The sequence below is a fragment of the Pleurodeles waltl genome, chromosome 5 (genome assembly GCF_031143425.1).
Source record: "Pleurodeles waltl isolate 20211129_DDA chromosome 5, aPleWal1.hap1.20221129, whole genome shotgun sequence".
Classification (NCBI taxonomy): Eukaryota; Metazoa; Chordata; class Amphibia; order Caudata; family Salamandridae; genus Pleurodeles; species Pleurodeles waltl.
The window spans coordinates 85,103,191-85,391,548 of record NC_090444.1 but is presented as its reverse complement, the minus strand read 5'-3'; the positions used below and the strand labels follow the sequence as shown (position 1 = coordinate 85,391,548).

The 288,358-nt window shown below is 44.4% G+C and overlaps 1 protein-coding gene and 1 long non-coding RNA gene across 2 annotated transcripts; both read right to left on the bottom strand.

Moving 5' to 3' along the window:
* Positions 1-80,725: 80,725 nt before the first annotated feature.
* RAB10 (RAB10, member RAS oncogene family) lies at positions 80,726-261,683 on the bottom strand. Its single transcript, XM_069233655.1, has 6 exons — positions 261,089-261,683; positions 178,187-178,247; positions 150,006-150,144; positions 132,891-132,980; positions 92,709-92,810; positions 80,726-84,521 (listed from the first exon to the last, which is right to left on the bottom strand). Exons 1-6 carry the CDS (start codon positions 261,213-261,215, stop codon positions 84,438-84,440), a joined length of 603 nt encoding a protein of 200 aa, XP_069089756.1. The 5' UTR covers positions 261,216-261,683; the 3' UTR covers positions 80,726-84,437.
* A 7,011-nt stretch (positions 261,684-268,694) lies between these two features.
* On the bottom strand, positions 268,695-279,433 carry LOC138295389 (uncharacterized). The gene is made up of 2 exons (XR_011203592.1): positions 278,538-279,433; positions 268,695-272,540 (listed from the first exon to the last, which is right to left on the bottom strand). It is a non-coding gene; the product is annotated as an uncharacterized lncRNA (long non-coding RNA).
* Between the last annotated feature and the right edge of the window lie 8,925 nt (positions 279,434-288,358).

Below are 288,358 nucleotides of genomic sequence, written 5' to 3'. Positions count from 1 at the left end.
CCCCATCCCTCCTCCCTCCACCTCGGTGCACCCCCCACCTCCACCACCAGAAAGTGACCTCCAGCTCTGCTGGGTGAGAGAAGAGGGAGAGGGGGGAGGTAAAGAGAAGGGTGAGGCGCAAGGGATGAAGTGAAGAAGGGAGGAGGAGGCAGAGATGAGGTAGGGAATAGAGGAGGTGGGAAAAGAAGTGAGGTGAAGCCAGAAAGGTGATTTAGCCAGAAAGAGAGATAGAGAGGAACAGGGAGGTAAAACAAGACAGGTAGAGAGATAGATGAGGTTTTAGAGTAAGGTAGAAACACAGCTGCATTGTCAAGAGGTAGAAAGTGAATTAGAGGGACAGATGAAGTACACAGAGAGGTGCATTAGATACAGATATAGAGAGAGGGTGAGGTAGAAACAGAGAAGTGAGGTAGAGAGATCTAAACAGCAGAGAGAAGGGAAGAGGTGAGGATGAGTTGAAATGCAGTATTTACATACAATGTTTACATGATGTTTGCTTTGTCAGTTATGTGCCTAACTGCAGGGACGGCTCCTGTAGGGGCAAAGTGGCGGGGCGGGGGCACAACAACATAAATAAATTAAAAAAATTAAATAAACTTACCTCCGCCGCCGCTGCCTTCGCGCTCCACTGCTCCCGCTCTACTGGCAGCAGGCACAGGCTCCCAGCCTGCCCTGCCACCAATCCTAACGCTGCTCTTGCATGAGAGCAGCGTTAGGATTGGCCGAAGCACACTGGCTGGGCACTCTCAGGCAGACAGGGAACCTGTGCCTGCTCTCTCCAACCCAGCAACCCAGTGCCGGGCTGGACAGAGCCCAGTGCGCATGTTTGTTTAGAGACAGCTGGCCAAACATACATGCGCACCGAGGGGAGTGCTGTGCACTCCCGCTCTTCCCTGTCATCGCCCTTGGCCCCTCCCACCAGAAAAATAAAAACGATAATAAACACTGTTTATAGCGGAGGAGCCGCGCCTGCCTAACTGTGGGTCGACGTGTGCTGTGTCTCTTTGTGGCAACTCTCTCTCTTCCTCTCTCTCTCCTCTCTCTCCCTTCTGCATGTCACTCTCGTCATCTCCAAACTCCCTCTCCATCTCATGCTAGGTCCTCTCATCATTGCCTGAGATATTCCAAGGCCTCGCCTAAGTTTTCTCACTTATTTGCATTGTACAACGTTTTCCTACCCTTCAGGGTTCGGTTTTGCATTTACAAAACAGCGAATAAATAAATAAATGATTCAAATGCAAGTGTGTTTACTGTTACTTGTACATGCCTACACCACAGCACTTACACAATTCAAGAACACACCTTCCAGGCGTCGAAGACCTTATCTGTGATGCAAGGTTTATGTATCCAGGAAGAGAGGCCCGGTCTCTCGAGCCATTTATTAGAAATGTATTCCAGGAAGTGCATCTGTAGCAGATGGGAACTCCGGAGCCACCTCCTTACCTCAGCTCGCCCCTCTCAGAAACCGCCGTCATTATGTATAGTGCGTTGTGTTTCCCCGGTCTTCCCAGCCTGACCCCCAGCGCTGCAAGAATGTCAGACTCATACATTTGGTTGCACTGCCATCTTCAGGCCTAATTGTAGAATGCATCACAAAACACAAAAGAACAAGTGTCATTGACACTGAGGTAACAAATTGTATTTTTAGCATATCAATATGTATAGTGGGAAAAACACGATGGCTGCACTTTTAAGGTAAACATGGTTTGCATTAGGGAAATTATAAAGAAAAACGAGGAAATAGGTTGTGGTTAGTGTAAAACGTTTGTTGTTCATTTGTGAAGAACTTTAATCAGCAGAGCGGTGAATAGCATAAAAAAAAGGAACACGGGGCAGATTTATCAAACTTTCACGCAACGCAACAAGACAACTTGCTGCGTTGTGTCAGATGGAGAGGGCAGGAATACACAACATTTGTCACTATAAGGCACATTCCTAATCTCTGCCTGTGCTGGAGCACAATCTGTTGCCTTGCTCCAACGCAGCCACCCTTGCACCATGGTGCAAGGGTGTCTGCGTTGCGTGCAGGATTGTTTTTGTGCAGGAAGGAAGGTCTTCTTGCACAAAAACAATTCTCTGAGGAGTTTTCCTCTTTCTAAGTGTGCTGCAGAATCATGGTACATTTTAGCAAAGCTTCCTAAGTGTGTAATCATGAACATGTGCCTTAGATTGGTGCACATGGCTGGGAATCTGATCAGGTCACCAGGGATGCTATATATTGCTGAGATAGGTCTTTAAATTAAATTGATATGGGGGCAGCTAACACCCCCAATCATCCTAATTTCGGCTCTGCCAGGGTTGCAAATCTGTTGAATGAAACCAGAGGCTGAAGACCAGAACCGGAGGAGGGGGTTAGGACTATTGGGTGATGATACAATTCTGGAACCATGTGACCTTTCATATCATATGTATAACTCAGATGTATGACACACCAAGAGGACAGTGCCACATGCATGAGAAGATTGGGGTGCCATTTGCTGTAGCGGATAACTCGGGATCCACCAAACATGCAATGTTCCAAATGATACTCGTTGAGAGAACCCAGTGCTTAATTTGTGCTTGTTGTTTCCGGTGCTGAGCACCGGCACTTATCTTTGAGGGCCGGGGCTTATTCTTCTGCCTCAAGCATTTTCTGAGAGCAAAAGACACATATGGTTAAGACGGATGAAGCGAAAAACGAAAAAGCATCACAAAGGGAGAAAGTAGATAGATTCAGGAGTGAGCTGAAGGTGCAGGGAGTGGCTGTGAATGGATTAAAGAGTCCAGAGGTGGCCTCAGGATTACGCCGCCTCAGTATTCCATGTTCACACGTTTAATTGCAGCAGCCGCGTGTTTAAGAGGAGGGCTTTGGGCACCGGCACCTTTTTAGTTACAAATTAAGCACTGAGGGAAACGATATAAAAACAGTTAATTTACTATAGAAACCAGTCATTGATCTAATTAACATGACTTGGAGGATCTGAAGATACATGGTCAGGATGTTGATCAGAGAGCACTGTACTTTGGGTCATGGTTAAGCCTAAAATAGCTATGAATGCGAGATTTAAACTCTTGCATTTTCACTTTGTGCACAGAACGCACCTGATGCAAAAAAAGTTAATAAAATATGCCTGTTATCTACCGCCTGTTGTCCTAGGTGTGAAGCCCAGACAGGGGACTTTGATCATATGGTCTGGTGTTGCCTGGTCATTACATCCACAATAGAAGGGGTGGCCGGAGGTCTGGATTAATCAAGCCCAAAATATCTCTTGTGACTACTGCCAAGACCCAGGAAGACAAGCATTTGCTCCAAGAAAGGGAAGTGGGCTCTGAAACAAAACAGGAATGGGATGATCTCATGCAATCATTTCAAAAACTCACAACTAGGGAATCAGTGCAGTTGGTCTTTAGTTTTCAGGCTGAAATCTCCTACTCCCTAATTCTGGAAACATATTATGTTTCAAGATTGCAAAGGATAGTTGTTCCAACAGAATTGGCCAGGGGTTTGAGTTTAGCTTCATTGGGGGTCATTACGACCCTGGCGGTTGACGGAGAAGTGGCGGTTTTGCCGCCAACAGGCTGGCAGTAAAAAATTTGGAACTATGACCATGGCGGTTACCGCCATGGTCATCCGCCACTTCTCCGATCAGACTGCCATAGCGGAGACGACCGCTGGGCTGGAGACTTGGGTCTCCAGCCCGGCGGCCGTCACAAGACTGCCAGCGGTATCATGACCCGGCTTACCGGCATGGATTTCATGGGGTTTGGAACCGCCATGAAATCCATGGCGGTAAGCACTATCAGTGCCTGGAAATTCCTTCCCTGGTACTGATAGGGGTCTCCGCCAACCCCCACCCCCTCCCCCGAGTCCATCCCCAACACCCCCCAGCCCCCTGCCACGCCCCAAAGGTGGCAGGACCACCCTCCCCACCCCTACCCCGACATCACAACACAGACACACACCCGACACGCATGCAGACACCATCAACACACATTCCCGCACACACACGAACAAACATGCCAACAGACACACACACAGTCATACACGCACACCCTCATTCAGACATACACGCACACATCCACACATACAGACAGACACGCACACATTTCCATTCACAATACACCCCCGCATGCATACACGCACTCACACACCCCCTCTACATACTCACACTCACACGCACACCCCCCCACCCCCCTCCCCTAACGGACGATCAACTTACCTTGTCCGTTGATCTTCCAGGAGGGGACGGGATCCATGGGGGCTGCTCCGCCGCCAGCACACCGTCAACAGAACACCGCCACGCTGAATCACAGAACGTGATTCGGTGGGCGGTGTTCTGTTGACGTGGCGGTGGAGGTGGAGCAACCTCCACTTCCCCGCCGCCCGCCAGTATGGCTGCTGGGGGCTCTCCGTCCATAAAAGGATGGAGGGCTGCCAGCAGTCATAATACGCCGAGCGGAAAACCGCCACCACTGGCGGTCTTCAGTGTGGCAGTCCCTCGGCGGTCTTGTGAAAAGACCGCCGAGGTCGAAATGACTCCCATTATGTTTGCCGAGGTACCAATTGATCTTTGTGGTCTGGAAGATTTAGTGGTTCTTATAAAGTTTTCAACTGGGGTTAGTTAGTTGTCTATGGAAGCATCTTTTATTAAGATACGTTGATCATTCTGTTCACTGTGTTGTTTAGTACTCTTGAGTTTGATTTTGGGTCCCTTCTGCTCTGGGAGATTTAACGGATCTTAAAAGATTTTTCAACTGGGGTTTAGTTAGCTGTGATATGGAAGCAGCTTGATGGAAACAGTTTGACCAGTCTGTCTCCATGTTGTGAAGTAATCTTAGGTTTTATTGTCATCTTTAGAGTATCTTCATAAAGTTTGCACAATTTTTGTTGTGTAGACAACCCAGTCTTTTCCATCCTCTGGTAGAGCTTATTCTTCAAATTTCCAGAAGTATTTTTAATTTGTATTTCCTTTCGCCATTTTCATATCTGTTTGGAATTTTTCTTCAAACATGGCTGTTCTATTGTACCTAAGTACAAGGGTCCCACGTCTGGACATACCCTTCCCACTTACGGCAACAAATGCAAAAAGAGCAGATGATGGATGGAATGCTCTGATTTTTCAGAGTTCCTTTCAGTATTTTTTACACACAACCAGTCACCTTAGTGTTGGTTGAAAGGATTTAAAACGCTGCAATAAAATGTTACAAATATCAACGATTTTCATTCCTCAATTTGTTAGTGGTACCTTTTAACCTATGATATAGGAAAGTTGGTACCTGTGAATAAACTGCTGCACATCCAAAAATTGTAGTTGGTGTGTGTTAATTGAACCCGTTTGCAAGGAGTAAATGTTGGTGCTACAACGATGTGTAAAAGAGACCAGCTGGGAAGTCATAAGCCATCAACCACAATACAAGTAAAGCACCGGAGCACACAAACATATATTGTTACAAAAGGAATTCCAATTACATCACTAGTTTGATAGTCTATATTTAGTGCAATTAAACAAATGTCAAAAATCCTCCAATGTCCATGCAGCCAACATTTGTTTCGTCCAAAAGGACTTTTTCAAGGCCTATGTCCAAGATGCAGAAAAAATAACTTCACATATATTCCTGAATAAAGGAGTGCAGTCCAAAAGTGCTTATAAGCAGCTAAGTATACCTTGGAGAAAATGAGGTCACTGGCAAGACAGATGTGGTAGCCAATATCCTAAAGATATGCACATTGCGATAACCTTCACAAAATGGAGGATAATTCTTGTGACTAAGTGGTAGGGGCGGCTGTCTAGATCGCGTTTCTTGTTTCCTAACCTGCTTGTTACGCGACTACCATAACGCTCCTGATAGTGTAGAATTTGTAGTGTCTTGTTTGATGGCAAATGCATACTTTGTAACTATTTCATTATTTCTGGAGTATTTATTGAACTCATGCTTGGTAAGGAATGTTGTGGCAACCCAGGTTTGGTTTGGTCTGACCCATTATTTGGGAAATTCATTTCCTCTCCTCTGCTGCACTGAGTATTTGTATTCACCTTAATGACGTCATGTGAGTAATAAAAATACTGGGGAACTGGCTCATGCTACCTGTAATCCATACTATATCTGAGTGTCCATATAAGTTTTGGGTCTGCAAGTGGCATGTACGATGGACCCGCAATGGGCAGAACAGCCCCTCTACTTCCCCACTCCATAAAGTGACGTGCTTTTTCCTAGCATCTCCCAACCCTGCCAACCTCCATTCATACCTCTCTGCTCTGGCGCACGGTTCCCTTTTGTCAGTTGCAAAAAGAACAGATGATGGATGGAATGCTTAACAATGTAAACATTCACCCCCAGTCACAAAGATCTGGGTTTAATCCATTGTGTTTTTTGCCACCGTGCCACCCCAGTTTGGACCCATCCACATGCAAATCAGTCTTGACACCGTTCCCCAGGAGAACAGTTGAGCCCGAACTGCCAAGCCAGGTCCTCCCTGGACTGTAAACAAGCATCCTAGGACCAGTTTCAGGGTATCACCCTTCATCAGCCAGGCTAGCTTGAATCCAGTAGCACAGTGAGCACGCGGACGTGGGCATACCCTTCCCACTTACAGCGACAAATGCAAAAAGAACAGGCGATGGACGGAATGCTGAACAATGCAAACATTCACCCCCAGTCACAGTGAGCCAGTTGCAGCAGGCATGGAAACTACCACGCCTTTTTTTCGTATATATTGCTCGAAAATACTAACCCAGAAACATTTTTAAATTCTCGTTGTAATTCCTAATCTTTTAGTAATTATAAGGCCTTTTTACTCCCTTATTTTGCTCTTCTCTGTATCCACAATTTGGATCTCTGGGATTTAATCTGTCAGTGCAGCATTTTTCAGTTCTAGTGTGTCTAGTCCTGAGCCATGTGCGGACCTCACCAGGTATATTCATTTGGTAATCCTAGGATGTTCCATACTGCAACACTCTAAGAACTGCTTTCACCGCTGCTTCCAGTTTGATTGAGAGGACAATAAAACACACACATCACTGTTATTGGCGTCCCAATACTCCTCTTAAGGCCACCTCACCTTTCCCTTCCCAGTCCCAAATGCCATCCGTCTATCACCGCCTGACCAGACTCTAGCAGAAGCTTGGGAGTTTGAAAACAGCTTGCCTGGTTCTTAAACAGCTCTGAGGTCAGACTCAGAACCAGACCATTTCTCTGAGCCCAGTTGTACTTTGGGGCCAGATGCTCAAGTGACCAGGTCAGGTCCCCCACTGTCTTTGAGTAGCATCTGTAATGTAAGGCACAGTTCTAAGTGGCCGGTGCGTGATTGGCTGAGTCGCACTGCTGCAATCTTTGCGCATCATCCATAATGTGACCAGGACAGCAGAGACATCTTAAGGAATTTGGGGGCCCTGGGCCAAACATATTTTGGGGGGTCCTGTTCGGAACAGCTTTGTATTTATGATCTAAGTTCAGCTCTTTCATGTCCTCCCCGGCCAGGTCACTGACAGTGCACAGGCACACATGTCCAAATTGTAAATGTGTTTATATCTAATATTCAGGGGTAGTGACAATGTTACAAACTGCAGTTCACTAATATTACTGAAAATAATCTCTGCGCCACCCGCCCATTTCTTATATGAGAGAGTCTGGTTTTAACTAACAAACTTTTTTATGGATGTTGCATGACAAAAAAATACATTTCTCTGCAAAATGTCTGTTATAGACTTTTACACATCACTCACATTAAAAATAAATTGAAGGAAAACAGTATTTAAAACAACCTGTTTAAGAATTATTCAAGGTCATCAGGGCAAGAGTCTGCAGAACAGAGATGGCTCTATCAGCTGGCCCACTGAAAGGCAGGGGCCCCTGGAAAGATTGGGGCCCTGGGCAAGAGCCCACTTTGCCCATGCATTAAAATGTCTGTGCTGGACAGTTCTTCCCGCCGCTGGACAGACAAACCTGGACAGTACAAAGAGGCCATTCACAAAGACTTGTGGAATCCTGCCCGATCAATATTCATGAGGCAGAATTACCTCTGTGAATCCACGTGAATGGACGGAAATGCACAGATGGAGGCCTTGAAGGGACAGCATTGGCATTCACCAAGTGAGGCCACTGCCGGCCAGGCCTCTTAAAGGGGCAGGAGCTGCAATAACAAGGCATATGCCACAATGCAAAAGGGTCAACAGTGGATGGATTCCCTGTCCAGATGACTGCTGTCTTCTCTTTCCTACGTCTACGTCACCTAGCTCTCATGGACAGCTTCCGCCATGTGATTGTCCAGACCAGACATGTCTGGATTCAGTGCTTTGTTCCCATGGGAGACATTACATGTATCAAGGAGAAGGGACGTCACCTTTGACTTGGCGTGCCCCTCCAATGTTACAATATAATGTTACAATATGTAGCAAGGAGAAGGGACGTCACCTTTGACTCGGTGTGCCCCTCCAATGTTACAATATGGACATTGCAGTTGCAAAGACATTTCCTCCTTGCAATGTCCCTTTTGGGTTTTGCAGCCACAGTTTGTCAGTTCATGCAGTGCATGCTGTGAGGCTAGAGAGCCTTTATACATCTTGGCTGTCGTCTTGCCCTTTGTAAGACATTTGATGCATTTCATATTCACAAGATCATGAAGTGTTTGCCCGGGCTGGCCCTACTCTCCTCTGATGACAAAGGAATTTGCACTTGCAAGTGTGTTGTTGCTTTTACCAGAATAAGTAGAATATACGTATTAAAGACAGATCCAGTGTTGTGATACCTAGCAGAAATATCATATAGAATTAGGGGGGGCAGTGAGCTCTGCTGGCAGAGTTAATGGAGTTTTTGGCACTAGTCCGCCACTCCGCTAGCCCGGCAGTGGAGCGGAGCTCACCGGCGCGCACTGCAGTCCAGTTATGGGCCACGCAGCACGGGCACAGACAGTCTGAACTTCTGCTGTGTGGCCCATAACCCTGCTGCAGCGTGCACTCGGCCCCATACAGCTCGGCATGGAGCTGCTACAAGCTGCTGCTGAGGGGCTGCACCGGCGCCAGCCCCGGATCCAGGCCTCCTTTCGTTCACTGTCATCAGCTGCCCGGGAGCGGGGGCAGAGGGACGCAGAGAGCTAGGCCACTGGCAACAGGGACTCTGGAGTCCTGGACACAGGTAAGATCCTTGTTTTGCTTTCTCTTTTATGTGCGCTTAGGGGCCGGCACTGGGCATGGACGGTATATGCATATGAGGGGGGGTTTGCTTTGGAAAAAGGGAACTTGCAGTCAGAGCTCCACTTGAAAAGATCTAGTCTCCCCAGAGTCCCTGGGAAAGGAAGTAGTGCTGTGGGTACGGCGTTGAGGCCAGCAGGGCAAGCTGGAGACCAGCAGGGCATCAGATGCTGAGTGGTAGCCCGGCAGCCCCCGCCAGATAGAGATGTATGTGGCCTGAGACAGTGCCTAAGAGCCCAGTGACAAGCAAGGCTAGGCACTTTGTGAAAAATAGTAGGCTGCAGGTGATAAGCTGGTTTACTGCTGCTATTGCTGGGCCCTAAAGAAAGGGTGGTCTGAGGCTGTGTGTAAGTGCAGACTAAGCATTGCTCGGCTTGTGCAAGACAGGGGGTGCGCTTGGCCCTCTGTAGCAAGTTTGCAAGGAGGGCAGTTGGTGAAGGGAAGTGTGCAGGTGTGAGAGCAGGAGGCTCCAGGACGGTGGGCTGTGTCAGCACGAGAGGCCTGAAACTGCAGCTTTTGCTGCCTACAGCATACAATTGGCCTGAATGCGCCTCATCTTGGAAGCGCTAAGTAGGGTCAGATGGCCCAACAATGATTAGAGATCGGGTGCATTCAGGCCACAGTGGTAGGGCAGGCGGCAGTCCGCTGCATGCCGAACTCTGTGGAATTCCACTGAGTTTTTAGCCAACTCCGTGAAATTCCATTGAGTAGAACTCTATGAGCTCTGCCCACCCCTATTTGGAATGCTGTCAGTTTGACGTTGGTCACGCTGTAGTTGCATTAATGAAGAAATGTTGCACATACAAGGCCTCAAATAGTATATGACCATTATAACCTAGGTGGGTATGTATAACAATCGCTGTGACTATCCGCTAGTTCATGTCAGTACTAACATTATGGCCCTCATTATGACCCTGGCGGATGGTGGTATTCTGGTGAAAAGTACTGCCAACAGACTGGCGGTACTCTTCTCCAAAATATGACATTGGCGGTTTGGCTCAAGCCAAACCGCCATTCTACCACTCCGTCTGCCAGGGGGGTAACAGCCGCCGGGCTGGAGACTTCAGTCTCCTGCCAGGCGGCCGTCACTGTCCCACCCGCGTTACTATGACCCCGCCTACCGCCATGGTTTTCGTGGCTTCCTTACCGCCACGAAAACCATGGCGGTAGCCACTATCAGATACAGGGAATTCCTTCCCTGTCACTGATAGGGGTCTTCCCTGCCCGCCTCCCCGTGTCCTCCCCCACCGTCCCCTTCCCACTCCAGACCCCCCCAGGACATACACACACCATCATACACACGCATACACACAGTCATACCCACATCCACCCACGCATGCATACATCCATTCACACACCCATCCACACATACATACAAGCACCCACGCATTCACACAACACAACATGCATGCACACTCACAACCATGCATGCACACACGTATTCCACACACCACACACCCGCATGCACACACACATACACATACACCCACATCCCCTCACACAACACCCCCTCCCCTGTCAGAGCACCCAACTTACCTGCTTGCAGAGGGTCCTCTGGCAGGAGACTGTCCGGGGCACTGCTGCTAGCAGCAGTGTCCGCCAGCAGAACACCGCCAGGCCATATCATGTGTCATAATACGGTCTGCGGCGGTCTACTGGCGTGGCGTTGCTGCTGGCAGCAGCGCCACCTTACCACCGTCCGCCGCCATGGCCGCCGCCAGAATTCCACCAGCCTTCTGGCGGGATTCCGGCTACGGTCATAATATGACGGACGGAAGAGAGCCGTGGCGATGATGTTTTGGTGGCCGTTGCTGCGGCGGTAGGCAGTCAATACCGCCATTGTCATGAGGAGGGCCTATAAGTGTTTCCGCGAGTTGGTTTCTAGTTACAGTTGGAATAGCACCTTGAAGTCCAGACAGCACAATGGGGTGCTCTCACTGGTTCATTTCCACCACACTGTGCAGCAAGCCCCTATATCTAAAATTCTAAAAATTCAAAAATTCCAGTTGCAGAATTGTTGCTAGAAGAGTGCCGGCGAAGTCTGCCCCGCATCGCAACATCTTTTCAAGGTAGTCACGAGCAATTCAGATAAAAGCCTCATATTAAGTAGTGTGAAGAATAGGTAAGGAATTCGTACATACTGCCAAAATTCTAAATAGACTTTACAAAAGACAGGGACACCAACTGGTCTAAGTCAGGTTTGCGTTTTGGCATCTCTCCTCTTCACAATTTATAGCACTGATGCACCCAAGTGTGACCTTACCCCAGTGCTTAATTTGTACCAGTGTTTGCTGGTGCTCAGCATCAGCACTTAATTCTTCTTAACACCATCACTTTTGTATGACAGTCCACCACATGGTGGCATTGTCTGCCTATTTTCAGAAGAGCACATTAATTTAGTGATTCGGAATGCACTAAAACATAATACAGCAGAGCATCCAGGCCACTAGAACTGGCATTTTGCAGCGGTGGCAGGGGCATCGGTTGGTACAATCTGCAGTCACATCCAGGGCAGTATTTTGTACCCTGGCACTTATTGTTTTTGAAATTAAGTACTGCCTTAACCCAAGTAAATCAAATTACTTAAAGAGTAATATAGGAGGGGTCACATGGTGGTTATTAAAGCTAACTACAATAGCATTTCACATTGTGTTTGGATAAATGCCTGCTAGAGTTGGCATTGTGTGGCATTGTTTATCGAGAGGCAACCTTTTCACGTAACTTGTCTTTTATACACCATGTCAATGTGGTCTAACCAGGGTGGCGGCAGCAGCACTAAGTAAATTAGATAATACATGTGACATAAAGCAGTTGAAATGTTGAAGGAAATAAAAAAAAAAAACTGGAAATAGGTTAGCCTGCTACTGTATGAAAAAGATCTATACAAACTCCAATAAGTGGAACTATCAAGTTGGAAGAACTGACTGAGATTAGCTCAAGGCACACCCAGATCTGCTCTCTGGCTAGGGCTAATCAAGACACATTGGCGGTCATTCTGACCGCGGCGGGCGACGGTCGCTGCCCGCCATGCGGTCACCGCCAAATGGGCGCTCCGCGGTCAGGAGACCGCGGATGCCATTCTGGCTTTCCCACTGGGCCGGCGGGCGACCGCTAAAAGGCCGCCCGCCGGCCCAGCGGGAAAGCCCCTGCAACATAGAAGCCGGCTCCGAATGGAGCCGGCGGTGTTGCAGGGGTGCGACGGGTGCAGTAGCACCCGTCGCGATTTTCTCTGTAAGCAAAGCAGACAGTGAAAATCTTCATGGGGCCCTGACAGGGGGCCCCTGCACTGCCCATGCCAGGGGCCCCACGACACCCGTTCCCACCATCCTGGTTCTGGCGGTGTAAACCGCCAGAAACAGGCTGGCGGGAAGGGGGTCGGAATCCCCATGCAAGCAGCGCCGCCATGGAGGATTCCCTGGGCCAGGGGAAAAATGGCGGGAAACCGCTGGTTCCCCTTTTCTGACCGCGGCTTTACCGCCGAGGTCAGAATGGCCCAGGCGGTGCTTCCGTGGTCCCCGGCCCTGGCAGTCATGGACCGCCAGGGTCGGAATGACCCCCATTGTCTTTAAATAATATGCAAATGTAATAACATATAGTCATAGAATTTATTTAGCAAGGAAAGGCACCACACAGTGCACCATCAAAGAGCATCTTGATATTCCACCTAATTTGTTTACCATTCCAAACTGAAATTGATATTATTATGAAAACCTGAAAGAGCAGAGCCAAGCATATCACAAGTCAGGAAAGTTCTGAAATAGACTTTAAAAAATGGTGTTATTCATTTGGGAGGGGGACACCCCAGCTAACTCAATAAACCCACTCTAGTTAAGTCATAACAAAGTTCTAAAAGAATCTCTGCTCACCCCTGATTCAATACGACACAAGCAGCAGGCAATCCCCAGAGAAGCGTATGGTAAGTTCAAGCAGTGCCAACAATCATAAAGAATACAACACAATAAAATTCCCAAATCAATTTAGAAAAATAAAGAAAACTTTAATGAGCACATAGATACTAAATTAATCAAAAAACAAAATAAGTTAAGAGTAACCAGAGACATGAATTTTAATTTGTTTAAGGCAAAAAGTGCCTAGAAAAAAAACAGCACTTAAAAAAACAACGGTTTGTGATAGACTGGGACCGGGGCACAGTTTCTGGCTGTCCTTTATGGAGCGGAGGTCAGATACCTCAAGCAGTTTTTTATCCCGTCAAAGGTTTTACCTATTGGGGTGTGTAAACATTTGCATAATTAACAAGATTTTCTGAATATTTCTCCAAATTATGCCTAAGTACGTAAAATGCAAGTTCATCCTCTTTTACTGTAAAATGCTTCCATGCATTAATTTTTGAGGTGAGGACACATTTTGGACAAACAAAGTACAAAAAAAACACAATTTCCACAAATAGCAGTTTGTGTTCTGGTTGTTCACTTTTTCCCCACACTGCCACCAGTTCTGGCTCACGCAGCCAAAAGTACATCTTTACAAAGTTACTTTTCTGCTTCAGTTATTAAAAATCAGATTTCACATTTGTTGGACCCGACATCCGTATTGTGGTTTTCCCCCAACTTTTTACCTTTCAGCTTTCTCTTTTTTTCTGACTTCATTTTTGCTGGTATTAGGATTATGTGCACTTTACCGCTGCTGACCAGGGCTAAAGTGCTAGTGCTCTCTCCTTTAAACATGGTAACATTGGCTTACACCCATTTGGCATATTTCAATTACTTGTAAGCCCCTTGTAAAGTGGTACTACATGAACCCAAGGCCTGTTAATTATATGCTACCAGTGCGCCTGAAGCACTCATTGTGCCACCCACTTACGAAAAAACTCCTAAAATTTGTTTTCACTACTGTGAGGCCTGCCTCTCCCTTTGGATAAAATTAGGTTAAGTTATTACATTTAAAAGGTGATAACTTTAAATTAGGAGCAGGTGGGAATGTCCACTTAGGTGGCTAAAGAATTGTAATTTGAAGCCCTATTTAATAGTAAAGTCAAGTTTTAAGTCTCAATTCTGAAAATGCCACTTTTAGAAAGCTGACTTGTCCAAACCATATGGCGTCTGCTGCCTGTCTCCTGGGTAACGACTAGCTGTAGCTCAGAATTTGTGTATACCTCCCAGACATAGAAACAGAAGGTGATAGGTGTTGACAGGATGGGTCATCTCTGACTTGATGCGGGGGTTGAGCTGTCACCAACCACACTTGGCACATTACAAAAGTTCTGCCTGAGCACACTCACAAAGGGTATGACACTCATTTACTAAGACCCCAGACAATTTGGGGCCAGGGCAGAGAGGCACGTAATTCCAAGCACCTGTGGGGGTGAAATCCTCCAGAATCTTCTCCTTCTTCAAAGTGGGCACCAGGTATAAATATTGCACCCCCTGGCCCAACTCTTCAGTATGCATCTGGACCTACGAAAGGCTCAGAAGAAGGATGGTAGTGCTGTTTTGCTGCAAGAAAGACTGCAAGCCTTCTGCCCTGCTGTGCTCCCATGCTGCCCTGTTGCCCTCTTGTCTGAGTGAGAAGGACTGAACCTGTATTGTGAACCCAGGACCACCAGAGTGACTCTAAGTGCTAGTTGACTGGCCTTCTGATGAGAGCCTCAGGTACAGAACAGGCACTAACAACCTTGTACCCAGCACTAGGATTCTGCCAGCTGTGAGTCTTGCCCTCCCAAGTGGTGCCACCACAGGAACTGGAAGGTGCCCTTGGAAGATGCCCTGCCAGCCCAGCTGTGGTACCTGCAGAACCGCCGCAGCGCAATGCATTGTCTCACAAAAACTCTGCATTGAACCATTACGCAACACCTTTCCGACCCAGGACTTTGCACAAATCCCTCAACCTCCTCGGAATTGTCGCTGTGCGACGCATCCTCAAAGCAGGTCTTTGCAGCCCAAGCCCCTCATTGATGGCATCCTCGACAATGGCGCAGGACTTCGCATTGCAAGCCACACCACTTTTACTGAACCAGCAGATGCACAACGCATCTTTGACGCAGCACTTCCCATCACAAGCCCCTTGTTGACGGCATACTTGATGTCGCAGGACTTCGCATCACAGCCTTGCCTCTTCCTGGAACTGTTGCCATGCAATGCATCTCCACACCAGAACTTTGCATCACCTTGGCTGTGTGATGTATCCTTGACGTGGGATCACACAACGCTCCGCAACCAGGGTTAAAGGTACCTTTGTTCAGCGGGCCTAACTTGGTCCTGGTATCCAGCCCGCACTCCATTGTGGGTCTGAACTTGTGACTTTGTCCTGGTCCAGCGAGACCAGATAACTACAGCTGGCGCTTTTGTGTCCTACTAGGCACTATTTTTACTTAGAATGTTAAAATTGCATATCACCAGTTCTAGGGATTGGATTTATGTTGTTTTGGTATCAAATATTTTTCTCGATTTACTCTATTTTTCTGAATTGGTGTGGGCTTTTTACACTGTGTTCACACTTTATTCTGTTTGAAGTGCTGCATAAATACTTTACACACTGCCTCCAAGTTAAGCCTGACTGTTTTTGTGTGAAGCTACCAGAAAGTTAAGCACAGATTAATTTGGGGTTTGCTCATGTTTCAACCTGACAGAGATTGTGGATGCTGCTTGCGTAGGGTTTCACCCACTTCACCCAGTAACCCAATTGCCAACAATTAAGTCAGATTTAAAAAAACTAAGCCAGCAATAACTATGAAGAATGTTCTACCCTTTCCTAAATAGAGGTGCAAAAGTCTACAAAGTGAAATTGCTTTGGGGTTTCGTTCCACTGGCCGACATTGCACTCACTCATGCCATGAACATCATCTCCTATGCTGATGACACCCAGCTCGTCCTATCCATCCCTGATGATGCCTCCACCACACAAAGGACCTTCCAAAACACGAAGACCGAAATCTCCAGCTGAATGAGGATCAACTGCCTATAACTAAATTTGGACACAATTGAGATCCTCATCTTCAGGAACAAGCCCTCCCCCTGGGACAACACATGGTGGCCGCTGCCCTATGCCCCCCTCTAACCCCTGCCAACCACGCATGCAATCTTGGCATTATCCTGGATACCAACTCACCGTGAAACACCATATCAACACCGTGTCCTCTTCCTGCTTCCACATCACCTGAATGCTCTGCAAAATCTTCTGATGGATCTCCATCGCGACCAGGAAGTCAATCATCCAGGCACTCATCTCTAGCCGCCTCGACTACGGCAACATCCTCTACACCGGAACCATGAAGTAGCTCCTTAACCAACTCCAGACCATTTAGAATGCAGCAGCAAGACTCCTCCTCGACCTACCCGGCAGAACCAGCATCTCTCCCCACATCATGGCCCTCCACTGGCTCCCCATCCTGCAAAGATGCCACTTCAAGCTCCTCACGCATGCCTACAGAGCACTCCATGTCATCGGACCTGCTTATGTGAACAAACGCATCACATTCCACCGACCCACCACAGAGCTCCAATCAGCCAGCCTCACCCTGCGTCCCCCGCATCGGTCGGGAATGCCTCAGTGGCCGCTCCTTCTCCCACCTCGCCCCCAAGTCCTGGAACAACCTTCCCTTCCACCTGTGCACCTCCCCTTCTCTGGAAGACTTCAGAAGCTAGCTAAAGATTAAAGCCAAGGCTCACCGACTCCCCGCAGATCCTGGTGACACATTTGAGCTCTAAAAATCTCCATAATTGATTGATTGATTGATTTCACAGAAGGGTCACAGACTCCAAAATGTAGTGTGCCCTTTTTTCGTATATTAACACTTAGCTCTGCGGGCTTATAAATCACACCTTAGGGTGATAAGAATATATAAAATCTGCTTTTTGTACACACAAAGGCTTTTTTCCCCATCATGTGTCTCTGCAGTGCATTTAAACTGCAACCCAGAAAGAGTACAGTTGTGCGGCTGGGAGACATACATTCTTGTCACATATGCGGGCTGTGCAAATATACACTGCAGCCCACATATGACATTTAAATTTCCATGCACTTTAGGCATCATTTCCTATGGATTTATAGGGAAGTTAATTAAGCCAAATGAGGCGTTTCAATGTACATCAAGTTTTAGAGGGGAAGCACTGGCACTTTACTACTGTTTAGCAATAGTAAGGTGCACAGAGCCCTAAAGATAGCAAATCCAGACATGCCAAAATTGGGGGACTACAACTAAAATGTGGTCATTTCTTACACAAATTGACTTGAATGTATAAAACATCTATACCACAACCATATTGCCAATGGCGAACTCTCAAGACACCTTCACCGGTTTGATCAATTTCAATCCCAAGGAATCAGGAGGTGGATGATGTTGAGACCCAGGGCCAGCTTCTGTAATAGAAATGAGGAGCACATAGTAGAAAAGGTCAGAATCCTTACAAACATGTCCATTATGCCAAGATGTTCTTCAATTTCTCATTTGATTTTATTTTATTACACTTTTAGTCAGAAGCTGAAAACGTTGTTAATTCTCTTGAACTCTCTTTAGGCAAAAACTGTCTTCCAATATGTTGTTTTGGTATCATTCCTTTCTCTCCTACGCTTTATTTTCTAAAATGGCATGCTCACTGTAAGGAAATGGCTCCCTGTTGCAGTTACCCCCCACGTTTTGCCTGATATTGTTGCTGACTTGACTGAGAAGTGTGCTGGGACCCTGCTAACCAGGCCCCAGCACCAGTGTTCTTTCACCTAAAATGTACCATTGTTTCCACAATTGGCACACCCCTGGCACACAGATAAGTCCCTTGTAAAAGGTACCAGTGGTACCAAGGGCCCTGGGACAAGGGAAGGTCCCTAAGGGCTGCAGCACATGTTGTGCCACCCTAAGGGACCCCTCACCTAACACATGCACACTGCCATTGCAGATTGTGTGTGTTGGTGGGGAGAAAAAGGCAAAGTCGACATAGCATCCCCCTCAGGATTCCATGCACACAAAATACTGCCTGTGGCATAGGCAAGTCACCCCTCTAGCAGGCCTTACAGCCCCAAGGCAGGGTGCACTATACCACAGGTGAGGGCATAGCTGCATGAGCAATGTGCCCCTACAGTGTCTAAGTCCATTCTTAGACATTGTAAATACAGTGTGGCCATATTAAGTATATGGTCTGGGAGTTTGTCAAAAACGAACTCCACAGCTCCATAATGGCTACACTGAATATTGGGAAGTTTGGTATCAAACTTGTCAGAATAATAAACCCACACTGATGCCATTGTTGGATTTATTAAAAAATGCACACAGAGGGCATTTTAGAGATGCCCCCTGTATTTTACCCAATTGTTCAGTGCAGGACTGTCTGGTCTGTGCCAGCCTGCTGCTGAGAGACGAGTTTCTGACCCCATGTGGTGAGGGCCTTTGTGCTCTCTGAGGACAGAAACAAAAGCCTGCTCTGGTTGGAGGTGCTTCACACCTCCCCCCTGCAGGAACTGTAACACCTATCAGTGAGCCTCAAAGGCTCAGGCTTCATGTTACAATGCCCCAGGGCACTCCAGCTAGTGGAGATGCCCGCCCCCTGGACACAGCCCCCACTTTTGGCAGCAAGTCCAGGGGAGATAATGAAAAAAACAAGGAGGAGTCACCCCCCAGTCAGGACAGCCCCTAAGGTGTCCTGAGCTGAGGTGACTCTTAATTTTAGAAATCCTCCATCTTGTAGATGGAGGATTCCACCAATAGGATTAGGGATGTGCCCCCCTCCCCACAGGGAGGAGGCACAAAGAGGGTGTAGCCACGCTCAAGGACAGTAGCCATTGGCTACTGCCCTCCCAGACCTAAACACACCCCTAAATTTAGTATTTAGGGGCCCCCAGAACCTAGGAAACTAGATTCCTGCAACCTGAAGACGAAGAAGGACTGCTGACCTGAAGCCCTGCAGAGAAGACAGAGACACCAACTGCTTTGGTCCCAGCCCTACCGGCCTGTCTTCCCACTTCAGGAAAAACTCCAACAGCGACGTGTCCCCCAGCGTCCAGCGACCTCTGAAGCCTCAGAGGACTACCCTGCATCTAAAAGGACCAAGAAACTCCCGAGGACAGCGGCCCTGTTCAACAAAACTGCAACTTTGTAACAAAGAAGCAACTTTTAAAGACCACACGTTTCCCGCCGGAAGCGTGAGACTTTCACTCTGTACCCGACGCCCCCGGCTCGACCTGCGGAAAACCAACTCTATAGGGAGGACTCCCCGGCGACTGCGAGCCCGTGAGTAGCCAGAGTTGACCCACTTGAACCCCCACAGCGACGCCTGCAGAGTGAATCCAGAGGCTCGCCCTGACCGCGACTGCCTGCTTCAAAGAACCCGACACCTGGGAAACACACTGCACCCGCAGCCCCCTGAACCTGAAGGATCCGAACTCCAGTGCAGGAGCGACCCCCAGGCGGCCCTCTTTCTAGCCCAGGTGGTGGCTACCCCGAGGAGCCCCCCACCCTTGCCTGCATCGCTGAAGAGACCCCCGGGTCTCCCCATTGAATCCTATTACAAACCCGACGCCTGTTTGCACTCTGCACCCGGCCGCCCCTGTGCCGCTGAGGGTGTACTTTCTGTGCCTGCTTGTGTCCCCCCCAGTGCCCTACAAAACCCCCCTGGTCTGCCCTCCAAAGTCGCAGGTACTTACCTGCTGGCAGACTGGAACCGGGGCACCCCTATTTCCATTGAAGCCTATGTGTTTTGGGCACCACTTTGACCTCTGCACCTGACCGGCCCTGAGCTGCTGGTGTAGTAACTTTGGGGTTCCCCTGAACCCCCAACGGTGGGCTACCTTGGACCCAACTTTGAACCCTGTAAGTGTTGTACTTACCTGTGAAACTAACAAATACTTACTTCCCCCAGGAACTGTTGATTTTTGCAGTGTCCAATTTTTAAATAGCTTATTGCCATTTTTGTCAAAACTGTACATGCTATTGTGATGATTCAAAGTTCCTAAGATACCTGAATGAAATACCTTTCATTTAAAGTATTGTTTGTAAATCTTGAACCAGTGGTTCTTAAAATAAGGTAAGAAAATATATTTTTCTATATAAAAACCTATTGGCCTGGAATTGTCTTTGAGTGTGTGTTCCTCATTTATTGCCTGTGTGTGTACAACAAATGCTTAACACTACCCTCTGATAAGCCTACTGCTCGGCCACACTACCACAAAATAGAGCATTAGAATTATCTCTTTTTGCCACTATCTTACCTCTAAGGGGAACCCTTGGACTCTGTGCACACTATTTCTTACTTTGAAATAGTACATACAGAGCCAACTTCCTACACTCACATCTTAACACACCACACCTTCGCATTCATGATGAGGACATCTTTGTGTAGGGTATTCTGCCTTGCAATAACTTCAATGGTAATTCTCCAGTTGCAGGAGGCAAAATAGAGCTATAATTCCATAGCACCCTCTGAACTTCAGTTCTTATTCCAGATGATAACACTCAGATGTACCCAATCCCCCAAAATCGATTGAAATGCTGAACTAAGCCATTCTCAGGTGGCTGGCATAATATTGTCCTGTGATGTATGATCTCACACTTCTTCAAAAAGTTCAGGTTCCCTTGCTGCAAAGTCTGGACCACAGTCAGATACCATCACTCCTCAGCAGCCCTCCTTAGCAAAACACCCCCTTAAAAACTCCTTAACATCCTCCAATTTAGCCTCACGAATTTTAAATCCAGCCACTTGGAAAAACAATGAACTGTTACTAATGAGAGCTGAGGGTCAGCCCTGACCATGGAAAGGTCCACACGTGTCAATTCCTATTTTCTGTCACTGACATTGTAGGAACTTCCTGGAAATGAATGGAGTTTCTTTTACCACGCATGATTTGCCACTGTCTCTAAAAAATAAACATTTTCTCACAAACCTTTCAATTTACCGATCCACACCTGGCCACCAACAATCTCATATTGACGTCACCTTTACTGTAGATATGTTCCCGTGACCTTTATGTAATAGCGACATTAGCCTCTTCAGCAAACCTACTAAAACCAACAGCTTGTTGGATCTTTTCACCACTCTTGAATAATTCTCACCAAAGTATCTTCTAGTTGGACAACATGGACATCTCATTTTTACCACTAGTCACCCTCATTTGGGATCCAGACGCAGACGCTCTTCCACCTTCTCTGTTTCCATCTTCCACTCATCCTCAGTTACGGCACCACCACAAAATACCTCCAGATTTGCTGCAATCCAGTATTTCTCCTCTATGCAAAGTCACCATCCACTGGTATTCTCGGTAAACAATCCTCACTTACATTTAGACTTCTGGGTATATAATTCATTACAGATGTAAACTCTTGCAAATAATACAGCCTCTCTGCCAGCCTTCAGGCTTGGCGAAGCTTTTCCTGCCCCGTCATCATGAAAGTGTCCACTGAGGGTCCATGATCAGTTCTGACTTTAAACTGAGATCTCCAAACATATGATCTATAATGAATTCCCCACCCTCAAACCAAAGCTTGTTTTTCATCTCTGAATAAGTGCTTTCTGCAGCTTTAAATGTGTGTAGTGCAAATGCAACCAAACTTTTTGCACTGTTTGAACCTTGCAACAACATCCGTCCTGGATGTCCTTTAGGGGTCGCAGCTGCGACCACTGACTTGCCTTCTGATACCCCTGGCACTGACTTTGCGACCCCTGGCAGGAGGAGTCGTAAAGGCAGTGACAGAAATAAGATGTAACAGAGGCTTCGTCTTGTTTACATTTAGTAGCCTGCAGTTATTTAAGGCTGTTTCGTAGACTAAATGCATTCAGGAGTGGAAATCAGGGCTGCAGTGAAACGCACCTGTCCATCCCAACCTTGACAATGGCACCATCACTGGTGTCCAGAATCTTCTACACTGATGTGCTCCTTTGTTAACTTTGCAGCTGAGAAAGGCACGAAAAACAATCTCAAGGTGGAAAGCAACAATCTTGCAATGTTAATTTATTTATTTTCCTGGTGGAGAGGGCCCAGGTTAAAAGGCATATCCACGTGTTTGCCTCTGTGTGGGGAACAGAAATGTCAGGATAGGAGAGAGAGAGAGAGAGAGAGAGAGAGAGATCAGTGCGGTGGGGGCGATAAGGGAGAATCAGAGAGTCGATGTATAGACAGACAGGCCCCTTTGCTGTTGGTGCTCACTTTGTATCAGCCCGCGCGCTGCCTTTAATAGGGAAAGAGTTCTGGGTTGCGCGGAGTGTGACACGGGCCTAAATATTCCCTGGATTCTTTATGTGAAGTCTGTGTTTGAGGACTTGGGGGTGTTGCAGTTTTTCCACAGCCCCGAAACGTTGCAAGGAATATGTGGCTCGGGTTAAATCCCGGTTCAGAACGAATGGATAAAACCTTTCCCACGAAAGAGTTCCCCAGATCCACCTCCAGAGCGCGTGGCCCTGTGTAACTCCGCAGCACCGGCTCCGTATCTGGGGTGGATGGCCTCTTCCTGGGAGAGGGTGTTATTTACGCCACTCCGCCTGCGTTCTGTAAAATTGTGTGTATAAAATGTGGGGTACAGGAGGAAACAATTAGCCAGAGTTAGAGCAAGGATGAACCTAACATTGTCTCCCCGCCTCCACTCTAAAGAAGCTTTGTGCAACAAATCCTTTTACTTACTTAAAAGGAGATAATCATCCACATTCCTTAGTTCAATAATTGTGTAAATATTGGTATTCAAATGTGGAAACATAACACATCAATACTGTAACACATAACATATACAAATTAGACACAATGAAATTTACAACAAACATTTTTTGTCAAGTCTTTCAATTATTTTGGGAAGGCTGCTTTGCCATACTGTAGCAGTCCTTATTAGAGGCAGTACCCAAGGAAATAAAATGCATTTAAAACACACACATTTTGCAGGCATCCACTTGGAAGTTGAAACAAAGACATGGAATTGATTATAAGGGACATATTGCAGAAATGTTTATGGACATTTAATCAATCTAATGCGATTGAGCTTCGCGCCACATGTAAGCGGCTGGCCTGGTGTGTGGTGGGTACCTATGGTACTTACACCTTACACCAGGTCTAGGTATCCCCTATTAGTGTAGTGTAGTCAGTGTATAGAAGCCAAGCTCTCTAGAGGTAGCTGTGGATGAGCAGCCAAAGCTTATCGCAGAGACATGCAAAGCTCATGCAATACCACTGCAGTCGCACAGTACTCACACACAGGAAATAAAATACTCAGTGTTACAAAAATAAAGGTACTTTATTTTTGGCACAGATTATCACAAATCACTAGACGGGTGACCCACCCTTAGGAGGTAAGTAATACCATAAATATATACACTAGCAATCAGAAATAGGCACAGAAAAGGTTAGAAAACAGTGCAAACAGTAATAACCTTTGTGACCCTAGGGGGAGCACAAACCATACACTAAAATGGAATGCGCCTAAGGTACCCCAACTAGGTTAGTAAAATGTGTACAGGGGAGCTGGGGGTATTAGAAAACCACAAAGGTAAGTAACACAGTGCCCACCAGCGACCAGGAATGCAGAAGTAAAACACTGGATTTTCCCCAAACCACCCAAAAGGAGGAAAAGAAGAAAAAGAAGACACCCGGAGAAGACTGCAAGAAAACCAGCGGTGGATTCCTGAAGAAAGAAGACCTGTGGAGAGAGGGGACCAAGTCCAAGAGTCACAGTGGAGTCCAGGAGGAGTAGGAGATACTACCCACCCAGCTGTGGATGCAGGAGTTGGTCAACGGTTCTGAAGAACAGGTCAGCACTGCAGCCCAGGAGCCAGTGAAGAGTTCCAGATGGATGCAGAAGATGTCCCATGCCGGAAGGAAGGAAGAGTGCAGATGGGTGTCGGTGCAGGATTTCCACCAACAAGCCTTGGCAAAGGCAAACTCACAGTGCTGCCGGGGACTAGCAAAGCCCAGGAGGACTCAACCCCGGAAAGGGAGTCAAAGGGGACCCTCAGCGTCGCAGAGAGTTCACAGGAGCAGCGGCAGCACCAGCAGGAGTGACACAGGACGCGGACACAGAAGCCACAGAAGAAACCCACACAGGAGGCTGGGATTTGCAGGAAGGAGTGCTGGGGGATGGAGCTGCATGTCGCATGAAGATCCCTTGGAGGAGACGCAAACAAGCCTTGGCAGCTGCAAGAGGCGTGGTGCACAGGGGTGCTCTCCTGCGTGGGAAGGCAAAGGCTTACCTCCAGCAAAGTTGAACAGCTGGCAGAGAGGACCAAGAGGACTACTCCGGACCACCATCCATGATGCAGGATCCAGGTAGCTCACCAGGAGAGGGGATCCACACAGCCGGTCATCACTTGTTGTAGGTGCCTGCGGTCGCAGGGAAGTGACTCCTTCACTCCAAGAGAGATTTCTCCTTCTTCTTGTGCAGGATGAAGAGTTGCAGTCTTCTGAGGATAGACGTTGAGGAATCTTGCAGGCTGAATCTGAGGAATCACCCAAGAGAGAGACCCTAAGTAGCCCTGAAAGGGGGATTGGTCACCTAACCAGGTAAGCACCTATTAGGAGGGGGCTCTGATGTCACCTGCTGGCCACTCAGATGCTGCCAGAGTTCCCTGCCAACCTTAGACTCAAGATGACAGAACCCAGGGACCCTCTGGAGGAACTCTGGACACCACCCCTGGGGAGGTGATGGACAGGGGAGTGGTCACTCCCCTTTCCATTGTCCAGTTTCGCGTCAGAGCAGGGACAGGGGGTCCCTCAACTTGTGCGGACTGGTTTATGCACGGAGGGCACCAAATGTGCCCTTCAAAGCAAATCAGTGGCTTGGGGAGGCTACCCCTACCAAGCCAGTCACACCTATTTCCAAAGAAAGAGGATGTTACCTCCCTCTCCCAAAGGAAATCCTTTGTTCTGCCTTCCTGGGCTTGATCAGCTCAAGCAGCAGGAGAGCAGAAACCTGTCTGAGGGGTGGCAGCAGCTGGGCTGCCTGGGAAACCCCGTAAGACTGGTGGTAGCAATGCTGGGGGTCCTCTAAGGAGCCCTCAGGGTGCATGGAATCATACTTCCAATACTGGCAATAGCATTGCGGTATGGTTCCAACATGTTTGATACCAAACATGCCCAGGTTCAGAGTTACCATTATGTAGCTGGACATAGGTAGTGACCTATGCCCAGTACATATATAAAATGGCATCCCCGCACTCACAAAGTCCAGTAAAATGGAGCAGGAGTTTGTGGGGGCACGTCTGCTAGTGCAGGGGTGCCCTCACACACAGGCACGTGCACACTGCCCTCTGGGCTGAGAGGGCCTACCATAGAGGTGACTTACAGTGACCTGGTGCAGTAACCTGTAGTGAAACCAGGTGTGTGCACCCAGTTCACGCAGAGTGCAATGGCAGGCCTGCTGAACCCTTTGCATGGGCTCCATATGGGTGGCAGAATAACTGTTGCAGCCCATAGGGATCCCCTGGAACCCAATGCCCTGGGTACCTAGGTACCATATACTAGGGACTTACATGGGGGCACCAGTATGCCAACTGTGTGGAGGAAAGGTTAGTAGCAACCACATTTAGAGGAGCAAGCATAATCAATGGGTCCTGGTTAGCAGGGTCCCAGTGAACACAGTCAAACACACTGACAAACAGGCCAAAAGTGGGGGTAACCAAGCTAGAAAGAGGCTACTTTCCTATACTCCACCCCCCCCCAAAAAAAAACAAAGGACAATAAGGCTAACCTTGGCCAGTTGAGATTTTATTGTCTCAGTGGTGATAAGTGGAGAATAGCTCTGCAGTAGAGTGGTTACACCCTTTATCATCCAGTATGTGGTTCCTTCCCTGTGTGGAGGTGAACCACCCTGTCTGGTTACTTCTGCCCGAAGTACATTCAAACTGTGGACCCTGTGATTCCCTATTTATGAGGTGTGATAAAAGTGATAGAGCAGGGCAAGATGACTGTCCCTGGATCTCTATGTTAGGACAGGGTTGCTGTCCTAAGGGTTGTAAAGTTAGACGGGGTGCTGTCTTAGCAGGGCTAGAGCAGGACAACATAAGGGTCCTAAGGGCTCTAAAGGAGGACTGTGTTGCTGTCCTAACTGGGGTAGATCAGGACAGGGTTGCTGTCCTAAAGGCTCTACAGAAGGACAGGTTTGCTGTCTTAGTGTGTCAGGGGTGGTGCAGGGTTGTTGCACCAAACTTTCTCAGAGAGTGCACGAGGGTTGCTTTAAGTTTTCTAAGACAGGGCAGATTTGCTTTTGTATCTTAGGTTCATTCCATAGAGGTACTTTTACCCCTGGGATCTCAGATGTGATAGATTTTGGCTCCTGAAATACAGGCTTCACCCTGGGGGTGGCACCCTCCTTCAGGGGACTAGGATCCTTAGTGGGAGGGTGGGCAGTGGATAATTTGGTATCCTGTATGCCTATGTTTTTAGGAGTATCCTTGTCAGAGTGCCTTGATTCGATTCCCTCAGGAGCAGAAGATAAATCCTCAGTCCCAACCCAGACTACTCACAACAAAATAGAATCTCCGTTTTGAGCACCCTGGAGGGGGAAAGGGGAATGGGATTTAGAGAGACTGCCTCGGAGATGGTGTTTCTTCAAATACTCAGTCTGCCACTCACTTCTTGTTTTAACTGCATAACAGCACCTGAAAGATCACAATTACAATTACTAGGGACACACTGTTTAACTACATCATCCTTTAACTAATGATTAATTTCACTAACAATTATATCACACTCTCTTACCTTGAGTTCCCTGAGGAATTTACTTCTCTCTTTTTCTATTACTGTTGGATGTTGAATTAATAGGAATTAATAGTAAATACGTTTCTTATGAGTTGTTCTCCGTTTTATATGAGGATTAGTTTGATTCTCAATCTTCATGCTGATATATATTTTGAGTTAGTTTGTCTGCACGTTCTTAAATAATTTTGAATAGTTGCTATATATATTTTCTTATATATATATATAGATAAGAGTCAATTATGGTATTATAATGCGTGAAAATTGTATTTCCTGTTGTCTGTCTTATATTAACCTTTTCTTTTAATAATAATCTGTATGCTTTTTTAAAATCGTTGTCTTAACGTTCTTCAGTAACGTTTTTGAGCCCTGGTTGTTTTGAATATTGATACGAAATTATCAAATTGGATGTCGATAATATCTTTATACTCTTTTAATGTTCACAAGGGTCAATTCCAGCCGGAGACTCTTTTATATGTTGCGAAAACCTTCTGTCACTGTATGTGCTTCTAAACAATTAAACATTATCTGTGGTTAACTCGAATAGTCTGTGAAATGCGTGAGAAGCCAAGTTTGCCTCAAAAAATGTCTATCTCACAACAAGCGCTCTCTCAACATATCTGGATTCCTGTCAGGTCACAGTTGAAGGGCGAAGCTCTCTAGTGGTGCGCACGTACCATAGCAACGAAACTGAGTGCAACACTAGAACTACAACTTAACATTTGAACTTCTCGTCGGCCATCTTGGTTTCCTTTCTTCTGCATTTTCTTTGCAACGTGTGTAGCACGACTCAGCAAACTTTCTTCCAATAAGGACATTGCATTTTCCACTGTGGATACTTCTTTACCAGCACTCCTATTGCTTTTCCTTTACGTTTCGCTGATATTACATGGCAAGTTTGAGGGCTCTTGACAATCCTGTGCCATTATTCCAGGCTCCAGTGCTCCTTCCCTACTTTGCTCTTTACTCTGCTTGGAGATTAAAGAGAGCAAATGTTTGGGGATGCCCAGCATGGCTGCATGGGTAAGGAACTCGACCTCAGCCCGATCTGAGGTCTCTATGTCATTCCCTTAGAGACACTCAACAGGTGGGTTAGGAGAGACTACCACCTGTTTAGGTCCAGTAACTCCACCCTAGCTAAAGTGTACTACAGCTAAGGGGAGGGACTGGGTGGAGGTATTCACATCAGTGACTTGGTACTTGTGACCAAGTAGGTGTTGTGCAGGTGGCATAAACTTTTCAGTAACTATGGTGACACTGGCACCTGTGTCCCTGTAGGCTCAGCCTCAACACCATTTACCTGAATCTGCTGCTTGTACTTATCCATGTTAAGGGGACAAGCAGCTAGGGTGGCAAGGCCAGTACCACCCTGGGAGACAGAAACTGCCATAGGGGTCTTTACAACTACCCAGATTCCACTATGGACCCAAAGGCGAACCCAACTACACTTTTGTGCTGACTACTGCCGGCCGTCCCACCACTATTACTACTACTACTAGGGGCACTAGGAGTGGAAGCGGATGTAGTAGTGGTGGAAAGCTCAGGGCCTTTACCAGGACAGCAGCTGTCCTCTGGCCTATGGCCTTTATTTCTGCACACATAGCACCAAGGCTTTTTACTGTGTGCAGAGAAGGAAGAGGTTTTATTCCCACCACCACAAGAGTTTTGTGCACCTGATGAGGAGTCTTAACTTTTGTCTTTGTCCCCACCCTTGTTCTGAGACTTACCTGTTTCCTTTTTCTTCTCTTTGTCACCCCCTGAATGAGCTTTTCTGCTCACGCTTGTCCTGTCCCCTTTTGTCTGCCTTCTTTCCCAATTCTTGGGGAGAGGTCAGATCTGAGTCTACAAAGTACTGGTGCAACAAATCAGACACACAGATGTTGAGAATGTGTTCTCTCAGAATTAGATTATACAAGCCCTCAAAGTCACTGACTTTGCTACCATGTAACCAGCCTTCCAAAGCTTTTACAGAGCAGTCCACAAAATCAATCCAATCTTGGGAACTCTCTCTTGGTCTCCCTGAACTTAATTCAGTACTATTCAGTGGTAATACCAAACCCATATAACAGAGCAGACTTAAAAACTGGGTAATTATCAGCCTCATCCTCCCTGACAGTATGAAGCATATCCTTACCCTTGTCAGAGAACGAGGGCCAAAGGATAGCATCCCACTGTCTCTGGGGGACCCTCTGAACTTTATAGGCCCTCTCCAGAGCAGAGAACCTCTTCTGGATGTCATCCCCCACCTTGTATGGGGGAACAACCTTGCTAAGATTTCTGGAATCAAAAGAGTCCTCCCTGACCGTAGGTTCCCTGAAACCAAAGCTGTTGCCACCACCTCTCTCTCTCCACTGCCAAGGCCTCCCTGTCTAGGGCTAGCTATTGCTGCTGCAGCCTCAGCTTGACCCCCTGCAGCCTCAGTTTCCTAAGTTCTCTATTTTAAGGAATCATCTTCTGAAGTTGAGCAGTTTGTCCCCTCTGATACAGAGGTGACATGAGAGTGGCAGGATGAGGATCTGTCCCTAAGTTTGGTAACCCTCTGAACTAGTCCCCGGGGAACACAGGTGGGCCTACTACCTGTAGTGCTCCCAGCTACACTAGGGGGCTTACTAGAGATTCTATGATCCTCTGAGGGACCCTCCTCAGTGTCTAGATCCTCTCTTTCTAACACTGGAGGGTTAGAGGGTTAGAGGTGTGTGACTCCCTGACCTGGTTCTGGCCAGGAGTCCACTTGGCTCCACCAGCCTGCCCCGTGCCCCTGATCCGTCCGACTGCCGCCTGGACAGCAGTTCGAGGCCCTCCTCCACCCGCAGGCACCCGCCTGCACCTAAGCCCTGGTACCTAGTGGTAGGTAAAAGTGTAAGTAATCCTTTTGTGTTTTTCTAATTCTGTACTCTGTATATGCTGTGTACGTATTTTTTGTATTCTGTATATGCCGTTTGCACCCCCCGTCTGCCCCCCTGTTCTTAGGGCTCGCTCCGCTCCCTCTCTGCCGCCCGTTTTTCCTCTTCACCGGCTCCGGCCGGTCTCCGTTTCCCCTGCCGCTGCCTCCCCTGCGACCCCGCCACCCGCGCACACCCATTGGCCCTCCCTCCCTCCTCCCAGCAGTTCCACCCTCCCACCCCACCCTCTTAATGTTGGCCGCTGCGCGGAGCCCCGTGTGACTCCCTGACCTGGCTCTGGCCAGGAGTCCACTTGGTTCCACCGGCCTGCCCTGTGCCCCTGATCCGTCCGACTGCTGCCTGGACAACTGGCTGATCCATTTGGTTTCCCATCCAAAGGTGCTGGAAAAGTTTTCAGAGCAAGGCTGCTGCCATCGGTGTTATATCACGGAAATCATAGGGATCGTAAGAAATATAAATGTCATCTAAAGAACAAGTATAGCAAATGAGCCACACCCATTCATCAGGAGAGTGGTATGGGTGTGTTATGTACCTGGTGGAGCATTTTGGAGCACACTGTCACACATGTATATCCAAAGCAAGGTGTTGTAGTGCCAACACAATTCACACTGACATGTATTTTTACTGGTATAACTATAAAGCGTACAAATGCAGAGACGTTTTAATACATGGGCAAGGTGGGCAATTGCCCCACCTTCCAAAGACTGGAAGCATGAGGAAGTCAAACCCCTGTTGAAGGAACCTTCCAAGGACCCCAGTGACCTCAGCAAACAACAGACCTGTCTCCCTGCTCCCTTTCCAACACAAAGTCATTGATAAAGACATCAACCAACAACTCACCTTCCACCTGCAACACAATCACCTTTTTTTGGAGTCAAAGAAAAGTCAGATATAATTTAGTCCTGTTCAGCATCATGGTGCTTGAATTAGCAGGAAAGGATAAAAAAATTATAATTTGCTGCATATTGAAGCCCCCTAATTATGTCATGCCTGGGGACCCAGAAATCTTTAAGATGGCACTGTACAAATGATAACTGGTGGGAATTGAGTTTCAGCAAACATATATCATTTACACATCAACAAGTAAAGTGTCTTGATTTGTTTTACTCATATGAAAATCATTGTTTCCATCATACTTCAAAATTACAGGAAAACGTGCTTCATTTGTGCTTCCCTAACTGCTATGTTTTGAAATATTTGTCCAGTTCATTTACAGGTATTTAAAATCTTTTGTGTTAGAAACAAATGGCTTTCTACAGACTTTCCTTTTACACTCCATGTACCCCCCATCAGATAGTTCATTTTACAAAATGTTTTACCTTACTTTAGTCAGAGAAAGAAAAGTAAACTCCAGTCTACAGGTTAGACATACTGTATGTCTTACATTCGACCTCTGCTTTTGAATGCAAAACAAATGTGACAACATAAAAACAATATGCAAAGCCATCTTTATTGCACATTCAACTTCTGAATTCCAGGATGTTCACTGTGGGGTGTTGCAACACCCCTGCACCTCTACTTGCAGCTCCTATGCCCTCGCTGGGGAGGAAGTTGTGCAGGCAAAGCCTCGCACCAGATGGAGGTAGGAGGGTGTTCAGCCTCCACATCTCAGTAAGATAGTGGACCATGGGGATCATGCGGTGGTGGGAAGCTGAGAGGCATGAAATGGGCAGAGACCCATACTAAGGCCAATATTTACTAAATTCTCACACAGCGCAGATGCCACAAATGCTGCACTGCACTGCGTGAGAAGGAGAAAGGGACTCTCCTCCCTGCTCCCTAGCCCCAGGGCAACATTTGCTCCAGTGCGTTACGCACACACCTTTGCACAAAAGTGCAAGGGTGTCTGCATGAGTCTAGCATAGGTTTTGTACTTGAAGAATACCCTTTCAGTACAAAATAATGTGCTTAAACTAACTTTTAAACTTTTCCCACTTTGTATGTGAGGTGTACACTGCACTACACGTGCAGTCGGAAAAAAATAGGAAATAAAGCATTTCTTCGAGATGTGAGGGCCTATTTGAAATCGGTGCTGTTTTTGAAGCAAACCCCTGTCTACTTTTCCAGAAAATAAGGTTTTGCCTCAGACACCTTGGGTGGTTGCATGGGAACGCCCCTTTGGCGCTAAGTAATGCAAAGCAGCGCTATGCGTACTTTACCTTACTTTCAAGTGATTTTCCAGAGCAAAACAAGTTTTGCGCTGGAAAGCAAATTGGTAAAAAAAAAAAAGATTTTGTGTTGACTTACGTCATTTTTGTGATGCAAACACAGTGCAAAATCTTAGAAAATATACCCGTAAGTACTTTGCTGTCTCGGTCACTATAGACTGTTGCCAGCTTAGGTCAGGTACACATAAGGAGGATATTGTCAAGACAAAGCCGCAGAACCAGGATCGTGCGCCACAGTAAAGGTCAAGGGCGAACAAAGGTTAAACTTGAAGGAAGGGAACAAAGCAGGTGCTGTGGAAATAAGTGCATTTGGGAATAATAGAAATGACTGTGGTGAAGGCACTACCATCAATAGCCACTAGAGATCAACAAATTATCTTTGTTCAGAAGGTTGTGCAAATCCATTCATTTTTACTGTGAATTTTTGTGAAATTTCATAAAATTACTTTTTCGTTGTGAAAGTGGGTTTACTAGTTTCTTGCATCACTTTTTTCAACCAAACACGGACTTTACGTAAACCAAAGTGCCACTAGTTTGTGGCGGGAGACATTTACTGTGCAAACTAGTCTCCTGCTGATACCTCACAAAGGGCCTCATTCTGAGGCTGGCGGGCGGCGGTAGCCGCCCGCCTGGCGGGAACCGCCATATGGCCGCTCCGCGGTCGAAAGACCGCAGAGGCCATTCTGGCTTTCCCGCTGGGCTGGCGGGAAACCCCTTCCCACGAGGAAGCCGGCTCCGAATGGAGCCGGCTGAGTGGGAAGGTGCGACGGGTGCAGTTGCACCCGTCGCGAATTTCAGTGTCTGCTAAGCAGACACTGAAATTCTTTGTGAGGACCTCTTACGGGGGCCCCTACAGTGCCCATGCCATTGGCATGGGCACTGCAGGGGCCCCCAGGGGCCCCACGACACCCCATACCGCCATCCTGTTCCTGGCGGGCGAACCGCCAGGAACAGGATGGCGGTATGGGGTGTCGCCATGGAGGATCCCTGAGGGCAGCGGAAAACCGGCGTGAGACCGCCGGTTTTCCTGTTCTGACCGCGGCCAAACCGCCGCGGTCAGAATGCCCTGCGGGGCACCGCCAGCCTGTTGGCGGTGCTCCCGCCGACCCCGGACCGCCGGAGTCGGAATGACCGCCAAAGTGTTTTATGCAAGGCGCTCCCTCAGGTAGAAATAAGTTAGCTGAAATTGCATAATACCACATTTTGAGAACTCACCTAGTTCGTAAATGTAATTACATTTTCACCCAGGCCTGGGGACTATAGTGCCAGAAAGGCAAAATGTAGTTTTGTTCATGGCTCAAAACATTCCTCGCATGTGAATTCTCTGAAATTGCAATTGACGCTTAATAATAGCTTTTTTAAATTACTGGAAAATAAATTAATTTAACTCGTTTGTGGTGCGTTCAGACTTTATTCAGTCACCACGAATAGCTTTCAGTACTCCTTTTTTAATGTATTTATTTTACAGATGTCATTTCCTGTGATGCCACGTGCAATGTGACGCGCAGTGATGTCGTTTGTGATGTCATTTGCACACTGTCTAACTTAGCTAGACCCCCTTGCGCCCTGAGAGCCATCAGTGAAGGTCACCCGTGTTAATCCTTGCTCAGTGGATAATTCCTAGTTACCCATGCACAGAAATAAACCACAAATGCCTTCTCCGGGTTTGCAAACAGCAGCACTGGCTGCGCGTGCCCCGTCCTGTACAAACATATGTACGTGTAACTTGATGTGAGAGAGCAATGCTTGCAACTCTAGAGGTTTGATTTACAGTTACTTCTTGTAAAATCGCTAGTCTGACTGAGAAACGGGGTGTTCCAAAAATAACGTGCGCTCGACCCCAGATCTCCGGACTTGAAACCCTCCTGTTAACCAATAGGCCACCTCGCCTTTTATCTGCAGGTCCAGCAGTTCAACCCGCGGTCAAATCTTACTTCCCATCTGGTCCTCGCTGCCTGACCACCTCACTTTCATATCCTGCGGAATAAAAACTGATGATCTTTAAAAAGAAATTCAAAAGAGAGAAGTGGCCGCCGAGATGACTTGCAAGTTAGCAAAAAAAACTGCAAACACAGCAGGTGCCTGCCTGGGGTCATGTCATGTCTTCCCTCTCAGCTCCAGGAGAGGGCGCACCAGTACCACAGATGAGGGCATGCACAGAAATGCATTCTTCTTCAGGCCAGGGTGTGGTACCAGAATATGGGTGTCAAAATGTCGGAGTCAAATAGAACGTCGCCCATATCATCTACAAAATTATCTTGCTTTGGGAGAGTGCTTAGTTTGTAAATAAAAAGGTGCCGGTGCCCAAAGCGCCTCTGAAACACGTGGCTGCTGCAATTAAATGTGCGAGCACAGAATACTAATGCAGCGTAATCCTGAAGCCATCTCGAGGCTCTTCAATCCATTTACAGCCACTCTCTGCCCCTCAGCTCACTCTTGCAGCTTTCTGCTTTCTCCCTTAGTGACGCTTTTCATTTTTCTCTGTATTTTCCATATGTGTCTTTTACTCGCAGTAAATGCTTGAGGCAGAAAAATAAGTGCTGGCCCTCAAAAATAAGTGCAGGTGCTCCGCACCGGAAACAACAAACACAAGTTAAGCAGTGCTCTGGGGTCAATAACAAAAAGTGTACATCAAAAGGTACTATATTTTTCTAAACGATTTTAAGGCCATGCCCTACTCTATTTCTGTAAACGACTTTGTGCCATATAACTGAGGTCAATGGGAGGGTCTGTGAAAACCTTTTCTGCCAAGGAAACAGATAACGCAAAGAAAAGTGCTTTGGTTTCCAAGAAATTTGGCTACACAACATCTGTTTAGTACAGTGAACCATTTTCTGTTTCAAGGTAGTCTTTCAGCTTTATTTGGTTTTGTTCTTAAAGTATTTTCAGGGGGTCAAACGAGCCACTTCTCAGTGAAATATTGGTAATACAGGTTCGCCGTGTCAGTTCAAGGTTAGCTTCCATTTGCAGTTCAACTGCAGCAACTTTCAAAACTGGAATTAAATCAGCAGAAGATCCCAGGGCCCTGTTTCTTGTGTTTCTTCTTAGTGTATACAATGAACATATAAACTGACTGATAGGCAAATTCACAAAGTGCAATTAAAGTACATGTAGAATGCATTAAACACTAATTTACAAAAAACACTAATCCATTTCAAACCACTTGTCTTACAACAAAACCAGCTTCCTTGCTCCGAAGTCTCTTCTCTGTCCCCTGTCCTTGAATTTACTCTTGCAAGTATGAATCATTTCCTTCACCTGTCTAACCTCACAGCCCTGGAGCTACGCTTCAAGCAGCCAAGTCCCATCCCATATCCAGTACACGCAATGGAAGTTGGCGCTTTATTCAAATTTGATTGCAGCACAAAAATGGTTAATGACAAGCATTTATTTATTTGTTCTATTTTTTTGGTTTTATGCAGCACATCGTATACCCAAACTGGTTTAATGGTGCTGGGAGCATCCCCAAGACACCTTCACAAGCACCAAAAGAGCACACACTGAGAGAAGTGTTAAAATGTTGGCAGGAAACAGCCAGGTTTTCAGACACTTCTGAAACTTCAGAAGCTTCTATTCTGCCAGTAGGTAAGTGGCTGTAGTGGGGAAGATTCTTCCTTCCAACCTTTTATAAAATAGTTTGGCCACCACTAACAATTTTCAGGTCAAGCGCGCAAGCGCTGTGCCGTGTTGTAATCTCTCTGTGGCCTTTTAACCACGCCCATCACTATTACTCGTTTCTGGGCTTGCCTTTCAAAAATCCTTTATCAGCATTGGTAAATGATTTACGTTTGTCCCTCGTTGGGGTGGTTTTGTTTCCACCTTGGACACCGACCCTGTTACATGGATAATTGCACGTTTGCCGATACATTTAACTGTGATTTAACTTTTTTTTCCTTTTGTGTCTCTCCTTCGCGCTCATGCTCATGGCAGCCGCGGTGCTTTGAATCGGCTCAATTTTGTCAACTATTTTACTTTCCATTTTCAATTTATGTGGCAAGAAAAGTTCAGTTAGGAATTTACAATGTTAATAGCTCCAACTCAAGCAAACGTGAGACCCCCTGCATTGCAAATGCTTGTTGCTTTGTGGATCTTAGCAGGTGGTTAGCACAATGCCGGATAATCCTGGCTTGCAACAGCAAACAATGCGGAGTATAAACTGCTGTGTTCCCCAAGCACATGAACTTAAACAGAATTTGCTGCTTTGGCGGATCTCAGTTCAAGGAAGAGGGGGGTGGACGAAGCATAGTCTCTCGTGTGACGTGTTGGAGCGATCTTAGCAGTATCACTTGGACCAGCTGAAGCCCATGAGCCTTGTCTGCAGGAAGCCCACGATAGATTGGATTGAATTACAAGAGTTCAAGCAAGATAATAGGAAAGCATTCAGCATCTGAAGCTTTGGAAGAGGAGCAAACAGAGTAAACACAGAATCTAAAAGCTATTCTTCACAAGATGAAGATGGACTGAATGAAGATTTTCTACTTAGGACGTGAACTGTATTGTGGGTGCTATATGCTCTTATCCCAAACCTCAGCTTGCGCATGTGGCTTTGTGGTTTCTGCGGGCACACTCGCTAGGGAGACTCTACCATTCCCATTGAAGATCCTTCTTTGGTCTCTCCCAATTCTGGCAGGGTGTGAGCCACTGTTCGCTCTATGCCAGATGGTCCCCTAGACGGGGGGAAGAGGAGACTGCTTTTGGTACATGATGCTGCCTGTGTGACGCTATTTTTTGTATAAGTGTTTTTTTTAGTTTAATAGTCAACTTTCCCCAACATGTCAGTGATCCTCATTTATATTTCTCACTTTAGTATTTTCCACAACAGGTGGTCGAGCTGTAATGGTGCCTGCAGTATCTCTGGAAGTATTTACCAACACAGGCCAAGAAGGCCTTTTTGAAATCAGACCGAAGGTTTTTGGTCTCACTGAGAAGAGAGCCCGCCGCTTCACGGATGTTAGGGCGACACTATACCAAGCGCATGCCATTTTATAAAGCTTTACCGCCCAAAGAAATTCACACACAATTAAGCCATCTTGTCCTTTTGGATGAATCAGATAAACAAAACCAGTCTTTGATCCCGGAAACCTGTACGAGGTGCTGCAGTGTTTTCCTTTCAGTGGGACTGCGCGGTCTACCTGGCCAGTTTTAGGGAACAAAAAGTTCTCCCTGTGAAGTGTTCGGGGGTGCCACACATAGATGAAGATATTCTGTGCTTAAAATCTGAAAATAGCATGTGCTCCCCTTCATTAAAAATGTAAGAGGGGTTCTATTTGTTGCCATGGCAACATGTCATCTGGTCAAATCATTTAAAATCTAGCTTTCGTCGCATGCTCTTGGCCTTTGAGTTGAAACAATATTAGTGGAGACATTTGTTGAACCCACAACAGGAAATCGAAAGCAAAGGTGTGATCTCCATGTGCCAGCTTGCCTTGACTCGTGTCTGGCATTTATAGGACAGCCTGCACCCAGATTCCAAAAGACTTCGTTGGTGTGCCTCTCCAGCTGAGCTTTCAAATGTAAACACCATCTTCACCTGGTGCAAGGTCTTGGAGAGGGAGCCTGTTTCTTCTTCGTCAGTTTTCATCTGTATGTGGCAAGTACAAGTATGAACAGAGGGAATCTGTACTGAAGTGTTTCTTTCACTTAAGAATCACTGGAAACTACTGATGGGGACAGAAAGTATGACTTCTAGATCCAGCTCACACGCCAAGTCCCATTGATCTAAGTCAACAAGAGAATCACGTTCAGACTCCTCACCCACACACACAAGGCTCTCCACGACCTGGGCCCCAAGTACCTCAACAACCGCCTCACCTTCTACACGCCCACCCGCCAGCTGGGATCGACCAGCCTCGCCCTCGCCGCCGAACCGCGCATTTGCAGAACCACCGCCGGAGGAAGATCCTTCTCCTACCTGGCGGCTAAGACATGGAACTCCCTCCCCATCCACCTACGGCAGACCCAGGACCACCTCGCCTTCAGGAAGCAACTCAAGACCTGGCTTTTCGAGCAGTAATGGACCCCCACCCCCCCCTACCCAGCGCCTTGAGACCCTTGCGGGTGAGTAGCGCGCTATATAAATTGTTGATTGATTGATTGAAGACGTGGAAACATCTAGTGAAGAGCATCCTGAATCTTTTTGTTTACTTATTATTTTCTCTTTTGAGGCACAGGACAGAATGACATTTCCACTGTTTTTTTTTTGTTTTTTTTTTAACCTGTACCTCAGTTCTCGTCTTTTCAGCTGACCCACTCAGAATTACAGGAATGAATCCCTTTGGTGGAATCTAAAGAAAGGAAATCAAAAACCTGATTTTGTATCCTTTCTCCACACTATTTAGTTCCCACTGATATTTTATGTCCTCTGCCAAGCTAAAAATGGTTGGAAATATTCTTTCCAACTTGGGGTCAGTTATTGTTCTGCAAGAATTCTCGTATTTATTGAAAACGCGAGTTTTCCGGGCATTAAAACAAACATGGTACTGCCCTGGAGAGGTTTTATTGACACCCAAGGAGAAAAGATCTACTTTATGACTCTCTTTTCTATTTACTTTTTGTCCCTCTAGCAACAGAGTGACCAGGAAAATCAAGAAAAATTGGGACATATTCGGATACTACGATCATTTTTCAGATCCGCCACTTTTTTCTTACAAAAGGGGTAACAGTTTGGGTGACCACCTGGTACATGTCATCACATGGACCCCAAAGACTGCTGCCAATCAATCTGTCACTCCAAGTTGGGGCCTACCACCACTTACAGGTCGTTTTAAAATCCCAAACTGTGCTGAATGCTTGCAAACATGCAACACAAAGGTATTTGAAATTGGTACCTCCTTGTATCCCTTAAAACAACTCACCAATTGTCGCTCTACTAACGTTTCAAAAGCCATTCGTTGCCCCTGTAACCGTATAAATATTGGACAGACCTTTACAAATGGTGAAGGCTCGCCTTATCCATCATAAAAAGCAGATTAGATGTTGGATCGAGAGTGCTCCCTTGGTCATGCAATTTACATCCCATAACCGCACAGAAAATGACTCACCTGGCAGGTGACTGATCAACCCGCCTTCCACGAAGGGGGGTGACCTACCACATCTCACGCATTGCGCGTGCCAGCGGATTTCCATCTGTGAGTGCGAATAATGGTTGAAATACTCTTGGTGGATGGAATGGCGTGGCGACCACGCAATGATTCCTCACTGTATTCTATCTTTTTTTAATGTGTTTATTGGCATTTATAATAATGTCACATACAGCCGTTTGCTTATAATGCAGTCATAGGTATACAATGGCATAGAAAGATAGTGATTGCGAATAGAAGCAGGTGAAGGTTACCATTGCCAAAGTTGCCTTGGGTTAAGTCTTCCAGTGTATAGCGGCTTGACGCGCACAGCTCGAGGGCACCATAGCATATGCAGTATCCTCTTATTATCTGCAGTATGGGGTCTATGTAGGACGCGTGACCAGCAGCCCCCAGTGACGCGAGGCTATGCTAGCCAGCAGCAAGGGCTGGAAGACATTACAAGCCGGTCCCTTTATCCGCCAGCCAGGAGTCAGGCTGGTAGGAATAAGAAGAAGAACCAAAAGAAGGAAAATAATATATAATAAACTAGAAAATGGAAAAAAACGCGTTAACCTTCTGGGGGGCTCCGCACGTTATTGTCAGCAGGTAATGATGCACAATGGAGGCATCAGGCAGGTGGGGGCTGGCCAAAAGAGGGGTCTGAGGGCCCACCGAGCCATTCCCCAGGTGCAGCAGGGGCAGCCCGGGGGCCTGAAAGTAACACCCACAGGAGGAAGGGGGAGGGGGGGAGGTGGGAGCACCACCCCCTGTCAGCAGACCCGAGTGCATCCCCAGCATGGCACCAGGTAGGGTCTCTACCAATCTCCTGCTCAGTCTCTGAGTTTGCCTTAGGTGATGTATCGGGGCCTCCCTCCTTTGGACCAGCTCCCTTCTTTCCATGCATCTACGATTTCTGCCCACAGTCCAGCTATGGGGCGGCAGCGCACTCCACTGGCCTGCTCCGATTACTTACTGTACTCTCACGCCTATTTGCATTTGTGACTGTGAATAATGCTCTGAACACCCTTGATTGGAGGGCAGGCATGATGATCATGCACTTGACATTTTACTGCATTTTGACGCCTGAGTACATCAGTCAGACATATTTATAGAGCGGAACCACTCACCCATAAGGCTCTCAAGGTGCTGAGGGGGTCTGTCCTCTGTGCTTCAGACGAAGAGCCAGGTCTTAAGGTCCTTCTTGAATTGAGGCAACAGTGGTGACTGCCTGAGATGGAGAGGTAAGGTGTTCCAGCTCTTTACCTGTGAGGTTGGCTTTGTCTTTGATCTTCTTCCATATGCGGGGTACGGTGGGTACTGCCTGTTGAGCGGAGAGGTCTGTCAGGGGAGTAGAGGGTGATGTGGTGGTTGAGGTAGGTGGGTGCAGCAGTCATTTGGGATACATTTGAAGATGAAGTCAGAGTGTGTGAAAAAAGGAGAATGCAACCGAGTTGACTTGGCAGGTCATGAATCCAGGATGAAGCCGAGGTTGCGTGCATGGCTTGTTGGGGTGGGAGAAGGAGCCGAGGGTGGCTGGCCACCAGGAGATGTCCCAGGATGATATGGAGGGTCCAAGGATGAGGATCTCGGTCTTGTCAGAGTTGAGCTTGAGGCAGCTGTTCTTGGCCGTTCTGGGGTCCAAATGCTTCTTAGCAATTTTAAGACTTCTATCAATCAATCAATAAAAAAAATGTATAGAGCGCACTACTCACCCGTGAGGGTCTCAAGGCGCTGGGGGGTGAAGAAGGAGGGGGGCAGGGAGGGTCAATGTTCGAACAACCATGTCTTGAGGTTCTTTCTGAAGAGCAGGAGGTCTTTGGTTTTGCGAAGGTCGTGGGGAGGGAATTCCAGGTTTTGGGGGTGAGGTAGGAGAAGGACCTGCCTCCTGTTGTGGTGCGTTGGATGCGGGGGACTATGGCTAGGGCGAGGTCAGCTGATCGGAGGTTGCGGGTGGGAGTGTGGAAGTTCACTCTGTCATTGAGGTAGTTTGGGCCGGTGTTGTGGAGGGATTTGTGTGCGTGGATGAGGATCTTGAATGTGATTCTCTTGTCTATGGGGAGCCAGTGAAGGGATTTGAGGTGTGGTGAGATTCGTTCGTGGCGGGGGAGGCCAAGGACGAGGCGTGTGGCTGTGTTCAGGATTCTCTGGAGTTTGCGTTTGAGTTTGAGTGTGGTGCCGGCGTAGAGGGCGTTACCGTAGTCCAGTCTGCTGCTGATGAGTGCGTGGGTGACTGTCTTCCTGGTCTCTGGGGGAATCCATTTGAAAGATTTTTTTAGAGTGCACAGTGTGTGGAAGCAGGAGGAGGTTAGAGCATTGATTTGTTGTGTCATGGAGAGGGAGGGGTCCAGGATGATGCCAAGGTTGCGTGCGTGGTTTGCGGGGGTGGGTGTGGGCCTAGGGCAGTGGGCCACCAGGAGTCGTCCCATGTGGTTTTGTTGGGGCCGAAGATGATGATCCTGGTTTTGTTGGAGTTAAGCTTGAGGTGATTAGTTGTCATCCAGTTGGCGGTGTCGAGGAGAGCAGCGTGTAGGTTGGTTTTGGCAGTGGTGGGGTTGCGGGAGAGGATGAGTTGGGTGTCATCTGCGTAAGAGAGGACAGTGATTCCGTGTGATCGGAGGATGTTGGCTAGGGGGATCATGTAGATGTTGAAGAGTGTGGGGCTGAGGGAGGACCCTTTGGGGACTCCGCAGATGATCTTGGTAGTCAGCAAAAGGATCACCTTCTGACTTCTCACCCACGCACACAAAGCCCTCCACGACAAGGGACCTGAATACCTCAACCGACGCCTCAGCTTCTACGCCCCCACCCGTCTCCTCCGTTCCACCAGCCTTGCGCTCGCTGCCGTCCCTCGCATCCGCCGCTCCACGGCGGGTGGGAGATCTTTCTCCTACCTGGCAGCCAAGACCTGGAACACCCTCCCCACCAGCCTCAGGACCACTCCACATTCCGAAGACTCCTCAAGACCTGGCTCTTCGAGCAGCAGTAACCCCCTTCCCCCTAGCGCCTTGAGACCCGCACGGGTGAGTAGCGCGCTTTATAAATGTTAATGATTTGATTTGGTGGAGTGGAATGGTGGAAGGCGGACTCTCTGGGTTCGGTCGGTGAGGAAGGAGGTGAGCCAGTCTAAGGCTTTGTGGCGAATTCCTATGTTGTGGAGGCGTGTGCGGAGTGTGTGGTGGCAGACCTATATTTTTAGAACACTGCAATAGCAGCATTGATCGATACTTCGATGTACTTTGGAGCACCCCTGTAATCACTGGTGCACCCTCTTTTTGATCTATACAGATTGTACGCCCCCAATGCGGGACAGACCACGTTTAAATTCATCAGTTACTTTTAATATTTTTTCTATGTCTTAAAAGTTGGTGTTCTGTGTCAGTTTTCACTACCACATTATTTTAATTGGGTTCTACATTGCTGTGTCCTAATAGACCTAACATTACTTTCATCAATCAGCCTCCTTCTCGTACACTGCTATTCACATTAATTATCCGCCCTGTGGTACTCCCCATTGGCCAACAGGAGCAGTAGTTAAGCGGTTTCTGTGGTCGGATTGGCCCTGAAAGATATTGGTGGCTGATTCGTACTTCCATCCTTGTTGAAGACTTCCACGGGGCATGCCTCTCCCGTCCCCATTAGGGCCAGCACTCTAGCGTTTAAGCGCTGCATGCCCTCTGGCGCATTCTACTCAATAGAACGTCTAACGAACAGCCGTTAGACCCATTTTGGACTGCACATGGCAATCTGTCCTCCTGGTTAGTTTCTCCACTCCTTCCCACACCTTTTATTTTCTCCAGTTCTGACCACCACCTGTATCTCTGATTGATGGGGAATTTGTGACTGCAGATACGGTCTCTCTTGGGCTTGTGCTACCGGCTGCCACACAACACGCCCCCTCCACTGCGGGTCCTTGAAAGCAGATTGTCTCAACTTCTTGCCCTCGGAATTGCTCACTTGTGACTATTCCTAAACTGGTTGCTGACTTAGACGCCTACCAGTTTGTCATTTCTGACACCTTCCCTACTTTCTACAGTACTATTTTTCCTGTGGAACAACTCTCTTTCCAACCATAAGTGTTTATTTCTTCCTCACACTTTCACTGTGGTTTTTGGAGCACCTAGTTCTTCTGTGTCTTAATTCCTTCCTTCTCTGTTTGTATTCTGCAGGTTCCCCCCTCCCCCTCCCAATGGTGCTGCAATTGAATATTTAAATACTCAGTTTTACCTAAATTCTTGGTTGAACCCTCAGGTTGCTCACTCCCTAGGCAGCAACCCTATTTATTGTGCTTGTCTTGCCCTAATGATGACCTCAAGTCAATGATAAATTGACAAATATCACGCACTTGGACTCGTAGGGTGCAACACAACATTAGAAGAAACTATGGCATTGTTTTAATTCTTGCACATGAATGATCAAACGCTGTATCACTTCTGATTATGTGTTTCACTTGGAGCCGCTTTTTGCCTTCTCACAAGCACCATGTGTTCACTTTGCACACAAACAAGATTTATGACCAATGCTGCTTTTGTTTATACCTTGCAAAATATACTTCTTTCTTGATTTTTGGTGCCATATTGTCTTTGGTTATAAAAATTAAGTTTTCCATAATCATCTCACTATTGATACCCTGTGAGACGTTGTTTGAAAGTTTATGTCTTAATTTACCATTCCCACCGACTACTTGAAGAAAAAGAAAAAAATCTCTATTTGTTTGGCAGGTAATGCAAATCCAATACTGGCAGGACAAAAGGGGATGCTGTAATGCCCAAAAAGAGCAGTAAGAACTAAGGGCTCTGTGGATGCCAATCCAAGTTTGGCAAAGCCTCTTTATACATCACCCAGTCTTTTAAGTAGCACTAACTCTTAATTGAAGGAACAACTACATGAGTCTGGAAGAATATTCTCTTACAGGGACTTGGGATCCAAATGAGCTGGTATGTTTTTTTTTTTTATTCCCACTGCCTTTTCATTGGCCTTAGGAACAAAGTTTATGACAGGCAAAATAGAGCTAACTTGCTGCTTCGCCAGTAGGTGTAGAAAAAAAAAATGAATTAAGTGACAACTTCAGGTGCAGTGGTGCTAATATTACACCTATTTGCATTCATGTCGGATCAAGACCTTGTGAAATGAATGGAGACCGCTTTCATGCAATGGATTTTGAAAAAGTCAGAGAGGGGTCATTAAAGTCAGTACAAGAGTCTGAAACAGAAGTGTCTGCTTGTAGAGTTATAGCTATGTGACATTCTTCTATCCTTGGCCTGGAAGATTCTCTTTGGTTCCCGATGTTGCCAATGGTTGTATGATGGAAGCACGCATGCTGGAACAACTCACGCCTTAATAACGCCGTCAGAACCACAACCATGTTGTTTCCACGCATGCCTTTACAACGAATTTCGTTGTAAAAGCATCCCTAGTAAATGTATGTGTGGAAACAGCATGCTATCACCCCACCCTCCCTGAGGCTGAAAACTACCCCCACCCCTACTACCTGAACTACCCTGACTCCACCGCCCGCCCTGAACACTAAAAAAAAAAAAAAAACTACCCGACCCTGTCAACCCTGCCCCTAAAAACTAAAGTACCCCAACACCCCACACCCACCCTAAGCCCTAACTCAACCCCACCACAAAAAAACTAGCCACCAACCCCACTTACCTCACTGTGTTCTCTCCTGATTCTTCTCCTCCCGCCCTTCCATAAACCTTCCTCCACCCCTTTAAAAATAAACTACCCCACCCTAAGCCCTAAAGTAAAAAAAAAAAAAAAAAAATACTCTAACCCCCCCCCCCCATATCTGCCCTAAAAGAAACATAGTCCAATCCCCCACCCTAGGCCCTAAAAACAAAAAACAAGAAAAAATAAAAAAACCTAAATCCCACACCTTGCCCCTTAAAAATAAAATAAAAAGCCCACCTGACCCCTCACCTACCCCAATCTGAATCCCAATCGCTTAATCCAGCCCCCACCCCTGCCCCATTTACCTCACTACGTCCTCTGCCAAACAACACATGGCATTTTCTGTGCCTTAATCACGCATATGCGTAGTTTAGCACACGCGTGGTGAAGGCACGGGAAAAAGCCATGCATTGTTCCAGCAAGCGTGGTTACGCTTGCATGGGAAACGTCTGCGTTCTTTACAATGCGTGGTTAAGGATGTTTCCCATGGCCAATTAGTTGGAATCCCCAATAGTGGTTGATACCTTTTTCTTTGAGAGTGAGTGGGGTACTTCCCTACTTTGACAAAGTGTAACTTGCCAGAGTAATTACTAGCATTTCATAGGCTGTCTTGATTATGAATGAGGATGTGAGGCACAGACACCACAGAAGTAACATACTTCTGAAGAGATGCCATCCTGTGAACCTTGAACAGCAACTACGTAACCGGAAGCTGAAGGATGGTATGCCAATAACTAAAATGAGCTTCAATTTCAGGCCTTGAGATGAACTTGGCACCAGTCATGGACAGCAGAGACCTCATTGAGCACTTACCTTCCAAAGTGGCAGCAACAGTAGAGGAGAGAGACTGGACTTCTGGATTCACGAAAGACATAGATCACATCCCAGTTTCCTTCTTTTTGACCTAAGGTGCACACCCCTCTCTGCCCCTCAGCCTTGTATAATTTTTCTTAATTGCACATATATACGATGGTTATGTTTCCAGGACGATACAGAGCTGACAAGGACCTGAAATAGGTACCTGGAGGCAGAGCACCATTGACAAATATGTGACTACAAGAATCACCACCTCAGAGCTTCTATGTTGTGAGGGAGTAGCACACAACAAAAACTCGAGAAAAGTGAGAAAGCAATTGTACGTTATGAACTGTTATATTAATACTGCCACTCCTAACATGCATGCGTCACTGGTCCTGAATAAAGCCATACATGACGTAGTGGCATTCAAACTAAAATGGCTGAAACCCGTAGACCTGGGATGTGAGAGATCATCACTGCCTCAGAGCACATCCACCACCGTTTTATACCCTGCTCTATGTTACCATCATTAAAATGACCGTCATTGGTGGGTAACCCAGAGGTAATTTTAAAAACCACTTTCTACCTCAAATGAGGCTCACCAAACATAACCCTCTGTGCTGTAATTAGATGTTGCAGCATACCCAGATGCCCTAGTGAGTACCCCCGAGGGCCTGGCACCCACCTCCCCTGGGCAGGGATGGAAGGGGAAGCGATTCCCCTTCCACCCGGACTCCCCCATTGGCATCTGGTGTCAGTGCGCAATTGCGTGCTGACCTCCTCAGAGGAGAAATGCTTTAGCATTTAGGTAGCCAATTTTTTTTTCCGGCCACTTCTACCCCCCTTGGGGGCAGATCGGCCTATTTTTATTAGGCCAATCTTCCCCCAAGGGGGGCAGAATCCACTAGGCACCAGGGATTTTTATTTGCACCAATTTCACGCAAGGAGAGCAACCCCTTAGGCAAGGGTCGCTCCCCTGGGGGGGGGGGGGGGACTTATTTTAGGCCATTCCTGCCCTCCTTGGGGGGGCAGATTGGCCTATTTCTATTGGGCTGATCTGCCCCAAGGGGGGGGGGGAGGGGGGGCAGAAACCACTTAGGCACCAGGGATTATTTTTATTTTTTTGTGTGTGTGTTTTGTTTGGAGGGGGGGGCAGCCCCTTGGGCAAGGGTCGCTCCCCCTAGGGGCACATTACTGTTAGCCATATCTACCCCCCCTTTGCGGGCAGATCGGCCTATTTTTGGAAAGCCCATTTGCCCCCAGTGGGGGGGCAGAAAGCCCACCAGGGAAGATTTTTTTTTTTTTTTTTTTTTTTTTTTTTAAAGAGGGTGGGATATGGCCATACCCAAACCCAAATAAATGGGGCCAAAGTTGTTCTGCCCACCGGTGGGCAGATGGGGCAATTACCCGGGGGGGGGGGGGAGGAAGCCTACTAGATGACAGAGAATTAAATAAATTTTAAAAAATAAAAAATAGTGGGGCGGTAGTTACCAACCAGTATGGGCATGGTTATGCCCCCACCCTAACTGAAGGGGGTAACAGTCTTTCAGCTCTTCCCTGCACACAAACATGTAATCCCACAGCAAGCAAAAGGACATTTGATTATTTGAGCTTGTCCAACTCTCAAAATTGTCCCACTTGGAATGGTGAGGGCTGCACTTTTGGGACTTTGGGACGCTGCCATGTAGAAAAATCCACAAGACCTAGACTCATCTGAAAACTAAACATCAGGGTGAGCGCAGGGTGGTGTGCTTCACATGCACCCCACACCATTTTCTTACCCACAATGCCCTGCAAACCTCCATCTTTGCTGGCAATCATACATTTTTCCCACATTTTTGTGATGGAACCTTCTGGAATCTGCAGGAATCCACAAAATTCCTACCACCCAGCATTTTCGCATCTATACCGATAAAACTTCTGTCCCACTTGTCAGCCTAAAAATGTTTTTTTCCCAAACTGCCCTTTTGGACCCACTTTGGTTACCTTCAATTTCTACATGTTTTTGGCTCTTCCCTGTCACAGGCACTCGGCCCACCTACACAAGTGAGGTATCATTTTTACTGGGAGACTGAGGGGAACGTAGGGTGGTAGGAAATTTGTCCCGGTGCAGTGATTTCACACAGAAATGTGATACAAATTAGATTTTTTAGCTAAATTTGAGGTTTGCTGAGGATTCTGGGTAAGAAAACACTAGGGGAGCCACGCAAATCACACCTCCCTAGACTCCCTCGGGTGTCTAGTTTTCAGAAATATTTGGGTTTGGTACGTTTCCCTATATGGCTGCTGAGCCCAGGACCAAAAATGCAGATGGCCCCCGCAAAAACAGGTAGTTTTGAATTTGATAATTTTGATGTGTCCGCATTTCCTTTCGCGGGCACTAGGCCTACCCACACAAGTGAGGTGCCATTTTTAATCGGGAGGCTTGGGGGAACGCTGGGTGGAAGGAAATTTGTGGCTCCTCTCAGATTCCAGACCTTTCTGTCACAGAAATGTGAGGGGAAAAGTGTTTTTTTGGCCACATTTTGAGGTTTGCTAAGGATTCTGGGAAACAGAACCTGGTGAGACCACCACAAGTTACCCCATCCTGTATTCCCCTAGGCATCTAGTTTTAAAATATTCACAGGTTTGTTAGGTTTCCCTAGGTGCCAGCTGAGCTAGAGGCCAAAATCGACAGCTAGGCACTTTGCAAAAAACACGTCAGATTTCAATGTAAAAATGTGATGTGTCCATGTTGCATTTCCTGTCGCAGGCACTAGGCCTACCCACGCAAGTGAGGTACCATTTGTATCGGGAGACTTGGGAGAACACAGAATAGAAGAACAAGTGTTATTGCCCCTTCTCTTTCTCTACATATTTTCCTTCCAAATGTAAGACAGTGTGTAAAAAAGCCATCTATTTGAGAAATGCCCTTTAATTCACATGCTAATATGCGGTCCCCGGAATTCAGAGATGTGCAAATAACCACTGCTTCTCAACACCTTATCTTGTGCCCATTTTGGAAATAGAAAGGTTTCCTGGATACCTATTTTTCACTCTTTATATTTTACCAAATGAATTGCTGTATACCCGGCGTACAATAAAAACCCATTACAATGTGCCTCTCATTTATTAGCTCTGGGTACCTAGGGTTCTTGATGAACCTACAAGCCCTATATATCCCCGCAACTAGAAGAGTCCAGCGGCCGTAACAGTATATTGCTTTCCAAAAAACTGACATCGCAGGAAAAAGTTAGGATATTATTTTTATTTCAGTGGTTATTTTCTGCAGGAAAACCTTGTAGGACCTACACAAATTACCCCTTGCTGCATTCAGAATTGTGTCTACTTTTCAGAAGTGTTTAGCTTTCTGGGATCCAGCATTGGTTTCACACCCATTTCTGTCACTAACTATAAGGAGGCTAAAAACACAAAATAAAGTAAAAATGGGGTATGTCCCAGTAAAATGTCAACATTGTGTTGAAAAATGTGGTTTTCTGATTCAAGTCCGCCTATTCATGAAAGCATGGGAAGTTGGTGATTTTAGTACCGCAAACCCTTTGTTGATGCCATTTTCAGGGAGAAAAAAAACGACAAGCCTTCTTCTGCAGCCCTTTTTCCCCCACCATTTAAAAAAACAAAACGCTGTATTTTGGCTAATTTATTGGTCTCCTTTAGGGGAACCCATAAATTCTGGGTACCTCTAGAATCCTTAGGATGCTGGGGAAAAAAAAGGACACAAATTTGGCATGGGTAGCTTATGTGGACAAAAAGTTTTGAGGGCCTAAGTGCGAACTGCCCCTAATAGCCAAAAAAAGGCCTGGCACCTGAGGGGGAAAAGGCCTGGCAGCAAAGGGGTTAAAGAAGAAAAAAAACATACAGATGTGAGAAGGACATTTAAAATAGGTTATGGATCATGGTAGAGAGCTTGGTTTTCATTGATTGTTGGAAGTTTCCATGACATCTGACTGGCTATTTGTCAAAAAATGCTGGCATGTAGCTGAAGAAAGAAAGAAAGAAAAAAAAAAAAAAAAAGAGTGAAAACAGACTAGAAAAAAGAAAAAAAAAGAAAATGTTTTCTTATATGGGGGAAAAAAAGATGGAAAGAACATGCCAATATAGCATTAAAAAAAGACAACGTGAGTGTTCAGGATTTTCGACACGAGGCAGAATATAATCTACTTTACCATCGCCCTTCTGGGCATGATGATGATAGCACAGTCTTCAAAATTCTTAAATACGGTGGGGAGGTTTTCATTTTACAGTTGTCAGAAATAAGTGAACATTTATTGTTTTTGTTTGTAATGTTTAGACTTATTAACAGCCTTGTTTTCAGTCAAATGTTCTTCCACTTGTTACTTCGGTCTAAGCGTTAAAAATAAAGACACAAGGTAATGGATATATTTATCTAGTTTTAGGTTTTACATTTGAAAACATGCTATTAAAGGGGGCAACCAGAGGGGGAAATAACTAACTTACCTGTGCACCGTGGTTCTCCAGTATTGATATCTTTCAATGATTCATACGCTTGAATCTTCCTTGTCGTCATGGTGAGAGTCTCACAGCAATAAGCCGTGCTATACGTAATCAATGAACGTCAGAGAAGACAAGTGACATTGGTAACTATTTCACATTGTTTTAGTAGAACCAAGCTTCAACTACTCAGAACCTAGACCCTAAAGCACTCTTGCCCTGTAGGGCCACCATACCTCAGATTTCAAGAAGGAGTGTAAAGGAAAAGAATGTAAGAGGTATCCTGAATGGTGAGCCCTAACGGGGAGGAGAGAGGGTCGCTTGTGAATCTACGAAAGATGTCAATACTGGAGAACCACAGTGTACAGGTAAGAAACTTGTTTTTTCCCAGTATGGAATCTTTGATCGATTCACATGCTTGACTAACTAGTAAGCAGTATCAAGGAGAAAAAGGCGGTGGGTATGGTAAACAACTCTTAAGTTAAAAAAAAAAAAATAATCATGACCTAAGAAGGCAACTATCAAGATAAGAACTAACGTATTATTTCAAAAATAAAAATTGAAAGATATTGCAGAACTTCAGATGTAAGGAAAAAATAAGATTTCTGTACCTTACTGAAAGAGGCGATGTAATACTGCCTGCCCAACCGTAGCATACGTTTTCCAGGAAGAAGCCAAACAATGTTTGGTGAAGGTATGGATAAGTCCATGGTGCTGCTCTGCGAATGTATAGTGACGTAACTCCAGCAAACAGGGCTGGTGATGCTGCCACTTTTCTTGTAAAATGTATCTTACCCTTTGCTGTCAATGGCCTTCGTGTTTTCTCGTGGCAAAAAGTAATGGCTGCAGAAACCCAACGAACTATACCGCTCTATAATAAAGCATAACCTTTTCTAGGCGCAGCAAAAGATATTAGAAGCTGGTTGGATTTTCTAAAAGACCTTGTTCTGTCTATATAAATCTTAAAACATTATTCGACACCCAGATAACGTAGGGATCTTTCAGCTGTGGGCAAAGGACTTTAGAAAAATGTTGTTAACACAATTGGCTTATCCAGGTAAAATGAAGTTGGAACTTTCAGAATGAACATGGGGTTAGTTTATAATACCACTCTCAAATCTTTGACTTGCAAGACAGGTTCATTAACCATAAAAGCTTGTATTTTACTTATTAACCTAACTAAGGTGAGGGCCAAGAGAAGAACCACTTTCCACAATACATATTTTATGTCTGCCATATGTATAGGTTCCGTAACATATTTTATGTCTGCCATATGTATAGGTTCAAACGGATTTTTAATGAGCTGTGACAGACCAGTATTTAAGTGGCAGGTAACTGGAGGATTCTTTAAAAGGAGGATAAACTCTGAAGAGACTTTTTATGAACTCCTTGATTAACCTATTACACCATAAAGAGACATCACTCCTTTGTCTCCGAAATCTCAAAATAGCTGCCAGATGAAAATTTAAATGTACTGTGCGCTAGACTTGACTTCGCCTTGTAAAATAGCTAAGATCGTATCTGTTCTGGAGAAGACTTAGAGATGCAGATTGTTACTGACCTTTTCCTTCTAGTTTTCTTGGCTTTTCTTGGACCGGGCCCTTTTTACAGGGTCATCCCCAATCTTTTTGCCTTCCTCCTCCTATTTTTTTTCTGACCCCTTTTTCTTGACGGTAGGACTCTGAGCACTTTACCCCTGCGGATCAGTGCTAAAGTGCATGTGCTCTCCCTTCTAAAGTTGGTATTAATGGGATAATTCATTTACCTGTAAGTCCCTTGTACAGTGGTATCGTTATACGCAGGGTCTGGGAATTAAATGCTGCTAGTGGGCCTGCAGCGCTGCTTGCGCCACCCCCAGAAGAAGCCTGTCAAACCTGTCTCAGGCCTGCAAGCGCTGAGCCTGCATGCACAGTTAACTGCCACAGGGACCTGGCATCTAAAGTTATTTGCCAGGCCTGGAACTCCCCTTTTACTACATATGTCACCCCTGAGGTAGGCCCTAGCTAACCCTAAGGCAGGGTGCTGTGTATGTAAGAGGTAGGACATATGTCTCTATGTACTCTATGTCCTGGAAGTGTCAACCAGCCTATTTGGTTCCTCACTACTGTGGGGGCTGCCTCTCTCACAGGACTGCATTGGTAATGCGCTAACATATGGCTAAGTGGTATTGTTGGATCTGTGGGGGTAGCGTAGGCATGCTTGGTGTGGTTGTAATGGTAGCGAGAAATGCTGCTTACTGGTGTGTTTATTACCATTATAGAAATGCCACTTTTGGAAAGTGAGCATTTCTCTGTGCGTATGACTCTGGTGTTTTGCAGCCGACTCCAATCCACGTATGGGGCAGAGTGACAGCTGGGCTTTGTGCATACCTTTCAGGCGGCCTGTACACAGAGAGGGTGGAGGTGTCACAAGAGTGCATCTGCATATTAAATGGTCTTCCTGGGCTGGGAGAGGCGGGGCACACCTGCATTTGTAAAGGCTGCGCCCTGGCCTCACTCACTGATGCCTGGAGCCAGTGCTGGAGAAGAAAGGGAACACTCCTGGAGCCGGTCAGTACTGGTTAGAACCCTCTCTCCCCCTTTTGTGGAGGCTGTGCAAAATGAGTACAAGTACAGGGGAGTGACAAGTCCGAACAGGAGCCAGACTTCATCAATTCCTATTTCCGGCCGCTTCAGTGAGGAAGAGAGTGGCCGGGGAGAAGATTACTGCATTGCACCGGGCAGAAGCGGATCAACATTTTCTTCTTTTGTTTGCACTGCTCCCAGGTAAACTAAAGATCTGGAGGGTGTTACAGATGAATTTTCTTTGTTTAACTTTAGACCTAAAGTTCAGAAGAGCTAAAGACAGGCGAAAGTAGATCATTTGCTCATTTCTTCTCAAGAACACCATCACCAAAGCCATGCACTTTGTGAAAACTCTGGGGGCAGATTGCATCCCAAAAGGAAGTACTCTGTTCGGAATGGCTACCTGCCACCTCAAACCTCAGAAAAGTCAGAAGATTTACAGGTATGGGGATGTGGAAACGCACATCCAGACAATCTAATTATGTCACATAATCCACTGTATTTAGCAGTAGTAAAATCTCTTGTAAAGCCAGCACTCTGAAAGGTTGTTTCTTTGTGTGTTTGCTCAACAGCCTCAGATCCATGACTCGTTACCATTTTCCGGACTTCTTTCTGATTAGGAAGAAACTGGAGTAGAATCCATTGTGATGTATGAGCGGAATTTCCTCTATAGCACTGTGGAGATAAGTGATTGTATTTCCTACTTTAAAACAGTCAGATGATGAGACCTTTTGCAAGTAGGTTGAATGGGAGGCTTTTGAACAAATTCCAAGGTGTGTTCATGTCGTATTACATCTAACACCCATATGTCAGAAGAGATGCTCTTCTAACAATTTCAAAAATTGGAAAGATGTTTTCCTAGATGCTGCCAATGAGTCTGTGGTGACATGTGCCTGGCAATCGCCTCTGACATCTAGACATGTCTTGGGCTTTTCCTCCAGCTGGAGGATGTCATGGATAGGTAGGGCCTGAGGAGGTCCTGTACTGCAGTTGTGAAGCATATTGAAGAAATTCATGGTGGGAATAGTTGACACCTATATGCTTTGTAGGAAGCTCTGAACATCAATTGCCCTCTGCCTCCTCCAAAAGGCTAAAAACAGTGCTGTTGGAACCTTTCCAGAGAACGTGCTGTCAGTGCCCAATTTAATAGATTGAAGGGCATAGTCATTGAATGGCATCGTCAACATGCTTCCCAAAAAGATTTTCCCCATCAAAAGAGGTCTAAATTCTTTGCCTGCACGTCTGGACATAGCACTGCCGCATCCGCCATTCCCCTATAGGCTGTAGAGGACAGATCCATATGTGTCTGTGCTTTCAGAGGAAGCTTTCTCACCTTCTTGAAGTATCTCTTGCTTCTTTTCTATCATCCTCCAGTAAAAATTCTAGGAAGGCTGATATGTCTGCCCACATCTGTCTGTCGTATCTTCCTAAAACAACAAACAAATTAGACGCTCTGATAGATTTTGCTGCCATAGCTGAAAAACATTTGCCAATGTTAACCAGCAGTTGTGCTTCATTGTCAGGTGCTAAACATGGGGCAGAAGGATTCCTCAACAACCTTTGGGCTGTCTGCATGACCACAGAAATCCAGACATGGATGATCTATCTGACATGTACATGAATATTCAGGTGCTTTATACTTTATCTAGACGAAGAACAGCAGCCACAATAGATGGCGTTTTCACAAGCTTCAATCTTTCCTCCCAAATGTAATCCAAAATAGGAATAGATCTAATCGATTTCCCTGCTGAAGCTTTAAAATTGTAATGGAAACATTTTGTCTATTTTACTGGCAAGGGTAAGTGAAAACCTTTTAGGAAGAGACACTCTATTAAGTGTATCAGAACAGCCTAGAGAATGATGTACAGGAGCATTAGCTTGACGGAATCTCTTGTCGTAGTAATTTAACATGTGGCGTAAATCCGTTACCAAGGAAATGGGTACAGAAATTGTGTCCTCATGTGAGCAATGTTGTTCCGCATACGGCTCATCAAATGGGTAATGCTCTCGATAGGAGTCATAGCGCTGAGCTGCAGAATGCTGCCTATCCTGTTAAGAGAAACATCCTCCCAAATAGGTGAAAGTGTGTTTTCCAGGGACATCGTTATTGGTGTCTTGGCATTTCAAATGAAGCAGTGTGGCACTGTAAAGTGGTCCAAAGGGTCCCTCATCCCCCACACTCTTCAATTTCTAGAAGACTTACAGGAGAAAAGGGAGACACCTTACTCAGATGTCTGATCCGGACGCAAGGGCACTGGAATTCCTTCCTCTGAGATCAATACTATTTTTTTTTTTTTTTGAGCCATCAATGACGAAGGAAGGGCTGTTTATTTTATTTTTTTCTTTTACAAACCACCTATAAGAGTGATTTTGGTCTCATTGTCATTGATGTAAAAGATCCTGTCAACAGGATAGCTGTTGACGAAGTGGTGATCATCAATTTGTCGACAAGGAAGATGATGTTTTTGTCATCAGTTACAGACACCTCAGTCATTACTGGCAAGGTGGGCTACCTTATAGTCGATTATTTCCCCATTGACGTGGCAGCCATCAATAAAATGACAGTCAACAATGGGTCCATCAACAAGCAGATGTTTCTCGGAGAGTCTTCCTTGAAAGGGGGTCACGCACTGATTAAGAAAACTGCTTTCTATGAGAGGAAGGCAGACTTTACATTCTCAGAGTCCTTGCTGCAAGATTTTATCTTCTTAGGATCTTCATCATGAGGAGTAGCCCTCATTTCTAAGCTTCCTCCCTGATGGAAAATTACTCTGCCCCTTGTCTTCAGAATTGGAGTCAAAATAAGTCCTTCTTTTGGAGCCAAAGTAGTAGCCTAGCCTCGTGATCTTTCAAAGTCTAAGCAGAAAACATTCTGCAATGCTTTACTCCTTAGGTTTATGGTAAGGATGTAAGCAATAAAAGCATTCCTCATGAGGATCCTTAGAGAATAATCTTGGCTTTCCACAAGATGTTCCTGGCCTGAAAAGCCTCTTTTTAGATCCCTCTGACCTGGTGTTGAGTCAAAGAACTATCGTGGAGTTGCTTAAAGGGTGAAATGTCTCCATCTGAGAGAAGGGTAAAAAAAAAAAAAAAAAAAATCACAATTTGGCTGAAGCACCGAAACTGAGCAGAGCTCAGAGACACTGCCTCACACATGATGTGCAGTTAGAAATCTGAGGTATGGCAACCCTGCAGGGGCAGAGTGCTTCAGGGTCTAGGTTCTGACTGGTTGAATGTGTGGTTCTCATAAAGCAACATGAATGAGGTATCAATGGACCTTGGCTTCTCTATAGCTTTCAATGCTCATGTACAGAACTGCTTACCATTACCATGGGACTTCCACCATGAAGACGGGGAAAATTCAAGCATGTAAATCTATGAAAGATTCAATACCTGAGTATCAAATAGTTCTCGTTCCCCAATACTGCATCTCCAACAGTCACCGACAAAAGGTATTCTAGAATGTTTGTTGGACGTCAAGTTTTGGGACGTGTTAGGAGGAAGGGTGAAATATGACATTCATCACATGGCCACTTTAAAAGGAAAACAAAACTGGTTCCAGAGATTAGCAGGTGGTTAGAGAAATGTAACCTTTTATGAATGTTGGAGAAATAGCATGGTGGAGAATGCATTTTTACTTCACTACTCTGTTCTGAGACACAGGCCAATAATATATTATAAAGAAGCATGTGGTCTCCTCTTGGCAGAGAGGCTACTTAGAAGACTAGTGGGACAGAGTTCTTTACCACACATATCTCAGTAAGCAGAGTATCCCAAGCACCTGATCCCCGAGAATCTACTTCAAGGCAAACTGTACAGAGACAGGGAAGTTAGCTAATACAGAAAATGTTAACAAGGGGCATTTCACAGCATAAACTAGTTTAAAAACAGTGAATGTCAAGTGCCCTGAGTGTTTGTGAGATTCTGCTAGCTCATCAAACAGACCCTCACATCATGTATTGTTTTTGGCCCTGTGCTAACACGACTCAAGTTGTTACAGATCCCTGGGCACCTTCATGCACTCATGCTGGGTGTGGCCTAGAGTATTTCCTCACAGGACAGTCACCCTGGGTGCCACCTACACAATAAGTACTGGTTTTTCGCATGTGTGCGTGCGCATGAACAAAATACGGTTTGTCAGGTGCCTGTAAATCCAGCATCAGAAGAAGAAAAAAGTTACTCCCCAGTGCCTCTCCACACTGGTTTCTTTCATAATTCAAATGAATTATCCCAGTCATTAAATTGAGTTCCATGTTGCAGCTCTGCAGGTATGCAACAAAGGCACACCCACAAACTAAGCAGTGGAAGTTGCTATAGTTCTTGAGGAATCAACTTTGATTTTACCTTGTAAAAGCCATCCTGCCTTTTGGTGGCAGAAAACTATCATTAGAGATGCAGTGTGCCACAGTCTGATTGCAACTACCATGCCTCTTTACGTGAGGGCCGTATGCTATTACAAGTTGATCAGACTACCTGAAACGTCACGTTATTTCGATGTACAATTGAGAAGTTTTCTTGCATCAAGAGAATGTACCCTTGCGTTTCTTTGTTTTTTTCTAATAAAGTCTAACACAACTGGTTCGCTAAGGTGAAGGTCTAAAGGAACCTCTTGAAAAAAGTGCGTACCTGTTCTTAGGAGGACTGTAATCTTGGAATTGCAAGTATCGTTCATTGATGGTAAGGACTCACAACTCTTGCAGATGCCAAAGCCAATAACATAACAGTCTTCCAAGGCAAGGATTTCATTTCTGCCTTGTGAATAGGATCAAAGGGATTCAGTAACTGTGATAAGATCGTACCAAGTTGCCAGGAAACTGGTGGTTTTCTAACTGGCAGATAGGCCTGGCGCAAACTTCGAAGAATCTCTTCATTAATCCGATTTGACTAGAAGCAAAATTAGTTGGCCAGTTTTCTAAATCATGCGATTGCCACCAAATGGATTTTATTAAAAGAGTAGGATTTCCTGAACATTTTAAGTGAAGTATGGAAGTACAAGTTACTTACCTTCAGTAACGATATATCTGGTAGAGACATATTATAGTTGCAGATTTCTTACCATAGAATTTCCCCCAGGTGTCACACTGGATCTGGAGATTTTTCCTTCTAGCGATACCCTTGCCCCTCAGTAGATGGCGTCAGTAGACTCCGCGGGCGTCGTCACCGTGATGTCGGGAGTAGAACACAGACGCCGCCTCAGTGCAGTGACACCAGTTTCTTTTCACACATTTGCACGCCAAAGCGCAGAGCCGCGAAGAACACAGATTTGTGCGCCAGAGCTAAGGCCCTGAATGGGGAAGCCCTGTCCCTAGATATCAGTTTGCAAGCGGGGAAGCTGGGTGGGTTGGTAAGGAATCTGCAACTAGAATATATGTCTACCAGCTATATCGTTACCAAAGGTAAGTAACTTATAGATCTGATAAGAGACTTCTAGTCACAGATTCCTTACCTTATAATAGATACCCAAGCAATGCCATCCTCGTAGGTTGGCTGCGAACCAAGATCATACTAGGAAGACCTGCACGACGAATGACCAAAGTAGCTGTCCCCACGGATCTGACTGCCCAGACAATAATGTTTAGCAAATGTGTGCAAGGATGCCCACGCAGCTACCTTACAGATATATCCAGGACATGAACTCCGCGTGCTAATGCAGTGGAAGCAGCAGTCACTCTGGTGGAATGAACGCGCAAGCCCTCAGGGGGTTGCTTCTTGGCCAAAGTGTAGCACATCTTGATGCAAAGAAGCACCCATCAAGAGATGGTAAGTTTTTGCACCGCCTTCCCTTTCTTTGCACCCACATATCCAACAAAGAGCTGATCGTCCACCCAGAAATCTTTTGTACGATTGCGATAGAATGCCAATGCTCTTTTAGGGTCCAGACAGTGGAGTCACTCCTCCTGAGAAGGATGTGGCAGTGCGTAAAAAGTAGGCAAGGTGATGGACTGGCCTACATGAAAAGGTGTAACGACCTTGGGAAGGAAGCCTTAGTACGCAACACCACTTTGTAACGGGTGCACAGACAAGTATGGGGGCTTTAAATAAAGAGCCTGAAGCTCACTAACTCTGCGAGCAGAAGTGATGGCAACAAGAAAAACAGTCTTGAAAGTAAGGACCCATAATGGACAATTATGCACTGGCTCGAAGGAAGTACACATTAAGAAAGTAAGCACAAGATTGAGTTCCCACTGAGGCATGATAAATGGAGTGGGAGGAAACAAATGGGTGAGACCCTTAAGGAATCAATTGACAACAGGAGACTTAGGAGTGAAGGCTGTTCAGGTATCCTAAGAAAGGCTGAAATAGCCTTTAAGAGTGCCCAAAGCAGAGCCCTGCTGGGCTAAAGAAAGAACAAAAGAACCTCAGAAAGAGAAGAAAGGGGGTCAACAGATTTGTTGGTACATCATGCCACAAATGTATGCAGGCATATATAGTTTTGGTGGAGGGACACCTGGTTGTCAAGATAACATCTCAGACTTCGGGTGGAAGGTCAGAAGCCATCAACTGCCGCCACTCAATCTCCACACATGAAGGCGGAGATTGGACAGGTTCAGGTGGAGAACAGTCCCCTGCTGCTGCAACAGAAGATCTGCCCGAAGAGGCAGTCTGAGTGGAGCATCCGTGGCCAAGCTCAATAGTTCGGGATACCATGTTCTCTGTGCCCAGTCCAGAGCCACCAAGATAAATTGGGCCCAGTCATTCCTGAGCTTCAAGAACTCTGGGCAGAAGTGGCATAGGCGGGAAGGCGTAAAGGAGGATGAAGTTCCACTAAAAGTGTCTGCATGAGTGCCGCCTTGGAAACTCCAACGCACAAAACAGCTGACATTGCGTGTTCTCTGCAGAGGCAAACAGATCTAACCAAGGCTCTCCTCACTGCTGAAAGAGACCTTGCGCCACCTCCAGATGGAGACGCCATTCGTGATCGGCTATGCATCGATGGCAGAGTTCGTCAGCTCTGGTGTTCAGAGAGCATGCCAGATGTTGAACTACCAGGTAATGTCTTGATGTTCCAGCCATGTCCAGAGGCGTAGTGCCTCCTGACAAAGGGTCCAGGACCCCACTCCGCCCTGATTGTTGCAGTACCACATGGCAGTAGTGTTCTCTGTGAACACATGCACTACTTTCCCTTTGAGAGAGGGAAGAAATGTTTTTAAACGCAAGCTTATCGCCCAGAGCTCCAGAAAGATTGATATGAAGGCCAGACTCCGCCAAAGACCAGAGGCTTCTGATCTCCGCCTCTCCCATGTGGCCGCCCCATCCCAGAAGTGACTCATCTGTCACTATTGATAGATCTGTCTGGGGAAGGGAGGGGGATCTGCCGTGGACCCAATGTGGATTTGAAAGCCACTACTGTAGGTATTTCGTAGTCCCCTCTGAAATCTGGACCATGTCTGAGAGATATCCCTCATGCTGCGCCCACTGGAACTTCAAGTCCCACTGCAGAGCCCGCATACGCAATCTGGCATGTATCACTAGGAGGATACAGGAGGTCATGAGGGCCAGCAGGCTCAGAGTCAGTCTCACCAAAACTCCAGACAGAGGCTGAAAGATCAGAATCATAGCCTGAATATCTTGGACTCGCTTTTCGGGAGGACAGGCCCGAAACTGCACTGTATCCAAAAACAGCTCTGATGAAAGGGAGCATCTGAGAGGGAGTCAGGTGTGACTTCGGCATGTTTATAGTGAACCCCAGCATGTGCAGGAGTTTCAGCGTAGTCTGAAGGTGGGAGACTACTTTCTGGGGCAAGTCCGCCTTCAACAGCCAGTCATCGAGGTAGGGGAAGATTAACACCCCCCCCCCCCACAACCTGCGCAGATGAGCTGCAACCACCGCCGTTACTTTTGTGAATACCCGAGGGGCGCTGGTAAGGCTGAAGGGGAGCACGTTAAATTGAAAGTGCTCGTGACCTACCACAAATCGTAGGTAATGCCTGTGGGTAGGCAGGATGGGAATGTGGAAATAAGCATCCTGCAAGTCCAATGCTACCATCCAGTCTCCTGGGTTCCAGGAAGACAGGACATGAGCCAGGGTGAGCATCTGAATTTCTCCTTCTTGAGGAAGAGATTGATGTCCTCAAGGTCTAGGATAGGACGTAAGCCCTTGTGATTTTTGGGCACCAGAAATTAGTTGAAAAAAAACCACGACCTACTTCTGGCACAGTGACGCTCCCTTGGCCAAGAGAGCCGCAAGCTTCTGGAGGAGAAGTGCCAAATGATCCTCCGGAAAACAGCTGACTGACGGAGGCATGGCTGGTGGGGCAGATTCGAAGGAGAGGGAGTAGCCCCTTCAAACGATCTGCAAAACCCACCTGTCCGTAGTGGATTCCCAGTGGGGCAGGTGATGGCGAATCCTGCCGCCAACTGGCTCAGAGTGAGGGAACGGACTAGGAGGGTTTGGAGGCTGTAGCAGGGGTGGCCTGGACAGACCTCTGGTTCCCTGTACCACGTGGGATTCCACGTCCCCGGCCACGCAGCGGCTGAACATGGGTGGCACGGTGGCTGGGATAGGGACGCGACAGGGAGCCACTTCTGTCGCCACAAAAGGGGTAAAAGGTGTACTGTTGGGCGTGAGAGGCAGTGTAAAGGACAAGGGAACGAGCGGTAGCCCGGGAGTCCTGAAACTCTCCAAAGCAGAGTCCGCCTGGTCTCCAAAGAGACGGGAGCCATCAAAGGGAATGTCCACAAGTGTCTGTTGGACAGCCCGAGAAAAAATAGATGTACGAAACAAGGCGTGACACCGCAAGGCCACCGTTGTCGCAACCGATCTACCTAGAGAGTCAGTCGTGTCCAGCCCACATCTGATTATGAACTTTGCCACATCTCTCCCATCAGTGACAGCTTGTGAGACAATAGCACGGGCCTCCTCCGGTATCTGTGGCAGAACTTGCGTGACTGTATCCCACAGAGAGTGGGTATGGCAGCCCAAAAGGCATGCGGTGTTCACGGACAGCAGGGTGAGACTGGAGGAAGAAAACATCTGCTTCCCAAATTGTTCCAGCCTTTTTGATTCCCTGTCCGGAGGTGCAGAAGGGAATGCACCTGAGGAAGAGGATGCCTGGATGACAAGGCTCTCAGGCATGGGGTGTTGGGATAGGAATTTGTGGCTATTCGGGGTGGGCCAATAGCAGCATGCGATAGTCCTGTGCTGGTTCTGGACCAAGTACCCAATAGGACGATGGCAGAAGAGGCACAGATGTGGAAGTCCCTGGCTCCGTCAGGAGATCAGACCTAACCTGAACAGTAGGCAGCTCAAGACAGAGGACCTCAGCCACCATACTGACCATCATTGATTAAGTCGCTCCCTCCGTTGTAGCCACGGTAGGAGGAGACAGCATGCCAACCTCTGGAGAAGTGTCCAGTCCACTGGCCTCGGCCCAGTCCAGGTTAGGGTCATCCTGGTATTTATAAGGGTCCAGGGACCTCTCCAATTCTTCCCCGAATTCGTACCCATAAGAAAAGGAGTCAGAATCTGATCTGGGGTGAATAGGCCCCATCGAAGGAGGCGGCGTTGGTTCCGCTCAGTTGTCGGGATGAGGATCAGGTCTACAGTAGGCCCCAATGACATCGGGAGTGTCGACAATTGAACCGGCACCAAGGAAGGTCTCAATGGTACGACCGGCGTCGGTGCGGATCCGAGAGAGGATCCAGAGGGGACCTCGGTGGCCAGAGCCACGGCACAGAACCCAAAGGCCCCCCCCCGACTGAACCCCTTGGGCCCGGAGGCACCTTATCAGGTCTGCCTGCACAAAAATGAGGTGTATGCCCTCATAAAACTGCTTTAATTGGGCAAGGGTTGCTCTGGCTCCCAGAAACTCTGGGAAGCACAGAGTGGACCCAGAAGCAGGCCCGAAGACAAAGCCTCGGGCATCGATGCTCCTCCTGCGTCGCATCAGCCAAACGACAGGGTGAAGTCGAAGGGTGACGGGATCTCTGACTTCTTACCTTGGCCAGAAGACTTCGAAGAGGAATGGTGGTGGCTCTGCGACTGGTCTTGAGACTGTTCCCTCGAACGAGACCGGGACCTATGCAGAGTCATACGCCAGGCCACCATAAGCTTGAGGGACTGCTCCCTCAAGGCCTTCGGGGGCATGGCCCGGCACTCAGAGCACGACTTCGGGTCATGGTCGCTCACCAGGGACCACAAACAGACCCGATGCGGATCCATCACCGACACCATGGGGTGACAGTCCTCACACGGTTTCAAACCAGACTTCGGGGACATCCTCAACGAACCAAAAAAAACTCAACAAAAGGATCAAAATCTGTTAAAAAGAGACCAGAGTAGCTCTCTCCAGATCAGCGTGTGGCGCAGAAAGAAAAGAATCAACATCACTGTGCTGAGGCGGCGTCTATGTACTATACCGAAGTCATCATGGCAACTACGATGCCAACGACGTGCGCGTGGAGTCGACAATGCCACCTACCGGCACGCAAGGTTATTGCTTGAAGAAAAAGTCTCTGGATCCAGTCTGACACCTGGGGGAAAATTGTGAGGTAAGGAATCTGCAACAAGACGTCTATCAGCTAAGTATGTTTCGGTAAAGAAGAAATCTGATAGAATAGACAAAAACATTTCCATTTGGCCACATATGTCTTATTTGTTGAATCTACTCTGGAGTTTGCTATTATTACTCTTAAAACGTTCTGGATACTTAGGAGATAACATGAATTGTGCTCAGAAATGAAGTTGATAAATTGAGTGATTTCGGGTTTGGATGAAGAACCTGGCCCCTGTGCAGAGTTAAGTGATTGGGTGGTGACTTAAGAGGAATGTGGCTCACCTCTGAAAGGAGAAGCAGCTCTGGGTACCAGTATTGTCTGGGTAGTATTAAAATGAAACAGCAAGGTGCCATTTTTTTTTTTTTGCTTATGATCCTTGGTATCTTTAACCCGTTAAATGCGGGCGTCGGCCACTGGCCGACGCCCACACTCCCTCCCTGGTGCGGGTCACGACCAGTGGCCGACACCAGGGAGGGGGTTAAAAATCCTCCGGTGCAATGCACCGGAGGATTTTTTTTTTTTTTTTTTTTTACCGTAGGAGACGCGGAAGAGCTTCCGCGTCTCCATCCCAATCCCCCTCCCGCCCCCACGAGGCGCGCTGACGTCACATTTTTTCCCCACCGGAGAAGGAGAGACGGAGGTAAGCGTTCTTTCCTTCTCCAGTGGGGAAAAAAAGGCCAAAACGGCCTCCCCAGATGCCAGGGAGGCATCGATGGAAAGGGGAGGCTTTCCCCTTTCCATCCTGGCCGTGGATCGCAGCGCGGCTGCGATCCACGGCCAGGAAACGCCACTAGGCACCAGGGATCTTCTTTGGGGGGGTCGGCCCCCTCGTAAAAGGGCCACCCCCCCCCCCCGGCAATATTTTAATTATTTATACTGTTTTGGGGGGCGATCGCGCCCCCCACAAAAAAAAAGAAAGAAAAAAAAAGAAGAAAAAAAATGGCGGGGTCGGCCCTTGGAACACGGGCCGACCCCAGGGGAAAAAAAAAAACGTAGTTTTGCCTGGGGAGGCCGATCGCCCCCCCAGGGTAAAAAAAAACAAAAAAAAACAAATTGTTGGTGGTCAGCCCTTAGGGTGACCATCAATGGGGCCATTTTTTTTTTTATACATGTGTGCTTTGCCGAGGGCAAGCACACATGTATAAAAAGAAAAAGATTTGTGACATGAGTCTCATATATATGTGTATATATGTATACACATATATATATCTATATAGATATATATATATATATAGATATATATATATAGATAGATATATATATTTTTTTCAGGACAAGCATTGCAGCGTCCATGTGCTGCTTTTCTGACTTGTTAGGGTGTATCTGGGCTTCTAACAACGCCCACCTCACGCCCATCACTACCACTCCTTTGATGGCATTGGAAAATGATTTACCTTTGTCCCTCCTTGGGGAGGTTTTGCTACCGCCTTGGCCCCTGGTACATGGCTAATTGCACTTTTGCTGTTACGTTTAACTGCGAGCGAACTTCTTTTCCTTTTGTGTAACTCTTCACATGATGCTCATGGTGGCCATGGCGCTGTGAATCGGCTCTCTTATGTGAAAGAGTTTAACTTTAAATTATCAATTTATGTGGCAAGAAAAGTTGGGTTAGGAGTTTATAACGCTAATAGCTCTAACTCGAGCAGATGCGAGACCCATTGCATTGTAAATGCTTGTTATTCTTGTGTGTGTTGTTTTATAATGGTGAACAATTTCACCGCACTCCACGAGGACCGTGATCAAGACTCCTTGGTGAGTTGAAACACGTTGGTGGTTATTGACTGCAATAAAATACACGTTTATTTGTACTTCATGGAGTGCGGTGAAATTTTTCGGCATTAGATAATTTCTAGATTGGTCTTCCCTGTCACTGGGCACCGGCAGTGAAGTGTGCCGCCCAGCAACCCTTCAACCACTTTGTTTCTAAACATATAAATATATATATATATATATATATACACACAATATGCATGCATGCATGTCTTTTCTGTAGTGGCAGTTTTGCTGGATAGTACTGAGGGAATTAGAAGAGGAGGTAATGGGAGGCAGAGCACCAAAAATGACTGTTGCACAGGGTGTGTGGTAAGGTGAAGTAATACATTCTTTTTTTGTTTTTTTCAGTGTTTTCAGAGAATCTGCAGAATTGGAGAAGAAGCGAAGGTAAGGTGACGACATTTCCTGTTGTACACAACAAACATACCAACAAGCAATTTTGTGACTATCTGCCTTCTACGTAGGATAGTAATTTAGAGGGACAGTTTAGCCAGTTGCAGAGATGGCGTCTCGTTGGATGACTGCTGATCAAGCCCTAGCTCGGGTTATGGAGGACAGTTCTGATGTAGGCTCAGAGACTGAGACAGCAGACACTGAGACAGCATCTGAGGGAGAGGACAATGGGGCAGATTCTGGGAGTGATTTTTCAGTCGGCGGAGTCCCATCTGACGACACCTCTTCCAGTGAGTCTGAAGGAGACAATGACGACATCCGTGCTGTCCCTTCGCAAGCACATTCTGGGCAGCGGGACCACATTGGGTTAGCCGAACCCAGAGAGCACGTGCTTGCTGCCGCAAGCACAGAACGAGTGCTCTCTTGGCAGCCCCCCTGTTTGGTTCAGCCCCAAATTCCACCTTTTACTGGTGACGCTGGATGTAAAGTCGATACAGCTAACTTTTTGCCAGTCGACTACATCTATCTGTTTTTGGATGTTGACTTTCTTCAGAAAGTTGTGCAGCAAACAAATTTGCGTGCAGACCAATTTCTGAGGGAGCGCGGAGGTACTCTAGGGCCCCGTTCTAGGGCACGCCAGTGGACTCCCACTTCGCTGGCGGAGTTGAAGATATTTTTGGGCCTTACCCTCAAAATGGGGTTAGTACAGAAACCCACCTTGCAGTCCTACTGGACGACTCGCACGGTTTGGGTAACTCCCATCTTCGCACCATACATGAGCAGAGATCGTTTTTTGCTACTGCAGCGCATGCTGCATTTCAATGACAATTCTGCTGCATTGCCCCGGGACCATCCAGATCATGACAGGTTGTTCAAAATTCGGCCTGTCGTGGAACATTTGTCTGCCAGGTTTCCAGAGATCTATACTCCTGGAAAGAATATAGCAGTCGATGAGTCCTTGATCCTGTACAAAGGACGGCTGCTTTTCAGACAGTACATTGCGAGCAAAAGAGCTCGCTATGGCATAAAGCTGTACATGCTGTGTGAGAGCTCTACTGGCTATGTGTACAGCCTGAGAGTGTATACAGGGAAGGATTCTACCCTAAACCCTGTAGGTTGCCCTCCCACGTTAGGGGTCACAGGTAAGATTGTATGGGAACTTGTCCATCCACTTCTTCACAAAGGTTATAACCTTTATGTGGACAATTTCTATACAGGAGTAGAGCTGTTCAGTGAGCTCTACAAAGCAGGCACTGTGGCCTGCGGTACAGTTCGTTGTAACCGCAAAGGATTCCCGCGGGAGCTTGTTTGCAAGAAGCTCCAGAAATCACAGAGTACTGCATTGCGTTCCAACGAACTGCTCGCAGTCAAGTTCCTAGATAGACGTGATGTATACGTGCTCACTACAATTCATGATGAGAGCACTTCTCCCATCACGGTTTGGGGTCAGATGGCCGAAGTCCACAAGCCCATCTGTATACTTGATTACAATAAGTACATGGGTGGAGTGGACAAGAACGACCAGGTTCTTCAACCATACAATGCGTGTCGTAAAACTCGCACTTGGTACAAGAAACTGTTTACCCACCTGATTCAGATGGCAACATATAATGCGTATGTTGTTTACCGTCAGACAACAACAGGAAGACTCATGACTTTCCTTGACTTCCAGTTGTCTGTAATTGAAAGCCTCACTGCTGTTACTGAAGAAGCAGCAGCCTCCACCTCATATGTTCTGGAGGATGTGGCAAGGCTGCAGGAGCGACACTTTGCTGATCGCATACCTAAAACACCCAAAAAGGATCACCCATGTCGTCGCTGTAAAGTGTGCTCAAAGCATGGAAAGCGGCAGGAGAGTCGGTATTACTGTCCCCAGTGTCCATCACAACCAGGCCTCTGTATCCCTACTTGCTTTACGTTGTATCATACTAAAGCAAAGTTCTGGGAAATCGACTGAGGTTGAGCTGCTGTTGGGTAATCCTTTCAGTGGCAGTGCATGGATACCGAACGTCCATGGGCCACTGCTTCGTTAGGCAAGGAGCCACAGAATTTTACTTCATCATGGACTTCCTTTTGGCGTGGTCGGTGTTCTGTTCAATTAACATGCATTTTCTTCCCCCTACTGCATATACTAGTAGACAGAACATATGCCACATTGCCACGGAGTACCCTTTCTTCACCTGCATGTCTTCCTTACTTTCAACGGTAGATATGCTCTCTCCGTTCGAGAAATCACTTTGTAGGGCATACTTGGAAGCCCCCAACTTGCTTCCACAAACTAGTATAGGTTCACTTGGCTATTATACAGGATTAGCCAGGACTCTGATGAGAACAGAGACATGGATGGGTAAGGAAAGCTTATGGTAGGAGTGCCTTCACAGGGTTATTGCACAGGTAGAAGGCAGATAGTAAAGGTAGTACAGATGTACATCATCTACACCTATGGATTCAAACCCATTGGTGCCATCCCAGCACTAAAGGAGAATGACTTGTATAGGTCAGTGTTTGACCTGCTTTTCATGTTCATCCTCCATCAGAACTTAGTAGATGTTCAGTTTGCTGTATAAGTGCATTATAGTCACATCACTGCACATAATGTTGGCTGGGACATATGCTACGTTCTCATGGACTCCCCTATGTACCAAACACTACCCTTTTCCATAGCCTATGACCTTCTCTTTAGGGAACATCATGAGAAATCCCCAGCATGTCTCCCTTAGTTTCAAAGGTAGATATGCTCACTCAGTTCGAGGAATCGCTTTGTACGGCATACTCGGACACCCCCAACTTGCATCCACAAACTGGAAGGAGTTGGATTTAGCACAGAGAGTGCGCTAAAGGCGCATGAAAAACATGTCTTCCTGAGCCTCAGGTGGCTGTCACAGGAGTCATTAGTAAAGGTTTGTTACGCATGCATTTGGTAATGTTAAGGAAGAAGGAGGCAGTTACTTGACAGGTGGTAAAATGTAGTCAAACTTAATCCGTTCTGTGGCGTGTGAATGTGATGGGCCCTTGTCTGGCAGCGGTAAGTTAATGTGAGTGGAGTGATTGATTGGATTGGGCCCGTGGCTGGCGATATGAAAGGGTTGTTTGTTGTGCGTGAATGGCGTGTGAATGGACCATAAAGAGGTTGGTGCCTGGACGCGGCTTTATGGCCCACCTTCAGAAGGCTTGGTTTCAACATTCAGATACTTTGATAAGTAATCATGCTTTAAAACCATAATTTCTGGAGGTGCTAAAACCAACCAGTGTGAGTGGTGGGTTAACTTTAACAAACTAGTACCAGGGGAGACCAAGGGTGCAGGACTTGCATGGCTTTCACCAGTTTTCCTTCACCCAGAATCCCCTTGAAATTACATTATGTGCTTAAAAAACACATTTTCCTTGCATTCCAATGAGCAGAAGTCCAGGGATCTGCAGGTATCCTCAAAATTCCTACCACCCAGTGTTTCCCCACTTGTCCTGATAAAAACACAACCCCGCTTGTGTGCCTGCGCCTAGTGCCTGCTTCAGGAATGAATCACTCCAGGGTTAACAGTAGACCTCAAGCAAGGACTACCATTGACCCTTGTGTGATCCATTCCTGTCGCAGGCGCTAGGCCTACCCACACAAGTGAGGTATTGTTTTTATCGGGAGACTTGGGGGGACGCTGGGTGGAAGGAAATTTGAGGCTCCTCTCAGATTCCAGAACTTTCTGTCATCGAAATGTGAGGAAAACTTGTTTTTTTAGCCACTTTTTGAGGTTTGCAAAGGATTCTGGGTAACAGAACCTGGTCAGAGCCCCGCGAGTCACCCCATCTTGGATTCCCCTAGGTCTCTAGTTTTCAAAAATGTACAGGTTTGGTAGGTTTCCCTAGGTGCCGGCTGAGCTAGAGGCCATAATCTACAGGTAGGCACTTTGCAAAAAACAGCTCTGTTTTCTGTGATGTGTCCACGTTGTGTTTTGGGGCATTTCCTGTCGCGGGCGCTAGGCCTACCCACACAAGTGAGGTATCATTTTTATCGGGAGACTTGGGGGGACGCTGGGTGGAAGGAAATATGAGGCTCCTCTCAGATTCCAGAACTTTCTGTCACCGAAATGTGAGGAAAACTTGTTTTTTTAGCCACTTTTTGAGGTTTGCAAAGGATTCTGGGTAACAGAACCTGGTCAGAGCCCCGCGAGTCACCCCATCTTGGATTCCCCTAGGTCTCTAGTTTTCAGAAATGTACAGGTTTGGTAGGTTTCCCTAGGTGCCGGCTGAGCTAGAGGCCAAAATCTACAGGTAGGCACTTTGCAAAAAACAGCTCTGTTTTCTGTGATGTGTCCACGTTGTGTTTTGTGGCAATTCCTGTTGCGGGCGCTAGGCCTACCCACACAAGTGAGGTATCATTTTTATCGGGAGACTTGGGGAGACGCTGGGTGGAAGGAAATTTGAGGCTCCTCTCAGATTCCAGAACTTTCTGTCATCGAAATGTGAGGAAAACGTGTTTTTTTAGCCACTTTTTGAGGTTTGCAAAGGATTCTGGGTAACAGAACCTGGTCAGAGCCCCGCGAGTCACCCCATCTTGGATTCCCCTAGGTCTCTAGTTTTCAAAAATGTACAGGTTTGGTAGGTTTCCCTATGTGCCGGCTGAGCTAGAGGCCATAATCTACAGGTAGGCACTTTGCAAAAAACAGCTCTGTATTTTGTCAAAAAATGGGATGTGTCCACGTTGTGTTTTGGAGCATTTCCTGTCGCGGGCGCTAGGCCTACCCACACAAGTGAGGTATCATTTTTATCGGGAGACTTGGGGGAACATAGAATAGCAAAACAAGTGTTATTGCCCCTTATCTTTCTCTACATTTTTTCCTTCCAAATATAAGAGAGTGTGTAAAAAAGACGTCTATTTGAGAAATGCCCTGCAATTCACATGCTAGTATGGGCACCTCGGAATTCAGAGATGTGCAAATAACCACTGCTCCTCAAAACCTTATCTTGATCCCATTTTGGAAATGCAAAGGTTTTCTTGATACCTCTTTTTCACTCTTGATATTTCAGCAAATGAATTGCTGTATACCCAGTATAGAATGAAAACCAACTGCAGGGTGCACCTCATTTATTGGCTCTGGGTACCAAGGGTTCTTGATGAACCTATAAGCCCTTTATATTCCCGCAACCAGAAGAGTCAAGCAGACAAAACGGTATATTGCTTTCAGAAATCTGACATCGCAGGAAAAAGTTACAGAGTAAAACATAAAGAAAAATGGCTGTTTTCAGCTCAATTTCAATATTTTTTTATTTCAGCTGTTATTTTCTGTAGGAAAACCTTGTAGGATCTACACAAATGACCCCTTGCTGAATTCAGAATTTTGTCTAGTTTTCAGAAATGTTTAGCTTTCCGGGATCCAGCATTGGTTTCACACCCATTCCTGTCACTAACTGGAAGGAGGTTGAAAGCACCAAAAATAGTAAAAATGGGGTATGTCCCAGTAAAATGCCAAATTTGTGTTGGAAAATGTGGTTTTCCGATTCAAGTCTGCCCGTTCCTGAAAGGTGGGAAGATAGTGATTTCAGCACCAGAAACCCTTTGTTGATGGCATTTTCAGGGAAAAAACCACAAGCCTTCTTCGGCTGCCCTTTTTTCCCATTTTTTTGGAAAAAACGAAATTTTCACTGTATTTTGGCTATTTTCTTGGTCTCCTCCAGGGGAAACCACAAACTCTGGGTACCATTAGAATCCCTAGGATGTTGGAAAAAAAGGACGCAAATTTGGCGTGGTTAGCTTATGTGGACAAAAAGTTATGAAGCCCTAAGCGCGAACTACCCCAAATAGCCAAAAAAGGGCTCAGCACTGGGGGGGAAAAGGCCCAGCAGCTAAGAGGTTAAAAGCAGGAGAAAGGCATAGGCGAAAATTCACACCAACGCTACTGTAAAGGCATTTCCCTATGACCCCCTTCCATGGGAATCCACTTCCATAAAATTGCAATTTGTGCTTCTGGTTATTCGCAAACAGATACAGGTTTTGAGTTCCCCACTGTTGGAAGATAGTTCTCAAAAGGTGTTTGTTTAGTTCCCATTTGTGACACTCCTTTGCTGTTATGCTGAGTGTCAGCCCATTGGTTGCTGGAACCTGGTTCACATTCCACTCTCAAAGTATTCTGATGAGACGGTCCACAAATCTTCTGTGCCCTTCTGGATAGTAGTTGCAATCTTCTTCCTCCTAGTTTATATATCATATGGTTGTTGCATTGTCTGTGTGTACCAGTACAGATGATCCTGTAATCTTTAGGAGTAAGGATTGAAGGCCCAATGTCCCTGCTCGTAACTCCAAAAGATTGATATGTATCTGAAACTCCTGAGATGACCATATTGCACAGACCTCTAAATCCTTGAGGTGCTCCCAGTCTTCTAGGGACATATCACTGGTCATAACAAATCCGTGATGGGTTGAGGAATGCTAGTCCTACCAGTACACTGTCTTCCTGAGTCCACATGGTATTGCGTCCTTCATAGTGGTCATGATTTTGACAGTGCTGCTGAATGAACTTATTGATAGTCCAATTCCTCTTTCAACGGTCTCCTACGAAGACAGCAATGCAGAATCAAGGGGATGCAAGATGACAATCCTTAGGAAAGATCTGAAGATGCACACCAAAATAGACTTTCTTTTGGAGCCAAGCTTGTGGGCAACAACAGAAATCTTTCTTACTCTCTTTGGTGGGAAAAGCCTTGCATTGCTCCCTGGTGACAACCTTATTTTCTTGCTTGGTTTTAAGCCAGATTGGTCTTTGTGGAGTTTAGTCCTAGGTTGTTGAAGAGCTGCAGGCAAACCCTCAATGAGTCCCAGGTGTTTCACGAGATTAGACCGTTGACTAATCAATTTTCTAAGTAAGGAAATATTTGATGGCCCATTCTTCTCAGTTAAGCTGGCTCTGGGGCCATGCATTTGGTGAAAATATGTGGGGCAGATCTGAGACCAAACGGTAGGACTCTTAATAGATCATTGCAACTGGCCACTTCAAATCTTAAGGGTTTTCTTTGTGAAAGGTGCATGGAAAAGTAGAAATATGCATCTTGGAGATGCAGAGATGGCGTGTTATCTACATGGTTCAGTAACTAAAGGATTTCTTGGAGTGTGAAATGATTATTAAAGAAACAATTTGCTTAGCTGCTGTAGGTTTGTCTCCACACACCTGATTTCTTACTTACGAAGAAAATATTGGAATAGAAACCTGTTTTTTGGGAGTAAGGTGTCTGTTCTATTGCTGCTTCTGTGCATAGTGGCCATCTTTGATTTTTTATTTTTATTTATTTGGATTCCTTCTTTTCCTCTCATCTTTTTTCCAACCTGGTTGCATGAACTTCCCATTTCCAGGGAGGTTGGGGGAGTTGATCGTGGGGGTGAGGCTCATGTGACTCCAGAAAACTCTTCAGGCTGCAAAACTACTCTTACCGGTAAGGTAACCATTTCGTTTTGCAGCAGCAATCCTTTTCTGGATTCGCATGCTTTGCATTCAATTATTTACTGGTTTCCCCCTCCCTTGGGTTGGTTGGGTTAAAATGAGACACTTGTGCCCTTCTTGTTCATTTGAACGTCCACACAAGTCCACACAGTAATGTTTTGTGAATGTGCGATGGTTTGCCCATGTTGCTACTGCACAGATTGTCTCCATGGGTACATTTGCTAGGAAGGCTAATGTGGCGCCCTCTAGTCTCCAAGGCTCTTCGTACATCCAAAATGCGTAGAGCTTTTTCCATTTGGATTTGTTGTTCCTTGAATAACACGGATAGCAGAATGCTTTGATTGACATGAAAACTGCTGACAACCTTAGGAAGAAATTGAGGACTGGTCCAGAGGACCACCTTATCCTTTTGTATTCGTCAGTACGGTTTCTGTATTGCTAGCGCTTGCAGTTTGCTCACTGTCTGCAGTGAAGTGATAGTGATTAGGAATGCAGTTTTGAGTGTGAGCGATTAGACATTGTCTTGGGCATAAGTTATCAGTTTTGTTATTAATTGCGTTAATACTATGTTTAAGTTCCACATTGGTGTTGGAACTGAATTTGGTGGCGCACATTATCTGATTCCTCTAGAAACCTCTTCACCACTGGTGATGTGAAGAAATTATCATGAGGTGCCATGGAGTATGGTACTATCGCTGCCAGGTGTACCTTCAATGATTAATAGGTTAACCGCTCTCTAGTCTTGTATTGGTTAATATTCTTTTGTTTTCTGTGCATCAATGGATATATCTTTTCCACTTTGCTGCGTAATATGTTCTAGTGGAACATGTTCTTGCTTCCCAAAGGATGTCCATTGTTCTGGGCATAAGGTGTAGGTGTCTAAAATATTTATTCCGGCACCATGCTGCTAGGTGGAGTGTTGCTGGTTCAGAGTGATACACTTTACCCTTCTGCATTGTTAGCATGTCCTTCTCCTCTTATTTTGATCATTTGACCGCAGGCCAACTCTAGCAACGCAAGAGTAGCAAGCCTGTCTGGACCATTGATACCATTGAGGATGAGATTAGTCTCTGGTTGTCAGGCTTTTTTCAGTACGTTGTGTATGAAAGATCAGTGGAAAAGTGTATGCAAATTTCCCTGACCAGTTTAGTGACAGGACATTCCCTTCCAGCTGGTGGTGTGGAAACCTGGAGGCAAAGTTTTGGCATTTTGTGATTTGCAGTGTTGCGAACAGGTCTATTGTCAGTCTTCCCCAGACTTTGACTATCCTCTCCAGTGTTTCTTACTTCAATTCTCATGTGTGAGCTGTTTTCCTGTATCTTTCGTTAGTCCACCTCCGTGTTTTCCTTCCCTGGTACATGGGCAGTGAAGCGATTTATTCTCTTTGAAACTGCCCATTGCCATATCTCTTGCTAGCTCAATGTGTATTACTTTGTGCCCCTTTTTGTTTGTTCAGGTAGAACATAGTTTTTGTATAGCCTGTTCGCATTAGCAAGGTTTTCCCTGTGATGTGAGCTTCAAAGGCTTTCAGGGCTACAAAAACGGTCTTCATCTCCAGGAAGTTTAACACATCTGGGTTGCTCCATTGTCCCATATATTCAAGTTCTGTGTACACCCCACCCCTTGTAGGATGCATCTGTTATGATGGCCAATGTAGGAGTTAGTGCCTTGAATGTACTTCCTAGGGTCACCTGTTTTGAATTCCACCATAGTGCTTCCTTAGATCCCTGCTGTGACAACCACAAGATCCTCCCAACTCCAAGTGGATTGTAACCATTTGCTGCAGATCCATTTTTGGAAAGGTTGCATGTGAATGATGCCATCATGCCCATTAGCTTCATGACTGTCCTCACTGTCAGGCTACCCCTACTGGTGCAGGCGTACTTGTCTGCCGTTGCCTCTATCCTTTTTGGTTCAGGGTATGCTCTTGCTGTCCTTGAGTTTAGGGTTGCTCTCATGAACACCTTTTCCTTTACCAGTTGAGGTGACGATTCCTTGTGGTTTATGGAAAACCCAGCCAATCTAGAGCTGTTATTACGGTTTGAATGTCTGACATTTGTTTTGTGTCTGCTTTTACTAACCAGTAGTCTAGGTATTCCTGCTCTTCTTAGATAGGCTCCTACTGCAGCAAGGAACTTTGTAAAGACAAGTGGTGCTGTCTTCATGACGAATGGTTACACTGAACTGGTAATGTACTGTTTAATACAAATCTGAGGTGCTTTCTGTGTCATTCGTAGGAATGTGTGGGTAGGAGTCCTTGAGATCTAGGGTGGCCCTGCAGTGGAATGACTTATTGAAGTATTGTCATTTTGAAATGGTGAGTGCAAATGAATTTGTTTAGGAACCTGAGGTGTAGGATTGGTCAGAGTAAGGTCTTGTTTTGGAACCAGAAAGTAAGATGAATAATTTCCTTTGTTTCTTTCCCATGGGGGCACTCTCCTTGTAGCGTTCTTTTTAAAGAGCTCTTACAACTCGTTCCTTAATTATCTGAGTTCCTCTCCTCGAAATGTCTTGTTTTGGAGGTTTTTGAAGAGGTTCCTTAGTAAATCTATGTAGCATCTGTGACGCACCACATTTAAGATCCACTTATTTAATGTTAATTCTTCCCACTCTCTTCGGAAATGCCTTACTCTGCCTATCAATGGTGTTTTGGGTGTGGGGGCACGATTTGTGGGGTGAGTCACTTGATGTTCTTGTCCCTCGTGAGGGTTGGTCTCTTCCTTGTCCTCACGAGAATGAGGCTACCTGGCGGGCCCCTGGTGAATGAGCCCCTGAACTGTAGGGCACCCATGGCCTTGGCTGTTTCGTTTGCCCTTCTTTATTTGATGTAAGGACTCATCAACTGCTTGGTGTTTTCTGTGAATGACATGTTAATAACGGATGCCAGCACCTCCTGTTTAAACCCCAACACTCTTAGCCAGACATGCCTCCTTAGCATGATGCCAGTACACATCTGCCTACTGGCAGGCTCCATTGCATTAAGGGCTGACTTCAGACTCGTATTTGCTATATTTCGTCCCTACTGAATGATTACTTTGGCCCACTTCTTGTATTCTTCAGGAAGGTGTTGCATGAGGGACATCATTTCATCCCCCTGACGGTTGCCACTGAGTTGCTGCCTCTCACTGCATCTTCTTTTCCACCATGCTGTTTCCTCTCCTTCTCGGGTAGAGGCCCATTTGATGTGGGAGCATTGTTGCACTTTCTTGTGATAAAGACAAGTATGAGTCTGCTGGTGCATTCTCCTGTATATCTTTTGAGTCTTGTGTTGAGGGTTTATATTTCTTCTCAACTCTTGGCATAAATGTCTTTGCAGTGAGAGGTTCTCTAAACGCCTCCTTTCCCTGGCCCATGATGCTGGAAAACACTGGTAGGTGCAAAGGTTCCCTTTGTGAGCAGGCATTAAAGTTTCCAAAAGGAAGCAAGAGTCTATTTTGTCCTCCTCCAGATGTACACTATAGGTGTCAGCAGCCTTCTTGATAAGGCTATTGTACATAAGAGGTTGCTTGGGGGGGGTGGGCGGAGGTAAGGCCTCAAGGGGTAGATGTCCACCCCTTCCTCTGGAGAATCGGTTTTCATTTTGTTCCATGACCGATAGTCAAAGCCGCCTTTAGTCTTCTGTGTCATAGAACTCCTCCTTGGGCTCTGCCTTCTGTGGCTCTGGTGTTGCGAGAGCTTCCAACTCTGATTGATCACCTTAGACACTTTAGGTCGTCGAAAGTTTAGACAGGATTCGAAATTCCCTCAAAGAGTCTTCAAATTCTCTTTTTTTGCAGGAACACCGCCATTTCAGCCTCCAGTCTTCTTTCTTTCCTACCTCCTGTGCCTTCTTTGCAATGCTGAGCATCAGTGAAGGTATTTTCTTTGGTGTTGATGTATGTGTTCTCCTTCAATCCCTCTTGCGCCGTTGTTGATGTTGACGGTTTCAACTGTGACTTGGCTGTCTTGGTATCCCCCACTCAGGATCCGTGGACCTCTTTGATTTTTGGCTGAACTTCAGTCAACATTGTCAAAGCTGAGGCTGCCATTTTAGACTTACTGTCCAAGGACTTTGAATATTTGGTGCGTTTTGGCAGCTTTGATACCTTTTCGGCACTCTTTTCAGCATCTATTGACACTTTCTTATCCGCCTGTTTCCTCTCAGTGTATATCTTGGCATCAGACTCCCCACCGTGTGCAGTGTCAGGTACCTCAACGTCATTGTCGCTGGACAGGCTCTAGTCCTTTAACGATACATGGTGTTTGGGTGACCATGGTGTGTTGTTGCAGCCTTTGTCTTCGAAGTGCTCTCAAGGACTTGAGCACAAATGCAGCATAGGCCTCGCAGTACTCGTCCAAATGGTCCTTTAGGGAGACAGATTATAGACTTCATCGGGTTCTCTGTGCCAACTTGTGGTGGAAGTTGGGACAGAATATAAAGGGGTATTTCCATGTCCCCTACCTGCCCTTCTCCTCTGACAATGTGACTAGCTCCAGCAAGATGCCTCATCAGAAAACCCAATGTGAGAAGGATCCCCTTCTCTCTTGTCGTCCTCTTCACTGTTTTCGACTGTAGATTTTCTTTAAAAACCTTGATCATTTTCTTTTTTTTTTTTTTTTTTTTAAGTTTTGAAGCTTCTCTGCTGCTTCCAGACCCAACAGAAGAAATAAACTGAAGATGGCCAGTATGCACAGGAACATCTGGGGCACTGTCCGACATACGGGGGAGGCATACCACCAAATGGTGGCAGACTACTCCACACACACAAAAAAAAAAAGTTTTGGACTCAACCACTAAATGGAAGAATAATGAAAAGCACTTGAATTCAGAAAAAGATTCATGCTGCAAAACGTAAATGATCTGACAGTGGTAGCAGCCATTGCATAGGAACGTTTTCCAATGTTGTCTAACCGTCTATCAACGCGGAGTTGAGGGACTCCTTGGACATCTCTTTACGGGCTTGCATCGCCAAAGAGTCCAGCTGAGGGCAGCCTATGAGACAGGTTGTTGCCAGGGACCTTGACTTTCTTGCCCGGACGTGGAGCAATGGCTGCCACTGTTGCTAGATTTGTCATTATTTGTAGACCTTCTGTTCTGACAATCAGGATCCAATTTACGAGTTGGTTCCTTAAATTTACGTAGGGTACATTATGTTGGTATAGTAGATAAAAGGTCAAATATTTTGAATGCTCTTTCAATCAATGTGTGAAATTCCCAGATGTAACCCAAAGGAGAATTTACTGCAGGTGTGGTAGGTGGGGCAGATTATGCTACCACACAACTGTGCCATTTTGAACCCACATCCTGAAGGGGTCATCCGGGATCTCATCCTCCTTCTGGTCCTCAGAGTATATATCCTTGTGAGTTGGAGGAAAAATTGTTCTTGAAGGTGGTGGATCAACACATTTAGTAGATATTTTTGTGCTCACAAGAGAAACTTTTTCTCAGTGCTCTAGGTGTTGATGTTTGAGTTTGGGGCGGAGGCCTATGCAACACTGGCAGAGTGGCTTGGTGTGGGAATCTTCATGTTACTGTTCAATCTCTGAGCCCAATCAAAGAACACATGTCAAGTCTTGCTTGGGACAATTAGTCTGTTCTTTTATTTTTTTCCATTTGCCAGAACTGCTAGCCAGCACGTTTCATGAGGCTTTCTTGCCTAGACTTCCACAGGGCTAGCAAACTCACACAACATACAAGTTATCTGAGATTTCACAAAAGTACAATTACCATCACAAAAATCTTAAACGTGATCCAGCCCTCATGTTTCCTAGTCCGCAATCAGAAAATTACTGTAGGAAGCACATTCGAATATACAATTGTTTTCCAACTTGTATGTCATAGTTGACTAGTAACTTAAAATATTAAATCAGAATTTACGAGGTCCATTGTTATCATACAGTGCTATGCGAGATAAAAAATGTATTAGGAGAGTGCTCACATGAAATAACAGTGTGCATATTCCACCTAATAGGGTGGCGCATTGAGAATGGGCTAACCAATTGTTACGAAGATTTGGAAGAATACAAATACCTGAGATAACCATGCCAACCAACAAATAAAATACTCAGGAACCCTACCTTAGTATTAATAATTTTGGGAAATTGTAAAATTCTCACTATAGTGAGCACACTGTCAAATGACCTTGTATAGTCTGATTCATATATTAAGACACTAGTCTACTAACTACCGAAGGAGGAAATATTTTGTATGAACTTATGCATGAATTCACATTTGGTGCCTACAGAAAGTTTTGGATTACTGACTAGGAGACTTGAGGGTTGAATCACATTTGGAATGTTGGTGATGGTATTGGTAATTTTTAAAATCTCAGATAACATTATACATGTTTCTAGGTCTGAGGAAGTCTAGGTGAGAAAGCCTGACGACTTGTGGGCTAGAAGTTCTAACAAATTAACGAAAATAAGAGAAAAGGCTGAATACTTAGAGCAAGACTCAACGTGTGTTCCATGATCGGGTTTACAGAGGTTGAACAGCGACTTTTTGGGGTCTTCCCTGTATCAGAAGAGCATTTTGTTGATTGCTCATCTTACTTGTTAGAGCACACTGGGAGCATTTGGTACCTACAGAGTGTTGGGACATATTGCACTAACTGACTCTGGCTGGCCATCAACAATCTTTTATATTAGTTTGCACCATTAGGGGTATATTTTTCACTAATGCCCTAGGGACCTGCATCATAGACTCTTCCTGGTACTGGTAGCTCTCTTCAAAGTCCTCATAAGCATATTGCTCTCCAAAGGACTCTGCATCAATTGGCTTCAGTACTCCTGGGCTGGGAAACAGGTTATTCAGCAAGAGAATATCCCCAGTCGACATTATTGGTTATCCCAATAGTTCACCTGGCACTTGATTTTAAGCTGCGTAGGACTGTAGAGCAAGCCCAAAACGACTCTCCATCCAAATAGTCTGTTCAGTAAATACTGTGGTTAAAAAAAAAAAGCAATAATTTACTGGATGAAGTGTGCTCGAAAAAAAGAGACAGGAATGTCGGTCTGATATTACAATGACCTTAGATGGTCTTGTGGACGAATCAGTCTAGGACGGTTTTAACAACGTAGATGTCTTTAGAGATTTTGGCAGGCCTGTCAGTGGATTTACCACAGACAATGTGGTCTTCGATGCCGTGGACTTAACAGTCGTAGACTGGCTGTATTCAGTGTACCTCAAATATTTATTTTTTTGTTGATCAAGGCTACATCAGCGGTGATTTGACTTGGTCTCAGATGAGTCTGGGGGGTAAACCTAATGAGGTGGTGTTTAAGGTTCAGATTGTGGTCTTTCTAGACCTGAAGACACATCTTTCTTCATAGTACATTCCATGATGTCCAGAGTAGAGCTATGAGGTCTAGCAGATGTCAGCTCGGTACATTTTTTTTTTATCTTTGCACCTTCCTCCTCGGTTAACCAGATGATTATTCTTGAACGGAATGCTTGGAGAACATTCATAAAAATGGCCTATCTTGTGAGTCTTTTTTGGAGGACTTTGACATTCCTTCATGTTCATCTCCTGAAAATTGCATCTCCTTGGCCGTGATCTCTTGTAGCAATAGACATGATCTATTGTGTGTCCTTCTGGGTATTGGCTACGAAGGTGCAGCAAGTGTTGCATTCCTTGGGCTTGTGTCTAGAATGTAAGCACAAGATGCACTCCTTGGGGGGGCATTCGCAATTAATTTCCCAAAGGGGCCCCAAGGTCTGAAGAGAGATTACTTTTAAGAAGCTCTGCCATGTTTTCAGTCAGAGAAATACCAACATGTGAGAGGCTAAGGTTGACAATAGTAGCGATCAGAATTGACTTTCAAATGAAGAACACATCTTTCTCAGAAAAAAGCACTGCAGAGCTCGAGGAGGCTCCCTTCACAGGACATACAGTAAATAATTGACTTATGGTGGCCCTTGGGGAGAGCAGTGTTGGTTAATCAGTCTCCTGACTAGTTGAAGTTTGGTTCCTGTTAAGTTATGAGAATAGATTAATCAAATAGCCATATTAAACTTTTAAAGCTCAATCTAGCATTATAATTCTTATTTAATACATTGAGAGACATCCGCCTAGACGACTGGGATGACGGAAGCAGGTGAACCTATTAAAGAACGAATACTGGAAAACATTCAGAAATAGATGCCGTTTGAATTTCAAGTGTAATAACTTCTATGTTTGTGGGCAACAAATCTAGCGGACAAAAAAAAAAAAAACAGGTGTAACTCAAATCTTCAGATTAACAGAAGTAGACCATCTCAGAAATATTAGTTTATTGAACTTGTTAGAATGTGAAACAGAACTTTGAGGCAACTAACCCCAGTGACTTGTTTTTTTCTCCTATCCAAGAGGAAGGGTTGCAAAAGTAGTTTGTACAAAGAAACCCATTGGGTTTGCAGACAGGGCTGCTGGTAATAAGCAAATTAATCAAGCTTTAAACAAAGTTTACAAAAAGGTAACACTGCAATTTCCCTTTTTCTTTAACAAAGCATCACAAAGTATAAAGCAGATAGCAACAGTCTACAGAGCAGACCTACCTGCTTAATACCTTAACAGAAAAGTAACCGGGTCAGTTAATCTCTTGGGAGCCCTAGGCTTTCATTTTGCTCACTCAGCTGAGGTCACATCAACAGATACAAAATTTAGTTAAACTCTGCACAACATCTGCAACACAAACATCAGAAACAGTACTGACTTGTTGACATGACAAAGATGGAGCTCATCAGTAAAGCTAAAAGTAAAATACAATTTTATAATGAAAGTGCAAGACAGGCAGTTTGTAGACGGGTTAACATTAAACGGTTTACCGGGCAAGTGGGCATGGGAGCGTCCTCCCAATTACAGGAGGCTGTTGCTGTGAGCCAGGTGCACAAATACTCATCAAGATAGAACATGGCTCCAGACTGGGGCGAGTTGAGGAGAGGAGGAGGAGGAGGAGGGGAGAAGCAGAATTCCAAACATCGGACCAATATGGCCTACATTCAGAATTCGGCATTCATAGGAACTTTGACTGATGCAGTCACTTCATCAATGCACTCAAAAGGCCTGCGGCCATCCCAGGAGAAACTGGCAAAATATCGGATGCCACATGCTGGATAGCAACCTGAGTGCTTATAGTAAGTGAACAGAAATTAAAAAGTGCATGGTATGCATTCTTATCCTGTACTGTATTACTGATCCGCATCAGTCCTCCACTCTATCGAACACGAATACTTTAGGCACACAAGGAAGCTTTACATTTGCCAACTCAATGTTGGATTGGCTATAGAAGACAATAAGGCCCCCCTACCTTTTGACATTATGTGATTGCTTCCCATATGCCCACAGATGTATTTTTTTTTTTTTTTAACAGTTTGTAAGACTGAAAACCTACATTTTAATAAGGCAAACTAAGCTGAGGCTTTACTATAAAAGATAAGAAAAAAATCTTAACACTCGTTTTCTATCTAATGTACAGTGGTACGTTGATTTGATATGCTTTTGTTTTTAACAGTAAATTATTCATAATTACAATATATACCACTTTCCTAGTCACCCCCACCCACCTTTCCATCCCCAAAGACAGGATGCATTTCCTTAAACATTTAAAGCATCATTCACAAGTGAAGAAATACATTTGTCTAATCTTTTTACTGTGCAGATCTGAGCAGAGAATGTAGAAAGGTTAATTTAAAGAGACCTGGTCACATTGGTTTAGTTGGGCCTTACAAAACAAAATTTTGCAAACACAATCAGTGAATAATGCGATCTTCGAAAAACTACCCCGCAACCAACATTTGTTTACACGTAGCACCCTAACATACTAAAGGCTGTACAGATCTAGTCTGGTTCCTGCCCCGAAGAGCTTACAGTCTACCAAGATTTTACATTACAGCAGCGTATAAGCAAGGACCGAAAGGAGGCTAGTCTCATAGCAGTGTTTAGAAAGAAGGGGATGAAGGGGGAAGCCCACGAGTTCAAGTGGAGCGAAAGAGGATATTGATCGGTCCAGCATACTTCCTCCTTAATATAGTAATCCCAGTTAAGAGCACAGCCCATTGATGAAGCATGCCATCAATGGGTGGTTGACGCTTGGGCTCTAAAGCAATAATGGCGTGTTTCACCTCAGCATATTCCACTCATCATAACTGACTTTCAACTACCACTAGGGAAATGCACGCTGAATATACTTGGGGAAGAACCCTACATCCATTAATTACATCCTTCAAAAGGTCACAAAGAAAACAAAGATGGCCCATCTCAAACCTCCACCCCTTCTCCTGCATCTTTTATTATACCATGCAAAGCAGCCATGGGTAATAGGAAATGACAGTAATTCGACCCATGCTCAGAACAGTATGTGTAGACCTTGGGACTGTGGAACACTTCTGGCTCTACCAGATGACTCTCACAGCTTTTAAGCAAGCACTCATAAAATGTTCGAAAAAGGCAGCATGTTCCAAGCCTAACCCATCCTAACACTACATGATGCAAAATTAAGTCAGTTAAATGACTGAATTAATTTCGGATGTATTAACAACCTTCGGAAAAGATGGCAAATTTTAAGAGGTCAAACAGATTTTTATTTTAAAAGCCTAGAAGTCAGGTCACCATTGTAAGGCAGTCAACATCCTCCATCCTGGAAACACATTTCATCTTTCCAGTACTGATGGTGCTGAAAATTCAAGAAGAATTAAAACAAATCTATTTTTAAAAAAAATAGGGCAGAACTCTTCAACTTTTTACAGTTTATTAACAGGAGTATGTTGCATATTTACTGCACAGACTATTTGGATAATTCTGAGTTAAGAAACTTTTCAGTTCGTTGTTACAAAATCTGGTCATCACCATAGAAGAAAATGAACCCCGCCAGCCAGACGACCCTTCACAGGAAACCACCACATGCAACGAAGCTACCACCATCTAAAATAACCAGAGGCAGGCAGAAGCAAGCTGGTGTGTTAGCAGGATGCACTTTGGTGAAATCAGTTTCCGTCTAACACCATGCCCATTCAGGGTGAAGTTTTGCTTCGACTGCTAATGTAGAACACACACCACAACAGAAAAAGAAAGTTGGAATGCAGCATGCAGAAACACAAAAAGCTACGTAGTGAAGAAAAAGCATCAGGGACATCTCCCAGGAGTTATTTAACTGAGCAAAGAGTGCAGAAAGTTAATAAAATTGTTATGTTTGTACAACAACCACCACTAGCTCTTCAACCTTCAATTTACTACATCTGGACAACTGCAGTAAAGCAACAACAAAAGCAGGTTTTCAATTTTTTTTTTTAATGGGATAGATTGGTTTGGCATGTCTCCCCCTACCCCCTCCACAAAGGCTTCTATCACCGTTTACTCCCTTGATCCCCAAAATAGGGGTTTACACGTGTTCATAATTGTCAATAAATGGATTAACACATACGCACATATATCTTAAGATATATATTTATATGTTTAAAGTTGAACTCCCATAAGGCACAGCACAAAATAAACGTTTGACATAATCGTGCTTAAAAAAACGGACTAGAAAGTGGGTGGTATTTCGCAACTTTTTTGCCAATGCATTTTCACGGATGAAGACGACCCGAATAAACACTGCCAAAAACACCACCTTTGTGCAAATACAAAAAAAGTAAATCTAGCTTTTACTCTCACACTGTCTGCAGGAGAAAGTTGAAATGATTGATGCAAGTCGTGTACTCCGTTTTAATATGGAAAAGAACTGGACTACGGTACAACAAAAATGTAGTGGCGAGCTGGAGAGGTACAATTAAAATGAGTCGGACATGATTTCTCTCGGCGTCTTTACACATCGTGAAGGAAACGACAGTCGGCAAGCAGTCAAATGGAAGAACAGTGAGTTTTTCTGTTAGGAGGTTGGGGTTGAAATATTTGCTTTCGGGTTAAAAACGGGGGCGGGGTGGTTTCTTTCGAAGCAAGAGGAGAGGGAGGGGGAGGGGGGCAGTGGGTGCTCGGCAGGACCAGGGGCGCTCAGCAGCACTTGCTCTTCCAGCCCGTCACGCCGCCCCCGCTGCTGATATCTACGTTTTCACTGTTGGGCTCTTTGACCGGGGTCTGCAAAGCAAACAACAGGATTAGTAGCAACACATCTTAACAGAATAATTCAGACAACAAACATGGACGGACCGATTTAAGCAACTGCGAAATTAAACTTCCTGTTACAACCTTCTCGGCCCCCCACCCTTTGCCTCTCTGTGCTCCCTCCAGAAGTAATTTTCAGCTCCGTACTACTTGGTGCAATTCTACTTATACCCATCATCCGTTCAACAATATTTGTTAATACTAGTACCAATTTGTACGCTACACGTCTTGAATCTCCCACAGTGAATGTGCCAAATAGATCAATGCAACGCAGAATGGAGAAGGCCAACTGCTTAAACTCACGTCCCTGAAAACCGCCATCTTGGACAGGTATTTTCAGCAGAGACTCTACCAGTCTAGTATTAACATGGATGCCCCTAATTATGAACTTTATTTTGCACCTGAGAAATTGCAATGGACCAAGGGATGGCTTGCAGGGTTTGGAGGTCAAGAAACGCATGACGTCAGGAATCACTTAGGTGGGCCCCCGATACTACTCGGATTGTTGGGAGCGGACTGGGGGTAAGCTGCCCCTAGTGTGCTCCTGCACGCAGCCCGCTGGCGCAGGAAGACACCACTAGGTCCTGAATTGCACTTGCGGCCCTCTACAGGATGTTTCACATTGACATATGCTGCGCCCCTCCCCAAGATTTTTGTACTTTCCTGCAACTGTCTACTAGAAATTCAATTAAACTTCCAGAGTAATAATTATTCACTATAGAACGGGATACCTGGAAAAAGAAACTTTCCACAAAAAACGAGTTCTTTCTCCTAGTCTACTGCAGAAGCAGGACAATTGCACTCTGATTATTTGCTCTGGCCAGCAAATACAGGTTTAGGAATGACTGTTGGGAAATATTGGCTGATGGATCAATTATCTGGCATATCCCAAAGGACAGGTACTTTATTTGAGTGCAAAAAATACAATGCTCGTGTTGTGAAGATATATACTGAAAACTTTAGTTTACCAACAGATCAGACTAGAAATCCGGAAGAAAAAATATTTCATAGAGACAATCTTCACAGACTGTGGTTGAGGGCAGATATTTATTTCCCTGAAGTGCGGACATGACTGACAAACGCACCACATAATGCATATGCATTGCATGGGATCTTATCACAGCAAATGCTTACTGGGAAAGGTAGTAATGAATCTGCAGGAAGATCACGTATCTCCCAGAAGGAAAATGTTACGTACCAGTAGATAGATACCTGTTCGTGGCAGTAGATTCACATGCTCTGCATAAGCTCACCATCTACTGCATTTATATTTGCCAGCATTTGACAAGCAAAAATGTATGTTGTGTGAGTAAACTAGGACACTATAGTATTTGTTTTCTACAGTACTGTGCAGCGTATTATTTTTACAGTTGTACAGTCACATGCTAAAAATAGTTTTCTTATGCATCGCATGAACCATTATAATATTGGTTACCTGACAACTATTTCAACTAGAGATAAAACTTTTTAGTGTTGGGCCCAGATTGGTACAACTTGTTTTTCTTCAAAGAATCTTTTTGAGTCACAGGATCAAGAGACTCCTCTCAGTAATAGTGCGCATGGGCAACAAGTTCTTTAATAGATTGTTTTTTCCACAGGCGGGAGAGTAACAGTGTGAAAAGAGTAAGAGAAAAAGATGTTCATGCAAGGTAATTGCATATGGGGAGCAGTAGTAACTTTAGGGACACAAAAGGACGATGGCTGGGTCCAAACTGGGGTGGCATGATGATCAAAAAAAGACCTAGATCTGTGACTGAGGACAAGTGTTTGAAAAGTTTCAGCTCTTCGTCTATTATCTTGTTGCACAATCATCTTGCTCGCGCTAAGTGACAAAGGTACACCCAGACGTGGGTTCCTTGCTCACTGTGCAGCTGGATTCAAGCTAGCCTGTTTGGTTCCCCCTAGGAGAAAACTTGTACATTATACCAAGGATTCTCCTTTATTTTAATCTTGACATAGGCTCATATTTGTCTCTATTAAAATTAATTATCCTTTATTCTATAGTCAATTTTAACTGTCCTTTTTTTCTGGTCCTCTCCACACTGCACTCATTCCAGCTATCCTGATCAAAGGATCTCCGATAAAGAGCCCCTCAGGGGCCAATCAGGGAATGCGGCCTGACCTGGAGTAAAACCCTATGATGAAGCATGTCACAAAATGGTGAATGAGGGCACTTGCACCTGACTCTCCGAGATGTCTGTTGACCTGTGAACACTTACTTTCCCGATTAGGCGACTGGTAGCTTCCTTTTTTATTTATTAACTGTGTACCGTGTATCTATTTTGGTTGAAGTTCAGGAAGGGTGTACACAGGACCATCCAATCCTCCTAATTCCTTTTGTTGATTCTACAACAGATTGAAGACCTGCAGTATGATTGAGTCCGACATCAGGATTATCGTAGAATACCTATGATACTCGGAGAAGGGAAGGCTTTCATAAAAGTAGTATTTAGCGCAGGCCCAACAAAAGTCATCCTTTGAGTGGAAAAGAAGTAGAACTTCTGGAGGTTTATGGTAAAGAACCAGGTCATGGAGTTGTGTCATTGCATGCTGGAAATGTTCCAGGACTTGCACAGGGGACTCTGCCTCACCAACCGGTCCTCCAAGTATGGAAATACATGAACTTCAGACTTCTACAGTAAAGCAACAAGGAGTGCCAGCAACCTCACAAAGACCTGTGATCCTGTTGTCAGTCAGAAAAAGAGGAATGCAAATTGATGGTGTTGGAATCCCTTCATGAACTTCAAGTAGTACATGTAGGTGGATAGAACCAAAAAAAGATGAAGGTATCCTGGAGGTCCAGGGACACTAACTATTCGTACCATTTTAAGGGCAACAGTATCTGGCTCAGGGGCAGTATCTTGAGTTTGTAGATCTGGCTGAACAAGTTCAGATGGCAGAGATCCAGAATATCTTTCAGGCCTCCGTCCTTTGAGACCAAGAAGTAGAAGTACCACTTCCCTTTTGGAAGAACCATGTCAATGACCACTTTTCCAGCAGGGCAGGTATGTTTCCAATGAGGCTGAAGTATATGGGGTTGAGAAAACTCTGAAGGCAGTGGTGTGGTCTGGTAGGGAAAATGGGGAGGAAATGGCATATCTTTGGCAAGATAAGGCGGAGCACCCAGTGGTCCATTGTGATCATCTCCCAATTAGTGAAAAAAAAAAAAAGAGGGAAGCACTCTCCACCAGAAATACAAATGATGTGAAGGCGGTGATTCTGGGATGTGATTCGGGGATTTGATTATTGCAGAGCCCGCTAGACACAGCAGCCTGGAACTGCTAAAGCTGCTGACTCCTAGAGCCACAACCTCAGGAGTGGTAAAATCTACTGAAGCAGAAACCTGTTGTCAAGACTGCACATCTGTAGAGTTACTACAAAAATTTCAATATTGTTGGTAGATTTGCCATACTGGCAAGGCCAGGCCTAGAGCATGGGCCATACCACTGTTCTTCCTGACGCTTTCGAAGAGGAATTTTGCTTGGTCTCCGAACAGCCATTTTCCATCAAAGGCCACGTCCTTAAGCTTAGAATGGACAACCCTCAAAAAGCAGTGGAAGGCATCCAAGCATGTCGCTGCAGCATGACTGTCTTACCTAAAGACCAGGCCATTGTGCCTAGAAAGTGAAAGCCATATTTCAGGATCTGTTTTGAAACATCCAGGCCATCCCTCACTAGGTCATAGATGGCTTCTTCATGCAGATGACTGCAAGTTTGCCAGTTCCTATAAGCATGAAAATAGTGGCCTTCTACACAGATGACATTTGCTGTGAATACAGCCAAACTGCCAGAAACCATCTGAGTTATGTTTTGAGTACAATATATCAGCCATCAAATTCTCCAGTCATGGGTGGAGGACAAAAAGTGTGGCTCATCAGAGCTAGCCTACGGCACCTGATGATCAGCCTATAGACTGCCTGGCTCGAAATTAGGTTCTCCCATGCAGTTTAAGGTCTAGGAGTGCCTTGCGAAATGGGATCAAGGACTGAGCGTACAATGTGGCTCAGATAAGGGCTCACCATTAAATCTAACCCTGACTATCTCCTTTGCCACACAAAGACATCTTTTCCTATTGACTCCGTAGAAGACACCACCACAACTTCAGCTTGGGTGCTGAGCAGGGTCCTAACACACACAAGGAACAGTGCTTTAGGCGGTTTCAAACTTCACTTTAGGTGCTGGGCTGAATCCAATGAAGGTGTGGAATTAGACCCGCTGGAAACTGCTTTTCAATGATCCCAAAATCAGAGTTGCTCAGAAGGTTGCTGAACCTTCCTGAAAAGATTCTGCATTGTCAGTGAGAAAGCAACAGCCTTTGCAGGATGAGTTGAAAGAATGGGGAACTTTGAGCTGAACTGTTCAACTGCTAGGGATACAAAGGAGTCAAGCAAGAGGTCTGCATATTGACTCCAAATGGCCATGGGACAGCACCTCTCCTGCAGCACTTGTTTATTTTGTGAGAAGCTCTCGTAGCAGAACTTTCCCTGGGCAGCGACTTACCTTTGTAAGAGGGAGCCCGCTTATGGGTCTCCCTGCAGGCCCTTGTCAAAATTAGCTGGGCTTGCCTCTCCATAGTTGTGCACATTGCTGTAGGCATCCAAAATAAACATCTCACTGCACTGCCTGCAAGGCTTGATGCCTCAGGCTGTTTGAGGAGGCATCAGACCTAATCAAGATAGGAAACTGAGAATTAAGTCAGTGAGAAAAGAAGAGTGCTTCAGACCATGTTGATGAGGCATTGAAAAACAGGACCCCCCACATCAGCACCCTGGGTGCCATCTCAAACTCGGGTGACCATGTTCAGAGGCAGTTTCATGGATGGAGCTTTATGAACCCACCTAGCATCGCTGCTAGTCACTGCTGGAAATATGTTTTCCACTCCAGTGAAGCATGAAAGGGGAATTCGTAAGGTGAGTAATCTGCAGAACAAATTCATGCTGGAAAAATGGTTCAAGACTACTGGGTTTATTGAAAACATATCACTGGGCCAAAATAGTGGATTGTAGGCTGACGAGTCAAAATGTTACTCAGGATCAGTCTTAACTTCTGCTCTGTAAAGTTACACTAAACACATACACTATTAGATGGTGCAAATCTGGTCAGTAGGTTTAGAGATATGAAACTTTTAAAATGTTGCAAATGTGCATTGAATATTTTTGTATATTCTATTGCAGAGAATTCCCAGACCCGAATGTGAAATCCATAAAAATCCATAATTAAAAAAAGGTAAAGGAAACAGACTGGACAAGAGGGTCTTTTCTACAACTGCCACCAACAGCTCCTTCTTTCCATGGGAGCACCAGGGGTACACAGACTGCACCAAGGCACCCTATATGCACTACTGCACTATAACTGTTGCGTCACTAGCAGTGCTGTAGTTCTGCTTACCTGACAGAACTGGCTCTCTGCTGAGTCTTAGGAATGTGAATGGTGCTGCGAATGCTGCACTGGCCTATATTGGTTCCGGACCTCTCATGGTCTGTGCCCACAAGTCACAGTGCTTTTTCTTTTAGCTGGTCTAGAGGTGGCTGTGCATCCTACTACAGTAAAGCAACCATGTCCTACTGAAGTGTCAATCTTTTCTCAATTTGCATGCTGTGCATTAACTATGCAGCAGTATTCTCACCTCCAAAAAGGAGGGTTGAAATGAGTTTGTATTTGCAAGCTGGCGCTTTACTACACAGTCCCACCCCTGAGCTTTTTTGTTCGCTTCATTATCTACACTATAGGGTTTTGTAAAGGCAGGGGCCATAGAGATGCCATATAAGGAGACATTCACTATGAATGCTAGCTTTACCCACTTCTTTTTTGGAGTGTGCTTTTTGTTTTTGTCCCAGCATTAAACTTGCTATTTTGCAGAAGGTCTGGACTACCCATCTTGCAATGGTACACTGCTTTGGTACACTGCTTGCTTGTGCGAAGGAGATGAGTATTTCCCTCCCTGATATGGGCTGTTTTTCTGCAAGTAATATATGATCGCCCTTATTACATCCAGCATGTGCATGCCTCTTTTTGCTTTTGTTTTGGATTTTGAAACATGCTGGTGGTTGTATGGCTTGGTTGACCTGAAAATGTGAGGTGATCTTTGGCAGAAATTGTATTATCTACATTACCACTTATGTATTTGTAAGAAGGGTTCCTGTGCTGTGAGTCTCAGCAACTCACACTTTCTGTAAAGATGTGATTGCAATCAAAAGGCTGTTTTGAGTTTTATACATGTTACCCCCGCTTTATGCATTGGCTCAAATCTATAGTTGCCAAGTTGTCTCCCTTTTGCAGAATAACCTCTTGCAGTGTGACCATTTTCAGTTTTTGCTTCTTTATGAATCTGTTCAAAGTATATAGGTATAGAATGGGTTCATGTTTTGTCTGGTTCTGGTGCCAAAAGCTGACCAAAAAGACCCCTTGATTTATTTATTTCAAGACCTTTTATACTGCATGTTTCATTAGAAGACAATTAACCTCTTGCCGCAGACCCTGCATCTCTATTGTTGCAGGTCCTTTCTTTTGGGACTCACGTTTGGTAGGCTTTTTAACCTTTCTATACAACTGCCATGTCTAATGTTTCGAGTCCATTTTTCACAAGGGGACTTTATTCCATTCTTTGAGAAAAATCTGATCCTATTCATCTACAGGTGGAGGAGAGAAATAAGGGAGTGGGGGGGGGGAGGGAGATTAAAGTGGTATTTAATAGTCACTCAAACACCCACGCGTCACAGACTAGGACCTCTCCGCCTAGCTCTTCCTCAAAAGGGCTACCTTGGCGTGCTCAGGTATTCCCACTGTCATGGGGAGCTTTGAAAGCTGGATTATTGCATAAATGTGGCGTGGGGGTGAGATTGTAAACCCCCCTCAAGCAGGCATTTTTTCCCTTGATGCTGGTTCCCCCTTCAAAAAGAACCTCTGAACTGGAGAGCTCCTGCGGCCTACCCTGCTACACTGTACTTTTTCATTTGTTTGCAGTGATTCATCCAATGCATGGCAAAAACGATTTGCACCTGTCAAGGACATCTTAAGAACCATCGTCTGCACTCCTAGTTTGAATGCTGAGACCCTCGGCCACGGATGTCTCCCTAGAGTGGTAGCTTTGCCTAGCTTGTGCTGCCAGTGCCCGCTGTGTGACTAACCATTAACCCACAAGCTGTCCTCCTTATAGCAGGTAAAGGCAGCTACTCTGTATTAAGTTGGAAGGGACTAGAAAGAGAGATTGCATTAGATGCAATCTTTTATGCAAATGTTATCTGTGCAACTGCAAATCAAGTAATTTACAGTGTCCAGTCATGACAAGCTTTGAGAGGCCACACTGGTACTTGAAGGGGTGGACTATATTAAGGCCAAGATGACTGCTGGTGGTATAATAGTCAGTTTATTATACTTTGCTGTTCCTATTATAGTAACAAGCGGCACATCTGTGTATTGGAGCTCTGTCTCGCTGGTGAGTTGTTTGAGGGATGATGGTAGTTGTCTGAAAGTATACTTGGATACTATGGCTTTCCTGATTACAGGCTTCCCTGGAATTATGGTTTCAGAGGATCCAATCTGGGGCAGGGGATCTGTTTTGGTTTGCAATGGTTATAGGCCACCAGTAAATATTTTGTTATTAGGATTGCCCAGAGGAGTTTAAGCTTAGTCCAAGGCCTGCAGTGACAGGTTAGCAGTGGAGGTTCACAATTAAGGTAGTTTGAGAGTTTGCCTGGAACTGGTCTCGTTCTTGTGTCAGACTTGGAGGGCTCCGAGCAAAGTGAGCTGTTTTGGCTGTTATTCGTTTTTGCTGAACCATAACTCTGGGTACCCTTATTTTCAGAAGATCCAGGTCTTTATTTTCTTCCTTAAATTGAGATAGTGTTCAATACATTGAATGTTAAAGGAGTTCCAGAGGATACCGTTATGACGGTCATATCAGAACTATCAAAGCAGAAACTAATATCAATGCAAAGATAAGTGAACTGCCCTTGATGGTGTCCAAGGGGCCATACCCAAAAATCTCACGCCTAATAGAAGCAATATCTGCAGCCACATTTGGAATTATATATTTCGAAGGGTCACCTGCAAGTATAGTGTGTCATCAACTAAATTGATAAGGCTAAATGCTTGCGAAAAAATAGACGCTAAAATAATCCAATTCATGCCCGAATCAATGTAAAAAAAACGTAAACTTACCTTTCGAAGAATATCTTCTGCTAACGTGAGGAATGCCTTCTCAATGTTTACGTTTGCTTTCGCGCTAGTCTCGAAAAACCTAATCCCATGCTCCCTGGCAATCTAAAAGAAATAACATGACATATTTTTAATCAGAGTTTATCAAAGGCCATTTCAAGACAACATACTTTTTATTTAAAGTCAAAGAAAAAAAAAAGCTGCATTTCTAAACAAAGAATGGGCGACAGCATTAGAAGTATTCACTTAATTGCTGTAATGCTGCAAGAAATGTCATTAGTACAAGGTGTTACACCAGTTTTCGGACCTCATGATTTTTACCCACTGTAGTGGTCTACAGCTCTTCCATCAGGCCTTATACACAAGCCCTCTTCATACAATGTTGTTTATTTTTAATCCTGCACAGATGCTACGCTATTTGGACCAGACAGTAATAAAGGTGACAATGGGAGTTAATATCAAGTAAACTGTATTCTACAGTCCACTCTTTCTGAAAAGCTGTTGTGTAATGTGGCTGCAGAATAGGATAGCCTAACCAAGGGTGAGAAATGTCTAAAATGGCACTGTTTGCTATATCTACCAAAACCAAAAAACATGCCAATTATATCAACTTTACTGAATTATGAAAGTATTAAATATTATACTTTAATCAACCAAAGTGAGTTAATTACTAATTATGTCAAAGAGTAAAGAGGAAAATGCATGTAACTTATTTAGATGACCCTGCAGTGCTCTTCTGCTGCTCTCCTGCCTCAAAGGACTCATGGACAAAAGGATGCAATGAGCAAAGGAGACCTCCTGGGTTTGGCAAAGAAGGATTATGTTACTTACACTGTAAGCATCTGTTTGTGGCATGCAGTATTGTAAATTCACATGCTCTGCATGCTTTCGCCACCTAGCGTTGGGTCCAGGTGTGTGCAAGTTGTTTTTCTTCGAAGAAGCTGTTGGATTAACGAGGTAGTGACCCCTTCTCTCGGTGATACTGCGCATGGGCGTCAACTCCATTGCTAGATTGTTTTCCCGCAGTCGGGTGAGAACGGAGTGTGAGCAGAGTGTTGGAAAGAGATGTCCATGCATATGAAGTGTAAGCTAATACTGCAATGGCCACGAGCATCCGGGGAGGAGGGCGGGCGCATGTGAATCTACAGCACTACATGCCATGAACAGATGCTTACAGGGTAAGTAACAATCCATTCCATGGCATGTGTGGCTGTAGATACACATTCTGCATAGACTGTAAAGCAGTGCCCTACAAAACGCTGTGGCTAGCCCATGGATGTTGCAATGGTCTGAAAAAGAGTACGTAGCATGGCTTGTCCAACATTTGCTTGTTGTCTTGCTAGTCCATCCACACAATAGTGCTTAGTAAAGGTATGCAAATTTGACCATGTGGCTGCTTTGTAAATGTCAGTGATGGTACATTACCCATGAAAACCAAAGATGTACCTATTTTACGAGTTGAGTGTGCTCTAGGTGGTGTGGGTAAAACTCTTAGCATGGCAAGTTTGAATACATTTAATTATCCATCTTGAAATACCTGCTTTAGATATAGCTTTCCCTTTGTGTGTAGGTGACAAAGCAACAGAGCTGATTAGTTTTGCAAACATCTTTAGTTCTATCAATATAGTACATTAATGCTCTTTTAACATCTAAATTGTGTAGAGCTATTTCTGCAACTGTATCAAGTTGCAGGAAGAAAAACGGTAATTCAATTGATTGGTTTAGGTGGACTGTGGAAACAACCTTTGGGTTGGTACGGTGAACTACCCTGTCTTTATGTATTTGGAAAACGGTTCCTCCAAAGTTAATGCCTGAAGCTCACTCACACATCTTAGTGAAGAGATTGCTGCTGCTAATTTCCAAGATAAAATTGGATTGGACAGTTATGCAAAGGCTCAAATGGTGGTCCCATAAGTCTAGTAAGTACGTATTGGTGCTGGAGGCACCCTAGGTGAAATTACTTGAGACCTTCCAAAAATGCCTTAACTACAGGAATTTAAATAAACATTGGGTGTTGCTTGTTTAGCAGATATGCTTCTACTGCTGCAAGTGGTAACCATATTTAAGTGTAAGCTAACCCTCAAGTTTGTAAATGGAGCAAATAAACAATATTTTGAACAGTTGCTTTAAAAGGATCAATCTGTTTGTTTTGACAAAAAAAAAAAGAATTCCATTTAGTAGCATAGCGTGAGCTAGTTGTGGGTTTTCGTGCTTCCTTAAGAAAGGTCATGCATTCTGGAGATAGTTTTAAGTATAGAAACTACAACCTCAGGAGCCAAATCACAAGATTGGGATCTTTGGGATTTGGGTGCCTGATTTCTCCATGGTTCTGTGTGAGAAGGTCTGGGTGTAAGGGAAGCTTCTCATGGGGGAACTACTGATATTCTAGTAGTGTTGTGAACCATGGCTGGCGTGCCCACATGGGGGCTACTAAAATAAGGGTGAGTGAAGTCTGTCTGAGCTTCCTCACCACAAACGGAAGAGGGAGAGGTGGAAAAGTGTAGGCAAATATCTCTGACCAGCTCATCCATAGAGCTTTACCCTTGGATAATGGGTGTGGGAGCCTGGAGGCGAAGTCTGGGCATTTTGAGATGTTGCAAACAGATGTATGTTTGGAAACCCCCACAGGTGGCAATAGGTTTGAAGGAATTAGAGTGGTGTTCCCATTTGTGGACTTGTTGCTGCATCCTGCTAAGAAGGTCAGCAAAGTCGTCGTTTGTCTCCTGGAGGTGCTCCACTAACGATGACTGTGATGCTGAACTGCCCAGAGTCAGATTGTCTGAGATAGGCGAGACAACTAAATAGTGTGTCCTCCCTCTTTATGCAAATAAAACATGGCTGTTGTGTAGTACGTCCGGACCAAGACAACCATGCCTTGCAGATTAACTAGAAAAGCTTTGGGTGCTAGATGAATGGCTTGAAGTTCAAAGTAACTGATGTGTACGACTTGGTGTCTAGTGTCCCATAATCCCTGAATTGAGAGGGTGTGTCGTGGGGGCCCCCCAACCTGTGAGAGGCATCTGCTGTGAGTGATCTGGGGTACAGGGTCTAGAAACTGCTGCACTTTTGTCAAATGGTTTGTTACACCATTGCAAAGAGTGAGTGTGGCTGTCTACCAACACTAGATCTTGTAGCTGATCCTATGAGTGAGACCATTGACTTGCCAGACACTGCTGCAGCGAACGCATGTGTAGCTGTGCATGTGGCACTATGGCAATACAAGATGCCATCATACCTAGAATTCTCTGAACTGTCCTTACTGGTATGTGTTGGTTGGGGTATACCTATTGCAACAGGGTTGTTATATGCTGAATCCTGAGTGCATTTGGGTAGGCTAACCCTAACTGAGAACTTTACAACCGCTCCTAGATATGGCTGTATCGGAGATGGTTCAAGGTGGGATTTTTGTATATTGATGGTAAATTCTAGCTGATGAAGTAGATGAAGTGTGGTTTGGGTATACTGTATGCATTCCTGGAGTGAATTCGACTTTATGAGCCAATCGTCCAGATATGGGAAGACATGAATACTGTGTCTGCGAAAATGTGCTGCGACTACTGCTAGGCATTTTGTGAAGACACAAGGTGCAATTGTTATTCCAAAAGGGAGTGCTTTGAACTGATAACGCTTTTCTTGTACGACAAATCTGAGGTATTACCTGTGTGCTGGATGTACTGGGATGTGGAAATGTGCATCCTTTAGATCTAGTGCAGACATGAAGTCTCCTTGCTGCAATAGGGGTATTACTTCTTGGAGAGTCACCATATGAAAGTGCTCTGATAGGATGTGTAGATTTAATGGTCTGAGATCAAGAATCGGTCGAGGTGAATAGTCTTTTTTTTGGGAATAAGAAATTATAGTGAATATACTCTCTGATGGATAGGTACTAATTCTGTTGCTCCTTTCTGTAGGAACGCCTGCACTTCCTGATTTAACAGTTGTAAATGTTCTACAGAGAGTTTGCGTTTTCAGAGTGATATGTTTGGAGGTGTGTTGATGAGCTCCAGGCAATAACCATGTTGTATAATACCCAACACCAAATGATCTGTTATTTTTTTGCCAATTTAGAAAAAACTGTTGTAGGCGCCCAATGCCAGGTGTTGAATGATCGGGGGAATGCAAAGAGTCACTGCTTTGATGTGGAAGGGGTGGCACGAGTGGAAACCCCTTTTCCTCAACCTTTTGAATTGTTTCCTCTATGTGCCTCATAAAATCCTCTAGAAGGGGATGTTGAATGGTGTTGCTTGAAAGAGGTAGAGGGATCGGATGCTAGCTGTTTATTGCCCTGCATGTGTATAGGCCTGTGAAAGGAATCAAATTTGTTGGTGTTTGAAATGTCTACCTCCAGTGTCCTTTTTCATTTTCTCTAGTGTTTGGTCTACTTCAGGGCCAAAAAGATGCGGTTAGTCAAAAGGGGTATTTAGCAGTGTTTGCTGTACCTTAGGTTTAAAACCTAATATACACAACCAGGAAGGTCTGTGTAATAGTACGCTAGTGTTTATACCCCTAGGAGCTGTATTGGCTGCATCAAAAGCACATCTTATAGAATTATTTGTAATTAACTTGCCCTCTTGCACAAGTTGTTGGCATTTTTTTCTGAATTCCTCAGGGAGATGTTGAACTAAGTCTTCCATTTCATCTCAGTGAGCTCTATCATATCTTGCTAAGAGCCACTGGGTGTTAGCAATTCTCCAGTGATTAGCGGCTTGAACCCCTACACTTTGGCTGATGCAATCAATCAATTTAGATTCCTTAATGGGAGGTGGTGCATCTGCTGTGATTTGTGAATTTGCTTGTTTACAAGCATTTGATACCACCAAAGAGTGGTGGAATATGACCTCTAATATAAGCACGACCAGGAGGAGCTACCTTACATTATTTATCAACCCTAGGTGTAATTATCCTAGCACGAACAGGGTATTTAAAAATGTCAGTTGCATGACGTGTTACACCCTTTAACATGGGCAGATATTGACAAGTCCTAGTGCCTGATGATATGCATCCGCCCTAGCTACCAATTAAAAGATGTGGTATCATCTGGTGGAGATGGTTTAGCCAGGTGTGGGTCTGGCTCACCTGGTGGATCAATATCATGTGTTCCAAGAATCTAATGGTGGCTTTTGTGTCTCCTCATTTCCTCCTTGATCTGCTATACAGGACTGTGGACAGCCCTGATGTCTTCTACAGCTGAATGTGAGTGGTGTGGTGAAGAAGGTAGAGGTCGAGGAGTGTGTGGTAAAGGTGGCGGAATAGGACTGGTTCCCATGTCCTTTTTCTTAGGAGTTGTCGGTAAATTGATGGCCTCCTCAAAGATTGACACTTGGGTTGAGTTGGTGTCAGCTTTGCTGATTTTGTGATGATCCAACCAGTATTAGGCTGAATATGTATTGTCTTTTGTTTCGGATTGAGTTTCTCCACCATAGTCTGTAAAATAGGCTCTAGTGCTGAAACAGTCAACTTGGATGTTGAAGTCACAACTTTCGGTACTGAAGAATCCTAGTGTTTCGGTGCCAAAGTGGTCGGTGTCGATGTCTCGGGTCCCGAAGACAGCTAGGTTTGAGTCAGGGCCAAAACCGGTCAAATCTGAGGATTGTCGGGAGCTATAGGCTTAGCCTTCGGTGCAGAGACGGAAGGCGGAGCATCCTTGAAAATTGTTCCGTGCCTACCATGGCCTGTTGGCAGTGATGGCCTGGCAGCCTTATGTTCGGTTATGCGAATGTTTTATAGTGGGTAGGATAGGGGCCTTCGTACTCACTGCGTGCTGCACCGATGTAATCTCCTGCGTGTGCATGGTAGCCTCATTCTCCGAGTCCGATTTGGAGTCTGGAATAGACCAGGCCTCTTCCTCTGCCGCAGAAGCCTCATGCAGCACTTCATGTGGTTTCATGTTTTGGTTACTGAAGATGTCCCGTGTCTCTTCAGACTCCTTGAGCTGCATTTCTTTGCTACGCACCTGAAGATCTAGCAGTGTCTTCTTCATTTGAAACGATCGACAGGTGTCACAAATTTCCTCACCGCGGTTAGGAGATAAACAGATTGCAAACCGAAAGGTCTGTGTGTGGATATTTAGCATGGCAGCTAGGACAAAATCGGAAGGGTGTCCATTCCATTAGTGCATTTGTATGGTACCAGTATTGCGAAACTAAGGGAAGCCCGACCGGGCATGGCCCGAAGCAACTCTCCTCGAACCGCCGAATATGGATTTTCTTCCTGTTTTCGATGTATGTGACTGAAAAGCAAATGAAAACATCTACAAGTATGGAGATGTATGATGGCCCAATGGGAGCCCAAAACTGTCTCGAACCAGAGCAGTGAAGAACACGTCCGAACCCGATGGCGGAAAGAAAATTCAACAATGGAGTTGATGCCCATGCACAGTATCACTGAGACGAGGGGTCACTTTACCTTGTGACTCAAACAGCTTCTTTGAAGAAAAACAACTTGCATACATCCGGACCCAACACTAGATGGCAGAAGTATGCACAGCATGTGTATCTACAGCCACACATGCCATCAAACAGATTCTCTCCTGTACTAGCGCCCTCTTGAGACCAAAGAAATACTGCCAAAACGCTTTATACAGAATCTTTTCCACTTACATTTGCAAAGCCAGACTTACTGCTTCCTCAAAAAGTGTTCAGTGGTCTGGGTGGAAGTGTGAAGATCAAAACCAGAAGCTGTAAAAGCCACACAAACTAGAAAACATAAGCTGCATTGTATTCATATAAAAGATCCATTCTAAATACCAAAGTCCAGAAACCACAGTAGAAACAACAGTAGACATTAGTCCCCTGCGGAAACGAGGATCAGTAAGAATGTGGGCGATCAGTAAGTGTAAACAAAAAATTAACATGACCAAATAAAGGAAGACTGATTTCCCCCTGGGTAAGGCTTCCTGATGGACGCTGGTCACCAACTGCTGAAATGTTTGCTGGTGCAAAGAAGGGCAGCTGTTGAGTCCTCCCTCCAAGTTGACCCCAAGAACAGTATTTGTTCATGGTTTTCCTCTAAAGGAATGCAGAGGGCAGTATCTTTGTTTTATTTTTATACATTCCTTTGAATTTTATGGACCAACATTAAAATACCACCTCAGGTACATACCAGGTAAATTATAAGACCACATTTTCAAACATTCTGCAGATATACACTGTTTATTACCATGCAGATTAAAAGGAGAAAGAAATATAATTTCATGTATGTGTGAGTTGCAACTCTTCCAAGAGTGATGACAGCTGAATAAATGGTTAAGCTGGGGGTCAGAGGTTCACTGTGTTAGTGTAGTGCTCTTCCCAGCCACAGGTTTTTCTATGTTTGAGACAGCCCCTGGCCTCTTACTAGGGTTTTGATAACATCTGTCCATGTAATGTTCCAACAAAGTGACACCTGAGGGAACTGGGACTTTTGCCTCTTCCTGGTTTAGGCTATGTATCTTCTCCCAGGTGTCAATCATAGTTTCAGAAACGTCTTCTGAGTGCTTATCAAAACCCTGTCCTTCAGAACTTTCAGCAAGGCCGATTCTGGACTTTGGTTTATTGGTCATTTAATAATATCCTAGAGTGTGAGGAACCCAGGGCCCAAAGGAATCAAGGGACAATCCCCCAACTGTGGTTTAATATCCTCATCAAGGGCCTGATTCACAAAAGTAAACTTTCACTTTTGTGTAGTGTACAAATTGTTAGTATTCTCAAACTACATGAGGAGTTTTACAACTCCAAGCTCCCTATACTTATGTGTGAACCTCTCTGACCCAACTCCGGAGACTCCAGGAGCAGAAAACTCCAGACACACAAGTATTAGCAGTGAGGAGTCCTAAAACTCCACTTGTGGTTTGTGAAAACCAAAAAGTAGTTAATTTACAAAAAAAATGTAAGTTTACCTTCGTGATCCATGTCCTAAGAGAACTGGTCTCCGCCTCCCATGGTTCTCCAAGGTATTTAAATTTGGCAGGTGAATTGATAACTAGGGTGTTGTATACATACAAGACCTTCCCAACTAGTTTCGCCTAAGGGGCTTCAAGGTTAGATATGTAAGGCATGAGCGCACAGCAGAGTTAGAGATAGCTGTAAAACTGGTTATGTAGGAAACAGTGTTCTCTGAAATCTGCAAAGGACTTCATTACACCACCGCTGATAACGTCCCCTAGACTGGAGATCCAAGGCGATCCTATCCCCCAAAGACCTCAGGAAGGTGCCCCCCACAAAGAGGTCTTTTCAATGGCACCTCAGTCCAACCACTAGGTTTGTTTTAGGCCGTGCATATTTCTAATAATACTCTTGCTGCAGGGGGAACTCCTAAAGGGAGCATTCTGCAATGTCAACATTAAATCAGAGACTTCTCACCCAAAGCACACAGCTCTGTGGCATGTGGTGGATCCTCAATGGATCCTGTATGTGCGGAATGTATCCAGTCATCCACTACCATCAGGTGAGCTGCCCATGAGCAAGACAAAATCAATCATAGCTAAGGCTCCATCATATTTCGACTTTCACTTTTTGCAAATGCAATCAGAGGATGGCCTTTCTTCCAAAGGAAGGTTCTCGGGGCTGATGTCAGAGCCTGCAGACAACCACAAGGTAGAGCAAAGGGATAATTTGGTAGAGTATACAAAATTTAGGAAGGGTGATCAATTTCAAGAGGAGGACATCCAGACCGGTGTATCTCTGCAAATACCATTAAACAAAGATTATGTTGTCAGCTCCAGTTGTCTTCTACCCATGTAAGATGAACCTCCACCCCAGATATCTAATGCTGTGTGTAGTTACCCACATCCCATGTTCTACTAGTTGGGTCCAATTAACTCTTAACCCTCAGAAATGACTGAAGACCTCCAGTAACTGCAATGACTGCCAGACCAGAGGATGCTGGTTTACTCAAATAAGTAGCTAATCTGCATAGACTGATATTTTATCTTTCAGGTTCTCTGACCACCTGAATCCAGTAATCAGTTCAGACTGCTGGATCCTGTGGGCCAGAGGTTCAAATGCAACACAATAAAGTGGAAAGGTGGCTTCATTGTCACAGTCTTCTCTCTAAAGTATCAACAAAAGGAGGGATAGGGAGGATTAAAGGTCCAGTGTACGTTCTCCCAAAAGGATTAGTCAACAACAAAAAGGTACACAGTTCCTAGTTCTAGGGAGACAGATAAAGTATCAGGAGCAAGAGCCCTCACACACCCAAAAGGGTGTCATGCTTCATCATCGGGAAGCTCCTCGTCAGACCGGCGGTGCAATATCTGACGGGCTCCCCTTTCGGGGGCTCTTTACCGGAGATCTTTTTATTGTGTTGCTGCCGAAATGGGCGTCAGCACGCCGCGGGTAGGTTTCTGCGAGGAGTACGCCGAGTCCCAAAAGTGACTGGCTGTTTTGTGCTATTCCCCAAGGGGCCCCCCACACGGTGAGGGATGGGCGACCTTTTTTTGATTCAAAATTTTGACGAGACAGTTTTTACAAATGTAAGTGACTGTTACTCTCTCTCATATATATATTAGAAATAATGCTATAGAGTCAGGAGAAGCTCAGTCCACTATAGGTCCTGATGAAGCGTTAAGGGATCTTTCATGACCACACTACGCGAAACATGTTGACCAGACCCTAGGGGTCAGGTGACAATTTCCCAGATCTCCAGGCTTTTTCTAAAGTGGTTGAGCATTATCCTCATCCTCCACTTTCTGATTTGTTTTTAATCTTGATCGTAACTCCTTGAAATAACCAGTAAAGTAGATTACTTAGGGGTTCCTAATCAATTTTATATTCACTCTCCTGCAAAAATAAACGTCTGACCTGCTTAAACTTAACGGCAGCAACACAATAAAAAGATCTCCGGTAAAGAGCCCCCGAAAGGGGAGCCCGTCAGATATTGCACCGCCGGTCTGACGAGGAGCTTCCCGATGATGAAGCATGACACCCTTTTGGGTGTGTGAGGGCTCTTGCTCCTGATACTTTGTCTCCCTAGAACTAGGAACTGTGTACCTTTTTGTTGTTGACTTCTCTCTAAAGTAAACAGGGCTGACAAGAAATAGCCAAGCCTGACCGATATTGTGTCTTGTTGCTCACTGCAGCATGAAGCCACTTTGGTCAGCATGGATCCAGATAGCCATTACTGTAGCAAGTCTCTGTGCCAATATTCTGACCAAGATTTTTGTCTCCATATCAATTAAAGAGATTAGAAGGTATGAGCCTGGCCTGTCTGGGGTCCACTCTGGCTTAAGGACACTCACAATGTGTGCCTCTATAAAGTTCTGAATGTAAGCAACCCTGAGTTCTGGCTCTCTGAAACACTTCTAATAGTGGTTGAGTCAGAGGCACTTAAAGAATTCTGCCAGAATACCAGTGGATCCCAGGAATTTGCTGTTCACTAGCTGCTGAATGGCTTCCAAGATTTCATTTGTGGTTATGGGTTCATCTACCTGTAACATGTCCTTGCCTGACAGTCAGGGCATGGATACTCATAGTAAGCATTCTCAAAGATGATTGGGTGGGCCTAGAGCAGTGGCAGCTACTCCGTATGGGCGGAGGAGCGTCGCCCTGCCACCAGCAGAAGCAGCTGCAAAACCTTTTAAACAAAACGATAAACTATGTTTATCATCATTTTGTTTAAAAGGGGCGGGCCAAGGGGGTGACATGTACTGAGGGGGAGTGCTCAGCACTCCCCCTCAGAGCGTATGTGTGTTTGGCCGACCGTCTCGGGCTGGCCAAACACACATGCGCTGTAGGCTGTCTCCAGCCCAGCAACTGTGTTGCCGGGCTGGAGAGAGCCTGCACAGGCTCCAGGTCTGCCTGGGAGCGCCCAGCCAGGGTGCTCCCAGCCAATCCTGGCGCGCCTTTGGGCAGCATCAGGATAGCCCTAGGGCAGGCTGGGAGCTGCACCCAGCCAGCAATGAAGGGGAGTCCAGCACGGGACCGGGCAGAAAAGGTAAGTTTTTTTTATTTTTTTAATTTCATTAAATTAACAGTTTAGCGCACCCCCACGCCTCCTCCCAGCCCCTTCCACGGCCCGTTACTGGTCCAGAGTAGTATGTTGGTATGACAAGCTGTAGTGCTGTGCAAATATGGTTGCTAGTTTGTCAGGGAAGGCATAAATGTTGCCCTCTCCCAACTCTCTAATCTGGAGTATTTGTCTAGAACACTCTTCCCTACATGCAAGCCAATGTGCTGCTTTACCCGTTTTGTTGCCTTGGTCATATAATCTACTCTAGGTTGCCAATTATGTCTTATTAGCCATAATCTGTCTGAACTGTTGAAGAGGGTAGGATCATACAAGTCCCTAAGATCTTGATAATGGAACATCATAATCTTCTGCATGTGTGCCATCAAGCAGGAGCAGACGTGGCAGCTTTCCCCATGAGGATGTCAATGAGTTACCTTTTCTTCAGTACTGCTAAAAGGATATAATGGCAGGCTTACACGTTTTGTAAGTGAACTATAGATAATGAACTCTGGTAAGTGTCTGGGATCTCCTAATAAAGAAAAGAACAATATATGTGTGATCGTACACCACCATTAAACATTTTAGTATAGATACTGCGCTAGTCCAGCGGTATGAGAATAGCTTTGCTAATTCGCCATTAGTATCTCTGATGTTCTAAAGACTCCTCATGTAGTTGGATATGATAACTATTAATGCTATAATCACACAAAGATAATCATACCTTTGCATAAAAAGCAACAAAAATGAACTTCCTTTAACAATCTCCATAGCTTAACAGGCAGCTACTAAGACCTGAATTGATTTGAAATCCTGAATCAGCGGAGATATCAGTCTCCTTCACTCCGTTACAATCTTGAGACAGGACACCAGACTACATAAAGGCTCACTGGAAATACTAGATTATGAATTTGCCCCAATAATCTGAGATGCGCATTAGAGAGAAGGGAACATTCTACCTCATGTTCACACTTCAAACTTCAGGCTTCAAAAAGTGTGAGAATAAAACAATTTGGAACACGCCCATCAAATCTGAAAGATAGTGGCAGGTCACTTTTTATTTTCAACAATTATGCAATTATGCACTAAAATGGATCGAAATGGCTGTTACTGCTATCAAAACCTCAAGGCAGCAGTGTTATGAGGGACTCCTGGCAACTATAAAGAAGTGATGATTACATCAGGATTAGAGAATAAAATAAACCATCTAATCATCCAGAGGTAACGTTAAGAGAAGCCATATAATTTGGTCTAGACCCAAATTATGACTGCCAGATATGGTTAGGCAACGAAGACCTTGGAAATCATATTTATGGATGATGAAGCCTGTGATTCCACGATCACACTATCAACCTTCTAACTTCAAAAGACATCCTGATGTCCTTTCTTGAATAAACATCCTGCAGATGCCATAGCCCTGCACAATCGTGGTTCTAACTGAATGTAGGACCACCCGATAGCATGCTTACTTGATTTCAAATATTAGATTGACAATATTTACTTTCCTGATGTTATTTTAACCTCTTTGTTGTCACCATGGTATGATGCAGTGATTAATCAGACCTCTCAGACGAACAGTGGCGGCCGGCAGCTTTGGGTGGAGGGCGGGCGGGGCACACACACAAACACACACACAGACTAATTCTTTCACACCCAAACACGCACGCACGCTCACCCATTAACAACACTCATTCCATTCAAACATGCACGCAGGCACCAAACATTCATTTTACAAATTCACACACATTCCTTCTTCCACACACACGCACGCACTCACATCCATTAACAACACTCATTCCATTCAAACATGCACGCACCAAACATTCATTTTACAAGATCAAACACATTCATTCTTTCTCACACACACACACATCCATGAACAATACTCATAACACTCAAACATGCACGCACGCAACATTCATTTTACAAATTCACACACATTCATTCTTCCACACACACGCACGCACTCACATCCATTAACAAAACTCATTCCATTCAAACATGCACCAAACATTCATTTTACAAGATCAAACACATTCATTCTTTCACACACGCACGCACGCACATCCATGAACACTCATAACACACACACACACACACACACACACACACACACACACACACACACACACTTACCTTTAGCCTCCAGGTCCCAGGAGGGTAGAGACTGCTGCCTTCCCTCATTGGCTGACCTTAGGTCAGCCAATGAGGGAAGGCAGCAGTCCCAGCCTCGTCACAGAGTGGGATGGGGTCAGTGAGACTGCTGACCCCACCCCACTCTGTGACGAAGTGTCACTGATTGACACTCGCCCTGGGCACTTCAGGGCTTAAACCTGAAGCGCCCAGGGAGAGTGTCAATGGGTGACGCTTTCCTCCTCACCCAGGGGAGGGCCTGGAGGCACCTTTGCTGGGTCGAGGAGGTCACGCCCATAGGGGTCGTGATCTCCTCAGCCCAGCAAAGTTCAGCTCAGGCAGCCAGGAGTCTGCGCAAATCGCGCATGTCTGCTCCTGGCTGCCTGACCTGAACATGAAGAGGGTCTGTCAGGCTGACCTTTGTTCAGCCTGACAGACACTCTTCATGGGGTGGGGGGGGGGGGGGGGGGCGTGGCCCCTCCGCCCTAAAGGACGGGCCGCCACTGCAGACGAATAGCATTCTCACAACGTTCCTTTGATGTTGGTGATAATCTTCAACAGCAAGAAACAGTCACCCACCACAATACCAACTATCTTTCTGATGTTGAAGAGGGTTAGGGGGAAAAGTCATCTTTTAACCTTACTCGGCGGGATAAGCCTTGAAGATAAATGGAATCATGTGCTACGCGAAGAGGGCTCAGAGCAATCAGAGTAGAAAACATCAATGAAGGGCCCAGCCCTGTATTCAGTAATCACACACTATGTGAGAGGTACAAGACGAACAGTGCCAACTACAGCTGTGCTGCATGCCGGGGCTGTGGAACTGTTTGGCTGCATCAAAGCGAGACTCCAGGGTTTTAGCTACAAGAGGCTATAGCCCGGCTGGAAAGAATCCATTTTTACTCTTCAAATAGAAGAAAACAAACCGCTTCGTGTGGTTTAAACACATTAACTATAGGTAGTATAGCTATATATTTATTTTGAATGGATGCAAAAAAGTTGCCTTTGCAAAGGAGAACGAAAAGTAAACTGTGCTGTAATCTTGCACATCGGCACACAATCGGGTTTATGAATATTAAGGATGAGCATTGGGGGAACTAGTTACAAAATAAAACATCTAATGAATACAGACGGAACTCTCTGATTAAAGTACCCTTTCGTTTCGCATTGCATTGCGCTGGGGTATTACCACACCGGATGTGCAGGGTTTTCAAATTTAGTAGCTGTCTTAATAGTTTTGGTAGCGCAACTGCATTCGAGGAGACTTAAGATTATTTCCAGTTTATTTAATTATTTTTTGCATGCAGTCTTCGTGCACCTTACCAGGAAGAGATTGAGCCCCGATCACACATGGTCCCTCTGTCTGGGGCATGATCTGGTGGTCGGAGAGGACAGATGTGGCGAGCAGCCATCCAGAGGTGTCAACAAGACAACCTACATGGCATCCCTGCCACGAAGCCATCGGCTTCCTTGCTTTATTATAGAAAAGCAATGCTCGGGTTGAGCTTTTGTGAAAAGCACTTTATTACTGCTTGGCTGGCTGAGTTACGTTTCGAGGAATAAAGCGTCCCTTCTTGCAGACAGCTTTGTATGTTAATGTTATTGTAATTTGAAAAGATGCATTAGAAATGAGCTACGGCGTGCTGACAGAGGCATCGTACAATCTATGAATACCCGAACCCCCCTTATAGTCAGTAACTAAGACCAGAGAAATGCAGTGCGGACAAAGCACATGGTGCTCGCATCGAAGCTTTCAAGAGGTCGCGGACAACCTAATAAAGGCTGATCAAGAAGCGCAGAGAACACAAAGTGACAAAAAGATGAGGAAGCAGCAGCGGAAAAAGCAATTTACCCAGGAAAGCACCGCGGGGGGCGGGGTATTGACGGAAACCATTCCAACCTCGCCATCACGTAGAGTCCATGTTTCTGTTCTCATTCACTCTGCAAGAATTATTTCCCTCCCATCTCCGCCGAATGGGGTCGGTAGTAAATATTTCTAGCTTCTGGTGGCCGTCAGTGCCGGCTGGGTTTCACACGCCCACTGCTGGACAGCTGCTGCCGAGGACAGTAAGATGCAAAGCAGCCACCCAAGAGGCGCCCCTCGGCGGCCCCTAGGCACTATGTACTTTGGGAACAACATTAATTAGGGAATCAAAGCTGGCCTCATGCAGCCCCCAGGAAAGTGGCTATTCAGTTTCAGAGATCTCTTCCACGAAGATTAAATGTATTTTTCCACAACAAATATTTTATAACCAGAGGATCATTTGAGTACTGAAGAATCCACATCCTCTCCTAGAGAGAACGATTTAAGTCCTTTACAATCAAAGGAGGAGGAAACTGGAACACCCAAAGGACAGAAAATCTAGGTACGCAGTCAGTCTACAGTGTTTAAACAAGCACTGGCAAAGCCACTAGCTTACACCTATGCACGAGCTACCGGCTGTGGCATGTACAGGGAGTGCAGAATTATTAGGCAAATGAGTATTTTGACCACATCATCCTCTTTATGCATGTTGTCTTACTCCAAGCTGTATAGGCTCGAAAGCCTACTACCAATTAAGCATATTAGGTGATGTGCGTCTCTGTAATGAGAAGGGGTGTGGTCTAATGACATCAACACCCTATATCAGGTGTGCATAATTATTAGGCAACTTCCTTTCCTTTGGCAAAAAGGGTCAAAAGAAGGACTTGACAGGCTCAGAAAAGTCAAAAATAGTGAGATATCTTGCAGAGGGATGCAGCACTCTTAAAATTGCAAAGCTTCTGAAGCGTGATCATCGAACAATCAAGCGTTTCATTCAAAATAGTCAACAGGGTCGCAAGAAGCGTGTGGAAAAACCAAGGCGCAAAATAACTGCCCATGAACTGAGAAAAGTCAAGCGTGCAGCTGCCACGATGCCACTTGCCACCAGTTTGGCCATATTTCAGAGCTGCAACATCACTGGAGTGCCCAAAAGCACAAGGTGTGCAATACTCCGAGACATGGCCAAGGTAAGAAAGGCTGAAAGACGACCACCACTGAACAAGACACACAAGCTGAAACGTCAAGACTGGGTCAAGAAATATCTCAAGACTGATTTTTCTAAGGTTTTATGGACTGGTGAAATGAGAGTGAGTCTTGATGGGCCAGATGGATGGGCCCGTGGCTGGATTAGTAAAGGGCAGAGAGCTCCAGTCCGACTCAGACGCCAGCAAGGTGGAGGTGGAGTACTGGTTTGGGCTGGTATCATCAAAGATGAGCTTGTGGGGCCTTTTCGGGTTGAGGATGGAGTCAAGCTCAACTCCCAGTCCTACTGCCAGTTCCTGGAAGACACCTTCTTCAAGCAGTGGTACAGGAAGAAGTCTGCATCCTTCAAGAAAAACATGATTTTCATGCAGGGCAATGCTCCATCACACGAGTCCAAGTACTCCACAGCGTGGCTGGCAAGAAAGGGTATAAAAGAAGGAAATCTAATGACGTGGCCTCCTTGTTCACCTGATCTGAACCCCATTGAGAACCTGTGGTCCATCATCAAATGTGAGATTTACAAGGAGGGAAAACAGTACACCTCTCTGAACAGTGTCTGGGAGGCTGTGGTTGCTGCTGCACGCAATGTTGATGGTGAACAGATCAAAACACTGACAGAATCCATGGATGGCAGGCTTTTGAGTGTCCTTGCAAAGAGAGGCGGCTATATTGGTCACTGATTTGTTTTTGTTTTGTTTTTGAATGTCAGAAATGTATATTTGTGAATGTTGAGATGTTATATTGGTTTCACTGGTAATAATAAATAATTGAAATGGGTATATATATTTTTTTTTGTTAAGTTGCCTAATAATTATGCACAGTAATAGTCACCTGCACACACAGATATCCCCCTAACATAGCTAAAACTAAAAACAAACTAAAAACTACTTCCAAAAATATTCAGCTTTGATATTAATGAGTTTTTTGGGTTCATTGAGAACATGGTTGTTCAATAATAAAATTAATCCTCAAAAATACAACTTGCCTAATAATTCTGCACTCCCTGTATTTGTGCCACATTGTACACCAGTGCAGCTGCTGTTAAGCATCGCTTAAAGTTAGTGGGGTGGAATGGGGTAGAAATAAGTGGGAAAGAGTGGGGTGGAATGGAGTAGACTGGGGTGGGGAGATTGGAGTGGGGTATGATGAACTGGAATGGGGTAGAGTCAGGTGGGGTGGAGTCAGGTGGAGCAGGGTAGATTGGGGAATGGGGTGGGGTACATTGTGGTGAAATGGGGTATTGTGGTAAACTGGAGTGGGGTAGATTGTGACTAATTGGAATGGGGTGGAGTGGGGTAGCTTGGGGTGGAGTAGTGTAGTTTGAGGTGGAGTGGGGTAAACTGATGTGGAGTTTGGTAGACAGTAGGTTTGTCAGTTAGATTGGGGTTGAGTGGGGCAGAATGGAGTGGAGAAGACTGGATGGGTAGAATGAAGCAGAGTGGGTAGACTCGAGTGGAATGGAGTAGATTAAAGCTCAGTGAAGTTGATTGAGGCGGAGTAGATTGGAATGTGGTAGACTGGAGTGGGGTAGATGGGGAACAATCAAGTAAAGTGGGATATATATGGGTAGAGTGGGTGGGGTAGACTGGAATGGAATACGGTGGGAAAGATTGGAGTGATACGGACTACAGTGGAATGGGGTAAATTGGGGAAGACTGAGTGCGGCAGATTGAGTGGGGTTGAGCAGGTTAGATTGGAGTGAGACTGGGGAAAAAGGAGTGGGGTAGTCTGTGGTAGAATAGAGCAGATTGGGCGAATTGCAGTGGGGCAGGTTGAAGTGGGTAGACTGGGCTAGACTGTTGTAGACTAGAGTGGTGTAGATTGGGATTGAGTTGAGTAGACCGAGTAGAGTAGATTGGAGTGGTGTAAAGTGGAATGGGGTAGAATGAATTGGAGTTGAGTAGAGTGAAATGGGGTAAACTGGGGTAGACTCTGGTAGATTGGAGTGGGTTTGGGTCAATGGGGTAGGTTCGAGAGGGATGGGACGGACTGTGCAGGGAAATGGATTGGGGTGCACTGGCGTAGATTGGAGTGGAGTATGATAGACTGTGGGAAGGCAGAGTTGGGTATTTCTGGAGTAGAGTGGCATGGGGTAGATTTGGGTAGAGTGGAGTAGACTGGGTGGATTGTAGTGGGGTAGACAGGTACAGTGAAGTGTTGTTAAGTGGAGTGGCATAAAGTTGAGTATGCATGGTGTGGTAGTGCACTGCAGACATTTTTAATTGAAATGACTATTACATTTGCACAGACATGCAGTCTTACCGCGCACAAACGATAATGTGTTGAAACATCACCTATTATATTGATTTGTTTGGATCATATTCAAATATTTATTTCCACCACACTCCAGAAATACAAAACAAACTTAATTTGTACTTTCAGAACTCTGCTATATTTCCGTTTCACAGCACGATTGTCACAAATTCTCTCAGTTTCAAGTCAGAGAAAGAAAAGTAAACAGCAGGCTCCCTGAAAGACTGAGCCTGACACTTGACGTCTGCCTTTAAATGCACAGCAAATATGACAAGATAAGATTTAAAGGCCTATTCACTGAACGGGAGCACTCGGTAAACAATGGTTCCAGGATCTGTATGGAGACATTTGACCATTTAGAAGTATCAGACTCCTGAGGGTAGACCTAAAGGAAGTTGGTCAACTCCACGTCAGTTGTTGGGGTCGTGGTCACTGTGATGACATCAAAGTTGTATGTATGCACGACCCCAGCATGCTGACGTCAGTTTTTCACGAATTTCCACGCTAGAAGCACAGAGCTATGAAGAACAAAGACTGGTACGCCAGAATGAGGGCCCTCAACAGGAGTCCCTGTCCCTAGAAATAAGCTTGCAGAGCTGGGAGGATGGGTGGGTCGGTAAGAAATCTGCAACTAGAATATGGCTCTATCAGACAATTAGTTAACGAAGGTAACTTGTTCATCTGATAGAGACTTCTAGTTGCAGATTCCTTACCCTAGAATAGATATCCGAGCAATACCATCCCTGGAGGTGGGTCTGCCAACCAAGATCATACTAGGAAGTCCTGTAGGACCAAACAGCCAAAGTAGCTGTCCCTGCAGACTTGACTGTCCAGGCATTATTATTTAGTGAACGTGTGCAAACGTGCCCACGTTGCTGCCTGGCAGATGTCCAGGACTGGAACTCTGTATGCTAACGCAGTGGTTGCAGCTGTTGCCCTGGTTGAGTGACAAAGCAAACCCTCAGGCAGTTGCTTGTAAGCCAAAGGAGTACGACCCATCTGGAGATGGTCCTTTCTGCGCTGTCTGTCCCTTCTACACACCCACATAACCCACAAAGAGTTCATAATCCACCAGGAAGTCTTTGGTACAATTGAGGTAGAACGCCCATGCTCTTTTTGGATCCAGATGGTGGAGTCTCTCTTCATAAGAAAGATCTGGGGGTACATAAAAAGTAGGCAAGGTGACAGATTGGCCAACATGATGGGGCGTGACAACTTTAGGGAGGAAAGAGGTCCTGTTACGAAGCACCACTTTGTCAGGATGGACAGAGAAAGGGTGGCTTCGAAGAAAGCTTGCAGCTCACTCACTCTGCTTGCAGAAGGAACAGCAATAAGAAAGGTTGTTTTTAAGGTGAGAAGCCGCAGGACAATTATAAAGGGGCTCAAAGGGAGCACACAAGGTGAGTACCAAGACCCACTCGGGCATTAAGAATAGGGTAGGTGGAACCATGTGGGTAAAGTCTCTTGAGAAAGATCCAAACAATGGGAGATTTAAACAAGGAGGGTTGATCTGGAAGTCTGAGGAAAGCAGAGTTGGCAGACAGATAACCTTAAAGGGTGCCCAAAGCAGAGCTCTGCTGGGAAAGAAAGAGGACAAACAAAAGAACCTCAGACAGAGGTGCAGAAAGGGGATCAACAGACTTGCTGTATCACCATTCCACAAATTTGTTGCAATGAAAGAAGAATGCCGTTTTGGTGGAGGGACACCTGGCTGCCAAGATATCACAGACCTCGCACTGAAGACAAAGTTATCAACTGCTATCACTCAATCTCTGCACAAGAGGACTGAGACTGGACAGGTTCTGGTGGAGAACCGTCCCCTGCTGCTGCAACTGAAGATTCTCCTGAAGAGGCATTCTGAATAGAGGATTGATGGCCATGCTCAGAAGCTCAGGATACCATTCTTTGTGCCCCATCCGGAGCCACAAGGATTACTTGGGCCCGGTCGTTCTTGATTTTAAGAACTCCAGGCAGAAGTGGTAATGGTGGGAAGCAATTAAGGAGGCCTGAGTTCCACTCAAGATGAAAAATGTTGCCAAGCAAGTGCCGCCTTGGAAACTCCAGCACGCAAAACAGCTGACATTGCACTTTCGCTGCGGAGGCAAACAGATCTAACCAAGGCTCGCCCAACTGCTGAAAGAGACCCTGCGCCACCCCCGGATGGAGACGCCATTCGTGATTGACCATGCATTGACTGAGGGTAGCTCTTCTCCAGATCAGGGTGCAGGTTGGCGTGGAAAGAAAAGAACAGACGCCAGCAGGCAGGGGTGATTACTATATACGACCTCAACATCATCATGGCAACAAAAACGCCAAGGACGAACAAGGAGTCGACAGACACCACCTGATTGCATGCAACGGCTCAAAGATAAATCTCCAGATCCAGTCTTATGCCTGGGGGAAATTCTAAGGTAAGGAATCTGCAACTAGAAATCTCCATCAGATACCAAAATATCTAACGCATGCCCCCACTGCTGGATACACGAGCCCAATACTGTATAACATGCACTGCTAATGATGATTCAAACAGATCGGAGATTATTTGCATTACTAAATGAGGTGGATGAGCGCTAACCTACGGGCAGGTGATCAAAGAAGATTGTTGACATGTTCCTGTGCCCCACCCCCTCGCAAGAGCAACGTTAGATGGAGAAAACACTTCACTGAAAGCCAATCATTATTAAAAGCTAGCTTAGAAGTCAAACTGGACCATGGACCAGAATCTTAAAGATAGAAATTCACAGGTGATTCGGTCTTCTGTAATCAAGATGGACGTACAGCATGAGAGATGCCTCCTCACTGTGAATGGCTGCACTATCAACTGCACTGAAAACTAAGTAGCAAATAAAGAGAAAGGAAGGTGTCCATGAGTGACTGAAGTTAGAACATCCTGATAAAAGCTGTTCGGACAGTCGACTGCAATGTAAATAATGCTTTCAAGAGTAAAGCTGCATGTGCTCTTCACTAAATCACATATTTGCAAACCATGGAAAAGACCATTTATCACTAGGGCGCGAAAACACTTCCTCCTGCAACCCAAATACAACCCAATACAAACATGTACAGCTGTGTAAAACTACACACACTGTTTCTCTTAGAATTGACGAGAATAAGTAAGCAGTTGGCAATGACGCCTGGGCAGTGAAAACTACAGCGGCCATGCATTTGCCCATGGCAGGTCGGACCCAGGAAGGCTCTAGATCCACAAACCGCTCTGTGGCACTGAAATGTTACCAGGTACACAATGTATAATTTCCTACTTAACACCTGCTCGCTACTAGGCAGATCCCATCGGGACCACGTTACATTCAATTAACCAGTCCCTGTATTTTTTTGTATTACTCCTCTTTGTGGATTGTCTCCAACAGCAGACACATTTTCACCGGTTCTTGTTGAGGTTCACATGGGCAGGGTAAACAATTCTCTGGTTAAACCCATGCAGACCTTGCTGATTATCTAACAGACTTTATGAAACTATCTCAACAGCCTGCCCGCCAGAGTGCCTCTTAGTAGATATCCGTAAAGACAGAAAAACCTAGATGCAAAGGGCAACTATGGAATATCGAGGGTCACTGAGTACTAGAAAAAGTTCAAAGGTAATTATGCTTTAAAAAAACAAAAAAAAACAAAAAAATAAATAAAAAACTTGTATTCATTTTTACAACTTTAGCATTTTATTGTACTGACAAATATAAGCATTACAGTTCATCAGTAGATGTCAGATTACTACCCATCCATTTCTCACAGAAGTCGATCTGGATGTACTAAAACTACCTGTTTGGTATGTGTGAAGCACAAGGGTGCTAACCTCGCCCAGGCGCTCCAGGGATTGTAATGGGGTTTGTGCCCTTGAATTGTGCTCTTTCGCCTCTTCTGGCCACCCTTGTGTGATTCTTTCACTAATGCCAGCTCTACTGCAAGCACTCTGAGGGCATGAGTACGAAGCCAGCCAATAGCCATGAGCCTCTTCCCAAGCACCACAACATGACAATGCGAACCTATGTTAGGTGTAACATGTGGTTGGCTTTGGAATAACAGCCACTGAATACTGCTTAAGGAAAGCCTCCATCGAATTCCCGCCACCCTCTAATTTTGTTGCCACCTCCTTCCAGAAACTCTTCACCATATCAAAACGTCCTATAAGGTGGATATAGCAGACATCGGCAGCTCTGCATCTGTGGCAGGCTGCCAGACATTCAGGGGAAGTTTCCTCAGTGTCACCTGGGATAGGTACATGTCATTTGGGGAATTAAACTTTCAAGCTTTAACAGTGCATCGCAGGAAACCTGTTGACCTGGGTGAATGCTTTCTTCCATTCCCCATCACTGATCCCAAATATCTTCTTCCCTGATTTTTGTAGCTTTCAATTGAATTTGTTCTTATCTGCTTTAAGGGCTCTGTTGATGTCTGATAACCAAGAAATGCACCAGGGACAATAGTAATACTGACTCCAAGGTACATGTGGGGTTGGGAACTTTTCAGAGAATCAGGCCACATTTTTGTTGTCTTTGAAGAAGTGTCCTGGATGAAAGTTTAAGGCCTGTGCGCCTCCAAGAAGAAAGCAAATTAATGTTTTGTTGGATATTCACCCCCCACTATCCCCCCCCCGATTCATGATGAATAGATTTAGAAAAACAAATAGGCCTTTTCCTTTTGTTACACTAACAGATTTAATGATGGCCTGGTGTTCCGAGAGCCACCAGAGAATATGAGCTTGTCCGCAAGATGAAAAACTGTGCTGTTCATGATAACTTTGTAAATGATGTAGCTGGTATTGAATATGGCGCATGAATGCAAGGAGAGGAGTAGAGTTCCATCAGGATGAGGTGAAGTGATCATATTGCTTTCAGCCCTGTATTACATGCTGGAGTGAGTAGGATGCCCTTAAGAGGCGCCAGTGTGTAGTCTGGGAGGACATGAAGGGGGTTACCAACATCCAGAATCAGGCATACGAGGCCTTGAGCAGTAGTTCTAAAGTCGACTCCAATGAGTTTGAACAGTGGAAATCCAATTTTCCAGAACTTTTCCTGGGCCTACTAGTCCACGCTGTCTAGAAATCAAACAAATGGAAAATGCCACTTACCCAGTGTACATCTGTTCGTGGCATTAGTCGCTGCAGATTCACATGCTGTGCTGTGCACATCCCGCCATCTGGTGTTGGGCTCGGAGTGTTACAAGTTGTTTTTCTTCGAAGAAGTCTTTTCGAGTCACGAGATCGAGGGACTCCTCCCATTTCGGCTCCATTGCGCATGGGCGTTGACTCCATCTTAGATTTTGTTTCCCCGCAGAGGGTGAGGTAGGAGTTGTATATGCTAGTAATAGTGCCCATGCAATGGAGTGAATACGTATGTACATAATGTAGGTTAAAGTAATATTGAAAATGTCACTTACCCAGTGTACATCTGTTCGTGGCATTAGTCGCTGCAGATTCACATGTGTGGCACAGTCCGCTGCCTGGTGTTGGGCTCGGAGTATTACAAGTTGTTTTTCTTCGAAGAAGTCTTTTTGGTCATGGGACCGAAGGACTCCTCCCTCTTCGGCTCCATTGCGCATGGGCGTCGACTCCATCTTAGATTGTTTTCCCCGCAGAGGGTGAGGATGGAGTTGTTTGGTATAAATAGTGCCCATGCAATGGAGTGAATATGTATGTACGTTAAGAGTTTCTAATAATTATTTACAAATGTTCAGATGTTTAAGATTTATGATCTACTTCTAAACGGCTACAGGCTTCCCGGGGAGGTGGGAGGGTACATGTGAATCTGCAGCGACTAATGCCACGAACAGATGTACACTGGGTAAGTGACATTTTCAGTTCAATGGCATATGTTGCTGCAGATACACATGTGTGGCATAGATTATAAAGCAGTTACCTCCCCTAAAAGCGGTGGTTTAGCCTGTAGGAGTTGAAGTAGTTTGGAATAATGTTCTTAGTACAGCTTGGCCCACTGTAGCTTGTTGTGCATTTAGTACGTCTACACAGTAGTGTTTAGTAAACGTGTGAGGCGTAGACCAGGTTGCAGCCTTACATATTTCGCTCATAGGAATGTTTCCTAGAAAGGCCATTGTAGCACCTTTCTTTCTGGTTGAGTGTGCCTTTGGTGTAATAGGCAATTCTCTTTTGGCTTTAAGATAGCATGTTTGAATGCATCTGACTATCCATCTAGCAATGCCTTGTTTAGAGATTGGATTTCCTATGTGTGGTTTTTGAAAAGCTATGAACAGTTGTTTTGTTTTTCTGATTAGCTTTGTTCTGTCAATGTAATACATTAGTGCTCTTTTGATGTCTAATGTATGTAGTGCCCTTTCAGCCACAGAATTTGGTTGTGGGAAGAACACTGGCAATTCTACTGTTTGATTTAAATGGAATGGTGAGATTACTTTTGGCAGAAATTTTGGATTTGTTCTTAGAACTATTTTATTGTTGTGTATTTGAATAAATGGTTCTTGTATGGTAAATGCCTGTATTTCACTTACTCTTCTGAGGGATGTGATTGCAATGAGAAATGCGACCTTCCAGGTTAGATATTGCATTTCACAGGAATGCATGGGTTCGAAAGGTGGACCCATGAGTCTTGTTAAGACGATGTTAAGATTCCATGAAGGAACTGGTGGTGTTCTTGGTGGTATAATTCTTTTTAGCCCTTCCATGAATGCTTTAATAACTGGTATTCTAAATAGAGACGATGAATGAGTAGTTTGTAGGTAAGCAGATATTGCTGCGAGGTGTATTTTTATAGATGAAAAAGCGAGATTTGCTTTTTGCAAATGTAGTAAGTATCCTACTATGTCTTTAGTAGAGGCATGTAATGGTTGTATTTGATTGGAATGGCAGTAGTAAACAAATCTTTTCCACTTAGATGCATAGCAGTGTCTAGTGGAAGGTTTTCTAGCTTGTTTTATGACCTCCATGCATTCTTGTGTGAGGTCTAAGTGTCCGAATTCTAGGACTTCAGGAGCCAAATTGCCAGATTCAATGATGCTGGGTTTGGATGCCTGATCTGTTGTTTGTGTTGTGTTAACAGATCTGGCCTGTTGGGTAGTTTGACATGCGGTACTAGTGAAAGGTCTAGTAGAGTTGTATACCAAGGTTGTCTTGCCCATGTGGGTGCTATCAGTATGAGTTTGAGTTGGTTTTGACTCAACTTGTTTACTAGATATGGAAGGAGAGGGGGAAAAGCGTACGCAAATATCCCTGACCAACTCATCCATAGAGCATTGCCTTGTGATTCGCGGTGTGGGTACCTGGATGCGAAGTTTTGGCATTTTGAGTTTTCTTTTGTTGCGAACAAATCTATCTGGGGTGTTCCCCAAATTTGAAAGTACTTGTTCAGAACTTGGGGGTGAATTTCCCATTCGTGGACTTGTTGGTGGTCTCGCGAAAGGTTGTCTGCTAGTTGGTTTTGTATTCCTGGAATAAATTGTGCTATTAGGCGAATGTTGTTGTGAATCGCCCACTGCCAAATTCTTTGTGTTAGGAGGCACAATTGTGTTGAGTGTGTTCCTCCTTGTTTGTTTAAATAATACATTGTTGTCATGTTGTCTGTTTTGACAAGAATGTATTTGTGTGTTATTATGGGTTGGAAGGCTTTTAACGCTAGAAATACTGCTAACAGTTCTAGGTAATTGATATGAAATTTTGTTTCGTGTATATCCCATTGTCCTTGAATGCTGTGGTGATTGAGGTGTGCTCCCCACCCTGTCATGGAAGCGTCTGTTGTTATAACGTATTGAGGCACTGGGTCCTGAAATGTCCGCCCTTTGTTTAAATTTTTGCTGTTCCACCATAGAAGCGAGAGGTATGTTTGGCGGTTTACCAACACCAGATTTTGAAGTTGACCCTGTGCCTGTGACCATTGTGATGCTAGACACTGTTGTAAGGGTCGCATGTGTAGTCTTGCGTTTGGGACAATGGCTATGCATGATGACATCATGCCTAGAAGTTTTAGCACATGTTTTGCTTGTATCTTTTGGTTTGGAAACATAGTACTTATTACCTTGTGGAATGCCTGCACTCTTTATGGACTTGGAGTGGCAATTCCTTTTGATGTGTTGATGGTTGCTCCTAGATATTGTTGTGTTTGACACGGTTCTAGGTGTGATTTTGTATAGTTGATGGAAAACCCCAGTTTGTGAAGGGTTTGTATGACAAATGTGGTGTCGTTTGCGCATTTTTTTACTGTGTTGGTCTTGATTAGCCAATCGTCTAGGTAAGGGAACACATGTATCTGTTGTCTCCTGATGTGTGCTGCTACTACTGCTAGACATTTTGTGAACACTCTTGGTGCAGTTGTTATTCCGAATGGCAACACCTTGAATTGGTAATGTATTCCTTTGAATACGAACCGTAGGTACTTTCTGTGAGAAGGGTGTATTGGTATATGAAAGTACGCATCCTTTAGGTCTAATGTGGTCATGTAATCTTGCTGTTTGAGCAGTGGAATGATGTCTTGTAGTGTGACCATGTGAAAATGGTCCGATATGATGTAGGTATTTAGTGTCCTGAGATCTAATATTGGTCTTAATGTTTTGTCTTTTTTTGGAATTAGAAAGTACAGGGAGTAAACTCCTGTGTTTTTTTGTTGTACTGGTACTAACTCTATTGCATCCTTTTGCAGTAGTGCTTGAACTTCTAGTCCTAAAAGTTCTAAATGTTGTGGTGACATTTTGCGTGTTTTGGGGGGGATGTTTGGTGGGAAGTTGTGGAATTCTATGCAATAGCCATGTTGGATTATTGCTAATACCCAATTGTCTGTTGTAATCTGTTGCCAAGATTGGTAGAATTGGCTTAGTCTTCCCCCCACTGGTGTTGAGTGAAGGGGTTGCGTGACTTGAAAGTCACTGTTTAGGTGGAGGTGTTTTTGGAGTCTGGAATCTTCCCCTACTCCTTGGGAATTGACCCCCCCGATATCCCCTGAAACCTCCCCTTTGGAAGGAACCCTGATATGGTGTGGTTCTTGTTTGTTGGCTGGTGGTGTCTGTGGGTTGGCCACGAAACCCCCCTCTAAATGGAGTTTTTCTGAAAGAGCCTCTGCTCTGCGGGGAGTAGAGTGCGCCCATGGCCTTGGCCGTGTCTGTGTCCTTTTTAAGTTTTTCAATGGCTGTGTCCACTTCAGAGCCAAAAAGTTGTTTCTCGTTGAAGGGCATATTAAGGACAGCCTGCTGGATTTCAGGTTTGAAGCCTGAAGTGCGTAGCCAAGCGTGTCTCCTTATGGTGACAGCAGTGTTGACTGTTCTCGCTGCAGTATCGGCTGCGTCTAGTGAAGAGCGGATTTGATTGTTTGATATCGTTTGTCCCTCTTCCACTATTTGCTGCGCCCTTTTTTGGTATTCCTGGGGAAGATGGTCTACGAGAAGTTGCATCTCGTCCCAGTGTGCTCGGTCATATCTGGCCAGCAGCGCTTGTGAATTTGCGATGCGCCACTGGTTGGCTGCCTGTGATGCTACTCTTTTCCCTGCCGCATCAAATTTTCGGCTTTCTTTGTCCGGAGGTGGGGCGTCGCCAGATGTATGTGAATTTGCTCTCTTGCGAGCTGCCCCTACTACCACGGAGTCAGGTGGTAACTGCGAAGTAATAAACGCTGGGTCTGTGGGTGGTGGTTTGTATTTCTTATCCACCCTTGGGGTGATGGCTCTTGATTTTACGGGCTCTTCAAAAATTTGTTTTGCGTGCCGTAACATCCCCGGTAGCATTGGGAGACATTGATATTGGCTGTGTGTAGCCGAGAGGGTGTTAAATAAAAAATCATCCTCTATAGGATCGGAATGCAGTTGGACATTGTGGAATTCTGCTGCCCTAGCCACCAGTTGCGAGTATGAGGTACTGTCCTCTGGCGGTGACGGCTTTGTGGGGTATGACTCGGGATCATTGTCCGGCACTGGGGTGTCATACAGGTCCCAAGCGTCTTGATCCTGATCGTCATGACTTATGGTAGTTTGCGCTGGTGAGTGCATTTGTGGCGGTGTTTGTGCCGGCGATGCCTGTGGTGGAGAGGGCGGAGGCGTGACTTTTTTAACCACTTTGGCTTGTGGTTGTGCGTCATCCTTTGGAAGTTCGATCCTTCTTTTCCTCATGATTGGGGGAAGGGTTGATATTTTCCCTGTGTCGTGCTGGATGTACAGTCTCTTTTGTGTGTAGTCCGATTCTACACTTTGGAGCTCTTGTCCAAATCTGTGCATTTGGCCACTTATTCCTTGTTCCTCTGAGTAGGATGAAGGTGTGGTATTTTTCGGCGCCGAGAGAGAATCTTTTTTCGGTTTCGGCACCGACAGAATTTTTGTTCCTTTCGGCATGGATTCTCGGTGCCGATGTTTTTCGGTGCCGGTATCTTGTTTTTGTCTCTCGGAGCCGCTTTCTCGGCTCCGAGGTTGCTCCATGGCGGTCCCTCGACCGGAGTCGGGTGTCTTCGCTATGGGCGTGCCCTTTTTCGGCGCCTTCGACGGGTCGCCTGTTTTATGGGTCGAGCCATGGCCTGTTGGCAGTGGCGTCCCCTGGGCTTTCGGTTTGTCGATGGATTTACTTTTCAACGTCTTACTCACGGTTTGTTGCTGTTGTTCGACGTCGGAGTCTCCGGATTCTGATTCCGGAACCGAGAATGTTTCCTCTTCCTCGTCGAAACGTTGTTTTGTCGACGTGGACGCCATTTGTTGACGCCTGGCTCTTCGGTCCCGGAGTGTTTTTCTGGACCGGAAGGCTCGACAGGCTTCACAGGTATCCTCCTTGTGCTCGGGGGACAAGCACAAGTTACAGACCAAGTGCTGATCTGTATAAGGATACTTACTGTGACATTTTGGGCAGAAACGAAACGGGGTCCGTTCCATCGGCTTCGATGTCGCACGCGGTCGGGCCGACCAGGCCCCGATGGGGGATCGAAACTACCCCAAAGTCTTCCGATGATCGGTGTCGATGTACCTAACTATCCAGATACCGAACGGAACAATACCGACGCTTTCTTCCGAGATTCTGACTAACTTTCCGAACCGAAACACGGAGCGAAAAGGAATACGTCCGAACCCGACAGCGGAAAAAAACAATCTAAGATGGAGTCGACGCCCATGCGCAATGGAGCCGAAGAGGGAGGAGTCCTTCGGTCCCGTGACCAAAAAGACTTCTTCGAAGAAAAACAACTTGTAATACTCCGAGCCCAACACCAGGCAGCGGACTGTGCCACACATGTGTATCTGCAGCAACATATGCCATCGAACATATATTTACAAATATACAGATGTTCAAGATCAACTTCTAAACGGCTACAGGCTCCTGGGGAGGCGGGTGGGCGCATGTGAATCTGCAGCGACTAATGCCACGAACAGATGTACACTGGGTAAGTGACATTTTCCGTTCAGTGGCATGTGTAGCTGCAGATACACATGCTGTGCATAGACTAGTAAGCAGTTATCTCCCCAAAAGCGGTGGTTCAGCCTGTAGGAGTTGAAGTTGTTTGAAACAATGTTCGTAGTACTGCTTGGCCTACTGTGGCTTGCTGTGTTGTTAGCACGTCTACACAGTAGTGTTTGGTAAATGTATGAGGCGTAGACCATGTAGCTGCCTTACATATTTCTGTCATTGGAATATTTCCTAGAAAGGCCATGGTAGCACCTTTCTTTCTGGTTGAGTGTGCCCTTGGTGTAATGGGCAGTTGTCTTTTTGCTTTAAGGTAGCAGATTTGGATGCACTTAACTATCCACCTGGCTATACCCTGTTTCGATATTGGGTTTCCTGCGTGAGGTTTTTGAAATGCAATAAACAGTTGTTTAGTTTTTCTGATGTTTTTAGTTCTGTCGATGTAGTACATTAGTGCTCTTTTGACGTCTAATGTATGTAGTGCCCTTTCAGCTATGGAATCTGGCTGTGGGAAGAACACTGGTAGTTCTACCGTTTGATTTAGGTGGAACGGTGAAATTACCTTTGGCAAAAATTTAGGATTGGTCCTTAGGACTACTTTATGTTTGTGTAGTTGGATAAAAGGTTCTTGTATTGTAAACGCCTGAATTTCACTTACTCTTCTCAGAGATGTGATGGCGATGAGAAATGCGACTTTCCATGTTAGGAATTGGATTCCGCAAGAGTGCATAGGTTCAAAGGGTGGACCCATGAGTCTTGTTAAGACGATGTTGAGGTTCCATGAAGGAACGGGTGGTGTCCTTGGTGGTATAATTCTTTTGAGGCCTTCCATAAATGCTTTAATGACAGGTATCCTAAATAGTGACGTTGAATGGGTAATCTGCAGGTATGCAGATATTGCTGCTAGGTGTATCTTAATGGAAGAGAAGGCCAGGTTTGATTTTTGTAAGTGTAGTAAGTAACCCACTACATCTTTTGGAGATGCGTGTAATGGTTGAATTTGATTATGATGGCAATAGCAAACAAATCTTTTCCATTTGCTTGCATAGCAGTGTCTAGTGGATGGTCTTCTGGCTTGCTTTATGACTTCCATACATTCTTGTGTGAGGTTTAAGTGTCCGAATTCTAGGATTTCAGGAGCCAGATTGCTAGATTCAGCGATGCTGGGTTTGGATGCCTGATCTGTTGTTTGTGTTGCGTTAACAGATCTGGCCTGTTGGGCAACTTGACGTGGGGTACTACTGATAGGTCTAGCAGTGTTGTGTACCATGGTTGTCTTGCCCACGTTGGTGCTATCAGTATTAGTTTGAGTTTGCTTTGACTCAATTTGTTTACTAGATATGGAAGGAGAGGGAGAGGGGGAAAAGCGTACGCAAATATCCCTGACCAGTTCATCCATAGGGCATTGCCTTGAGACTGCCTGTGTGGGTATCTGGATGCGAAGTGTTGGCATTTTGCGTTCTCCTTCGTTGCAAATAAGTCTATTTGAGGTGTTCCCCAACGTTTGAAGTAAGTGTTTAGAATTTGGGGGTGAATTTCCCACTCGTGGACCTGTTGGTGATCGAGAGAGATTGTCTGCAAGTTGATTCTGGATGCCTGGAATAAACTGTGCTATTAGGCGAATGTGGTTGTGAATTGCCCATTGCCATATTTTTTGTGCCAGCAGGCACAGCTGTGTCGAGTGTGTCCACCCCTGTTTGTTTAGATAATACATTGTTGTCATGTTGTCTGTTTTGACAAGAATGTATTTGTGAGTTATGATTGGTTGAAATGCTTTTAATGCTTGGAAAACTGCTAGTAGTTCGAGGTGATTTATATGCAGTTTTCTTTGATGTACGTCCCATTGTCCTTGTATGCTGTGGTGATTGAGGTGTGCTCCCCACCCTGTCATGGAGGCATCTGTTATCACGTATTGTGGCACTGGGTCTTGGAAAGGCCGCCCTTTGTTTAAATTTATGTTGTTCCACCATAGAAGCGAGAGGTATGTTAGGCGGTCTATCAACACCAGATCTAGAAGCTGACCCTGTGCTTGAGACCATTGTGATGCTAGGCACTGTTGTAAGGGCCGCATATGCAACCTTGCGTGTGGGACAATGGCTATGCATGAGGACATCATGCCTAGTAGTTGTAATATCATCTTCGCCTGTATTTTTTGCGTTGGATACATGCGTTGTATAATCTTTTGGAAATTTTGAACCCTTTGTGGACTTGGAGTGGCTACTCCCTTTGTTGTATCTATTGGGCTCCTAGGTATTGTTGTACCTTGGACGGCAGAATGTGTGATTTTGCGTAGTTGATGGTGAAACCGAGTTTGTAGAGGGTTTGCATGACCTGATATGTGTGGTGCAAGCACCTCGTCAGTGAGTCGGTCTTGATGAGCCAGTCGTCTAGATACGGGAATACGTGTATTTGCTGCCTTCTGATGTGTGCAGCCACTACTGCTAGGCACTTTGTGAAGACTCTTGGTGCAGTTGTTAAACCGAAGGGCAATATCTTGAATTGGTAATGTATTCCTTTGAATACGAACCTTAGGTATTTCCTGTGCGACGGATGTATTGGTATGTGGAAATACGCGTCTTTGAGATCTAAGGTTGTCATGTAGTCCTGTTGCTTCAGCAATGGTAACACTTCTTGTAGCGTGACCATGTGAAAGTGTTCTGATTTGATGTAGGTGTTTAATGTTCTGAGGTCTAGGATTGGTCTCAGTGTTTCGTCCTTTTTTGGTATTAGGAAGTACAGTGAATAAACTCCTGTGTTTGTGTGTTTGGTACTAGTTCTATTGCGTTCTTTTGCAATAATGCTTGAACTTCTACCTCCAGAAGGTCTGAATGTTGTTTTGATAAATTCTGTGCTTTTGGTGGTATGTTTGGAGGGATTAGTAGAAATTCTATGCAATAACCATGTTGGATAATTGCTAAGACCCAAGTGTCTGTAGTTATTTCCTCCCATGCTTGGTAATACTGACCTATTCTTCCCCCCACTGGTGTTGTGTGGAGGGGATGAGTGACATGTGAGTCACTGTTTGGTTATAGGGGTTTTGGGGCTTTGAAATCTTCCCCTATTCCTACGGAATTGTCCTCTGTATTGGCCCCAAAAGCCTCCCCTTTGGTACTGTCCCTGGTAGCTGGACGGTGTTGCCTGTGAGGTGCTGGCTTGTGTGGCTTGACCCCGAAACCCTCCTCTAAAGGTTGTTTTGCGGAAGGTGCTGTAAGTGCCTCTGCTCTGCGGGGAGTAGAGTGCGCCCATGGCTTTAGCAGTGTCAGTGTCCTTTTTGAGTTTCTCAATCGCCGTGTCCACTTCTGGTCCGAAAAGTTGTTTTTCGTTGAATGGCATATTGAGCACTGCCTGCTGTATCTCTGGTTTAAAACCAGACGTTCGTAGCCATGCGTGCCTTCTTATAGTCACAGATGTGTTAATTGTTCTTGCAGCTGTGTCCGCTGCATCCATAGAGGAGCGTATCTGAGTATTAGATATGTTCTGTCCTTCCTCAACCACCTGTTTCGCCCTTTTTTGTAGCTCTTTTAGTAGATGCTCAATGAGGTGTTGCATCTCGTCCCAATGGGCTCTGTCATAGCGCGCAAGTAGTGCTTGAGAGTTAGCGATGCGCCACTGGTTTGCAGCTTGTACTGCGACTCTTTCCGGCTGCATCGAACTTGCGGCTCTCTTTATCTGGGGGCGGTGCATCCCCAGATGTGTGGGAGTTGGCTCTCTTGCGAGCTGCACCTACTACGACTGAATCTGGTGGCAGCTGTGAGGTGATGAAAACGGGGTCTGTGGGAGGTGCTTTATATTTCTTGTCCACTCTCGGTGTTATAGCTCTACTCTTGACCGGCTCCTTGAAGATTTCCTTTGCGTGCCGAAGCATCCCTGGGAGCATAGGCAGGCTTTGGTAGGAGCTATGGGTGGAAGAGAGGGTGTTGAATAAGAAGTCATCCTCGACCGGTTCCGAGTGTAGGGACACGTTGTGGAACTCTGCTGCTCTAGCCACCACTTGTGAGTATGCTGTGCTATCTTCCGGTGGTGAGGGCTTTGTAGGATACGCCTCTGGACTGTTGTCCGACACTGGGGCGTCGTATAAGTCCCAAGCGTCTTGGTCCTGATCACCCTGGCTCATGGTGGTGTGAGCCGGGGAGTGTGATGGAGTTTGTGCCGGTGAAACGTTAGTTACAGGTGAAGGAGAGGGTGGCGGAGTTACCTTTTGAGAGGGTGGCGGAGTTACCTTTTTCACCATTTTTGTTTGTGGTGCTTGGTCTGATTGAAACTCCAGTCTCCTCTTTCTTCTAATAGGGGGAAGGGTGCTTATTTTCCCTGTTCCTTCCTGTATAAAAATACATTTCTGAGTGTGGTCCACTGCGGTGGATTGCAACTCTTCTTCAAATCTATGCTTTCGCATCTGAGAGGACAGTGATTGCTCCTCTGAATAGGAACCGGTAGTTGGGTCGGTAGCGGGTTGTTTCGGCACCGAAACCCTGGCTGTACTCTTTTTCGGCTCCGAGGTGACTCTTCTTTTTCTGAGTCGAACCCTCTCGGCGTCGATCTTCCTCGGTGCCGCTGTCTCTGCGTCGAGCAGTTTCGGCTCCGCTATCTCGGCGTCGATGTTTTTCAGCAGCACTTTCTCGGTCCCGAGAAGGCTGCGCGCCGGTGTCTCGACCGGAGTCGGACGATCTCGGCACCATTTCGGCCTTTTTCGGTGCCAACGGTCGGTCACCGAATTTATGGGTCGAGCCATGGCCTGGTGGCAGTGGCGTCCCTTGGGCCTGGTCACGTTTCTTGTGTGCTGGCTTCGACGTCTTACTCACAGTTCTTTGGTCGTCGAATCCCTCGGAGTCCGAATCATGGAACGAGAAGGGTTCTTCTTCCTCTTGTTCCTCGAACTCTCGGTGAGCTGTCGGCGTGGATGCCATCTGCAGTCTTCTGGCTCGACGGTCACGGAGTGTTTTTCGGGACTGGAACGCACGACAGGCCTCGCAAGTCTCTTCACTGTGCTCAGGTGACAGGCACAGGTTACAGACCAAATGTTGGTCTGTATACGGGTATTTGTCAACGGAACGGGGTCCGTTCCATCAGCGTTGGTTTACACGCGGTCGGGCCGACCAGGCCCCGAAGGGGGATCGAAAACCACCCCGAAGGGTACCGGAGCTCTTCACTCTTCAAATCGGTGTCAATCCTAACTAAGCCGATCCCGAACGCAACAATACCGACGTAATTTTTCCGATATTTAGCTAACTTTCCGTTCCGAAACCCGGAGCGAAAGGAACACGTCCGAACCCGATGGCGGAAAGAAAACAATCGAAGATGGAGTCGACGCCCATGCGCAATGGAGACAAAGAGGAGGAGTCCCTCGGTCCCGTGACTCGAAAGACTTCTTCGAAGAAAAACAACTTGTAACACTCCGACCCAACAGCAGATGGCGGGCTATGCACAACATGTGTATCTACAGCGACAGATGCCATCAAACTTGCCAGTACCCAAGTGTCTGTTGTTATCTCCTCCCAATGTTTGTAAAATTGTCTTAGTCTCCCCCCCCACAGGTGTTATGTGTTGGGGATGTGTGACTTGGAAGTCACTGTTTGTTTTGAGGGGTTTTGGGGCTTTGGAACTTCCCTCTATTTTTTGGGAATTGTGCCCCTCTATATTGCCCTCGAAAACTTCCCCGCTGGTATTGGCTTTGTTAAGTGGGCCTTGCTTGTGAGGTTGTGGCCTCTGTAGGTTGACCTCGAAACCCTCCCCTAAATGGTGTTTTGCGAAATGTGCCTCTGCTTTGTGGGGAGTAGAGTGCGCCCATGGCTTTTGCGGTATCAGTATCTTTTTTGAGTTTTTCAATAGCAGTGTCGACTTCCGGCCCAAACAACTGCTGTTCATTAAACGGCATATTCAGCACGGCTTGTTGTATTTCCGGCTTGAATCCTGACGTATGCAACCATGCGTGTCTCCTTATTGTTATTGCAGTATTTACTGTCCTTGCAGCTGTATCTGCTGCGTCCATTGATGACCGTATCTGATTATTGGAGATACTTTGTCCTTCTTCTACCACTTGTTGTGCCCTTTTCTGGAACTCTTTGGGTAAGTGTTCTATGAAATGCTGCATTTCGTCCCAATGAGCTCTATCGTATCTTGCCAAAAGTGCTTGTGAATTGGCAATACGCCATTGGTTTGCTGCTTGTGCTGCAACTCTTTTACCTGCAGCATCGAATTTGCGACTCTCCTTGTCTGGAGGTGGTGCATCTCCCGAGGTATGAGAGTTTGCTCTCTTGCGAGCTGCCCCAACAACCACAGAATCTGGTGTTAATTGCTGTTTAATATAAACAGGGTCTGTTGGTGGTGGCTTGTACTTTTTTTCCACCCTTGGAGTTATGGCTCTGTATTTAACAGGATCGTGAAATATTTGTTTTGAATGTTTTAGCATTCCCGGGAGCATAGGTAAGCTTTGGTATTGGCTATGAGTGGAGGAGAGTGTATTAAATAAAACGTCATCCTCAATTGGTTCTGAATGCAAGGTGACGTTATGAAACGCAGCTGCCCTTGAGACCAACTGCGTGTAGGATGTACTGTCTTCAGGTGGCGACGGCCTTGTAGGGTAACAGTCTGGGCTGTTATCTGATACAGGAGCATCATAAAGGTCCCATGCATCAGGATCATCTTGACTCATTGCAGTATGAGTCGGGGATTGCATCAGTGGTGGAGTGGCTACCGGTGATATGTGCATTGATGGTGGTGGAGATGGTGGTGAAGTTGTTTGTCTTGCCACCTTTGCCTGTGGCTGCTTGTCCTTTTCTTGAAAGGCAAGTCTTCTTTTCATCTTAATTGGGGGAAGAGTGCTTATCTTCCCTGTGTCTTTTTGAATGTGGAGCCTTCTTTGAGTGTAGTCTGGCTCAACAGATTGAAGTTCCTCTCCGAACTTATGTCCTTGCATTTGGGAGGACAATCCCTGTTCCTCTGTGTAGGAACCTGTTTTCGGTTCCGAGGCTGGATGTTTCGGAATCGAAATCTTTTCGGTCGCCTTTTTGGGCTCCGAGGCAACCTTCTTTATTTTCGGCGTCGTGGTTTCTCGGTGCCGAACCATTTCGGTGCCACTGTCTGGGTGCCGAATCTGTTCGGGGTCGGTGTCTCGGGCCCGAGATTGCTGTGTGGCGGTATCTCGACCGGAGTCGGATGACTTCGCCACATGCATGCCCTTTTTCAGTGCCGATGATCGGTCACCTATTTTTCGGGTTAAGCCATGGCCTGTTGGCGGTGGCGTCCCCTGGGCTTTTGTTGTCTTCTCGTGAGTTTTATGTTTCGATGTCTTACTCACGGTTTTCGGCGTTTCTTCGGGATCGAGCTCGTCAGAGTCCGATTCATGGATGGAGAAGCTTTCTTCTTCCTCCTCGAAACGCCCTTGTCCTGTCGGCGCCGACGCCATCTGCAGTCTTCTTGCTCTTCGGTCTCTTAATGTCTTCCTCGACCGAAACGCTCAACAGGCTTCACAGGTATCCTCCTTGTGCTCTGGAGACAGACACAAGTTACAGACCAGATGCTGATCTGTATATGGATACTTGTTATGGCATTTTGGGCAGAAGCGGAATGGGGTCCGTTCCATCAGCCTTGAAGAGACACGTGGCCGGGCCGACCAGGCCCCGACGGGGGGGATTGAAAAAACCCCAAAGGGCCACCTGAGCTCTTCAAAAGTTGGTGTCGATCTGTTATAACTAACCTGATACCGAACGCAAACAATACCGACGATTTTTCCGAGATTCTAACTAACTTTCCGACCCGAAACACGGAGCGAAAAGGAACACGTCCGAACCCGATGGCGGAAAAAAAACAATCTAAGATGGAGTCGACGCCCATGCGCAATGGAGTCGAAATGGGAGGAGTCCCTCGATCTCGTGACTCGAAAAGACTTCTTCGAAGAAAAACAACTTGTAACACTCCGAGCCCAACACCAGATGGCGGGATGTGCATAGCACAGCATGTGTATCTGCAGCTACATATGCCACCGAACCAGAGGTTACACAAATTCTCCCAATCTCTCCCCCTCCCCCCCCCCCCACCCAACCCCTCTATACTATTCTACAGCTGATGAGATGCCTGACATGGATGTAAGCAAGGTTTTCAAGTGCTGGGATGTCAGCCCCTCACCTACTTTTTCAGTTTTCACCAACTTCCCACTTACTTTTCATACATCTGCGCTCAGCAGACTGGCCTCCAGTGAGACTGTGCTAATATTTTTCTTTGGGGCTTGACTAGGCTGTTTTATTGAAGCTGTGATCTGAGCCCTCGACATATTCACCTGATTTGTAGATGTCTTGGTTGCTAGCCCTCCAATTGTACATTGCCGCCTGCTCTGGCTGTGCATTGATCTATTTTTCAATGCTGAGTCCTTCATGGTGGTTTGGCCTTCACTGTTTTCAAAATCACATTGGAGTTAGCGACTGAGGCAATTGCATCCAACAGAGCATCTGGGGTTTGCCTTATTTCTGGCAAGCAGAGGTGTTGGTGAGGGGCAAAGTGTGTTCAATCTCTCTGGCACGTTCAGGCAAGGTCTCACGCCAGGTGTCATCCTGCACAGTTTTCACTACTTATGCTCAACTTCCTACAGCATCCACCTGATCTCCCCCGTGTCTCACCGCTGGTGCTGTCAAAGTTTTCTCCAATTAAGGGGGGGGGGGGGGGGGATGAATGGGGCAAGTGATGGATCCAGATGCCTCCGCCACTCTCACTCTGCTCACCGATTTCACCTCTTATGGGGGTACAGGATGAGGATTGAAGGGGTTCCCACAATGCAATATGAGCAAGCAGTTGGAGGGATTGGCACCTAAACTCTTCATACATGCAGATTCCACCAGCTTCAATGCCTCTTCAGTGCGGCTCCTTGGCACACCTGCTGCAGCTGTCCCATCATCAGGGCCAGGCTCATTCTCTGCCCCGGCCTGAGGCAAAGAGGGACAGAACGCTAGTGCAGACTAAAATCACAAGACCGACTATGTGGGACTCCCACCCACGTCACCCTGCAACAAAGGTGCTCCTACTCCCCAGGTAAGGCCACAAGAGGAACTGAGCCTACAGACTCAGTCAACAAATCGGGAAATCATGGAGGGGGGCATGCAACAATCCAAGGATTGGGACAGGCCCAGCTTCCAGTGAGGCTGGGCTGAACTTTTACTTTGGGGTTTGAGTTGGCTGTTTTATTGAAGCTATGAGAAGTCGACATGTTCACCTCATTTGTAGATGTCTTAGGTGTCAACCTGGCCCTCCACAGGTACATTGCCGCCTGCTCTGGCTGTGTATTGATCAACTTTCATATGCTGGGTCCTTCATGGTGGTTTGTCTTTCACTATTTTCAAACTCTCACTGGGGTTAGCGACTAAGGCAATTGCATCCCACAGTGCATTTGTCTGATTACTGGCAAGCAGAGGTGTTGGCGAGGGACAGTGTGTGCTCAGTTTCTCTGGCACTCTCAGGGCAAGGTCTCACGCCAGCGGGTGCCATCCTGCACAGCTTTCACTACTTATGCTCAACTTCATACAACATCCACCTAATCTCCCCCGGTTTGTCATTGCTGTCTGGAGATGCCAGGCAGCTTGTTACCCAGGGTAGTCAATGTAGGCTTTTCTCCAATAGAGGGGGATGAATGGGGCAAGTGATGGATTCAGATCCAAGGAAGGAAGAGAAGGGAAGGGGTGGTCCCCGGAGGAGCGATCATCCACTAGCAAGAAGCACCCCAGTCCAAAAGGCTGAAGGACGTCTGTTCACTCATCCTCCTTTATTCTATTTTGCTCATGGTGGTCCAAGGCACCATATTGCGGGTAGAGGAGGCAGAGGCCCAAACAGCAATGTAAATGCCCACATTTGCACAACAGGGCTAAGTGTTCAGGATAATATCGGTGGTGCCTGCACCCCTTGTGTACAACTGCTGGTATACTTTCATCCATAAGGCCCAGGAACTGCAAAGGACTTGTCTGGGGTGTTAAGAGCTTGTGTGTGCTTCCGGCCATGTTGCCTGGCAAACCTTCCTGGAAGGTTTCTCATCAGTGAATGGGTACAAGTCTGTTATACAAACTAGTGTGAACAGGAACAATGGCATTTGGAAACATGCATTCTCTACAGTGCGAAGAGAATCATCCGTCGTCTTACAACTTTTTTGTATCAAGTAAGGATAGAAATCTCTTCTAAAAAAAGAAGCACACCTTCCACTACAATGCTGAAATATATCAGTCCTCCACAACAAAGGGAAGAGATCACATGCTGAAACTTAAGTGATATTATACGCATTACAACTGAAAAGCAATGCGCGGCTGGTTGCAAAAAGCAAGAGATTTTAATGCGTCAAAGGAACTAAGCGAATCACACGTCACAGCAAAAAACATAGGGAAACCACTGCCTAATCTACGTCAGAAAGTGCTCGTGTTGACAATTAACGTTTCTAATAGTGGTCACATGTAACAGTAGCAGAATTAATGCATAAGAATCACATCAAAATTTAAAGGAGGGACTGCGTAATTTACCATCCGTGGGTAAGTGAAACGATAAAGAATGAATGCCTCACCTGCTCTCCCTTTGTTTTCGGTACAATTCGCTTGTCCTCCATGTCACATTTGTTTCCTAGCAGCATTCTTTCTACGTCTTCATTAGCATGCTACAAAAAAGGTATTTACTTTAGGGAATGCAAATCAATTTTATATTATTCAGAACATTTGTTACAATTTTATTCAAATTCATCTCGGGTCCAAAGACCAATTGTGGTTCACACAAGCTTCATGTAACAGGAGTCCCTGAAAGCTTGTGTTTCAGCTGATGCAAATCATGTGTTCAGTACCACATCAGCCACTTACAAACCTTGGTCACTTTTATTTAGGAGTAAACACCCATTCCATTGAAGACTTCATTGTATGAGACACACACAACTGTAGATAATTCTGAAGCACTCATGACCCCAGGTTAGATAAGCTAATAAAATAACCAGCACTATCATTTACACATCTGCTCACAAAAATATTTGCAAATAAAGTTACTTGTGATGGTGAAGAATCCAATTGCTGTGCATTACTGCAGCTACTGGTTGAACCCAGAAACAATTGTGTACCTAAAGACCTCAAATATACGAAGACCTCAATTAGTCTGGTGTAAGTAGTCAATGCCTAAGTTTGTGGTCCGCATCTCTGGATTATTTTTATGTCCCATACTCTTTATGTTATACTTGCTTATTATTTGAGATTTTAATTGTTGTCAATTCCTCTTCTCCGGGGAGCCGGGGGGGGGGGGGATCACGTTTCAATCTGCATTCTATAGTTACAGGTAGGTAACCTTCTTATGCAACTTGAATCTTCTGGATTTTCATGCTGTGCATAAATGTCTCAAATTAAATTTTAGGTTGCACAGGAGGGTGAAATGTGGGTAGTTGGAAGTGCATAAGCACCTCCCACTACACCGGGCCCTTTTCTCAAGTGTACATTTATTCAGTGTTCGGTGAACGTATATTCAGTTGACTTATGCTGCTGCATACGGGTATCCTTTAAACAGTCATGAACAAGGCAGGCTAGTGTAGTCCCTTTCTACGGCCTTCCCTCTAAAGAGTAGCATAGATGCACAGCTGTACTATACATCTCACTATACATCCCCTAGAAATTGTCATCATTTTGCACGTGTAAAGTGCGAAACAAAGAAATGATAGGTCCGCCTTCTTGGTTTAGTCTTGTGTGTAGTAGGCAACTGCTCTCCATACATTGTTTGAAGCGCTCTTTTGGTCGGTATTTTACTGTTGAAAGAATGTGCGCAGCGCTACAGACTGGCTGACCTGGACAGCTTTGAGCCAATGTGGGATTTGTCCTCTTCACCGGGTTGGAGCTCTTGAATAGCTAGGACTGCTAGGAGGTACAGTCTGAAGTGAGATTGATGTTCGCTGCACCAGGTTGAAGTTTCAGCCTGGCGTGGAACTGGCCCAGTTCTCTGGCGGAGCGGGGGGGGGGGTGGGGGGGGGGGGGCGGGCGGGCGGGCGGTATTTATACTTTAATCACTGGCACAGCAAAGGGTTCTGGCTATAGTGCCCATAGTGAAAGCCACAATACTCGATTGCTGACTCAGAAGCATATAACAGCTGAACTGTATCGGATACACTGGGAATGTGACAACCGTTTCCCTTGATAAACCGTTCTTAATTTGCTGGCGTGTGCACCATGTGACAAAGCCCATTTTGCAGTGCATCACTTATAAGTCCTTGGACGACTCCTGACCTCTGACCACCTCCATTCACCCCCTAGATACATGCAAACAAGCATTATCTGTATCCTCGGTAGCAATGCTGCCAGGCCTGGGCTGGCCTACAAACCCACCCCTGCTGCACTGTTAGCACATCTGGCATCACTGAAATAGTATTCTGCCTGGTGGCATTCCCATTAGACGTCACTACCATATCTAACATGCATACGGGGGAGCAATGAGTACCACTGACAAGCTTGCATCTGCTTATCACAGTTTTAATTATAGGAAAAGCATGAGCATCTATTCCTCATCAACAGCACACACTGCTAGGACTGGGGGTAGAAATGTGAAATCAAGGCATCTGTTTCTACTCCAACGAAAATACAACCATTTCTAGTGTCCGACATGTTTTGTAAATGAGGACTGCAGTTTCTTTATCTAGCTTTGCTCACGTGATACTCTTGCCTGCCTCTGTTTTGTTCTTTGAGTCTGTGGATTGCCAGGTAACCTATGCGTCTCACATTGGCCTATGCCCACATTTCCTGTGCTAGTTTGATCGAGGGTAGGACTTCGTGCCCAGTTTCAGGCAGAACATTACTGTGGTGCGGTCTGTCAGATTCTGAACAGTACCTCCTTACCCATGTGTGCAAGGCCTTTAAAGACCGACACACAGGTCTGGAGCACGGATATGTTCAACTGCCTCCTGCTGTGTCAAGTGACCACTAATCTGGAGGTTCCCCATGTGGGTGCCCCAACCTGTGTATGATGCATCCATGGTGACTAGGTCTATAAAAAGGTTTGTTCTTGTTCACGATTTAACGAGACCACTATTTCTATTACTTTTGTAATTTGGTTTCGACAACCATGAGATAGCCCCAAAACCCAGCTGACCCGGACTCCTGAACCGAGAGCTGCAGCTGTGTGGGCATCTTGTGAAGGGTATGAAAGGAAAGCACGAGGCCACCATGCCTCTTGTCTTCATGACTATTTCGGTCTGAGAATCTGACAACTGGTAGAGGCAAACTATTGCTTTCCCAAGTCCAGCTCCACCCACAAACATTTCCTGCTGACATACCTTTGGGAGGGAGTGAAATGGGGCGGGGTCAGTGAGACCTTCACGTTGCCTGAATATTCGTGTGAGAACAAAGTGTGTATGATCTAATTTAGGTCTGGCAATGCTGGAAAAAGTTACTCTTTAAGCTTGGGTACATATGCAACATTTAACCTCTTAAGTGTGCAGCAACAACTCCCAAGCATTTTATGGACACGCATGATGCTAACTATTTGGAAAGGTACATCTCTTACTCCTGTTTCTGCCTGCTGCCTCTATGCTGCATTTTTTTTTTTTAAACTTTTTTTTATACACACTAGTAGATTAGGCCCGGCCGGCAGGGGGAGGGGTTTATTTTTGGTGGAGAGGGAGGTGCGGCGGGTGTGAAGTACTCTTTTGGCACGGAGGTAACAAGTCTGTGTAAGTTTAACAATCCAGTTGGCGAAGGCAGCTTTGGAAATGCCCTGCCCTTGTAAGGTTTGCTAAATGAGACACATAGCGGGCCTGAATTGCGGGATAGTTTGGTCCTATCTATGCAATACGTAAGGGACCGTTTAACATCCAACATATGGAATGCTCTTTCAGCCAGATAATCAGGCTCTGGGACGTAAACTGGCAGTTCAATAGTGTGACTGAGATGGAAAAGTGATTCTACCATAAAAAGGAATTTAGGGTTTGTCCTAAGAAAAATCCTATACTTGTGGACCCACGTAAAAGGTTCTTGGATGGTCGAGGTTTGTAGCTCACTAATATGCCTAAGGGGGGTAATGGCTACTTTCCATGAAAGGAATTTAAAGGGGCATGAGTGCAAACGTGGCCCCTGTGGTGGCACCTGCACTGTCTTGTCATTTGTGATTCCTGCTGTAAACCCCTCTAAGATACACCCGTCATCCTTATGTTGAGAGGTTGGCTTTTGTATGTGAAAGCTGTGATTTTGCTCATGGGATCTAGTACTCAACCGAAGCGGACAGGTGTTTCCAAAAGGACCCTATAGAAGGGTACCCTGAAAAGCACCCATTTACTTTGAAGTCTCCATATCCTGTTCATCTTTTCCAGCATCTCATCAACCTGCAGGCCAAAGAGATAGTGTCAATTGAATGGTACTGTAAGTGTAGTAAAGGCAAAATTGAGGTTCTATACAGGGGCGGGGAGAGCCTGTGGGAATTTTACCCTTTTTTAGCCCCTTCATAAATGCTTTAACCACTGGCATCCCAAACAGAGGAGTGCTGTCTGTTCTGAAGGTAAACAAATGCAGTGGGATGAAGGCAGATAGATGGGTAAGCTGGTCCCAACTTTTGAAGTTGAAGGTAAGTAACCATCGCTTGTACTCTAGAGTTTTAGGGGTCAGATTTATTTGTGATGCAGCAATGAACAAATCTTTTCCACTTTAATGCATAACAAGCAAGAGTTGTGGGATGCCTAGCCTCCATATGGATGGACATGGATTCTTGCAGTAAGTGCAGGTATCCAAACTCTAGGACCTTATGTGCCAAATCGCAAATCTGAGCTTTGCTGGATATGGGTTCCTGGTCGGTTTGTCTCTGTGTGGGCAGATTTTGTCTGAGGTGCACTCTTGTGGGGACTGATGGAGTTCTAATAGGGTGTAGTACAAGTATGGCTGAGACTGGAGCCACTGAAATGAGGCAGAGAGACCTCTGTCTGAGCATCCTGATGACAAGAGGAAGCAGTGGGAAGGCTGGAAGCCTGAAGGCAAACATCTATGGAAAGTCCATCCTATGGACTGAACGTGTGGGTATCTGGCAGCAAAGCTTGGGCATTTCATATTTTTGACTGTAGTGAATAGGTCTATTTGTGGAGTGCTCAACCACAGGAAGTATGTGTTAAGGATTTTGTGGGGGAGTTCCCATTTGTGGATCCTAATGAGTGGGTCAGAAAGGTTATGGACTACTCCGTGGAGATGCTCTGCCATCAGGTGAACCTTGTGGGAAAGCACCCAATGCCAGGTCTGTGCTAGGTTATAGAGCTGCAGTGAATGAGTGTCCCCCTGTTTATTTATGCATTACATTGTTGCCATGTTGCCTACTTGGCCTAGAACCTCTTTCCACTGAGTGAGATGGAGAAAGGCTTAGAGAGCGAGTTGTACAGCTAGGAGCGCTAGGAAACCAATGTGGCGATAGATATGGAGAGGGCCACTGTAGTTTGATGCTCCCCACACCAGGAGAGGTGTCCGTAGTAATAATTACATGCAAGGCTGGGTCTCCCAAAGGCGTGCCTCACACCATGTGGGTAGATGTCCACCATTAGAGAGACTGATGAGCCTTCGCCTGAACCAACACTGGATCTTCCCATGGATCTGAGCTTGTGATCACTGGACTTTTAAACACAATGGCCTTTTTGATAAGCTTGCATGTGGGACTACTGTGATGCACAATCCCACCATTGCCAAAAGGACCCTGACTGTGCGCACAGGAATAGGACTGGTTAAAAAAAAAAAAGGGGGGGGCAATAACTGCAGTAGGCTGGCCATCCTTCGTTGGTTGGGGTACAACATCATAGTCACTGTGTCAAGTTGGGAGCCCAGGAAAGGCCTCAAATGGAATAGCAGAAAATAGGACTTTGTGATGTAGGTTACTTCCCAGTCCCTTAAGGAGGGGTGCTGTTGCCTGTGGGTGTGCTAGGTACTGTACTCTGCTGCTGCTCTTGATCAAAACCAATCTTCAAGGTAAGTTCCTTGGGAATGAAGGTGTGCGGTGATGACTGACAGACATTTTGTGATCACCCTAGGGACCGTTGTGACCCTGAAAGGTAATACCATGAACTGGTAATGATGGCCACTTACCACCAAGTGCAGGTACTTGTTCTTGGAGGAGGTGGATGTGCTCCAAACTTGTGCATGTTACACGCGGCTCCTACTTTGGAAATAGGATGCGTGTTTCAGACGGCAGCTCTGCAGAGTGTGGGAGACTGGGCCCAAAGTACATCATTAGTACCGGTCGGTCTGACTCTTGGCTAGCTCACAGTGCCTCAACCCAAACCTCCAAATCCACAGGGTTAAGTGGTGATTATGGCAACCTGAACATGACACTGACTCCCCAGGGAAGCCGTGGAAACAGATCATACCCCTTTTGCTCAGTTACCCATGCATGCCAAAGCCGAAACACAAGATGCGAGATCCGTTTTCAATACATTTATTGAAACAATCGCAATCTATTATAAAAAGCATGTGCTGCAATAATTAGGCACATGAAAGAAAGCAAGGTAATCAACATTGCAATCAGGGTAAAGATGATAACTCCACCATGGCGTATGCAGCTTTAAATGGTCTAGAGATTCTAGCAATTCCTACCTAACCTTATGTCTATGTCAGAGCACAATGGTTGTAGCCCTCTAACTGGCCCAATCTAAAGGATCAGCCCCATATCTGAAAAGAATAGTAGGAATCGGCCTGTCATGTAGATTGAAATCCTCGAAGGTAGCTGGAAGAGCAGCACCAGCAAAAACTACCTGCCATGCGGCTTGCGTCCCAGGATGGTCATGATCGGAATTGATAACTCATGCCACATTGGGACCAGTTCTGATATAATGCCGTATCTCGGAGAAAGAAGCTGGCTCCTGAACTGGCAACGCAAGTTAGCATATTGTGGAGCGCACTTCACAGCCTTAGAGAGTACTGATTATATGTAGTGCAAAAGCTGATTAACGAGCAGCGTCCTCCTTGCTTTCCTGGAATAAAACAGAATGAAAGTGTGCAAAAGCCTTACCTAAAGGCTGTATTGCCAACAAAACATGTATAAAACGTGAATAAAGCACAAGCTGTAGAACTAAGCTAAAGCAGGCGTGCCTAACCTGGGTAATTAAAACGGTTTTCACGACATGCAGGGGAGCATATTAGAGGGTGTCATGCAGATCGAGGCAATAACTGTACTCTAAAATGCCTAACACGTTTGTCTGCAGTGATTTGCGGCCACTGGCTGAGGAATTGGCTTAAGTCTCCTTCCAACAGGTTATTTTTTGGGGAGGAGGGGGATGTGGGGGATTTGTGAGCTGTCACTGTTTAGTCAAGGTAGCCCCCTTGGTGGTACCAGCAGTGTCTTGTCCTTTGTGATTTCATCTGTAGACCCCTCTATAATACACCTTTTGCCTCTGACAGGAGTGATCTTGCTCAAGTGATGGGAGGTTGGCTTTTGTATGTGAAATCAGTGATTTTGCTCATGGGATCTACGACTCAACCCAAGCTGGACTGTTTTTTTCGAAAGGGCCCTATAAAGGAGTGCTTTAAAAAGCACCCATTTACTTTGAAGTCTCTGTATCCTTTTTATTTTTTCCAACATCTTCTCAACCTGCAGGCCGAAGAGATAGTCTCCACCAAATGGCAGGTTGATGAGATGCTGTACCTCAAGTTTAAAACCGGATACGCAAAGCCAGGTGCAGGGGAGAAAAATAATACTTGTATTTATGTCTCTAGAGGCAAGGTTGGCAGCATCCAATGCAAAGCGTACATTCACACTGGAAACTACCTTGCCTTCCGAAGTGATTTCTTCCCCTCATTTGACTCAGCAGGTCAACATAGTCTCCTCTTCCCGCTACAACACCCTGCGCATGGTCCGCAAGATTTTCAAGTGGATTCCCGTTGAAACCAGAAAAACAGGAACCACGACCAAAATACAAAAGAAAATGCAACTCATCCAAAACGCCTCCGCCCGACTCATCTTTGACGTCTCACGCCGCAACCACATCTCAGAGAACTACACTTTCTATCCGTATCGAAGAGGATCACCTTCAAACTACTCACCCATGCACACAAAGCCCTCCACAACACAGGTCCGGCCTATCTCAACGACAGACTCACCTTCCACACCCCTGCCCGCCAGCTCCGCCCCGCCAGCCTCGCCCCCCGCATTCACCGCTCCACCACCAGAGGAAGATCCTTCTCTTACATCGCCGCCAAGACCTGGAACTCCCTACCGCTCCAACTACACCAGACACAAGACCTCCTAGCCTTCAGAAAACACCTCAAGACATGGCTCTTCGACCACTAACTCCACCCCCGCGCCTTGAGACCCTAACAGGGAGTAGCGCGCTTTATAAATTGTTGATTGATCTTGATTTCCTCATTAATCTAGGTTATAATCCTCTCAAGGATCATCTGTCGGTCCCTATCCAACCGGTTGGTCGTATGGATTACCTGTCCCATAGGGAGTGCCCTTTGGTGAGGAATAATAAGGTGACCCTCCAGGGGAGTGACTGAGGCAATGATGGTGAAGGTGTGGGACGCAGCAGCGGTGGCGTGCAAGGGAGAGGAATAGGGTTCGTCTTACTGTCACTGCTTTTTAATAGGAAGCGCTTATGTGGAAGCTTTTGGAACAGTGTCTTCCTTGAAGGTCAGTTTTATTACGTGGCACAGAGTCTGATGGAGGCACCGTAGTTGAAATCTTTCCTGTGAGTGGATCAATGAAGAGGTGCTGCTGCGTAGTGTCCAGTTCTTGCTGGAGCTACTCAAGGATAGGGGCCTTGTTGCCCAAGACTGGGTGTGGCCTGCTTTGGTGTGAGGCTGGTCACTCTCAGATGGATTGCGTCGGTGCCAACCAGACCCTGGGGTGGGAGTTGTCCCTTGAACAGTCTATATCCCTGCCAACATGCTCAGGGCTCAATGCCCTTGGGAGTAGTGCGCTCACACAGCACAGGGAGTGGACTCGGTCATTAGCTGGATCTTACTCATAGTTCTGTTTTCATCTGCAGACCAGGCTTGGACTTGCTGTCTTTCTGCAAGCGGGAGTCATGGTTGTCCAGGCTCCTCCTCATGAGTGCCGAAGGAGGTGGATTCTCTGAAGATGTCTGGGATACCCAAGATGTCTTCATGCAGCATGGTATGTGACCATCAACGCTATCTTTGATATCAAAGGATTTAATTCTACATGAATGCTAGGCACACCGGGCAGCTTGCATTGCCATCAGTGTCCGGCAACAAAGTGTGGATTTAAGATTTGATGGCAATCAGTTCTCAGGTGCTTAGCATGGAATCGAGGAGAGTACTGGAGTGGTGATTGTTCCATAACCAGTGCTCATTTTTGGAGAGAATACCATGTGGAAGAGTGTTGTTAACCCCCAACAGGAGGTAGGCCCCCAAAGCCACTTATCAGCAAAACCCATCGAAGCCTTGCTTCTGGATTGTGGTCAAGCAGATGGAAAAGTCTGAGCATACTTGGTGCACATCTGAACCGAATGGTGAAAGAAAAGCAAATTTAATGCAGTTAGAGCCAATTCGCAATATACATCGAGTAGAGGAGTTACAATGCATCTTGTGACTCTAGAATTTTGTAACCCCCCCAAAAATAAAGCACTGGCAAAGCCAATAGAGCTATTGGTGTGGTCATGTTTTTTCAAAGATGTTTGACAGCAGCGTCTGCTGCTTTAAGTGAACAGCAGCAGAGGCTCTGCACAAAAAGTAAGAGAGTACCTGAAGGAGCTTGTGGAAGGGCATTGGTTACAGGAAGCAGTACTTAGCCCAGGTTCCACAGCAGGGACCAAGACTGAATCAAAGGAGGAAGCCAGACGGAAGGACGAGGGACCAACCATTAGGAAGCAAGAAAATAAGAGCGACAGGGGAGCAAAACAATGGTAAGTAAAGTTAAGTAATAAGCCCCTTTTAAGTTTTTTTTTTTCCTTGAGATTTGAGAACTGATAGGAAATGTGTCCCCTTTAGATTTCTGGAGCACTAACCATAATTTCTATTGCAAAAAAAAAAAAAAATCCTCATTTTGTACATCTGCTCTAGAACCCTCTGGAGGAAATGCTTTCAGTTTTACAGCTTTGACTCCATCAAACTGGCGCTACACTGTCAAATGCAGAAAGTTAGCATTCTAGTGGTTTGTTACAACACTTTGAAACTGCCATAGAGCACCAGGGAATTAAATGCCACACAGCTGGCCATGATGGAAGGCTGTTTCTCCCAGAATATCAGGTTTTATCAAATGCCTGGTGAAGATATTATGAACTTACAGAAAAGGTCCTGATGTTAGCTTCTAGCACCCACCATAACCTATATGAGAAAATCATGAGAAAATAGTTTTCCCTTACACATTTTGTTTATCAAATTCCAGTAAAGGCTCAGCAATTTTCACAGTGTAAAATCGCCAGAGAACTTAAGAGTTCCTAAAAGAAGTATAGCACTACCAACAAAAGATTTATACTGGGATTAAAACTGGTTTTGTTGTGACATGCTAAGTGCCTGCACCCCTCGAAGGGTCAGTGTGTTCTTACCATATTATTTACAAATATTATTCAGGATGCAAGGACTGTGTCCCTCTAATGGCTGCCACAGCATATTGTTCATGTTGTGGCCAGCCAATCAGGATTCACTAGCCCCCACCCCCTTTTAATTTGTAAGTCAAAGACTATCTTGATACCAAAAGTCCAGATACCCTAACTTTTCTGGCAGATTTACTCCTTTGTGACCAAACGAAGCACTTAAAAAAAAAAAAAAATCTTCAAAACTACTGAATGGATTTAAATAAATTAATAAAAGCAAGCCTTCCTAGTTAAGTTCTACCTACGTGCTAAGTTTGCTTACATTCTGTTATGCTATTTTATCTCTGACAGCAAACTTTAGTTTAAGAGTTAAAATGATCAACTAACGTTTTAGGACCATCCTTATTTCTTACCCTCAGCTGGACTGATCAAGGCATACCCTGGCAAAAATGGATGAACTTTGAGAAAGTTTTGTGCAGATTTGAACGGCGCAAAAGTTAAGAAAAATAAGCAAATTCTAACCAACTATAACAGTTACTCTGACAGTGATAGTGCCAAACTAACTCAAACTGACGACACAGAGGGAGCTTTCGGTCAGCCCTCTTACTCCACTGACTGTTGAACTTACATTCACAATTTGCTTCCAGCCACAAAAGCTTGGAGCCTGAGAATGGGTCAACCCACTACTACCATTGGCTCTTTTTTCTATGAATGAAACCATCTTGCGCTTACACGTGCATCCGGACCTAAAAAGACAAGCATTTTCAACGTAATGGGTCTCGCATTACCTCGAGTTAGAGCTATTAGCGCTGTAAAGAAAAAAAGAAAAAGCAGCAGGATTGCACTATGTAAAATGCAGCACGACTGCGCAGCGTGGAAAATAAACAGATAAAGTAGTCCGGACACCAGGCTGAAAACTTCGAGTCTCGTACGTTTCCAGTAGTTTACCGGTGCTGTGTAGGTGGGCTAAACACCAGAAAAAGCATAACGTATGCTGCCTTTCACAAATTAAAGCAAGCGGATTTTAAGAGGCAAGCGCACGAACCAATCTAAGTGACTGGCGTGACATGGCATGGTTTGAAGCCCAAAGAGAAATTACAGAATGGGGTGAGCGCTTTGCGCTCGCCCATAAACTATTGTTGAGGTCGGTAGGCCAATATCTGCTTTAATTTCATGGTTAGTTTGGCAGTAGGTAATTTTTGTTTTACTTTCCAAACATATGCACGCCACCTGTAGATAGAGGCATTTTTACACTTTTCTTCTCTATTGCATGCCTGCAAAAAAAAAAAAAACAAAAAAAAAAAAAGCTAGTAGGCTTTCAAATTGTTTTTACCTCTGCTGGTTTCTTTTTGTTTCCCTCAAATACCGATTGTTATGATTGCGTCGAGTCAGCTTCCCCCCCTCCCCCCACAGTCCTAGAGACCAACATCGTTGGCTCCGAAGAGCTTTGATTCGGAGGCATTGCAGACCTATGCTTTTTCGACACGAAAAGCATATTTTTGGCATCGATTTGCTAATGCTAAGATACTGTGCCCAACGCCATCTTTCTAGCTTTTACATTTTTTGGCTGCAATCTGCATAGGGGTCACACACCCAGAACCTACAGTATCTGTGCATCCTTTTATGTGTGGGTGTAGTATAGTCATGTGAAGAGATTCACACTGCAAATCATGGATGAACTGCTTACTGGGCTATGGATCAGAAAGAAATACAACTAAACCTGCTGGCACGTCTTTGAATGTGCCGTAAATAATGGTGAATGGGTTGAGTGCTTGAGAAGCCATCCATAGGGCCTTGGCTGAGAACTACAGCTCTCTGGCGCAATAACTGAAGGTTGAGGATGAAATAAATCTTGAAAAGACAGCCAAAGGTGGCAAGAGGGGATTAACAATGCAAATAATCCTAGGAAAGCCTGGCTTTCGGGAAGGAACTATTTGTATTTGTTATTTCGTGCCAGTCAGGCTACCGCTTAGGCTTCAAGTGCACATCCTGTGGATCCTATGTCCTTCCCGGATGGATGGGGAGGAAAGCGTGGGAGAGGGGTGGCATGTTCCAAGGGGCCAAGAACGGACCTTCTGGTGAGGTACATGATTACTGCACACATGCTGTTGCCTCCAGCAGTGGAACAGAGGACGCTGCTTTACAGTTAAATTGAGGTTTTGTTTTTCTCAGCTATTTTCATAAGCTTGTCTGACAGAGTGGAAGGTATCAAAACTCCCAATTACCAAGTAAAAAAGGGTGCCGGAATCACACCGACAGCCTCACAGACTCAGTAACTTGACGCCAGGATACTCGCGAGCATAAGGGAATGACAGCCTGGGAGCTAAGGGTCTGGGTTCTCGGGAGCATCACCTTAACCCTGATTACTTCAAGAGAGCCATGTGAGCGTTGCCAGTTTGGTCTAGGAACCTTCACCGTGCAGACCTCACTTCAAGGTGTGTGTGGCTGCCGAGGGGTCCTGGTGTAAGCCCCCTAGTTCCTCAGGGTGGGTACCGCTGATCCCAACTTATGCACCTGGGTGCTTGTGATGCTGAACCCCGAACATCCGCCCGGCAGCGTCCTTGTGTACCTCCACCCTCAATTGTAGCCAATGTGTTATTCTGGCTTCTGTGACCCCCACTGCAACTTCAATGTAACACCCCCACAAGGATTGCGATGTCTAGATGAGAAGGTTTTGTCCATTTACTAATACTATTACCTGTAAAAGTGCCTGTTTTGTAGCTTATGCTAACTAGGTCTCAAACACTAATGCTATCTTGCTTAAAATTATGTCTCCCCCGCATGTTCACCGCTTATTATTTCTGCTGCACAGTCAGTGTAAATCATATCTATTTCCAAATTACATTGTTCTTGCTCTCAAATAAATCATTCCTAAAATGGGCTCAGTGATGTCACAGGATTCAAGGTCTCTTATGCCTGCTTACTATACTGTCTTCTTTCACAGTAGGCCACTGTTGTTTAAGAACCAGTCTGTTCTGACGTATACGGATGATATTAACAGAGAGGCTGAATCAATATTCATGAGGAAAGACAGTGTTTGGTTGCTAGGTCAATATGGCATTAAATAATTTTGTGCTCGAATCTCAGAAACCCTATTCTTTTGGTTCACACCATGATGAATCTGCACTTTTAATTTATGACTGAGAAGAATCCCTACCTAAACTCTCACATTTTGGGGGTAAGTCAGGTGACCTTCCGGTGCTATTAGGGCTGATACTGTCCAATTTCTTACTGACTTTGCAGCTCATATAGAACTTAAAATATTTACATTTTACTTACTATTCTGTATTGACTTATGATCGAGAGCCTTCATGGCATGTGCAGTTTACAACTCTTGAATTGTATCTTTTGAATCTCCTGAATTCTATCTTTGAATTTTTGCAAAAGATCCTTTAAAATGTTCCAATTCGGAACTCACTCAAGAGTCTGCCCTTATTCCACTGTATTTTCAATATGTTGTGCAGTGCCTTGGGACACACTGCCCCATGGGACTACGCTTCGTGGTTCACGATCCATCCACTTGTGGGCATGGTATTTAAGTGTCTTTTTGGGTTCTAAGAACATAGGTGTTCCCCACGCCCAAACACACAAGCTTGAGTCTCCCCTTCTGATTCTCACATTGGTGACTGCACCCCTTGTCACTCTTTGAAGCCTGATTGGTACGCCTATGCTGGACAGTGTACTTGTTTGTGAGGATTTGGGTTCGGCAAGAGGCATAGGACTTAAATACACGAGGACCACAAAACCATGCAGAAAACGGGAGGCGGCGGCACAGGAGGCTTGCATTTGCTCGACTGCCGCAGCAACATCTTCCCTACGCCCAGCTCCATCACCGGCTGCTTAGAGTACGCATGCGCAGCCAAGGCTCCCAGTGTGGCAGGAGCGGCTAAGGCAACGCAGGACAAGATTGCGCTGCTCAGGAGCAGCCAATCACAAACAGACTTATCACACTTAACACTGCGAACATTAAAGTTTTTTGCTTAAACTATGAATGAGCCAGTGTGTCTGTTGTAGCATGCTGGCAGATTGAGGTATGTTTATGTGTAGTGTTTAATGGTGTCATTTGATTTTTTCTAAGTACAAAACGCTGTCTAGACAACCAGAACAGGTCCTCGCTATTACAATGCTCCGAGTTCAGAGTCCCTTAGCCATCACTTACCATACCCCCCAAAAAAAAGCCTTGGATCGCTCTGCTTCACAACTTTGAGGATCGAGTGCATATGACCACTGTGATGTCGAGATGGGGACAGGGAAACAGTCTGCTGCGCTTCAGGTTGGCATCTGCTATTCAAGCTCTCTGGCGGTCAGGTATACGCAGGTATGCCAACCCAGGAACAACCCCGCTGCTGCTCCCACTGAAGGTGGAGATCCCACGGTAGAGCTCTCATGTGCCAGCAGGCAGAGGGCACCAGCCGTATGCACGGGTCTAGAACACCAAGAAGCCTCAAACATGTAGGCTGGAACACAGGATTGACCTTAAAAACACTGCAATCATGATCCTAAATGGCTCAGTGAGTTCCTAGGCCATGGTCAACATTTCGAGTTTGTCCTTCCGGAAGAAGCTGTTCTAGAACCGAAATTCTAGCATAGGTCTCAGCGAGGTCATTTTCGGCCACAAAATACTGGATCAGCACGCTGTGCATTAGTCTGCCTCAAGGGCTCTCCCTACCCCCCTCTTGGCCAGCAGAATGTGGACTTCCTGGGAAAGGATAGTGGAATGATCTGCCAAAGACCAGGCAAAAACAAGAACAACAGGAAAGGGGTAAATAGAGAAGGATGCATAACCATTTTGAACAAACTTCAAAACCAACGACTCTCAGGTAATCACAAGCCGTGTACAAACAACCACCAGAAGAAGAAATGAGCTGCTAGCTGGTGGCCACAGCAGGCAACCAAGGGACAGACTGCTGCCCCTTGTTGAAGCACTTGTGGGGAGCATAAGAATAATAAACAGTTATCCCTGGAAATAACCCCTAGATCCACTGAGAAGGTTCTTACAATAACTGCATCTTTTCTGGAGTATCCTCCTCATAAATGGCAAGCAAACCGATCCTGTATTGTGAGAAATGGGAGATGACCTCTGTGGGAGCTTAAGCATATTCTACTGCTTGAAAAGCACAATGAAATGTATATGATTTTACACCAAAACAGCTATGTTAATTTAGCTAGTATTTCGAGCATATCAACAGGTGAAAAACACACATGAGAGCATGTGACAGATCCTGCTGTAGAGACTTCACATCTTGAAGTAGAACGCTCATTGAAATCACAAATGGCCCAACCAGATAGCCCTCAACAGCTGTTAATCTACAAGCACAGAAATGTTTGCAAGTTACAGATGTGCCTTGGAAATGTACAGCTGTATTTAACTGGCTTGAAGGAAAATACTTCCTTAAATTAAGAATAAGAGGAAAGCTCCTGTACTTAAGATATATGTGCCTTCACTTAGTTGAGAATTTTATTTTTGTAGAAGAAAAGTAATTCCTTGGGTACATTATGTAATATTCTGGAAGGAACAAAGGTGGCCCTCCAATAATTACCAATTTGCAGTCAATATACTGCACACTAGAGGAGTCTTGTTGGCATGCACCGATTATGCAAACTAACTTAAATGGCGCCAGCAACTAGGATTCATTTACAACAGCATATTTTTACTTTGAGGACAAGCTTAAGAAACTGGTGTAGCCTGCTGCCTTGGCAGCTCCTTAGCCTCCATAAACACCCACAGAGGGTAACAGACACGACTTAACACAGAAGAGACTTCGGCACCTGTTTATGAAAGTTTAGAACCTGATCAGAACTAAAGAGGAGATCAGTGGAACTACTTTAACTAAAAGGCAATACAGCAGCAGGTGCCCATCTAAATAAAGCCGGGTTTGAGACGGGTCACAGATGGTTAAAAAAGTCAGGGTCGAGGGTTCTCAGCTACAAAGCAAAAATTAGACCACAAACTACTTGTCCTGGAATGTGTCCTTCACAGGAGCGGGGTGGATATATTACAAAGCTGTGGTATTTGGAGATGTGTAAAGTAACTTCAAATGTCTCATTTAACAGAGTTGCAGGGAATTCTACTATTTTTGCAATTAACTTACAAACACTAACCACTAAACTAAGCATAAAAGTTTCCAATTATCATGGTAGTTTAGGGAGCTTTACTGAAAAATACAAGTTACAGGCAAAAAACTATGGCTTTCTTGATAATTCAGGCAAGTGGCTTTCAACCACCTGGATAGTCATGTATCACTTCTTGCTAGTGCTAATTTAGCCATGCACAAAAGGCAGTGTCTGAAGAGTACAGAAATATTAAAATCCTCATGGGTAGATTAACCCAACATCGCACAATAGCGATTTAAAAACTGCGATGAAATTGAATTAATGGGATCATTTAGAGCATTTTGCAACCACAGTAAAGATCTGTGGAACACTTTGGGTAGTCTACAAAGTGTTCGGCTTCTGACATCTGTGTAACTTTTGCGTCATTGACACATTTTTGTCTAACACTAATAAAATGACTCTGCAGAAAGCAGACTTTGCAGTCGGTGTTCCTCTACTCCAAGATACCATTAGTGCGAAAGACCCTCTACTCAACCTAAGGGGCCTTCTTGTTTTCATAGAAACAACTTTGTCCTGAAGATGGTCTCGTGGATGATTACATTTTGAGACTGAAACGCCAATGCTCTACCCAGCTTTCTTTGGAGTTCATTTTCGAACTGATGTTATGTCATTTAGATGTACAAATTCCTAATAACCAGAAAGTGGGCATGTAGTACATTGTCATTTGTCCCCAACATCAGGATGTCATTGCATATTATTGTATTAGAACAGCCAATGTACTTGAACCAGTACTGATACAGAACCCCTGATTTAACATATTTCGTGTTCAACTCTAAAATGAACTCTGAATATACATCATTTCAAAGATACACCTGCTATTGTGATTTATTTCTGTGGTCTGTAAATGAATTGTGTCTATTCTAAATTATAATAATACATTTAAGTTAGATGTCAATAATAGACAACAATAAAGCAGACATAAATCACTCACTCCCCAAGTAACATCCCTTGAAGGGACTCTTACCTGTTACAGCGTAAATACCCAAGCCCACTAGGGTATACAGGGTTGCTCTGTTAGATGTAAATCACAGGCATATTTACATGCATAATGAAAAAGAGCTTTAAATTCTGTACTCAAAATCAACTTACCTCATCTATGTTTCGGAGCCATTTGCTTATGTTTTCAAAGCTTTTGGCATTTGTGATGTCATACACCAGCATGATTCCCATGGCACCCCTGTAGTAGGAGGTGGTGATGGTGTGAAACCGCTCCTGTCCTGCTGTGTCCCTAAAAAGATTGAGTAAACAGATTACACACACTATTAATAAGCGGGTCTATACAACTGGCTATATTGATAAAAAAAAGTCAGAACTGCTGACAAATTCAATACAAATATTATAAATAGGCAACTTTAAAAGAGCAGGATTATGTTTTGTTTTCATCAAAATAAAAGCTAAAGCGCCTAGAACTACAAGTCAGAAGGTCATTAAGGAGACTCTGATTCTCCAGTTGGAGTCTGATGGAAGTTTACATATCAATAAAATAACAGGGAGAAGAAAAACATGTAACACCAGGTCTTTATTATAGGTAGCTGCAATACATTCTTTATCACTGCCTACAGCCAGCCCCCTTGCGTACATCCAAGAACACTAAAAGAAAAAAAGGAAACCTCTGTGAAGGCAGCGGGTTAGAGATCGTCAGATTAGCGAGAACATCAGCTAATACTATTGGGTACAATACAGGCTAGAGCCTAGGTCTGTGCTTTTACACGTCAAAGGGAAGAAAAGAAAATGTAAGTGTTGCATGAAATACAACCCATGAGCAGGATCTTCTTCATACTTCTATTTTTTTCCAGTTTAGATTTTCATTTTAAAATCATTGGATTCTAGCTGTCAGTAATGTCTATTTCAAACCAGCATGTAGTACTGTTGAGAACAACTGCAATAGCTGCACTCCAGGGTCCTTGAGGCATGAAAAGGCCCAAACATATAGGACGGGATTCAAGATTATATTAAGGTTTATTTATTTATATGTTTATGTTGCGAGCACAACAAACTTCACTGCCTTGATGACTAAATGAATAAATAATGAAGTCATCAAAATCTCCTTTTGCAAAACGCAGCTGTTTAGTGTAAAAATATTTTGTGGCATGCCCGAAACAGATGAGGATGGGTCTCTATTTTTAGGTCTCGTGTAAGCGTACGGCCTTTTGTATACCTTTAAATATACTTCTTCTGTGGGCTTCCAGCTATTTCATTTGTTAGTTTGTGTCATTTTAAAATCCTTGCTTGCTAGTTGTCAGTCATGCCTCTTTGTCCCTTCTGTGTTGGATCAGAGACCAATTACTGTATAATTACGCTTTGTTCTGTTTATCTGATCTGTAGGGATTTTTTTTTTCTTTTTTCTTTTTTTTTTAAAACTTTGTTTCCTGCTCCTGCCAGGGAAACTTCCCTTTTTATTTGCAGAGCTTTCTTACCTTGAGCTTATCTGTAAAAAAAGGCTATAAATCAGGCTACCTTGGTCATATTTGGTATTTGTGGGCTCTCTCCACCCTCTGTCAGCTGCCTGGCTCCCGCCCTTCCTTGGCTTGGATTTTCTTTACCAAGTGTGCCGGGCTGTGTGTTGGGACAAGGGCGGGGGATCTTGTGTGACTGCTTATAGCCTAGGCCCCCAGCTCTATCAGGGCTCCGTAATCCTTAGAGACAGTGCCCACTTCTGCTCCATACTGGGATTCCAATCGTAGCTCCATCAGTGCACCTCAGTTCACACTCCAAGCCCTCAGCTGTGCAAGGAACCCCACACATGCAGTCTGCCAGAGCACCTCAGTTCTTCCAGTCAGTACATTCTGCTGCTTTACTACTGGGACCTCAGGCACAGCTTCACCAGTGCACCGCAGTTCACATACTCCAAGCCCTCACCCATGCCATTGCCAGGAACCCCACACACGCTGTCTGCCAGAGGACCTCAGTTCTCACAGTCCGTACACACTGCTGCTCCAGTACTGGGACCTCGGGCGCAGCTGCATCAGTACAGCTCAGTTCACACACTCCAAGCCCCTCAGCCGTGCCCGTTCCAGAACCCCACACATGCCGTCTTCCAGTGCACCCCAGTTCTTAAAGTCAGTACACTCTGCTGTACCAGTACTAGGACCTTGGGCGCAGCTCCACCAGTCCACCACAGTTCTACCCCGGCGAGGTCACTTCCTTTCCTATACTGGGACCCCGTTCACATACAGTTCCATTACAGCAGCTTAATACTAATATTCAGTCCCACTGCCAAGCCAATACTTGACCCAAAAGAACAAAACACAGCTTAGCCAGTGCACCTCATGTCTAACATCCAATGCCACTTCAGTGGGAACCACCACAGCTCTGTAAGAATCCATCAATTCTAACATTCAGTGCACATTTATTCTCAGTACCAAGGCGCAGACACAAGCTCTTCAGGACTCCTTGCTTCTGTGATTAAGAGGCAATGACATCCTCATATTGGGCCCCACTCACAGCTTCAACAGGGCACCTCCAGGTAAAACTGGCAAGTCAATACTACGTGACACACAGCTCAATTAACATACCTCACTTCTGATCTTGTGTACCAGTTACTAATCCAGTACTGCACCCACATACAACTGTCAGTGCACCTCAACCCTAACCTGCAGCTCCCTGTTATTCCAATACCAGGAATTACACAGCGCTCTGTTTCTCATTTCCCACCCGCTGCCTATTATTCCAGAACTTGCCTGAGACAGCTCTGTCTACACCCCCAATCCTGATCTGAAGCACCCCACTATTGCTATTTTGGGGTTCAAATACAACTCTAATGTACCTCATGCTGTTCTGCAGTGCCCCGTGCTCTTCCACACTCCGACCTATCTGAGGACGAGGGGGAGCCAATTACATCTATTCTTAGCTGCCATCTTTATTTGGGAGGGTCTGTTTCACCAACCTCACTCTATTCTTTCCTTTACTCTGTTTACTCTCAATGTTTTCTTTCTCCCGCACTTCCCTTTCCAGCTTTTAAAATCCACATTCACTCTCTTTTAAGTGTTTATTTCTAGTCCTGGCTCTATTTTTTGGTTTTCTTCTTGCTACCTCCTCTTTCAAACTCGTAAAAACTTGGTTATATCTTTCCTAGTTTTGTTCCTCTTTTTTTCTTCATCAGGCGTTCATTCTTTCACTATTTTTTCTCTTCCCTTAATTCTTTGTCTTTTTTTACTTAGTCTTTCCTTTGACTCGGTATGCGTCCTTTACATTTTTTTATTTTTTTTTTAAAGATCTTTTATCCTTCCTTTCTCTGGTGTTTTTCTTATCTTTATCTGTCAATTCACATTTTTAGTTTGTCCCAGATACCGCAGAAAAACAAGTCCTCCAGTTATGTTTAGTTGTGGTAGGTTCTTTTATAGGAAGACATCAAATCCATCGGATGGTCGTTATTCCATAATCAGTCATAAGAGGAGCATAGTAACATAGGCACAGCCAACACGTGTTTCATCACGGCATGTGACTTTTTCAAGGCTGCAAAATATATACAACAATAATGGTAGCCAATTCTTGTCCAAGAGGCATTTAAGGATGATAGCATAATCAATGGAAAGTATAGGTTCAAATAGTGAAGCATGCTTCGAAGTCGAAGAAAAGCGAGGTGATGAAGTACCTCTGAACCAATGAGCGAAAGGAAAAAATAAGCCTTTCTGTAAACAGACCTGTAAATCATAGTATCTCAGTTACATTTGCTGACAAAGGTCAAACGTCAAACTGCCTTCCAGAAAACGTTGTGTTTACAGCTGACTTCAAGGTGAGAGCGTTTGTAGGAAAGACTGCAGATTGGTGTCTGCATGGAGGCCACTGGTGCCCCTCCTATGCTCCATTCGCAAGGCTGTAACATAACCATAAATAGCACATCATGTGACAAACAGATGACAGACGTGTGCTTTTATTTATTTATTTAAAGGCACATGGAGATAAGTGATGCACAGAATATTGCGGCAACGACGCCATCCTTGCTTGTTTTGAAGAAATCTGTGCTTTAAACCCCAGTTTTCTCTATTTCACAGGCAGTGATGTGGTTTGTGGACCAAGGCTTCTCCGCGTGCTCAGTCTTGGTGGGTGGGAAGAACTTATGTATTCCAGTTTATGCAATGTCTGTTTAACTGTCTGTGCGCTGTTTTAGCATTGACTGTGTGAGCTCACCGATATCACCAATACCAGCCAGTTGCCTTCTCAAGTGAGCTACAAGATATTTAATAAACACCCTTGGTGCTATCACAAATGTCTGGATTACATGATATACAGTTCTTTCTACCCTAGGTGTCACTGCTTTTGATAAACTGGGTCTGAAGCCTCCTTACTTTGAACAGTTATTCTTTGTAGAAATGTCTTCTACTCTGAGTTAAGAGTTTGTCAAAATAAGTTACTTACTTTTTGTAACACTTTCTAGTAGAGACTATCTAGCCACAGATTCCTCACCTACTGAATACTCCCCAGGCATTAAATTGAATCCAGAAACTTTTTTGCAGTATTCAAAAAGGTCACAAACCTGCAGCCAGAAGTCTATCAGAAAGAAGAAGCATAAATCAGTCAATTCCACATGTTGCACCCTTTATGTATCAGCCGCTACCTTAATCACATAATTATTAAAGATCATCCAGTGGTGGCGGCGTGGAAGCGTTATAAATCAAAATAGGAAAACAGGAAAAATATAGGCAACTCCCCTTATATCAAGTTCACCTCAAGTACACATTATTGGGATGAGGTCACTAGATCATACAGCATTACAATTATCCGTCCTCTCTGGTGCCAGTGACTTTTAATCCAGACTTTGAGTCTTACCAACGTAAGCTTTCAAACTAGAACAAAGGATGCCCCCTTAACATCAAGAATTTTACTCAACGGGGAGCACTGAGACTGAATATGTATTTATCTGTTGCACCTTACCCAAAAAGGGGATTTCTGATTACTACAATTATGACACTGGGAAAGACTACTGGAGAACAGAGAGGTGGGCTCCAAGGGCCTCACATACACACAAACAATATTCCACTCTGGAAATGCCAAGAGGGGAGTCCTGCACTGTACAAGAACCCAGTCTTGCTAAGACCCTTGAGATCAGTCAAATACAATGAAAAATGAAAGGACAAATTGAAGCTATCCATTCATGATGCTATGTAGCCTATCATACGGACTAGGACTGATGTTACTTCTATATGTACAAATTAGAGAAAATACATCTAAAAAAAATTAGTTTATCACTCTAGTACACTTCAGAGCTTTACAAATGATTTCTGGTAGAGGATGGAAGGGATATGGACTCAGAAGCATGCTGGAACACATGTGTTGGTCCTGCCGGAGGGCCCAGGATCCTAGAGTGATATATTGTATCACATATCTGGTATAACATGTCCAGCTCTACCCTTTAAAACTCTACTGTTGTAATTTGGTTTTACAGGGGATGCAACAGAGTACACTTTACAATCCAAAATAGGTTGCCGGATACACTACGACTCCATTAGGGAAATCCCCCGGAAATGCATTCATGACAATAATGGTTGATCAATCTGGAATCAACGTGGCATGGAAAGACTCACTACAACAATTTATGATAGGATTACAAACTACAAATCACCTTGGAGGCTCTTCGAACTCTATGTTGACAGAGAACAAACCGTTTTTCACCAAAGATATCCATCTGAGGTGATCAGAGGATCAGGCCTCTATAGACATTCTAAGAGCCCAGCAGAGACAGGACTTTTGAATCATGTGTAACCAAACAGACAATCCTGTTGTTAAAGTTAAATTCACTATGTGCGCAATGAAGCAATATTTTTGCTGGTATACCCCAGAAATGCCATAACGAATAACCAAAACTGTAATTGCAACTTTTTATAACTAAGTGTAATAGATCTCTACTTCCTGATATCCTCCCATTCCCCCCCCCTCCCATCTTTTCCCCCTGTCCACCACTTTTTGCTACTCCTGTTTTTTTTTCTTTCTTTAAAAATAAATAAATAAAGGAAGGTACTAATAAAACTGATATGGCTGGGTCATCAAGATGGAAATCTTGGTAAAGGCTGGAAAGGCTAAAAGCAGCTTCCAAGTTCGGGGCAATAACCAGAATCCATGTCGTCCTCCCCCAGAACGGGATGCTCCCGTCACTCATGGGAGGACTCAATATAGAACAGCCTAAGCAACTCAGCAGTGCCCCCGAAAGTGCTGGCCCTTTATCACTGACTGAGTCAATATAAATTCTCCTTTGGTGGCCCAACAGTGTCTCCTAGAAAATGATCCTCTCATATTCTTGGGTGTGCTCCACAGAGTAACGTTTTGATGGTTTCATAGTGCCTACTAGTAGCTGGGCCTTCATCTCTCCCGTGTAAAATCCCTATAGCACTCCCTTGGTGGTTTAGCAGTGCTCCAACAATCTGGCCCTCTGACATTTCTGGTTAGAAGTGTTACAGCAATGAGAGTAGGATAACAGTACATCCAATGGGTTGGATATTTAATACTACTTATCCAACTCCATACAATCTAGTGGACCCTACTGATGCACATAAACAATAAGTTCTACATTTGGCACACTGAAGTTGTTAAATACCAGTGTACATAACAGCATTATCTTATCACATTCTACACTCCATGATTTTGTGCCATAAAGCATACAGTAAATCCACCACTTTATTCAAACCTCAAAGCACCTCACTCAACATGTCCCACAGTATGCCCATATATGAAAAGCTACAAGCAAGTGCCCATTAACCACCCAGCCCGAAGGCCAAGCACGAAACCAATGCAAATCTGAGCACTTCATAACTTCACCAGTGGTATAAAAAGAATTCCAACCAGACCATTCAAATAGCAGAGCTACAAAAATACCATTTAAACATAAGCAGCATTCAGACTGTAGCATTTTACTGAGGTTTTCAGTGTTGCGATGTATTGTTCTGCAAAATATGCTTACTGATTGGGTGTGCCAATTGTACAGGGTGAATGTATTTTCTTGCAAGCCGCAAGGCAACGATCAGGGAGAATGGTATAGAAAATTGTTTATTAATTGCATGAAAAATTAAAGAAAACAAACCCATCACTCTGCTTGGTCCCTGGGTGTGGAGGAGAACCAGAAGGATTGGGGGCTGAAGGTGACCATAAGAATGCTGAGCTTTACAGCTGTGTGGCACGTCGCATACAGTGCCAGGGTACCTTGGGCTAGTGATTAGGGTTGAATGATGTAGTCACCTTTATCACATTAGAGCAAAGTAGGGTTTAACATCAACTAAGTCTGACAGAATTTTGTAGGCAATGGGGGCAGATGATGAGCAAAAGATGGACAGGTGATTCTGGCTTGGGCCAAGATTCTGAAGTTTTTAGGGCTGGATAGATTTTTCAATACATAGATTTATACAGGGTGTTAAAAAAATGAGACCATCAACACGCTTTAATTTTAAGTTGATGACTGGCTGCCAAAGACACACATTTCAATGAACCTGGGCAATTTGGAATTTCAGAAAAATCCAACTGGCCTATGAGACTCATGGTGCTAAAAACTGTATGCAATTATTAGGTGGGAATCAGAAACGTATGTGATTGGACTGGGCTTTTATATATGGAGAACAGGGGGCAAGGGTACCTGGGAAGAAAGTAGTAAGTGAGCAGAAGGAACGAGGAAGCATAATGTTGAACAGCTTATAGGAAGAGAGAATTAAGTGGGGAGTAGGAAAGGACAGAAGGAACCTATGAGAGGTGTCCCATGATCAACAGAGGCTGAGCAGGACCTTCAGTTTTGCAAATTCATAAACTTCCGTAACTGCAGACTGTCATGAACATGGTCTATGGCAAGCACAAGGGTCACTGAATTCCCGGAGGCTCTGACCCTTCAATATGGAGTCATTCTTGTTTAGCAGAGGTTCCATCTCTTGTGGGGTAGCCTCGGCCTCCTTCTGGAACTTGATACCGAAGCTAAGGTTTGAATCCACATCACAGGAACCAGTGACGGAACCTGTGAATCAGATGAGTAGTTACATGCTCACTTGAGACTGCAGCATCCACAGAGATATTAACAGGCTTGGAGAACAAAATGTTCATCATGAACAACGGATGTAATTGAGGGCAGCTACAATTACGCTATGCCCTCCCACTGCTGTTTATCATTATGCCATATTATATTCATAAAAATCTTTATACCCAAAGTATCAAGTTCTTACTCTATGTTGGACTGGTGTCTAGTAGTAAAACTTGAGTTGAGCTTCAGCAAGGAATTACAATGCTATTTTACACAAGTTTAAGTAGTCTAAATTTTGCGAATGACCGAATGGAAAGCAGAAATTACAGTAAAAATGCTGAAATAATGTAATCTGCGCAGTACTTGAAGATGCACAAAGTGCGTGGGGAATAACCACTTTTCCAAGTAAATATAGACATCATTCTAACCTACATTATTTTTTAACGAAGATGCAACAGTGACATACTCAAGACTGGCTGCATCCAGTTTAGACTTGTGCAAAGTATGGACAAGGAGCTGAGTGGTAAGGGGGAAGATGGATGAGAGGAAGAAATCAAAGGTTGAAGAAGTCTTCCACGTGAATGAGACCATTCCAGTAGCGACAGTCCGAGACAGGTTCTTCCTTTGCAGAGTTTTAGCGCAAACAGCTAAACCAGGCGTTCTAAAAGAACGTACTAAATAAAACATTTAAAAAAAAAAAACAGATGTTCAACCACAGCTTTGATTCGTTTAGCTAGGGTAAGGCATCAGCATGCTAGAAGAAATTATCTACCCAAATGTACCATAAGAAACGACAAAAGCGTTGCTGACAAACATCACAATAGTTTCTCTCTGGTAAATAAAAAAAAAATTGAGTTGTAAAAACTTGTCTTTTGAGCACTGGGGAAAATACTAGGTTCTAGATTATCAACGAGGTCTTGGCATGGTCATGTTTATGTATAAGGTCAAGATATGCAATATGAAACTATTGTATGAAGTTCAGTCCGTCAAAGGAACACAGCAGACTAGTTCCAGAACCGAATCCAACACCTGCAGAGAACTCGGGCCTTGATTAAATAGATTTGATTCAACACACAGCAAACCTGGTCTGGCTCTGCTAATTAGACTTCTAGCTTGCTCGTCAACTCAGCTTCTTATGCTTTTGCAGTTTTCAAAACTGGATTAAACAAGCGTTTGAAATGCAATGAGTCTCGCGTTTGCTCGAGTTAGAGCTATTTCTCGAACTGTATACGTGGGCCACCTTGGAAATCTGAGATCAACACGATCTGGATCCTATTTCACTAGCAGCATTATGTAGAGGAGTAAAGTGCAGCTGTCAAGTCGTTAAGGTACAGAGATTGTGCCGATTTAATACACGTTTGATCCCGTGCAAAGTCCTGACGCACCCAACTAGGTAGCACAATCCAAAAGGCCACTGAACTTGTAACTGTAAGAACAGCAGGGTCAGGCTCACTGGACTTATCAGAATCCACCAATTATTCCACCACAAAGGAAAGCAGAGAGTTGACAAGCAACCGATAAAATATACGTGCAGAAAGCCAATGATACTTAAGTGCATGGATGGGAATTTAACTGAGCATCACATGACAAAGCTACAGGAAAATAAGTGTGCCACCGGGCAGTGTCTTAGCAAAACCTGGCTGTAAAGTAATCAATACTCTAACTCCAACTTTAACGGATTTGGGAACAGCGCTAAATCACTTCGCTTCCAGGGTTCACTTCCCAAGGAAGCCTCAATAAATGCTACTGTACAACAATTACATCTAAAAACAGAAACAGCATTAAAAGTCAGACACAAATAATTACTAGTACTTTTTATCAGGCAAAAATCGTGTATACGCCACAATTGTGTCTGACATATGCTACACCAACTTAATAGCAGCAAGGAAATCACAAGTGTTCTGTTGCAGAAGAACAAGTTACTCATCTTCGGTAACGCTTTTTCTGGTGGATATACTAGCTACCTGTGGATTCCTCACAGTCCCACCAGCCTCCCCGCTGCTTGTCTGGTTACACTAAGATGTTTGTTTTACAAGTGTATATAGATTTTGGTATATTATGTGTATATATAAATGATGGTTTTTATTCTATTGCATCATTGTAGTTTTATGTATATAGGTATTCATTGGAGCTATTGTGAGGTCGGTTTTCACCTGTTCACCTCAAAGGCACGTAAAAAATGGGTGAAACTGACGTTAGCACGCCGGCGAGGACCTCTTATTTGCGCGGTGACGTCAGACGGAGTCGCGTGGAGCCGTGCAATTGTGACGTCCTCGTCGACGTGGAGAGCTGGGAAGATTTTCTGTTGGATGCTGGCGCATGGGAGAATTCATAAGGTGAGGAATCCACAGGTAGTTGTATCTATCAGAAAAGGTTTTTCTTTGTTGCTTGTATGACCCTTGCAGAAGCAGTAAACTGCTCCTAATCCTCAAACCTAGAGGTCTGATTTGGTCCGGCGGGAAGGTACTCCGTCACAAACGTGGCAGATATTCCACTCAATTTATAACAATTGTATTATATTGTATGGCACTAGTACTAAGGAGAACAAGATATACATTACATTTATTACAGAGTACCAATCCGCCAAACTCCAAATAAGGCCCAAGTATACAACAATATCAATTTGGGGGTATTAAAACCACAAAAGCAACATAACAAACCAGTTACAGATCAGGACGTTGTAACACGAATGTAGAGACAGTCTTCCATGTGGAAACTCCATGCTTAAGAGGGACCATGGAAATAGCAAATGAGCATGCCACAAGTAGGCAACACTGGTGCTAGAGAACGTCACAGAGTGAGCTAGAGTGTCCTCGATACAGCAACTGCTTGCTTTAGTTGGGTACAACGTGTCTCTGCAATGAAAAGGGAGCAACCACTTACGGCCTCCACAATGTTAACAGGTGGATCTTCTTAATTTCGGTTTCGGAAGTCTTACGCTCATAAAAAGGACCATCTTGGCTACCAATTTAGCATTTTTGATAAATAAGTTTCATTATCTCATTCCATGTACATCAGATGTGTATTCTTCATTTGTACTCCTGACAGTAACCAAATGATAACCACATTCACTAGTGCCAGAAAGACAGACCAGTGGGTTAACTACTCACTGCCGAGTTGTTGGTGTCTGTATGCATGCATGCACGTTTGCAACCTCCAGCTCAGAAGTGTGAATGCAAGAATAGCCAGTTAAACCTCACAGTTTGTCTAATAAGAAGGCCTAATATTTATAGCACTACGGATAGAAAATATGTTTCAGCAACAATTTAAGGCAATTCGATGAAATGAGAAGGCAAAGAAAATGAAAATCCAGCATTGCCATTACGGATCCCATTTATCAAGTCAAATTTAGCGTACCCCTTGTCACTTACAGTATACAGGCTCTCACACAAAGTAGCAGAACCAGAAGCACCGTCTAAAACTGCTGGGGTAGAGCTTAGTAAGGACCACTCCGTTCGTCATTCGTGGAGAGACCTCTCACTCCTGCATGTATGAGCCTTCGCACCAACTGCATTCCTAAACTAGCATTTACAATGCAATGGGTTTCGATTTTTCCTGAGTCAGAGGTGTTGGAAATTCCTAACTGGACTTTTCTTGCCACATAAATTGAAAATAAGAGTAAAACAGTTGACATAAGCAAGCAGATTCAAAGCGCTATGGACACCATAAGCATAAAGGAGAGACACAAAAAGTAAAAGAAGCTTGCTCGCAGTCAAACGTATTGGCAATCGTGCAATTATCCATTTAACAGGGTCGGTGTCCAAGGAGGTAACAAGACCGCCCCAAGGCGGGACAAAAAGCATTTACCAATGTTAAAGGATTTTTGAAAGGCAAGCCCACGAGCGAGTGAAAGTGATGAGCGTGCAGTGGCGTGGTTAAAAGCCCACAATACTTACAACAGGTCAAAGTGTTTGCACGCTCAACCTAAAGAGAGACAATCTGAGTGTCTGAACCAGCGTGGGGTGTTGGCAGGTTGGTGTTGATAATAGGAAAGAAGCTATGGATGACACGCGTCACCAGAAATCCTACTCTTGGTTCTAGCATTCTCTATGCTTAACATATGCCTACATTCTGCATCACTTACACTGGAAAACTGAAACAGCACCTTAGACTCCAGCAAATCACTACAAGCAACTTCCTGGCTAAAAAGAGCACCATTCCACGTGAAAGCTTTGAGCTTGATACCTGCAAAATGCACGTGGAGCAATATAGGACCCTCAATTATTTCTAAAATTCAGAATGAACTCATGAACAGGAATCGTAAGGAGACTTTGTTATGTATTTTTATCTGCAGTTAACACGGATGTACCTATGACTCCACAAAGAGTGATAAAGGTTTAATGACATACCATCAACGAAGCGATAATGTTTGTAACTAATGTGGTAAAAGCAATGTTGAATTTTGGTAAAAGCAATGTTGAACTTTGATGTTTTATGTAAGTTTAACCAACTGGTATACAAATGGCGTGTACATGCTTTTGAAGCACCATGCATAAAATGCATTGAGAATATTACAGAACATGAGGGTTGACGTATGCCATTTACGAAAGGAACACCGAGCATGCTCAATTAAAGAAACGTTTTAAACCCATCAAGAGTTGAATCCTGAAAAAATATACTGTAACTTTAAACAGTGATTAATTTGCCTAAAAGGAAACTTTAGTCAACAACTATAGACCATGCTTCCAGGAAAATACTCCGATCTTGGGACAATTAAGAGTGTGGTACAGTGTGTTAGGGCAGCAAAGACACACCCAAGGCAATTAAGCATTGGCAATTCAAAAAGTCGAGCCTTGGCTGAACGAATTTTTGCTTGTTTAATGCTGGTTTTTCATGATTTTTGCAAAATACATTGTTTGGGAACTACAGCAAACATGTTTTTAGTGTCAGAACACACACATTGTCATAGTACTTTCTGGCACTTAAGTGAATTACTTTGTACGGATATGCTCCTTTTAAAAGAGCTGAATGAAGTTATTCATTGTGAATTTAATCAATGGTTGAAGTGAGTAGACCCAATAGCCCACACACTGTATGCTGCAGTGGGAGAAAGGAAAATGTGAACAATACCAGACCAATGGATGAGAGGGTTGACTATATGTTATATATACAATTTTAGTGAAATTAAAAAGGTCTTGACTACCGCCAGACAATCAAGGAAACTCAAGGAAAACACTGCTAAACAAATTAAAAATGCATTGCTGTGACGGAGACCAAAAAGGAAACAATATTACAAATGCCACAAGATCCAGCCAGCACTAGGTAAAATGATCCTACACATGCCTGCACTGCAAAATATATACAAAGATAAACTCAAATGAACAAGAGCAGCCCGAAAAATGTCTTCTCCATTTAATCCCCTGGATTTTTCGCTTTTAATACTTCCTGATTTATGTTTTCAGCTGTGAATGAGTTTTACTACCCAGTCTCACTTTCAGAAAGCTCTGGTATAATGGATTGGAAGTCCTAACCCCAATGTCTGCCCTAAAAGTTAAGGGCTGGTGCTGTGCGGCTAGGGCAAGAGGCTGAGGGCTGGTTGCATGTGAACATGTTGCGGACCATGTGAACCCACCATCTAACACAAGTCTGGTTGCTGTGCACAGTTAGACTGTCTCAGAAGGAACCCTTCATGGATTGGGCCTGACCTTATATGAGTGGGCATCATTAGTATGCATATGAACTTCTAGAGCACTTTATTTTACACTTTGGGTGAACTCTGAACCAAAATACCCTACAAGTTTGCTGTAGTCAGGCCTATGCACCAATTAAGGTAAATCGACATACCAAATGCAGATCTGGCAGTAATTTCCGCACATCTGAACTCTATGGCATGTCAAGATTTGCCTTTTTTTCTACGACTCGGCTCCTTATAAGTCTAGAGTATGACAGGCCATATATATTTATTTTTAATGCAGAGTGAGCGTCTGTGTAGCAATTGCAAGGAGACTAAAGGTTCAGCAGCAACAAGGTTTATCGCCAGCTAACACTGATGTACCTATTGTTCCGAAATGAAGTCTCTGAACCATAAAGCTGGGCAAAGTGTATTACCCTGCCTGAAAGTTGGAGGAGCGAAGGCCTTCCTACACAATAAGGCCATTTGTCAGTAATCCAGCATACTTCTTGGAGAGGGTGGGGTACGGAATCTGCATGTGCAACTTATTTGTCACACTGCACCATGTTCATGCCAGCTCAATCCATCAGAAACAAAGGAAGATAGCCAGTCACAGGAGGTACTGACCTTTGATGTTTTGGAGTGAAGGGAGCAGGCATCTGTGGCAGTTAGAGCAAGGCTTAGGCTCTCAGAGTAGGTCTTTCAAGAGCCAAATTAATAGCATCATCTTGAAAGTTCCCCAAATGCTGCGCAGGAGGGTTGTGGCAAAGCAGGGGTGATGCGTCACTCCAGGACTGGGCAGAGGTGCCAAGCATCTAGAACTTTCCACCTGCACATAAAACCCCATGCACAATCCAAGGAAGACACGTTGGTGAACAGTTTGGGCCATGAAGAAGCCACACCGACGCACTGCTCAGATGGAGGAGGGAAGATACCCAACCCCACTGCAAGGACGTCTGATTTCAGTTTGCATCCACTGACTAGGACTTCTTTCTACAGGCCCAGCTGCATTGCTCCCTAAGACCCTCTGGGAGACAGTAAATGGATGACCTTGTTGGGGAGAGTCTGGAGGGTACCCCTCGATGTTCCACTGGCCCAGGCACTATACAAGTGGTCAAATGTGGCCTGAAGTGTGCATACAGAAAGGGTAGTCTGCATTGGAGCCCTGGAGTGTTGCTGAAAATACCTTGGGCCCAGAAGAAGCGTCAGCCCCCACAACAGGAGTCAAGTTCTATGTGAAGGAGAGGAGTAAACGTCAGCCTCCACAAGGAGTTACTTACCTTCGGTAACGACTTTTCTGGTGGATACATTAGCTACCTGTGGATTCCTCACCTAATGAATACTCCCATTGCGCCAGCACTCGACGGAAATCTTCCTAGCTTCTGCACGTCGACGAGGACGTCACATTTGCCCACGCGACGCCGTCTGACGTCATACAGGCAATAAGAGGTCCTCGCTGACGTCAGTACCAACATTTTTTACGTGCCTGAGAATAATAATCCATTGAGATGAAAGAACAATAGCAATATTTAATGACATTTCAAACAAACATCATTCTGAGAAGTCGGTCTATTAATTTTTTATTTATTTATTTATTTATTTTAAAACAAGTAAATAAATATATGAACTATATATATATATATATATATATATATATATATATATATACATACACACACACACACATATATATATATATATACACACACACACATATATATATATACATATATACACACACACATATATACACATACATACACACACACACACACACAAACATATACATGATATATACCAATCCTCAAAACCAAGAGGAGCACACTCAAGAATTACTTGGTTAGACCAAACAGGCAACGGGGAGGCGGGTGGGACCGTGAGGAATCCACAGGTAGCTAATGTATCCACCAGAAAAGTCGTTACCGAAGGTAAGTAACTCGTTCTTCTGATGGATACAACTACCTGTGGATTCCTCACCTAATGAATAGAGTCCCAAAGCAGTACCGCACTCGATGGTGGGTGCCTGAATGGTCAAACCAAGAAATCCTGCAGCACTGACCGTGCAAAATGGCCGTCTCTTCTGACCTCAGAGTCCAAACAGTAATGCTTCGCAAAAGTGTGACGGGACGACCAAGTTGCGGCCTTGCAGATGTCGACCACAGGAACGCCTCTAGCCAAGGCCGAGGAGGCCGACTTAGCTCTGGTGGAATGAGCTCTTATACCATCAGGGGGTTCTTTCTTTGCTAAAGAGTAACACATTTTAATGCAAAGAACAACCCACCTGGAGAATGTTCTCTTGTGGATTGCCTTTCCTCTCCTCTTTCCCACGTAACCGATGAAAAGCTGATCCTCCAGCCTGAAATCCTTTGTCCTGTCTATGTAAAAGCTTAACGCCCTCTTTGGGTCCAAGCGGTGTAGTCTCTTCTTCCTTTGAAGGATGAGGCGGAGGATAAAACATGGAAAGAGTAATTGTCTGGGCCAAATGAAAGGGTGAAACAACCTTCGGAAGGAAAGCAGCCTTGGTCCTCAACACCACCTTATCCCCATAAAAAGTTGTATAAGGGGGTTTTACCGATAGAGCCTGCAATTCACTCACTCTCCTTGCAGATGTTATAGCAACCAGGAAAACTGTTTTAAGAACTAACAATCTTATGGGGCAAGAATGCATAGGCTCAAAAGGGGACCCCATAAGGAAAGTTAGAACCAAGGACAAATCCCATTGAGGCATAACGAAAGGATTTGGAGGAAATTTATTCATAAGGCCCTTCAAGAATCTAAGTACTATAGGAGATTTAAATAACAAAGGCTGGTCTGGAAGACAAATAAAGGCTGACAAGGCAGACAAGTAACCCTTAACAGTAGCCACTGCACAACCCCTCTGTGCTAAAGACAAAGCAAAAGATAAAACATCCGACAAATGAGCACGTAAGGGATCAATCTGCCTCGCTCCACACCATACCACAAATTTAGACCACCTATTAGCGTAGATAGATTTAGTGGAGTGTCGCCTGGCCGCTAAGATAACATCCACTACATCAGGCGGGAGAGAAAAGGAACTCCGGTTGCCCCGTTCAATCTCCAGGCATGAAGGTGCAGGCTCTGGAGGTTGGGGTGTTAAACCTGCCCCTGCAACTGCGAGAGGAGGTCTGCCCTGAGAGGGAGACAGAGCGGAGGGCACATTTAGAGTTGAAGAAGGTCAGAATACCACACCCTCCTTGGCCAATCCGGAGCAATTAAGATTACTTGGGCCCGGTCTTGGCGTATTTTCCTCAACACTCGAGGAATCAAGGGTATGTGGGGAAACGCGTAAAGCAACTGGTCGCACCAGGTTCTTTGAAACGCGTCCCCCAACGCTCCTTGCACCGGATACTGGAGGCTGCAGAATAACGGGCAGTGCGAGTTTTCCCGTGTGGCAAACAGATCTATCCGAGGAAACCCCCACATCTGGAAGATTAGAAGGACTTGATCTGGATGGAGACGCCACTTGTGGTCGGCCGAGAAATGGCGACTGAGACTGTCCACACGTACATTCAAGACTCCGGCCAGATGATTTGCTACCAAGCAAATCTGATAGTCCTTTGCCCAGGACCATAGCCGAAGAGCTTCTCTGCAGAGAAGGTAAGACCCCAACCCTCCCTGTTTGTTTATATACCACATCGCGGTAGTATTGTCCGTCAGGACCTGAACCGACTGACCGCAAAGGGATGGGAGGAAGGCCTTGAGAGCCAGACGTACAGCCTGTAACTCTAACAGATTGATATGAAACATCTGTTCCTCTGGAGACCAAATACCTTTGATCTCCAGGTCCCCCAGATGAGCTCCCCATCCTAGAGTGGAAGCATCAGTTATGACCGTGGTCACTGGTGGAGGCTGCGTGAACGGCCTTCCCCGGGAAAGATTGTCGCCTGCAATCCACCACTTCAAATCCGAGGCAGCATCTCTGGAGATCTTTACAGAACCTTCGAAATCTCCTTTGTGTTGAGACCACTGCCTTCGGAGGCACCACTGAAGAGCCCTCATGTGCCAGCGAGCATGCGTGAACAACAGTATGCAGGAGGCAAACAGACCGAGCAGACGTAGGACCTGGAGGACTGGAATGACCGCTCCACTTTGAAACATTGGAACCAACGCCTGAATGTCTTGAATCCGCTGAGGCGGAGGAAAGGCTCGATTCAATGTTGTATCCAGTACTGCCCCTATGAACAGGAGGCGCCGAGAGGGCTCCAGGTGAGATTTGGGCACGTTCACCGAAAAGCCTAGGTCGAACAACAACTGGGTTGTCGACTGCAGATGATGCAACACGAGCTCCAGGGACTTGGCTTTGATCAACCAATCGTCCAGGTAAGGGAATACTGCTATCCCCTTCCTTCTGAGCTCTGCCGCAACCACTGACATCACCTTCGTGAAGACTCGAGGTGCTGAAGTAAGACCAAACTGGAGGACCGCAAACTGATAGTGCTGCGACTCCACCACAAACCGGAGATACTTCCTGTGCGACTTGAGTATCGGGATATGAAAGTAAGCATCCTGCAAGTCGACAGACTCCATCCAATCTCCCTTGTTCAATGCCAAAAGCACCTGAGCTAGGGTCAGCATCTTGAACTTTTCCTGTTTGAGGAACCAATTCAAAATCCTCAGGTCCAGGATTGGTCTCAACCAACCATCCTTCTTGGGAATCAGGAAGTACCTTGAGTAACCACCTTGACCCCTTTCCTGCTCTGGAACCAACTCCACCGCGCCCTTTGAAAGGAGGACTTGAACCTCCTGTTCTAACAGGAGGTGTTCTTCTGAACAATAAGATGGGCGGGGTGGGATGGGGGACGGAAACTCCCAAAAGGGAAGGGTGTAGCCTTTTCTCACAATGCTGGTAACCCAGGAGTCTGAAGTGATGACCTCCCACTTGTGGAGAAAATACAGTAAGGAGAAGAGTGAGTGGGAATTGGTGGAAGCCTAAGGCTGCTTCCCCTGCTGCACCCCTCCAGAGGAAGAGGCAGAGTGCTGCTGAGAGGCTCCCCTGGTACGGACCCTACCCCTCCCTCTAAAAGATCTATAGGAGAGAGCAGAGGCAGGCTGCTGGAATTTCCCCCGAAAGGAGGAGGAGGAGGAGCCATGACCAAATCCTCGAAACCTCCTAAAAAATATGGAGGAGGCAGAAGTGGCGGCTTGCAAGCCTAGCGACTTGGCCGTGGCCCTGCTCTCCTTAAACCTCTCTAAGGCCGAATCCGCCTTGGCACCAAAGAGCTTGTCCCCATCAAAAGGGAGGTCCAGCAGGGTCGACTGTTCATCCGATGAAAACCCTGAGTTACGAAGCAAAGCCTGCCTCCTCGTAACTACAGCAGTGCCCATTGCTCTAGCCACAGAGTCAGTTGTATCCAACCCAGATTGGATAACCTGAGTTGCAGCAGCTTGAGCGCCCGATACCAGATTCAATAGCCCTTGAGGGATCTCCGTATGCGTAGATGTAATTTCGTCCATCAGAGCATAAATGTACCTCCCTAAAATACATGTAGCATTGGTGGACTTTAATGCCATGCTACATGACGAGGACACCTTTTTGGATGCCATGTCCATCTTCTTGGAGTCTCTATCCGATGGCACAGATGGAAAAGACCCAGGCGCAGACCTTGCCGAGCAGGAAGCCTGGACCACCAAGCTTTCAGGTGTTGGATGTCTGGTAAGAAAGCCAGGGTCAGCCGGTGCAGCCCGATACCTCCTAGCCACAGACCTATTGACAGCCGAATAAGACACCGGCTTCTTCCAGACCTCCAAAACAGGTTCCAGCAGCGCCTCGTTGAACGGCAAAAGTGGTTCTGCTGATGTAGAGGCTGGGTGCAACACCTGTCAACAGATTCTGCTTCGCTTCAGTCACCGGCAAAGGCAGATCCAAAAAGTTAGCTGCCTTCCTGATAACAGCATGAAAAGTGGCTGCCTCTTCTGTATACTCCCCAGGAGATGACAAGTCCCACTCAGGGGAAGTATCTAGGCCACTAGCCGTGTCCAGCCCATGGAGACCCTCACGAGAGTCCTCAATCTCTCCTTCCTCCAGGTTCTGCTGGTACTCCTGTTCTTCCAGGAGACGGAGAGCAAGCCTCCTCGAGTGCAGCCTCTCCTCAATCCTCGGCGTCAGCAGATGTCGAAGAACGACGCCGGTCTCCAGATCCGTTCGACATCGGGTCTACAGGCGCCGCAGGTACCTTCGGCGCCTAACCAGGAGTCAGATGGAGAGAAGACTGCTTCGGAGTCGTAGAAGGCCTAGACGGCGTCACTGGCCGAAACACCGAGGCCGCTGGAGCCGAAACTCTCGGAGCCGAAGTCTCTGGAGCCACCGGAGCCGACACCGGCGCCGAGCCCATGTTCCCCAGGGGGAGAAAGGGCATAAAGGGTGCTGGTCGAAGCGGAGCCGGAGCAACCATGTTAAAAGCCAAAGGGCCCGAAAGCCCAGCCGGTGCACCACCTGGAGCCATCTGCTGAAAGATGGAGAACATCGCATTTAAAAATGCGGTATTATCGGCTCCAGGGGCCGGAAAAGCCGGGTACTGGGGTGCCTGGATCGAAGGCGACACCGATGCCGTCCTCGACGTCTGTAACGTCATAGAAAACAGTTGAGGCTGTGGAACCTCAAATACTGAAGGCGGTTGGCCCGAAGACCCGGGCGAAGTCGGTGAGGCTGGAGAAGGCAATGGTGTCGACAGATGGGGAGTGACTGTGGGACTGACCTCACAAGTCTTCTGACGCAGAGTCGATGGCGACCTCGACCGAGACCTCTTTACTCGACCGGCGCTGTGATTCTCGACGACGCCGGGAGTCCCGATGACACCGATGAGACTTCGGTGACGAGGATTTTCGATGGTGTCTCTTCTCTTTCTTTTTCGACTTCACCATAAAAAGCTTGGCCTCGCGCTCTTTCAGGGCCTTCGGATTCATATGCTGACATGAATCACACCTGCCAACATCATGATCGGAACTTAGACACCACAAACAGTCAGAATGTGGGTCCGTTACCGACATTTTGCCCCCACACTCACGACAGGGCTTAAAACCTGACTTCCTCTGCGACATTGTAATCTCAGAGAAAAAACACAGCCAAAAAACACACTAACTGTCGAACAGCAACAGTAGCTCCCTCGAAGATAACCGTTTCGAATGGCATGGAAAAAAGGGAACTGACGTCGGCGAGGACCTCTTATTGCCTGTATGATGTCAGACGGCGTCGCGTGGGTAAATGTGACGTCCTCGTCGACGTGCAGAAGCTAGGAAGAAGATTTCCGTCGAGTGCTGGCGCAATGGGAGTATTCATTAGGTGAGGAATCCACAGGTAGTTGTATCCATCAGAAATGCAAAATTTAGAGGACACAAGGCCTTAAGAAATCACTCCTGGCGGCTGGAGCGAGCCACCAGGAGCAAAATGCACCTTTCTTTGTGCAGTGAATTATAACAAGTATAAAAGAAGGTCATTGTAAGAGGGAACCTTCCTTAGTGATTCTAATTGCATTGCATTGGCTTATATCATAGATCTGCTTTTAATTATGTGGTGACAACCTAGAAGGAAAGTGGGGGGGGGGGGAAGCCTTGAAAAATCACCTGCAATACAATCAAGTGCAGAGAGCCTACACATCCCCTTATGTGGCTAGGTCAAACAGGAAGACTTTCCAAAACTCTCTCAAACAATTAACAGCCAAATAATGGTACATGATTATTAAGGCCTGTCGTGTGGCCCTAAATGAACTAAGGCGGGGCCAGATTTCCTGATCTGCTGTTCAGCAGAACTAAACACACAATCCAAAGCAGCAGTCAAATTCACATCCAGTGAGAGCACGGCTCTACAAAGAGAAGAAGCACATGGTTTGCGTAAATATCTGATTGCCAGTAAACAGAATGAGCTATGTGTGGCATTTTTCCAAAACCCGAAAGATGATTCAGGCTTGCCTAAAGCCTGGGCTAAATCTCTTCACAGATTACAGATGAAAGACCTAATAATATCCAGACCATGGTTGACCTGTGAGACCACTGAACTCTGTATATATGTGGCCCTCATAATTAGTATTCCCATTCCCTTGTGAATATGTAACACTCCAGACGATCTAGTTGCCTCTACCTTTTCTGACATCAGCTGGAGATAAGACCCCATTTCCATAGCAAAATTTGCAAGAATCGGGCTTACTTGATGTAAGCCATTGGGGAAGTTACTTTTTTTCAATACTGAGTGGCTCTCCTGGCTCCCTGTGCCATTCTCCCTCCTGGTCTTGGATTCTAGGTGCCAAAGTCCAGGGCTTTCCCCCCCAACTGGTCCTCAGAGGAAGTAAGGAGGGTAGCCTCCCGGGTACTTCAGAGTCCCACTGGTTCGGGGGTCACGTAGGCAGAGTCCTTAGTGCTTCTTAGCCATCAAGAAGTTCCCAGTTCCAGTTCTCCATGGCAGTCCCAGGATCCAGCAGAAAAATCACCACGCTAGAGAGCTTCCCCCTTGTGAAACCTTTTAAAGGGAGAGGAAGGTTCCAGAAGTCAGACAGTCCTGGCAAATCCTATGGTGCTATGTCACCTTTCTGCCCCTGACCCAACCCTCTTGCACAGCATGCTATGACATTTAAAAACAGCACATCTGTTCCTGGGGTCTCAATCAAATCAAAAAACATTTATAAAGCGCGCTACTCACCCGTGAGAGTCTCAAGGCGCTAGGGGGAGGGGGTTACTGCTGCTCGAAGAGCCAGGTTTTGAGCTGCCTCCGGAATGCAGGGTGGTCCTGGGGTTGGCGGGGAGGGAGTTCCATGTCTTGGCTGCCAGGTAGGAGAAGGGTTTCCCACATGCTGTGGAGCGGCGGAAGCGAGGGACGGCGGCGAGTGAGAGGTTGGCGGAGCAAAGTTGACGGGTGGGCATGTAGAAACTGAGGCGACGGTTGAGGTATTCGGGTCCCTTGTGGAGGTTATCCTTTTGTTGACGGGAAGCCAGTGCAGGTGTCTCAGGTGGGCGGAGATGTTGCTGCTGCGGGGTATGTCGAGGACGAGGCGGGCGGAGGTGTTTTGTATTCGCTGCAGACGTTTCTGGAGTTTAGCGGTGGTTCCTGCATATAGGGTGTTTCCGTAGTCCAGGCGGCTTGTGACGAGGGTGTGGATCACAGTTTTTCTGGCGTCGGCGGGAATCCAGCGGAAGATCTTTCGGAGCATGCGGAGAGTGAGGAAGCAGGAAGATGATACGGCGTTGACTTGTTTGGTCATGGTGAGAAGCGGGTCCAGGATGAAACTGAGGTTGCGTGTGTGGTCTGAGGAGGTTGGTGCGGTGCCTAGGGCCACCACGAGTCGTCCCAGGCGAACGGGGTGTTTCCGAGGATGAGGACTTCCGTTTTGTCTGAGTTCAGGTTCAGACGGCTGAGTTTCATCCATTCTGCGACGTCTTTCATTCCATCTTGCAGGTTGGTCTTGGCGCCAGTGGGGTCCTTGGTGAGGGAAAGTATCAGCTGAGTGTCGTTGGTGTAGGAGGTGATGTTGTGTTTGCGTACGATGTTGGCAAGGGGGCTCATGTAGACATTGAAGAGAGTCGGGCTGAGCGAGGAGCCTTGTGGGACGCCGCAGATGATCTCGGTGGGGTCAGAGCGGAATGGAGGGAGGTAGACTCTTTGGGAGCGGTTGGAGAGGAAAGAGGTGATCCAGTCCAGGGCCAGTCCTTGGATACCGGTGGAGGGCAGGCAGGATATGTTAGGGTTCGGTGGCAGACGGTGTCGAAGGCAGCCGAGAGGTCGAGGAGGATGAGGGCGACTGTTTTTCCGTTGTCCATCAGAGTTCTGATGTCGTCTGTGACTGAGATGAGGGCGGTTTCTGTGCTGTGGTTGGCTCGGAATCCGGACTGAGAGGGGTCGAGTAGGTTGTGGTCTTCAAGGAAGTTGGTCAGTTGCTTGTTGACGGTCTTCTTGATGACTTTGGCAGGGAAGGGGAGGAGCGAGATGGGGCGGAAGTTCTTCAGGTCGCTGGGGAATGCCGTAGGTTTCTTCAGTAGGGCGTTGACTTCTGCGTGTTTCCAGCCCTCTGGGAAGGTGGAAGAAGCAAACGAGCTGTTGATGATGGTCTGGAGATGCGGGGCGATGATGTCGTCGGCTTTGTTGAGGATGAAGTGTGGGCAGGGGTCTGAGGGGGCACCGGAGTGGATGGAGTTCATGGTAGCTTTGGTCTCCTCCGCGCTGGGAGTCCAGGCGTGGAGGGTGATGGCTGGGGTTGTAGGTTCTGTGGTGGTTGGCTGGGTCTGGTGTCCGAAGCTGTTGTGTAGGTCGGTGATCTTACGATGGAAGAAGGTAGCAAGGGAGTTGCAGAGGTCTTGTGAGGGCGTAATGGAGTTGGAGTTAGGATTGGAGAGCTCTTTGACGATGTTGAAGAGTTCTTTGCTGTTGTGAGTGTTCTTGTCCAGTCTGTCTGTGAAGGAAGTTCTTTTGGTGGCACGGATCAGCTGATGGTGTTCACGGTTGGCGTTTTTGAGGGCAGACATGTTTTCTGCGGTGTGGTCCTTGCGCCAGGCTTTCTCAAGGGTACAGCAGTTTTTTTTTTTATTCCTTGAGGGTGTCTGTGAACCATTGAGGTTTCCTGGTGCTGGTCTGTCTTGGGAGGCGTCTGAGGGGTGCGAGGTTGTACGCGCAGTTGGTGATCCAATGAGTGAGGCTGAGGGCTGCGTCGTTGGGGGTCGGTGGAGAAGGTGGGTTGGTTGTCGCTGAGAGTGGAGAGAAGCTGTTCCGTGGGGATTTTGTTCCAATGTCTGCGTGGGATGGGTTGTGTGCGGAGGTGGAGAGTCTTGCGTCTGAAGGTGAAGTGGACACATCTGTGGTCTGTCCAGTGTATTACGGAGGAGTGGCTGAAGGATACGTGGTTGCTGGTGGAGAAGATGGGGTCGAGCGTGTGTCCGGCCATGTGGGTGGGGGTGTTCACCAGTTGCTTGAGACAGAGGTTGTCGAGCAGGGTGGTGGTGTTGGGGTCGTTGTTCTGCTCCAGGTGGAAGTTGAGGTCACCGAGGAGGATGTAGTCCAGCAAGGCAAGGGCGTGCAAGGAGATTAAGTCCGGGATGGATTCGCTGAATAGGGCGCGTGGTCCAGGGGTTCTGTAGATGAGAGTTCCTCTGAGGGTGGTCCTGGGGGCGGTGTGGATCTGGAAGTGCATGTGTTCGGCGGCGAGGGGGGCGTCTTCGGTGGAGGTGGTGACGTTGATGGAGTCCTTGAAAACGATGGCGATTCCTCCACCGACTTGGTTGGTGCGGTCTCTCCTGGTGATCTTGTAGCCGTCGGGGATGGCTATGGCGATGTCGGGGGCTGAGGAGACGTTCATCCAGGTCTCAGTGATGAAGGTGACGTCCGGTGGAGTCCAGGAGGTCCCATAGTTCAATGGCGTGCTTGTGGACGGAGCGTGCGTTGATGAGGATGCATTTGAGGTGGTTATTGGAGCGTGGGCTGGTGGGCGGGGTGCAGTCGCGGTGGAAGGTGAGTGTGCAGGTGCGGCATACGAAGGGTCCATGGGTGCATTTAGGGTTGGCTTGGAAGCAGGTTCTGGAGCGTCCCGGGTTGAGAGCATGGAGGGAGGTGGGGTCGTAGCGGTGCTGCGGGGTTTGGGGAGTGCTGGGGGCCAGGGTTCATGGCGCTGGGCGCGGTCGGGCTTGCCTTTGGCGTGCCAGCCGCGCAGCGGCCACCATAAGAGGGAGGAGGGGTCAGCTGGGGGCGGGAGGCAGGGCGACTAATGGGAGCGGGGGGGCGGGGCCGAGCGGGAGGGAAAAAAAAATATAGGGGAGGGGGATTACAGAGGAGGAGAGGAGTCAGGAAGAAGAAGATCAGCAAAAGAGGAAGGAGGGAAGAGTCAAGAAGAAGGAGTCCAGAGAAGCAGATGAGAGAAGAGTCAAGAAGAAGAGGAAGGAGGGAAGAGTCAAGAAGAGGAGAGTCCAGAGAAGCAGAGGAGAGAAGAGTCAAGAGGAAGAGGAGAGACCAGAGAAGAGGAGGAGAGAAGAGTCAAGAAGAAGAGGGGAGTCCACAGAAGAGGAGGAAAATCAAGAAGAGGAGAGACCAGAGAAGAAGAAGAGGAGTGAAGGATCAGCTCCACCCCAGGCTGACATCACTGCCAGGGTCTTGCATACAAAGTTGAAAAAGAGCCCCCCTCCAGGGTCAGCTCTAGGAGTCCGCCCCCCCCCCTCCTTTTGTTCAGTGGGCCAGTGCAGGCCTATCCCTGGTACAGTGTGACAGCTGATGCAGATCTTTACACCCAACCCCTTTCCTCCTCAGGAGCTGGGTGAAGTACTGTTAATTGTGCTCTGTGTAGGGAGGGCTTTGTTCCGGCTTCTAGAGAATAATGCAATTAACCAGCCACAGCAGGGTGACAAGAGGCCTGGACTTTGATCCTGAGCTGAGCCAGGGAAATACGACAATTTTGGACGGCCCATAAATTCTACAGATATAATTTTGGACATTGCAGTATTGATTTTCCCGCACAGGACGCACCCCAATTCATTACGTCAATGGTCTCTGTAAGCCAAAGTGAAGCAAAACTGCACTTTCAGGCAGTTCTCTCCCATGTGTATTATCATCACTACAAACAAAACAGTAAATCACAATGACTTTCCCTTTTAGTGTAAAATAATATTATATGGCCGACCCAAGGTCAGTAGCTAAAACTGCAGAGTCCCAACTGTGCCGGGCTACCTGTGGGCAGTTACTGGGCTGCGCATGGCAGTAGACTCCCATGTGCAGTCTACAAGCATGTGTTAACATGTAACCAGCCAAGAGCTCCCTACACTTGTCGTGTCCCAGCAGCCTTATCTTAAAAGGGAGACACTGGCAGTAAACACGCGCAGTCAGTTTGCCAGGTGATTACTACTCTGGAGAGTCTCACTACATGTGTCTCACTCAGAGTAAAGTCCTAAACCGGGTGATCAAAAAAGCAAAACATCCAGGGTTATTGAATGGGCAGAACCCATTTGCAACAGGCAGCCACATGGTTTAATTTCTGGCTACCAGAACTCTAGTAGCTTGAAACGTAGGGCAGTAAGCATCACCAGTGTCGGTGCAACTATATGTGCCTAAAATCTAGCACATGCGAAGGGGCTGCTTCAGTGTTTCTTCCAACTCACAAATTAACACTGTAGGGCATCACGGCCTCTTCCTGACAACTAGAGCTTGGGTTTGTCAATTCTTCCTCAGGTTGTGGACAATAGACTACAGCATGAGGAAGATTCCAGAAGGCACAGCAGTGAAAGAACCATGCTCATCTTACAGGAAGATTGCAGTCTGGTTTGCGCCATTTGGATGGCACTATGTTATATGACCATGACTGGGTCAGTTTTGTAATGCTGGAGGACCTGGTCGGTGGAGGGGCCACAAAGGTTCTTCAATTAAGCAGGAGAGTGATGAATTTCCCCAAAGTCTCCAAGCTTGAGATATAAAGGCTTTAGTCATTCCTAGAAGCACAGAATGTTGGTGATTTTTCTGGTTGCAGTGCCAAGAAAGTGCTTGGACATAATTAGTTTTCACTTATCTGACATGCCTAGATTAAGCATTGATGGATACTTCTCCCTTGGCAAAGAACAAGGTAGTCAAATCCCCCAAAAAATCTTGCCACAGTTTAGCACACTACTTGCCACAGTGCCCCTGAACTGTCTCAAAGGTAAAGAATAAGACGGATATATCGTTCCCCAATGTATTCAATCTCAGCAGCCCGTTGTAGGCCCTCTTGAAAGGTGCTTGACATCGGAGTTCCACAGATGGACCAAGGAGATATCAAAAAAATTACAAAATGCTGAAACCTCTTAGCATTTTAAGTTTCAGTTCATGGCACTGCACCCACCAGGTGCAAAACGAGTTGAACCTGTACATTATGGGTAGTGCAGACGAGGAATGCAATAAGCTTAGTCCTCTAATGGCCCTGCAAGGGTTTTTCTTCCCCAAAGATTGCATTTCACGTTTCAAGAGCTATGAACATAATTACAGGCTGATTTCACAAATAACTTTTGTTTTGAAGTTGTTCAGAAATATGTGGGATTTAAAGCCCTGTACTGGGATTATTAGTCAGGCCCTTGAGGGCGGACAGAGACTGATGTCCGGACACAGCTGTAAGAGCTCCACGACAAGGACCAGGCAATAGTTATAATCATCTGTACTTCTCAGCAGCATCTGACAATGTACAATGAACTCCTCAAAGAAATTAAACCTGTTTTGGGAGTGAGAGAAATGGCTGCGGACAAAGCCTTTTTATCGAATTACCATCAAGTTCACTTAACCAATTTGTTGATTTAAAAAAATATATAATAATCCCCTGAAACATGGTGTGTCAAGGTTTGGCCCCATTTATCTCAACTTCTATTTAATATATTACAATTTAGGCGGGTGAGGTTAAAAAGGCCTACTTGACTGATCCAAAGTCTCCCCTCTGTTGGGCACTAGACACAGGAAATCTCTAGTTTAAGCCGTTTTTCTAGGCGTTTCTATTGCATGCAAATGCTTCAATGCTCCAACAGTACTGCACTGAAAATATACAATAATGTCTAAACAGATTTTTTAAGAAATTGTGGAATAGCAAAGTATGATTATGTTACTGGAAAAAGAAAAAAGGTTTTTTTTTTTTTTTTAATTATTTTTTTTAAATAAGGACATTTCGCTCAAGTGGAGCACATTTCAATATATTCGACCAAAGGAGACGGTCCAAATATAGTAAACATTTCTGAAACCGGCCCTCCCAAATGCAGCCCAATGCCCAAATAAAAAACACGAATATTACTTGCCATATCTGTAGCTTGATCTTCTTTCCTTGTAGCTCAACCGTTTTGATCTTGAAGTCAATTCCTACAAGAGAAAATGTAAATCTTCAGTTACTTAACACAGCGGTCCCACGTTACAGCATTTGCGATGTCTGTGCTTAGTGATGCAAAGGTATTCGAATTAAGAATACAGTTTTCATTTAAAAAAATGTTGCTGTACACCATGAAATTAAGAGTTCAGCAAGAACAACCCATATTCTATAACTGAGATGATCACTTAACGTCAAACCATTTTAACATGGTTAACATTCTTTCTGGTCTAGAAACGAGCACGTGAACCGTTTCTTGATACTTAAGTGTTGTTATTAAGTTAAATCTACTTTTATATAGAGCAGTATGCAATGTTGTACTTAGTTCTTTAGTGTCGATTTCCACCGGATGTGGCTCATACTTATCAAGGCTGTAATCCTGCATGTTAGAAGTTAGGTCTCTAGAGGTCAGTGGTTTGCACCCTGTCCAACTAGGGACTCTTATTCTAGTCAGGGTAAGGGAGTCACACAGCTAAAATAATCCCTGCTCGCCCCCCTTGGTAACTTGGCATGAGCAGTCAGGCTTATCTCAGAGGCAATGTGTAAAGTATTTGTACACACACAGTAACAGTGTAAACACCATAAATGCACTCCACATCAGTTTAGAAAAAACGCCAATATTTGAGTAAAACAAGACCAGAATGACAAAAATCTAACATATGCAAGCAAATATACAGATTTTCAAAGATTAAATCTAAATACAGCGCTTAAAAACACAATAGCACCAACTGGGGCTATCCCAACATCTTGATGGAGTCATTCCTCACAGTCCAACGCCACTCTTGAGGAAGTGCGGGCCGGTCATGGAGTCGCCCGGCCCCCAGGTACATTACTTTGGAAAACGATGAGAAGGCAAAGACATTGTTCGGAGTCAGGGAGGTGAGGCATCGCTGGAGCCGGTGAGGTGTCGGATCCTTACTGCTACTGGGGAGGTGAGGCATCTGTTCCTTACTGACAGGCAGGAGAGGCGAGACACCTGTTCCTTACTGCTAGGCTGGGAGGGCGATGCAATGTCGTTGGCGAGGCATCTGTTCCTTACGACCTGGCAGAAGTCCATGAATCCAGCAGATCAAGATGTGAGGCGTTGACTTTATGGTGTAGAGATCACACTACTGGGCCACAGCTGCTGCCGGGGAGTTGGGTGTCATAGGCGTCAGTGACACAGCACACAGGACTCGTGCTGTGGCGGGACCTCTGAGGTGCTGCAGCAGCGTCTGTCATTGCACTCAGTGGGGACCACGGGCCCAGTGCAGGCAGTGGCACGGAGTCTGACAGTGGCGCCAGTACTGAAGTCACTCTTGAGTTGATGTGCTCGTTTCTTCTTGGTTACACCAGAACTCACGGCCAAGGGCCCAGGAACTGGATTTGGCACCACTTCGTAAAATCAGGAGACTCTGCAGGAGAGCCCGGGTGCTGGCAGATAAAGCCTTTGATATCCCTGTGGGTTAATAGGGGGCAAGCTAAGACCAAGACCCTGGAGAACGAACCTTTGGAAGCAGGATGTAGAAAGCAAAGTCAAGTCCTTTAATTTCCCAGGGCAGAAGCAGCAAATGGCATGCCAGCACAGCAAAGCAACAGGCAGGGTGCAGTCACTCCTATAGCATCCACTCTTTTTCCTGGCAGAATATCTTCCGTCCAGAGGGATTCTAACTTTGTGGGGTCAGAGGTCTAGTACTTGTACCTATGGCTGCCTTTGAAGTAGGCAAACTTCAAAGAAAAGTCTTTGTAGTGCACAGGACCCCGTCCATCCCTGTCCCAGCCACAGACAGACTCCAGGGGGTTGAGACTGCTCTGTGTAAGGAATGGCACAGCCCTATTAAGATACACTACTCTAGCGCAGGAAGACCCATCAGGATATGCAGGGCACATCTCCGCTCCCTTTGTGAATTCACTCTAGACAGTCACACAAACAGCCCAACTGTCAACCTGACCCAGAGTGTATTCTACAAACAGGCCAAGGCACAGAATTGTTAAGCAAGAAAATGGCCTCTTTCTCAAAGTGACATTTTTAAACTTACAATTTTAAAAAACAACTTCACTGAAACATGCATTTTAAAATTGTTAGTTCAGAGACCCCCAAACTCCATATTGCAATCTGCTCCCAATGTGAAATTACAATTAAGATATTTTAAGGCAATCCCAGTGTTAGCCTATGGGAGAGAGAGAGGCCTTGCTATAGTGATAACCGAATTTAGCAGTATTCAGGATATGTAAAACACACCGGTACATGTCCTACCTTTTAAATACACTGCACCCTGCCCCTGGGCCTACCTCAGGGGTGACTTACATTTAGCAGAAGGGAAGGTTTCGGCCTGGTAAGTGGGCACACTTGCTAAGTCGAAATGGCAGTTTAAAACTGCTCTTAAAGACACTGCAGGGGCAGGTCTGAGACAGATTTAAGGGGCTACTCATGTGGGTGGCACAATCAGTGCTGCAGGCCCACTAGTAGTATTTGATTTACAGGCTCTGAGCACCCATGGAGCCCGATACTATGAACTTACTAGTAAATCAAATATGCCAATCAAGGATAAACCAAACATCAATACAAGTTAGACAGAGAGGCCTTGCACTCTCGGCACTTCACCGCTGCTGACCAGTGTTAGAGTCCTAAAGCCAGCAAAAACCAAATGCAGCACACAGTCAAAAATAAAAGGTCAGAGGCAAAAAGTCTGGGAATAACCCTGCAAAAAGGACAATTTCCAACACTGTACAAGTGATGCGTGTGCTAACAAAGCCATCAAATATGAATATACTCTTGTCAGACTCAAAGCGTAGGTCAGGGATTGTGGTGTCTTCCGAGGTCTTATGGACCAAAAAACAGACTTCAGGCGCAGCCTGACAAGAGATTATTTCTAGAATTAAAGAAGGCAAATATGGTTCAGTATAGAATTGTGCCAGTGAACTTCACTTGGATCTTAAAAAAAAAAAAAAGGAGATCTTTAGACAGACGTATCTGAAGACTGCAGTAAGAGGAAACAGGATAACTTAAAACACTATGTACAAGCCTGGGCAATCATATGGTACTGCCTTCATACCATAATGCCCAACTGAGCAAATTTAATAAAACCTTTTTAAAGATTGGATGGTATCACAGGCAGCATGAGAAGCAATAAAGTGTCAGTTAAGAGACCCTGACTTTCTCTGGAGCTGTAAAGCAAAGCCAGTTTATCTGAATAAGTTCCAATCACAGCACCACATACTACTTCTAAAATGCAACTATCATAACTTTCATCTAGGAAACCAGCAAGCAGTGGAAAATGCACAAGAACCAGTCAAGCATTCATCTTCACTAGGATTGCGACCATGAAAATAAGTTCGAGGAGCAGCTTTATCTCACAAGCGCCATATCTTGCACTGCACTTCGGTTTCTGTTGCACGCCGCCGTGGAACGAGGTCCTGCAACAGATTTGCGTTTTCACTGAGCTGGCACAGATGACACTAGAAATCAGCTCAGTAGCGTTTGTTGGGTCTCGAAGCACAGCAGACGCTGTCGATCCATTGGACAGAACCCCTCAAGCACAGCATTGCTTTAGTGCAACACAGGGATCACTGCACAAAGCAACCACCTCTGATGCATAACCTGCATCGACTAGGGATGCTGGCAAGAGCTAGAGGGATGGAAAACAGTAACGTAGCTAGCTCTGGAGTGGTAACGCAGTAGTACTGTACACCACTCTGAGTGACCCCGTGAAGAGGAAAGTGGATTACCCAAGCAAAAGAAGGAGGCTACAAATACCTGTAGGGGGTTTAAGGGTCTTGTGCCAAAAAGTCGCTGTTACACATTCCAAATTTGCATCCAGATGGGCCCAACTGTCCTTTCTCCCGAATTTCTCCCAGCCTTTCTACCCAAGCACTCTAATGAACAAACATTTCCTTACTTGCTGAAGTTCAGACACCCTCAAACATGATTATATTAACACCAACTCATCATGCGGTTCCTACAACCCACTTGCAAAAAGGAACAGGATCTTCCAGCTACCACAATAGAATGCATTTTGTAATAATGACTTAGGGAATGTTTCATTTTGTATTGCAAAAGGGTCATGGATAAAATTAAGAAGACACTATCACCGACTGAAGTAGTCCATGAGTAAACAAGCCTCCAACAAGATTAAGTTTATACCCCCTAGTCCCACGTGATCTAGGAGATAACATTTTGCCACAGGAATCAGATGCACTTTCACCAATAAGGATGGTCCAAAATTCTACACTCAACTGTAATGAAATACCTTTAAGAAAACAATTTGATTTGCAAAGCCAATAAACCGTATTTGCTCTGCCAAAGCTTTTAGCCACTCTGCACAAAATCATGGCTGTTGTGCTGCATGGCTGATGCGGACGCTGCGTCATGTAGTCATGTGGATACTTTCGACACGCACGCATGTTTACACAAGGACAAAGGTTCCATTTTTTTTTTTTTTTTATTATCAATCCATGGTGTATTGGTAAAATACAAAGTAGCATTTTTTCTTTTTTTAAAGTGATGAGCGATGGAGGGCATGGGTAGAGAAACAACAAGGCAGGCAGGGGTGAAATGACATGGTATGAGGGAGGGAAGCAACACGAGGGTGACAACACTGGCAAAAGCAGCAAAGCAAGGTGTCAAGAATCACACGGTTGAGAGAAACAGGAGTTCAGGTGGAGGAGAGAAGTATATGGGCGAGACACAGCCACGTGGAGGGGGTAGAAAAGTTAACGAGGGAAAACTGCTGGAAAACACACGCACTAGGGGTGCTTAACGAAAAAGGAAAAAGTAGTTCCCTAAAGAGAAGAAGCAGCAGCTCAGAAGCCAGCCAATCAAAGATATGGCAAAGATTCTATTTACCCGGGGAGACACATTCAAGATGAATAAGATGAAATAAGGAACGGCATCCAATTGAAAGCATTAAAAATTAGTCTAAGAGTTAAGCCAACCAATGGTAAACAATGGATGGGCTGCAAGAACCTATATGTTATTGGTATCCCCAAAGTGTGTCTTTCACAACCATTCAGCTTGAGTTGTCTGGCAGTCAACCTAAACACCACATGCCTCGCAGTCCAGACTCCCCCACTGAGCATGTGGGTTAAGCATTTCACACTCGCTAACATGATGCTATGATATATATTTTAAATGAGTACAGATATGACAACAAGTATGCCCAATGCATAGAAATTCAGTGCCTTCTTTAGAAATGAATTTTGAGGATCTATTCATTAACTAGAGATGCAGCGCTCGGTTCAGATGTACAATGATGGGAGCTGCTTCTTATGTTCATTGCTGCTCAAGGTATCCCAATGTCTCCTTATGTGACCTTCCAGCAAGCTCCAATCTCTAATTTTAAACTTGTGATTGTCAGTTCTGCCCCTTTTCTAATCTGCGATGCATTGGCAGCAGTTCTTGCTGATCGCTAACAAAAAAAACCTGGACTAAAAACGTAAACTAGTTAATTATTTTCCTACAAAATGTAATAAAGAATCCGAACATTGTCAACGCTGAATTGCAAGACCTAAAATACTTCGACAAAGAGGGAAGGGTTAGAGGTCACAATGAAAGCTAAGATGTACAAGTCTCCTATCTGTACTCTTTTCATGCTCACGCAGTCATCCAACACCCACACTAATTCTTGTGCAACACCGTGCAATGCTCTCATGCCAATGGGATCGGCCGATAAGACAAGTGACAGCCATCTCCTTTCAGTGTTCTTGGAAATCGTGCATGACTAACGATTGTGACAGCAGCATTTCCTGCACTCCAGGAGAAATCTCACAACGGAAGAGCTAAACAAACCAGACCCTTGCGTGTCATTCACAAAAACCTTTAGGGATAGGCATACGTTTCACAATGCAGGCTTTGTCTTGCATGCTTCTTAAAATATGTAAGCACCAACTGGTGGTGGCTTTCTCAAGAATGCTTAAATATCATCTAGTAACTGAGTAACATAAGATGTTTGTGAGTGACATTACTCACAGAAAAAGAGGTGCATACTCTGGAATTCTAGGTCGGGTTTAGGATGCAACTCAAATAATGGCAAGTATAATCTCGTCACCCTGATCACCAGTGTACCCAGAGAGATCCTGGCGGACATAGCCTAATCTTGGTGGAATTTTAAGTTGTTAAACTGGTGAGTTGTTAATGGAAGAATCTCGGAGGCACTGGTGTTCAGACCAGTAAAACACAAAGTTAGTGAGAGGAGCAGTTAAATGGCAGTACTACCTATAAATGCAATGGCCCGACAGTAAAAAACGACCATGCAGAGAGTCAAAGCCTTTCCTACCTGTTTAATGAAGAGGACCTCTTGCACACTGGCATGAGCAAGGGAGAAGCCACATGTGCTCCCTTCAGAGCTTTTAGTTCTTCCATTCTCCTCTACATTCACTACTCTTTGGGATAGCCACGGCACACACAAAGCTAGCCAGGCTAGACCACTAGCACCAAGCACTGCTTGGCTCCTACTCAGGATATGCTGCACTCAAAGGTTGAAAGGTTGAAAGGCTGAAAGGGGTCCCACTCTTTTGCACGGCGAAATGCACCACCTGCTGCTAAGTGAGGAGCAATAGGTCTGGTTTTGCATAAGCTTAGGAAATCAATCTCCGCATCAATCTCAAGCCCCATTGCTTTTCCAGTATTGTTTTGAGCTTGTAGGTGAGGGAGTAGTTCCAACACTCAAAAGCGGTGCACAAGTTTGCCTGGCAGACTTGTAAAGCCAGCATGCTGTGGTGGTTGCATTCAATGGTTACTTTATACGCGGTAAAACCATCAGGGATTTTTACATGTGATACATTTACAAATTAGAGGCGAACAAAAACCACTTACAACTACACTAAACATTCTTCTGTGGTCTTGGATAGGGAGTCTTCTATAATTTTGGTCAAGCTTAGATGTATGATAGCAACACCCTTTGTCCATTTTAAGCCTACACGATATGTAAATATATTGTAGCTCTTATTCATTTTTTTTAAATTTGGTTTACATAATTTACTTTCATACCTCTTGAACCATACTGACCAACAGCACAAAGTAACTCTAGCTCAGAAAAGCCTATGCTCAAGCCGTGCATGGTATCTGGAAGCCACTGTAATGCCTTAATCTGAACTATAAGAGCCTGACTTGAGCATGTGAAATAATTGCCTTCCATGTCCGCAAGTTGTTTTAAAGAAAAAAAATATATTGGTCAATAAGTCTGGCGCTGGCCGTCAGCCTTTGGCTTTTTTCCCCCCCCACAATGTTTTACATAAAACTTTATATATATAGGACCCGCTCCAAAATAGGGAAAAATAAAGTTGCCTAAAGGCAGAAATCTCTTTTGTAGTGTTAAAAAGCACACATTGCCCTAGTAGCCTTGCCTGGGCACTGAAGAGAACTACTCTTTCACAAGGAACATTTCCATGCATAAAGTAGAATGAGGTCATGCTCAGGTTAATTAGAAAAATGCTCCCTGTGAAAAGGCAGAATTAAGGCATTCTCGGGTCAATTAGACAAACAATGATTTCGGCTGACCTACTACCCCATGCTGCAGAAAATTTGGATGACAACAGAACAATGGATGAGAATGGCTAACCGAAACTACTGTATGTACACTGTATATATAATTTTATTTAAAAAAATCTTGATATATATATATATATATATATATATATATATATATATATATATATATATACACACATACATAAATAAATAACTTAGTGGTGGTGGCCACTAGGTATAGTTGGGACCATGTTTCCATAGAAAAAAGCTTTTTTGGCTTGCATATATCTTAGGCACCGTTTGACTATTTATCGGTCAAGCGGGGGCTGAGCGGAAAAAAAAGGGGGTGAGTCAAAAAAGGTTTAGCTTATTTGGTGTAAATCCGTTCAGAAGTTTTAGAGATATTGAAGGAAAAATAAATTTGTGTATCTAGAGACACGGATCCTTCGCAATGTATTTGCAAATAATGACGAGCTTGTGCATAGCAAGTGCACAGCTCTGATTGGCTGCCAACACTTCACACCAGGAAGTGTTGGCAGCCATCTCTTGACCCTGTTTCAGCCCTCATCCGTCCCCCACAGCCCTGGGGACCACCACCACCTCAAATGCTGGGGAGCTTCTGCACCCACCATGCACAGTTTTTCCATCAAATATCTTACTGCAAATATTATAATATTATCAATGATATTATAAAAAATGTCATGAGTGCTGTAATTTGTGGGTTAATTAGCAGTGCATTGCGAGGGCGTGAGGTATAGTTACCGCAGGACACGAGTTATAGTTGCTTGAGATAACTATAACAGGTGAATTTCTATGGTTTTGTATGTTTAAATTGTGAGCCACACACACACACTTTTCATTTGGTGAGTCAGTAGGTTTCTCACAATGGTACAATCAGTGCCCCCTGATCAAAGCAAAATCAGATTGAGGGAGTTTAGTGGTGCATGGATAATAAACAGTGTGCTTATGTTACATACAGAAATAAGACAGTTTCACTACTAATGAAGCTGTTCATCTAAGCAGAACATTTCTTAAGAACCATGCACTGCATCAAACAACTTTAAAGCCACCAGTCCACTTTTCAGTGGAAACAAAATAAATAAGATCAATTAACAAATCGACAACACCAAGCCAGTTGCCCTCAACCCTATTACAACCATCTTCCATTTAACATCCTGTTGTGTTCATCCTTCAAACCCCTGCCTATCGCAGATCTCACCAGGTGTCTTAAGGCCACCTCCTATGAAGCCTGACCCACGGAAGTTCTCTACCCCAAATACTATTGTAATTACTTCCCTCACTCAAGATACCATAAAAGAAGTTCTTCAGACAGGCCAGATCATCCTTCACCTGAAGGAACTAGCACTAGCCTGATAACCTCACGTGCCCTTAAGCTGCAACATTACTGAAAAGGCATTCTATGCTTAATGCCGACCATCTCATGCATAACTACAATCCTGCTTCAGCACATGCTACAGCACGAAAACAGCTACCTTACAAATCATGGATGCCTTACTCATCACAGAAAAAGACAACCCAAAGCTCGGATTTTGCAGATCCTCTGAGACACTGTTACAGTCTACAATCCCATCCTCATCCACAGGTTTGTCCCTGCAACCGTTGTAAATAGATTTGGCAGAGGGATGCCTGGCAGCAGTGATAACCTAAACACCAGGTGGCAAATGGAAAGCAGTCAACTGCTACCACTCAATTTACACGCATGGAGGAGTAAATTACGTAGGTTCAGGTGCAGCAGCTTGCACTGCTGCTGAAACAGGTAGCCTGAACAGAGTATTAATGCTCATACTCAGAAATTCTAGGTACCACACTCTCCTGGCCCAATCCGGAGCCACTATGACCTGGGCCCAGTCATTCCTGTTCTTCAGAGATCTGAGCAAGAAAGGAGTCTTATGCTTCACTCTAGCCAGTCACCCAGAGAGCACTCCTGGAAGGACTCAATGTGCAAACGTTTTGACATTGAATGCTCATGGTGGCAAGAAGATCAAGCCATGGTTGTGCCCACAGTTGGAAGATACCCTTAGCCATCCTGGGGTGCAACCAACATTTGTGATTCACCAGGTGCCACTGGTTGAGCTCATTCACCATGGCATTTGAAGATCGTGTCAAATGGTTCACGACAATGGGGGCTGCCCGATGCCCAGTCAACTCCAGGGGTGCACGCTCTTTGCCAGAGAACCCAGGACTACACTTCGCCCCACTTGTTGCAGTAACACATGGCAGCAGTGGGGTCCTTGAGAACATGCTCCAGCCTACTTTGGTGGACACAGGGAAAGCCTTCAGAACGAAGTGAATGGCCTGCCACATTAAAAGGTTGATGTGTCAGGTTTCAGCTGGAGAGCAGAGCCCTCTGACCTCCACCTCCCCTAGAGAACATCCCCAAACCAGCAGTGACGCATCCGTCACCATAGTCAGCTATGCGTGGGACTGGGAGAGGGGTCTGTCATGGTCTAATTTCAGTCATGCAGCCACCACTCCAGATCGATTGTAGTCTCCTCTGAAACACTGATTCCATCTAACAGCTTTCCTTGAAGCTGGACCCACTTACTGTTCTAATTCCACTGCAGAACCCACATATGCTACCTTGCATAGTCTACAAGAAAAATGGAGGAAGTGAATTGGCCAACAAAACCCTCACAGAGTCCCAACACCGCTGCCAAAACATTGGTATCATAGCCAAAGTGTCCTGGGCTTGTGATTGAGGGAAGACCCTGAACTACACCGTATCCAAGATAGCTCCTACGAAAGGAAGCTTCCACAAAGGAGTCAGGTGCGACTTTGGCATACTGATTGAGAACCCAAACAAATCCAGAGGTTTTCTGCCCTTAGGAGGTTTTATTTGCGTCTGTTGTGAGACAGTCGTCAACAAAGGGGGAAAACTAGTATCAACAATCTCAGGCTGCGACCACTGCCATCACTCTTGTGAATACCCGAAGGGGGTGCTGGTGAGCCTCCCCTCCCCCAACCCCCTCCTCAGGTTGGGTTTTCTTAGGTAACAGTAAAGGCTCAAAGGAAGCAGGCCAAGACTGCAGGATTTCTGTAAGGACATTCACCTTAACCTCAACAGAAGGCCTGTAAGTCCAGGAACTCAGCAGGACATCGAATTATCTTCTGATGTAGGTCTAATAGAAGACATCGACCCCGTATCATGGGAAGTATCAAGTTCACTGGCCTCATGCAAGTCCTTATATAAACTGGTATAATATGGGGTACATCGTCATCAATTTTGTCTTGTCAATGAGCTAAACTTTGGTCTGAATCAGAAACAAAAAGCTTCTGAGGATGGATCCACAGCATTGCCTGTATGTTGTCAGAATCAGATTGTACAGGAACCGTGTGCACTGCAGAAGATTCAAAGCATGACCGCAGTCTGTATGAACATTGGGTTGGGCTGAACATCGGAGTCAGCACCAGATCACAGTCTCCAGCACTGGAGACTTCTATATAGGCATTGATTAGTAGGTAACCTGTGCAGGTCTCAGAGTCTGAATGGAAATCAGCACCAGAGTGGGTGCGGATCCCAGGAAGGGTTAGAGAGGCTCAGACGGTGCAGAGGACAGATCCATCTGCGGTAAACCAACTAGAGGCCACTGGGGTCCTTTGGGCCTAAAGATGCCCCAGAGGGGAACAGAAGATTGCTGAAATAAGGCTGACTGGCATCCTTAAAGGCCTCAAATTGCTACAGCATCTCAGCCTGGGGAACTCTAATTTATTGGGATTAATTGCGGAACTGGCTGCTCAAGAGACAATCAGGAGAAAGACCGATTGGCACCTTGAAGCCCCAGCTACTTCTCTTTCAATATGAGTGGCAGGATTGCTGTTGATTCCTGCTTTGCATTCTTGAGTTTCCTCTTTGACTACGACTTTAGATGGAAAGAGAATGTGTCTCGGGACCAACCTAGAGAGCAGGATCAGGTCCGCTCCCTCTATCTGGAGTGGAACTTACAAAGTTAGTGACTTCTTTCGATGTTCGGAGACCAGCATCTGCTTTGCTAATCATGGCACTGCTTAAACCCTGAGGTGTTCAGTGGGAAGCTCATTCTCTTGCATCTTTGGATTTAAATAGGAAAATAACTGATAACTGAAAAATGTGAGCAGAGCTGCGGATCCACATTCAAAGGAAAGAAAAGAAAGGGACAGCAATCAGTGCACAGGAGAGGTGTCACTTATATGCTGCTCTGTCTCAGCACTTTCTCGGCGTAATGAAGCAAGCGCAGAGCCACAAGACACCACATAACGCCGTGTGGAAACACTGCTGAGAACATTTTGGATCCAGTCTGGTGACTGGGGATACAATATAAATATATTTTATAAACGTAGTATAGTAATCAGATTGCCCTGCAATAAAGAAATTGTGGAGCAGCTCATTACTTTTATCAGAGTAGCATTTGCTATATCTCTGAGACTTTTTTTTGCATTTGATAGTTTTAATAACGTTCTCTTCATTAACACATAGATTCCTTTGCCCACTATAAACAAAAGTAATCTACAGAGAGAGAAAATGATACGGCGAGGGAACTTCTGACACGCCACACTTTATCTCTAGCCAGCACTGCAACAGCAACTTTCTGAACTTAAGTTTGAATACATCCTGCAAACACTGCACTACTGCAGTATTAAACATCAAAGCATCTGTGCTTTACCACACCCTAAGTGCAGAAACCAACAAATCAATGGATCAACTTAGAAAACAGATGTTTACAGTAAAGGCGATAAACTAATGCCACTAATCTACTGCTGAAATTACTCCATTTAAAAAATGTAAAAAAAAAAAATTAAAAAAAATAAACACACCACCCCACACTTGGTTAGCTTGTTAATCCAAACACACTTTTGAGTAACTTCCACAAATGTAGCAGAGGTTGAGCTTTCACAACTTGTAGCAACTGCAGAGGGCCACATTTTGGTTTTGTAGAATCCTAGGAGCTTAAATGGATCAGGCTGGCTCTTGCAACATTAAACAGAGAATCTACAAGATTGAACATAATTACCTATTGAAAGTGCAACTGATATTTGCAAAGACAGCTTAAATAAACACCTCAGTCTGTGCAGGCCTAAACTTGAGTGTTCAAACTCCATATCATTGCCTCCGGTATAACAAAACTCCTGACAAAGGAAGAGCAAGCTGAATTCTCACAAGTACCACCCTAAAAAAAAAAAAAAAATTGGCTTTGAGGACTAGGTCAACTCAGTTCCTTTGTTCTGCACAAAGCATCAACAATGTAAACTTAAATCAAGATCCAAGTCCTAAAACAAGCATTTGCAATGCAATGTGTCTCGCATTTTCTTGAGTTAGAGCTATTGGCATTGTAAATTCATAACTGGACTTTTCTTGCCACATAAATTGGTCAACCCTGCCTCATAATTTCGTATTTCCCTGGCATATAATTCCAGTGGTCCAGCATTTAACTAAAAAACTTCTATTTACCTTCTTCCTCTATCTTAAAGCATATACAAATATCATATCAGAAATTAAGCTTTTGGCATTAGAATGTAATGTTCAAAACAGCATAACAAAAATATAATTTGGGACGGATTGGAAGGTGAAAGGAAAGAGGGGGACGGGACTAAAGATGGAGGACAAGTGGCGTAGTAACGGTGACATGGGTCCTGGAGTAAGAAAGGAAAATGGTTGACTGCAATTTTGGTAGGAAAATACAGCAGTAATTAGAGTGCAGCCGCACTGCACCTGTTGCTCCATTGTTTAGTAGGCCTCAGGAGAGAAAGCAGATGGGGCAGAAAAAGAGAAGCGAAAGGAATACAACAGACAAAAGGAAGAACGAGAAGGGGGTTGCAAAGAAATGAAAGAAGGCAAAGAAAGAATGAGAAAATGAAAACTCAATTAAGAAGAAATAGAGCAAACGTGTGAGACAAAACTAAAAAGGGAAGGTAGCTAGTGAACAAAAGACAGAGGAAGAAATTATGAAAAGTGTGAAAAGAAAGAGAAAAATGAACATTAGAATAAAGAGATGGTGAGAAGCAAGCAGCAAAAGAACCGGGCATGTATGTACTGACATTTCCCACAGACAGAATGGGAAAACCACTGACACGGAAAACCACTGACACGGAAAACCACTGACACTTCGGGTCCGACAAGTAACATGTGGCTTCCAAATACAGACAGGAAAAAAAGAGGTATTTATTATAGTAAAACGTGAATTGACAGAAAGATAAGAAACACACCAGAAAAAGGAAGGAAGAAAGAGCTGGAAAAAAAGTGAAAGGATGCATACAGAGTCAAAGGAAAGAGTAAATAAAAAAGACAAAGAATGAAGGGCAGAGAAAAAAAAGTGAATGAATGAACGGCTTATGAAAAAAGAGGAACGAAACAAGGAAAGAAATAACCAAGCTTTTGAGAGTTTGAAAGAGGAGGTAGCAAGAGGAAGAGGAAAATCAAAAAAGAGGATTTGAAATAGACAGTTAAAAGAAAGTGAATGTGGATTTTAAGAGCTGGAAAGAGAAAAGTGGGGGAGAAAGAACATTGATAGTAAACAGAGTAAAGGAAAGAACAGAGTGAGATAGGTGAAACAGGCCCTCCCAAATAAAGATGGCAGCTAAGAATAGATTTAATTGGCTCCCTCACATCCTCAAACAGAAGTCAGTGTGTGGAACAGCAGAGGAGCATTGCAGAACAGAAGGAGGTGCATTAGGAGATTTGTATGTGAACCCCAATACAGCAATACTGGAACGCTTAGGATCAGGATTGGGGGTGTAGACAGAGCTATGTCCCGGTCCAGTGCTGGAATAACAGAAAGGCAGCGGGTGAGGAATGAGAAACAGAGAAGCTGTAATTCCTGGTATTGGAACAAATGGGCGCTGCAGGTTAGGGTTGAGGTGCATTGACAGAGTTGTATGTGAGCTGCAGTACTGGAATAGTAACGGGCACAGAAGGTCAGAAGTGAGGTATGTTAATGGAGCTATGTGTGGAACCTAGAATTGGTGTGCCAGCGTTGCAGAGTTTGAGCCTGGAGGTGCCCTGTGGGGCCCAGCATGAGAGTGGCATTGCCTCTGAACCACAGAAGCGAGGAGTCCTGAAGAACGTGTGTGTGTGCCTTAGTACTGAGAAGAAATGTGCACTGAATGTTAGAAATGATGGATTCTGGCAGAGCAGTGATGGTTCCCATCAACAGTGGCATTGGATGTTAGACTTGAGGTGCACTGGCTGAGCTGTTTTTTGCTCTTTTGGGTCCAGTCTTGGCTTGGCGGTGGGACTGAGTATTAGAATTGAGCTGCTCTAATGGAGCTGTGAGAGGGGTCCCAGTATAGGAAAGGGAGTGACCTTGCCGGGTTAGAACTGAGGTTCCCTGATGGAGCTGTGCCAGAGGTCCCAGTACTGGAGTAGCAGAGTGGACTGACTGTAAGAACTGAGGTGCTCTGGCAGAGAGCGTGTGTGGGGTTCTGGCACTGGCACGGTTGAAGGCTCGGAGAGTGTGAACTGAGGTGCACTGATGGAGCCGTGAGTGGGAATCCCAGTATGGAGCAGAAATGGGCACTGTCTCTAAGGATTGCGGAACCCTGGTAGAGCGGGGTGCCTAGGCTATAAGCAACAGGCAGGCACACTAGTTAAAGAAAATCCAAGGAAGGGTGTGAGCCAGGCAGCTGAGAGAGGGTGCAGAGAGTCCACAAGGACCAAATGTGACCAAGATAACAGCCTGATTTATAGACACTACAGCTAAGCTCAGAGCAAGAATGCTCTGCAAATGAAAAGGAAAGCTTCCCTGGACAAGAGCAGGAAACAAAGTAATAAAAAAAAGTCCCCTACAGACCAGATAAACAGGACAAAGCATAATTATACAGTAGTTGGTCCCTGCTCCCACACAGAAGGAGGGACAATGAGGCATGGCTGACCACTAGCAAGAAAGGATTTTTAAATGACAAACTAACAAATGAAATAGCTGGAAGCCCACGGAAGAAGTATACTGAAAAGTATACAAGAGGTCGTACGCTTACATTTGACCTAAAAAAATAAAATTAAAATAAAAAAGCAGCCTATCATGTCTGGTAAAGGCACCAAAATTCTAATTTCAGCACAATCACTTAAAACCCAAAGTTTCAACTGTACAAGTATCACTAGTAGGACGTTTTCAAATCTTCTAGTCCTTGAAAGTCCGCCGGGTCACAGCAGCCAGTTACTGCAGTATCTGAGAAATAATTAAAAAGCAACAACAAACTCAGTTCAGAAAAGAAGTATCCCTCTGCAGTGCTTAAACATGAAAGAAAAGCTCAATGAGTGCTCCCAAACTGTAGATCTTGTGACGAATACAGTCTTTTCAGAGCCCTTCCAGTGACTAAACCACTGGTTCTTAACCTGCGGTGCAAGGACCCCCAATGGTCCAAGAGTCTCTTACAAAATTAAATATTGATTTAAATTTGATACAGTATATATAAATAAAGATGCAAAATTGAAAAGTAGAACTAGTTTCTATATTTGATTGTGAAATAACATTTTAATATGTATACTTGTCTTTGTACTGATTTAAGAGTCAAATCCTAGAAAATGGGGGGTTGGATTTCAATTACGATTAAGTGGGGGTCCACAGCAATCGCATGGTTAAGAACCACTGGTCTAACAAGCAACAACCACTGTCCTCCATCCTTTCAATAGGACAGTTTGAAACATGCCTTTTGTTCTCATGATTTAACAGACTAAAGCCTCTCGCCGTGGGTAAAATCCAACTTAAAACATTTGGTATTCGTAAGTACATGCATCAAAAAATTATTTAAATGGTTCAAGATCTAGGTAATAAGCATCTATCAGACAACCGCCTTAAGGCCAGGAGGCAAAAACAGACCCCATAGATAATTGTACGTTATTTGCTTCCTCAAACACAGCTTGGTGACACCAGCTTCTAAAAACTTGTTCATAAGTTACAGACCTGCGCATTATTTCACATTTCAACCTATAAAGGTGAGCTACAGCCACCGAACTAGTTTATTTCTTCTACTTTTGCCCTGTATCTGAAATACAGTGTACATTACAATTTAGGTACATGGAGGAAAGAGCCCGCAATGAAAGCGGTGAAAAACACTGTGTTAAGAGAGTCTCCACTGCAGTGTAACTATTTCAGTGGGATGTAACAGTCACACGTTTTGTCAGCCAAATCAATTACAAAGCATGTAAAGGTGTTCTTATATTCCTCAATTTACCTCAAGGCTACAATCCAAAATGACAATGGTTACTGTAGGACTGGGTTCCAGAGAAGAATTCAATTAATCCAACAGTAAGATCATTTTCAGCTCAGATCAGCTCATATCTGCAACCTACACTTTCAAATTCAAATAAATATAAAAATTATCCCTCAGTATTAAGAGAAGGAAAAGCCTCATAGCGATGTTAGGGTTCTCTTGGCTGAAGTAACCTATTTAAGCAAAGTTACTTTTGTCTTACATCAAACGATAAGTATCTCTGGTGAAAAAGGATGTGTCAGCAATTTATGTTATGTGAGCATTTCAGGCAAACAATCCCATAACGTCTCCAAAGGAATGACTAAACGTCAGGAATGCGAAGATTGGACTATGTAATTTAACTTCAAAGGAAGCTCTTAAACTTGGGCAAGAGTAATGGTATACAAACTAACACAATGTGTTAGCTTATTATCTCGTAAAACACATGAATATTATTTCAGTTGAACAAACAGACAGACTTATGCAATGCATGTGAAGGCTTCGGGTTCAGAAGAAGAATAAGGAGAAAGTCAACTTCACAAGTTAGTGATTTGAAACAACAAAAACAAGGCCCAGCTACCGGTGCAGAAAAAAGGTACCTTATTTGGGAAGCCAAAGAATTGTGTTTAAATCCTGGTATTTCCACTCACCCTCACAACAATTGGAGATCCAGTAACCATTCTTGGTCATCTAGGGTTTCCATCTGCACCAAGTGCATCGGCTTAGATACATTTTGCAGCTCATCCACTTTATCGTATGTACAATGCCCCTGCACAGTTAAACGTCCAAATACACAGTGGAAAGAATGTGCAGTCTAGTTCTCTACAGCCACGCACTACACCTTTGACCTCAGAAAACATACCTAAACTCAACTTGAATTAGTGAACTTGACATTCGTTCCTGTGTATATTATCAAACCAGAGACATATTAGGTACTTTATATTAGATATCATACATATTGCTATACCAGCGTTGGATTGCATCATGTTCCCAGAGGGCTTTGGGACATAAGAAAATAAAGCAGAGTCCAGAGGTGTACATCAAAGGTAGTGGTTAGAAATCTGTGAATCTGCCATTCGGCAAAAAGTATATTTTTGTGAACAGATGTTAGCGAGAAAGAACGCATCTTCCTTTCTTTTTCTTCCGTGTCGGACTGTGGGTGAGCATCCCGGATCTTGTATTTCTTCACACACTCGCTTTATACTGTATAGTGCTAGAAGGTACTAGTAATAGTACTGAGTTGCATAACCTAAATAACTTAATATTACATAACTGGTTTGACATAATAACCAAGATAAATACTTTCAATACCAACGACACTCGATTAGGTTACCAGCTAGACAGATGTGACAGTAAAGCAATACTTAAGGCAGGATCCATTTTTTTATTCATTGCCACAATGTGTTATGCAGCATTTTGGATTGTCACTGAATTTTATTTCACACACTCTAAAACACAGCCGTGGCATGCATTTTTTTTTTTCCAATAAACATTACATTCAAACAGGATAAAGATATCAGTAATTTGAAAGCCCTTGCAAATCTCAAAGGCAGGGAAGGTTAGAAGCATTTTAAACAGTCCAATCACAAAAATGGGTTCTTCCACTTCTAGGAGATTTGCTGGTGGTAACAGTGAAACCTTTCTTGGCGAGGTTTAGTCTTGTCTGATAAATACTAGCACTGGCCACTTAGACTGGTCTGTCAACGCTGTAGATGTCTGACAGTGCAAGTCCATCCTTGAAGACTGTTTCCTGCTGCAATGTACTCAGACAAAATTTTAGGGGGCGGCTTCACAGACAATGTCCTCTATATGCATGTTGACGACTGTCATCATGGTTGACTTCTGAAGTTGTCAACAAAGATTCCATTGATAGTTTTAGTTGTAGGTGGATCCATGGATGACTTTTTAGCCTCTGGAGAAGTAAATGCCTTCACTTAGATAGCAGAAAGCTCAGAGCGGATTTTTGTTTACATCACTGACACAAAAGGCGATGAAGATATTTTTTGTCAATAAAGAAGGACTCTTACTTGTATGGAGCTTTTTAGGATTTTCTTCTGAGAATTCTTTCTTCTGGGCTCTCTCATTTGTGGACTTTCACTGGTGGAGATGACAATCACTCTCCAGAAACTGGAGTTTTTATTGGTATTATCCTTTGTAGCCACAAAAGAAGCCTGGCATCCCTGACCTTTAGGGGTTTTGCCAGAAATGTAAAACAGTTCTTGTATTCCTTAGGTTTCTGATCAGGATGCAGACAATATAGGCATTCCCTATAGGGTCCCCAAGAGAACAATTTGAGTTTTCCACAAGGCTTGCAAGGCCTACGAATATATATAGTTGTTAAAGATTTTACTGACAATGTCCTGTCAGCAATTAATAGACAAGTTGTTACCTTCTATAAGTCGACAGCAGGAGTTCAGTAAAAGGTAAAAAAAAATTGAGAAATCAGTTGTCAGACTGAAGAACTGAGCAGAGCTCTGGGAGACTCCCTTCACATGGCATGCAGTTTGAAATCTGAGGTGTGGCGTCATTTGAGTCAAAGGGCGATTCTTAGATTGGTCTCAGACCGCCTGGAGTTCGGTTCTTTCTAAAAGAGAGGGGAACTGATTGTTCAGTGCTTAGGTTTACACTGTTTACGATCACCACCACTACACTCCCACCACGACGACAGAGGATTCAAGCATGTGGCTGTGGAAGAATCAATACTGGTGAAGTTGTAGTTGCTGCATTCCTGGAATGCCCTATAGAGGATACACGTCTTAACTGTATTCAGCACGAAGTATTTAAGGGTGAGAGGGTCTCCACCAAACAAAAAGCTTACAATGCTGGCAGTAACTGTTGTCTTCGTGCACTGGCAGATGAATGAAAGTATTCACCAAAATAAAGGCCAGACAGGCCGATTAGCCTGCTTGCTTGTATCGGGAGAGATTGAGAGGATGGGTGCTAAAAGCATTATTACACAAGTCGGGCATTAAAAGCCATTAATTGCATTCCATCTCATAATGGACCATTGCCTTCAGCTCTAACCACTACAGCGCAACATTAAAAGTGCATGGCCCCTATAGATGAAACTAAGCAGTGAACTCCTTAGCAGTAGGCACTGAAACGTAACTGCTCTGCCTTAAGTCCAGTTCTACAGTGCCAATCCTAACTCGTCCTAGCTATCATTTATTTCTCCACTGCCCCTCAAAGGTTTCCAATAGGCTTCCAATCAGGTAACCTCAACGGGGATATTTTATCCCCAGCAACATTTTCGTTAACCAACTCGCATTTAAACGCAGGGTATTTGCTTAGCTGTTGTATTTTAGTTAATCTCTGCTGCTGTACACCCTTTTGATATATGAAAAGAATAGTGTTGGACACTGAAAACTAAGACTTCTGCATTAGAAAATATGCATCAGCAACATCAAAAAACCAGCAGTCGTACTGGACCAAAACCAAAAATACAACTGAATAACAGCAGGGTTTTTAATAGGAAAATTAAAGTGTTAAGCTGAAGCTTGACAAATCCAACCCAAAACCGCGGTTTTAAGTTCACAAGATCCGATAGTAAGAGGATAAAGAAAAACTGTGTAAGGTTACTTAATTGCAAGGAAAGCTGAAGCACACACACACCTTTGGACCTCATTATTCATAGCCAAAGCACGACCACGCCCAAGTTCAAACAAAGTTACTGACCGGATTCCAGGTACCTATCAGACCACATTTCAGGATACCATAGCTACCTAACTACAACAGTGCCTTCCTGTTTACAGTAGCAACAGTGCTGGTGTGTGCAATGAATGGGGATGTCTGCTAAGAGACCTTCGTCACCACATGCATGCAATCCAGAGCCGAAGTACATATCCAACAGACCCGTCTCCACTCCTTTCTATATACTGCCTTCCCCCGATCCCTGCTTTATAGCTTTCTACTGCCTGCCACCCTCGCATTGTCTTGGCTGGCCAGGTGCCTAAGGTTGGTTCTCTCTGTTTGTGAAAGTGAGAACTCTCTCTAGAGTGACCGCGTTCAGAAAGGTGCAGCACTCTACCTCTTGGTTGCTTTCAGTCGGCTCAGACGTGCATACACTTTAATGCGCCACCTCGGTTTCCTCGAAAGGTACAAGAAGTAGAACATTTATTAACAAACGCTGGATTTTCAGGCCTCCGGTAGCTTTAAAGCATGGCTTCATGCGGCGGCGCGATTGAGGTCTCTGCTTTTCCTTGTTAATGTTGAAAACCGTGCTCTGCTTTTTTAGTGGGGTGATAACGTTCCATAAGGACACATTCATTTTTTGGTAGGCAAGGGGAGATTAAGTAATCTGCCCAGAGTCCCACGATGTTGAGCAGGTTGGTTGGTTACCCAGGTCCAAGGTCGGCAGCACTAGCCTTATGCCAGATCCTCTCCAAAGGGCTTTCTGTGGCCTGTCAGTTTTGATTCATACGCTCGACTGTCAAGATGCTGAGGGCTTCCGGTGCCAAGGAATGCAGGGGTGATGGATCCTTTTGTTTGCTTAGCCGCCTTGGTAAGGTGCTATCAATGGCACCCACACATCATTTTTGCAAAGCTCTACATTATCAAGACAACACATCTTTCTTTAAGCTGTCCGCATCAGCCAGGCGCTGCTGAGGGTTTGTGGGTCAAGTCTCCATGTGGACTTCATTCTAGCATATTTTCAGTCCCTACTGTCTGGTAGTGCTCCCTTGGCTGTTGCCTTCGAAACTGCGACTGAACATTGGCAAAGCCAATACTGCTCTCATAGACGAAACCTAGCGTCTTTGCCAATGCTTGTTCTTTATTGGGTAACATACAGCCACATACATGCAACAACATTCATGCACACAGCTGAAAGCCAAACAACATTCCAGTGGAAAGCGGAAGTGTGTACTGCACATTAACATGAGAAATTCAACAGCATTTAGGATGGTCCTTTATAAAATGCCAATAGGAAAGGCTAGCAAGATATGCCTAAGACAATACAAAACAATTCAACAATGTAGAATGGATGAGCACTTTCACACAAGCGGACTAATCTCTTGAGAAGGCGTGCCTCGGCTACCAAATATGGTGGCTGCAATGTGAACGAGTGCCTGAATTAATGGCTGACATCCTGCTCTAATGATTATCGAAGGATACAGTGCCAGATACAACGCATCATGGAAAACCAGTCTCAAAAATTCTATCTGGATGAGGCAAGCGATAAGCCTCGAGAAGAAAGGCTGCTTGGTCAACAGGGCCGGACTCTGGAGGCAGAGTCCTGACATGGAATATCTCCTCGCCGGTTGAACAGTCTCATCTAGAATTCCTACCCCCATTCCTCTCACTAGCACACCTATACAGTCTCCAGAGAACTACTGAGTCTGCATGGGAAGAGGCTGATGTTTGTGGAGTGTCAATGCCTGGATCTGCCTGGGAGGGCGGCCTGTGTCCGTGTGACACCTGGTCAGTCTCCAGGGGCGCACTGCAGCCGGTAGGATCCCTGGCCGCCATTCGTGAGCCATCAAGGGAAGAAATTAAGACAGCTAATTGTGTGCTGGAGGGGACCGCACCAGACAGCGCTTCCAGTGCTGAGGAGACAGAGGAAGCTGCCAGTCTATCATACAGCAAGGTGATACTGCAAAGAGCACTTTTTTTTTCTCTCTCCAGATGCCGACCTAGAGTCATTATCCACATTAGGGAAAAACACTGCCCAGAAGTCTTGCCTGAACGGGAGGCATTTTGGGCCACAAGACATGAATCTGAATACATACGAGGTATTGAAATATAAGTATGTAGGTTGACACTACTATGTGATACTTTTTAGTCTCATAACATGTTGGATAATAAAATGGCACAAATCTGAACTGCCAGAGGGGGAGCATGAGGATCGCCCCTACCATAAATTTCAAAACAGATACGTCCCTAGAATGGGGGATGGGCTGAAACAGCAGCCAAAGACAAAAAAATATACCAATGCCCCACCTTAGATATGCTCTGGCTAAAAATAAGTTCAATCATATCCCAAATCATGGGATGGTTCACAAATACCCCTGAACCAGATGCATAGGTGGGAGCTGCCCCACCCACCTACCCAGATGTGCCCGTGGAGCAGGCCATCTCAAAGGGTCTCTACAAATATACTGTAGGCCATGCAAGAAACCCTCGTTGATTTACAAAACATTGGGGAGGATGGCCTTGTCATGGCGTTGCTGCACCAGGACCTCTTATTTTAACACAACACTCTGCAGATGGACTGTAGCATGAGGAGGTGAAATACAGGCAACAGTATCCTGGCCAATCTCTGTAGGATTTGGGCCCGCATTAGAGAAGCTGTAAGGAGGCTTCATGACCTGACTTCCATACCTGCTCGATGCTCACCAACTTCAACCACTGTGCAACACTTTCTAAATTAAAAGAATATTTTCCAGTGTTAACTATGAAACTTATGGGTCCGGTGTTCTATAGGGGTGTGGAAATAACCCTGACACTTCTGCTAATCATCCTAAATTTTTGACATTGAGGCTTGCAGTGGAAATAATGAATTGCTGTCTAATTGTTCAATGAACAGTGAAGTCCAGCGAACAGTAAAACCTGATAGTGTATAGTAGAGTTTCACCACACTTCAATGAAGTGCAACTACACCTTAACTCAACATATTTTAAAGCCTAGGACACCATGGAATCAATTTTTACAAGATCTACTGCATCCGCATCCTCTCAAAAATCCTCCTCTGAGCCCTCAACATGTTTTCTGCTGAAAAGGAAAGTAGAAAGTTAATTTCACCTACATACTGTTCTAGACTAAAATTAGACAGATGAAGCTCAGAGGCGTGCAGCGTTCGTTAAGATGCCCTTTACAACTTTGCTATTCCCATGTTTTATACAAGACATTTTATTTCTTCCAAGAGGTAGTTTACTAAAACCTTTGTAGAGGCCATAATGAACATTAATTAGGGTGTGGATCAAGGTCCTTGGAGCAAGTCAGACCTGGAAACCAGTTCAGTCCATAACTTTAAGAAGTATTTACACGACTAGAGAAATTGGGAGAACGTGCCTTGAGGCAGCGCTATAAAATAGGTTACTGGCTCCATAATCGGATAAAGCAAGTCACTTCATTAGACCAGTAGTTCCTGTTGGGCCAGTTTCATTTGCTAAAAAAGTTGCCAACAAATTAAAAATGTATACTGCTGAGAAGTTGGGCATTACTGACATCCTACACCATCTATATCCCCAGCCTACACAACATTCAGACTACCAATCAAGCAGGAGATAGCAAAAACCTCACAGCATAAAGTGCAACTTTCTCACACGTTAGCAGCAGTGCCACACTGACGCCTGCAAAGCAGCAAGAATCTTGGGAGTGAGCTACTCTGCCTTACCAGAATCTAGTAAAACCCCTCATTCACCAACCAGTGAAACCAGTACGCGAGACAAATCTGCAGCATTGAATAACCACACCCTTCAAGACGTGCTCTGACTTCATCCGCTATGGAACCACATTAGGCATTTGGAATGCTGTCTGTGCCCAACGTGCTCAAACAGATCCCCTGATGCCTACTAATGCCCTAGAGCCCTGGGAGTAGACACCCTGGCGTTCAGCTCCCCGCTGCAGAGACGGCAGTGGTATTCGACATACTAAGAGAAACTATCTCCACCGGCATACGCCCTGCTTTTCTTGAATTTGTGCTGAGCTTCAAATGAAGAAAATATCCTTAGTGATGAACAAGTAAGAAGAACAATAACACAATATATTTCCATTCATGCTATTATTTGTGCAAAACAATTTTCGTGGGCGATGTATAAAGTTCAAGACCAAGAAAGCATACAGAAAATTCCATCTGATTTGGATTTTGAAATCAAAACATCTCAAGGGAAGCGATGGTAAGCGCCCCCAGGGGAGAACCACCGTTATAGTTATATGGAACAAGAAACCATGGCCTGTACAAATATCTCAAAGTACATTTTGTTACTTAATGTCATCAACTAATGATGTGTTCTAAAAAGGATATCAGTTTCACTTAACCCAAAGGACTAGCCTTGTATAAAAGACACTCCTAAATCATTAGAACTATGAAGACACTCGTCACATGCCGGCACAACTGCTACAAAACAGAATATAAAGCATTTATTAACTAATTCACCTCTTCATGACAATCATTATATGCCCGTGAACGTATTTAACAAACTAAATGTATTCGCATTTTAATGAAACAATCAATGAACAGTTTCTTCGTAACTTCGCTCCAGAAAAAATATCTACATGTGTCAGGAACAAACGCTGCTAACAAAAAAATAATCTTAACGCCGTTTCACATATCATAAAATGTTCTATAACTAATAACAAATATTTTTCTTCCAGTGCGTAAAATGTGTAGTGGAAGGTGCACTTAGTGTGAATGTTAACAAAAAAAAAAAAAAAACATCCCTAGAACATGACACACCTTGGGCATTTGTCCATTGCCATAGGTCAGAACTAGGCTCAAAGATTTCAATGACTTTTCCTGGTTTATACACTGGAAGACAAATCATCTCATTTGACATACATAACCAACTGGGGCAGTCTGTTTATCACTCATCTCCCTCATTGCCAAGACAAATTTAAGAGTATATTACGATAAAAAAAAAAAATTACATTAATCTTAGTGCTACTAAAAACTTGGCGAATTAGCGTTTTTAAGCTAAATCTTTTGTCAGGCTATTTTTCTGCTTCTAAAGCAGTGTTTTTGCAGTTGTCCGCAGCTTCTTCCCCACACTTTTGACCCTTGCAGTTGAAACAAGCTTAAGTTCTACAAGATATATGTGTGGCTCACTTTTTTTTTTTTTTTAAACAAGCATCGTAGGCAGGTGATTTTGAAGACGATCTACAATGGCAGTTTGAATTTTGTAGTTAGAGGATGCTAACTGCCCCTCATTTGACTTTATAGCTCAGTTGAGCAACTTGATCTGTATGAAATGAAGCACGTCGATTTCCAGCTTTGAGTAGGACCAGTCTTTGGGTTTCCATGAAGCTAGCTTGTGAACTTCACTGCTTTGCTAGCAGATTACTTCTGCAAGTGGGAAAAAGCTAATTTTTAGGTCAAATGCTTTCACCTGTTGTAATCTATCTGTGGGCTTTTAAGCGCGTCCGCCGCATGCCCATCACTATCACTCGTTAATGGGCTTCCCTTTCAAAAATCCTTTATCATCATCAGTAAATGCTTTACGTTTGGCCCTCCTTATGGCGGTTTGGTTAGCTCCTTGGACACTGAACCCGTTACATGGATAATTGCACTTTTGCCGATAAGTTTGACTGCTAGTGAACTTTTTTTTCCTTTTGTGTCTCTCCTTCACGCTCATGCTCATGGCAGCCGTGGCGCTTTGAATCGGCTCACTTATGTCCGGTTTTACTTTTCATTTTTAATTTATGTGGCAAGAAAAGTCCAGTTGGGAATTTATAACACTAATAGCTCTAACTCGAGCAAATGCGAGACCCATGTAAAGGGTAGAGGGGAGAAGACAATCCCAGAGGAACTTCCTTGCGGATTTGCTTGCAGTCAATGTGAAAGAACACATTTGGATGTCTTGGCAACTGGTCTTAAAGAAAAGATTTCCAAAAGACGGCCGCCAGGTTGTTTATACTCATTTGTTGATGAAGATCAATAGCAGTATGCCTGGTACCCAATGCTGTGCTTCCTTCCAATAAGAGTAAGTTTACCTTAAATGAATATCTGATAAGAGTTTTCCCTTATATCTAGGAGTGCTGAGACTGTACAGCCTTTTGGCTCAAAGTCCGATTGTTTAGCTTCCAACAGTCATCTTCTAGGTATTTTCAGAGTTGCCAAGTAGCCTGGAGAGAAGGAAGGAAGTGAGGAGTCTTAATTTTACTTTTATTTAGGTGTTGCATACTGTGAAGGCCTGGCTCTAATAAGAAAGTATCCGTTTAGCAAGAACTATTTTATTTTTTTGCAGAACATCGTGAAGATGTTGAGAAAGAAAGAACAATTCTTGAACTGAATAAATGTACCAAATAAGACACCAATACTTAGTGAAGTATTTAAAAAAAAAAAAAAAATTACAATAGGTGTGAAAATGCTAATCTTGCGCAATAAATACACAGACACTCTAATGAACATTTCTAAAATGAAATGTGATTAACAAAAACAACTAGTATATGGGGGAATAGATAGTACATGGTGGCATCCCTCGAGTGTCTCAGACTCGACAAACTATTTGTTTGCTTTTGTCTTAGTATACCAGTTTGGCAATTGATTATTTTAAACTCCTGAATAAAAGAGTCACTAATTAACCTTAGGGTCTGGTCCTTTCTGAAGTGTTTCATACCCAATAAGAACAGATGTCCACGTTTTCCAAAGTGTGACTTAAAATCTGGTACACTGAAAGGGCAAGCAGAAACCAGGAGATTGCTCAGGGCATAGGCGTTTCCTTGCTTTTAAAAATAAATGATGCTCATAATACAACTGTCTCCATCACTCCACTGTAACAAATGAAAACTTGCTGGCAGTAACCTTCATTGTGTCACCGCACTATCTGAACCACCTAGCAGGTGGTCTATGCACTACTGATTGTATATAACAATTGGATCATAAATATGTTTTGATAAACAGTGACAGGAACTGTGAGACGTGTGTACGTATGAATCTTTAACCAGTGTCTTTAGCCACAGAACTGCCTCGGTCATAAAGCTTCAAGTTGCATTTCCAAAGTGACTCTTCTGCAAGAAATTATCTTTCAGTCAGGTCTTAAGGTTTGGCTTTTCAGAAACTAGTGCATTTCTTTGGTAAGTGGACTTTACAGAAAACAAAAGGTCCTGGAAATTTCGTACTGCAATGTCCTAGTTAGGAGTCTTAGATCTAAAGTTCCCAAGGAAACGTAAACAGTTCAAGAAACCTACACCTTAAGTGGCAAGATGAGCGTAGTTTAAAGATTATTAATGGGGCAGAAATAGAAACCTGGGGCGGCTTAACCTCTTGAGTATAAACAAAAAATGCATTAGCAAAGCGAATGCGTCTCACCTCTAAAATGCGAGCGCCGAGCTGTTGGTTTTGCTTATGTTTGAAAAGTATTGTCGAAAGAAAAAAGTAAAAAATAAAAAATAAAAATCAATATACTGGAAGACAAACCAACATACCCTTACGGTATCTTAAAATGGTACATTCTATTCAAATCTTTCGATCTTTATCAATGTTATGGTTCATTTTTCAGATACTTTTCAGTCTGGAGAATTAAGAAAAATAAGGAGAAGAATAAGGATGTGTCAGAGTGTAAAGGGAGACACTTGCCAAGGCCTAGTTTAATGCCGGCAGGATTCAGCGGTTTGGTCCTCTGCTGTGATCTGGAGCAGATGTGCGAGCCCGCAGGAGAAGTGTCGTGCTTTGTAAACCACCTGTCTCAGCCACCAGTTAAGTGCAGTAGATGACCCTTCTTCCAGCACCATAAAAGCCTTTGTGTGCCAAAGTTTGTGTTTTCATGTAATATGTGGAACACAGTAAATAAAACAAAAACTCTTACATTCTGCTCTTCAGTGATACCCCAGTAAAATGATCCCCGTTGCTGTGCTTTGGCTGGGGCATTGGAGAAGGGGTAACACGAGGAATGGGGCTAGAAAACATGCGCTCTCATGCACTAAGCAATGCTCTACATGCGAGCAGTACAATGATCCAAGCAAGGCAACCAAAAGGATCGAGGGAACAAACGCAAGGAGGGCAAGGCAAGCTGTTGAATAAGAAGCAGGCAAATGACTGGCAAAGCAAACTAATGGCAAGTAACAGGCAGCCTGTAAGGCCACTGTAAATTCGCAAAACGTCTTTCACAACCAGACAATTCGAACTGTCTAGTAGGCAAGCTAAAAAAAAAAATACCTGTAAACATTTTGATAAAGCATAGGCGAGTGCCAGGGGTACACTTGATTTATTTCTATTAAACAAATTGCTCAGTAGACAACAGATACATACTGTTCAAACGATCATCAGTGTATCAGAAGAGCAGACAAAAATCACACGCATCAAAGCAAGAATTAGTAGGCACTGTAAATTCCAAACACACGCGTGTAGGTAACCACCCCAGAAGAAATAAAACCAATGACACACGACCCTCTCTACCACCCATGCAGCTTCCCCTGCAGTTAGTAGCTTCTAGATAGACGCCATCCATCCCAGATCTTTTTCCATTTCTGAAGGCAGCCCCTGCTTCGATACACAACCTGCTCTGATAGGCAGCAAAAATCTGTGTCAGCTTACCAGTCTTGAATACAGGGAGTTACAGCTGCTCTCGAGGCCCTCACTATATTACGCTTAGCCACCATGGCAGCCACCACCAGCTAAATCTTCTTGTATCTGGACCAGACCTCTTCCCCGGTGATATTCAGGAGATGCCACCTAACCATCAGTGGAACAGTCAAACCAGTAACCTGAGCCATTATCCGTGTCGCTTCCGTTCAGTAATGCTGTACCACAGGGCAACCCCATATTATCTGAAAAAAGGTTCCATCTCCATCGCAGCCCTTAAGGCACATGGCCATCCCACAACGTCCCAATTTATGTAGAAGTGTTCTAGAGTAATAGGGCCTGTGGAGTATCCACAACCGAACCAGACGGAACGTGGCTCGTAACGTCACCCCCCAGGGCTCTGTTTCACCTCAGCCCAATCATCTTCCTCAATCACCCTAAGATCTTTCTCATGGCGCTCTCAGCTAGGGATACACTTTTAGGAGCACTGGACAAGCTGGTGGCAGACATTCTTAACTAAGCACAAACGAAACTCAGACCTAATTACCACAGACATCTAGGGTTTATCCATGGTGTGCTACTGCCTGGAGATCTACATACTGCCCTTGAGATGGTTATAAAAGGCCTTAATATTATAAAGATGGCTTTTTCATGGAAGCCTAGAAAATGTCAAACAAGGCGGCAGACAGGTACAGAATGCCAATATATTTCAAATAAATGACTTGGGCATGTATTCCACTTAAGTACTGCCAAGCACCAGGTAGGGCAGTGTTTGCAGCATTTTCAAAGCACAATAACCTTCCCTCCTGACCCACACCCATGTTTACTCTGCCTCTCTCAGATATTGAGATGGCAGACAGATTTCTGCACTACTAAATTATGACTAAGCAGACTGGGGCGAAGTACAACACAGAATCAACTAATCAGTCATTTCTATGAAAAAGATCATGAGCAATCACCTGCAACAAAGCACAGGAGAGAAGTTTTAATAACCATCATTTTACGTAGTGCTTACAAAATGTGCTGTTCTCAAGCTCTAGTATTCCTGTTACCTAATTTATTCATACTTAACAAATAATTAGCAACCGGCACATCACACGATGTCAGCAGTGATAACTCTACTCACTGATCCAGCTTCAACAAAACAAAGGTGAACACGTGAATACCTTTTGGATGCTATACATTTTATTCAACTGGTCGCAAGCCAAACCTGGTGTAAATTACAATATACGAACAATATACAATGAAATATATGCTCTTCTTCTCGCTCTATTTCAAGTGACACATTAGAAAAGCATCAATAATCGACTTTCAACTGAGCTAGTCTACAAAATTAATTCAACCCACAATTTGACTGGTGAGACAACACTCATAAAAAAGCTTTCCAAGACACTCCCAGAGTTTCCGTTATATATTAGCGTTGGTGTTCACTGACCAATGCAAACTCTGTTGACCACATATGATGCAGGAATATGGTCTTATGCAGCCTACACAGCAGTGAATACAGGCAATAAGGAATATAAGATATGACCATGTAAGAGCTGTATTGATAATGACCACATCTTTTGCCGTAGTGTGCGATGGCAAGGCCTTGCTCTAGCAAATTACTAACATGAGCTTCTACCTTTACGTAGAGCCAACACTTGTAGGATGCAAAATTAGACTGAAAGATGGACAGCCCATACGACACCATCTGGACATTCATATTTGATTTTCTTCCCTAAGCATTAGCAAAGCAAACAATTCATGCCTATGAAAGATCTATTGGCTTTGCCAATGTTTGTCATGCTGTACAGCATGGGTGAAAATTGAAAAAAAAAAAACAATTAAAAAACACCGACGCGACCAACACTTGCTGTTTCATATTGTTTTTTTTCCTCGCTTTAAGCCATGCTGCAGAGCACCCGCTAAAAATTATTGGGGAGATACTGGCTTTGCAAATGTTTTTTTCCCCGTGGTGATGTGATTTTCTACTGCTAAATGTGAGGACTATCTGAGATAGTGATAGCTATGGGGACAGTCATCAAGGGAGCACTATATTCATTCTAAACCACTAACAATGAAGGACACAAGTTACAGACTGTGGGAATCCCATTTAGAAGGAGCTGTGCCTGTTATTTTACGCCTTTGGCTTGGAATCCGTAAATACAAACACATTTTTCCAATAATGGAGCAAGATCATGAAACTGTTTTGAATTGGCATTTCTATGACGTATTAAGGACCAAAGCTTTCAAACCAGAGTAATAATGTGTGAAACGTGATAAAGTGGATTCCTTGGTGCAAGCTATGTAAATGTATATTAGTAAGCCTTCTACTCAACATAATGCATCATGAAAAGTAGTAGTTACGAAGAGAGCATGCTCGATTACAGGTCTAGAATTTTCAACCATTCAGTCACTAGTAGCGTATGCTGTACAGTCAGTGGTGCATGAGGAGAAAATCTTATGCAAATTAAACCCAACTATACAATACTATGGAAGAACACTGTTTTTTATATTACAGGTAATAGACTCGGTACACGGATGTTAACGGCACCCAAATTTACACACTTCTGAATACTGAGTTCACAAACAACTTCAAAAGGGAAAACAGAAAGGCAAACTGGACAAAAATCATAACACATTTTAAACCAGTGCCTTTCTGTAAATAAAAAAAAATAAAAAAATAAACTCAAGGTAGGCTGAAATAATTAACAAGTACTGGCAAAACTAATAGGTCTCACCTTCGGGCCTCTAAAATGACGCAAGTGCTTTTTTTTGCAAGTTGGATAAGTAAACAAAAAGAAACTTGTTACCACTGTTGAAAGGAAGCAACATGGAGCGGGGATAAGGAGAAACACGGAGGATCAGTGACAGGAGGGGTGGATGGGGTGAAATACACCAGGAGGGGAGGCAAGGTTCGGGGGGAATAAGAGAGGAGGTGAAGGGAGGGGAGGGGAGGCAACGTCTGGGCAGAATAAGAGAAGAGGTGAAGGGAGGGGAGGGGAGGCAACGTCTGGGCAGAATAAGAGAAGAGGTGAAGGGAGGGGAGGCAACGTCTGGGCAGAATAAGAGAAGAGGTGAAGGGAGGGGAGGGGAGGCAACGTCCGGGCAGAATAAGAGAAGAGGTGAAGGGAGGGGAGGCAACGTCCGGGCAGAATAAGAGAAGAGGTGAAGGGAGGGGAGGGGAGAAGAGGTGAAGGGAGGGGAGGCAACGTCCGGGCAGAATAAGAGGAGGGGAAAGGAGGCGAGGGCGGGATACACCAAGAGGGCGACGCCGAGGGAAAGCAACCCAGAGGGCGACGCCGAGGGAAAGCAACCCAGAGGGCGGCGCCGAGGGAAAGCAACATAGAGGGCGAGCAACATAGTGAAGTGAAGGGAAGCAACAGACTGCACGGACAGGGAGAGCAAACGGATGAGAGCTTGTGCAACATCAAGTAGAGAAACACAGGCAGAAAAGCAACACTGGGACGATAACACAAGGGCATCACAAAGGAGAGGAGGGGAGAAAGACATACAGGAGCAACATCAGCAAATGAAATGAATGGTAAGAACTGCCTAAGGGAAACTGATGAAAAACAATCACTTTCGTTGAGTACATAAACAAATTGAAATAAGCATTTGCAATGCCTTTCCTTTCTAAAATCTTTATTTCGGCCGCCAGGGCCACAAAAAGTAAGACCACGTACAAAGGAATAAATACACAAGGCAAACAACAAGATCATACAACAATATGAAAGCATTAAAAGGAAACAAATGCATAATGAATCATGTATACATATTGCACTTCCTGCCATAAGCGTGGAAAGATTCCCACTCAACTACCACACATTTTCAGGCTTCTCCAGAAAGTTTTCACAGTGAGGATCCACATAGGTCCAAGAAACGTAGCCACAGAAGTAACCAGGGCTAGTCGGATGTTCGCCCTAAGGCTACGTAAAGCAACAAATCAACTACAGACACCCACAAGTCTACATGCTGGAGCTAGCCACTTCCTGCAAGACAATACATAAGCTGGGCAAGCACATACAACATGGGGTAGATCTTCATTGTGAGTGCTACAAGCTGGAGACAAGGTGGCTCCATCGCTTGACCATTTACAAGTAAATGATCTTAGCGGCAAGGCACCTATTCAAAACTAAAAATGACGTTTCCTATCCATGGGTATCAAAACCAGGCCCGAAAAAGGTTTGCATTTGGTTTCCCAAAATGAATAAATCAGAGACAATTTAAAGCCGGCAGTAATTTGTGCTTCTTCAGCATCGACCATTGCCCAATACTGCTTTTTTCAGGTCAGTCTTGGAAGGAAAAATAGCAACCTTTGGACAGTCCCACAACTCAGTTAGCCCTAATCAATACAATATATTTTTGACAGACCTGAACCAGGATACTCTAGTAAAATGGCCGGCTTTTAGCACAGCACTGAGGGCCCCCAGGTAATAAACTAACTCCTGAGTAGACCAAAGGTGCCTCTAGTACAGGAGAGGGCGCAGCCCAGCTTCACATGCCACTCCTTTAATACCCAGGTCCATTAAGAGAGGGATCAGTATGGTACTCTGTGGGAGAGAAACTAAGTTCCTCAAAAAAGAAACAATATCATTAATAAATAGCGAAAATAGGGGAGGCGCCAACAGGTAGCCTTGGCGCACTCCCCTATTAACTGATATCTTCTCTGTCAGCTGATCCTCCTACCTAAAACGTGCATAACTGTCCTCAGGTAAACGTACCAAAAGTGAAAGAATGAAAGGGAGCATTGTCGTTTCAGCAAGGACCTTCCACACGTGAGCTCACGGAACCAAATCAAAGGCAGATTTACATTTGCAATGCAATAGGTCTCGCATTTGCGAGAGTTACAGCTATTGGTTTTGTAAATACCAAATTGGTCTTTTCTTGCCTCATAGTTTAGTCAACCCTGCCTTATAACTTGGTCCTTTCCTGCCGCATAATTCCAGTGGCCCTGCATATAACTAAAGTACTTCCATTTACATTGTTCCACTATCTGCAGCAAAAAATGAAAACGTTGCCATTTAGCATCCTAATTTAACCCTACCATGTTAATTCCAATAGACTACAACTTGCACCACTCCACAGCTGGAGGGCTAACCATTTCATAAAAAAGGACACGAGGCAGCCACGGAGGAGCAACGAGAAAAATAAACTAGAAGGGTCATCCAAACATAAAGAGTGTTCAAACAGTTGGCCTGAATCATGATCAGAACTGCAATAAGGAGAGACTAATAAAGCATATTCAATCATGGAAGTCCAATAAAAACTTATCAGAATAACACATCAAAAAGCAGTACTTTTGCGCTGTTATGCTTGACCTAAAAAGGAGACTGCTTTCATTGGTAGGTTGGAGAAACGAGGAAAACTCCATCTGGTAACAAAGATGCATGACATGAGCAAAACATATATTTGCTAAAATGGCATGCGAAGAGCAATTGTGTTTTTTAAAGTATTGTCCTGCAAAGTAGTTTTTTCTGTTTTCATAACTTTGTCCTAACAATAGATCTTGGGAAGTCAAAAGTCTAATTACAATTCTGAAAATCGCACAAAACCAAAACAACAGTCAACATGTGTGCCAAATTATTTCAAAGAAAAGGGAAGCAACTGCGAATATGGCCCTTAGAATGTCACTGACTCAGCATGTTTCAAATAAAAGCTACTTCTATTTGTGTTGTCTTTCTCACATGGATTGATTTAATCTAACATTTTTCTTTCCACTGGTGTAAACTCTAAGAGTTTGCGGAGTCTACGGTCTGTAGCCAGATTTTCATACAGCGACGTACAAATACTGTTCATTACGCATACCCTTCCCAAACGAGAACACAGGAGAATATTTTGACAACACCACCACATTCACATGCAGGCCTGCGCTGTCTCACCAACGAAACTTACTTGGCATGACTGCAGTAACATTCATGCTGAGACGTGTGCCCGACCAAAGCAATGCTAGAGTTAAAAGCACGTGTAAAAAGTGCCCACCCCGTCTTTTACGCAAGATGGAAAACGAAGTTCGGCAAGAATGCTGGTTGATTGAGAACCCTACAATAGCAAGCGTATGTAAGTTCAATGTATATAATGCCCACAAACAGGGCTGGCTGTTTTATAATACTACAGCGCGTTTAGGAAAGCTGCAAGCACCGCATCAGAATTGAAGGATTGTGCAAACCAGATTGCTCATCAGACATGCAGTGGCGGCGCCTCCGTTTGGACGGAGAAGCGTCTCCCCCCCACCAGCAGCTGCAAATCTTTTACCTGAAAACCATCAAACTTTGTTTATGATGGTTTTCTGGTAAAGGGGGCCGGGCCACTGGGTGACCAGCACTGGGGCGGGGGGGGTACTTGGGGGAGTGCACAACCCCCCTCAGAGTGCATGTGTGTTTGGCCGGCCGCCTCAGGCTCCCAGTCTGCCTGGGAGCATGACGCGTCAGGATTGGCGCTGGGCAGGCTGGGAGCCTGTGCCTGCAGCGCCAGCGAGGAAGCAGCAGAGCATGGCGTCCAAAAGGTAAGTGTTTTTTTTTTCCATTTAATATTTCTTTCCTCCCAATCCACCTGCCACCCCGCCCCTTCCGAGCCCACAAACCTGTACTGGCACACATAAAGTAAGTCAGCTCTGAAAAATAACTCCTTCCGGGCTGAACCAAGACGACATCATGTTGAGGTCTCTTCCCCTTCGAGCATGCCCAGACACAAACTGCTAATCATAGCAGCCATATTGAGAGTGCTTCTCAGATCCCTTCCGGTGTATCCATGGAGAGTTTGTGTCCCTGTTTTTTACATTTTGGAGTCAATTTGAACTCGCATGATAAGCCCGAAGCTGAATTTTACATCCGCAGTTGCGGCTCTAATCAGACCTCCACTGTTTAACTCAAAGAACTTACCCTGAGCTCTAAGGAAATCCTACCGCTAAACTTATTTACAGCACAGAATCCTTCCTGCAGCCTTCGCAATAGCGGTAAAAGCAGCCCTGTTCTTCTGATGTTACAACTCTGGATGAGGATCTATCACCACGAGTTCTATTTTCAAGTCCTGGGTGTGCCTTTAGCAACAAAGCATTCTGGGAACCGTAGTTCGTAACAGGTTGCCAGAATGCAAAGCGGTCCAATTCCTCTGATCGAGTTCGCGCTGTATGAAACTTCAAAGCGCCATGGAGCGCTGCGAAGGGGAGAGGCGAATGAATAAGTAGTGTGGGTATGTGACGGGGTGCATGTAAAGCTGGTGTGTAATTTAGTGTGTGAGTTAAGAGAGTCGGTGAGGTGCACCTTGTCCTTGTTCTGCAATCCCAGCCATGCACACGGCTAGGTTCCGTGATGTGCACTGAACTCTGAGAATGAGTACGACTGACTGCCGCCCAGCACTGCGCAGTACCGCAGCCACTGTGCAGGTTTGAGAACACTTCTCGGAGCCAAGGGAGGAGAGTCACAGAGGTGCCGAATGTGACAATTATGCTGGGAAAGGCCGAGCATCAATGTGGGGGTTGGTGGAAGATCGGCGGCACAGGCCTGGGGTACTATATTTTTTTTCAACACGTTTCTTGATGCAAAGAGATGTCTCCAAAGGCTCCACAGTGCAAACACAGTAAAGCCCGAAAATAAAGACAAGTTTCAGAACATAAAGTCTCTCTCCTTATTTGGCACATTTACAGTTTTAAAAAGCAGAATGCATACGCAAGCGTATTTTCTGCAGAGCGCAGTACATGTTTCGCACAATCTATTGTTCTGTGCAGGTACAAAGGACAGCTAATATAATTGCATTCCTGCGCTTCCAAGCAAATCACTAATTGCTGGGGAATAACATTTTGACAAAGAATAAGCAGAATGCAGATGAAATGTTTCCTTTCTTAATAAACCTGCGTCTGTTCAGTAGCACTAGCACCCCTTTAATAGTGAATTTTAAAAAGGTAATAAAGCTGTGCTTTATTCCCGGAACGTGCTTCATTATTTGCATTACTTGATCCTGCTGCCCACTTCGAATGGTGCCACTCGTATGGGGTGATAGTAACAATGTCCCTTCCCAGCAGATCGCTCCACTTGTAACCATGCCAGCTCAGGACTCTGACTGGATATCCCAGAGCAGTAGCCGTCCTAGCCGATAGGAAATACCATAAAGGGACCGGCAGGGCTGTGCAAAGCTACCAGCGCACTCAAAATAATGACTCTCAAACTCTGCGCCAGTCCCACACCTGATCATCCACCATATGTGGGCACCAAACTTCGCATACGGCATTAACCATACCTCAGTGGCCCTCACTCACAACATGGACACTTTCCACATGAGATCAAAAGCCTCCTTCTAACCACACCCCCCACATAGCGTAGCATGGTACTCGTGCAGGTAAGCGCTCCACCGTCCCCACATAAAGGTGCTAACGCTATATAAATCCTGCAATTCAATATGCAAGGAAGAGCTAATGGAATGCGTGAGCCCTGTAGGTGGGGAGATTTACAAATCTACTATGTAGTGGGACTGAATGAAGCTCATATTTAGTCTGCAGGGGAGTCACTGATGGGACCGTGAAAGTTCTGGGGGATTTGGGGCGTGAGTGGGCTCTTCTTTCGTATTAACGCTGCCTTAGCATGCCATAAAATACTAAGCTGTACGAGTTTTTGTGAATACTTCGACAGCTAAAGAACATTTCATTATATCTTAGTTGAGAACCCATCGCCATCATCACGGTTAAAGCTTCAATGCACCAAGAACAGCGAGGGTCCATTATTTTCTGAAAGTGAGCCTGTGAAACTCAGACGAGCTTACAAGCATGCATGTATCACCAGCCAAGCCATGCCCCGTTTGAAACATGCCAAAACACGCAGGCATTCAGGGCTTTCTAGAACAGTCCTCTTCGGAGCCTGGTGGCTAAATACTTAAATATGAATTTATGCTGTAGCACGAAATATCACCAAGTCTTGCCAAGATACAATGCACTTTATACAGAAGGCCTCGTTTGGTTAACCCGATATTATTCAAAAGCAAAGATGGCACTCTAATTCTTAAAGATGATGAAACATAGTGAGAGGTGGTTTAGAAGGCGTTCCCGAGAGGGGAGGCAGGAAGTGGAGGTGTGGGGGGCAGGGTGGGAAACAAGGCTCGTTGTGCGACGAATGTGCAATCAACACAGGCTGAGCAAAGTGGATTCAGAAAACCAAAGAGGAAAGCTTGTGTTATCCGTGTCAGCAAACATGTCTTCAGTGTCAACTAACTACTGGAGATGCCCTTAAAATGAAACAAGTGATGATTGCTCAGCTAAGCGCGTTTCCTAAAAAGCATCCGAACTTCAGAGACAACACCTACACATGATATTAGCCTACAGTTTTCAACACTGGATCGAAGAGATCTGGATGAGAATAAATATATTAAACCAAGTACACAATGGCAAACCATTCCGTCCCTAAATACAATACATACTTTCACGAAAGCATGAGCTGAACGAATACATTGTAGCTCTGAATGAATAAACTCGCTGATCAGGCAGCAATCATAAAAAAAGAGCTTTTATTCTTATGCTTGGGAGGAAAAGTCCATTTGTAAATTGTGAATGACCCCAGGGAAAAAACAACAAACCCCTGTCTGTTACTCTGAAAAACTAGGGGGCAAAGGGCAAAATGTGCGAGAGACATACTTCTGAATTTCGCCAGAAGACGGACACAGCATGGGATTATACGTTTTCATTCAGGAGATCCTTTCTATGTTGGAATGTCAATCTGTAATGTCTGTGCTAACCCCATCGAACACTGTACTTATCTAGATATGGCTCATGTCAGTTGAATTATAGTACAACTCACGCCTTTACCAGACAGGGCCTTTAACACACAGTACGCTTATTAAAAAGGTAAGTTAAACAATATATACGATAAAGGCACTGTGTGGTTAACGAATGCATTTGCAAGATATATATAGATATATGACCAAAGCATGGTTGTCCGCTGTGTAAGCGCACTCCCAACAGGTTATATAAACGGGAAGAAAAGCAAAGACAGCAACTCGGTGAATTCTTAAAGCATTTTCATTATTCCAGGCCTTATGTTGTAAAATCATCTCTGGACAGGTGTTTCTGGGCTAAATCCCTTCATCAGCAGAGAAAAATATAAAAATATTTTACCCTCGTAGGTGCAGTCATAGCTGGAAATGTTCCAAATATTTCTTTCCTTGTTGAAAGACAGAGTGCATGGCTCTTCAGCTTGTCTACAGGCACCTGACTAGTTTGTTTAAATACCAGCCTTGCCCCAGTGGGCCTCAAGTGAGTTACTAAAGCAATGAGGAATGCACTCTCACCCGCAGATACACTATCTCACACCTCTTCTCACATCCAGAGAGAGCCTGCGCCCAACTCCCGCCATACACTGTCAAAGGGCGAGTTATAGCTATAGGTACTTAGGGCATGCGTTTTAATTGAGATAACTAACTAGAACAGGTAAAATTCTATGGTTTATTATATATTTATAAATGAAAATTACTTTTGGTCTTTTTTGTAGGAGGAGCCTCCCAAATGCCCCCCTTTCTTTTAAAATGTACATTTTCTCTTTACCACCCTACAGTCTTATCCACCCCTAAACCATAGGAAATACCCTCACCACCCTATACCCTTACCCACCCTTAAAAAAATACCACCCTTACCCACAAAACACTAAAAGGTATCCCCCACCACCCTGTATGCTTACCATCATTAAACCCATATATATATATATATATACATACATATATATATATATATATATATACATATACATATACATATATATATACATATACATACATACATATACATATATATATATATATACATATACATACATACATATATATATATATACATATACATACATACATACATATATATATATACATATACATACATATACACACACACACACACACACACACACACACACATAGTATATATCGGTGGCAAAAATGCCATTGTGGTTTGGCGAAACGTCAGCGCTTGTTAAAAAGCATGGCAAATGATGTGCAGTAAAGGCACTGTGTGGTAATGATTATCGTAAAAGTTGTTTACTTGCCACAGCACAAAAGTAAAGTTAGAGATACATTTTTTTTTAAAAAAACTACTTTCTCCAGGGAGAGAGGAGCGTTAAGACACTACATTTAAACATCTAGGTTTGAATACCTAAACTCAGTCAGAATACACAAGTACTCTAGTGGAGTTTCAACAACAGCTGCTCTGTGTTGCGCAACCCACTCTATTGCTAAGGCTACAGTACACTTTCCAAAGAAAAGGGACCCCGCTTTTGCCCATCAACTTTGAAAACCAGCAAAGAAGACTTATTACATGAGAAGTTTGCCTTGCCAAACAGTGCCTTTACATAGTGCCTTTACAGCCGCTATGTCTATGCTAACACGAGGTCTGGCAGCCACAAATACTCAGAGCAATAAAACTCAAACCAAGATTTAACAACAGTTGCTCATTGCACACATACAACGTTCACAGTATGCCCTTGACAAATTTTGTTTCATCAAACCAGCACCTATACTTTAGATTAGCGCAACAAAAGCTTTGTTTTCACCACTGATGTACATATAAACCAATGATCACTACAGTTTAAGGCTGTACAGCTTCCAGACTGAAGATCTATGCATAACATCCAACAAAGATTCAGTCATAAACTCTGGAAGTTAACACTCCAAGTTGGGCATTTTTATTTTAGGTTTCGCCTACACAGTGCTTTGCTTAAGGGCTTAGAGCCCACCAAGTACTTCCCTTTGTTTACTTCTGGTTGGCTCTGATGTCATTCTGGTTTTAATTCTTCCTGTTGGTCAGTGCCTCCTCCTGCCTCCAGCTTCCTGCTTGGCTTCACGTCTTTCTTCTTGCTGTGGAGCTTGGACCTAGTACTGCTTTTGGCAGCTAGTATTCTTACATTTTAATTTTACCATTAATGCAAATTATTTGTATTTAATTCTCTAGTTTTCAATGGGCTTATCACTGCCCATTCCTCCTTAACCTTATTTGACCTACATGATGCCATAAAGACACTATTGTCTGGTTACTACGCTACAATTATTCAAAATTCCATACCTGGATCGCCACAAGCCATCGTTGGACTCTATGACCGCTCAGCCTTTCACATATGAACCATTTTTCACCCACTAATCTTGGTACTTTGACTCTTCATTTTCAAACTACAATTACATTATTTTCTCTCTTACTCTCTACTCTGGTGGTAAAACTATTAGTCACAAATACCTTAAACCCATTTAAGGTACTGACCTTCTGAGCAATTTATGATTTTACGCTAATTCACTGGGGGTTAGCACACAATTCTCCCTGTTACACCTGTTTACTGATATGTACACAAATCACGGTTCTTTTTTGTCACATCTCTGCTAGTTTAGTTTTTAGTTCACCTAATATACACATCCTAATTTTCCGTCACAAAGTCGGGTTCTGTAGTCTTGCTTGACGGTTTATTCTCACCTACCTTTCCGACCCATCCGTTTTCCCTCTTCCCACCATCCTACTCTCCCTTTATATTTCCATCTTACTTGTTTGTACTCCATGTACTCCTGAGTATCTTGTACTAGAATGTATTTTCCTTTCTTGCACCATTCATCTGGTTTTTGATCTTTGATTCACAGCCTTGAAAAAGTCCTTTGGACGAAACACGTGTTGGCTGTTTGCGTAATGTACATACTTACCAGGAATAAAGGTCACTAATTGGAAGAACAACTTCGTATGAACTTTGGACTCTCTTTACTATTTGGTTATACTGCTTGGACTACTTTCTGGAGTGACTTGGTATTTTCCCTTAATGGGTTTTTCAGCACAGTTCATAACTTTGTTCTGATCAGTGCACTGGACACCTGTGGTGGCTGGGTGTCATACCAGGTCGGCACCCTAAAAGAATCTCAGTATTTTGGACTTACCAGTCATTCATCTTAATCACGGATGTGCGGACTTTAAGCATCAACCACCGTTTTCTGTTGTTCTATTAGTGTTTTTACACTGGCTGCGCACTTGTAACATACTTTCCACATTCGGTTTGTTGCTTGTCAGTCCGTACTACCACCTCACTTCTGTCGCTGAATACCCCTTCCCCGTTCGTTGCTATCCTGTTCCTCCCACCACCGCACTTATCACTGCATGCTCCTTCCCCCACCCTGTTGGTAGTTATAGCTTGTTTTATACAGCACAAAGTCGAATGTAAGGATTTTGAGAGCTTTACATGAGCGCTAGTTGCTTTACACAAGGATACATTCATTTTTACAGGCACAGGTAGATGAAGTGATCTGCCTAGAATCACAGGAGGCTGAGCTGACGCAGAGAACTAAACCTGGCTCCCCAGTTTCACAGTCAGCAGCTCTGGCTGGAATGCCACAGCCACTCTCTAAGCTCAGCATTCTGGCTAGCTACACTTTGACAGGCTGGTAAATGCAATGGACATTCGTTCAAGAATACAAACTGCAAATAATCTATAAGGAAAATAATTTTAACTTGTTTGTACGTGCATAGCTTTAATTTAAAAAAAAAAAAAAAAAAAAAAAAATATATGAAGTGGTCTGGCCACGTCATACAGATTTGCTTTCCTACTTTAAGCTATGTAGCACAGCAACATGCATCGCTGTGCAACACTTATTTTTTATTTATTTTTTTTAAATGACAAAGCCAATCGATCCCACAGAGGGGCAACCAACTGGCTTTGACAATGCTTAGTTACTGTATCTGAGGAGTCTGCATTAATGCTGCTCCGTCACCTTCTCGACTCCCTTTAGAGACCGGGATGGTGGGTTCTTGATGAAGCAGCACTTTGGAGTGACCCAGTGAGAAAGGAAGACATGGGAACCAGGGGCATGTGGGACAGACACTTCCAAACATGGACAACCTTAGTCTGAGACATATGAACGAACACTGGGACATAACACCCAAGAAGGTAACAAGAAGCCAGAGGGTCTTGACAGAATCTAGACAAGGGTCTTTGAATTAGTGGCTTTCATGAAACAATTTACAGAAGTAGACCAGGAAATTTTACTCTGAGAAAATATTTGTTAACTGTATTTAATATGAGCAAATATGCATGCGTAGATTTGCTCATGTGAAAATCTATCAAGTATTTACAAGTTCACTTTCCCCTCCAACCACTTTTTTTGTCCCCAACCCTGGAAGAACTTCTAATTCAACTCTTGTCCAGAGTAAATTTCCAACATTTCTCAGTATGGGAAAAGATTAGGGAGGAGCTGGTGAACAATCCCTAATACATGCAGGTGAGTGGGACTGCACAAACTCAAAGGCATCCCAGCCCTGGGACTACTGCTTTCTGCTTCCTCCAGCCGCAGTAGGTAGATCTGGGGAAAAGTGGCAAAAAAAGGAAAATGCTATAATAGGGCTTGAAATTGCAAGTTTTCTAGCCCTACTGTATCATTAGCCCTAGCATAATCAGAGAGGCTATTACCAGAGCTCCTTCATTATGATTGCTGCCATAATTTGCCACCACACTACATGGCGCCAAAGGGACAAGTAGATGTTTTTACAGGACAAGTAGATTTAAGAAGCAATCCGTCCTATGGACAAGTAGATATTTTATTAAATTCCAAACCCCTAAAGGGTTAAGATTGAAACAGAACCCAAAGCTTTCTGCTCCTTCCAAAAGACCAAAGTCAAAGGTAGTACACTGATAAGTGTTCCTGTAAATAATGGCCTGACCACCCCCACAGGCTGGCGTAGTAACAACAGTACACAACAGTGTAGTCTGCCGGTGACGTCTGAGCGATGTCTGACAAACACCACTCCTTGAGCCATGTTTCAGTAATATAGAGAAGGTCCAAATGGAGATTAATAAAAAGATCGTAAAAGTCCTGGGCGTGTTTACTAAAAAAGCGAGTATTAATTAAGCCACAACTTGGTAGCTTTTCTGCAAATGTTTTCGTTATCATGCTAATTGAATTATTAAGTGCAACTCTGGCATGTCAGAGGGCCTTTCATCTTACTGGGAGAGAGTGCCATTGCACTGTTTTGAAAGCATTAATAAGTGACTTAAGAAATGTAGGCAACATAGCATTACCCGGGCATTAACGGGCAGAGGTGCTGGTCATGGTCCGGTCGCAGACAGGCTTGCCTTTGGAGTGCCTTCCGCATGCCAACTGAGCACCCGCTGCACATCCGTGGCATAAAGGCTCTTAAATAACCCAGGCCTAAAACAACTAGAGCGTTGAACTCCCCAAAATGGCCGCTTTAAACAGAACTCCTTCAAACCAGGAAAAGGAGTTTCAAAAGTGCGAGTGTGCAAACATTAAAATCAGCGTTTTGGTTAAAAACGAATTCGAACATTAAACAAAAACACATTAAAAAAGGATTCCCCTTTTAAGCAATTCCCAAGCTAAAACGCAAATTGATATATTGCAAAGTGTGTTAGTGAGGCTCACCGCTGCGAGTCTGTGGCATAAAGACCCTTAAATAACCAAGGCTTAGGACAACTAGAGCGCCGAACGCCCCAAAATGGCTGCTCTAAACAGAACTCCTTCAAGCCACGAAATAGAGTTTCGCAACTGTGAAAACATTAAAATCAGCGTTTTGATTAAAACACGAATACCAACATAAAAAAGAAGCAGATTCAAAAGGGATACCCCCTTTTAAGCAATTCCCCAACTAATAGGCAAATTGCTATATCGCAAAGCGTGTTAGTCGGGCTCAATAGGGATTAAAAGGTAAATCGTTGAGCAAATTATTCAAATGCCTGTTGCAATCTGTTAAACTGTTTCAAATCAATGCAATTACCGCCTTAGTGAGCAAAAAATACATTATAATCCATTTTTCACTCATTGATGCTTCTGAGCAATGTTGATTGTCCCCAAACAATATTCTCATATCCATTAATAAAGGCCTGGCTCTTGTTGGGGGGAGCTTTAGCAGTTGCATTTTGAAGATGGCAGATGGTGCGTTTGAAGACTAAGCTGTTGTGTGAATCATGCACCGCATTTGCAATGTTTTTAGATTTTGCATGCGAGATTCATCCGAGATTCCCAAGCAGGATACAATACTATACACATAATCAAAGTAATAATTGTCCAGGAATGAGTGAAATTTGACGAGTAAGATTAATGGTTGAGGGCAAGTTAGGGGGAAGATAGGACTTGCCCTCCCCCTAAAACCACATTACATCATCGCCAGTAAATAAAAATGTACTCCAAAGCATTTTAAAATCAAAAGTCACATAAGAAACAGTATTGGCTCATGACAAAACCTGTCAGCGATGAAAATAAGTTTGAAGCATACCAAAACATAACTGGAGGTAACACTTCATGAGTAAAATATTTACTTACAAAGTTTAAACTTAGGATAAGTGTATGCCACTGATAAGGTCTCACATGCTATGCTGAAGTGGTGACTAGTGCTGCTAGTTACATGGTATGTTCTGAACTGCAAGGCGGAAGCTACATGAAGGTCAGACTTTGGTCTAACAAGGTGACAGGCGCAACGTGATTCAAATGTGACTGAACCCACAGTCTGATCTTTCTTTCTCCTGCCCTCCCTTTCTCCTATTTCTTACATTTTCTGGGACAATCCAAGGAGAATAAACCGGGGAAAAGAAAGGGATACCTGCTAGTACCCTATATACACCACTTCACTATTGGTGGCTAGGGTTTTTCTACAGACAATTTCCTTTTTCTTTGTAACCTCAGATTTGTTTTGTATGTTCTTTGAGTAAGTAAATCAAGATTGATCCACTGGAGAACCTCTAGTGCAGAAACGTTAGAGCATTTTTCCCATTCCTTCAGTTCTTTTGAGGTGGATGTTCTTACTGTTGATTTCTGCCTCTCACATCACCATCAAACCATCACTCATAGGACAAGGACCACCCCTACACATTTCACTCCACAACAAGACAAGCCTGAACAAGGCAAGGGCTCTACAGCAGTCACTGTTGTATGGCACACAACTTAACAAGGCACTGAAATTGTACATCGAATGCCTGGTAGCAATTGCAGTGTTGCTTTAATATTGATAGCAACCTTATTTCCACCAAAGATATTTACCCAGCACCACCTACAGAACTCATCTTAATCCTTTCTCCGCCGAAAGATTAAATTCAGAGATCTGCAATGCACACACCTGGGAGACTAGGAAATGTACCTTAATAGATTAAATGATCACACCAGCTAGTGGTGTGTGAGCTAAGGTGGTTACATTTTCTAAGCTCTTCTCCTAAACAGCAAATAGTTTGCCCATTATTGAGGTCATCAAAGGACTATGGAGACCACGTTTTGGGGATAAGCGTACGTTACGTTGACCTCATACAATTATCCATTTCTGGCAGATGCCTTAAAGATACATCTAGGAATAAAGGCATAAAGCATGTTAGCTGTAGGAACACAGAGCAATGTTCCTGTGGATATTTTCATGACAAAAAGAGCTTTAGTTCCACCGTACATAGGATAGAGCACCATTTTGAGCACAGCAAGTAAAAGGAACGTTCAAATCCAACACGCTATGACTGGAGGTGTGGGCTGGAGTTTAATAAGAAGTGGCTGATTTCTGCTTGGGTAGAAAATGCATCCATGTGATAAGATGTGTAAAATGCACCAATCCAAGTCTTGAAACGTTATACAGACTTTCTGAAAGAGTATTACAGCACTATATACAGCAGTCTGAAGCCGATCCAGTGCTATTCCACTGAGTATCTCCACACAGGTAAAGGAAACTACCTCAACATTAGTTGGAAGGAGAACAAGATCAAGATGACAAAGTGCTATCTGCGCGCCTAAATACCCAATGCTGGGGGATATTTTGCCTGATGACAGTTATGTAACAATGACAAATGAATTGTGTGTTTCCTGAAATATGAGGAATTTAAGAATTTTGACCTGGGCCATCTGCAGATCCAATAACACAGTCTTCTGTGATCAGAACATACATAAGACAAAAAACAAGTTCAAAACCAGCTGCAAACTATGGAGGATTTAAGTCTGTGTGAGTGCAACTTAGTACACAGTGAAGATGTCCGAATGTGCAACCCCCGTCTTCAACTTTCTTCGGCTGCGATAGGCAACAAATTGCTGCTTTCCCTAAAAAGTGTTGAACTAGATTTCTTCCAAAGCTTGTCATTAAAGGCGCTGTTAAAGCCAAGAGCTTGGCAAAGCTTTCAAACGTCGGGCAAGGGAGATTTTCAATAATCTCAGTCTCTAAAAGCTTACTCCAAGTCCAGTTGATACACATCACAAACCGCAGGGCATAAACTGTGAAAGAGGTAGAGGAACAGTTTTAGGTTCTCACTGTGGGTTGCAGTGAGATTTCTTACTCGGTAAAAACTATAACGCCATCTTTATTTCAACACCTTGTTACGAAAATGTTCAAGTGGCTCATTTTGAAGGTTACAAACTGGTCTAAAACAAACTTTTTCAATGAATAAACATCCCAGACCAAGTGCTAGAAAACAGTACACAGTAGACAAAGTTCAAATAATAACAAAATTCGATAACTGGTGTTTATGGATGAACCAAGTTTTCCAGCATGGGCTCACTGCGAGGCATAATAACCCACCCTTGTGAAGACAGCCTGCTTTTTTTTTTTGTAGGATTTCTTTAGGACACTACAAATTGACTTAAATAGCATGAAGCAAGAAATTCTTGCCAAGCACTAAATGACAGGCATCGACTGAAAAAGAATATTCAGATTCTTGCGGGGGAATTGTCAAAGACTCTAACGTTCTTGGAAGAAACTCACAGTATGAAGTCACTCCTTACACCCACAAACCAAATGGGATAATCTGCACAAAACCAGTTTACTGTGACATTTCTAAACACAAGGAACAGCTCTCCAGCTATTCCAAGTAAAGTGTGAGCGAGTAAGTTGTGGAATGGGAAGGGAGAGTAAAAAGGGAACGAGAGGGAAGTCACAAGCTAAGATGCAAAAGTATAAAGTGAACTGACCTACTTAACGCTGGCACAGAGGCCGAAGACTTGCTGTTGAGAAGAAATTTCTACAGCATTTAAAAATGAATTAAGATCTCAAAGTCTGCCTTAGATATTAAAAATACACAATTGCACCGGTTTTATTTTATGAGTTGCATTTAAGTTTTAATCTCCAAAAACCACTGAATGTTTCAGACTGACTACTTACTCAGGGATACATAGCGCTCTGTGGGGCCACTTAGTTATTATATCAATTTTGTTGAAGTATTTGTCTAAATTAGGGCTTGAAGCTGCCTAGGCAACCCCAAGATGTGAGCCCTGCAAGTCGCATCTCATTCCAATAATAAGATAAAGCATTAACAGATTCTAACGCCAAGGAATTATCCCATAGTCACTTTGTGCATCTGAAAAGGCTGCAATTTAGCAACTGGCAAATCTTTAATGTAATGTGTGGAATGAATAGGCCAATCTGCATAAATGTACACAACTGCCACTGACTCCAACATAATAGTATACTTTAGGTGACTCAACACCATACCCCTAAAAGCCACTAACAGGGACACAGATAAAGTGGTGGTCATGTAAGAAATTTGATTATTTTGCTGGCAAAAATTAGTTACTGGCAAGGAATCCTGGGCACACTCTAACCAATGGGATAACAGTTCGGAGACAAGCTCTGGGCCTTGTCAAGATGGCAGACGTCTCAGGCCACACTTAACATGGGTTCTGATGTGTATAAGTGTGTGCGAGGTGTACTATGGTAATCCTAGTGATCTCCAACATCTTACACTAAAATGCATTTTGGGGCAGACAGATGTCTGGTAGACCAAAGCAGGGATTTCCAGAGACCAGAAACCAAATTCATAGGAATTGTATTAGCACCACGTTTCCTTCATTTTTAAGTGCACCATCAGTGTTATATGTAAACCTCTGCAGACAGGTCAAGCATAATTTGACACTCCAGCAGACTAGGACACTAATGTCGAAAGAAGCCCTCTGTGATGGGAGCCAGCTTCGGAGGAGTTTGAAACAAAGGAAGGGCCCACCAAAGCTGCTAACATTTAGCAGCGACAGGGGAGGCCTCTTTAAAGTTAATGCAGTTCCTGGGCCCCACCCTACGGGTCATTCTATCAAAGGGAACACCACCTGCCAACACTCAGGCCATAGAGCTCAGCTCAGGGAGCACTTTGCACACCTCTACAAAGTAGAATTACTGGCAGGCATAAGTGAGAAAAAAATACAATTGCCTCAAGATGAATTAGGCAGGGAAAAGGGAACTTTCTAAAAGGACTGTCTCCTTAATATTTATCTAAAATCTGACTTCACACTTCAATAAAAATTTGAATAACTATTAAAAAAAAAAAATAGTATGTTGCTAATTTGTATAGCTGTTTCCTAACAGAAACTGGCCTCATTAAATGTAAAAACGTAACCCAGTATTTTCCCATTGAAGAGCCAGCCTTACTACAGTGAAAATAGCTTTTAGGTTTTTTTTCACTGCAAGGACATCTTTAGTATTACATTCCTACATGTCCTACTTTTAAAAATGTGATGCACTCTTGGGAAAATAAAGTCTACATAGGTTTGACATACATATTTTACAAGGTAGTTTTGACTTGTCAAAAAGTTTTTTTTTGGCAAGTTATACTGGCAGTTTAAAATGTTAAATGACAGGCTACAACTGGTAGACCTGCAGTCACATTTATACCAACACTGTAGTGGAAAGCACAATGAGTGCTGCAGTCCAATAGCAACATTGAACTTACAGGCCATGGGTACCCTTTATACCATATCCAAGGAAATTTCAGGTAAGTTAACTATATTAAGAGGTATGTCAATTTCACTATGTTGAAAATGGGATCACACCATGCTACTCCTGCTAACCAGTGAAACAGAGCACAGCATTCTATAGCCCGCAAATAAATAGGATTCAGCGAAAAGCAGAAAATCTGGGGTGACCCTACAGAAAGGGCAAATTCCCTATAGTCATAAAGAACAAAACAAAACTCATTAGCCAAAGGGTTTATAGGAGTATGGACCTGAATATAGCAACTGTGACTAAACAAAATCCAACAACACATTACAAAAAAACCAACACCATTCTATCCTGCAGCTAACAATACCATATCATACATAGATGTTTCTTGGGTTGCTCTGACACTACCAAACCAATGCATAATGTTACAAAATAACATCTGTAACAGGTGTAAGCACCTCGTGAGCTTCTTGCAGCTTCCTAGCTATCCATAAGTAGCTCTCCTGAGTGTAGTCCAGCCTACTAAACAATACACTTTTGTTTAGCTGGATTAACATAAGTATAGCAACATTTTAAAAAGTTTATAGTATAGACTGAAATGTGTGTTCTTTCAGACCCCTTAAGCTGATGTTTGGGGAAAAACAGTTATTTCCAAAATATATTTAAAGCTAAAAATCGAGTGATACATCATGTAGAGTTGGGGACATTTACTGCTAATATCATTGTCTTGGTGCCAGAGGAATTTCAGCTATGGCCGTTATATATAACCCGAATAAAGGCATTCCATACATTGACAAAGCCTTTTTAGATCGCAGCCTAAAGACTATCTAGCTAAAGACATCCTGGGGGCATTCAGAAAGTTGGCCTAGGAATGCATTCTGCCTGTTGCTTGCCATTGGCTTTGTGTTTAACGCACATTTTATTGCTTTCCATTTGTCAATTTTATTTGTTTTAGGCTGTCCAGCTTGAGTTTGTACCCTCCTTTGCCCAAACTTAATTTACAGTTTCCTTCCTAGTGCTCCCTTCCTTTAAACAGGCTGTAAATCTTGTTCTTAGCTTGTCACGTTTTCTGTCCATTCAAAGACTAAGGTCAAATTTCAGGTGCCATCCTTGTTTAGATTTTTTTCTCTGACTTCAATGTAAGAGGATTTGTGTGACAATCTTGCTGGATACTGGGCATAGGAAAGTTTTTTTTTTTCCTAGCACAACAACATTTAAACAAACTCTGTATTTCAGAATGTGTCAGAATTATGAACGCCCAAGTGAAGCACATTTATTTGTGAACTGCGTTGAAAACAAAAGCTTTAATATGATCAAAACTAATCATTACACTAGGTGATGCAATTTCCACACATTTTCATCTAGGCACTGAAACTGTACATCTGTGCAAATGTGAAGTCATTTCAATTGAAAAGGAGTTGTCTGTAATGGCAGTGTGCTATTGCGTCATCCTGTGCCACGCCATGCCACTACATTGTATGCCGCTGCAACACTACGCCAATGCACTCTACAGCCCGCTCTACACCACTCAAGTGTATACCGCTCTACGCAAATGTATACTATGACATTCCAACATCTCTCATAACTAAGCAAACATCCAGTTTTTTTTTTTTTTAAAGGCTGCTTAAAGCTAACATAATTTTGTATGACGGATTTCAAAATGTATACAATTCCACTTTTATGAAGCTGTTAGAGAATGAAAGATCAGGGATGGAGAGCACCTCTTCTGAGTCAAATAAGTCTGAAGATAAATGACCTCATGACACCACAACCTCTGAGTTTCTGTCTTTAGTAGGCAATTGCCCGTTGATCCCATTTGTTTGAAATTCTTGGCAATAACCCAAAACTATTTGAGACCTAAAATGCCTTGGTCCATGTACTCTTTTATTATCTTTGATTACGGGTCACGGGCGGATCCATTACACCGCCTGCTTTAACATTCTTCTTGCCTTTTTTCTCATGAACAAACTGTTAGAGAGGCGGCAGTCTCAGGGGTTCATGATAGCGGGAAGGTTAATACACAGCAACAGAATGCTTTCCTAGGACTAGGACGTTAAAGAACATGCCCTAAGTTCTACAATGGACAGATCATTACACACAAAAATTCGACCACATCGCACACAAATAAACAGCCCAGAATAATAAACTTTTCAACAGAGAGCTATAAAGGCCACCCCATATGTATAATAGTCACACATTAATAGAGCATACAGGCAGATCATCTCAAACCAACATGGCACCAAAGAACAAGTTATTTACCTTCGGTAACGCATTATCTGTTAGAGACTATCTAGCTGCAAATTCCTTACCTTTGCAATTTCCAGGCATCAGCTTGGAATCTGGAACGTTTGCTGAGCAATACCCCTGCGCGCGCCATCGGGTGGCATTGTTTGGATTCGTGTGGCATCATTGGAGCGGTCTGTGACCTCAGTCGCCTATAAAGGCACGACCCAGCTGCACATACGTCAGTACTTTTCACAAACTTCCATGCCAGAAGCACAGAGCCATGGAAAGAACCGACAGTTTTGTCTGTGCCAATAAACTAGGGCCCTAAAGGGATAATCCTTAACCATAGTACATAGGTCCTCAGAGCGGGGAGGCATGGGTGAGTGTAAGGAATCTGGAGCTAGATAGAGTCCCTACCAGATAATGCATTACCAAAAGGTAAGTAATTTGTTCATCTGATAGATACTTCTAGCTGCAGATTCCTTACCTTTAGATTAGCTACCCAAGCCATAACCTCCTGGCAGTGGACTGTGGACAAATTCACCTTAAACTAAAAAGTAATGCAGAACTGAACAGGCAAAGTGCCAGTCTCTGCAGACCGGATTGTCCAGGCAGTAATGCTTGGCAAACATGCAGGACTGGTACACCTCTTGCTAATACAGAGGTAGCAGCTCTGCCCCTAGTGGAATCAACTCTCAAGACCTAAGGAGTCTGCTTTTTGGCAAATGCATATCAGATTTTTATGCAGAGAACAACCCAGAGCAAAATGGTTTGTTTCTGCACTGCCCGATCTTTCTTTGCTCCCACATACCCCACAAAGAGTTAGGTCACCCACCAGGAACTCTTGTCCGGTCAAGGTAAAACGACAACACTCTTTATGGGTCCAGTCAATGGGGTCACTCCTCTTTCTTAGAGTGATGCGGAGGAGCAAAGAAGGTGGGCAGGGTGATGCTCTGACCCAGGTGAAATGGGGTCACTACCTTAGGGAGAAAAGGGGCACTAGTGTGAAGCACTACTTTGCCCGAAAACATGGTGAGATACAGAGGTTTTCACAAGAGAACCAGCATTTCACTCACCCTCCTGGAAGATGTTATTGCCACTAAAAAGGCTGTCTTGATGGTGAGCAGTTGGAGGGGACAATTGTGCAAAGGCTCAAAGAGAGCACACATGAGAAAAGTAAGAACTAGAGTTAAGTCCCACTGAGGCATGATAAAGGACGTAGGGAGGAAATATATGTACAAGCCCTTTAAGGAATCTATTTACAACAGGAAATTTGAACAAAGGCGGCTGATCGGGTAGCTGGAGAAAAGGGGATAAGGCAGAAAAATATCCCTCGAGTGTGTCAAATGCACAGCCCTGCTGGGCAAGGGGCAAAATGAAGAGAAGGAGATCAGGGAGAGAAGCATAAAGAGGACCAACAGATATTTCTGTATAATAATGTACAAAGGGTTTCCAACGGCAGGCGTATACCGTCTTGGCAGAGGGATGCCTGGGTACCAGAATAACTTTACATACTTCGGGAGGAAGGTCGAAGGCTGTCAAATGCTGCTGCTCAAATCTCCACGCATGAAGGTGCAGATTTGACATGTTTGGGTGGAGAACCTTCCCCTGCTGATGCGACAGAAGATCTTTCCGAAGGGACAGCCTGATTGGAGGATCGATGCTCATTTTCAGAAGCTCAGGACACCAGACTGTGCCCAGTCCAGAGCCACCAGGATTACTTGGACAGTCATTCCTGATCTTCTTGAGAACTCTGAGAAGTGGTACGGGCGGAAAGGCGTACAGGAGGCCTGAGCTCTAATCGCGATGAAAAGCGTTGCCAAGCTTGTGTTACCTTGGAAACACCAATGCACAATACTGAGGACGTTAAGCGTTCTCTCTTTGGAGATGAACAGATCAAACCAAGCCTCACCCCCACTGCTGAAACAATCCTTGTACCACCTCCGGATGGAGACTCAAATCGTGATCCACTAGGCATAGACAGCGGAGTTAGTCTGCCCTGGCATTCAGAGAACATGCCTGTTGTTCAACCACCAGGGTTATGTGCTGCTGTTACAGCCATGTCCAGAGTCACAAGGCTTCTTGACGAAGTGTCCATGACCCCCCACACTGCCCTGCTTGTTGCAGTGGTGTTGTCCACGAACACCTGCATTACCTTCCCTTTGACAACAGGAAGAAATGCCTTCAATGCTAGCCAGATCGCCCGGAGCTCTAGTAATATGATATGGAGACAGAATTCTGCCGGAGACCAGAGAGCTCTGATATTCACCTCTCCCAGATGGCCATCTCATCCCAGAAGTGACACTTGTCATTACTGTGAAATCTGGGAAGGGACAGTAGTCTGCCTCCAACTTAATTGTGGTTCTTCAACCACCACTGCAGGTCTTTTGCAGTTCCCTCCAAGATCCGCAGTGTGAGAGATTTCCCTCGTGCTGCACCCACTGGAACTTCAGGTCCCACTGCAGAGACTCCATATGCCATCTAGCATGTTTTACAGGAGGCGTGAGGCCCAACAGTCGCAGAGTGTCTCACTGAAATCCAGGATAGAGGCCGAAACATCAGAATCATAACCTGATTATCCTGGACTTGCTGCTCGGGAGGACAGGCCCGAAACTGCACTGTGTCCAGAACAGCTCCGATGAAAGGGAGTGCCCGAGAGGGAGTCAGGTGGGACCTTGGCACGTTTATAGCAAACCCCAGCAAATTCGGCGTAGTCTGGAGGTGGGAGACGACAGCCTGGGGGTGAACCCACCTTCAACAGCCAGTCAATCGAGGTAGAGGAAGACAAAATCCTGACTTGCGCAGATCAGCTGCGACCACCGCCATGACTTTGGTGAACACCCAAGGGGCAGTGGTAAGGCCGAAGGGGAGCACGGTAAACTGAAAGTGCTCGCGGTCTACCCTGAACCGCAGGCAACGCCTGTGGGCAGGCAGAATGGGGATATGGAAATACACATTCTGCAAATCTAATGTTACCATCTAGTCTCCAAGGTCTAGGGCAGACCAGACCTGAGCTAAAGTAAGCATTTTGAACTTCTCCGAGGAAGAGACTGAGGTCTTGTAAATCCAGAATAGGGTGAAAACCCTTGTTCCTTTTGGGTATCAGAAAGTAGCCAGAACAACAACCACTTCTATGGCCCATAAGGGCCGCAATTCCTTCACAGAGTAAAACCAATGATCCTCCATCAGCCGTTCTTTTGAGGGAGGCCTGGGGGTGGGTGGGAAAGGCTAGAAAGGGAGAGAATAGCCCTTTCTGTATGAACTGCAAGAACAATTTTTGCGATGTTATGGACCGCCATTGAGGGAGATGATATTGAATTCTCCCTCCAACTGGATTTACATGGTCTTGCGGAATCACACTAGGAGGGCCTGTAGTGGCAGGGGGCTGGATTGCGGATGACTTCTGGTCTGAAAGTACCGGGACCACACACAAGTGTGGGCCTGGCGTCGGACGGTGGCTAACTTGTGGGTGTCTTGGCACCGTGCCCCTCCCATAGCCACGAAAGGCAGACTATGGGTGAGGGGCCTAAGGACTTGGCCGTAGCCCAAGAGTCCCTAAAATGCTCCAGTGCCAAATCTGCCTTTTCACCAAATAGGCAGGACCCATCAAAGGGCATGCCTATAAGGTTTGCCTGGACATCCCCCAAAAAGACAGATGTAGCCAGGTGCGGCATCAAAGGGCCACTGTTGATGAAATCACCCTACCCAGCGTGTCAGTCGTGTCCAAATCACACTTTATGGTAAACTTGCTGCATCTCTCCCATCCTTAACTGCTTGAGAGAGAGGATGGCCGGCGCGTCCTCCAGGACCTGAGGCAGCACCTGTGCCACCGTATCCCACAAAGTGTGGTAGTAAAGGCCCAATAAGAGTGAGGTGTTTACCAACCTCAATGCCAGGCTCTTGGGAGAATACATTTTCCTACTAAGCTGTTCCAGCCTTTTGTATTCCCTACCTGAGGGGGTGATGGGAAGGCTCCCAAGCTCTCCAGGGTGGGGTGTTGGGTGAGAAAACTAGGGTCACCCAGAGCCGGTCGATAGCAGCATCCGGTTGTCCTATTTACAAGAGCCCCTGTGCTGGGTTTGGACCATGTCCTCAGCAGGACATCAGTGATGGCTTCACTGAAGGGCAACATTGGTTCCAATGAGTAAGTCCCTAGCTACAGCACCTCTGACAAGAGGTTAGTCCTGTCCTGTACCAAGGGCAGTTCGAGGTCAAAGACCTGAGCTGCCCTGCGCACCACTATGGCATATGACGCACCCTCCTCTGTAGCCACAGTAGGAGGGGAGAGCAAGGTAGTATTTGGGGAGGTGTCCAGTTCACTAACCTCTCCCAGTTCCTCATACCAGTTTAAAGGTTCCATATGGGTTCCTAGAGGGTCCAAAGACCCCTCCCATTCCTCACCAGCACCTAGCTGATCAAGCAAATGCTCAGACAATGATCTGGCACTTGTGGGCATCGCGCGACGCCATTCCGGCACATCGGTGATGAGAATGGGGCTCACGCCAGGAGCGTAGACATCGGGAGTGGCGGCAGAGAAGGTTGACTTTGTTATGTAGGCACAGTTTTGGATCCGATATCACATCCACGAGACCCCATCAAAGCCGGGGCCGTAGCCACCGCTGGCGAACCTGACAGGGCCTCCATTGACCCTGTGAGGCCCAAGGGCACTCTGGTGGGGCTGGCCCACTCAAATACAAGACGCATGGCCTCGTAAAGTTTGTTTAATTGAGCAGGAGTTGCTCTGACAAGGGAGGAAGCCGCAGAGTCAGCACTGACAACAATTCCACACAACCATGCCTGGAACATTGACGTTCCAGAGTCGCCTTGTCGGCTGACAGGCAAAATCAAAGTCTGCTTTGACAACTTCTTCTTGCGCCTCTTCCTAGAGTGCCCAGAGGACCTTGAGTGGGATGAAGAGAACTTGGGACTCCTGGAGTGGTCCCACGGCCTCCTCGACTGGGATCTCTGAAGAGTCGCCACCGTCAATGTTGACTTACAGGCTGCCATTAGCTTTAGGGACCGCTCCCTCAAAGCTTTCGGAGCTATGGTCCGGCAGTCCAAGCCCAACTTCAAGTCATGGTCACGCTCAAGACATGAAAGACATACCTGATGGGGCTCCGTCACTGACACGGCAGGCACCAATTGGTCCTGGGGCCGGTTTCCAGCTAGCCTGGCTGATGAAGGGTGAAACCCTGAAACCGGTCCCAGGATGCTTGTTTCTGGTCCAGGGAGGACCTTGCTTGGCAGTTCGGCTGGACTGTTCCCATGAGGAACAGGGTCAAGACTGATTTGCATATGGCTGGGTCCAAACTGGAATGGCATGGGCAGCAAAAAGAACGTTGGATTTAGGCCCAGATCTCTGTACTGGGGGTGAATGTTTGACATTTTTCAGCATTCCGTCCATCACTTGTTCTTTTTGCATCCTAGGAAAAACCATAAGTTTTAATCCCGGCATAACACCGATGGGCACCCGACGAGCCTATAGTCCTTCGAGTCTGCCATGCCCTGACCAGAATTAATAATCTTTTGGGACACTGCCTTACCATCCTCATCGCCGAAAAATGCCCCTGCAGATATCTGGACATGTTCGGGCCGATTAGGTTGCCAAGTATGTCGCCTCTCAAAGGAAAAGCTTATAGCACCCGGCAAGGCATGTGATATTAAGCGATTTGAAGGCCAAGCTTCAGGTCGAAAAGATTTTTGTACACAGAGTCTAGCTTCTTTGATTTCTGTGTGCTGTAGTTATAGGGAAAGCTCCAAGGCAGAGCTTAGCAGAGCATGAAGCCTGGACCACCATACTCTGAGGTGAAGGGTGAAAGGAAAGAAAATCGGTCACCAGTTGTAGGCCTTTTACACTTGGCTATTATCTTACTGCTAGCAAAGATGTTGATCTGCCCCAAGCAGCCACAATGAGATCTAATAGGGCCTTATTAAAAGGATAAAGTGCTTCAGCTGCCTGACTAGAAATGTTTGCTTTGATTTCTATGGATGGCAGAGGTTGCTTTAAGGTCTCAGTCGCCTTCCGTGCCACTGTTTGGTAGGAGGCCACTTCTAATGGAAGGGAACCTGATGAATTGACCATTTCTGCCTCGCCAGCCATTAGCATCACTCAAGTCCCTAGTAATCCAGAATGAGTGAGAAATATTGAGGCACTTCCCCATCATCCTCTGTCCTGAGCTAATTCAGAGTGTCAATGTCAACCAGGGCATGAATAGTGTCATGCTACAAAAAGTCATGTCCCTGCTCCTCCAGCAAATGGTGAGTCTCCATTCTGAATCGGAGAGCCGTCCCCGTGGACTTAGAAAGAGGCTGGTCTGCAAGGGTGACTCAAGTCTTCAGACTCCACTTTGGAGTAGCATGTGCTGGCACCAGGTTTGGTGGTACAGGTGCTAGTGCCAAATGTGGAGCCCCTCCCATCAAATGAGGGGGCAGCAAAGGGGTGAGGGGGGCCAAAGGAAGACCAGCAAACAGCCCACCAACCAGTTCCAGGGGGCCCGCAGGCACAGCAGGGGCCAGGGAAATGCATTACATTCCTAAAGATAACAAACATGATTTTCAGAAAGAACACTGAATCCATGCCTGGAGCAGGAAACTCTGGCTAGGCATACAGGGCACAGGGTCCTGAAGGCAGATCCAGGACAAGGAAGGGATAGGAGAGTATCTGTGCAGGGTCTACTGGCAGCATCGGGTCGGTAGGAACTGTATTTATTACCAACTGGTTCCAAAGAGAAATTTGAAGGGGGAGGGGGTTGAAAAAGTTCTAGAATAATTACCTTTTTCTGTGGTCTCAATGCCTCCTCCTCTTGCACAACAAAATAAACTCACCTAAAAGAATTTACAGGCTACGAATAAAACGTTGTTTGACAAAGGCAACAATAATACTTTATCTGTAAAAGTTAATGCAGCATCGGAGGCGTACTCCCACTTAAAGAAAAAAACATGGAAATGATTTAAGAAAAACAAATTTAATACATCTCAGTTACTTCCATCTGAAGCATCGTGCTGTACATAGCTGATAGGGTCATGTAAAACAGCATGTAAAATAGCACTCACTGGATATGTGTCACTTTGAGAAAATTAAGCGAGTCAATTTTATATGATGTGAGAACACCCTGTGCATCCACAAATATGAAGAACAAGTGCTCTTATAGTCCTTTTCCTTTATTTATCTCTACAGTAAGTAAAAAGCCAAAATAGTGAACAGTCCTTAAATTAAGCACAAATTCTTGAAATCTATGCTTAATGAATCGCAAGGCCAGGACAAAAAGTGTTCAACTGCTAACCAGGCTGTTATCCCTGCAATTATTGGAGATAAAAACATAGCCTAGCCTAGCCGTTTGATGCTCTGTGTCCGCCATTTTCTTTGGTTCATTGACACAAACGTCCCGAGATGGTCTTGAACATCTACATTTATAGACTGAAATATCAACATCTTTAACAGCATGTCCATAATGATACTCAAGTGCCTTCGAGTCTCTGGGAGATAAATAAGGACAAAGCACTACACAGACACCTCTTCTTAGCACTTGTGGATACGCAGGTTATAGGTACTACATCTAAAACGGACTCACTTTGTCTTGTCAAAGTGGCACCTATTCTTTGTGTGCTATTTTACACGACTATGCTTTGGAAAGAACAACTATTTAGTACTGGAAAATGTTGATTATATTTCCCTTTTTCTTAAAATAAATTATGTTTTTCTTTAGGTGGGAGTACGCTGCCAATGTTGCCTTAACTTTTGCTCTACAGACATAGGTTTATTCTTACCTTTCTCAAGGAACATTTTATTTAATTTCTTTAGAAGTGTTTATTTTGTTGTACTTACCCATGACCAAGTCTCCTAAAGGACTACTTGGGTGCCCTATTTGTGTACGAGTCCTCTAATTTCATTCATGCCTCCTCTCCTGCAGCAAATTTGAAGTCAGGGATCCCAGTGACCTTGAGTGAAGTAGAGACTTGCATCTACACTGGTGGTCATCCCTCGCCCTAGTCATAAACAGTTTTGCTTGTTTCTTTGAATGGCCTTTGGCTGCATGCTCCGGTAGAACTCGCACAACCTCAACATAGTGAAACTACCAAACTAAATGATGTCAGGTTTGTTACAGTAACGGGTTTATTATCTGGTTTGGTGGAACGACTTTCTACAGTTTCAACTAAATTAGCAAGCTCTTTAAGAAATGTGGGAAACAAAATCAGCCTCACTATGAAAGACTCAAAAACGGAGCTAAGTAACGTATGGCAACTATTTAAGTCGCAGTCATACTTGTTTGAAACTGGTGGCAGTAAAATAATTTTTCCATACTTCACAAACTTTTTCTCCAGCTAGATTTGCCAGCTTCCAGGAAAAACATCAGAATCAACCAAAAGAACTGAAGAAATTCATCATGCACCTAAGAAAGGCAAGTGATGTGCACATGTTTATACAGTCTCAATAACTGCCAGTGCTGGGAATATGTCAGTAATGTCCTAAACAAAGTAACTGCTGCCAACCTAGAAGAAAGTGCATCTTTTTTGTGTATTAACATCTAATTTTGTTATATACTCCAACCACTTAATATTTTATGTAGTAGACTGGACAATTTAATCACCATCACATGAGGAACGCTTCCTTACTGAACTAAAGAAAAAAATTTATTAATATACCAACTTAGTCCTCCAGACCGTTTGACAGAATCAAACGGTTCCATTAAAAGTAAACACAAAGCTGTGGGCCAAGAAGTAACCATTTTGATTTAGGTCAATGATTCTGCCACTGTTAGAAATGTAATTTGGAAAACGAATTTACACCTGCAGGTGGTATCACTAAAGACCTATACGTGGTGCGCATGAGCGCGATAAAAACAAGAACAATTAATACTGTACACTCATCAAGGTCTGATAGCCCAGGAGTGAGTTTAATATCATGATCTAATTTGACGGCAGTCGAATTCTATTTATTTAAAGCTAATAAATGGTAAGACGTTCTATACTGTATAAATATTGACAAATCCATAGCTTCTGTTCAGACCTACATACGGATGTAAAAGCTCTCGAGGGCTTTAAGAGACCATAGAGTATATAATCACAAGACAGTTTTCTACTGCACATTACAGTGAAACTTTATCAAGGGAGTCTCATTCATGGCAATTATCATTGAACATTATTGGAAGAGAGTCGGACCCGGAAGCTAGATGTGTACGGTTTGTTACAGAGATTGGCAAAGAACGCAAGGTCACTCACTCATGCAGTGTGGACTTTCAGTAATGCATGATTAGCACAAGGCATGTCCCTGTGACGCACTTTGAATGATATTACAGAAGTAGTTTCCCCATCCGATGGTCATGTAGGGACCAGACACTGGTGCAGCTCCTTGAGTGCAAACCAAAGCACTGCTCAAAGCAAGGCCAATCTGATGAAGTCTTGTTTTCCAAAGTTCTCTCAAATATGCTGCAACTGATCATGTTACCCTTTGCAAAGCAAATGAGCAGCATTTTGGGGGTGGAAATCCTAGAAAGGGACAGTGAAAACACGCAGCGGTCATAAAATATAGGAACACTTATTTTTCCTTATGTGAAGGAGTGCCACATAAGTGCAATTGCAGTTGATTTTCCAGCATATATTTCATATACTGCTGCATCATACAATATATTCATTACAGAGGAGAAAATTACAAGCAAGTAAAAATGTTAGTTTGCCTGTTCATAGATGCATATGGGGAAGTGTGGATCTGCATCTACATGGGGGATAATGAACGCCGTCACTATGTATGTGCATGCGCTACGTGTTTTTAGTCGCTTCGTCATTAAAGCATTATCGGAAATCCTAAATTTGTGTTAGAAATAAACCAGACATACATTACATGTGCAAAAGGCAAGCTTACAAAACAAACAATACACAGAATATTGGTGCACTGAAAAGTATACGCTGCTGCTTGTGTGCATTCACAGAGTCTATGCAACGGGTAGGCTACCTTAAATTAATTATTACCTTTAAACTTCAAAGCTGGCTAGAACAGACGGCGACTACGTCGTCAAACCATCCAGACCAGACTGGCTGTATAGAACACAAGGAATCAAATTCTCCGACAAGGGACAGAACAAAGAAGGCTCCTATGTCGCGCCAGGTTTGGTGTCTGTAAAGTGATATTAAGTACATCGTCACCAGGGACTCCGCAGAGGCACAATGGATCACTCTGCAATACCAGAAGTAGGGCACCGCTAAAATTACTTTATCAAGGCAGAAGCAAACTGGAAATTACTAAAGCAACTAACCACTAGTAAGATAGAAGAGAAATCATACTCCCTGTGCAAAATTGCATATATATCCTGAACAAACATTGACGCTACCATGACTGAAACATTCCAAGTTCTAGTACCAGCAAGGATAAATTACTAAGTTTGTGTACTCTGTGTGTCTAATGCAGACAAGTCTTGCATACTATGCACCGTCAACCTGCACTGAAAGCCAAAACGAAAAGTTTACATCAAGATAATTCTACGATAAGGGATACAGACTGTAAAAAATTACGAAAAAAAATACCACAACAGTGACTCGGCCAGCATAGGAAAAAAGTGCCATTTTTTTGGGCCACCAACAATGTCAAAGAGAACAGAAATATTTGGAATGGGGGGTTTAAATTATGCAGCTAAGGCAAATTACGAGGCACATTCTTTGACATTAACTAGGTAATATGATATACTGATGCGAAAAGCATTCCAATGCAGTTGACAATATACAAGCTTCACTCAGTATATCCTATACAAAATGTTTTCCACCAAAAATGAATGATGCCTTGATAGAAAGCACAATAATACTAACAAAGTAGTAAGGTTGAGTTCTGAAGAGGACAGCTCTACAATTCTGTAATAAAAGGTGAGCTCATTTTGCATATCAGACTTAGGTTTTAAACTAGTCTACAGTTTAGGATTCACATTATAGGGCCTCTGCAAACAACTACTTACACCAGGTAACAGCCCTGCAGAACAGTATAGTTCTTTTCCTACACATTAAGTACATATCTCACTAAGAAGCACTTTAGAACTGAAGACATCAGGTTAACACTAAGAAGAGCTACAAAACGTTTTGGACTAAACTCAATTTCAAGAGTTACTTGCTGAGAGAAGTGCCTCATACTAACTCTGCAGCTGGTCCATTCCTATCATTTTTAGGTTTCGCTTATAGCATACATGTGCCGTCAGTAAAAGTAATTTATTCTTAAAATACATTTTTTTTGAAGGGCTTAGAACCCACCTATAAAACTTACCTTTAATTACCAATGGTTGGCTCCCACGTCACACTCGTTTTCTTGCTTCCTACCAGTCGGCGGCTCCTCCTCACCTCCGGCTTCCTCCTGTGCTTCAGTCTTCATCCCCGACATGGTGCATGGACCTAGTACTGCTTTCTGTGGCCAGTGTCCTTACAATGGCCACAGGCTCGTTCAGGAACTCCTTACTTTTCAGCATCCCCATCCCAAAACCTCCTTCTGTTGTTCTCTAACACCCTCACCATGCTGCCTTTCTTTCCCACCCTGCTCCCTGCTTTTTTATTTTTAATAACAGGTTTATATAGCTCAAACTGGAGCGGAGGGTTTTGGAGCGCCTTACATGAGGACCAGTTACATTACATAAGAACACATTCATTTTTGCTTTATAGGCATGGGAAGAGTGATTTGCCCAGAATCTCAGAATGTGGACCTGATGCAGAGACTCAAACCTGGTCCCTCAGTTTCACAAGCAGCAGTTCTGGCCACAACGCCACATCCTCTTTAAAAATCATTAACAAGGGCAAATAGCTTGCACAGAGCTATTTGGCTTTGTTAATGTTTTTAAAGATGTTGCAAACCAGGGTGGGCTGCTGTACATCATGACTTGAAGTAAACAAGCGATATGATCAACGCTGGCCAGACCATGGCACTTTGTTTTTATTACATTGGGCATAGTAGCGCGCAAGCGCTGCTTTTCCGACGTGTTGGTACCTAGTGTGCTATTAGGCAAGCCCATCATTTTCACTTGTTCATGGATTGCCTTACAAAAACTCTTTGATGTCATTGATAAATGCTTTACGTTTCTCACACCTTGTTTACTTTGAGTCATGTTGCACATAAAGCTCACTGCTGTGAAACATCCTTTAAAAACATTAAAGCCAAATAATTCTGAGCCAGCTGCTAGGCTTTAATTTTTTTTTTCTTTTTAAAGAGGATGTGATGTTACGGTCCAACTGCCTTTTAAAAGCCTTTCACAAGTCTGTTTTTTATGTCTTCAGAAATCTGAAAGTGAGATCTTTAACTTTTGGCGGAGAGCTGTTAGATATAGTAGCTGCACATGAGTGAGTACCTGAACTTTCCTCTATCTTTCAGATACGAGCCTTCTATCGTGACCTTTCGCTGGAGAACCAGGAAACAATGTTTGCTGGGAATGCAAGTATTGACACCTTCGGTGCTCGAAGACTTTTTGTGCTTTCTAAATGTAGTGTTTTCTACTACATAGAAAGCAGGTCGCTAATCCTGTAACAGTGATGTTTTGATCTCTTAAGAACGCTTCTGTGTGTGTTTGGTACCTTGAATTTCAAAACTGAACATGAGAACTCAATATTCAAAAGAAAATGTAAAGAATGTCACAAATCTTGCTTGTAAATCACTGACTGTAGCACACCGTGGTTGAGCAGCATGAGTTGTGTTTTTTCACTTATTTTATAAGTCAAAATTTACTGCGCCTAACTAACATTCAGTTTAATGATCCTAATTCTAAGACAGCAAACCTTGAATGTGCTTGAGCAGCACAGCACAAACCTGCACGTTCCAGTTTGAGGCTTTATTCTAAAACAATTATCAGATGTCAGTGGTTACACTTTAAAAAAGCTACCTACTTTTCTGACAATGCGTACAAAGTCTTTAAACGACAATTCTACATGGCCAATCCTAACTGCCAAGCAGATCTACTGGCTTTGTCAATGTTTTTTTTAGACATGTTGCACAATAGCTAACATGCTGCTGTGCAACATAGCTGAAAGTAAATACAGCTATGACGTGGTCATTAGTATAATAATCATAGCTTGAAGATGAGAAGAAAATAGTGCTAGGTGCAGTCTGCGCTGCTGTGAATCTAAAAACATTGACAAAGCCAAAAGATCTTGCATAGGATAAACCTATTGGCTTTGCCAATACTCGTTTCCTTTGTTCTGAAGGCTCTCCTTCATTTCCCTCCTTTTATATCAAGCCTGGTCCCCCAGAAACTATGTCAATCATATCTCCGGATACCGCCCGTTGATTTTTGTCTTTCAGGTGTCTATGTAAACATAAAAATATAACCTATTTTTAGATATTAGTGCCATATTTTTATTGTGTAGTGTTTTCCTCTTATTTACAGTTTTTGGTATTTAATACATGTTCTTTTGATAAAGCCTGTCTAGCCACAGCTACGTAGGACTAAGCCAAAGTTTTACAAACGAATTTAATTGGACACGATACAGAACTGTGATATTATCTACATGGTGAGGTCATAACCACATCATATAGTAATTCACATTCTCACAGATCTGTTTTGGGATGTGAGATTCATAGACAGACACGTTGGAGCACTCTCGGAAGTAAGAGTTGCAGAGCTTTTCAGGTTGCTTTAGTAGGTACGTGCAGGGGTAGTTCTTGGGCAGGACAGTTAGTTCTATGCCTTGTTTTTTCACAAGTTGACTGGAAGTTGCTAGCATGTAAAGAAAACGCTTGCTAACGCTTGCAACACTGTCATTCAGTCACTAGTGCCATGCCAGGCCTTTAAAGACGTAAGGCACTTGTTTGTTTTTATAAGATGGTGACTCTCCGACAGCCATTCTGTGACTACAATACAGTCTATTGAGGAGGTGTAGTTTCTTATGTAGATGTGGCTGCACCACCCTTCCCCAAGTACGTTCAGGACTCTCAGCCTCCCACGGACCCCTGCCCGAGAACCAGCACTCAGTTTTTTCTTTAAGCTGTAAGTAGGGACCCGGTGCATGTTTACAATCCTGCACCTTTTTCTGCTTTAATATTGGATTTTCCACACAATCGGCTGCATTTTTTCCATTAAATGCTGCACTTGGAAATGCACGTTTTGTAGAAACGTTGCAAACAGGGACTGGCTGCCCCTTAGCAGTATGGATACAGTCATGGGAGTAGTAAGCCAGGACCCCCTCCATTCCGATAAAAGGTTTTCAATCAGACTTTTTTAGTGGGAACCTTTTTTGATACATGTCATCAATTTATCAAAAAGTAAAGGCCCGGCCATTGTACTTATCAACTATACTGCTAACGTAATATGAGGAAAAATGAAATGTTCAGAGTATGTACACCTTAGGCAAATAACCTTGCACATCTTTAATGGAATTTCTTACCACAGAACATGAGACATTACATTTATTTTTACAGATTCCCAGTACTGAGTGAAGTCCTGCAATGAAATTATTTTGTGAATGAAAGTCACAGTAGCAACAGACACCCAGTATAAACAAGCACTGGCAAAGCAGATAGGTCTCCCCTATGAGAGCTATTGGCTTTGGCAATGTTTTGTAGGTATGTTGCAGTTGCACAGCAGTGTAGATGTTTTGCAGTGTGGCTAAAACCAATTTCAAAAAGCACTATAATGCAGTCAAAATGAATGTGCTTTAAGTGTATTAGCACTGGATGCATCATAGTCCTTTTCATTTATTTTTTAAGCCATGCAGCACGGCTAAAAATCATTGCCAAAGTCAACAATGTCCATGCTGTTCAGTATGAACAAAAGGCAATGAGACCTATTGTAAATGCTTGTTTAGTCTTGGCAGAACATCCTTTCGATTCTGCGCAAATCAGTTAACCCCCATGAGTGTAAAAAAAAATGACATTTAGCCAAAAAAAAAATCTTACCACAAAGTAATTGAGCCCATGCCTTAGTTAAAATACATCTGGAAGCAGATAACATTTTGTCACAATAAACAGCCATTTCAAAGAAGAAAAGGGCTTTACCGAAGTGCACGTGACATAGTAAAGCATAGCTACAAATGCCATGAGGTTAAGCAAAGAAGAAAGAAGAAAGAAAAGCAGAGCCACAATCACAGCACGATCATTTGAAGCAATCAGTATTCCATCCATGTTCCAGCCGAAAGACGAGGAAATGAAGGCTGCGCGTGCTGGCCAATTAGAAGTCAGCAAAAAAAAAAAAAAAAAGAGCCAACAAATGTTAAGCAATGAGCGTGCTGCAAGCCCCTTGTTGTATACACGATTTCTCGAAGCGAGAGCACATGCGCTGTTGCAGGCGAGACATAAAACAAAAAGATAGGAAAGTACAAGTGTGGAAAACATCATTAGCTGTGCCACACACTACTAGACAGCCCTGCGACTAGGTTTGAACAGCAACAAACAGGTTTGTGTCTCTCCATAAATAAAGAAAAAGAAATCGAAGTGGTGCACAATTTGTAGCAAAAAGCATTTGTTTATTAAGCTGGTTGTGGCAATCTGAGTGCAACCAGTGTAGAGGGCAGGCTAAAATCCTAACTGGCCAAGTCAGCCCTTCATTCTTCGGTTTACACACACCACAAAGTTCTAACAGGATTCACTAGAAAATTAAGATAATCATTAAGAATATATTGCATGCAAGTCTATGGTGCCTACAGCAGATGCAGAGTTTGTGGGCAATTTTTTTTCCCTGCAAATTGCTCTGCCAGAAAGGTGCAACATCCCTCCTTGTATTTCACGGAGTGTCATATCTCGCCTTATCAGGGGCTGTGTCCTGCACTCTGTTGTAGGAGCTTCTCTCGCCATTAACCTGTAAAAAGCACAGAGGGCTGACGGCAAACATCTGGCGATAGAACTGCAGTCTATCGATTCATGCCTAGTTAATTATGCAAAGAACAACTCGGGTAAATAGGGACCCATTATCAAAGAGGAGAGTTATGCTTTACAGCTTTGGAACTGGGTGAGTTTGTGAAGATGAGGCAACAATGGGAATCACATCTTCTATGAAGGAGGGGGGCCTTTATGAGAATATTAACCCTAAATCCTTATGAATTTCAGGTTTTTTCATTAAACAGCTCTGTAGTTATCAATTCATTGAGGTAAAAATAATGAAGATATTTTTAAAACTGTTTTAAAACACAATGAGCACTGGTAATACCAATAAGCTTGAAATTGTCCAACAGCCTTTTGACTTTGCCAATGCTTTATTTTCTCTGTAATGGTGTTTGTAAAACTTTGTCAGAGGAGCTGCCTGGCCTCCTCCAATATAAAAAAACAACACAAACAAAAACAAAGGCTATAAGTATAAATAGTTTGCCCACAAAAAACAGAATATATTATCAAGGTAGCCCTTGGAATTGAAGGGAACTACTTTGCTTGTGAATATGTTCCTTGTCAAACAGCAGAACGCCTTCACCCACTATAATGATAGCCAATGGCTGAAGTGAGCTGACCCACAGCTACATGGCGTTTGACTGATAGAAGAAGAGGGCTGGCTTAAAATAAGTAAAATGTACATGCAAGTTTAGTAAAATGAGACACCTGACATTAGCCAGATCTAAAAATTAAGTGGCTGTGCTGGGTTTTTGAGAGTTAGCCAATAGTCTTGCTTAAGTGATTCAGCTATGAAAAAGCGCAATTCCTCAAACCTAATTGAGGCACATTGTGCTCCTAGGTTCAACTGAAAAGAATTTACAGAGCATTCAATATCCTTAATGTCTTAAGGCTATCTTGAAATAAAAGGTCAGCTTTTGTGTAAAAATAAATGAAAACAATCAGGTAACTGACGGCAGAATTGAAAACCTTGACAGGACTGCATAGGTTTAATTCACATACTGTCTGAAGTGGTCCAAATAGCATGGACTTTCACCCATTCTTTGACAGCTCGTATAGAAAACTGGTCAGTCCGTAAACTGTCATTAAATGAAGAGACTTTGCGTACACCGTTAGTAACCAATATCCACATTCTATAAGGGAGCGTTACTCTTTTCAGTTTGCATTTATTGTGAACTGTAGTTGAGTTTTCATAACTTGGAAAAGGCGTTTCTCCAGTGCCTATAAAGCTTTCTGCTTGTATTTCCTTCCCTCATCCATTCCTATCACCAGTTCTTCATTTCTGCTCCTCATCCATGCTACTCTTTCCTTGAATTTGCTCATGATACTTTTCATTATTTCTCACTTCCCTCAAACTCCTCTTCCCGCCTGACCAGTCTCACTCCTTGGAAGAACAGGCATGGATGAAGATAAACCTGCACCTCATTAATGTTTGATTGCAGCAGATGTAAGAGTAATTATTATTGGGCATTTAATGCACCATCCAGTTGCTCCTTTCTTAAGTCGAGTGACGATCTGCTAAAAGAGGATTTTCTATTTAAGACCCGTGGTAAATTATGTGGAATATTCCATGCTCCATTACTGTAAACCAGTGTCAAGCGGTCCTGCTCTTTGTCCCAAGCTTCCACTGAAAGAGTGGGTGAAAAAAATGGATCATTACTCTGTAACGTGAGCCTTCTCTCGCTCTCATTGATCACACGGAAGAAGCCTGCTGAGTAAATCTATATGGACAGTGTTGGTCATGTGATCTTGGGTGTCTGCGGACTATAGTACTGTATGGAAAACAACTAAGGGAGTATGGAAAAAATCGTAATCTACAGGAGACCTTTGGTTGTTTGTGTATATGTCACACTGTGAATGAAGTGTGGCATAGGAGGTGAGCTGCTAAATGTAGGAAGACCAAAACGTGCGCACTTCTTTGAAGATTGTCTTTTATTCTCGTTGTGCTTCCTTTTTACCTTGCTGCGGCTTTTCCTTCTGACTATATAGTGCGTCTATGTGAAGGTCAGCGGGAGAGCGGCCAAACACTGGTTTCTGCAAGTTAACACGGGCCTATCTTAATCTGAAGGCGGTACGGGGTCTGCTGTGCTCCTGCTGATCATATGCGAGTTGCAGAAGCTTTGTATTTGTGCAGCAGTTGTCTATCATGCACTCGCTGTTCTGGTGAGTTTATTATCTCGTGCAGAAGTAAAAACTACGGCCAGATATGTGGCTACTAAATGCAGCACAGCAGCATGCTGAGATCATTAGGATGATGTCAGACGAGGCGAGCCATCCTCCCAAAATGGTCGAGGCAAGGTTAGGGAAATCATTCAAGGGCCCGGGGATTTTTGAGACGGTCACAAAAACAAACCTGTTTGCTTACAATGGGCCAGGAGCATGGCATCCATCAAATAAAGTGCTTATTAAAAAAACTCCACTTAAGCTGCTTTTGCAACTGATGTTGTCAAAGCAACATAACTGCCACAAAAATGCAGTGTTTTATTTACGGTTTCCACTGAAAGGCAAATATTCACCTGAGTGAGGTTTTATCAGTTACAATCTGCTTTAACTGAAAACCAGAAATGCTATGAGTATATCCTCAGCTCCAGTGACAAAGTAATTTGTCAGTTACCACTAGACAAATACCAGAGTGTTTTAGTCAATTTAACTAAAACTTTACTCACAGCAAGTAATAAATTAAAACCATTACCAGGGTTGAAACACATGGTTTGCCTTTATTACTTCATGAATTCTAAAGAATGTTTTGCCTTCATATGCAGGTGTATTGAGTGTACTTATCAGTTCCCATAGAGAACGCTTACTGTAGGCTCAACATCTAGTTTGATTCAGGAGGTGGCATATGTTCACTTTATTTTATTTTTAGATGGCGACACACACAAGAAAACTGATACCCAGTATTCAACTGGGTCAGGATTTCATCCTTTTCCCCTACTTAAAACGTTACTTCATTCCATTGCCAGTGTTTGCAAAAAAAGTTATGTCATTGTGAATTTCTGAACTTTGTCTCTTGATTTAAACAGCTTAGAAATTAAAAGTAGGTGAAAATCAACTAACTTAATTCACTGTTTGGCTCTTTATCTGGGCCGCATGTGGTGCTTGCTTCTTACTTTGGGCCGCACATTTATGTAGCCGCCTCCTACCGAGGGTGCCCTCCTAGGAAACAAACTGTGCACAATACATATTTGTTCACCGTATATCTAGTACTGATGTGCTGCATTACAGCCACACAGATGAACAAGAGTTCTACAAAAGGCTTCAGGTTGTCTTCAATCCATCAACCTGGATAACTGAAAAATACATATAAGCCGGCAAAAAGCAAGATGGAAGAATTTCAAGGAAATTGTATATGTTCAGACTTTAAAGAGGTAGACTGAAGCAGCGGTAAAACATACCCCCATATCTCCAGGGGGCTATTACCTTACTGGTCTGAAGAACTTTTTTTGGGCTAAAACTCCATGGAGCTTGATTGACCTCACCCAAGTGCCTATAAGCTTTACTTTTGCAGTGGCAAAACATGGGGTGATTGATGTGTCCAGGGCTCGTCACACAACTGAGCCCTACCCCCCCCCTTCTTTGCTTTCAAACATCCATGCAAAAGTCAGGTTATGTGGAGCGGTTAGATGGCTAAATTGAAGTCACACTGTGGAGGGGATAGCCTTAGAGTTGAATTCATGGCAAGCCCTAAGCATGGGTCTCCACCATGCTAGACACAAACTCCTATGCAGACTGAATAAGTCAGCCCTGTCCAGTATCCCGTTAAAGTTCTACATTTTTAGGGTTGAGCACACAAGCGCTCCGCCCCTGTTGTAATTTCTTTGGGCTTTTAAACGCACCCATGTCCCACCTTTCACTGGTTTGTGTGCTTGCCTTTTAAAACGCACTTGATTTCATTAGTGAAAGTCATGCATACGTCATGCCTTTTCCGGTGTTTAGCCCTACTCGAGCACACCGGCCAACTACTGAAAACATACAAGGCTCCATTTTTTCAGCATTGTTTCCAGACTACTTTATCTTTATTTTCCATGCAGCGCGATTGCACTGGGTTTTACACAGCATGATCGCACTCGCGTTTCTTCTTTCAATTTGTGTGTCAAAAGTCCGGTTAGGAGTTTACAACGCTAATAGCTCTAACTGGAGCAAATGCGAGAACTGTTGCACTGCAAATGGTTGTTCATGTTTGGTATTCCCGAGTGTCCTCTTTTAGCCAAACACCATACAAGAGGTTAAATTGTTTAAGGAGAAGCCTGTCCTCTACATTTCCTTGTGGTGCTATAGGTGAATAAGGGAATGTGCTGTGTCTGTGGGAGATGTTTGGGAAACCAACAGTGTAGCAGTAATTTCTAACGCAGGTGGGAGCAAATAAGCATTTCTACCTCTCACGACTCACCCCTATACACCTTTTCCAAACGAGGTTTACTTAGTTCAAGGCGGAAAGACTGGTTGCATTAAGCGACCTGGAAAATTCAGATCTCAGACAAGGATACTGACATCAAACCTCTGTGCCATTCATTTAGCACCAATGATTATGCAGAAATGGAAGCACAACTGCAGATGGCAACAAGCAAATGTTATTTTCCATCAGTGATGAAAAAATGGACATTGTTTGCCACCATGCAAGTACAGTATAGAGACGTGGTTAAGTTGCCATCACAGAATTCCAAACTTCAATGCAGGTTTACCTTGTTGTTATAAATGATAATCTTATCCCCCCCCCTCCACCCCGCAATTAATATGCTGGTTCTAGATAATCAGCTGGCTAGATAAATGTGTAATAAACAATGTTCAATTTCTCCATTTAGTTGTAAGTAGCCTGGTGATAGCATGTTTGAGAGTCTAACTGGAGCCCAATGAAAACAATGGCCAACTTGAGATCGGATTACATGAAATACTGCGAGGCAAACTGGTGAGAGTTTAGATCTAACAAACAGCACCTTCGCGGGTAGCCCCTACCCAACTGCAATAGGATAAGCGGCAGCGTGAAAAAGGAGGATGACCACTAAATCTGCAAACCACCAGTGATTGGATTGCTGCTGGAAGGCAGAAGGGGCACTCTTCAGCAACATCTATTCAACACGCCTGCCCAGTCTTTACACTCTTCAATCCTTACAGGTGTGACCTTAAGTGACAACAACCAGGAGCCGAACCACGACAGGGCAGTGAGTGAACCCCTGTTATTGGCCGGAACAGATTACCACTTTACAGCTGCGCTCCATGTGGAAGAGTATTGTAGGCACCGCTTCAAGGTGCCACACTGGACATAGGCATGAGCTGGAGCTCCTGGAGAGTGCCCCGGGCATTTATTGCCCCAGATAGAGCTAGGCTTACATTCGTAATTGCTACATGGTTTACTGATCTCTGCTAGAGGTATATCCTGTCTGCAAACATTTGTGTTTCATTTAGCCCTAGAGTGTGGATTCACATCTACACGTGGCTCAATGACTGCAACGGAGGCATTTCACGGAAGAGATACACTTTCGTATTCCTTACAAAGTAATTTAGGAAGATTAACTGACGACAATTAGATTTTTTTTTCCACTTTTGTAGCCAACTCAGCGCAGCATTAAGACTCAAAGGTGTTCGGTTCATCTCATGCCTGTACCCCCGTGGTGTGAAAATATGTATTTTCCAGTGGATTGTTTTCAAAAGATCAATGTCATTCGAGAGTTTATCGCTTAAGATCTACCAGCCAGGGCACATTAAATTATATTGTACCCTGGTAATGGAGACTTACAGCCAAATAAGAAGGGCACCAATCTATCAACCCGCAATACAGCGTTCATTCATTCCAGGCCTCAAAAGGCACATGATTCGCCGTGGGAGAGAGATGCAAACATGATGACACCAACATATTGGCAGGAAAGTGTTTCATTTGAGCTTGTGCTTTCAAATGAGTAAGTTACTATTGACCCCAACAGTTTTACCTATCCATGGGATAAGTAGTCGAAGAATGGTTCCTTACAGGGAGTGCAGAATTATTAGGCAAATGAGTATTTTGACCACATCATCCTCTTTATGCATGTTGTCTTACTCCAAGCTGTATAGGCTCGAAAGCCTACTACCAATTAAGCATATTAGGTGATGTGCATCTCTGTAATGAGAAGGGGTGTGGTCTAATGACATCAACACCCTATATCAGGTGTGCATAATTATTAGGCAACTTCCTTTCCTTTGGCAAAATGGGTCAAAAGAAGGACTTGACAGGCTCAGAAAAGTCAAAAATAGTGAGATATCTTGCAGAGGGATGCAGCACTCTTAAAATTGCAAAGCTTCTGAAGCGTGATCATCGAACAATCAAGCGTTTCATTCAAAATAGTCAACAGGGTCGCAAGAAGCGTGTGGAAAAACCAAGGCGCAAAATAACTGCCCATGAACTGAGAAAAGTCAAGCGTGCAGCTGCCACGATGCCACTTGCCACCAGTTTGGCCATATTTCAGAGCTGCAACATCACTGGAGTGCCCAAAAGCACAAGGTGTGCAATACTCAGAGACATGGCCAAGGTAAGAAAGGCTGAAAGACGACCACCACTGAACAAGACACACAAGCTGAAACGTCAAGACTGGGCCAAGAAATATCTCAAGACTGATTTTTCTAAGGTTTTATGGACTGATGAAATGAGAGTGAGTCTTGATGGGCCAGATGGATGGGCCCGTGGCTGGATTGGTAAAGGGCAGAGAGCTCCAGTCCGACTCAGACGCCAGCAAGGTGGAGGTGGAGTACTGGTTTGGGCTGGTATCATCAAAGATGAGCTTGTGGGGCCTTTTCGGGTTGAGGATGGAGTCAAGCTCAACTCCCAGTCCTACTGCCAGTTCCTGGAAGACACCTTCTTTAAGCAGTGGTACAGGAAGAAGTCTGCATCCTTCAAGAAAAACATGATTCTCATGCAGGACAATGCTCCATCACACGCGTCCAAGTACTCCACAGCGTGGCTGGCAAGAAAGGGTATAAAAGAAGGAAATCTAATGACATGGCCTCGTTGTTCACCTGATCTGAACCCCATTGAGAACCTGTGGTCCATCATCAAATGTGAGATTTACAAGGAGGGAAAACAGTACACCTCTCTGAACAGTGTCTGGGAGGCTGTGGTTGCTGCTGCACGCAATGTTGATGGTGAACAGATCAAAACACTGACAGAATCCATGGATGGCAGGCTTTTGAGTGTCCTTGCCAAGAAAGGTGGCTATATTGGTCACTGATTTGTTTTTGTTTTGTTTTTGAATGTCAGAAATGTATATTTGTGAATGTTGAGATGTTATATTGGTTTCACTGGTAATAATAAATAATTGAAATGGGTATATATTTTTTTTTGTTAAGTTGCCTAATAATTATGCACAGTAATAGTCACCTGCACACACAGATATCCCCCTAACATAGCTAAAACTAAAAACAAACTAAAAACTACTTCCAAAAATATTCAGCTTTGATATTAATGAGTTTTTTGGGTTCATTGAGAACATGGTTGTTGTTCAATAATAAAATTAATCCTCAAAAATACAACTTGCCTAATAATTCTGCACTCCCTGTATTTAAAGCTAAAAAAAAAAAATAGCATCTCTGTTTTAGCTGGCAGAATGTTGATGGTGTTCTGTATGATGTGTACAGAGCCTTAACTGAGAGGTATCAATAACAGTGCTTTCATTATTGAGAAGATATTGGTATGACAAATACAGTATTATAATTGAAAAGGACAACCACCGCTGGTTGAACTAAGTAACCTTGTAAAAAGAACTACACAAGACAAGAAGCATACAAGGACTTTTAGCACCAGTCACTCCTTACAATTTGCCTTTTTCTTCTATACCCTTTGAACCAGAGTGTGTGCTGTAACTTCAAATGCAACATATTTGGAATGTTAAAATTGCACCTGTCAGTCTCATTCAAGGCTGGGCCTCTTAAGTTCTGCCACAAGATTGTTTATTGTTCTTTCAACCTTTATTGAACTAAGTGCAGTCAATCACTTTATATGATTTAGTGGAGTGACGCGCGCTGCTAGTTGTCATATGTAAAGAGTTTTCCACAAGCGATGCACCCCATTTTTGATAGGACATTTACCATCATGACCCGTTTTGTGCAAGGCATTCTTCTGTTCCAACAACTTAGTAGCACAGAGACAAAAGAAATGGTGGTTTAAAAGTGTTGCATTAACACACTCATCCATCACGGTGCAACACAAGAGAAATAAGAGGATATCCTTGCCAAGCCACAGTTCGATTAGATTTGTATCATCATGGCACAAAGATAACCTTTTGCACAAATTAGGGTTTACAGTAAAATCAGTGGCATCACACAAGGCGGGCTTCTTAGAGACGCAGGAGCCTGTACCAACGACAAGTCCACGCACAGAAAACTACATAAAAATAACGGAGTACGGAGGAAGTAAGTACTCCCAGTATTCCCAATATAGATCCCTTGCAGTGGTGCTGGTTCAGCTTTTGGCACGTTAGATCCCGAGGAGGTTTGTTGGGCTATTACATGATGCCCAGACGTGGGTCCCGGGCTCACTGTGCCACTGGATTCAAACTAGCCTGGCTGATGAAAGGTGATACCCTGAAACCGGTCCCAGGATGCTTGTTTTTGTTCCAGGTAGGACCTGGCCTGCAAGTTTGGGCTGGACTGTTCGCATAGAGACAGGATCAAGACTGATTTGCTATGGCTGTGTTCAAACTGGGGTGGCATGGTGAGCAAAGGAATTGATGAATTAAACCCAGATCTGTGGCTGGGGGTGAATGTTTGATTGGTTCCACATCCAGTCCACCGTTTGTGTTTGTTTGCGTTTATAATTATGAGCATTTTCACAGCATACTCCAACTTTCAGAAGCACTATTCATGAATTTACAGCCTATTACTGCAGGTTAAAGTGTGTGAGGATTCTAAAACTGACAATTTTGAGAATTGATGTTATTGTATGATCTGCTGAGAAATCGTAAATGCTAGACAACATTAATAACATTTTTAAACATCAGAAAAAGGTAGATCAAATTGACCCTTCTACGCCCTGCTTGAACACTCCAATACATTACTTTCATCACCAAGAAGCTACAAGTCTCCTAAAATCTGCCTCATGATGGACCTGCTTTCTATTGGCTCATACTAAGGATTCGATGGACAATCCTAGTTCTTTAACGCACAGCCTGCACCGATCACTGCAAGTCACATGGAGTTAGTTTTTTCAAAACGATATCCACTCTACTCACTAGGCCCTCAAAATGTATGCTTGGTGGCTCAGTACCCAGATTAATTGAGAAAATCTTTAGATTTTCTAAAAAGTCTCAAAATCTACCTGTTTCTGTCTCCATCTAAAAGCCAATTGTGTGGTTTTGCATAAAGCAAACATGGTCTTCCATAATTAGAGAGCTTTACAGTGAAACAGTTCGTTATAAAATGAATTATAAACAAATGCATAAGGACGCGGTCAGCAGTGTATAGCAGGCATGTGAGTAAATCATACATCAGTAAACAAACTGCGTTCAATTACCATCACAGCAGGGACAGACAACCAGTTAAATATGGGCAATAACGGAGGGGGACTAATGTAAGGTCCAATATAAAGTGCTGAGACAACTAGAGCGCAGCAGGTCGTATAGTCGGTTACACTTCAGGAGTAGCTGCGCAGAGGTAACAAAGAAATTGAAGTTCAAATACTGAAATGCAGTCTCACTCCTGACGCTAAACAATTCATTCTGGTTTACCTTTCCTTCATTCATCTCCTCACGGGCAAGTGCATTCTATATTATCCATTTCAGAACGGAGGCACTCATTCTTAATAGCTGTATTTCGTCAAGAACTGTCGTAAAGTTTACAAGAATTAGTTTACGTTCTGCAATTTTCTTCATTTCCAAAGATGCACAATATCACAGGTTCCAATTGTCAGAGGTTGAAAAATTCAAAAGGTAAAACCTGTGCACGTGAAGTTCACTTAAAGGTCTACTACCTAGCCAGTAAGTGGCTTTAGCTGTGTTACAAACCATTACTTTTCCGGCGATTTAAAAACGGAAGATACAATTTATCTGGAACGTCTTTAACATATTGACTTCTGGTAAATTACCATTTGGAAAATTACACACAAAAGTGAAATCTATTCACACTTTTTTCTGTCCATTAAAACATGAGGGATAAATATATCAGGTCTATGGTCTAACATCAAAATTACATAGTCAGTACCCAGGCGCAAATTATTAGGGCGACCGCCAGGGGAAAAAAAAAAAGAAAAAAAAAAAAAAAAAAAAAAAGGGATTAGAGGGTCCTGTGGCAGAAGAGAAAAGGACTAACCACATGCTGAGGCATACTTCTTTTTTGTAAAGTCAATAAACACTTCTGCCGACCAGTTGCCATGATAACATTGAAATGCTTAAAAAGATGGTACAAAATAGCCTCAATTACAAAACGTATACGTAATAAAGAACTTTGTTAATGTAGACAGTACACTAAAGCTAATTAAATTATTGTGGGTCTCACGAGGCTGAAATGGCCTTTCTGAGAACATTTTCCAGCGAATAAATGAAGATTAAGCTCCATGAGCTAAAAGCTTTAAACAACAAGACGAAGGCCTTCTTTTAAGAAATTGTCTATACTCTCTTACACACGTTTTAGGTGTGAATATGATGGCTAGGTGTGAATATGACGGCTAAGTGTTCTACACATCATTCCTATCTAGTTCTGCAGAGGAAGCCCGAATACAGAAGCCAAGAGAATATTATCGTTGCTTAGATGATGATTCAAAGCACTGCTTAATTCGTGAATAAAAAGGTGGCGGTGCCGGAAGTCCCCCCCTCTTAAATACGCGGCTGCTGCAATTAAATGAGCGAACACGGAACGGAATACTAAGGCATCGTAATCTGAAGCCATCTCGGGCCTCTTTAATCCATACAAAGCCACTTCCTGCCCCTTCAGCTCACTCTAGCAGCGTTCTGCTTTCTCCCTTTGTGACGCTTTTTCGTTTTTCCCTTCCCTTGTCTTTCCCATATGTGTCTTTTGCTCGCAGTAAGTGCTTGAGGCAGAAGGGTAAACCCCGGCCCTCAAAAATAAGTGCCGGTGCTCAGCACCGGAAACAGCAAGCACAAATTAAGCACCGATTCAAAGCCTTCCAAATTTTTAGATTATTTGAAGAGAACGTCCAAAGACAGGAACTGGTTCTGACAAATTGAGCATCTAATGAGGATGACCAAAGGTGACCGAGTGAACTGTGCTTGTATTGGTGAGAACAGTCAAACTGTGACTACATAAAGAACACTGAGCCAAATGTTCCCAATAAAACATACTTCCAGGGACGGGTAACCAACTATGAAAAAATCTACTTCTAGACCAGGGAACATTGGTATCGCTTTTCATGGTATGATATATCATTCTCACCCCATTAACAAGTGAGGCTGCTTCGCTTTTCAAACTCTGTACCCAAACCCATACTACATATAATATAATAAACAGAGTGCTCAATAGGGGCGTTATACAGAACCAACAGCTGATTTGTCTCGCACAGCGAAATACCATGGCCTTACATTGGCTCATCAGTGAGGACTAACAGATACCACAGAGACATTCACAATCGACGTGTAGCTGGGACTATAATCATCCTTTGTAAGCCAAACCCATTAACATCTAAAGGGACAGTTTTGTCCACATACTCCCCAAAACCGGGAAAGGAACGAGTCAATAAAGCAAAAATTAATAATATTTCGTTGGCCTAGGATATCTTCATTAGAAATCAGTATTTAACTATGTGTGAGGGGAATCTTATTGTTTTGTTTTCAAAACTCCCTCGAATGCTTAACGAATGTTACACTCACAAACGTTTACCAACAAATGACATTGCGAGACTGATAAAATTGCGGTGTTACTAAGTGGCCTCGATAGAGTCCCATAAACATAGCGCAGTTAGGCTGTATTATAGGTAGTAAACAATGTTTCCTTTAGCGGCGGGTTATCCATCTCCCATCAGCTGGGCAGCACCGGCCCTTTAAACCCACAGGCCGCGCCCCCCAGGCTAGGGTTTCTTCGGCCCATCTGCGATTGATGTCAGAGCTAGGAAACCCAAGCCGGGCCCCGGGATCCCTTTTCACCGAGTGCAGGGCTGCGGAAAGGAAGCAGCAGGCCCCCCATCACCCGCAGGCCTGGGCGGAGGGGCGGGCTCAAACAGCGGCTCTTGGGTAACCCAAACGTGCGATTCTCCTCTTTTCACAGCACTTGGCCGGGGTGCGCTGAAGGGCAGCAGCATCAGAGCGCGTCATGAGCTAAGAATGCGCCCTCGTCTATCTCCTGCTCTAAATCTGGACGCACTTCTCGCCGGGGGACGGACTGGCTTACATGCTCTGGGGCCTCGAGAAGAACGCCAACTGCGCACACGCTACATGGAAATAAAACCATTAAGCACGGAAACCAAAAGTCGAAGCCACGTTGCCACTATTTCTGCACATATAATTTCCTCTGTCGTGCCCGTTCCCTGTACTCACCTCCAAGGGCTTCCTTGCATCTTTGTGGGGAACTAAAAGTCAAAGGTGCCAAACATTACATGAAGGAGAATAAGGCACCGACGCAGAAGTGGCCAGCTTGTCGAGTGTTTCTTCAATAACTGGACCCCTCCATAACATACTTAAATTCTTCGTAGGTTGCTGGTGGCCGCTGTCAAGGACCATCCCTCCTACTAAAATGTTCGCATTCATAAAGTCCGAATGTCAAAAATCAGCTCAGGCCTCTAGCTCTGCTGCTCGCAGTGGTCGGTTCAAGGTAGATGTACAGATGCACTTCATCATATGAAATGCAAGTATTTAAAAACTATCACCACAAACATGTTAAGGACACCCATCACGCCTCACAAGGTAGCATATTAAACTGCCTCGACAGTACGAGCCTACTCGAGGCCTGCTGGCTTCAAGCACGCCAGGGCGCAGAGACAACAGGTGCTGTAAACTGAACCGTGACAACCACCTAAAACGACTCCTCCCTCCAACTATTATGGTAAAAGGCACAGGTCCGATGGAGCACATGGTCTTTCACAGCCGCAGCAGGTTCACCGCAGGCTAAATTCATCCAGTGCTACAGCACACACAAATAGCAGATTATCCCATAACATAACTGTTAAGAGGAAATGTGTTATCTTATAGTATTCCAATCTGTGTTGTCCAATCAAATGATCAGTATACAAGCATAAAATCATAACTCACAAAATAAAAAAATCACATTACACAAGAAACATAAGCTATTCCTCCCTACACTTTCCAGTCAGTTTCAAGGCACAGACACTAATTTTAAAATCACACGCCACCAGGGACCTCAGCAGTCTGCAATAAATAGAATTCACATGGCGAAAACTATTCTGAGGCACAATGACAAAGAAGTCACCTTTCCATCCCTAGAGTTATACAAGCAAAAACACCCACGTAGGAAATGAGCGAGCCAAAGAGTCATGCTTGCTGGCGGCCCTCAACGACATGTCCCAACTAAACTGTTTCTATCCAAACATGGGCCCCGCATACAAAATCAAAAAAGTAACTCCAGATTAATACTCTGCAAACGATCAACGTGTGGACTAGTCTTTAAACCAGCCGTAGACCCATTAACTAGCTACCTTTCTCGGCTAAGGTTTAATACAGATGTAGCTGAGAACGAAAATAACTGCACGTAATACAGACCCAAGACATGACAAAAAGAGCGTTGCTGGCACAGCAGTACCGACGTCCCAAAAAAACATGATTCTTCATCAGGTGACGCTGTGGTTTTGTGTGCACGTAGGCTTTACCACTAATAAAAAACAGTCTGTTTACTTAAAAACCAAGCAATTTGCAGTCGAAACCTGGAACAAAGAAAGGCGTGACCCCCAGTGTCATGCATTTTTAAAATGCTGCAGGACAAAGAAATAAGACTCTAAACAAACACTGAGTTAACGCAGCTGTTTTTAAACTCAAAACGAGCAAAACTTGGCCAACAGAATACATTCACAGCGTAGTTCATCTCTCATGAACGAAACATGCATTCTTTGACACTTTATCCTGGTACAGAACCCCAAATAACAAAATATAACGGCGGAGTTGACGCAAACACTGCAGTTTTCAGTTGTGGGATGGGTATGAGTGCACAGCTCGGAGACTACGCCTCGGAAACTGTACCGACTTAAATACTCCTAAAACAAGTTCACTCCCACAAACAGTTAGATTTGCAAAGGATCCAGGGGAGTAACAAGCAATTAAATGCCATGGGTTATATCGCTGCAGTGTAAATTATCTCTACATTTACAAGAATTATGGACAGTTTATAAAGACGGTGTGTGCCATTGTAAATCAGAACCTTAAAATAGTTTAATCAATTTCTACGGTTTAATGTTCATAAAGCAAGGTAAATCTTTAGACAAAAAGAAGTCGAGTCGTGTGGGACAGGTACTATGAGTGATGTCAAGAATGCAATGGACAAGAAGATGTGACAATGTGTGGAGAGACGTGCGAGGTTTGGGACACTAGTAAAACTGAGAAGCCTCAACGCACTGGACAAAATCAGCAGGCACTTCTGCCCCAGTGGACGAACATGGATTATAGATCATATATGCAGGCATAACAAATGTGTTTAACGTGTGTATCTAAGGAGGATCTCGTAATGGGATTGTGAGCGCCACGCCCTGTTCTCTCGAAGTTTAAAGTTCGTTATCTCTCATTTATGCCACACTGCAGCGAAAAGTCCCGATCCCAACATCCGGCCAGTAATGTTCGCCCAGCTGTGATAGTTGATGTTACCCAATGGATCGACTTTAAAATGCTGGTGTAGGATTTATACTCGTGTAAAGTGGTGACAAAAGCATGCGATCTATGCAAGCAAACCGTACCCCACGAGTGCTAAACCAACAACACGCATCCAAAGGGATGCCAATGGACGGGCAGGAGAAGGCTGTGACCTGGATACTGCGCAGGAGGGACATGATTTTTGATGCATACATGTGATGAGGCGGGCGTGGTTCTAGAGGCATATGACCCTTCTTAAATTCACCCACCTGGTCTGAAAACGGTGGAAATGAAGGTGGTGCTTTGGGACTACTAATGCAATCACCATCAGACCTCCACTCATATCCATGAGACATGACTCTGGCACTGAAGGAGGGTCCGTACCCTGGTGTTACCCTCATACTGCCCACCCCGCAGGCCCCAGCAGCGCTCACCTATGGTGGAGATGAAGGTGATGCTTTGGGACAACTACTAATGCAATAAAATCAGACCTCCACTGCCACCAATGAAGCTGGCACTGAAGGAGAATGAGTACCCTGGTACTACCCTCATACTGCCCACCCCGCAGGCCCGAGCAGCGCTCACCTATGGTGGAGATGAAGGTGATGCTTTGGGACTGCTAATGCAACCACATCAGACCTCCACTGCCACCCATGAAGCTGGCACTGAAGGAGGGCGAGTACCCTGGTGTTACCCTCATACTGCCCACCCCGCAGGCCCGAGCAGCGCTCACCTATGGTGGAGATGAAGGTGGTGTTGAAGGCATCGTCGGAGAAGCGGAAGAGCACGCAGGTCTTGCCCACCCCCGAGTCGCCGATGAGCAGCAGCTTGAAGAGCAGGTCATACGTCTTCTTCGCCATGGGGAGGTGGGTGCGGGCTGAGGCCTGTCACCGGACAGGGGGCGGGAGGCCCGTCACCGACAGGGGGGGGAAGCTGACCGGGCGGGGGGATCCTGGCTCTTCACAGGGGCAGCACTGGAGGAGCCTGACACCTGCAACGGGCCCGTCACTGGGCGGGCGGAGGCTGTCACGGGCAGGGAGTGGGACGCCGGGCCTCTCGGGAGGGCGGGGACTCTCACCCGCAGGGGGCGCGGCTGTCTTCCTTCCCCGCGGAGTCAGCAGCAGCGGAGCCGGGCGCGCGAGACTGCTACTGGCCACGACACCCCCTCATTGCTCGAGCTCGGCTCTCTCGGCCCCTTCTGCCCGGCGCGGTCGCAGCTTTCTCTCCTCCGGCGGCCTCACTCGGGACAAAATGGCTTCCGCTCGCTCGCTCTCCGCTCCGGCCGCGCGCCCGCCCCTCTTTCCCCCTGCAGGACGCATGCGCAGTATGCTGCCGGGGAGTGGGGTGGGTGAGACATGGAACACCACCGCTCTCGGGTGGGAAATGTCCAGAGCCGTCGCCACATTGAGGTCAGGCAAGCCACAGGGTACCGCCCGTAAATAAAACCAACGCACAGCTGATGCGTGAGTGACATTTGGCCTGACTCGAAGATGGCCGCCGCATGGAAACCGTCCAAGCCCCTGTCAAAAGAAAAAGTTTGGTGCCGTAGGTTCCCCCTCCCCTTTGTGCCGAGAGAAGTGCGTGACTGCGACATGTTATATTCAGCTTAGTTTGGTTAAGTTTGCCAGTCAGACGGTTCATAAAAGTAACCTGGTTAAAGTGGCTTTTTTGTTAATTCATTAAAATAGTATATATTTACTCATTTACAGATCGCAAAAAGAATAAAGAGTGCAGTCATTTAAAGAAAACAGTAACATAAACGAAACACTCGAAACATCTCTTCAGTCAGCACAAGGTAACTCTGGGTTACTTTCATTGTCATGTCTAGTCAAACAAGTTCTCATCTTTTATAACATGGCAACAAAAAAAGGTGAGAAACTGGTGACATAGGCCTCCCTTTTTTCTCTCGGATATAACGCCGGCCATGGCCTTTGAGGGCGGCGTGTCCGCCATCTTGGAAGAGTATTTGTAGCGGAAGCCGTACGTCAGTTTACTCACTGGCTTATTGTGCTGCTACCTATTTGACTGATCTTAGACATGGCGCATTGTAGCCAAACTTCTCCAATTTTCTTCCCTGCATCAGACAAAATTGGAAGGGTTTAAAAAGTAAAACATACAACTTAGAGGGTGGGTCAGATCTTTAGAGTGGCAGTCACAAACCGCGAAACTTGCACTGCGCATGCGCGACAGAAAAGAGGGTAATAAAAAAGGAAAACAGTTATTGTAACAGTGTGGTGTGTTTCTTGTGACGCGTTCGCTAGTGAGAGGGCCCGTCTCAGTTTATTAATGTTTTTATTTATTCGTTTAGCTAGTTCTTTAGTGCCGACTTAAACCAGTTGTACGCAAGGGCGCTTTACAAAGGTGACATTTTTCTTATTTTAAAAAAATGGAAGGGTGCAGTCTTTCGATGGAATCAGAAGCTGTAGTGTCATCTTCAGCAGAGACACTCGCCAGCATCAGAGACCATCTAGTGAACATTATTGGCGTGAGAGGGATAGGTCAATATTCAGAGATAACGAACTTGTAGAAGAAGGATACGTGTGGGTGGGGAAGTGGGGGTGAACGTTGAAAGTGGGGGTGAGGGTGGGATAGGGGAGGCTGCTACGCACTTTCAGAAGTGGGCCAGAAACGGACAGGTTGCTCCTTCAGTTTGTTTTTGAAGGAGGGGAGAGATGGGTCAAGTCTGATTTCCTTTGGAGTGTTCTTCCATGTTTTGGATGCAATTCCCTAAGAATGGTTGGTAGAGATGGGTGTGACTTAATAAATATGTGTTCTTTAACAATATGTAACACGAACCATTCTGCAGTAAAGTGAAAATGCTGCAATTCATTGAGTTGTGATTTTTTGTGTTTTGTAAACCAGGCCCAGAAATAGGCCCTAGCCAGTGCTTGAAATGGAAAAATAGAAGTGCAGGTACTCGGTACCACAGTACCTGCTTGTTTCTGAGAAGTGCCGGTGCTCTCCAATTAAAAGTATTACGTTTTTCTCGAGAAGTGCAGACACTCTACCTCTCAAAATAAAAAAAAGTGCTGGTACTCCGCACCGGACAGTACCAGCCTATTTAAAGCACTGGCCCTAGCTCTATCTTTGTTTTGAACGCAGTCATGTTTTTTATTAGGTCTAGCGCTCAAGCGCTTTGACCTGCTGTGAGTGTTGTACTCTTTTATCCATGCCCACCTGAGGCCTATTACTTTCACTCGTTCCTGGGCTTGCCTTTCAAAAATCACTTGATGCCATTATTAAATGCTTTATGTGTGTCCCACCTTGAGGCTGTTTTTGTCGCGCCTTGCAGACTGCCCCTGTTACATGGATTATTGCACGATTGTCAATATACTTCAGCGTGGGCAACCTATTTAAAAAAAAAATTTTTTTGCCTCTCCCCTTCGTGCTGCATGGTAGCCATGGTGCTCACAGCACGAACAGGCACAGCAGTGTGAACATGATCGGTGTTATTGAAGCGCTCGTCATATTGTTCAAAGTTACCTAATTAGAGTAATTTCTTGTGGTATCCTAGGAACGGTAGAATACGGGATGTGGGGATTCTGGAATGGAGGGAGGAGAAGGAGTGGGAGGTGACAGTTGGTGGAGGAGATGTATGTCGTGCCTGCTCTCCAGTAAGTCGTTACTTAACAAACCATGTGAAGCTGAACTGCTTCTACAATTTGGTGATGAACGGAGTACTACGGACTCATTTAGAAGCCGTGGCTCTTTTCAGCGATCGATCAGAGCTGTTCAGGCGGTGGTGAGCAGGCGGAGCAGGACAGCGTGTCAAGGTGATAGAAGTTTAGCCCTGCCTTTAACATTGCCAGGTGATATTTCTGGTGTTGGTTTATTTGGTGACGGCAATGATTTTAAAGAAACTCACTTACAGATGTAGTTGTGTGCGAGGGCCGGCAATTGAACTGCTGCGCGAGCGTGATTGAAGCATGCAGGAGACAACTATTACGTGTATCCTCAAGCACAGGAACAGGTAGAACGCATACAGCATTAGTACGTGTGACGCGAGCGTGTACGTGAGACGCAAGCGTGATCAGCAGCAATTGACATTTTGAGTAGGTCACGCATCAGAATTACTTCATTTTTCCAAATACAAAGTGCATTTGAAACTTGGTATTGGAGTGCGTTTCGGTGATTTGCACACTATTTTAACAAGAATGTATAGTACATGTACTTTTAATGTGATATATTAATAGTGCAATTGGAATATATACATATATTGCAGATATAGCCATAGATAATTATCAGTATGGCATTTCAAAAGTATGGTGTTACACCACCAGTACCTTTCCTCCTATGACCATGTGAACCATCCTTAAAGTGGGTGGACTGAAAATAATATTTTACAAATTATATTTCTGCAATGGAGGAAGAAAACGAGGAAACTTTTACGCCTTCCAGGAAGAAGAAAATATTATTACATAGTTTGGGTCCAGAAGGTTAACACATTTACAACCACATGGAAAAAAAGATCAGGCAACCAGATGATAGGAATGTATTTGAAAATGCCCTGGAGTATCTGGATTCATATTACCAACCTACAGTTTGGACAGCTATAGATAGGTTCTCATTTTTTAATAGGAAACAAGGGAAATTGGAACCTGTGGAGGACTATGTAGGTGCACTCAAAAAGCTGGCTATACATTGCAAATTTGGAATACTACACTATGATCTGATAAGAGATAAATTAGTTATGCATTCCAGTAATTCAAGCATTCAAGAGAAGTTATGGGTTTGTGGGGAATCTCCACTTAATGAGATTGTGGCCATAATTAAAAAGGCGGAAATGTCGAAAAGATGTGCAAAATCAGCATTCAAAGAAGACAACCAAGGAGAAATGGTTTGTAAGGTTTCAAACAACAGGGAGTTGGAAAAGAAAAAAAACTGGGAAGCTAAATAAAGGTCACATAGCTAGAGATAAGGAGTGTCCTACTAGCAAGATGAAATGTGTTTATTGTGGTATAACAGGCCATTTTGCCAAAGTATGTAGGAAAAATAATTACAACAAGAGAACAATTAAATGTGCCATGGAAAAGGGAGACATGCATGAAGAGGGTGTTTCTAGCGATGAGGGCATACTTAGTATTGATAATGCAATTTTGGGAGTAAACTTTAACTTAGAGAAAGAAACCTAAATGTGATGTAAAATCAATGGTGTTCCCATTCAAATTATAGCAGATTCTGGTTCGCCTTATACAATCATACAGCTATCTGTGTGGCTAGAAGAGTTTGCTGCAGAATTGGAGAAACAAATGAATCCTACAGATATACACCCAGTTACATATACAGGAGAAGAAATTCAGATGGTAGGATATAGGATGGGTGAATTTGAGTTTAAAAACAGGTTTGCCAAAGGAAAGTTGTATGTAGCAGAAAAATGACCCTCAGTTTTGGTATGGGTAGAAAAAGGTGCATTAGGAATTATTTTGGATCCTAATAGTGGGGATCAAGTAATGTCACTAGATGAGCATAATTCTACAATTGAAAGAGAGATGGAAAGAAGCTTTCCTACAGTATTTTCTGGGGAAGTTGACAAAATGTCAGGATTTGTACACAAAATTATCCTAAAAGAAGGGGCCATGCCAGTGTCCCATAAAGTCAGGAATATACCCATTTAAGTTAGAGAGGTTGTAATGAAAGAGCTAGACGTTTTAGAGAAGAAAAGCATCATAGAACCTGTTGAAAGTGCAGAGTGGTTGTCTCCCCTCATTTTTGTTCAGAAACCTAATGGCCGGTTGAGACTGTGCATTGATTTAAGAGATCTGAACAAGAATATAGTAATTGACAAATTTCCTCTAAACAGAATTGAAGAATTATTAGCAAAAACAAAAAATATTAAATGGTTTTCGACTACTGAATTAACCACAGCTTATCACCAGGTTCAACTACATTTTGATAGTAGGAATCTTACTGCGTTTATAACACCTTTTAGGTGTTATACATTTGTCCTTATGCCATTTGGTTTAGCATCTGCAGCTGCGGTGTTTCAACGATTGATGTATAAACTTTTCAGGAATGTTGAGGGAGTGAGATACTTTCAGGATGATATACATACCAGTGATGGGCAAAGATAAACAAGAACATGATGATAAATTGAAATTGGTGTTAGGAATATTAGCTAATAATGGGTAAACAGCTGATTTTTAAAAAAAATGTATATTTGCCTTAAATTCTGTGACATGCTTGGGCCATGAAGTAGGATGTGTTGGAATTTCTCCTAAGAAAAAGTTAATTAAAGCAATCGAAGATGCACCTGCTCCTTCATCAAAGGATAAAGTTAGATGCTTTTTAGAATTAGCAGAAAATGATGCTAAATTTGTGAATAATTTTGCGATGAAGACACACAGATTAGGGCAGCTGTTAAAGGAAAAGAGTGAATTTAGTTGGGTTGAAGAGTTCCAGAATGATTTTGAGAATATTAAGCAAGAACTAAGCACAGCTCTTCCATTACAAGGTTTTGAAATTGGCACACACAGTGTTATTACCACGGATGCTAGTGGGAAAGGTCTGGGAGCTGTGGTAACTCAGATTGACAATGCAGGTTTAGATAGCACAGTAGCATTTGCTTCAAGGTCATTATCTCCCTCAGAAGAAAGAGTTTCTGTAATTGAAAGGGAAATGTTATCAGCAGTATGGGCCTCCCCAACCCAACCCGTAATTGGGTTCGCCAACACCCCGGGTTGACCAATGATACAGCCATTGATCTAGCATGCGCTTTCCACAGGAGTCCAGACTTTAGAGCTACCTCCAGCCGATCCTCAGTCCCGTCCCCTGTGCGACCCACAATAGGAAGAGGAGCAACTCCAAGGTCATTGGGAACGCAGGATCCAGAGCGGATACGGATACCCCATCCATCCCCATCCACTTTCCCTGCGTCGGGACCTCAGTGCTATCATTGCTCGGAATGGGGCCACATAGCCCGATATTGCCCCCAGAAAAAGGATGTGGAAGAGCCTATGGAGATAGGCATTGCAAAGGGAAGGGTGTTCTGGGCCGGTGACTCCAAACCTACCTACACCTTCCCTATCCTTCTCAATGGCAAAGAAAGGGTGGCCCTGGTTGACTCAGGATGCAGCCAGAGCGTCATCCGACAGAAATTGATCGTCCCCGGACAAGGGATACCCCAGGCCCAAGTATTGATAGCTTGTGTCCATGGGGATCAGAGGTATTATCCAGTGGCAGTCATCAACCTCCAGTGGAGAGGAGACGAAGAAACCCTCAAGGTGGGTGTGCTACCCCACTTGGAGGAGGACATTATTATTGGAACTGATTAGGCGGCCTTTCCCCTTTTGTTAACAAAAGCAGTACAAGAACACACAATGAAAATGTGGTGGAATGAGGTCCCCTATGATGATGAGGAAGAGGCCAGGTGAATTCCTAGAGATCGACCAAGCAAGAGACAGAAAAGGATACAGCGGCGCCAATATGCGGAAAAACAATTTGAACTTATCAAAAAGAATCCAGAAGCCTCAGGCAAAGTATATACGGTGGCCAGAGATTTCAGTCAAAGCCAGAGAGATGATCCCTCCTTAAAGAACGCATGGCAGCAGGCCTTGAAGCACGTGGACAATGGGGTAGGTCCTAAATTCTTCCTCCAGAATCAACTCCTATATAGACGTCCTCAGGCTAACAATGACAGGCCAAACCAACTGTTAGTCCCCAGTAGTCATAGACACCAGGTTCTGTATCTTGCTCATGGAGACCAAGGGGAAGGACATCTAGGTAGGGAAAAGACCGAGGAAGCCGTCCTCAGACGGTTCTATTGGCCGGGGTGTTCGGGGATATCCGTAGACATTGTTCGAATTGCCCGAAATGTCAATTATATAATCTAGCTGTACACCCACCAGCACCCTTACAACAGTTACTCATCATTGAGACCCCCTTTTCTCGCGTAGGCATGGATGTCATCGGTCCTCTCAACCCATCCAGTAAAGGTCGGCAGTATGTCTTGGTATTGGTAGATTACGCCACCCGACATCCCGAAGCTATTCCCCTCCCCAGCATGCATACTAAAGTAATCGCCCAAGCCATGATTTTGTTCGTTTCAGGGGTAGGCTTTCCAAATGTCTGAAGTAAGCAAGACTTTAGGCATTAAGCAGATTAGAACATCGGTATATCACCCACAAACAGATGGTCTCGTGGAAAGATATAATCGGACCATTAAGTCCCTACTAAAAAAAGCATTACCGATGATGGTAGGGATTGGGAAAAAAATTACCCCTGGTATTGTATGCAATACGCACACATGTACAGTCTTCCCTAGGACACAGTCTGTCAAATGCACATATTTGCAGATACTTACAAATGCATTTACAAAGGAGTTTTGACACGGAGAGCCGGAGTGAAAAATCAATGACCAAAGGTCTGTTTATTTTTGCTGCAGCAAAGAGGACAGGTTTACCACTGGCATCCCAGGCCCGAAGTAAAGTGTGCTGACATAAAGCGTTTAACAGTGATATTTATACTCATACATCAAAGGATACATAAAATGTGTAACTAATGATATACGTCATACAGATATTTTAAGGAGTTAATCAGTTTCCACACACTGGTTCCATTTCCAGCCTTGTCCTTGCCTCCCTTCTGCAGCTGCCTGACTCCCCACATTCTTGAGACCCTTCAAAGGATTACGTGGTTCAAAGGTATAGATATCAGCCTTTCCCTCCCCAAAATACCACAGCCGAGGTCAGTTAGTTATTTGAACACACAATTATAATGAATACAGTGCCCCAGTTAGGGAAAGAAACCAGCTGCAAGCCTATGGCGTGGAAACAGGCTTATTTTACCTAAACAAATATACATAAGATAACATATGTGATAGACAGTGCGTTCAGAGACAACAAAAGCTCAAACTTACACGTGTAAAAGAAACGAAGCAATTCAAAATGAATTCTAACAATCGACCCTTTTTGAGTTTTTTTCTTCTGAACATAATAAACGTTTTGAATAGTTCTAAATTTCCTCATATATGTTGAATTTTACTCCCACTTCATTGAAATTTGCATTCATGGGGACATAAACAACCGATGGGTATGAGCAACCAGTATCTGTAGTGAGGACAGTAGGGTCAATAGCCATTAGGGAAGTTATCTCTTCTCTCTGCATCATAGCTCGATTGGTTTCTAGTATTTTCACTGGCGGAAGTTTACACAATTTTAAACAGGAACAGAGAGCAGGTAAGCACTGCACTAATAAACAACTTAATACAATAGCTATTATTATAAAAAGTATGTCTTTAAACAACCAGCCCCACCCCCCAAACAAAGACCATAACCATGATAAACTCCAATCGCCTCCTTCATATTGGCCCCCCTTTTCAAATACCTGTACTGCTTCTTTTATTTTCCCAATATCCAATTCTATCTCTGATGACTTGTTGACAAAATAACAGCACTTTTGCTGGTACTGATGTTGGATTAAAACACATACTCCTCCTTGTTGTACTGTAATCAAGTCTAGGGCAAGCCGATTTTGTATCGCCAATTGGGCTGCAGAGTTTATCTCTACCTGTATACTTCCTATGGCCTCTCTGGTGGCATTAAATGCAATGGCTAATTCAGCTGACATATTCATCATTGCCAGTTGTAAATCGAAAATTCCAAATCCGGGAATAAGAACATGTAATACTTGAAATACCCAGTTCTTTCGCTCCTCCAGTATGGGTGTCCCTCGTTTGTACCTATGTGCAAAACTCCCCATGTTAAGGGGCTGGGAAGATGATATATTTGATATCACAGTAATGTTTGGTGCCAAATATGCCAGTGAACATATCCCTTCCCAGTTTAGAGGCAGTACTTTATATGCAGTTCTTCCACATACGAAGTACATGCCTCCCTGGATTTGTGAATTTATAATGCTGTATTTTATTCGAGGCAATCCTACACCCTCTGGGGTGTCATGCTCAGAATTATTGCAATATTTGTAATCTTCCCAGATTGTATTTAGCAATGATACATTTGCCCAGGGTGCAACATATGAACATCTAGCCGTCCAGAGGGGGCCAAGGAAAACCCGGGACAATATTACAGGTGAATTTTTCCCATTTCTATCTTGTTCTCTGGAGGGATCATATAACAATCCTTCTGGATCTACTAGAATCTCATTTTCTCCCACAGTCAGGTTCCAATAATTCACAGTGTAATTTTGATGAGTCCCATTAATTAACGCTGTCCAATTTCTGTCTATTTTCTCCTCTCCTTCAAGATCCCAATTCCCTGTCTTTATATCAAATAACAAAGTGTAAACACACTGTTCAGGAGGGATCTTTCCCATGTATTTTGCCTCTGGGTTTTGCCCATAAAAATAGGTACCAAAACATATGGGAAACATTTTAAGTGTGGCATTCTCTTCAGGCATCGGGGAGAGCTTGTATTCTGCCTGGGTATTAGGGAGCACCGCACACCTAGGGTACCATTGATATTCTTGTTGGTCACATCTCCAAGTGGTATTTGGTACAAGACACACTTCCCCTCTTTCATATTCACTTGGTGATACTGGTACTTCATAAAGGCCTATAGGATCCTCGGGGTGTCTAGACAAGTGCCGGCAAATCCAACAGTCAGTGAGACTTAATGTCTCCGCTAATTTTCCATGAACCTTTATCAATGGATGTAAGGTAGGATTTTGCAACAATGATGCAACACCACTGGACATTATACATATTAACATAAGGGTCACTAGGTACTTCATTATGGTTTTGTAGAAATAGTTATAAGGCCACTCTTCCCTATTCTCTAGAGGGATATTTGTCCTGCCAAATGGATATATCTTCATAATTTTATTGTGCTCTTCTCCTTGGTCCTACAACTTTTCTATGATACCGTTTTACTCGTCTCAACCGCCTACGCGTGTTCAAAAATATACTCACACAATTACCAAATATGTAAATGCAAAATATTGATATCACTATACTAATAATCATATACGTATAGATACAGATAAGTGAATTTTTCCTTCAATGTTCACACCCACTAGGGTTCAGCACCGCCGTGCTTTCCACTCTAGCAGTTAGGCTGCACTGGTTGGTCCAGGACAATAGAGGTTGGCTTGATCCTAGGTCCCTTAGCTTCTCCTTTTCAAGTTTTAACTCCTGGTGAGTCTCAACTCCCAGTGAGTAAGTCGAAATACTTCAAAATTAATCTTCAGTATAGTTTGTCAGTTTCGTTCAGTGTCTCAGCAAAATGAGGGCGGAGGCCAGCAATTTTCAACCAGATTAGTGATGTGCTTGGGTATCAAACAGAAAAAGGGCACCTTTTTTTTTTTTACCGCTGGGACTACAAACCGCACCAACCCTAATGGCTGGCCGCTTCCGTAGAACTGGTACTTGGTTTTTTTTTTTCTTTCTCGCCAGTCACAGAACTGTTAACTCCATTTACCCACTGATTGAATAGCGTTGCACAAGCTGCATCCCACTATACTTGTGTTCTCGTTGAGACAATTGTTCTGACCAATGTTCTGGTGTCGTTGCACAGGCTAGTCACCCGTGTTCATGCTGGAATTTTAGTCATCACAGTCATTTACAACCTCGTCGCCCAAAGTGTGCGTAACAACAGTGAGGATAGCTCGTTTTAATGCTGGTACATCAATGGCATCGGAAATGCCGGTGGCGGTGAAAGCGGGGAACTGTATTTCACGAAGGCAGGCGTGCCGTATTCTGCTGAGCAAAGGATTCCTGGGCCATTCAGAAGAGACCTCAGTTTGCAATTCCAAGCTAGGAGCTATCAGGGTGATGTAAATGTAGCTTTTCGTAGGGGTCACCACCTTACGCACCTTCAAAATTCTGTTCATTTGGATGGGCGAGGACGCAGGTTGTATCGATGAGTTTGTTGATCTTCAAACAGCAACTCTTCGTCACTGGGCAGTTGTGTCACCGCAGGAGCAGAAGTAGCACTTGAAACCTGTGGAGGTGTTTCCTGTCTCCCTACTTCGCTGTAATCAGGAGACAATGGTAATTCTGCTGTTAGAGTACTCTGTAGTGGAATTGGTGCACGCTTACAGTGGCTAGCATGTATCCAGTTTTTCCTTCCTTCCACTTTCACCGCTGTCTGTGTTGCAAGCAGTACCTGGGCTGGCCCCCGCCACCTGGGCTGAAGACTGTTGGTTCTTTGAAAATTCTTTGTCATAAGCCAATCCCCTGGCTTAAAAGGGTGACCAGGGCCTTCAAGAGGAGTCGGTAGGCTGGCCTTGACCTGTTGGTGGATCAAACGCAAATCTTTAGTCAATTGTTTACAGTAATCTACAAACAAAGGATATTGCACTTCAGAAAGCTTCTTTGGTCGTGGTACCCCCCAGATATTGGCTGGCCTCCCCATGACAACTTCATAGGGGGATAATCGTGACTTGCTACTGGCAGTCATCCTGATGGACATTAATGCTAGGGGCAAAGCATCTGGCCATTTTAAGTTGGTCTCAGCACAAATCTTAGCTATTTTGCTCTTCAAGGTGTAATTATACCTTTCTACAAGGCCCGCTGATTGTGGGTGATTTGCAGCATGAAATCGATGTTTGATGTTAAGGGCGGTACAGACCTTCTCCATTACCTCATTAGAAAAATGACTGCCATTGTCACTCCAGACTAATCGTGGCAAGGCGTATCTAGGAAAATATTCTTTTAGTAATATTTTGGCGGTAGAGAGGGCACCATTGTCTTTTAATGGGTAGGCCTCTATCCATTTTGAAAACATGCATACTACCACTAACACGTATTTCAGTTTGTTACACGGTTCCATGTGGATAAAATCCATCTGTATAGCTTCAAAAGGGAGATCAGGAGGGGCAAAGTGGCCAGGGGGCGTAGGGGTCCCTTTTCCTGCATTGTGCACTGCGCACACCATACAACTTTTAACCAGGTTATTAGCAGCTTTGGATATCAGAGGATTACTCCAAACATGGTCCAAAGTTGTCTTGATGCCTTGGGCACTGATGTGTGCAGGACTGTGGGCCATAGTAACCATAGCGTGTACATAGCAATTAGGTAACATCCATCTTCTTCTGTCTGTGTCATCTGTGTAACAACCCTCACTGTCTAGTCTACCGTTCTTCTCCCACTGTTCCCTTTCCTCTGCTGTTGCTTCTGCTTGAATATCTCTCACACACTGCATGGTATTTTCTAGTACTTCGTACTGGGGCTCTCCCTTGATGCTACTCTCAACATATGCATTGTCAAATGGTGCTCGTGCTGTTGCTTTCGCTGTAGCATCTGCAAAAGCATTTCCTCGTCCTATATCATCAGTAATTTTTTTGTGGGCACTACACTTAATGATTGCGACCTGACGGGGCAGACTGAGAGCAGTCAAAAGTGTCACAATCAAGTTGCCATGCTGGATGGTAGTGCCATGTGACGTGATAAAGCCTCTATTCGCCCAGAGTCGCCCAAAATTATGAGCTACTCCAAACGCATATTGGCTATCAGTGTAGATGTTAACACTAAGATGTTCACTTATTTCACAAGCTCTGGTGAGGGCAATTAATTCTGCAGCCTGTGCCGAATTTTGCGGGATTCTATGAGATTCAACCACTGTTTTGACTGTGGTGACGGCATAGGCTGCAGTGGTCGTACCATCTGGTAACTTGAAGCAAGACCCATCTACAAACAGCTCTCCCTGTGGGTCAGATAGGGGAGTGTCTGTCAAGTCTACCCGTCCCTTAGTTTCTTCCTCAGTGGCAAAAATGCAATTATGATCAAATTCCACATTGTCCTGAGGGAGGGGTAGTAACGTAGCTGGGTTCAAGACATTGCACCGCTTCAAAGTAATATTTGGACTGAACAATGTTAATTCGTAACCCGTTAGACGAGCACTGGTGAGGTGCTGCGTCTGTGTCTTGTTTAACAAAATATCAACGGCATGAGGAACCATCACAGTGAGCGGATTGCCACCAACAAACCCTTCACTTTGTTTCACTGCAGCTGCTGCAGAAGCCACTCCTCTAAGACAAGTAGGCAAAGCTTGCGCCACAGTGTCCAAGGTGGAAGAGAAGTATGCACAAGGGCGTTGTCTCCCACCTTGGGCCTGTGTCAAAACAGACAATGTACAGCCATGCTTTTCATGCACAAATAAAACAAATGGTTTGCTGTAATCCGGATTACCCAATACAGGAGCAGAGCACATCGCCTTTTTTAATTCTTGAAAAGCCTCCTCACATTTGTCAGTCCAAGGTACAGGAGAGGGCACATCTGAAAGTGTCAGAGCAGTCAATGGTTTTGCTATAAGTGAAAAATTTGGAATCCACTGTCTGCAAAAAGATGTAAATCCCAAAAATGCTCGGACTTCAGAAGGGGTGCGTGGTGCAGTCATTGTATGAACCAATTTAATTCTGTCTGGATGTAATCTCCTTCCCTCCTTAGAGAGGAGGTGTCCTAGATAGGTGACCTCCTCTCTACAATACTGCAATTTTGGAAGGGACACCTTATGGCCCAGAGGTGCTAAATGATGTAATAATGCAACAGTATCAGTCTTACATTGTGTCATGGAATCTGAGGCAATTAAAATATCATCAATGTACTGCAACAACGCAGAGCCTGTGGGTGGATTGAATTGGTCTAATTGACGTTTAAGACATTGACTATATATGCTCGGGGACTCAACAAAGCCCTGTGGAATTCTTGTCATCGCGAATGATCTACCAAAAATCGCAAAGCTAAACAAATATTGAGATTCTTCGGCAATTGGAATGCTAAAGAAAGCATTCTTCAAATCGATTACGGTGAAAAAACACGCAGAGGGTGGTATCATGGTGAAAAGACTATTCATGTCTGGGACCACGGGAAACTGGGGAATTACTATTTTATTAATTTCTCGGAGATCAATAACTAATCGATATACTGTGTTATCAGTAAATGATTGCTCACCATCTAATCTATTAGCATCATTTCGTTTCTTTACAACAGGAAGAATTGGACTGTTACATGGGCTGCTCACTATTTCCTTTATGACACCTGCATGCACAAGATCAGATATGACTGCCTTGAGCCCTTTTTCGCTTGTTTTAGGTAATTTGTATTGAGGAACACGAGGTAACCGGGCACCTGGTTTGATTTTTATTACAATAGGGTCGATATCCATAATGCCTACATCATTCTTGCCTTTGGCCCATAAGCGAGGGTCTATTTCCTGTAGCTCTGGGGGTAAGTCGTATTCCTGTGAGAACATGCACCGAGTTGGGGAAACACTATCCATAGTTACATAGACACCATCCATTGCACAGTGAATAACTGCATTTAATTTCTTTAACAAATCTAATGCAAACAGGTTTTCATTGCAACCTGATGTTAAAGAGAGTGGCGTGTGTACTGTAAATGGGCCTACAGTTACTCTCATAGGTGTTGAGATGGGGCTCACCACGGGGATTCCAGAAATCCCAATTGATGTGGTATGAAGCCCAGACAGGGGAGCCCCGGGGACTGCAGAATGTGCAATAGATGTTCTGGTGGCACCAGTATCTAGAAGAAACTTATGGCCCTCTCCTTCGATTTTTACATCAATGTAGGGACCATTTTGATCTACAGGAATACTTACTCGCCCCTGGCCCTGTCTGTGGCTGTCCTAATAATTGTAGGATTCAGAAAAGAAATCATCAGCATAATATTGTCGTTCAAATGCATTGTCAAAAATATTAGTGTTACGCGGGACCTGATTCTCATTCTGCGAATTCTGATCAGTTCTACCTCTTCCTCGTCCTCGTGCATTACCTGCCGCGTTCCCTCTATGAAGTGACATACTTTGTCTTCCTTCCAGTAATGGGCAAGTATCACGCCAATGTCCATCCTGCTTACAGTAGGCACATTGGTTGATATTTAATCGGCGGTCTTGGGGTGGTGCAGATGCACCTCGACCTCGACCCCTTCCCCGTCCCCTTGGTGGGCCACCCCTTTGCTGAGGGGTTGCATCCCGCTGAGGGTATGCCTGCTGTAATAATACCTTTTTCTTCAATTCTTTTACTGACTTCTCATTCTTTTCTAATTCTTCCTTGTACCTGCTCTCATAGTATTGCGCCATCTGCAAAATCTCTGCCTGTCCCTTCGTCATCCACGAACTCTCTGTTGCTTTTAATTTTTGTGATATTTCAGGTAGAAGGCCATTAACAAAGCGTTCTACAAATAGTGTGACACCTGTTACGGTGGCGAGGTCTTGACCGCTAAAATCTATGAAAGCTTGTTCAATTCGAGTAAAATAATCTGGGACATCTTCACCTATCTTCTGTTTATAAGTGGCAAGCTTTCCCCAATCCACAGTCTGAAGAGGTATAACAGTTTCTAACTTAGTCAATATCCGATTAGGTAAATCTAAAATATCCTGATGCGGCAGGGTTCCTGGTGCCCTTTGTGCTTCATGTGCTTCTAAACCCCCCCATGTATTTCCCAAAGTAGGTGCATCATCTACTCTTCTAATTTTATGCCAAACTTCAGGACCCAATAAAACACCAAAAAAATAGTCAATGTCTTTGAGTGTCATGGTTGTGGTGGAAATGGCAATTCTAAGGTCCCGATAGAATCCAGCTGGATTCTTTCGAGGGTCTGGCAAGTCTTTCTTTATAGCCATTACCTCCTCCCTTTTCCATGGTATATGAACAAATTGGGCCACCGGCACGGGAGCTGGTTGTCCGGCGGCATTTGCTGCTGCGACTGCAGCTGCAGTGGGCATATCAGGGTGCACTTCCCTCATTGGGTACCCCTTGTCATATCTATTTAGAACATCTTCCCTGGCTATGACACAAATGCGTACTCCCTCATTTATGCTGTTACTATCAAGAATACAAGCCCTACTGTCCCGCCATAATTGGTTTAATTCTTGTTCATAAGGGAGAGGGGTAGAATCTGTAATACAAGACTTCCAATCCCTCTCCAATTTTTCAATCATATACAGCAGTGCTAATTGCTGTCCAAAATGTGACATCTGTTGTATTGTGTCCATAATATTGGTGTGGGTGTAAATAAGATGTGACATCCAGTTATCTGACTGATCCTTGATAACCCGTTTTTCCCAATCCCCAATAGTGGAGCGGGTACTAGGGGGCGAAATCGACTTCATAGGTGTGCTCCATATGGGTGAAAGTGAGTGAGTGGCTGTGCACCGTCGGCGTTGTCCATTTGGGGTATTAGGGGCAGGGGACATTATTGGTAACCTTGCAGTGTTGGCTGGTAGTGGTGGGGCAGGTGGCGGAGGGATTAGGACTTGGGCTATTTGGGTGGCTTGGGCTAGAGGCTGTGGTGGCTGTGGCACATGCTGCTGTAGTGGTGCACCTGGATTTCCCAAATTGTGCCCTTGCCCTTGCTGCTGTTGCGGTGCCCCCATGATAGGTTGGGCTACTGCAGGGGGTGTGTAAGGTGGAGGTGCAGTAGGGCTATTATCTAATAGCTGTAGCATTACCTCATCTTCCTCTAATGCATGTTTGGGTTCTGTTGGCTTTGATACATAACTTCCCTCCACCTGGGCCCTATGGACTCTGTCTTCAGACTCAATTCTTTTCTGGGTTTGGGAATGGTGGTACAGGGCGGCTTTCTGCATGATGGTTCTCCGGTTCTCCTTCTCTAACAGTTTATCTGACTTCGTTTTTCTTTTGGTGGCCTCAATTTCCCATTTTCTGTATACTTCAAACATATGTTGTCTAGCCTTTTTATGAAACAAACATTCCTGTAGGTAGGTTAGTTTCTTTAAATCAAAAGACCCATCCTCCGGCCACTGGAGGTCAGGACAATGTCTAGTATATTTGCGCCATATACTATTATACAAATTATTCTCTAAACCATAATCCTTTAACATGTCCCACCCTGGTGTTCCCTCTTTTGGAATGGGTTGCTTTTTATCTAAACGTGGCACATGATTTCGGCGAAAACAAAGACATAACCCTTGCCAACATTTCTTATTTCCCATATCTAACCTTTTAATTTTTCAAAATGCAACACGCACCAAATTTCAAAATGCAACCTGCACCGAAAAAAAAACCCTTTTTCAAATGTGCACCAAAGAAAACCTTTTCAAATATTTACCAACTTACAAATTGCTCCAGGCCTGGGCAAATTACTCAAACAAGAAAAACACATGTAATACAAATTGTCAAATGGTACCTTGTACAAATGCAAATTTACCAAGAACTAATCATTCCCAAAAATGATAAGTTATCCAAAAACAATTATTCTCTCAAATGCAAGTTAAAGCAGACAAATAGCCAGCGAGGAACAGTCTTACCTGACTATCTGCTTTTTCCTGGATTTCTCTCCGGCCGCCCGTGTCAGACTAATCCGTCAAGATAAACACCGATGTTTCAGGGACTTCGCTGGGACATCATGAGAAAGCGGGGGGAAACCTGCCCGGTGGATAAGATGCAGCTGCTTTTGAAACTAAGTCTTTGTGCAGGGGCCCCTGGAATCTACACCTCCGGAACGGCGTCCCCCCACTGGCAGCACGTCTCGTGACAGAGCTACTGAAGATATCCACTGGAAGGTCCCTGTTCGGGCGCCAAATTGTCAAATGCACATATTTGCAGATACTTACAAATGCATTTACAAAGGAGTTTTGACACGGAGAGCCGGAGTGAAAAATCAATGACCAAAGGTCTGTTTATTTTTGCTGCAGCAAAGAGGACAGGTTTACCACTGGCATCCCAGGCCCGAAGTAAAGTGTGCTGACATAAAGCGTTTAACAGTGATATTTATACTCATACATCAAAGGATACATAAAATGTGTAACTAATGATATACGTCATACAGATATTTTAAGGAGTTAATCAGTTTCCACACACTGGTTCCATTTCCAGCCTTGTCCTTGCCTCCCTTCTGCAGCTGCCTGACTCCCCACATTCTTGAGACCCTTCAAAGGATTACGTGGTTCAAAGGTATAGATATCAGCCTTTCCCTCCCCAAAATACCACAGCCGAGGTCAGTTAGTTATTTGAACACACAATTATAATGAATACAGTGCCCCAGTTAGGGAAAGAAACCAGCTGCAAGCCTATGGCGTGGAAACAGGCTTATTTTACCTAAACAAATATACATAAGATAACATATGTGATAGACAGTGCGTTCAGAGACAACAAAAGCTCAAACTTACACGTGTAAAAGAAACGAAGCAATTCAAAATGAATTCTAACAAGTCCCTTTGAATTATTGTTTGGGCGACCCTCTCGAACCCTCCTCGAGATGCTAGCTGAACAAAGGGAGGAGACAGACGAGGAGAGTAAAGAGCTACTCACCTATACTAAGGAGTTGAGAGAGAACCTACACTCAATATGGGAAAAGGCCCACACTACCTTACGTACCTCCCAAGAAAAGCAAAAACAGGGGTATGACACCAGGAGTGTGCTCCGGAGTTTAAAAGTAGGAGATAAGGCATTGGTACTCCTTCCCAGCTGTGAGAATAAACTATTAGCTCGATGGCAGGGACCATACGAAGTGCTTGAACAAATCAACACCACTACCTATAAACTGGCTCTTCCCCACGGCCATGGTAGGGAACAAATATATCACATAAATATCTTAAAAAAATGGCAGCAACCTGTTAATGTCCAAACAGTCCAATACATCACAAATAACAGTACTGTGGACATCCCATACCCAACCCTATCCCTACCACTCTGTCCAGAGGAGTCTAGACCTCAAAGCAATACCACCCTCCCAGAACCACAGCTTATATCCCTATCCCAAGTTATTGAGGCATAGCGGGACGTTTTTTCGAAACAGCCCGGGCATACCCAGTTAGCTGAACATATGATACGAACCAAAAATGAATCTATATCAAGACAAAGACCCTATCGCATCCCAGAAGCAAAGAAATCCTTAATAGAACAAGAGGTACAAACCATGTTGAAAGCAGGAATCATAGAACCCTCCAACAGCCCATGGTGTTCTCCGGTAGTACTGGTCCCAAAACCGGATGGGAGTACTCGGTTTTGCATAGATTATAGGCGGCTCAATGAACTGACTTACTTTGACGCTTATCCCATGCCCCGTATCGACGAACTTCTGGAAAGACTAGGACAAGCCAGGTTTTTGTCCACCCTGGATCTCACAAAGGGGTATTGGCAAATCCCCTTAAAAGCAGCCGATAAGGAAAAAAACGCCTTTGCTGCCCCGTCGGGTTTATACCAATTTACTGTTCTCCCCTTTGGGTTACATGGGGCCCCAGCCACATTTCAAAGACTAATGGATAAGGTCCTACGTCCCCATCAGGCATTTGCAGTGGCATATCTAGATGACATAGTGATGTACAGCAAAACATGAACTGATCATCTAGACCACTTAAGAGCGGTCCTACAGGCCTTAAGGGAAGCTCACTTAACGGCGAACCCTGAGAAGTGTAGGTTGGGGTTTACGACAATCAGATATCTAGGATATATATTGGGGGAGGGAATGGTTCGTCCCCAGGTAGAGAAAGTAGACGCTATCCAACAAATACCATTACCAAAGTCCAAAAAGGATGTATGGGCTTTCCTCGGCCTAGTTGGGTATTATTGGCGGTTTATCCCACAATTCTCAACGGTGGCTGAACCTCTTACCAACTTGCTAAAGAATTCCTCTCCCAAAACCTTCTCCTCGCTTCCCACAGTAGCCTACCACAGTTTTGAACAATTGAAACACGCCCTGTCCACCAACCCAGTACTTTGTTGTCCGGATTTCCAAAAACCTTTCTATCTCCAGACGGATGCATCTGATGTTGGACTAGGGGCGGTGTTATCTCAACTTCAACTGGATGGGTCTCTTCACCCTCTACTTTATATCAGTAGGAAACTGCTCCCTAAAGAGACACATTACCCCACCATTGAGAAGGAATGTTTGGCCATTAAATGGGCTATTGAGGCATTGCGATATTATCTCAGTGGGCGCACCTTTACCCTACTTATTGACCATGCCCCTCTCACGTGGCTCGCTCGCAACAAGGACTCAAACGTTCGTGTTCTAAGGTGGTTTCTTTCTTTGCAACCCTTCTCCTTCCAGATTCTGCACCCTCCGGGCCGCCACATGTTGAATGCTGATTTCTTATCCCGCTATCCCGCTACTGAGCGTCATCTGCAGCCGCTCTCTTGGGTGAGTGTCTGTGGCGGGTCGGACCGCCTCGACCCGCACACCAGGGCGACTGGTGCTGCCGCTGTCGGGACGACCCGGAAGTGACCCCGAGGTCCCAGCTTCCCATTGGTTCCTTCCTCCATTCGCGGGACTCTGGGAGTTTAAAGGGAGAAGTCCCGGAGATCGAGGGGTTGGAGGAGCAAGGAGGAAATGGCCCAGGAGACGTCCAGAGAAGAACCCCGAAGAGCATGAAGACACAGCGTCAAGGAGGAACCCTCGGACCATCGCGGATCCCAGAGGTCGGAGGCCGAGCCGAACGGAGAATCAGCACGGACCCAACCTGCGACGAAGACCGCCGGCCCCGGGAAGCAGTTCCTAGGACCCGCCACGCTTCAGGAGAAGCGTGGCCAAGGCAGGTACGGGCTGGAAACGGGTAGGGTTGGGTGGACGGAAGGGGGGGGAGGCATAAAAAAGGGAAAGCTCGGGCACAGGGCGGGAGGTAGAAGGAACAGGGCGGGAGGTCAAAAGGAGGGAAGGGGAGCACGGGGATGGGAACAAACAAGAGCCTATGTGACAAGGAAATCAGGAAGCAGAAAGCGCTAGAAAGAAAAGGAAAGAGTATACCCGTGTGCGAAATACGCTCCAGAAATAAACAAGAATCAGAAAGAGAAGAGACTCTATAAGAAAGGAAAACAGACAAGAAGGAAAAGTTAAGCGGACAGTCCTGAGTAAGCCAGAAGACAGAAAGAAAGGAAAAGAAAAGTCGAATCACAGGGAAAGAAAGAAAAGGAAAAAGAGAGCAAGGAAGAAAAACAAGGAAGGAAAAGAGTGAAATACAGAAAAGAAAAAAAAGAGCCGAACAGGGACTAAGAGAGAGAGAGAGAGAGAGAGAGAGGGAAAGAAAAGAAGAGGAAAAAAGTAATTGTACATAAACACTTACCGTGCCTATTCTTCTTCTGTCCCCACACGCTTCCCGAGAGGCCTATGGAGAACACAGAAAGAAGAAGACGAGATTAACCCTGCAGGACGGAAAAAAAAGGACATACCACGGAAATTCTTACTATATATGGCGCTATAAATTTAAATAAATCTCACGTACCTATTGACTCCAACAGTCTTGTGTGATTGGTCCCGGCAAGCCTACGACAGGGCCATAGAAAGATTTATGTTACGGACAGATCACAAACCTTTAGTAAAAGTTCTTAGGCCTGAAGGATATATTAAAGCTACTCCACACATTGCAAGAATGAGCCTAAAATTATCAGATTTCCTGTATGATGTGGAATATGTACCAGGGAAAATGAATAAGGTAGCAGATTATTTAAATCGCTCACCCTTACCTAATGTAGAAAACAAGTATGTAGAATGGAATGATTGTAGTGTGGCCGCAATCGATGAAAGTAAATGTATAATTCCAAAGGAAGAAAGGGAGAAAAAACATAGAGAGGATGGTGTATTATTATCAGTTAAGTAATTCGGAATCAGTGGCTGGCCGGTGAAGAGTGAATTGCAAGAAGAGGACAGGAAACAGTGGGAGGTTAAGGATGAATTATGTATTGATGACAATGGATATATTCTGAGAGGAGAGAGAATACTTCCTCCAAAGGAATTGAGGTTGCAAATCTTAGACATTAATCATGAAGGGCATTTAGTTATTGTAAAACTAAAAAAAAGGATACAATCCTAATATTGGTGGCCAGGAATAGATGCGGAAACAGAAAGAGTGGTTAAGAATTGTCAAATTTGTGCCAATTCTGATAAAGCTCATATTATGTTGAGACCAACCTTGGGATAAAGTATATTCCTGAACATCCCTGGGAAGATATAGGTATAGATATCTTAGGTCCTATTTTAGGTGAATGGGGGTTGTCTAAATATGTTTTAGTGGCAATGGATCATTATTCTAAACAGCCAGAGACAGAAGTGGTGGATAACATTGATACCAAAACCATTATTTCCTTCCTAGAAACTTTATTCTTAAGGGAAGGTATTCCCAAAAGCATATTAAGTGATAATGGCCAGCAATTTAATTCTGAAAAATATAGACATTTTTAAAGTAGGAATGGTATAAAAGAAAAGAAAACACCTGGTGATCATCCTGCTGGAAATGGAATGGCTGAACGATTTAACAGAGTAATAATGGGGTGTGTACAAGCGGCCATTGATGAAAAGCCAGATTGGGAGAAACAATTGAATAATACTGTATGGGCACATAGAATAACAGCCACAGGAACTGTCCGTCCAGGATCCTAAGAGGAAGAGAGCCTTTCACAAAGACAATGTAATTTGGAAAAATAAGAAATTGTGTAGTAAGTGGTCTCCATCTGTGGTTAAAGCTAACTTGATAAAAATGCAGAAAGTATATAAGTCTTACTAGGATAAGAAACATGGTGCGAGAGAAGAATATTTGGAACTAGGAGATTGGGTAAGGGATAAAGAAGGTCGTAAACCTAGTAAAGGTCAAAGTAACATTTTCAAACCTTTGTAAATAGAAAAAATCTACAATAAATCAGTATTATTAAGTGATAAGAAAATGTGGCATTTCAGTAGGTTATTCAGATGTAACAACATTTTGGATTGGCAAAAGAACAGAAACAATGGAATTAAATTGTCTTCCATGGATTGGTTATGGGATGACATTGGAAGTATGAATAAGGTTGCGGAACGGAATGTACAGAGGACTGATAAGGGTTCCAGCATCAGAGGAAGTGTCAATATGCCTACTAACACTACAAATAAAAGGGTAACAAAAGGTAGTAGATCTATTATGCTACCAAAGAGATTCAATGATTTTGCAATGTGATTATTTTGATTTTCTGTAGTTAAAATTTGAATACTATTGATAATTTTGCAATAGAATCGTATTATAAGTTTTAACAATTATATTGGGATATTGTTAATCCAATGTAATTTGTTTTATAAAATTGTATTTTTGTATAATTAATATTATCAAAGGAGGGGGATGTGATATCATACGTACGGTAGAATACGGGACGAATGGACTCTGGAATGGACGGAGGAAAAGTAGTTGAAGGTGACAGTTGGTGGAGGAGATGTAGAGATGTATGTTGTGCCTGCTCTCCAATAAATCGTTACTTAACAAACCGTGTGAAGGTGAACTGCTTCTACAATTGGGCGACCTATTTTTTTTTTTCCTCTCCCCTTCGTGCTGCATGGCGGCCATGGCGCTCACAGCACGAACAAGCACAGCAGCATTAACATGATTGGCGTTATTGAAGCGCTGGTCATATTGTTCACAGTTACCTAAACAGAGTCACTACTCGTGTCTCTCCCCTTAAAACACTTGAAATTGGTAAATGCTTTACATAAAACAGAAATCCTCAAAGCCAAAGCGGCTCCCCTGGCACAGCTTGAGAGCAGATACTACAATTTTCACTGCACTTGAGAAAACTTGACCCATAATGCTTTGCAAGCATTGTTTTCACATTTCTGCCCACAACTCAGCCTATGGTGGTCCTAGGACAATAGGACCACCACAAAAAGGTTCAGCACGACAAACTCTTTCTGTCTAGGTCATCTCTGGGCCCACGCACTAGGTTAGTGGGGACACCAAAATAATAACCCTCCCCACCATCCAGTGTCTTTCTAAGACTGCTTATGGCTGGTACTTTTGGTTTCTAGCTGGGAATAGCTTGGGTTTTAATGGCCTTGTTTGTAATATCATTGCTATAGGCCTATTACTCCTGAAAATATGTAATGCCCTATGCCCTCTAGGGGCCACATATATGGTTACACTGTATTATTTATTGCCATTTTCTTTTTGTGTGGTTATGCACTTTAGGGGCTAACTATATAGTTACATGACCATGTTTCTTACAAATGGTTACAAAATTGTGGTGTCCTCTAAGGGCTGTTTTAAGCATTACAGTCATATCAACATATTAAAATATTCATGGCACGGAAACTTGCCCCATAATGCTTTTTTTTGCTGGGCATTTCTTTTGCAAAACTTTTTTGTTCATAACACAGCCTGTGGTGGTCCCTAGTACAATGGGACCACCTTCAAAACATTGACCACAATGGGCTGTTTCTATCTACATCATCTCTGGGTCCCCACGTTATGTTAGCTGGTTCTCCAAAATAATAACCCCTCCCACCACTGAATGTCTCTTAAGTTTTCTCATAGCTGAAACTTTTGCTTTGTAGGTGAGATAAGTTTTGTTTAAAGGACTTTTTTTATAATATCACTGCAGTAGGCCAGGTAGTCCTAAAAACTCCCTCTATGGGCTAAGTATATGGTTACAATGCATTACTTTCTCCTGTTTCTTTTTATGGGGTTATGAACTGTAGAGGCTAACAATATGGTTATGTGACCATGTTTCTTACAAATGATATTTTTGTTATGGTGTTCTCTAGGGCCTGTTTTGAGCATTTACATTCTAATGCCAAAAGTTAAAATCTTATAAAGGTTTAAATGATTATTGCGTATTTTTTATAATCTCTTCTAATTACAATTATGACCATAATTCAGGCCAACTTAACATCCTTATTACACTATGACTGTTTGAACACTCTTGATATGTGTGGGTGACCCTTCTAGTTTATGTCTCCTCTGTGGCTATGTCATATCTTTTTTGGGGGAATTGTGTTAGCCAACCAGCAACCCTGATGGTGGGGTAGTGAAAGTGGTATTCTATTGGAATTAGCATGGCAGATATCATTTAGGATGCTAAATGGCAACATTTTCATTTTTTACTGCAGATGGCGGAAGAAGGTAAATAGAAGTGCTTTAGTTAAATGCAGGGCCACTGAAATTATATGGCAGGAAAAGATGAAATTATGAGGCAGGATTGACCAATTTATGTAGCAAGAAAAGTCCAGTTATGAATTTACAATGCCAATAGCTCTAACTCAAGCAATTGCGAGACCTAGTGCATTGCAAATGCTTGTTCTTCATAATGACCCCGTAAGCAGCAAAATGTGCACTGATGCTCTGTATTCACATGCTGCTCTCAGAGAACGATGAAATAAGCTTTTTTTTAATACTTCCAGGGCTCTTCTTCCTTATGATATGTAGGCATATTCATTTATGAGGCTTTCGTTGTTGTAACTAGATTCGTACTGACACATCCGATGACATTAGGTTAGAATAGGACATAATAATATATACTAATAATATATTAATAATATATAATTCGTATTTAACCACCAGCTCCATCTTGACCACTGACTCCATTTTGTGCTTAGCTTAGCTTCACACACCATAAGGTATTTTTCTGCGCACAGCTTGTTCAACATATTTTCTCTCTTTCTCACTGAAGGATTGGTACATAACATGAAGGAGTGAAGAGCACTGATGATAAGATGTACCAGGCTGAGAATGTTTATTGTAAGGCAGGGAACAGCTCAGTCTTGGAAAAACACTGAGAGTTGGTGAGTCTCACACATGCTCCTTTCCAACACTGACCTGGTGCAGCCAGCATTTGAACAACAGTTTACAGTATGGATGGGGGGATTTTCTAGAATTCTCCTCTTCAACTTGTTTAAGGTATTTAAGGGGCAAACCGGACGGCTGGGATTAGACAGAAATCATTCCGGGAAGGGGAGGCCTTTGCCCGAAATCCCATGAGGGTGGTTCTCTCTTTCCGCAGTCGTCTGGGTTCTCGACTTGAAGTTGGCAAAGAGATTATGTCACTGTCAAGCCCCATGGTGTTGCATTTTTAATTTTTTATTTTAAGGTGTGCGTTGTGCATGAATATATATATATATATATATATATATATATATATATATATATATATATATATATATATATATATATATAATCCATGTTTGAAGTAGTGTATTTTCATTGTTTTCTTCTATGATCATTATTATTCTACTACTGTGATTATTTTCAGAAGTGTACTTGTGTTGCTGCATTTGACCTACACACTTTCCCTGTATGAACCTTGAGAAGTGCCTAATACATTTATTACTCAGACTGAGTGCTGCATTGTTGGCATTCCTTTCATTTTGTCTTTTTTCAGTCCGAAGTAGAGCAAAACACGTTGGCGTAGTCGTAAAGGGTGGGGAAGGTTGAAAAGTGTAAGATTTAAAAGTGAAACATGTTTGGCAAGAAGTCAAAGGCAGCATTACAAACCAGTTCTAAAAATGTATGTGGGATTTCAGAGTGGATCAAAGAACCTTATAATGTCTTGGCGAATGAGTGGTCCTGCGGGTCGGGGATTTCGGTATGTTGGGATGAATGTCTTTATGATGCCGAACCTAAAATGTGCTGATATATTTACAAAAAGTACCCTTTGAACGTCTTGGAGATTTATCTATTTTAGGGCAGCGAGGGTGGATACTGCTGTCTGCCTATAGAAAATGCATGACAAATGCAAGCAGTTAGAACAGGAGAATCAACAGTTAGAAAGGCAGTTAGTTGAAACTAAAAATGCTGTAACCATGCTGTCTTGACAGAATAAGCTGTTGCAAGATAAGGCCGCTGTTAAAGTTGCCCAGAACAAATTTTGTAAACGCAGAGATAATATAAATTAGAAAAAAGTTTATTTAGCAATTGGTAATGCAGGATTAGATTGGAATCCAGATTTATGTGACACCAATGTATGAGAAAGTATTGATTTTTCAAATTCCATTGATGAGGTTAAAAAAGGGTGGGGTCCAGTGTGAGCCAAATGAGCAAAATGTGGTTCACGTACAGCCAATATTCAGATGAAAAATACAGGGCACCCTACTGAATCCGGGAAGAATTGAAATGCAGTCTTTGAAAGATTACACTCAGCAAGAAGTTAATGATATTATCAAAAGAAAAGTGGGGAAGCATTGCTTACGTGGATGGTGAGGTCATTTGACACAGGTTCTTCAGGGGTGACATTAGATTCGGGAGATTCAAGGAAGTTTTGTACTCTTAGGACTGACCCCCTAGTACAAGATCAATTCAGGCATTATGGGAATCAAGGAACAACCAATTTATTACAATTGGCAGTCATGGGGTGTAATCAAAAATACCATAATGAATAAGACTGGCCGCCAAATGATAAG

Excerpts from the sequence above, each read along its gene's own strand:
- RAB10 (XM_069233655.1), bottom strand. The coding sequence starts at position 261,215 with ATGGCGAAGAAGACGTATGACCTGCTCTTCAAGCTGCTGCTCATCGGC. Across the intron at positions 132,981-150,005 it reads GGCTCCGAAACATAGATGAG|CATGCTAATGAAGACGTAGA; the intron begins GTAAGTTGATTT and ends CCTTTTTTGTAG. Across the intron at positions 84,522-92,708 it reads CAGAAGATATTCTTCGAAAG|ACCCCGGTCAAAGAGCCCAA; the intron begins GTAAGTTTACGT and ends TTTGCTTTGCAG.